The 226,358-nt window shown below is 40.4% G+C and overlaps 16 protein-coding genes, 1 non-coding gene and 1 pseudogene across 24 annotated transcripts; 10 read left to right on the top strand and 8 right to left on the bottom strand.

Annotated features, from left to right (window-relative positions):
• The first annotated feature begins 6,601 nt into the window (after positions 1–6,601).
• On the top strand, positions 6,602–6,673 carry trnaq-cug (transfer RNA glutamine (anticodon CUG)). Its single transcript has one exon. It is a non-coding gene; the product is annotated as a tRNA-Gln (tRNA).
• Positions 6,674–11,167: 4,494 nt separating this feature from the next.
• On the top strand, positions 11,168–38,872 carry dennd4a (DENN/MADD domain containing 4A). Of its 2 annotated transcripts, XM_022190207.2 has the most exons (31): positions 11,168–11,411; positions 16,293–16,624; positions 16,818–17,064; positions 17,160–17,229; positions 17,318–17,487; positions 18,362–18,600; positions 18,720–18,786; positions 18,946–19,004; positions 19,144–19,288; positions 20,571–20,746; positions 21,105–21,205; positions 22,161–22,379; positions 22,829–22,974; positions 23,391–23,411; positions 24,848–24,981; positions 25,317–25,449; positions 26,367–26,573; positions 26,684–26,812; positions 26,911–27,055; positions 29,306–29,428; positions 30,489–30,599; positions 31,224–31,298; positions 31,980–32,770; positions 32,882–33,101; positions 33,640–33,731; positions 33,837–34,012; positions 34,263–34,656; positions 35,146–35,263; positions 35,525–35,687; positions 35,782–35,846; positions 36,998–38,872. In XM_022190207.2, the coding sequence occupies exons 2-31, from the start codon at positions 16,314–16,316 to the stop codon at positions 37,132–37,134; spliced, it is 5,184 nt and encodes a 1,727-aa protein (XP_022045899.2). In that variant the 5' UTR covers positions 11,168–11,411; positions 16,293–16,313; the 3' UTR covers positions 37,135–38,872. The 2 variants fall into 2 exon arrangements, with proteins under 2 accessions (XP_022045899.2, XP_022045910.2); XM_022190218.2 differs by lacking the exon at positions 23,391–23,411.
• Positions 38,873–38,963: 91 nt separating this feature from the next.
• LOC110948612 (sodium/potassium/calcium exchanger 1-like) lies at positions 38,964–43,755 on the bottom strand. 2 transcript variants are annotated; one of them, XM_051951964.1, is made up of 5 exons: positions 43,150–43,755; positions 42,771–43,034; positions 42,592–42,681; positions 39,778–39,944; positions 38,964–39,676 (listed from the first exon to the last, which is right to left on the bottom strand). In XM_051951964.1, the coding sequence occupies exons 1-5, from the start codon at positions 43,333–43,335 to the stop codon at positions 39,427–39,429; spliced, it is 957 nt and encodes a 318-aa protein (XP_051807924.1). In that variant the 5' UTR covers positions 43,336–43,755; the 3' UTR covers positions 38,964–39,426. The 2 variants fall into 2 exon arrangements, with proteins under 2 accessions (XP_051807924.1, XP_022045922.2); XM_022190230.2 differs by having other exon boundaries at positions 43,216–43,755.
• Positions 43,756–43,794: 39 nt separating this feature from the next.
• Positions 43,795–48,140, bottom strand: slc24a1 (solute carrier family 24 member 1). Its single transcript, XM_051951963.1, has 4 exons — positions 47,938–48,140; positions 46,412–47,610; positions 45,372–45,431; positions 43,795–45,142 (listed from the first exon to the last, which is right to left on the bottom strand). Exons 2-4 carry the CDS (start codon positions 47,447–47,449, stop codon positions 44,996–44,998), a joined length of 1,245 nt encoding a protein of 414 aa, XP_051807923.1. The 5' UTR covers positions 47,450–47,610; positions 47,938–48,140; the 3' UTR covers positions 43,795–44,995.
• Positions 48,141–52,180: 4,040 nt separating this feature from the next.
• On the bottom strand, positions 52,181–55,913 carry LOC110948133 (sodium/potassium/calcium exchanger 1-like; annotated as a pseudogene).
• Positions 55,914–56,409: 496 nt separating this feature from the next.
• On the bottom strand, positions 56,410–57,316 carry LOC110948183 (sodium/potassium/calcium exchanger 2-like). Its single transcript, XM_051951897.1, has one exon. It carries the CDS (start codon positions 57,157–57,159, stop codon positions 56,428–56,430), a length of 732 nt encoding a protein of 243 aa, XP_051807857.1. The 5' UTR covers positions 57,160–57,316; the 3' UTR covers positions 56,410–56,427.
• Positions 57,317–58,241: 925 nt separating this feature from the next.
• Positions 58,242–63,742, top strand: ints14 (integrator complex subunit 14). The gene is given in 16 exon segments (XM_051952074.1): positions 58,242–58,332; positions 58,750–59,037; positions 59,768–59,875; positions 60,044–60,077; positions 60,080–60,100; positions 60,103–60,254; positions 61,127–61,176; positions 61,322–61,347; positions 61,350–61,367; positions 61,370–61,446; positions 61,448–61,463; positions 61,554–61,646; positions 61,785–61,926; positions 62,586–62,719; positions 63,036–63,154; positions 63,632–63,742. Coding segments are annotated over 15 exon segments (1,233 nt in total). The 5' UTR covers positions 58,242–58,332; positions 58,750–58,815; the 3' UTR covers positions 63,653–63,742.
• Positions 63,743–65,334: 1,592 nt separating this feature from the next.
• On the bottom strand, positions 65,335–71,529 carry hacd3 (3-hydroxyacyl-CoA dehydratase 3). Its single transcript, XM_051951899.1, is given in 14 exon segments — positions 65,335–65,482; positions 65,577–65,623; positions 65,625–65,713; positions 65,791–65,897; positions 66,945–67,057; positions 67,164–67,183; positions 67,186–67,290; positions 67,381–67,428; positions 67,431–67,490; positions 67,673–67,721; positions 67,901–68,065; positions 68,161–68,234; positions 68,327–68,369; positions 71,320–71,529. Coding segments are annotated over 14 exon segments (1,074 nt in total). The 5' UTR covers positions 71,398–71,529; the 3' UTR covers positions 65,335–65,406.
• A 67-nt stretch (positions 71,530–71,596) lies between these two features.
• ppcdc (phosphopantothenoylcysteine decarboxylase) lies at positions 71,597–81,852 on the top strand. The gene is made up of 5 exons (XM_022190266.2): positions 71,597–71,831; positions 75,105–75,200; positions 75,644–75,772; positions 75,854–76,022; positions 80,345–81,852. Exons 1-5 carry the CDS (start codon positions 71,688–71,690, stop codon positions 80,431–80,433), a joined length of 627 nt encoding a protein of 208 aa, XP_022045958.1. The 5' UTR covers positions 71,597–71,687; the 3' UTR covers positions 80,434–81,852.
• A 6,860-nt stretch (positions 81,853–88,712) lies between these two features.
• On the top strand, positions 88,713–104,129 carry c8h15orf39 (chromosome 8 C15orf39 homolog). The gene is made up of 3 exons (XM_022190279.2): positions 88,713–88,992; positions 91,555–94,795; positions 102,295–104,129. Exons 2-3 carry the CDS (start codon positions 91,597–91,599, stop codon positions 103,368–103,370), a joined length of 4,275 nt encoding a protein of 1,424 aa, XP_022045971.2. The 5' UTR covers positions 88,713–88,992; positions 91,555–91,596; the 3' UTR covers positions 103,371–104,129.
• A 533-nt stretch (positions 104,130–104,662) lies between these two features.
• Positions 104,663–124,265, bottom strand: arih1 (ariadne ubiquitin-conjugating enzyme E2 binding protein homolog 1 (Drosophila)). Its single transcript, XM_022190291.2, has 14 exons — positions 123,785–124,265; positions 119,332–119,399; positions 119,033–119,180; positions 116,803–116,895; positions 116,082–116,137; positions 114,316–114,382; positions 114,033–114,139; positions 113,876–113,918; positions 113,669–113,740; positions 110,705–110,835; positions 109,188–109,245; positions 108,329–108,589; positions 107,267–107,379; positions 104,663–107,172 (listed from the first exon to the last, which is right to left on the bottom strand). The coding sequence occupies exons 1-14, from the start codon at positions 124,070–124,072 to the stop codon at positions 107,088–107,090; spliced, it is 1,590 nt and encodes a 529-aa protein (XP_022045983.1). The 5' UTR covers positions 124,073–124,265; the 3' UTR covers positions 104,663–107,087.
• A 998-nt stretch (positions 124,266–125,263) lies between these two features.
• hexa (hexosaminidase A (alpha polypeptide)) lies at positions 125,264–131,808 on the top strand. Of its 3 annotated transcripts, XM_022190303.2 has the most exons (14): positions 125,273–125,641; positions 126,016–126,120; positions 126,221–126,286; positions 126,436–126,482; positions 126,594–126,704; positions 126,802–126,903; positions 127,118–127,250; positions 127,513–127,693; positions 127,947–128,033; positions 128,120–128,192; positions 130,448–130,628; positions 130,878–130,968; positions 131,077–131,184; positions 131,319–131,808. In XM_022190303.2, the coding sequence occupies exons 1-14, from the start codon at positions 125,347–125,349 to the stop codon at positions 131,380–131,382; spliced, it is 1,644 nt and encodes a 547-aa protein (XP_022045995.2). In that variant the 5' UTR covers positions 125,273–125,346; the 3' UTR covers positions 131,383–131,808. The 3 variants fall into 3 exon arrangements, 2 of the variants coding, with proteins under 2 accessions (XP_051808556.1, XP_022045995.2); XR_007944007.1 differs by lacking the exons at positions 130,448–130,628; positions 131,319–131,808 and having other exon boundaries at positions 125,268–125,641; XM_051952596.1 differs by lacking the exons at positions 130,448–130,628; positions 130,878–130,968; positions 131,077–131,184; positions 131,319–131,808 and adding an exon at positions 128,933–130,441 and having other exon boundaries at positions 125,264–125,641.
• A 6,319-nt stretch (positions 131,809–138,127) lies between these two features.
• Positions 138,128–141,076, top strand: nr2e3 (nuclear receptor subfamily 2, group E, member 3). The gene is made up of 8 exons (XM_022189621.2): positions 138,128–138,492; positions 138,847–138,991; positions 139,118–139,221; positions 139,307–139,570; positions 139,746–139,933; positions 140,034–140,274; positions 140,357–140,462; positions 140,584–141,076. The coding sequence occupies exons 1-8, from the start codon at positions 138,417–138,419 to the stop codon at positions 140,714–140,716; spliced, it is 1,257 nt and encodes a 418-aa protein (XP_022045313.1). The 5' UTR covers positions 138,128–138,416; the 3' UTR covers positions 140,717–141,076.
• Positions 141,077–142,340: 1,264 nt separating this feature from the next.
• On the top strand, positions 142,341–147,777 carry stoml1 (stomatin (EPB72)-like 1). Its single transcript, XM_022190328.2, has 7 exons — positions 142,341–142,698; positions 143,688–143,794; positions 145,496–145,645; positions 146,499–146,702; positions 146,780–146,984; positions 147,067–147,267; positions 147,424–147,777. The coding sequence occupies exons 1-7, from the start codon at positions 142,542–142,544 to the stop codon at positions 147,618–147,620; spliced, it is 1,221 nt and encodes a 406-aa protein (XP_022046020.1). The 5' UTR covers positions 142,341–142,541; the 3' UTR covers positions 147,621–147,777.
• Positions 147,778–147,884: 107 nt separating this feature from the next.
• On the top strand, positions 147,885–151,159 carry LOC110948688 (cholesterol side-chain cleavage enzyme, mitochondrial). Its single transcript, XM_022190340.2, has 9 exons — positions 147,885–148,352; positions 148,573–148,728; positions 148,873–149,072; positions 149,171–149,374; positions 149,471–149,631; positions 150,048–150,214; positions 150,566–150,644; positions 150,760–150,951; positions 151,031–151,159. The coding sequence occupies exons 1-9, from the start codon at positions 148,081–148,083 to the stop codon at positions 151,151–151,153; spliced, it is 1,554 nt and encodes a 517-aa protein (XP_022046032.1). The 5' UTR covers positions 147,885–148,080; the 3' UTR covers positions 151,154–151,159.
• A 289-nt stretch (positions 151,160–151,448) lies between these two features.
• Positions 151,449–159,029, bottom strand: ccdc33 (coiled-coil domain containing 33). 3 transcript variants are annotated; one of them, XM_022190316.2, is made up of 11 exons: positions 158,674–159,021; positions 157,558–157,763; positions 157,395–157,458; positions 155,271–155,466; positions 154,461–154,549; positions 154,228–154,359; positions 154,018–154,111; positions 153,549–153,673; positions 152,066–152,167; positions 151,836–151,952; positions 151,449–151,736 (listed from the first exon to the last, which is right to left on the bottom strand). In XM_022190316.2, the coding sequence occupies exons 1-11, from the start codon at positions 158,791–158,793 to the stop codon at positions 151,674–151,676; spliced, it is 1,308 nt and encodes a 435-aa protein (XP_022046008.1). In that variant the 5' UTR covers positions 158,794–159,021; the 3' UTR covers positions 151,449–151,673. The 3 variants fall into 3 exon arrangements, with proteins under 3 accessions (XP_022046008.1, XP_051808364.1, XP_051808365.1); XM_051952404.1 differs by lacking the exon at positions 152,066–152,167 and having other exon boundaries at positions 158,674–159,025; XM_051952405.1 differs by lacking the exons at positions 151,449–151,736; positions 151,836–151,952; positions 152,066–152,167 and adding an exon at positions 152,806–153,048 and having other exon boundaries at positions 158,674–159,029.
• A 42,960-nt stretch (positions 159,030–201,989) lies between these two features.
• On the top strand, positions 201,990–216,895 carry stra6 (signaling receptor and transporter of retinol STRA6). 2 transcript variants are annotated; one of them, XM_051951853.1, is made up of 17 exons: positions 201,990–202,890; positions 204,206–204,272; positions 205,195–205,277; positions 206,163–206,296; positions 206,843–207,009; positions 207,803–207,928; positions 209,023–209,093; positions 210,257–210,336; positions 210,909–210,973; positions 211,868–212,030; positions 212,208–212,283; positions 212,708–212,841; positions 213,250–213,367; positions 213,624–213,725; positions 213,809–213,972; positions 214,654–214,791; positions 216,041–216,895. In XM_051951853.1, exons 1-17 carry the CDS (start codon positions 202,820–202,822, stop codon positions 216,277–216,279), a joined length of 1,998 nt encoding a protein of 665 aa, XP_051807813.1. In that variant the 5' UTR covers positions 201,990–202,819; the 3' UTR covers positions 216,280–216,895. The 2 variants fall into 2 exon arrangements, with proteins under 2 accessions (XP_051807813.1, XP_022046061.1); XM_022190369.2 differs by having other exon boundaries at positions 201,992–202,890; positions 210,912–210,973.
• Positions 216,896–217,218: 323 nt separating this feature from the next.
• islr2 (immunoglobulin superfamily containing leucine-rich repeat 2) lies at positions 217,219–221,920 on the bottom strand. Its single transcript, XM_022190355.2, is given in 3 exon segments — positions 217,219–218,920; positions 218,923–220,927; positions 221,600–221,920. Coding segments are annotated over 2 exon segments (2,160 nt in total). The 5' UTR covers positions 220,919–220,927; positions 221,600–221,920; the 3' UTR covers positions 217,219–218,756.
• Positions 221,921–226,358: the final 4,438 nt, after the last annotated feature.

The following is a 226,358-nucleotide window of genomic DNA, read 5'->3' as shown; positions in this document are numbered from 1 at the left end:
CTGGTACTGTAGAGCCTGTGATTTTATCCACTCTCTTAAGTTCGGATCACTAATGCTACACATGAGGGAGACAGCAATACATAAATTAACAAGGTCAAATGTTGGAGGACCTGGACATCCTGAAGAGAAGTGAGCTACTCGAACAGGGCACAGTTGAACAAGCATTGAGAATACTAAATTGATGGAAGGCTACTAAACAACAGGCCCAAGGAGAGATGTTTAGTCCACTGTATGTACTTACTGGATAAGCAAAACATCCACATTGATTTAGAAGCAGCTGGTAGTCTGGTGGTGGAAAGCTACTGTCACAGGAGAACAGTGTTAAAAAACCAGGTGATACCCCACTGCAAGGCATGACAGCTCCATCCACTGACCTGAGGCTATCCCCGCTACCATCGTCCCTAAAAACAATGATTTTGTGGGTGCAGTTGCATCAGTAATCCATTGAAATACTTGGACTTAGGATCAAGAATGCAGCATTCAGAGAGTGCCCTCCACAGAGAAGGTTGGAAGCTAAGATCAAGAAAGCCCTCTGGCAAGAAATCCCAGAGGGATGCTAAGTGGGGCTCTTGAGACCACAGAACAAAGACGCAGCTCACAGCACAGCTTCTGGTCTAGTGAACTGCTAGGCTGAAGATACACACCAGGGAAGTGATGGCCAAGAGAATAAATAGTGTGTTCTGCAAAGATTCCTCCAGCGTGTACTCCCAGCTGCAAGGGAACAGCAGCACGAGGACAGACCCACCAACAGCACATGGGAGAGAAAGGCATCACAACACCATTGCCACAGCAGCTTCCTGTAGCAAGAACCAGTAATCGTCACAAAGGCAGACATCGGACCTCATGGCATCCTGGTGTCTAAAGAAGCTAACGGAGGTCCATTATCACCTGGCAGTACAAATGATTGAAATGCTTATAACAGGATTCACCCAGAATGGCTAACAATGACAGGACAATTGTAGTCATGGACTCCTTAAAATACTGACCAATACCCTGTCCCTTGACAACATGGAGGCTCCTTTCATGTTCATAGCAGCTAATTTGAGTAAACACAGTTTTGCAAATAGTACTACAGGATTAAAACACTACTGGTCGATAGATCAGTCACCGAAGACTCTTAAGACTACACAGACCAACAGACTGAACACTGCCTGGATTGATTACAAGAAAGCCTATGACTCAGTTTCCCACACATTGATACTGGTGTTTGGCACTATGCAAGACTACAGAGCCACTGATCAGCTTTCTCAAGAACTCAAGCAACTGTCAAAAATAATGCTGAAAGACAGTTTCAAGGTTGGCTTCCAGCACAAGTCATTATCAAATGTGCCAAATACCAAAGTGGTGCACCGGCCCCGGTCATCATCCATAAGCACATCATTACAATGAGTGGATATTGATATGGATTCAGAAATGAAGTCATTATCAGCCAGTGATATCAAGCTGTACACCAGAGCAAACAAGACATTAGCTCTCTTTCCACCTCACCAGAACCTGCAGGATGTCATTCAGACTGGATAGGTGTGGCCAGATTTATTTATTTATTTATTTTATTAGTTTTATTTTGAACAGGACAGTGCACAGTAATTAACATTTCTGTAAATGTATCAGTTTTAGCTATAAAGCTAATTTCCAACTGTAGTCCCTGGGCAGATGAAAATGCCAGCAACAACAGATGTTGGCAAAGATGGTGGCAAAGAGAGGAGAGATGATCAAAACTGAAGGGTTGTTAAGTTACCACAAGGCATATTAGCAGACATACAGAACAGCTGCATTACCTGGGTATCCGTACAGATCAATGGGAGTAATGATGAAGATATAAGGAGGTCAGCCGCAACCAAATAAATCTACAGAGTAAGACTGGTGCTGAGAAGGCAGTGGTAGGAATAAGATCTAAGTCATTACCATGTATCCCCTACCAGCCATTAGACACTCATCTGGAACAAGTAAGCTTGCTACAGGAGGAGATGAATGTGATTGATGTCAACACAGAAAGGACTTTTTACAGTGCCACTCGTGATTCCACCTGAAGTCCAGCATGCTGAGCTCTGTGAGTAACAGTAAGATGATGCACAGGGATTAGTGAATGTCAGAGCCACAATCCAAGATCAAATAAGGCCCAGCCATGAATACATCAGGAAGGTTGCCCCTGGGATCACCTGCTCATAGAGCGCCTCAGGCAGCAGAAGACAAAAGGTGATGAGGAACACAAAGGAAATACACAGGTAGACCAAACCGTTCCATGGGATGTATCGATGTCAGATAGAGGACATAACTAACATCAAGAAACCCTGCTGGTGGCTGGAAAAGGCTAGAAGAGAGGATCTCTACTATATACTGATATACAGTATATAGTACAGAATATATGTAGTCTATAGTGGCAACAATGGTGCACTTCTAAAAAAAAAAACTGTGCAAATGGTGTGCAGAAATTTTTCTTTTGCATAATTTATTAATTAACTGTCCACCAGATTACACAGCAGTATTTTACTGTATCCTCTGGTTGAAACCCTCCACAGGAGTGAAGCCTCAGGGTCCTTGAACTCAACATCACTGCAGCAGGATGAGACGTAAACCATTGGAGGCCAACAAATCCAAGATTTTTATGAGGTGTTTAGTTACTCTTTAATTTCCCTGTGCACTGGCCTGTACAGATGTACGTTTGACAACACAGATTCATGTATAAACAATTTTATATATTTAGCTGAATTTAATATATTCAGCACATTGTAAATACCAAACTGATAAAAACACAAGGACAACATATAGTATAAGCAGATTTATATTTCATTGATATTTAATATCCACCATATACACCCCCTGTCAAAAGTTGTAGGACTGGTTCTACTTTATTTGAATGAGACAGTGTCCTAAAACTTTTGACAGGGAGTGTATGTCCAGTCTGTGGCATTTATGAAAAATGTTAATTTAAATGGGGCAGTCTTGTATCTCATTGCACAGTAGCATTTAACTAACATTTCACAGCATGCTACAGCGCTGAAGCCTCTTCCAGGCACTAATTAACCTGCTGGTTCGGTGGTGACATCAGCCCATAGACTGTGAAATGAAAAAAGAAACCAAATAAATCATGAAAGCATGGAACAGTAAAAAGCCAGTGTCCTTTCAATGTAAAGTTAAATCCAAACCACTCTGTGTCTTCTTAAGAGACATTGAGGAACTGTGGCTAATTAGGTTTCTTATCATTAGTTTAATTATTAGAAGTGGGAGACAGTGCAGTGAGCCTGCTCATCACTATAGAGGAGCTCTAATTGTTCATCAGCTGTAAGGAGCGGATATCTTGATGGACAAGACCATCCAGCTGACAGTCACCCAGCCCAGAGTGATGCTCCACTGAAAGGAAAAGCAGCCAATGGGTCAAGGAGCTAATGGACCGAATACAAGCTGGTACTTTAGAGGGAGCTAGAAGAAAAACGAGGCGAAGCAAAGACGAGGTCACACTGCAGCGAGGTGAGCACTCAAGAGAGTTTGTAGCTTGTTGATACCGCCTCAGCACAGAAATAATTTATGTGACTTTCTCACAGAGCTCAGACAGGGCAGAGAGTCAAAGACACCTACAAAACAGAGACCTCAGTTAACTTAGACATCAGAATGAAAACTGGGACAATGTTGAACAGTGAACAGGAAAGTTCTGTGTGAGTGAAAACAGAATAAATCGATGCTTTCTGTAAAGGTGCTAACAATCCTGCTTTTGTTCAGGTGAAGCTACCATCACTGCTGCTGGGGAACTTGTGGAATCTAGATGTGACAATCCCCCTGTGTTGCTGTCTGTTACTTATTTTTAAATCCTCCGGTTAGTATGAATATTGTGTGACTCGTGTTTTTCAGCTTCAATTGACTTGTTTCCGTGGGAAGAGCAGCACACCTGTGTTCAATAAGACTGAGAGACAATCTAAGGAGGATCCTCATCAGCAGTATATTGAGGTTAACAGATGGTAACAGGCTACTGCTTGTCATAGTCTTTACAGGAGACCTTCAGCTTGTAGCAGGATGTTCTCAGTCTCTCAGCTCTTTTAGTGTTCTGCTACTTCTGTCTTACATTGAGAGTGATCACTTTTTTTGTACTAAACTGTGAATTCTGTTCCGCCTATCTCATGTCACTGAACTGAATTTCCATGCAAAATGTGTCATTAGATATGCTTTTTTAAACTTGTGTGTCCTTTCTCTTCTCTAAGGATTTCTGAATTGTCATTGACACATCCACATCTGTCCACAGCTGTACTCCATCATTTCTAATTTAACAGTGTCATCTGTCTCACAGGAGGCCATTGTTCTCCTTTCAAACACATTTACATTTCACATTAAACTTAAATCAGAGACAGAATGCATTCTTTCTCCTTCGTTCTTATTCATATTTCAGTGTGGTGTTTTAAATACTTAACTCAAAAAGTTAATTCCACATAGCCAGACATACCTCTACAGTGCTGTGTATGTGTTATACACACTTTTTGCATATTTCCTTGGAATTGATTCACTATTTGCATACACTACATTAATTGTGTTCAACAGACAAGTTTTAACATGTAATGATAAAACATACAGTGTAAATATTTAGTAGAAAGAAACGTGGATTACTTTTGCTATTGATGGCAATGTCACAACGGCTGTAGAAAAATTCACAATGGTGGCATGTTGTGTGGCTAATGTTAACATTAGTTTTTGACTGTATGTCCACCGGTCAGAGCTCTGTGAAAACTGCAATGCTGAGCGACAATCACAAATGGTGGAAACTTTGAGACTGTTTCGAAACCAATAAACAAGGACTGGATGTGGGTTCATGTGTTTTCAGGTCGCCTGTCATGCTTCTGCTTCAGCTAATGTTTACATGTTTTGTCTCCCTCCTGCTCTTTGTGCTCACATATACTTTATTTTAATACAGCCAAATCACAATAAAACTGTTCTCATTTACATAATTTTCTGTACCTGCTGACAACAGAATGAGTTTTAAATAGTGACCTAAAACAGCCCATTAAGACTGCATGTTAACCAGCAGTTACTTCCTAGCTACAGTGCTAAATCACTGATTCTACAAACTCAACATCATCAAACAGGCTCAACGTTTATGAGATAAAGACAACAGCTGTCATGTGAACTTAATTATATTGTCATGTTAAATGATCACTCAGAGAGAAGGTTAGAAGCAATTGAAAATCCTTGTCTTTCATGCACATCTGTGTCCACTGTGCTGTCAACTGTTTTGCCCTCTACTGTCAATCAGAGGCACAGAGAGAGTCTTCTTCCGGAGGTGTGCATGGACATCAGTCCTACAGAATTTAAAGCAACAAACACTGAAGCAACCCTATTTAAAATAGGGTTGTAACCAGAGGTTATGCATTCATGATATTATTAACTGTCTTTGCAGTATTTTGAGCTGAAAAAAAAGACGCACTGTAGGGACTTAAAGTAATTTGCTGAAAAGGGCAAAATATGGGACCTTCAAACTGCAAAGTAAGGATGCCAGATGATTTTAGTATTTTGTAAACAAGACTAAATATATCTTTCCCTGGGTTCATATGTGTGCAGAACATGGAGTAACAGAACTTTCACAATGTATGAATTTAGAGCAGGACTGTCTGCAGACTGATTATTAAAATGTTGTAAAATATTGCTGAACCAAAGAAGAACTGCGGGGACTTTCCCTGCTGATGCAGGCCTTAGGCATAATCCTTTCTGCTGCAGTTTGCCTGTCAGCTATATCTTTTTGCCAAAGCTGTTCCTCACAGAGGGTGTCACAGGGAAGAGGCATACGTCTACATGCTCTGACAGGCTGCACCTGGATGCTGACCACACTGCTGCTAGACAACCTGCCACTTTCACTTCAGCATCACATCGGCTGGAGAGATCAGGGTGGTACATTTATGTATGGTGAGGAAGAGTGAAGTGAACATAAAACATCTGAAATGACTGGCACATGACTGCCTCTGTTTAAGTTTGATTTTCCCAGTAAATTTCCACCAGCAGGATGAGCACCACAGTAACAGCGCTCTCTGTTAAACATGTACCATTTGACTGCACTCTGCTGTGGTTCAGTCCACTGCACAGCTCAGCTGCAGATCTTTATTGTGGTCACGTCCTGCTACAGGAACTGCGAAGATCCATCAGACCGGAGCTGGATCTTTACTTAGCCATTCTTAATGCACAATCAGTATTCATCCCAGTTGGACTGCTCATTTTCACTCCCTCTGTGTCTAAAGCTGCTCCCAAATTTAGATCAAAATGATATACGACACACATAACTCTGCACTATAACTAAATAAGTCGTTTAACAAAGTAGGGATGAAGCAGCAATTATATGGACAAATCTTCCAAAGAGTCTCAAGGACAAGCACTGAACAGAGACAGAGAAAGTCAATACTTCTACAAGCTGAACGCTCCGCTGTTGGCCACCAGGAGGCACCCGGGAGTCCATGAGCGTGAAACCAACCAAAAATGAATACAACAGTCTGTGGTGGGTACACAAGTTTCTGTCGCATAGATGCTCTATAAAGATTGCGTCCCAGCTACACATAGAAATAGTCAGATAACCACATCAAAGCTGTAGATAACTCCATAAGTACCATATTAGAAGTCCGTGATGTCACGTGGTTCCATGGTGTAATGGTTAGCACTCTGGACTCTGAATCCAGCGATCCGAGTTCAAATCTCGGTGGGACCTGCATTGTTTTTCAGCGTTAAGTCTTTATTTTCGATCTAATTATCCAGGGTTCCCACATTTATCACAGCTTCTTTAAAACAAATCATCATAAATTCTGAGTTATGGAAACATGTACCCCAGTTATACGATCCAAATAAGTCATTCAATTTTCTCTTAAAGCTTCAAAGGCTGCACTTCGACCAAAATATCTTCCTCAGGCAACTATCAAAGACTGGAAGGCCTTTCTTGTAGATGCAGTAATAAACTCATACCATAATCACCTTCAGGTCAGCAGGTAGCTGAGTAACATCTTTTAGATCGAAATGTTGCCTTTGAAGAGAAGGAAGACCTTAAAAATTTAATTACATATTTGTAGCCTCAAAGTGCGCAGACCTTTTTCTGACCAGTAAGCATTTTTTGTCTTGCACCTAGAACTTTTCTGTTTTAAGGCGCAGACCACAGTTATATGTAGTATAAGTATGATATACCGAACAACAATAAACTGTTGAAAAACACGCATAAGCACCAAAAAGCTGGGCAAACTAGTGCAGCTTGCATGGCCAGCTGGTGATGATCTCCTGCTAAGCTTATGAGCATTGATTTAAGATTTTGATTTTCTCATATATTTTTCTTATAATTAACTCAGAGTGGCTGATTTTTAGCCACCTAAAGAAAGAAAAATGTTTGCACCAGAGAAACAGCCTCATTAAGTGTTTAATTTTAAGAATTTTCTTTTTATTATTCTTCATGATGTATTAGTCAGTAAGCTCAAACATCCCGACTTTAGGAGAATTTAATTTTGACTTTTCAGGAAGGATACTAATAAAACTCACTCTAAGATTTACAATGCCTTTAACGACAGGCTGACATGTTTACATAAGACCGACCAAATTAAAGCTTCAAACTTTTGGCTGGATTTCAAAGCTCAGCAATAACCCAAAACACAAATGTTGCTGTTTTTCATTGCAGCACAGAAAATTTTGGTCTAGTAAAAATGACTTCTCTGAATTTCCCATGCAATGCGAAGTAATAGCAATAGTAGGGTCCACATTGCCTTTTTGAACTTTAGTTCCTTCATTCCTTTGGCAATTAACAATCTAGCTTTCACAAAAACTCACTGGTGTGCAGGTTGTTGCCACAGATGCTCTGTTTCCTCCTTTTTATAGCAGCAGTATTTCACTTACGCTACCGGTCAAATGTTTGGAGTCACCCAGACAATTTCATGTTTTCATGAAAACTCACACTTTTGTTCATGTGCTAACATAATTAACAAGGGTTTTATAATTATCATTAGCCTTTCAACACCATTAGCTAACACAATGTAGCATTAGAACACAGGAGTGATGGTTGCTGGAAATGTTCCTCTGTACCCCTATGGAGATATTCCATTAAAAATCTACTGTTTCCAGCTACAATAGTCATTTATTACGTTAACAATGCCTAGACTGCATTTCAGATTAATTTATTGCTGTATCGATTGAAAAAAGCTGCTTTCTTTCAAAAATAAGGACCTTTCTAAGCACTTTCTAAGTGACCCCAAACTTTTGAACGGCTGTGTACTGTCATCTTTAGATCCTCCGTGTTATTTTATGGGGAGTAACACATACAGACATTTACTGATCTGTTTCTAATCTAAAGCTCCTGAACTCATACTGAGCAATCCACTCTGATCAAAACATCTTGTGATGTCAGTGCTATGGATTAATGTTTCTGCAGAGGCAATATGCCTCCGCTGTCTCATCTTTTAGATATCAAGGAGTATAGAAGAAATAGAAGAAGATCATGGCTTCTTTCTTGATGATGAGCCTACCAGTAACAGCAAATGAGATCTTTGGCTACGCAGCAAAATAATTATTTTGTCATTGTGAATAATGGATGAGAAGGAAGCTACATTTAAATGTGGCTGCTGTCCAAGATGAACCTGTTTCACCACACAAATACAATTCAAACTGATTTGGGTGGGCAAACATTTTAAAAATCCAAACAAATATTTCCTCAAGACTCCAAGATGTCGACAAAATATGTCAGTTAAATTAGCTAAAGTCAAAGTCCAACCATCATGTAGTATACTGAGGCAAGGGGGTTAAGCATGTGATATATAATATCCTCAGACAGTGTGGGAAAAATTAACATTTCTAAATTTCTTTCTCTGTTGGAGTTGCCTTCCCTGTATCAGGCCCTCAGGCTTTTAAAAGTTTTTTATTGATTTATTTTCAGGACAGCACTGTCATGATATATGTGGAGAACTCTGATGAAACAGCCATTAAAACTGGATGGAAGTGAGCAAGTTTGCTGTTGAGGCGTTTCAGTAAAATACTACAAATTGGATTCACGTGTCATTGTTGTGTCTGAATCCTGATTTTATTATTAAATAAAACAAAGTTCTTTAAATGTCTGTATTCAGTAAAACCAATTGAACAGTTGTTCTTTTATAACTACACAATAAGTTCCACTCTAAACTGCAGAGAAATAACAAATTGTATAGGCTAGTATAAGTTTTAATTTTTCAGTATTTGGACCTGCATGTACTGAGAAACCTGAGCACCTTTGCTTCACTTTAAATGGCTGTCAATGTGAAATATCAGGCAGCATCTCTGTGTGATGAAAGCCTTACAGGAAGGCAGGCGATGGTTTTTGTTTCTGTGCCGACATCCTGCGCTGCAGTAAGCGACTTCCAGTCTGTGTGTGATTCAATCTCTCAGAGACAAATGAAAACTCAGCCACTGTCTGCTGCCGCTGAGCACGCAATCCACTTTGAGCATTCAAGCTGTTATTCACATTCTCCCTGCAGATTCATTTCTCCCCTTTTCTATCCAAATACAGCTGCTTCAATCAAATTGGACAAAGGGAGCAATCCAACATGTGATAGGATTATTCAAATATTTGTTCCGCTCCACCTGTCTTACATCTTATCTTTTTATTTGTTTTCAACCTTTTATGTAAAGGTAACACCATGTTGAACATTTTTTATTTCATAGCTGTCATAGTGTGTTTTACCACAAACTGCAGCATCAGTATAGTGCTGCTATCATTGTCATTCAGACATTTACAATCAAAGATGACGCAGCAAGATAAATGAAAATGGAGTCCATCCAAAGCAGCCTGCGATCTTCTAGCATTAAGATATGCTCATTCGTAAATTTCCACAGAACTGTATGTCTTGACAATCACCACACAAGGGCAGTAGAGGGCAGGACAATAGGCCATGTTGTCTGAGCTCTCAGGTCCTGTCAGTTCTCTGCATCACTTCAGTCTTTCCAAGCATGAGACCTTCTGAAAGTCTGTATCGACTGTGGTTGCGGATAGAAAAGTTGATTCTCTGGAGCCATCTTAAACTAATTATGTTAATTTATGATCTGCACCCACTTCAGGTCAGTTTAGCTGAAAGTTTTTCCGACACTGGCTGACTAAGTATAAAAATACTTGGACTATCAAGTATTCTACCACGTCCTAGTTTAGCTCAGTGTAAAGTCAGTGATAGTGGAGTGATTTCACAATTCTGCAGCACCAAACTTGGGTGCAAGTGTATGTAGAATTTAGATATTTGTTATTCTTTTGTGTCTTCAAGGTGGATTTTGATTTGCAGCCAAGTGACCTCAACTACCCACAGCAGGTAAGTTAATAGTCAGTGTTGGCAGAGAGGTGTTTTCACACACAGATTAGATATTTGATCATAAACAAACACAATTTATGCTTTGTTGACAGTGGAGACAGAAAATGTGCTTTTGTTATCAAGCAGGGTCTTAAATTTGGTGATGTTTTAGTTTATGGTCACAAGGGGCTGGAGCTAAAAAAGACAGACGCCCCTGTTCGCCCATACTCACAGCCAGTTTGGAATCGCACATTAACATTGCATGATGCTGAATTTGTGTCTTTTGGACTGCGGGAGGAGAAAACCCACACAGGAAGAGGAAGAAGACACAAACTCTACACAGAAAGATCTGAGCTGACCAGGTGGGTTGAACTCATTTGGTTGTTACTGCATCATCGGTGCCAAAATACATGGTGGGTGTTTTGTAGGCCAAATACATTATTTAGACTTAGTAGATTTAAGTGTAGCTAATTTTAGACCCCGCAGAAAAAAGGCTTTTTATTCCTGTCAGCATGCTGCATTGTGGTGTTAAAATGAAACACACTCAGTTGCCTATATATCAGGTAAATAAAACTGTCTGATACAACAGGTGTGCTACAAATCCCAGCTTCCTGGATGCTGTAATGCCCATAGAGAGCTGCTGGTTTAGGGTTGGGATCATTTTTTTTAAAGGGACGCAACTTCCGGTGCTGTGGAACTTCTGACTTCTAATATTTTACCCAGCCTGTTGAAATCAATGAAGCTCGTCCTGAGCTTTGAAATGTCAGACAGCAATGACAACATCTGATCTTGCCCCATCCTGTGCAGTTAAGTCGCACATGCTCCGCCAAATGTTTGCCCACAGCTCAGACGCGCTTCTTCGCTCACAGCTGCCAGCAGTGTCACCAGTGACGTAGGTGAGGGTTGTAATGAGTCACGTGGGCCGCGCAGGTCTGAATAAAGCGCTGCTGTGGACTCCACCGTCTATTCGGATCTGTCCAACCCACTGTGAATTATTGCTGTTTTTCTTGTTGTTGTTTTTTATGGTAACAATTTTAGATTGAAGCCGAAAATAAAATATATATATTTCTACCGCCGAACCAAAACACTGAGGATTAAATATTTATTCTCTGAGTTGTATTTCGACGTGCACTCATATTCGACAGATCACCTTTCAGTCGTCGTGATGTGAGTAGATTCTTTCTTTTATTGGGGATAATAACAAACAACGCTAGCGTTTCTTTTAATTAGATCGTTGTTGTGTTATTTTTGTATGTATTCCAATTCTGGGATTTCGTTTGTGATGATGTCTGATTGCGATCGCTTGAATTATTATTTTAATTTTAGATTGTTTTTTTCGGTAAATATGTTAGATTAATGTGCTTGGGAAGGGTAATTTAATGCTCTATGGTGTGCATCGCTGCCTGTGTGTGATTTGCTGTATATCCAGTTCGCCCATTGGTTACAATGAAGTCATATGGAGGCTTATTTCATTGCATCCCGTATAGATGCTCCATAAGATGGCTTCTTCTGTTGTGGCCATATGAGGAATACCCCTCTGTTATTGTGGCCGCTCTGGTCAGTGATTTATTTATTTATTTATTTATTTGGCTTGCAATTCACCAGATTCTCCCTCTGCACGTGATGCAAGCTTTGCAGGCTTATCACCACGCGCTCTTTAGAATTTTCTTCTGTTTCCAGCTGCACCTCAGAGTATTTTCTCCCTCATCTTTCTGCTCTGTTTATCCTGGGCGTGAGTGGTTTCCTCATCAGGCAGCCAGGGTTCCCCCCCTGTCAGACATAAGGAACACAAATGGCTGAGGGTTGTCTTCACGGTGCTAAGAGGGAGCAGATGCTGAGTGAAATGTTGTGGTGGTTCCTTCTTGGATCAGGCTGCCCATCCTCCCTGGCCCCCTGCTGCTAACACAGCCCTGTAATCCCTGCACAGCCTGGGACTGACCAGCCAGCAGCCTGCCTCTGTCTCTGGGGCCGTAATTACAACAACACTGGGATACTCAGAGCAAAAGTCACAGCACAAAGCCTGTTTCACGGCAAAGCGGATCGATTTTTAAGGGTTCTGTGTCAAATCTGGGGGGAAAAAACAAAATGTTCCTGACACGAAACATCAAAAGATGCCGTACACAACCAATTATACTGTTTCAAATGAAAAACATCCAACTTCAGCCTTAATGGGATTCTGATCGCCATTTAGAAATATTTCCTTCTGTTGTAAAGCAAAAACATGTTGAATATTTGTTGTTTTGAGCCTATTTCACCTGTACACCCACTGAAAGTTTATTTTTTACAAACTGCTGCTGGGATAACTGTTAAAAAGTAAGTGTAACAGTTCAGTAGCTTAAATCACAACGTCATAGATCTGAAATACTTCAAGTAAGAATCAGTGTTTAAAGTGGTGCTTGCAACATTCAGAAATGTAAATGTACAGCAGTGATGCAAACTGCATAAGACATCTCAGAGTGTGTTAAATGAAGCTCTGGGAGAAGAGGATGCAGAAGATGTGATGTGCTCAGACAGTGTGGGAAAATTTTTCAGTTTGCATCTCTATTTCAAGGGAAATTGCACTAAATCTTGGGAAAGCTGTGGCTCAAGTGGTTCACAAATTACTGTGAAGCTGATGGTTTGGTGTGAGTCATTAAAACAGTAGTGGATGTGAATAGGGAAGTCGGTTCTTAGCTGACAAGAAGAGGAAATCCGCCATGTCCTTATTTGTGCTGTTATGATGGAAAAAAAACGGTGGTGAATGAAAAGATTGCAGTTTCTGGGGAGACCATGAGTCACTGACTTGCCGGGCCTGAGGTAACACAGGACTGCCTGCAATAAGTGACACAATCAGAAGATGTTTGGAAATGATATTGAAATAAAATACCATGTCTGATCGAGTTATTTATAGTTTTGTTTGTCGCCAAAGCAGGTCTCAAGGGATTTTTAGAAAACAAGTCTCTCTAGATTGATGGACTGAATGAAATACTGCGCAACACAAAGTACATTACAGCAGAAGGCTAATAATGTTCTCTAATCTAGCACAGTCCACCCAGCACTGTGATGGAAATTACAGAAAACATTTCTAGGAAAACACAGAACAGGTCTGTTCACTTAAAGGTGAGATGAGTGCCTTCCAATTTCCAGATCAAAACAAAGACAGCATGATCAATTAGAATGACCTAAACAGACCCTAACTATTATTATGGATGTATTGATACCTCCTAATATTTAAAACATGCATCTCAGAGATCTATTTTAGTTGACTAGTCTTCACTGTTCTGCATCAGAGGCAGAAATATTCAGTCCTCAATTATCTGTTCAGTTTTATGTTGTTGCTATGGAGAGGATTAGATATAATTTTAGGCCTGCGCTTCCTGTCGAGGGGGAGGAATAGACGCAGTGGATGTCAGGGTAGTTGGAACTGGAGATTACATCTATATTTAATCCTGAACCTTCGAAGTATTACACGACACATCTGTCATGCTATCAGCTGCATATTTGGAAGCATTCATGCGGTAACTCCTGAGAGCAGGTATTTTAGAGACTGGCTCAAAGGTTGTGTCGGATTAAAGAAGAGGCTGACCAGCGGAGTAGAATAACTTGGGTCTGTATCATTAGATGACAGTGATTGTAAACATGTATTATTGAGGATTTTTGTCTCCCTACATTTTGTATTTACTAGTTTCTCCATCATGCACAGCTTTTATAGTGATGATGCAAAGTTAGGCAACCTTTAGCAAACTGTTTGAATAGTGTAGTGCTCCAAATAATGCTTGATCATCCTGTGTCTGTGGAGGACAGCCGTGTGATGTTTGCAGACATTTTCCGATATCAGAAAAACATGAAATTATATATATATATATATATATATATATATATATATATATATATATATATATATATATATATATATATATAATATCTAATACAGAAAAAATGGGCCATCATATATATCTTCTTTCATAGGCAAATGAGATTAGAAAATGAAAGATTTTACATTATAATGCTTTGGTGCCACTTGTCAAACAGGTACACTTGTGAAATCTAATGTAGTCCAATGCAACTGCTCTTCTATGAATTCTGTTTTCAGAATTTTAAGCATCAAAATGGTGGTAATTCTGTCTTGTGTTTATTGTTGAGATCATAATGGACATGTAAAAATATTCCCTTTATTTTGCCCCTCTCATGTTTCTTAATGACGTTGACACTTATATGTAATACAGTCCAGTGCACCACCACCATTGTAACGCTCTAAGGCTTCAATGATGAATGGAAAACACATTATCCCCTTTTTGGTATCAAGAAAAACTGAAAGCGCAAAAGCTTTAAAAAATAGAATTTCTGGCAGAGCTGTTTTGTTGGACAGCATTATATTTCAAATCCGTATCTAATAAAATGGCTGGTGAGTGTAGAACCAGTGCACTAAAATGTAAATGATGCTAGAACGTATAGGACAATTTGTGAAAGTCATAATGAGTCATATTCTGGATCTTGACTGTACGGCTCATGTTACTTTATGCATCATTTTCGAGAACCTGAGTGAAAATTAGAATTACTGTAATGAATATTTACATGTTTTGCAGTTTCAATATTGACAATGGTTTCCTGTGGTGAGGGATTTCAGAAAAATCTGAAAACTTTTTTACTGCTTGCCTTGCTGAGTCATCAGTCATACCCAAAAGGCTCCTCTGTCGAGCACAAATAACTTCCTTCAAAACAGCGTTCAGCTGCAAAGGGAACATAAGACATAAACAAATGTAGATTAAAAGACTGAGAGGCTATGAACAACCCTGTGAGGATGAGTCACGATTAGCTCCTACCGATGTGCAGAGCAAACAAGCTTATGAAACAGTGAATGTATTGACCTGAATTTTGTTGGTAAATATTTTTAGGATTTCTAGCCAATTGAGAAATCAGTCAAATAGAAATCAATCAAATCGATCTCTGACTCTCTGACTCCGACTCTTCCTCACCCCTCAGCACTACTGCTGAAATGATGCTGGCTTCCATAGATTATCTTTATTTTTCCATGTTCTTGTGTTAGCGGTCAGTTTCACACACTAAGCCTGTAAGCGGCGCTTGGCTGTCTGTCCCATCACACAGCCACAGCGAGCAACAACGTGCAGCTTCAAAGCCAAAGTCCTAAGTAGGTGAGATATGGTCGGGCTTCGTGTGTGCCATGTTTCCTAACAGTGACACATCCAGCGTAGCGGAGGGGGATAACTTCAGGCTAACTCCCACATATACCAGCGGGGGAAATATTAGGCATCTGTTTATCAGTTTGCTAGTGAGTGTGGAGCAACTGCTGAGAGAGCTAAAGCAGGCTCTTCAGCTGAAGCACAATAAGCTGGCCCAGTGCTGAGAGGGCTTCCAGGGCTCCATGCTTTGTGATAAAGCCATAACAAGCTGATTCACAGGCGCTCCCTGTACCCCTTTCCTTTTTTCGTGATGTTGTTGAGCCCAGAATAAACGCTGTCTGAATAATACCTCCCTAAAAGCTCAGTATGCTGCACTACAATGCCCTACCCTCTCTTCATTTCCGAATGCAGTTATAGTTCTGTTTTTTTTTCTCCTTACTTTCCACACATGCTTTTTTCTTTCTTTCTTTCTCTACGGAGGCATGTTTTTTATTTTACATAATCAGTCATGGCACATAGCAAGGTCAGTGGTCTGGAGCCCTCCTATATTCCTTGTTGAAATATTGTGTTTTTGTAGGCAGGAATGCATGTTGAATGTTTCCAGATGGCCTCATTACATGTTGTTATTTCTTCAGCGTAATATGTATTTATAATGTAGGTGAAGGATGTGTTTTTCTTGCTGTGCTTTATCTCTATGTACTTGTTTCGTGCAACAATTGGAGCACCAGCACAGCTAATACAGTGCGCTTAAAGAGGGAATTTAAGGGTGGCGCAGTTTTAGCCAACCGTGGCTGCTCAGCCGGGCTGTTTCCTCATGGCAAAAGCCCATTTTCCACTCATTTTAAGCTAGAGTACATTTTTCAGTATGATTATAAATGTATAAAGAATAATCCCCCTTCTTACACCCTCCCTCCTCTCTGCTCTCCAGTCCACAGTGTGGGAATGGGAAATGATGGAGGATAAAGGGCCTCGTGTAGCCGACTACTTCGTGGTTGCTGGCCTCACCGACTCATCCAAGCCTCTGGAGGAGGATCTGCACTTTGATGACGCCGGTCCCAAATCTGTGAAGCCCAAAGCTCCCATTACCGATGTCGCCGTAGTGATCCGCTCCCTGGGTGAAGAGGTACCCCCAGGGTTCACCTGTGTGGAGAGCACCCCTTCAGGCCTCTCCGCAGAGCTCAATGGAGCCAGCCTCAGGGGCCCACAGATCTTCTTGTGCTTCAAGCGAGGCCGAGATAAGCCTCCACTCACAGATCTTGGGTAAGAAGTAATCCTCACTCGCTGACCCTTTACTCACCCAGCACCACTAATCACTGCTCCGCCTAGGGTCACTGTAATCTGCTTTTATACATATCCTCTAGTCGCTCATCTCTTCAATGCATGTTTTATCAAAGCTCTCCCCATTTCAAAAGCACTGTGTAAAAAGTCGACCTGTCACCGCTTTGTGTTTCAGCGTTCTGTACGAGTGGAAGGAGAAGCTAAAGCCTGGATGTCACATTGTCCAGACCACGCCCTCAGGTCGACCTGCCAACATCAGCAGCTCATCCTCCCAACGCATCTACATCACCTACCGCCGCGCTCCAAAGAGTCAGCCACACACTTCACTGGCCGTCACCGATGTCTGCATCATCATTCCTGGGAAGGGGGAGGTGCCTCCTCACACCTTCTGCAAGGTGGACAAGAACCTCAACAGCAGCATGGTGGGTCAGAGCTCCAAGACTGTTCACATTTGTCTAGTGTGTATGCAAATAATCCAGGTTTTCACTGATCTGTGATTTCTTTCTTCACATTCCAGTGGGGATCCTCAGTCTACCTTTGTTATAAGAAGTCTCTGGCTAAAGCAAATGCAGTTGCATATAAAGCAGGTAAACTATTGTGTAGATGTCTGTCAGTATTCATAAGTATCCTTAAGAAGATAGTGTTTGACTCAATGTTGTGTGCATTTGTGTCTAGGTCTGTTGTGTCGGTACCCTGAAGAGGACTACGAGTCCTTCCCACTGCCTGAGTCAGTGCCTATGTTCTGCCTGCCCATGGGGGCCATGATCGAGTGCTGGCCTGCACACACCAAACACTCCCTGCCTGTTTTTTCCACATTTGTACTAACCGGGGCCTCTGGAGAAAAGGTAGAACCACCTACTTTCACTGGTGTTACCTTGTACCATGTTGTATTTCTTTTTTTTACTATCTTTTACTCCTACTGTACTTTTGTCACATACGAAACACAGAATTACAAACTTGCATACTGATATTGCCAAGAAAACCATTTCTCCCTTCAGTCATTTACAACATCTTAAATGAAGGACTTCCCCCAGAATTCGCATCAATTTTTTGCCCCTTAAAACACAAATTCTCCCTTAATTGCTTCATTTCAGCCAGCCTCTCCGTCTTCATCTCGCCGTCCGTCTCTCACTGTGCATTAGGATCCCTTATGGATTAGTCTGTTGATGAACCACAGTAGTATTTCTAAGAATACCAGACAATCTTAATCAACTTCTAAACTCTGACTGGAATCAACAATGGTCTGAAGGCTATCCATGGAATACTAAAAGGCTGTTAGCCTTTGAAAGCAATGCAGCATAAAAGATTTTTTTTTTTTTGCAGCTCATCTTTTGAATAATGGATGGCTCATGCGCCACTTGGGCTTGTGCGCACGTTCTAAATGCTGAATGCCTCAGTGCTTATTCGTTCTTCCCTGCAACCTCTAGTCTCCAGGCTAGTCTCCTTTCTCTGCATGCCTGGAATGATTTGTTTATTTATTTGGGAGAAAGAACTTCAAAAGGCTGAGCATTATTTATGAGATTTATTATGATAAACTCTCCGGTGATGCTGCTGCAGCGTCTTACCTGATTGTGTTCTTTCAAAGAACCTCTTCCCACTTTGTGGCTTGTCTTTGTTGAGTTTGCATCAGGATGTTAATACGTATGTGCATCCTTGAGCATGTATTGGATGTTCTTTGTGCTGATTGTCACACTCACACTGTGATCTCTTTCTGTGAAGGTGTACGGAGCAGCTATCCAGTTCTATGAGCCTTACTCGGAGGAGAAACTGTCGGAGCGTCAGCGCTCCCAGCTTGGCCTGCCAAGCTCTGATTTTGGACCTGATGGGACCAGAAATGTTTACAGCAACAAGAGCATCTGCTTACTCTCCCACTGGCCCTTCTTCCAGTCCTTCAGGAGCTTTCTCACTTTCCTCTACCGATATTCCATCTCTGGACCACATGCCGTGCCTATTGAAAAGTTAGCAAATTTTACAGTTTTTGTCCTTTTGTTAAAGTTTATCAGAAACACCTGAATATTTTAAATAGAAATGTATGTCCTGACCTCTTTATTAACATATTTTTTTCTTTTACTCACAGGCACATCTCTCACTTCATGCAAAATGTGCCATTTCCCTCCACTCAGAGGCCGCGCATCCTCGTGCAGGTGAGCCGAACATTTGATGAGCGCAGAAATGACTTCCATTCTGTACAGCTGCTTCATTTGATTTGACATGAATGCCTTTTAAAAACGCAGTAGCACAAACTAAATCATCCACCCACTGACGCACAAACCCACTAATACTCTTCTGTTTGTCTTCCACAGCTGTCGCCACATGACAGCCTGATACTGAGCCAACCTGTGTCCTCTCCGCTGCCTCTCAGGTAGAGAAACATCAATAAATCGCGACATTATATCATGACAGCACCCTGTACTTGCAGCTAGTCTGTTACCACCAGGTTTCATTTGTGTGTGTGTGTGTGTTTGTGTGTGTGTGTGTGTGTGTGTGTGTTTGTGCGGCAGCGGTGGAAGCCTCTCCACGTTACTACTGAATCTGGGACCCAAAAATGCAGCCACTCTGCTGGTGCTGGCTGTCACAGAGCACAAGATCCTGGTTCATTCCCTGCGTCCAGCTGTGCTCACCAGTGTTACTGAAGCCCTTGTGTCTGTAAGTCTTATGATCTTTTTAGCCTTCTCCACTTTTGTGGGTAAAGCAGGGTGGTCTTTAACGTGATTGAAAGTTCAGTGGTGGATGAAGCAGGGCTGCAGCTTCCATGAATTACCTGTAATCACATCAAAGGAGACCTGCTGTGGGATTGTGGCTCAATAACTTTTCTTTCTGAAAAACGTTCTTCAAAGAATGAAATCCTCAAATAAGAGCAGGCAATAAGAACAATGCAAAAACTGAAAATCTTACCAAGTTTATGTCTTGTTTTTAGTCAAAATGTCTCATCCCACTTGATTTAAGATAAAATCACTTAACAAGTGACTTTTTCAGCAAGATGGAAGGACTTGTTTTAATCCCCGTGTCATCCTGCGGGTCAAAATTGACCCGTTTTAAAGTTAGAAAATGTGGAAAATATTTATTTTCACAGTGAAACTTCTGATTTCCACATTTTTGGGAAATCACTGAAAATTTTTTGGTGGAAAAAAAAATGTTTAAGAACATTCACAAAAAAATCAACCAAAATCCAGCGAATTTTGCTGGTTTTGGTTGATTTTTTTATTTATTTTTTGAATGTTCTGAAGAGAATATCAGAAGTTTTACTGATATATATATATATATATATAATCACTTTAGATATTATTAGGATTTTTTGGAAGATTTTTACTCAGTTTTTAAAAATATTTCCAAGAATTTTCTTGCCAGATTTGGAGGATTTTTTAAAATAGGACTTCTTAGGGAAACTTTTAATTAATTATTGGAATTTTCTTCCTGAAGGTTTTGCAAATTTTCATAAATTTGGGGAATATTTTTGCTGATTTTTTGTGGTTTTTTTCAGATAAGGAAACAATATTTTTTGGTACCCGTAAATGAGGACAAGAAGAGGTTTAATACATGTCAAATTAGGAGGCTACATGAAAGCAAAAATCTATTTTTTTTTAGCATGTCTGGCTTATTTTAAGACACCTAAGCTTGACAATCCTGGTAAAATATAGCTTAACATAAATTTTCCCAGCTAATAAGATCTCAATATTCTAAATGTATCTTATTTCAAGAAAGCATTCCAAGCCATTTTTCACTTGTTCTATTGGCAGATTTTTTTTTTCACTTATTTCAAGGTAAAAATTCCTTGAAATAAGTTTGTTTTTCTTGTTTTGAGAGGGGCATTTTTTCCAGTGAAAGACTACAGACTAACTCAATGTTTAAACCTCATCTTATGTCCATGTGATGTATCTATTGATAATATTGATACATTGTACCGATTGGTGTGTGTCTTCGCTTTCAGATGATCTTTCCCTTCCACTGGCCGTGTCCTTACATCCCTCTGTGCCCGTTGGCCCTGGCAGATGTTCTCAGTGCTCCGTGTCCTTTCATCGTTGGTGTAGACTCCAGATACTTTGACCTCTACGTGCCCCCGGCTGACATCAGCTGTGTGGATCTGGACACAAACACCATCTCCCAGTAAGTGACCTCTGACCCCAGCCAGCCTGTGATAGATGTCCACCTTCAACTTGTAAGACATCCAGCAAAACAATCAATTGTTCCACAGTCCAGGTTTTCATTAGTCCAGTCTGAAAGTTATTGCTATCTGTCAGTGAGAGCCCCTCTTATGTAATGATAGTTGGAATGTGAAATGTTCTTACTGTACACAAAAGCACATTTGTTCACTGCTGGTCTCTCACATCAATCCAAAAGCTGTTTTGTGAAAAGATTAAGCTGTCAGTGCTGATGTCAGTGAATCTGCCTCCCTTCTTGTGTCTTTTTGAAATGTTTCTCGACTGTCCTCCCTCGTAATGAAAACCATATGGTGTGCTTTCAGAAAAGACGACAAGAAGGCTTTAACGTGGAAAATCTTGCCCAGGAGGGCCTGCAAGCATCTCCTGAATACCCTGAATAAGCTCCATCAGCAGCTCACTGAGGGTGAGTCCGGTTTGATGCTGTCATCCTTTAAGTGGTTTCATGAATAATTTAGGTTGAGTCTGTTGTTGAGTCAGCTTGCACTGTCAACTTTACAGGAAAGCTCAGAGGATGTTACACAAAAACAACTTGTGATTCTTAGTACATCTTGTGGAGAACGTGTCATTTACGGTATACACACTTCTCCTCACTCTGCCTCCAATACTTCTTCAATTTGACATTTACCCAGATATTCCCAGAACTACTTTTGCCTCTTACTCAGGTTTCAATATGTCATGTGGCTGAACAGATGAAGATTTATTGTGGTAAAACCCAGACAATGGATTTCTTTCTTTGTGACGCTTGAACGTCAATATAAAACTAATTCTGGCCTGGAAAGTAGCTGTTTGATTGTGACAGGTTAACCTTCACCTTTTATGTTTTGTGCTGGAAATGTAACAACAGAGCATCAAGTGGTCTATTTTTGACCAGTTTTAACAGCATTTTCGTATTTTGGTTCTATTGATTGGTTGGTCATTTGGTCTCTCCACCGCTTTGATCCAGACGGAAATATCTCAAGAACTATTGATCAGATTGCTGAGAAAATGTGTACAGGCTTTTACTGTCTTCTGAAAATTACTTTTAATGGTTTTGGTGACCCCTAGTTTCTCCTCTTTCAAAGTGCTGTGTCTAAGTCTTTTTAAGTGCACACATCATTGTCGGAAAAGTGCTAATAATTTCACTGCAAGAGCAGAAAAAGCACTTCTGTATTGATATTCATTGTGGTATTTGACTTAATTGTGCTGTATCATCATTTTGCTGTGCATTTAAATGTAATATTAACTACCAGATTAAACAGCTTTTCTCTCTGTCTTTCTATTTATTGATAAACTGTTGCAGTTTTTAATAACCAACTCTTTGTTGTCAACTTGTTTATGCGCCTATGGACTCTAAATCATGCACCTTTTTGTCCTCTCAGGGGGTCAGTTAAACCGTGAAGATGTGCAGATGGACCACACAGTGACTGACTGTGAGCTTAATGGTGGAAAAAGCCTCCACACTCTGGAGCTGGAGATCCAGGAGGCCTTCCTGCGGTTCATGGCCGCTATCCTACGAGGCTACCGCTCCTATCTGCAGCCCATCACCCAAGCTCCATCTGAGAAGACCACCGATGCCAACTCCCTCTTTGACCTCCAAGGTATGTTTTACACCTCATATACTTTACTCTTTATAATCACAAACCATGCTGACAAGCCAGCGTTTCCCTGCCCCTGGGATTCAGCACTGTTGTAGGTTAGGAGGTTATGGACTGAGAACTGCTGCATCAAACTTTGCCCTAAATCGCTGCTGTAATGACTCTGGTGATTTAACTTAAGCCTCAGTGGAAATTAGGCTCCGAGAAGCCTCCATGAATAATAGCACAATGTCCCAGCACATCTGTGTGCTCTTATGCAAGCAGAGCAAGGGAGAACAACTTGTTTCATAATACAGTATTTTATTTCCTGTAAATGCTGGTTAAGTCTGCATCTTAAGCCCATAAATACCCTTCCGCGGCTTTAGAAGTAAATCTCTGAAGTTATAGCCACGACACTGGTATCAATGCCCACTTTTCAGCTTTGTCACTGAATAATGTGTTTTGCTTCATAGGCTTCCTGAAGAGCAGAGACCGCTCCAATCAGAGGTTTTACTCCCTCATGACCAAGACTCAAATGTTCAGTCGTTTCATAGAGGAGTGCTCCTTTGTCAGCGATAAAGACGCCAGCTTGGCTTTCTTTGATGAGTGCGTTGATAAGGTGAGATTTGCAGCTAATCTTTATTATGGATTTCAGTGTCACAGACAGTTCATCATGATCAGTCTGCAGTGTAGGAACAAATTCTCCGTGAATAATATTTAGTCTGGCCTCCGCCCTTTTGCAGATAAAGATTAATCGCATGCTGTCCTCCCAATTAAAATCTTATTGTGGCCTTTATTTAATTTGAAGGAGTTAATAAGTAAGGTAACACAAACTAATAGAAATAAACAAAAGATAATTAAAACACTGCCATATCCCTTGAGCCTCTTATTAACATCAGCTTTAAGCTTTTCTCAGCTATAATTTCTAACTGTGTTCTTTCCCGCTTTTAAAAAAATGTGCTGTTCTCTCATTTTCTGCCTTTAATCTTCTATTTCTGCTCCTTTTTTTCTGCCATCATGGCTCCTGCCTGTTAGTTATTCACCACTGGAGGCAAGGTAAGCTGCTAGAATTTGTGTTGTTGATTAAACCGTCTTTGTTTTTGAGGATAAATGATTTTTACCCAATTTTAGTGGGGGTTTCCATCGTGTATATTTGATTAAATCAAAGTGAGACTGTGAAGATGTGCATTAACTGTCAGAAATCTGCATTAGTCAACTGGGTGTCCTCAAAACGAAATGAGAACTGCTCGGCTCTCTTTCTTCCAAACCTGAGAAAATGCGTTAATTATATTTTCTTGCCAATTGCTGACATTCCTCTGTGTTTTCCTGACTTTCCTCTATGAAATATAATAATGCTAGGAAAGCAAAAGCAAGTTTGCTGAAATCCTGTTTGATGTGGGAAGTTGTGCTCATTGTTAGTTTGTCCTAATTATTTGCAGATTTGACAGTTTTCATGGCACAACATGCCCACATGTTTTGTTACACACACACAAAAAAATGACAAAACATCCGCCTCTGCTCCAAAATGTCTATCTCTGTCTCTCTGTTCTTGCAAACTTGTGCAATCAGGAAGTCACACATACATCCTGCAAGAACAGTTAGAACTCCTGTATTGATGGTCATTGCGGTTTTTATTGAGAAGTGGAAGCGTTGGTTCATTCAGCGTCAGTGCTGCTGAGGTTGACAACAACTGCGTGATTGAGAAAGACCTCTCGGGTGTAAGAGGAAGGGCAACAAGCGGAGAAACACTGAGCAGAATTGAAGCGAGGGCAGTCAGGTCAGTTGACTGAATCATCCACTCAACTGAGTGGAACAAACCCTGTAATGCAGCACCACTGGGGAACTATTCAACTACTGCCATAATATTAGCGTTTTTGTGAAACTCATGCCGGAGATAAGCTGGTAATCGATTCAGATAAGCCAAGTGGCTGCGCATCAGCATAGCAGGCTTTTTATGATCTCCCAGACAGCTATTTGGTGCTGATCTTCTCCAAAAAGGAATGTGTGCTGTTGCTTTGGTACTTTGTGTTGCTGTCAGACAGGCTGTGGGGCTTTGTACACTTAAATCCAAACAGCAGATCAGTCAGTTAAGAGCTGAAACAAATGTGGCAGTTTAGTATCAAGTAGCGCTGCCAGAGCGCTACATTTAAATAGTTTCATGTCCCTAGAGCAACATGGCATCAATTTTGTCCAGGTCACTGCAGCTGAGATTAATTTATTCTTGGAGGATTCAAAGGATCGAGACTGTGCCTTAGCAGTGCCCTTTAGATAAATGGAATTGGGGCAGAGGCCGTATTTCTCATGTACGAGTGCATGAGCTCATTACAGACATCTGTTTGTCGTCACTGATGCTCATACTAGATCAGATCTGAGGGTCCACACAGTGTCAGACGCTGTGAGCCTCCAGGCAGGATTAGCACCCATAGATTTGTGTTTAACCTAAAAAGAAAAAAGAAAAACAACCATGATTGTGTGTGTCTCTTGCAAACCAGATGGACAGCGAGCGGCCAGAGGACACCAGACTGATCGAACTGGATGAATCCCACCGCAGTGAGCACACGGTGTACATCAACCCTCCAGAGCTGCCTCCTCTACCGCTGGGAGAAGAGCATCCTCTGTGCTATAGGTACCACACTGATCTCTAAATCACACATACCAGACAGACTGTCTCTCTCTTTTTTTTTATTCAGTCTTACACCGGTGCACACAAATGCTGCTCCCAAAGGACAGACTGAGTGTAAATTGCTTCTGTTGTTAAAGACTTTGTCACAGCTGCAGGGCTTTGTGATTACTTTGAGCTGGAACACATTGCTTTCGGATTCTTATGCCTGTGCTCAAGCTTGAGGCGTGTCAGAGCCAAGTTACCGTGCATGTCGCTTGGCTTGCCAGTGTTTATGTGGGATTGATGTCTATTTCAGTTTATGTCGTGATATATGAGAGGCGGTATGCATCTTTCTGCAGCTACTCTGGGTTTCCTGTGCTGAATGCCGAGCTCCTGGAGCCGCTGGAGGGACCAAATCCTTCCTCAGCTGGCGTCGCCTCACGTCACAGCAGCCCAGCCAGTCCTACCGCCATCTTTAGACGCTCTAAGCAGGTCAGTCATATGAGTAGTGAAGCTTAGAAATGCCATTACTGTTTACTTATGTGATATAGCTGAATGAGGACCTGTTGTTATAGCAACAGAATACAAACCGATCAGCGACAACATTATGACCGCTGACAGGTGAAGTGAATAACATCGATCATCCTTAAGTCCTGACATTAAACCCTCCTGTTGTCGTGTTCAAATTGACCCGTTTTAAAGTTTGAAATTGTGGGGGGAAAAAATGTTTTCACAGTGAAACTTCTGATGTCCACATTTTTAACATTTTTGGGAATTTTTATTTTAATTTTTTGGTGGGGAAAGAAAAGACATTAGAGAAAGTTTCTTAAGAACATTCACACAAAAAATCAACCAAAATCCAGTGAATTTCGCTGGATTCACATTTCTTAAGGGAAACGTTTAAGGAATTATTGGAATCTTCTTCCTGAAGGTTTTGCAAATTTTCAGAAATATGGGGAATCTTTTTGCTGAATTTTTTCCTTTTTTTCAGACAAGGAAGCTATAGTTTTTGGTGCCCATAAATGAAGACAACAGGAGGGTTAATGTGGATGTTTAACATGTACCATTGCAGGTCAAGCCAGAGGCGTTTTAGCAGCATAAAAGGGACCAACACAATTTTAGGAAGGTGGTCGTAATGTTTTGCCTGATCCATGTATATAAATAGGGGTTTTCTCTGATCACTTAAGCTTTTTTCTACTGTGGAACCGATAAACATGAGCATGTGTTGGATTTAATGGCAGATTTTACCCCTGTGTGAGCCTTTTTATTTCTCCTTATGTTGAAGCCTATTTTACTTCTGTACTTATTATACATAATGATACACGAGGGTATTAAAATGAATGCAAAATGCTAATCCGGTTGCTACAGGACAATGATTCATCTCTGCACGTGATCTTTTTTTATTGCAGGAGATCAAATCAGCTCAAAGGATGGCCAAAACCTATTCATCTATGCCTCAGATGTGGTCCAAGTGTCTGCTGCGGCACTGTTACGGCCTGTGGTTCATCTGCTTGCCAGGATTTGTGGGCAACTGCCACTCTAAGGTGCGAGCCCTGCGCACGGCTTATGATGTGCTGAGGAAGATGCAGGACAAGAAGCTGCAGGCTCCAGATGAGGTAAGAAAGGGTGAAAGAAACGATAATCAGATATGTATCGATGAAATGCTGTCTGTAATGAATTCAGTGAACATTTTTCATCTTAAAATTATGCTGGTTTACTGTTCAAGGTGTGCTACCGCGTGCTGCTGCAGCTGTGTGGTCAGTACAGTCAGCCGGTGTTGGCAGTCCGGGTGCTGTTTGAGATGAAGAAGGCTGGAGTTCAACCCAACGCTATCACCTATGGCTACTACAACAAGGTATGTGCCATTGGTATTAACATAGGCGTAGAAACGATAAGCATTCTCTGCATCTACCAGCTTAGTTTTGATATTGAAATGCACCGTGTCTGTATCAGGCGGTGTTGGAGAGCACTTGGCCTTCCACCACCAGAGGAGGCTACTTTCTGTGGGGAAAGCTGAGGAACGTTGTCCTCGCAGTGCTCCACTTCAAGCAAGCAGGGAGAAAACAGCAAACTCTGCACAGAGATCCTCAGCTTTCAGGTAAGAAGGTTATCCTCCTGGCACAGTAACAAATTATATCAGCTTCCATCTGATATCTGACGTCTGATACACCCCTGCTCCAAAAATATTTCAGCTGATAAAGATTTCTTTTCATTTCTTCGCAATGCTTTCCCAAACATCCGGTCAAACGTCTTGCTAGAAAGCAGTGATTCTCTATGAATCATAAATTTTCCCAGCACAGAAGTCACGCTCCTATATAAAAACATTTTTTTCTCTGTTTTTTTAAAAGTTTTTATTAGAACTGTGCAATACGCTCCCTTCAGTCAAAAACTTGATGAATTTTTGATACATGACTGTTGGTTGCAAATGAATTCACAGTTCCACAGAGAAGTGCAGAAATTTAGTCGTTTATTTTTATTTTTTTTTGTTTTTGCAGAATCTGATGACAGCAGTCTGTTCTTTTCAAATAATTAAATGAAACATGTGAACAGTGGTGTCCAACATAAGGCCCGCTGGACAAAACCAGCTGCAAAGGGTCTTTGCAAAGTGTAACAATTACAGAGATAAAAATTAATACTTCCAGTGGAAAATATTTAAAGACATTGAACATTGTGCAATATAATACCAGTCAGCAGCTTCAGTATGACTGAGTTTGGTTTGGTTGAACCTTATTGCTGATGCACTGCCAAAACTTTTATGCATTTTTTTAGGTATAAATTTTCTACATTTACAAGGCAGGGGGATAACTTAACCTCCCACTTTTGTTTGTGTGTCGTGGTGTGTCAGGATTACTACACAGATGTGGAAATAAATGGGAATTTAGATAACTTCTAGATCTTGAAAAGTTGTAAAATACGATATTGTTCAGTTCCAGATACCTGCAACTAAATGTTTTGTGCCTTTGTAGACACACACTGATCTGTAAGTTGTGATACACAAATGATAAACTGTGGCTTAATATTGCTGAAATTTCACTTACCTAAGAAATTTCAGGTTGTTCATGTTTTGTAAAAAGATAGTTTATTAAATGTGAACACTGTCAGAATGTACTTTTTTTTTTTAACATGAAAACATTGAAAAAAATTTGGCTTATTTTTCTAGTGGAAGGGTGGTGACAGATGAGTGGTTCAAGGACTATCAGGAAAGATGAAAATCTGATGATTCATTCTGTGTTTACAGTTTCTATCTCTGATTAATAGAATCATTTTGGTGATTTAAAAAAAAAACAAACATGTTTTCCAAACCCACTGGTTGATTTTGGGGTTCAGAGGGTTCATTCATTTAAAATGGTTAAATAATCAAATATTACACAAATCGCACAATGAAAGGAATCATCCACATATAAAATCACTTTGATTTGTCAGTCATATGTTATTCAGCAGTTATTGCCCAATCTCAGTACACTCCCACAGTGCCTGCTTGCACATAATGAAACATACATCAGTAGTCATTGCTTCTTTTCCAAGAATAAGTCTGTCGTAAGATGCTTGAGATTGTATAACTTCAGCAGTGATTACTTTCCACTTGCTGAGGAATTAAGTAAATGATAGATTGCTCATGTCGATTTATTTTCTTTAGTGGCTGCAGTTCTTAATGAATCCATGGAAATGAGCGGGATCCTGGGGGAGCAGTCGGTTCTTAAAGGCAGTTTCCTGATCTCATAACAAGCTTTATTCTGACCCCAGCCTCCTCCAGCACATATTGTTCCCAGTCCGCGTTTCTTTAATGACTCTAATTAAACAGAGTGAGGAGGTTTTCCTCCCCAGCAGTCACAGCGCACAGGTTGCTCTTGATGTCGGTCCCTAATTCCCACAACATCCCGAAGAGACTCTCATTACCATAATGACATGTTGTGTGAGGGGTTCTAATGAAAACATTGTGCTTTACACCAGATACTATGTTGTAGTTGTGTTCATTTTCAATTGATTTGCTTTTTTAAGTGAAAATTTCAGAAATGGAAACACGATCATGCCAAGTACTGTGATCCTTTAGTAGTTTCAGTGAATTTTAAGTTGGTGAAATGTTAATGTGTAATTTAATGCAATTCAGTCATCCCTCCTTTTGAGTGAAAAAGGAGATAGAATTCTTTTTATGTTGGGTGACATCCAATCATGACAGCTGGGTGGCATTCGGAACATTCCAGCGTCATCGCAGTGGAAGATAATGATTACACCACAGTTCAGTGTGTGTTTATACATTGCTCTTATATAAGCTGGGCTCATAATCCTGTCGGTTCTCTGTCATTCGCTCGGCCTCTCATCCCCTCTCTCCTCTGTTATCTCCCCTCAGACGGCAGTGATCTTGACACCGTCAGTCATGGCAGTTTGGACTCTGCTAATGATTCTGCTGAGCGCACCTCCATCGACACCGACTTCACTAAAATGGACTCCAGTGATGATGGTTTTAGCACAGGTAGGAGAAGACAGCACTGCTTCTTTTTTCTTCCATCTGCTTCACACTGAGCCTGTAATTGTTCCTGGTTTCTCAGCTTGTCCCAGATTGATTTGATTTAATTTACTGCCTTATAAGAGGCTAGACCCAATGATTCATAAACCTTAGTTTCACATTTCTCTGTTCAAATGGCACTTGACTCAAATGAACTGATTTGCTTTGACATTGTACTCTACACATTCTGCTTTCTGTCATGCTCACAGAAAGAAATGAAAGACTCCGGTACCAAAGAACACCTCAAAAGTCAAAAACGCATGTTAAAACAATTCAATCGGTTCTGTCAAAAGCATAAATAAATACCCAAATAACCACACAAAGTAAATATGCTAAAATAAAAACTATGTTCCTGTGGTATTTATGTTGTATAAACATACATAAAGTCTTTGAATGTACAATACTGAAGAAGAAAACAGGATTATCTCAATACAGAATAACTGCAAGGTGGACATGATAGCATTATGTAGGTATTTCTGTAAATGACATTTTAGCAGCTAATGAAGCATTTATGTTGGTGACTGTTAATTCTTTATGTGCATTTTACCTCATGTTATGACTGTCTGTAGATAAAAGACAGTAGAAACCTCAGGACTTCTACTGGTACATCACCAGGCTCTCTCTCTAACAAGATTATCAGCTTGAATCTGGCACAATTTGTCTCATCAAACTATTGAATAAATCTGAATTTCTCTGAGAATAATACAGACTGCAGTGAAGCAGGTTTTTGCCTCCTCTTGCAGTTTGACCTTGTGAATATGATGCAAATTTTTAAAAAGACTCCCTTCCCTTTCTGCTGCTCTTGCTTTTCTATTCTGGGAGTGTTGTGTGGTATAAGCTGTAGGGAATGTCACTACGCTCTTTTGAAGAAAAACTCCTCAGATCAGTCGACTCTTATAAAACGTCCGTGGAGACTAATAACACAGATTCAATTCACTCAGCTCCTTCTGAACGAAGAAACAAAACAGAGGGGGTGAAATTTGGAAAAAATAACTCGCAGACGAGTAAAGCTTCGTATCTCTTTCAGGTGGACAGTCAGACCAAGGCTACGACTCTTTGTCTAAAGAGGAGGAGAGGCTGTGCGGCAGGGAGAGCGATAATGCGGCGCTGATAGAAGACAAAGGACTGAGGCAGCCCAGTAAGTTATGGATCTCTAATCTCTGACACTGACCGTTTCTGCAACAGTGAATCCTAGCTTGCAGCAAAATGAAGCCTCTGTCTTTAAAATCTGGGGTATTGTATCGCTGTGTGGGTGTCAGGCATTCTCCACCCATCCATTTGCTGTTATATTTAGGTGTTTTTTAGAAAAAAGGTTCTACTGATGGCTGAATGTGTTATGCAAGCAAGTTATTGTTTGCATGACAAGATTTGTCTAAAAATTTTAATTGAAATAACGACATGCTGTGCTTGATGCAATCTCTGTCCCAGTCCTCACTAATTGGTGTGGAATCAGAGGCGTAATTGCTTATTATTATTTTTTGGCTGAAAACACAAGGCAGCTATATTTAAGATAAATACTCATCCCTTAAGGAACGCCACAGCTGCCAGGTTTCCCTCCTCCTCTTCACTGCAATAGTTTCATGTTGGCATCAACAGCATCACACCAGCAGCGTCTAGCAGTTCATCACAGGAAATCCTTTTTAACTGAAGAGAAATGTGTTATGTTAGAATTATGTAAATTTAGGGCATTTGATTGACTGGCAAAATGCACAACATTGTCAAGTGTTTGCGGAGTCTAACAGTTTGTCATTTATATCTTCAGCACCTGAAATCGAGGTTCCGATGAGCAGCACATCTCTCTCTGCCAGAGGCTGCAAATCCACAGATCTCAACACAGGTATGTTTTACTGTCAAGAAGAAATTTTAACCCTCCTGTTGTCTTCATTTACAGGCATCAAACAATATAGTTTCCTTGTCTAAAAAAAAATGTAAAAATTCAGCAAAAAAATCCCCAAATTTATGAAAATTTGCAAAACCTTTAGGAAGAAAATTCCAATAATTCCTTAAAAGTTTCCTTTAAAAAATTACCTTATAAAAATCCCTCAAATTTGGCAAGAAAATTCTTGTAAATATTTTTTTTAAAAAGTAAAAATCTTCCAAAAGAATTCCTTAAAATGTCTAAAGTGATTACACACACACACACACACACACACACACATATATATATATATCAGTAAATCTTCGAATTTTCTTTTTAAGAACATTCACACAAAAAATCAACCAAAATCCAGCAAATTTTGCTGGATTTTGGTTGTTTTTTTTGTGTGAATGTTCTGAAGAAACCTTGTTTTTTTTTTAACATTTCTTTTTTTCCCACCAAAAAAATATTCAAAGATTACCCAAAAATTTTGAAAATGTGGACATCAGAAGTTTCACAGTGAAAACAGTTGTGTTTTTGTCTACATTTTCAAACTTTGGAACAGGTCAATTCGACCCACAGGATGACATGAGGGTTAACTGTGTATAAACGCCTCACATGTCTAAGCTGAATGTCTTGCTACATGTGTTTTGGTCACAGGAAGTGGCAACAAGCTGGCCTCCAGTGCATCCAGTGACACTCTTCTGTGTGGAGTTTTGCCAAAGACAGAGAGGCCAAAATCTCTCGACTTGTCTGGAGCACAGGGAACTCTGAGGATCTCCGTCCCTCTGCTCAACTCAGCCAAACAGCATCATCCTGCTGTTGACAGACTGCACGGAGTCGAGGAGGAGGACTCAGAGGCTGATAAACAGAAACCTCTTCTGGAGAGGAGCGCCAGCTGCAGTGCCGGGACGGCGAGGAGGACAGGCATTGAGACGGGATTCGATCCCTTGTCACTGATGGTAACAGCACCATTACAAGAGTGTGACCAGGACAGTGGCGGCACACCCACCGCCCGCCGCAACCTCGCCGAAGAAATTGAGTCGTACATGAATAATGGTAACAGCCCCCTGAGCAGCCGCACTCCCAGCATGGACCTGCAGAACCCCTCGAGCCCTTTGTTTCGCTCCACCTCGTCTCCTCATGCCTCCCCACAGTCCTCCACCCTGACACGCTCAAATACACACCTCCCACTGCCTGTCAAATCCAAGGAGAGGCTGAGGCAGTCGCCGTCGCTTCCTCTGGGTGTCTGTAGCAAAGACAGGGAGAGGCCCTCCTCCCTGGTTTCACCATCCTCACCCACTCCCTCCGCGTCATCGTTCTCTATGGACTCACTGTTCACCCCAACTCTGGACATCTTCAAAAGCAGCGTCATATCAGCAGGGAAGGGTGTGGCTGAGAAGGCCAGCCGCCTCTACTCCCGCTTGTCCTCCCAGACTTCATTAACACAGGTCAGCAATTTAATATTGTTCCACAGACAACATTTCCAACACAATGCTGATAGCTGTTCTTATATAAACCCCAGTCATGTGACAGTATTTCTCCATTGTTGTTCCCTGTAGGACACAAACTGTGACCGCATGAGTGTGTCCTCGCTGACCTCAGGAGAGGCAGACTGCTCCTCGCTGCTCGATAATGACTCCTGTCTGGATCCTGATGGCTTTACCTCCCCCCAGCATGGCAACGTGTCCCGTGTCAGGAGAAGCCCTGTTGGAGCTTATAATATGAGCCTGGGCAGCCCCAGCACCCCCAACAGAGTGTTCAGACACAACTCCTTCTCTGGTTTGTTGCACATCCTTTAACAAGTCTGCACATGATGTTGTCAGAATAAATCTGCTAGATTCGGTTAAAAATTTTTAATGCTTTGACTCTCCAATGTGGAAAATCACTGCTCTAACTGCAGCGTTGTATCGGCTTAAGCAAAAACACTTCTTGACAATCTAAATTTAGAATAAGAGAAGGGCTCACTAATGGAAAGAGTTGGGTGTTGTTCTGTGGGAAACTAGGCCATCAGGCGTGCGGGCTGAGTCAGTGTGTAGGCTTTTCTGCACCCAGCCACAGGCCCTATGCTAAACATAAACACGTGAACGTGCACACGTGCATTCACACTCACATGCGCACACTTAGAGACCCCAATGGGCGACACAGATTCACTCAACCTGCCCGACAAACAAAATGTCCACCGATCGAAGACTTTGATCATGAGGTTACATTTGTCCACTTTAGCTTCATTTTATCCAGATTTGTGTAGCTTTGATATACGTGTTAAATCTTGGCTTGGCCTTGCATGTCTGATTGTATAATCCTCCATCGTATCCAGGTGGTTTGGCGCTTCCCTCCAAAGCTCCTAACACTCCAGATTCCACCCCCGACACCAGCCGCTTTCAACCCACTCCAAATTACACCATAGAGGTAAAGTACTTAAATATGGAATCCCAGATCACACACTTGTCTTTAGACTGACTCAGACTATAATAATTCATCATTTCTCGATGGTTCTGATGCTTTCTGTTGTAGGTGCTGATGTCCAGTTGTTCACTTTGTAAGACATGTGACTGTCTGGTGTACGATGAGGAGATAATGGCAGGATGGACAGCGAATGACTCAAACCTCAACAGCACCTGTCCTTTCTGCGGCACGGCCTTCCTGCCTTTCCTCAACGTGGAAATCAAAGATCTGAGACCACAGAGCAGGTGAATGGACACACTGTATGATGCTCACATACAGAACAAAAATGCTTTGAATGATTAATCGGGTGTTTCCATCGTTCAAAGCTTGACTGGATTTGTGACTTTGATCTTATTTTTGTAGTGTGCCGCTGTATGTCTGGCACTCTTTTTTAAAAAAGCCCTGACACACTCAGACACATGCACAGAAACACAGACAAAGCGTCTTTTATCCCCGTGTCCTCTTTAAACAGATCTACTCTGTGTCTCCCTTCAGGTCGGCTAAGAGAAGTAATCCTGTTAAAGAGGAAGACACGTCTGAGGCGCTCACTCCTGAGGCCAAAATGTCTGCAGCAGACTGTGCTGCTCAGTCATCTGCAGCTCCCCAGGAGAGCAGCAGGAGTCCAGACATGCCTGCACTGTCCTCAGCCTCCACCTCCACCTCCACCTCCGCTCCAGTGACGGTGCCCTACCTGAGCCCTCTGGTCCTGTGGAAGGAGCTGGAGAGTCTGCTGGTGAACGAGGGTGACCAGGCCCTCTCCTCCCCGAGTGTTGTCGACCAACACCCCATCGTCTTCTGGAACCTCGTGTGGTACTTCAGGAGGCTGGAGCTGCCGAGTAACCTGCCGGCTCTCATCCTGGCCTCCCAACACTGTAGCCATGGAGACCAGGTAAAGATGTCTGTCAAGTTAACCCACATACACAATATAGTCGCAATACTTGCATTCACACTGATCGATGAACAATAAAAACATACAAAGATACATATATTTTACACTAAACATTAAACAGTTGGCTGGTTAATTTAGCCTTGCATAAAAAGCTGGAAATATGTTAAGATAAATAACTTCTGTCTGTCCAAAGGCAGCAAATTCTGATTACCGCTCAAAAATTAACATATGAGTTGTTTAATCCATTTATTGTGGTTTAACATGGATATTATGAACATACCTTTCCCTGACAAGGCCAACTGTGACTTGGGCGACACCTAGTGTTGGTTTCAAAAACAACACTGCCAGAACTTCACGCATGAAAGCGCCACACATTTGCACAAAGAGCATCCGTTTTTTAAATAAATTAAATCGAAATACTTTAAAATTCTACTCACAGCAGCTGATGCAAGAACGTATTAATCTTTCACATTTTTTTGTCTCCTTTAGACGCCTCAGATCGTTTCATCTGAGGACAGTAAGCAGGTGCTCGTGAGGATAATGTGGGACAACCTGAAGTTGCACCAAGACAAAGTTCAACCCTGCTATGTCCTGTGGAACACACACTGTAAGTTATTACTGCTTTTAACTTCACAGACTGCACTACATTGTATTACAAAAGGTGACATTATTCTGCTGTTAAGGTCGGTTATTTACATGCAAATTAAATAATGCATATTAAGGAACCAGAGCATCATGCATTATTCAGTTCAGGATTCCTATTAGTCGTGCCACCTTTATCGGAGCTATATGCTTCCAGAGTTTATAAGGAATGATGGAGATGAATCAGCCTTTGATCAGGGTGACTTCTAACGCTCTTTCTTCACAGGTGCCAACTCCTTGGTTCGCTCTGGGCTGTGTGAAGAAGGCCAGCTCTTCACTGTGGAGCTGCTGCAGGGTTTTGTTAGGAGCATTAAAAAGAGTGATGTCTACCAGCCCATGAGCCAAATCATACAGCTGCTGGGACCGGAGTTGGGTTTTAAGAGACAGAGGTGAGGAAATATAGATATTTGTAACATGTGTAAAGTGACACAGTGGAGGTGATATGAAAGTCTAATTGCCTCTCTCTTTTTTTCTTCTGAAAAGGAGCCTCTACAGAGATTTATTGTTCCTTGCACTGGTGGCTTTGGGGAAGAACAACATTAATATTAGTAAGTTCACAACCCTGATATTTTTGGTCATGTTAGCAGTGTAGAAGAGCGATGTCAGTTGTTTGTTTTGGCACTCCACCACAATGGTTCACGTAGATATGCAGACGGGTGACAAATTAAAGGAAAAACCAACATGTAGTGTCTTAATAAGGTGCTGGGCCAGAACAGCTTCAGTGCACCTTGTTATTATTAATGATCCAGATCTTTGAACTCTACTGCAGGAATGAACACCAAGATGTTCCCCCATTTGGTGTTTTAGTGATGGTGGCAAAGAAAGCTGTGTAGCATGTCAGCCCAATATCTCCCAGTTCAATTAGGTTAAGGTCTAATGACTGCAAAAGGCCAAAACATGTGATTCTCATCATTTTCATCAGACCATTCAGTGACCCCCTCATATCCCATAGATGTGATATTGTCATCCCATAGATGTGATATTGTCATCATGCATAAGATCACTCCCATCAGGATAGGAATGTTTCATCTAGGGATAAAGGTGATTAATCAGAACAACATTGTATTGATCTGCAGTGACCCTTCATTCTAGGGGCACAACTGGGCCTAAATCATACCAGCAAAATTAAAATGCCACTGGATCCCCTCACTGTGGGAGTCAAGGTTTGAGGTTTTTCCTTTAATTTTTTACCCATCTGTCTCTCTATCTGTCATAAGTCCTTAGGACAGGACTTTAACTCCACCAGGTGACCCTTCTTTTTCTTACATGCATTACATCTCAACATTTATCTGATGGTATGGCACAGAATGTTCTGTATTTATGTAGTTTTATGATCCCATAACTTTTTATGTGGCACTTTCACTTAAGTTATGGCAAAATACCTTCAAAAAAACTACACATCAGCCTCAGTTATGATCTGTGTTTTTGGGTATGTAGAGATTTTATAGTAGCAATACAAAGGTCAACGTGTTAAAATGTTCATAACTATTTTCGCTTAATGCTAATATTTGCAAATTACCACAAAACACAGACTACATGATAGCAATAATATTACCATCTAATTCATAGCATTGCGTCACAGAGCTGTCAGCATGACTGCAAACGTCTTGTTTATACGAACTCTAAAACTGATTTTTTTGCAATCGTGTTTGAAGAAAGTGTCCTGACACATATTTGGCCAACCATTATCTCATTGCAGATGCTTTTGATCGAGAGTACAAGCTGGCGTACGACCGCCTCACCCCCAACCAGGTTAAACTGACACACAACTGTGACCGGCCCCCTGGAGCAGGGGTCATGGAGTGCAGGAGGACTTTTGGAGAGCCCTGTTTGTGAACTTCTTGTCTTCTTCAGTCTCAGTATGTTTTTTTTTTTTCTTTCCTTCAACCACAGTCACTGCTGCTGTTTTTTCAGACTGCTCTTCAGACTCAGGACCAGCTCACCTGACTGGAGCATGGAGCTCTTTAAAGCACAATGGGAAATTACACTTAATGTAAAGCAACTGCCATGAGTTTCTTGTACACTGTCAGAGGTGGTAGGCATGAAGTGACAGATTTTGTGTTTGTAAAAATTTAGAAAGTTGACCGTATTTTCAGTATAACTATCGTAAAATGTTTGTACAGTTATTATACAGTCTATTTTATGCCTTTGTTTCTGTTGATGCTGTGAATAAGTATGTAAAAGTAAGTGTACGATCACGTTGTCGAAATTCCTCAGTGGTCCTGGCGACCTTGTTAAGACTGTTGTTAAGTGTGTGTATAATGCATACTTGCTTTTAGACGTTCATGTTTTTACAAAGCACTTTCACAAGATGAGTTCTTGCCATTTATTCTCGTTTATGTAACTCTGTGGCCCTGGAGCCTACACTTGAGTCACCTCTTATTTGCAGCTGCAGGACATATTGTACTGTCTGATATTTCCATTAGATTCAGTTAGCAAAAAAAGTAAATATGTGCGCCCTGTAAAACATGACAGGGTGATGCTCATAAGCCTAAATACACTAAATATAATTATATAACAGGATATTATTTCTGACTCAAGAAGGGAACACTGATTTCATTCATAGTATATATGCACAATGTTTATTTTCTTTCCGTTTTTGTACAATGTACCAAAAGAACCCAAAAGGGAATGTTACTTCTGTAATTTATTTACAGTTTTTTAAGCAATACCTTTTTTAAAGTGAAGATTGAATAATTTATGTGTTATATGTGACCACCAAGGATAGATTTCCTTAAAAACAGTACAATCAGACTACAAATAGAGAAATAAAAACTGAAAATTAATGTAATCTGTTGGTTTAATCAACACTTTTTTTAAATAAAGAATTTACGGACACAGTAATGGATCCATAAAAGTGTACAGAGTATTTGGCTCTAGTATTTTGTATATTTTGATCTTCACTGTATGGTGTAGATGTCAGTTTTAGATATTTGGACAACAGTGCACTGTTAAATGTGACATACAGACATTTAATCACTTATTCTATCTGACTGTCTCTTTGAGCGGATCGCAGTGCAGGTGTCTTGGTACTGAGCATATTAAAAGACTTATAAATGTGAAAGGTGTTAGGTTTGAACAAAAGCTCTGACCTGCCCCAATTTAAAATCACCTTAGAAATGAGTGTGACAGTTCACTGTGTTGATATTGTCTTTCACTATTAACTGACAACAACCTGCCTAGATTCTGCTGGTAATGTGGCGCAGCTCCACGGCTTATTACTGGACTTCACAGTAACTTACGATGACACAATGCTGGATTAGATAAAGCTGTGTGCTTGGAAGAAACACCAATCTCACAGCATGTAAATTTGCATTTTAACCACCTTGTAACCTGTGACTTAAAAAAAAAAAAGCACACAAAAAAAAACACTGATGACCAAAACATAATTTTATGTCTACGTGTTGTTTACACTATTTGTCAATTTGAACAATGTTTTATGAAGTATTATTTATCATTTGTAACACAGATACTAATTTGTATGATTTTTACATAAAGAAAAGAAATCAAATTTCTTCCCTGGCTGGATCTATAGTTTGCCTTCATTTATGAATAAACACGTTTATTCTATGGATGTCAAGTTTCATTTTTTTTTTTCAAACTGAGTGCTATGCCTGACTGTTTTGATAAAAACTAAGATCAAGCAAGCTCAGGTTCTCTATAAAGAATGTTGTGAAACATTTTATTCATGCATTTGTATGCTTACATATTGTACAAAATTCACATTTAGAAAGCTAGTTTTCCAAAATGTACACATATTCTAGACTTCTAGTTTAATACCATAGATAATGTTGTGTAAACAGTGAAAAATGTTAATGTCCCCGTTAGTGGACAATCTACACAGTATTAAATAGTAGTTCTGCATTTCCTGGTATTATGAAAAATAAGTAAAAAAGCTGCCATTGTTGCTAAAAGTGAGTATGTATCAGGTTCTACAAAATGTTGTCATATGTGTATTGCTGCTGACATACCAGCCACGATGCAGAGCAACTATAGTAGCATTCCGAATGGTTTCTACAGATATCCTGATCCATGCTCATGTAATCCGTACATTTAAGGGTTAACAGTTCTGCTTCAGCTCACAAGTGGAGAGAACATTTGCTGTTGACAAGGCCTCTGTTCACACTTTCAGATAGAAACAGGGCAGATGATGATCCGATCCTCCAGCATAACACTGAGCACCAGGAAGATGAAGTAGAGGAGAAACATGGTGAAACCCAGCACCTTGTTCATCTTCCATTTACATGTTGCAATGGAGATGATGACAAAGAGGAGCATGAGGAAGAGCAGCACGATGGCACAGAAGAGCCCGTTGCTGCTGACGGCCACTGGAGCAAAACCGTGGAAGGATGAGTACAAGAGCCACGGGACTGGTAGACTTTTGTAGAAACATAAAAATCGGAGACAAAGAAATTAGCTAAATGTGTGTTCAGTTGCTTTTTATTTCGAATCATGATGGATCAAGCTAAAGAGGCTCACCCCACAGTGATGTCAAAGATGTTGCTGCCCACAGAGCTGGATACAGCCATGTCCCCCAGGCCTTTGCGAGCCACAATGACACTGGTAATGAGGTCAGGGATGGAAGTCCCTGCAGCCAGAATAGTCAGGCCCATAATCTCCTCTGAGATGCCGATAGTCTCACCCACCTGAAGGGACAGATCAGAGTTCAAAATGGGTAGAAGCCACAAAAATGGTGCATGCTTTAAGATGACTGAGGCAGGACATTAACTTAGTCTCACTTTTTCACACTGATTCAGGGAGATTTAAAGGTCCCACGCCATGCCCCTTTTTAAAAAATGACATTTTTACATATCCCCAGCATGCATCTTTCATTTTTTCAGCTCAAAATACTGCATTGATGGTTCATTTTACTATGACAGTGTAACTCCTGCTATTAGCCACATTATAATGAGCTGTGTCAAATAGTTAAAGTCAAAGAGTACTGCTCCTTGAAAAGGTATAATATAAGATATAAAGTCAGGATGTCAAGCTGTACTTCATTTAAAAACCAAAGGAAAGATGTGGGTCTTGACAGCGACTTTATGTTTTTTTAAAGTCTAAGCAGTTCTAACATGAAAAGGTAAACTATTTTAGAGAATAAATGCAGCCACCACAAAGGCTCAATCACCTTTATTTTCAAGTTTGGATCTTAAAACATCCAGGAGCATTGGTTGATCGAATTTAGAACCCTGACTGATTACTGATAAATACAGCTGATCTGTCACTGCCAATGTCCCCTTCAGGAAGAAAACTCTCCTTGTGCCTGTGACTGACAGGGCAGAGCAAAACAGTTGACCACACAGCAGCCAACTCAGATGTGAATCAATTTATGAGATCAGGATTTTTTTTTATCCCCACTAACTTTCTCTTTGAACTATGAGGTAATATTGCCAAATTTACAGCACAGCCATTTTTAAAAAACTCATATGTGCAGTAAGTTTGTTAGATGATGTCTGAGGTTATAAATTGCAGGGCAGCTGCTTGGAAATGCCGACTGCTGGTAAACATGTGATCTTAATGGTGACTGTTCATTCTTGCTCCGCTGTTGACAACAGAAACAGACAAATATGTAAATGAGAACAACTTATTTTGGAATTTGGGTGTATTTAATCGTAGTATATGAGAGCACAGAGAGCAGGAGAGAAACAAGCAGATGTGAACATAGACTAAGTTTAGGCTTCACTAGAGCATGACAGGTGACATTAAATCACATTATCACACCCAGTCTTTCGGAAATGATCAAAGCTAATGGTAATGTTAGCTACAATATCCACAATCCGTGCTAACACAAAGGATTTTCCTATTGTTTTGGGGATATTGCCATTAAAATCTAAAGTAATCCGCTGGGTTTTCAGTTCCTTAGATACTAGGAGTGTGTGAAGGCTCTTGTGCTCACTCTTGTAGCCAACAGCAGAACATTTGGTGAGCTTTAGACATTTCAGAGTTAGCAGACATAGCTTCATAAAGCACAGAAACCTGGTACAGATTCATCAGCTCATTCAGAATGGCTCACTTCAAAAGCAGCGAACTGGAGTCAGTAAGAGGGCAGGATTATGAAGATAAACTATATTGCCAAAAGTATTCGCTCACCCATCCGAATAATCAGAATCAGGTGTTCCAGTCACTTCCATTGCCACAGGTGCATCAAATCAAGCACCGAGGCATGCAGACTGCTTTTACAAACATTTGTGAAAGAAATCCAGTCGTGACATTTCCTCACTCCTAAATATTCCACAGTCAACTGTCAGCTGTATTATCAGAAAGTGGAAGTGTGTGGGAACGACAGCAACTCAGCCACCAAGTGGTCGGCCACGTAAACATGTGGCCTTCAGATTAGCTCAAGAACAGTGCTTCAGCAGAGAGCTTCATGGAATGGGTTTCCATGGCTGAGCAGCTGCATCCAAGCCATACATCACCAAGTGCGATGCAAAGCGTCAGATGCAGTGGTGTAAAGTGCGCCGTCTCTGGAGTGACGAATTGCGCTTCTCCATCTGGCAATCTGATGGACCTGGGTTTGGCAGTTGCCAGGAGAACGATACTTGTCGGACTGCATTGTGCCAAGTGTAAAGTTTGGTGGAGGGGGGATTATGGTGTGGGCTTGTTTTTCAGGAGCTGGGCTTGGCCCCTTAGTTCCAGTGAAAGGAACTCTGAATGCTTCAGCATACCAAGACATTTTGGACAATTCCTTGCTCCCAACTTTGTGGGAACAGTTTGGAGCTGGCCCCTTCCTCTTCCAACATGACTGTGCACCAGTGCACAAAGCAAGGTCCATAAACACATGGATGACAGAGTCTGGTGTGGATGAACTTGACTGGCCTGCACAGAGTCCTGACCTCAACCCAATAGAAAACCTTTGGGATGAATTAAAGTGCAGACTGAAAGCCAGGCCTTCTCATCCAACATCAGTGTGTGACCTCACAAATGTGCTTCTGGAAGAATGGTCAAAAATTCCCATAAACACACTCCTAAACCTTGTGGACAGCCTTCCCAGAAGAGTTGAAGCTGTTCTAGCTGCAAAGGGTGGACCGACATCATATTGAACCCTATGGATTAGGAATGGGACGTCACTTACATTCATATGCGAGTCAAGACAGGTGAGCGAATACTTTTGGGAATATAGTGTAATTAGCTTAATTACTATTGGTTCCTCAATTCCTTTTAAATAGATATGTTTTTTTAAACTATTAATACCTGGATTTATGGGTACTTGACATTTAATTTATATTCTTTGTGATTTTTTTTCCATGTTCACAAAAAGGAAGCAAAGTAAAGGATTTCTCTGCAGTCACTGACCTGATGGGCCCACCACACCATGAGGTAGGAGAAGACAGCAATCCACATAATGGAGCCCAAGAAGGTGAGGACAAAGAATTTTCTGGATTTCTGTTGGACAGAGTAAATGATGTAAAAGTAAAATGTAGTGCAATTGAAGGTGGCACTGCTGATCTCAGAAATGTGTTTGTATCTCTCACCTGATTGCGAACATCAGGGACTGTGAGCCACAGAGGGAAAACTATAGGCAGCAGGAAGAGGTAGGTGGCTTGCTTACGTCGTGTGCCAGGCCACTCCAAAGAGAGAGGCTCATCTTCTTTTTCATCTTCTTCATCGTCTGTGTCATCTTCATCCTCATCATCCTCATCTTCACTGGACTCGTCACTGTCGTCGTCGCTGTCCTCTTCATCACTGTCAGAGTCTTCTGAGCCTCCTGACCCATCCTGTTTTGCTGGTACATCCTCCTGAAGTGAGAAAGACACCATGATGGACAGAAGCAGAGGAGAGAGAACAAGATGAAAGCAGTGACTAAATTAGCCTAAAGACAAGGCTGGTTGTCAAAAATTATAGTTCTCTTACATAGACAGGTATCAAAGACTGACTTCTGGGCTTTTTGTTAAGGACCTGGACATGGTAGAAGAGTACCTTCTCGTCCTCTGTCTGCTCCTTCTTCTCTGTTTCTGCAGCTGGGGCAGCCTCAGGTGCTTTAGTCTTCTCGGTTTTCTCCTCACCATCTGCTAAAGGAATCCCAAATATTTTGATCATTTCCCTTGCGTCTCTGACTCATTCAGCTATCTGAAGAATTCCCATATCATTTTAGACTTCAGCACTGGCTCTATGGAGAAATGCAGTGAATGTTTTGCTGGAACTTACATAATGTATGAGATTATCCTCAGGGCTACTGCACTGAATATGTCTCTCTCTTCATAGCTGTATGCATTTGGATTTTATTGCATGGCCTTTAATGCACTTTATCTAGTTATCGGTACTGATTATGTGTTGTTTTTTTTACAGTATATAACAGACAAATTGATATATTTGTTGTGGTTTATTTATGCTGTGTACACTTAATGCTCTGCTATTGGTCACACACACACAGATTATCATAAGTGAGGCCATGTATCATTGAAGACGAAGCAGCCACAGAAACTGTTTGACTCACTGATTTTTCAAGCAGAGACAGTGATTTACAGCCCAGACAATGAGAAGCTTTCAGTCTGTGTTCGTGACCAGACTCTGAAAGCGTCCATATTACCTTCACCTTTGTCTTGAGGTTTGCTCTCTGCCTTCCGTCTAGCCACATTATTCAGAGTCTCAGCCTTATCCTTAAATTTTCCTACGAACAATCAAACAACAACAAACAACAAAACAAAACAAAACAAAAAAAAACTTAGAATATTGTGTGGATCTACATAATGGTGTGGCTAAAATCATTTTACAGTGATATATGGAAGATAAAGACGTCTTCATGAGCTTGTAAGTGTTGTCAGCAGTGCACCAAAAGCAGCAACAGCTGCATCATCTTCAACACCAGTGTTCAGCGTCATGTCAGAAAGAATGAGGATATCAAAAGAGCAAGACAGGATCATGCTTGTGCTAACTAGGGAGCTACAATTAGGGCTTATCAAGCCGTGTTTCTTTAATCAGCTCTCTCAAACATCAGAAATATGTTTAATTGTCAGAAAAAAAATAGAATTAGGCAAATAAAACCACACATGTTTGAATAATGTCTGTTGATGCATCTCCGTGTGACCAGATGGCTTAAAGAGCATGAACTGATTGACTGAACAAAGAAAAAGAGTGGGTTGATAAAGTGGCTGCTAGCTGTTATCCTGATTTTCTCGCCCCATTCAAAATCTCATTATTGAGCTGGTAATGGATTGTTTTTTTGCCCTGAGGCCTGAAAGACAAGCAAACTGGGAGCCTGTATCACAGGTACACAGATTGGGTTGTACTGTACAACATTCTGGCTGCAGGCAACCAGAGAAAACAAAACAAATGCTGAGATTAGTCTGGCATGACATCCTTAGAATGGTACATTAAGTTAACTTTCTAACCTATTAGGAAAACCTGTTTTTCTTTAAGTGAAAGCTGAACATCACCATCCTACAGCAGTATTGTTTAACCAGCTATCAGAAAATGCAGCAGGTCTAAAAATGCATTTTGCACAATAATAGAAAAGGGAATATTTTTCTTATGTAGTGTGGAACAATGTGTGTGTTGGCTGCAGTCATATCTTAGTGAGTCAGTTTTCTGCTTCACTGTGGGCCTACAAATGGATCCCTCTATAGACTGAGGTAGGTATTTATCTGCTTAGTATCAATCTGGACTTAGTGCTGCCTTCATATGGGACACTTTGCTAATCCATTTTACAATGAGAAGGACATAGTCCCCAGACAGTCATGATAAAAGCACTTTTCAAGGTTCACATCGAGGCAGTCATTGCAGTGATATGTAACTCACCCTGTCCTATGGGGTCTAATGTGTGAATCATGAGTTGGAAGATGGTGTTCCTCATGGTGCTGTTGTGTAAAGAAGCGGAGCTCCCCCCTCGTTGAAGGGATGGCTTCAACTGGGGAATGAAATGAAAGAAATGGCTGACGTCACGACAGCCACTCACTTGAGACAATCATGCTGCAGTGAACGTCGGGCTGTTTGTTTGGTTTTTTTCACAAGATAATGTCATGATGAACAGGACTGCAGAAAGACATATAGGATGCAAATAAACACAGATAAATGCTCAAAATTTAATAAAAGATGTTGTTTTCTCCTTCTATTTGCAGTCAACAAGTGATTTTTACCTTTAACCGATTCTTGTCCTCCGGAGCAGGAGGGGCATTATCTTCACCGTCTCCGTTTGTCTGTGTGCAACAGTGTTTGATTTCAGTGATAATCATTCTTTGGTAGAAATAGACATAGTACAGACTGTATACCATAATCATTTATGTTGTTGTTTCACACATTGCACACACTGGGGGTCTCGTTAGTGTACATATCAGAAAAAACATGCACAGAATAATACATTTGTAATTGTGTCACCTGCCATATACATTTCAAACATTAAAGACTGATTGTTTATGGTGTCAAGTAGCATTTTTAACAATGAAAAATTACATTTGTTCATTGTTATACATCCAGCTCAACAAAATCCCTGCGTGTGGACAAATACATTAGCATTATTCTGTGTAAAGTAAGGCTCAATCACACTTGTTGTGAAACACACTACATGTTGATGCTACACTTTGTACAGAGCAATAGCTCCTCAAAGGATTAGTCTGCTCCAGCTGATCAGCTTTGGCTCACCAAGGCCTATATGAATATCTAGCACTGGTATCATTCACTCTTTAGGCATGATTGTTGTGTAACAATACAGGCGATATCACAAGTGATGAGAAATGTGACTTTCTGTTTCAGTGATAAGCCACACTGCATGTGAAGAGTCTGACAGAATGAGGGACAAAAATCAATTTTGTAAAGAATATATTATGTGACTCTGCTTCCAGGTTAACAAGATTAAACACCATTAAATGAGTGGCTGTAAGCAATTTGTCAAGTATCATCTTAAGAGTTGCCTGTTTTTAACTCCATAAAAGGAATACATTTGTTTTCTATAGTGACATATGTTGTTCTTTAAAGTGCCATAGTTTTGCTTCCAGTGACAGTACAGTGGTGCCAGGTAGAGATACTAATATATTTAGGAGCATTTTGGAAACTTTGTTTGAATGCCTGTAAATGGATAAAACTGTGTGATGTCTAACAACACACTCATTATGTGGTCAACTGACGACAGGAGGAAAAGACTGATTTTGTAGACTCTCTGTAGAGGTCTGTCAGTGCTTACCTTTTCAGGTTCTTCCACAGCAATAACTTTGACAATGCTCTTATGTTTGTGGAGCTGTGTCTTGAATGCTTTCTCTAGTTGCACATTGAACTTCATGAAAATGACATAGGTAGTGTAACCGGCCACCAGCATCATGCTCTCCCACCACATTATGACATTATCCAGGAAGAAGATAATCAGTAGGATGAGGCCAAGTATGTAGAATGATACATCTCTGAAAAGGGGCCACCAGGTCAGATGAAGAACCTCCCGAGAAAACAAAGCGCACATTCCAATCACAAACAAAATGTTGAAAACCGCTGAACCAACAATCGTGCCGATGCCAACATTGCTGTGGGCGATGAAGACTCCTATCAAGGAGGTGAAAAGCTCCGGAGCAGAACCTCCAGCAGCCATGAAGGTAGCTCCAGCAACATCATCTGAGATGGCTAACTTGTCTGTGATTACCCCCAGTGCAGGAACAAAGAACTCATCACACACAATGGCAAGGGACACAAACATGTACATCATCCCAATAACGTGGAGGATCACCCAGCCTCGTCTGCGGTCTTCAATAGAAAAGATATCTTCTGGGTATTCACCCTTTATATGTGGAGCTTCACCAGGTGTAGCTGGGGTTATGGTGGTTACAGGAGGAGCTGGAGCTGCTGTGGGTGTCTCTGGTGGAGGTTCAGGGGCTACATAGATGCAGTGCACAATAGTCCGATTTGTGGTTGGCAACAATGGAGATTCAGTAGTGGTGGATGCTTTGAAATCTGAAGTTGTGTCTGTCTGATGCACCATCTCTGGTGTTGTTTGATCTGTGGGCTCCAATTCATGTGTTGCAGTTAGAGGTTCTTCCAGGCCTCCAGGCTCTACTGTAGCCTCCTCAACCCCTTCTGTTGAACCTTCTCCAAAGTCCTCTCCAATCTGAGGCATTGGCAAAGGCTCATACAGTCTGGCACTAATTGTCAACTGGTAGAGGGTACAGAGGAAAACCCCAGAGAGGAGAAACAGGACCCGGCTCAGCTGCAGTCGCTTCCTTCTTGTACAATACATTTTTCCTCCAAAGCAGTGTTGCTACAGGCTAGGCTGACTTATGCTGCATAAATGGCCTTTGGCAGAGTCCAGCTGTCTCCCCAACAGACCATAGTTTGACAGAATTCACAACTTCAGCAACGTTATTCATGTTACATCCTCGACTCCTTGGAAAACCCAGCCTGTTGCAAATTAAAGAAAGCACAGAGAGAGAGAGCGTGTGGCATTATTCTTCATGCACTTTATACATAATTGTCTGACATGGCATTATTCATAAGCCCATTTAGAAAGTGTCATCTAGGTGCATAATAGGAGTTTTCCGAGAGCATGATAAAGTTGACAGTAAAGACTAACACCAAACAACGGCAAAACATCAACATAGACAGCCAAAACTGTATAATACTTTACATGAATCGAAAATATTATGTGGTAATGGGCGAGGCTAATTTCCTCATCAAATCCAGAGAGAACATACAAAACAATGTATTTAATCACAAATACAGACTTACCATAGAATTAATGTCTTGCAAAGTCAGAAGTGCTAAAATCTCAAAAGCAGATTTCCACCGTTGGGTGTTGTGGCACAAACAAAAACTGTTGGCAATGACCAAAGGCTTATGTAGGACGCAGAGCAAGTCTTCATAATGGATCAGCATAATACCTAACACCTGAAGTCTCCTAAGAGGATTACATGCATTGTCTCACTCTCAGTTTGTCAGTAATATTCCTTTTAATGTTAAACAAAGGGTTTATTTAGCCTAATAGTAAAATGTTAAAACATCTTCCTGTGTGGAACAATGATACAAATAAAGTGGATATAACTCATGTAACATTTTTTTGAATGAAGTACAGTATGCTGCATCCAGGTGGATGGAAGTCGTGGTGCACATCGCACCAAGAGCTGATGACCAATCCGATGCTGGAGTATTTGGATAACTGAGCATGGGTATGTTGCAAAAGCACATAAGTCTCAGCAATTCACCAATAACTCTGACATTTATCAGCTGGTTTAAAGAAAGTTAGCATAACACTAAGTGAGTCAGACAACTAGCAGTCAGATTGTAAGTCGCTTTCAGTGGTGATTTGATTAGTACGTCCACGTTACCTTTTAATGCTTGAAACAAACTTCAGAGTAATCCTTACTGTCCGAATTCTTTCCCCTCTTCCTTCTTCAATGCTGGATAATTACTACTCAGTGGATATAAGAGTCATTTTTACCATTACAGATAACGACACAAAATAACACAACATAACTGTTAGCCTTGGACGTAACAGGGGGTTACAGGGCTGCCAACTTATGACTAGACCTTAGAGTGAGATTTGGTTTGTGTGGGATGCTGACAGGGGGTCTGTGGGTCCACCCCCCGAAAATTTTGAAAAGTATTGATCCTATTTCCTGCATTCTGGTACAATTTAAGAGCATTTTGCCTGTTATAATCTTATTATAGAGATAACATGAAAGGATAATTTAAAAAAAAGTGCTGAGCTAAAAAAAAATCACAGAAAGTAAAAACAGAGCAAGGGCAGGAAATATGGAGTTAGAACAGTCTCATAATTCAGTCTCATAATTCACAAATGCACACAGAAGAATTCACAAATGTAAACTGCAATCCACAAATGCACACAGAAGAATTCACACATGTGAACTGGGGTTCACAAATGTAAACTGCAATCCACAAATAAATTAAGAAAGTTCACAAATGTATTTCTGCATTCACAAACTGCTTTTGTGTGTGAATCTTTTTTGAGACTGCTCTGCCGTCAGCTCGATCCACAAATGCATTTTTTTCAACACGGAAGTTTCTGTAGCCAATCAGATGTCTCCCTCCTTTCAGCCAATCACAAAAACTCACCCCACGTGGGGGTGGGTGTACTGTTCAGCCAATCATATGAACGCGTTATACTTGACCGTGTCATTGGGCTGAAGAGTGATGGGGACAATAGACCCTTTATTTGTTTACAAACATTGTGACGTTTTTTGTGGCCGGGGCTTATGCTGGAGGCAAAAGCTGAGCGAGAAGTCAAGCGGGACTGGGAGTATATAGTTTGCGCTGGGAGTTTGCGGCTCAAACTCGAGCATTTTTAACCCGTTAAACTTCAGTGTACCGCCGGCGGTACACTTACTAATTTGCATAGGAATTTAAAGAATGTCCGAAGACTGCAAACGCGAATATATAAATATTATACGCCGATGGAAAGCTTAGATTCTCATGAATCCGCCGGTATAAACCACTTTCAGATGTGATTACCACAGCGGGTAATATAAACACACTTGTCCGACAAACAATGAATATCCATCCATCCTTTCTCTGTACAAATAAAAAAAATATGACGAGAAATACAGGGAATATTGGACGCGCATCGCGAGGTGCATTTCCTTTAAAACGACCGATTCGTGGATTATATACCGACTTCAAGACATGTTTTGGACAAAATAGTTTACTGGCTTGTGTCATCTGGATGTCCAAGGTTGGATTATGGCCGTTTTTAGTGGAATCTTTTTTTTGTGTGTGTAATAATGAACCCGGAAATGTGAGTCGCGCTGTGTTCGTTGAAGCCGTGTATAGAGAACGGATGGATGAATATTTGTTGTTTGTCGGACAAATGTGTTTATATTATCCGCTGTGGTAATCACATCTGAAACTTCACTCTTCAGCCCAATGACACGGTCAAGTATAACGCGTTCATATGATTGGCTGAACAGTACACCCACCCCCACGTGGGGTGAGTTTTTGTGATTGGCTGAAAGGAGGGAGACATCTGATTGGTTACAGAAACTTCCGTGTTGAAAAAAATGCATTTGTGGATCGAGCTGACAGCAGAGCAGTCTCAAAAAAGATTCACACACAAAAGCAGTTTGTGAATGCAGAAATACATTTGTGAACTTTCTTAATTTATTTGTGGATTGCAGTTTACATTTGTGAACCCCAGTTCACATGTGTGAATTCTTCTGTGTGCATTTGTGGATTGCAGTTTACATTTGTGAATTCTTCTGTGTGCATTTGTGAATTATGAGACTGTTCTAACTCCATAATGAAATATTGAAAATGGTTCTTCATGTAAAATATAGATGAAAGTTCTGTGGCTGCATGTGCACAACACATTTCAGTATTTTCCATAAATATATGCATAATTGAAAGAACTCCAGCAACCACTTTGTAACATTTGTCTTGGAGGATTCTAATGCACACACTCAGCAGCTTCAAGTTGACCACATCAGTATACTCAACAACAAAAAGTTCTTAAGCAAAAACAAAACATATCTTCATAACTTAAATTATCCATTCACTGAACAGAATGACAATCAGACACTAAATTCTCTATTAAATGTCAAAACCATCCATGTGGCTCTAAAAACTCAACAGCTTGACAAACTCTAAGATTAAACTCTCCACAAGGATCCAAAATAAGTTGGACTTCTACATGACAGCTTTAATTATTCTTCATCTACTTCCTGAAAAGTTTGGTCAATAAAAAAACAATATTTTCAGCTGAACTAAAGACAGACTTTGTGATTTTTCTGTTCACATGTTGTGTTGTTGTAAACTTTTTCAAATAAATAGCCGCCTAACCATCTGGAAACCAGTGTTTGTCCTGTTTATGTGTTGCTCTTCGGCGACCCTAGACAGCTGGTCATAATGTTTTTTGAACAACATACCATACTTTGACGTTTTTACAGTGAAGGTTCTACTATGAAACCAGTTTGACATGTTCAGGTGTTCTTTGTGTGAAAACTCAGAGATTTCAGGTATCAGAAGGTGGTTTTCAACTTTCTTTGTTTACTTTCTGCTTCAACTACTAGTAGTACTATGACAGTAGTTTACCTGAAAAGCAAAATCATTTCTAGCTTCCTTCAGTACCTGCATGGATAAACTACCTGTAATGCAACAGTTTATGCCAGTTTATGGCATTCATATTTTCAAATATGTTGTCAGGGACATCCCCAAACATAAACTGAAACATAAGTATTGGTCAGATGTATTGTTCATAATGTCAGATTTTGCACGATACTTCTCTTGAAGGTCAATCAGACATAATTTAGGTTTTTACAGTGAAAATTAGTGGCTCACATCGTGCTCCACTACCTCAATTTCAGCAATTTTCTTTTCAAAACAAAGAAAAAAATTATGTTCACCACAATATACATGAAATTTAGACATTAAAATAATTTTTACATCATTTAATATACAATTCATCAATCAGATCAAATGTTTTAAATGATTTCCTTCTCAGCTTTTATTGGCATTTGATAAAACTACAAAAAACGTATGCTACATAAAATACATGTTCTAGAGAAAGAAAAGAAACAAATCACTAAGAAAAAGGTCGTGACCTGGGATTATGAAAAATAAAATATCTTTGTGTAAGTTAAAAATATTATAATATCTATCATATTATTACAACAATATCAAACAAGAAATAAGATTAAAAAATATTTTGACAAACCAGAACACAGTTAGTACATGTGCTTATATGTCTTTAAGAAGAGTTTGAGGCTTCTAAGCAATTCTTAAAATCAAGGAGAAATATATGCTATAAGTAAATGCTTGTCTGCATATAATTGCAGACGTAATACATAAGTAGATATTAATGGTGTTGTCTAAGCAGATATAATGATGAATGTTGGAGTTTGAATGGTCACATTTGGGTCCACAGTTCAGAAATAAAGACGTAAAATGAGATTGCATATACTTGAATTTATTAAAAGTCATATGCATCTTTATCACCATATGCATACAAATACACCAGACTTAAATTTTAACCATTGTTGCCAATGCTAACAGGGCACACAATAATACCGTACTGCAGAGTAACACAAATGACCACGAAGATCATGTAGAACAGCAACATGGTGAAACCCAGCACTTTATTCATCTTTCACTTACATGATGCAATGGAGATGATGAAACAGAGGAGCATGAAGAAGAGCAGCGTGATGGCACAGAAGAGCCCATTGCTGCTGACGGCCACTGGAGCAAAACCGTGGATGGATGAGTACAAGAGCCACGGGACTGGTAGACTGAATAAAGCAACAAATTGTTGCATGGGGAAAAATAGGAGACAGAGAAATCACTTAAATGTGTGTTCAGCTGCTTTGTCCACCAACCATAACTGATCAAGCTAAAGAGGCTCACCCCACAGTGATGTCAAAGATGTTTTTGCCCACAGAGCTGGATACAGCCATGTCCCCCAGGCCTTTGCGAGTCACAGTCACACTGATAATGAGGTCAGGGATGGAGGTCCCTGCAGCCAGAATAGTCAGGCCCAAAATCTCCTCTGGGATTCTGATGGTCTCACCCACCTGAGGGGACAGATCAGAGTTCAAAGTGGGTAGAAGCCTCAAAAATTATGCATGTGGGCACCCAGATAACTCAGCTGGCTGAGTGGGCGACCCATAAACAAGGACTATAGTCCCTGATGCAGCAATCATGGGTTCAAATCCAGCCCATAGCCATTTACTGCATGTGATTCCCCAACTCTTCGACCCATGTTTCCTGTCTCTCTCTCCACTGTCCTATATGTATAAAAGACCAAAACAATAAAATAAAAATGGTGCATGTTTTCTCAAGATGATTGAATCCCCAGATAGCAAACTATGGGTGAATCAATGCTGCATCTATGTTGAGACCTAACATAGAAATTATACAGAAAGCAAAATGTTTTCTGTATAAGCCAGTCCGTCACCGCAACACGAAACTCGCGCGGTCGGCTTCTGTCGGGCATTTCCGCGTTTGCGCTACTGGTCGGACACGGTTGTACCCATAGATTTACGGTTGTACCAGCCAGATTTCACTGAGCAACAGTGTGTGCAAAACGTGTGTGTGTCTCGGGAGTCATTTTTAATACATCTGTGATCAGAATTGAGACGTGTGTCCCAAGCAGCAGGGATCAGCTGTAGAAGCTCCGCTGCTCGCGGGGGGGCGATACCGCGAGCAGCGGAGTAGGCCCTACTCCCATACAAAATGTGTTTACCAAGCAAAGTAGATCCAACGTGAATATTTTGTGTTTTGTTAACACAATGGGCCTCATTCATGAAGCGTTCTTAAGAACAAATCTGTTCTTAGAGCCTTTTTAAGAAGATTTTTGGCATTCACGAATGTGTTCTTAACTGACCTGTTCTTAAAAGTAAGAACAAATTCTAAGAACACTCAGGAGGACTCTTATGCACAAAAAATCTGCTCTTTTAGAATTTTGTTACAGTCAAAACTGATCCAAAAATTTGAATTTCTTTCTTAAAATGATTCAAATATTACCACAAATTATTTAATTTAAAACTAGATTTATTCAAGTGAATTTTAGTGATCAGTGGTTTTATAGTTTAGTGCCAGTTAAACTCAAAATCAGATTTTAGATCTGAAGCTGCACTTGGTCACATTAACATGTTTGGAGGTCTGTGGGAGGTACAAGCGCAATGACCACTACGACATGCACGCGCGATGACCGCCGCCACGTGCACGCGCCCCGGTGTGCACGCGCGCGCTGACCGGGGAGACAAGGCGGACATGGCCTGGGCAGTTTTACCTGTCACTGCAGCAGAGGCAGAGGGTGTTTTATTACGACACACACCCTTTCTGAGTATAAAAGTTTAGCTGTCTCAGGTCAGACTTTATTGGCTGTTTGAAGCTCTGCCATCTGCAGAAATGACCATCACTCTGGTGGGCGGAGTTTCACCTGCACTCCAGTGCTCACGTGTCTCAAACACGCTCTTGCTGCTGCCTTATAAGGAAGTTTAGAGGGTGTACCTTTTACATTTACAAGTCAATACAATGTAAATGTCATGTTAATGAGAGGGGAGGGTGTTCGTAGAGACTGTTCTTGAATCCGGCGCATCTCCCTCCTAAGAACAGATTTGGCTTGTGAAGAACGCTTCGTGAATCCGACGTACTTTTCTCTTGGGAGTTCTTAAAGCCGTTCTTACGAACGCTTTTCTACGAACGTCTCGCCCAAACAGTTGCATTAACCGTGGCACCGCGGCGGTGCCACAGAAAGTGTCACTGCTCGCTGCCAGTGCCACAAATCGGACCTGCTGTCTCTCACTTAATCTCATTTTTTAAATGTGTTAAGAAGTGAGATTAAGTTGGTAAATTTTAAGCAAATTAATCAAATTCTTACATGTCCGCAGAATGCATCTTTCATTTTTTCATCTCAAAATAGTGCAAAGATTGTTCATTTTATTATGACAATATAAGCCCTGTTTTTAGACCTCTGTAGCTCTAAATAGTCAAAGTCACATTTAAAGCACATTTAAAACAGGAGTGGGACCAAAGCGTTCTACAGACAGCCAGGATAATCATAAACTGATCTGAGACGCCAAAAGTTTCTCCCACCTACTTAAGATAAAAACCAATATTCAGTGTGACCAAATAGAAGCTGCAGGATTACTCTCATGTTTACCTTAACCTAACTAATTAGTGGCACAATCTAAATCTTTCTTTATGATACACAACCATTGTTTAATGAAGAATTTGACAGAATAAAATAAAAACTGAAGAAAATGAAAATTACTTTTTCCTAAGAACTCATCTCTGCATCAAAGTTGCATACGGATCTACACAGTAACTGCCACTCTAACTACTTCTCCCCAATTAATAGAGCTAGAGCACACCAGCTCAAATATAACTCAGCTACAGCTCTCACTGTAAAGCTTCTACATTATGCAATGGTAACTTATAATGTTGGAGTGATTCAACCATACATGTTTGACCTGGAAGAAGAATGATGATACAGAAAATCCCACCATGCAATTCAGTGAGATTGGTTTCGATACACTGCAGTTTCAAGGTGAGAATACTTAACTATGATGTTGACATCCTTTTTTTGCTCATGAAGAGTCAGGTAGTATATAAAGAAACACCATATGGTCATTAACAAGGTAAACTCACTTTCCCTGGAGGAAGTCTTTCAAGATTTATCATAGCGTAATTTTAAAAATCCTTCTTTTGTGTGCTCACCTTCGAGCCAATTTCCACCAACCTTTATGAAAGCTGTTTTGTGCCTGTGTGCAAAATAACAAAGCAAAGCATTTCAAACACACCTCTAAATGTATTACATTTACTGACCTGATGGGCCCACCACACCATGAAGTAGAAGAAGACATTAATCCACAAAATAGAGGCTAGGAAGGTTACCACATAGAATTTTCTAGATTTCTGTCAGACAAAAGAAAAAAACACAAACATGTAAATGCACAAAAGCAGCAATTTAAAGAATAGCCGATGCAAAACATGCGCCCGAGTCTCACCTGACTGCGAACATCAGGAACTGTGAGCCACAAAGGGAAGACTATGAGCAACAGGAAGAGATAGGTGACTTGTTTACATCATGTAACAGGCCACTCCAAAGACAAAGGCTTGTCTTTTTTTCCCTCTTCTTCCTGATTCACTTCATTCTCATCTTCATTTTTACCGGAGTCACTCCTCCTTTTCTTGCTGTTATCTTCATCATTGTCAGGATCTTCCTGGCCCATCCACTCCTGCAGATACATACTCTAAGAGGTAATCATGTTGATCACAATTGGCCGTAGTAAAAAGTATCTGTTGGAAATCCCTTTATAGTCTGTGGTTGATCTCTCTCCCTCCTCTGCAGCTTTGTACATACTTATGTTGTAACATATAAGTATACAGATGTAGATAGATAGATAGATAGATAGATAGATAGATAGATAGATAGATAGATAGATAGATAGATAGATAGATAGATAGATAGATAGATAGATAGATAGATAGATAGATAGATAGATAGATAGATACTTTATTAATCTCCAAAGAGAAATTCACACAGATTTGCTTAGACATATGAAATAATCTTTGGTCAATTCCTGCAAGCAGTTCCACAGTAACCATTTGTGTATTTTCTGCTTCACAAGAAGATGTTAAGAAATTGACTCTTGGAAAGCAATGTTGTCTGTGACCCCTGACTCCTCCAGACTCCTGATATTGTCAGTTAAAGAGATGTGTGGGGACAAAACAAAATCCTTCAATTGTTTATACAACTACTTTTCACACAAATGTGTTTACATAGGAGCTTACCTTTTCAGTTTCTTCCAAAGCAACAACTTCCACAGTGCCTTTGTCTTTGTGGAGCTGAGTCCTGAATGCTCGCACTATATGTGTATTAAACTTCATGAAAACAACATAGGTAGTGTAACTGGCCACCAGCATCATGCTCTCCCACCACGTTATGACATTATCCAGGAAGAAGATAATTAGTAAGATGAGGTGAAGTATGTAGAATGATACATCTCTGAAAAGTGGCCACCAGGTCAGATGAAGAACCGCCCAAGAAAATAAAGCACAGATTCCAATCACAAACAAAATGTTGTAAACTGCTGAACCAATGATGTTGCCGATACCCACATTGCTGTGGTTGATGAAGGCCCCTATCAAGGCTGTAAAAAACTTAGGGCTGGATCTTCCAGCAGCCATGACAATGGCTCCAGCTACATCATTAGAAATGGCTAACTTGTCTGTGATGACCCACAGTGCAGGAACAAAAAACTCATTGCACGCAATCCCAAGTGACACAAACATGTACATTATCCCAATAATGTGGAGGATCACCCAGCCTCGTCTGCGGTCTTCAATAGAAAAGATATCTTTAGGGTATCCACCATTTACATGTGGAGCTTCATCAGGTTCAGTTGGAGCTGCTGTGGGTGTCTCTGGTGGAGGCTCAGTGGTGGTGGATGCTTTGAAATCAGAATTTGTGCCCGTATGATATAACACATACATCTCTGTTGTTGTCTGAACTGTGCGCTCCAATTCACTTGTTGCAGTTAGAAGTTCCTTCAGGCCTCCAGGCTCTACTATAGTCTCCTCAATTCCTCTGTTGAATCTTCTCCAAAATTCTCTCCAATCTGAGACATAGGCAAAGGCCCATATCTGGCACTGGTGGTCAGCTGATAGAAGGAACAGAGGAAAACTCCAGAGAGGAGAAACAGGACCCAGCCCAGCTTCAGTTGCTTCCCTTTTGAATTAATTTTGTTCTAAAGAAGCAATAGTGGTGGCAATGAAACATCCAAAATGTATTGATGGGGAATGGAAAACAAGTTCAATATTCAATCTAGCAGACCATGGAATGACAGAATCCAAAATATTAGCAGCATGATTCATCTTATCTCATTGGAATACCTGTTGTAGAAAAAAAGGAAGCATCAGAGCTGAAATAAAATGACAATTAGACATAGCATCCGTTTCTATTCAAATAATGTATCTTTTAAACCACGGAAACAGGATTAAAAACCTCCAAACACAGTTATAGGACAAGTCCTCACCATAAACATTATATCATCTTTCAAGAGGACTACCTGCAGTGTCTCAAACTGATCATCAAAAGTTTGATGATAGATCCTGTAAGAGATTGGAAATATTCGTAAAAATACATTAACTGTGAGCTGTTGTACCTTAAAATGGGAGTTAACTTCTCCATCGTTTTCTGCTCAAATTGATTTGCTAAATAATTAATTTCCAAACCGTTACCCGAATCCGTAGCTAAAAGCTACTTGTGTGCAGTCTGAAAGAAGGGTTTCTTCTTGAATCACCGAGAATTTTCCTCTTAATAGTTTACAATTCATGCAATGTAGAGTACAAAAAACGTCCCACAAAGACCACCCATTCCCCCCACCACTACCCCACCCCCACCCCTGTGGATCTGTCAAAACACAATTTAAACTGGTATCCCAACCAAACACTTAATTTTGAATAAGTCAATATAATTAATACTTTCTACATTGTTTTTTATCTTTCATGTTTATTTTTGTTTTGATTTTCTTTGTGGCATCCGTATAAAAATTCTTTAAAATCACACAGGAACCATCTATTCAGTACTCGATACTCTACCCGGACGGAAGTACTGGTGCACATTACACCACAAACAACACTGAATGGCGACCTAAGTAGTCAATGGCACGTACATTTTCATTTATTTTTGTAATTAAAATATTACTTTACTTGAGAGTTTAGCATGATTGTAATTATTTTGTCATATTCTTTAAACAGTAATCGGAACCTTTGTTCCGTTGAGTGTTTTATCGTTATGTCTCACAATGCTAACGTGGTTTAGCCCAACAGCTAGCCAACATTAGCTTCTTTTAGTCTTTAACGCCGTTGATAGTAGTAGTTTGACACAGCTAGAGAAACCTGAGTAACAACACTAAGTAGTGACACTGGCACTAAATGTTAATTATAGCAAAATCAGCTTTATGCATAACTGAAAAACATGTTAACATGATCTGAAAAAGAAAGGACTGAACGCTGAGTTGGGCGACTTATTTATGAGCAGGTTTTCTTATAAACAGTCTTTTTCTCTTTCATGTCCTTCAGTGAGAGCACGTCGGGGGGCTCGTTTAAGTCCATTTTGTTACTGGGAGTCTAAATAAGGAGGGAGCCATGCCTACTGTGATCTTAATGGACGTGTCTCTGTCCATGACACGGCCAGTGTCACTGGATGGCAGCGAAGAGTTTCAGAGGAAGAACCTGGCTGTCCACGGACTCAATATGTTGTTTGAACACATGGCCTCAAACTACCGCCTGGAGTTCACAGCACTGATGGCCTTCTCCTCTCTCTGGGAGCTTCTTGTGCCTTTCACCAGGGATTATAATGCATTGCAGGTAAAGTGTGATCCATTAAAGAAGTCATAGCATGTATTCCTATAATAATGATGTGCTCCTAATATATGTTCTGATAAGTAACCGACTTAAGTAACTTACTCATTCTATAGGGATCTACATCAGAAATAAAAACAAATTAAAATGAAGCTGAACAAAAACACTTGGAGCTTTTTCTTATATCGTACAACACAGCAAAGGCATCTGAAACAGTTTTCTGCTTTGGATGGTATTCAGATTTGAATTTTGTCCCTTTTCGTGCAGAGCTTTGTGCCATCATCCTTTCTGCAGCCAAAATGTTTTCATACAAACTGGTGTGGCATTCTTTTTGCAGCCACGTGTTTCTTTTCAGTGTTTCTTTTCTGTTTCTCACTCATTTTGCTGTGTGCATGTGGAATCTGCAGTTCAGCGGTTTGTGTTTTGTGAATAAAGAGGGAAAAAGTGAATCCAAGAACCCGTAAATTATATGAGAATCATCTGATATCAGACAGACTTTTATTGTAGGTCAGTCAAGGAAAGTGAGAGCTATACAGGATTTATTTTTCTAACCATGAGTGAAAGAAGTTGTAGCAGAATGTGTTAAAGAATCTGAGTTATATTGCCTTTCTTCACATTGCACTTCCTGTGATGTGACGATTGCACACGCACACACACACACACACACACATGGCATTGTTGATGCTGAAAAGACATGTCATGCAGCCCTAATAAAATGTTTATTTTGTCTGTGCAGGAAGCTCTCAGCAGCTTGGAAGACTATGACAAGACCTGTGTTGAATCAGCTCTTAATGGAGTTAATAACTTAGTTCAGCAGGAGTGGGGCAGTGCCTGTCCCTGTCAGGTATTAGCTCAGTCCTTCATCCACCATCATCACACATTTGAATTAACAATTGAATATTAAAGCCGATGTTTGGTCAAACAATTTTCCTATAGTGACTTCACTTACCTGTGCATATTTATCATTACGCAGGCTCATGTTTATGTATTTCCTTGTTCTCATGTTCTATAGCTGGTGCTGGTTACTGATGGATCTCTTGGTATTGGAAAGGTTCCCTACGTCACTCCCTTCAACACTGAAGCATCGTGGAGAAGACAAGAAGTTCCCACTCCCGTTCCCTTTCCCTACCAAACTGTTCATCATGTGTGTAGCCAATGCAGAGGAGGTACTGAAACACTTTTTTAAAAAAGAATTCTGTTCCGCAGTCAATTTCTATTTGCCTGTATCTTGATGTGAATACGATTATTTGCTGATTCATGGAGGTATTTGGTCAGATGACATGAATAGAATGGGAGTAGAATAGAATAGCTTTACTGTCATCATACATATGGGCATGACGAAAATATACATAGCTGCCATTGGTCGGTGTATTGATAACAACCAATAAGAAATAAAATAACATTAAATAATAAAATGTAATGTACAAATAAACACAACTATATTAAAAATGATAACATATGCAAATGAGACAAGATATATACAATGTGGGAGGTAAATGACATGAAATAAAAACCTAGAATAAATATGGTCAGGAGATTGCATGTAAGCAGCATCAGAACATTAAAAGTGAAACTGTGCATTCAGGTTTTCAGATGTTTTGAGTTCAGGAGTCTGATGGATCATGGGTAAAGCTGCTTCTCTGCCTGTTTGTCCTGCATTTTGAGGATGTGCAACCATGACATGCAACCAGAAGCAATCGCTCATAACCCAACCTAAGGTCAACAGACTTTGTTAGGCCTGTTTTTATCCTAGCAATTGTTGAATATATGTTAGACTGGCAGTTTGCGGCTGTTTCTCTACACAGCAAAAAGAGACCGAAATTGGAGGTCTGTATTGATGAGTATGAAACAATTAAAGATGGAGGCACGTATGTGAGGTTAGTAAGATTTTGAAAATGTGGTCTGTTCAATGAGTACTTCTGTATGGAACACAAAAAGTCAGAAGGCCATATGAACCCTCACGAGAGTTGTCAAGCGCAACATTCTGTGTCATTTTTATCACTCCATCTATGCAAAATTTCACTACATTTGCTGCTTGCATCAGATTTGCTAACTTTGTAAATTCGGTTCCTCTGTCTTGTGTATTGCAGTTCAGATGACGGATGCCATGGATAACTTGGAGGAGCTTCTTCGTCTGAGTGGAGAGTCGGACAGATTTTCACTATGGATGGACCCCTTGCATGAAGAGCGTACAGGCATGTTTGGGTATAACACAAGCAGAAAATGTACTTTTTCATCTTTTGTGTGTTTGATAAAGCACTTTTGGCCACATTGTGTATTTGTCCTCCAGGAGGTTGATTGACTACGCCTACTCTCCCTTCATGCGGTCCTGCACTGTGGAATCTTTCCTCGGACGTTCAAGTGTTTCCTCGACCTGAGCCTGTCGTCATGGATGAAGAGGTGGAGCCGATGCCACCGAACAGTTAGTGCAGGTACTCATTTGGCTTCAAACGTAACGATTAGAGTTTAATTTAAAGGGCTTATTCTTTAAAGCAATCTTCATTGTGTCGTATGTCTTTCAGATTTGGAAATTGTGGGTTTCATTGAAATTGCTGACATTTCCAGTCCTCCTGTCATATCCAGACATTTGGTGCTCCCGATTGCTGTAAACAAAGGTTGTTTTAGTATTTTTGCTTTAGAATTAAAATATGAATAGAAAAAAATGAGCTGTGCAGCAAGTCTAGGGCATTGCTTTAACCCTCCACATGTACAGATTTCTGATGTCAACATATTTTATTTCTACCTGATTACAGATGTGGATGAAGTTGGCACAGGCAGCCCAGACGAGCTTGAAGAGGAACCTTCTGCAGTCAAATGGCAGGAAAAAGTCCCATTTTGTGTACTTCTGCATGGAAGTCTGAAAGTTGAGGGCATGGTGGCGCTGGTCCAGCTGGGGTGAGATGCAACAAAGCTGTTAATAGTTAACATGCATGAATTGTGCTATTCACCTGCAGATTGTGATGGAAGTTTCCAGTTTTGAATAAACACTTGCAAACAGAAGAACGTACAAAAGAGAGGCACTGCTCTCTCAACAGCTCAATTCTATTTCCACATATGAATTATGTGTCTCCTTAACTCTTCCTCTGATCCTCCGAGACAATAAGCTCACGTAATATTTCCCCTAAGAGCACATTTACCTGGATATATACTGGTCATGCCCCCACCAGATGCAGTTAAAGAGTCGGCTTCATGTCATTTTCCACCCACATAACAATCTTCTTTACTGAGTAATTGTCCGGCTTCATCTTATCATCATGTTAACGTTTCCTTCACTTGACAATTTAATTAACTTAGAAGTACAGATCATGCTTCTGTCTAAAGTCTTTGTCATCGCCGTGCTGCAAGTACGACAAGAGGTTAAAGTGCAGATTTTATACACTGGCCTATTTGTTAATATCAGCAAGACACGAGTAATTAAAACCCACATGAGCCTTGAACTAAATAAGTAAATGATAAGATAATCCTTTATTACATGAAACATGTCCTCCACCCAAGTATTCGTTGGTAGATTCCACAAACAAATGTCTAAATCTAGTTTGCTTTTATTGCCCCAGGCCAGAGTGGTACGGTATGCTGTACTCTCAAGCAGACAGCAAGAAGAAGTCAAACCTGATGATGTCTCTGTTTGAGCCTGGTCCAGAGCCTCTGCCTTGGCTGGGCAAGATTTCATATTTGGGACCAATTTCAGGTAAACATTTATCTGCCTGTCATGTCAGGTTTCTCTGCAGACACAGGCCAAACAAACAAATAACAAGCTTTCTGTGCATTCACAATCAACTTCTAAAGTTCCGGCTACTTTCTTATCAATGAGGACACGTTTTTTTGTAACTTTTGACACACTAACCCATGCACAGGTAAATGACTGTTTATCCCTGAAGGGCAAAGGACTCTGCACGTGTACACAGTCACACAGTTAATAATTTACCCAGCCTTCTTGCAGTTGCTTTTATCTTGATGCCCAACTGACTCCACGCTGATGTTTTATGAAATGTCTGGTATTTCAGAGGCAGCTGAAAATCCTTATGGAGAGGATGACAGTAAAAGTCCTTTCCCGGTGCAGCCACAGGTCAAACGAAGCTACGCCCAGAATGTCACTGTGTGGATTAAGGCCAGCGGATTACAGGTGCAGTAAAATCACTGTAGTAGTGCACGGTTGTTTTCAGAGGTTCATGGAGTAAAAACTAAAATAGGATAGTGTTTAATAAGTGTCTGACAAAATACCCACTCAGAAAACAGTCAATGGGAGACAACTCGTGTCCAACATCCATCTTGACAACAAAATGTAGGTTCCAGTGTGAAAGCCAGTGTCATCATTCAGGGACATGAATCAAAATTGTTAATGAATATGGTGTAATATTCGTAAAAGCATCGTTTTATCCTGTAGATGCTTTTCAAGTCATGGCCATTCCCATCTCTACCATCCAATCTGGTGATGTAAGCACACATGTGACTAAGTGGTTAATGAGATGTACAGTCAGAACTTTAGTCATGTGTTTAGCTTGAAGAATTTCTTGATTATTTTCTCATTGTGGAAGTGTGACTGTGATGAGTCCATTCAGTCCTCATTGATTTGAGTCTGATTTATGCTCTTATTGTACAGACTGATGTCCAGAAATCCTGAGAAACGCAAGGAAATTACCAGATAAAACTCAGACCTTCTATAAGGTAAGTTTAGCTAAAACAGCTCTTGAGCTAAGAATGTCAACTTTCATATTTTCAATGTTCATCGCTGCTTTGTATAATAATTTGGCAGGAGCTGAACGTCTGCGGAAGGCTGCGTTGGCATTCGGTTTCTGGGAGCTCCTGAAGGGAGTGGCCGACCTGCTGGAGAGAGAGTGCACCATGCTGCCAGATCGGCCCATCCTGACGGCCGCTTTCCAGCTCTCCCACGCCGCACAGCAGCTCAAGTAGCCAGCACTGGAGACTCTCAGTATGCTGCTTTCGATCACAACATCGTTCCCATGCACACTGACTTCTCAAGCTGAGTTTGTACGAACAGACTGAAACACAGCAGCTCAGCTCACGTGGACCAATATGGGACGGAACCTGGTGACTTCCAGAACTCATTTGTGGAAAGGAGTCAGATGAATAACTGAAATGTTAGCGTGTACATATGTTTGTTTTTTTACAATTTTTCTTGTAGGATCTTTTTCAAAGATTGACCAGATTCAAATTCAATTTTTATTCAGTGTTAAAGAACTTCCACATTTACAGGAAACAGCTGTTAGTGTTTGCTGTCAAAATTCAAGTGAACTTTAAAATAATAAAACAGCAAAGTAAGAGGAATACACATGAATATTGCCAATAACGGGTGTTGTTGAGCATAAGAGACACTGTTGGGGAATTCTAGATGTTGAGAGAAGAATCAGGAGGCAAACTCAGAGACACTCTGCAGACTCGGATGCCTTGTGTCGAGAGTAGTTTACTGACGTCAGGAGAAGTGATACAGCAAGCAGCATTCATGCCAGCATTGTCCAATTCTCAGGAGTCTCTGCCTTGTGTATATATACTGTTTGGAAGGCATGCCATGTTTATGTTACAATCCTAATATGGGGACAGGATTGTTAGTTCAGCAGCCATCTGGACAAGAATATAACCATATAACCTTGCTTTCCTTCAAACAGTTGTCTACGGTATCTCTAGCCAGGGTCTGTCTGTCTCAGGGTCATATTAGGGACAGAGAGAGCATAAACATGTTTGCGTCCTTAATTTAGGAGAAACGGAAGTCAAGGGTGACATCCTGTAGAGTAATTTGGGGTGACTTGGTACCTACACTCGATTTAGGGTGACTGCAGTTAGCAGACACATTTGGGATGTCATAAACTAACAGCAGTGAGGCGCCATCTCACTCATGAGAAAGTGAGTAATTTTTCCTTCACAGACACAAAATGCTTTCAGTTTTTAACCAGTCAGTTTCTCCCTGAGCTTTGTGGGACGGTTCAGAAATGTGAAATAAGTATTTGTTCAGGATATTGTTGCTTCTGTCATTCATACACCAATAACTGTATAACAGATGGTAACAGCAGGGTTTCCTCATCAGTGCTTCTTGCATTTGGTCAATAATACAAAACAAATAGATCAAAAGGAAGAACACACAATCACACAAGATATAAAGTTCGCTAGGTTACGATAGCTCTTTAGTAATTACAACATCTGAGTGTATGAGAAATCAGTCACTAGCATGTGGGCTCATCCACGTAGTGATGAAAATACTGTATCATCTGTAGGGTTTTCATAATAACTATAAGGAAGTGACTGACAGCATAAAACGTACAACTGATTTTGTTTGGAGCAGGGTTTGGATCATGACCATCATTACAAAAAATTCCAGAATAGGCAACACAGGTGTTTGAGGAATGTTGTCGGTGCTGAACCTCAGTTTGCTTTCCTCTTTTTGGTACGGAAACGCCTCGTCCTCTGCTTGTAAGATGCCGCAAATTGAGAGAAAATCCTGAAGAGGGTGAGAAAAAACAAGGGTGAAATAAGAAAAAACAATGGTGACAATGGAACTTAATGTTAGGCCAAACTGTTTTTAATCTGGTAACTTACCCAAAAACAGCAGAGCAAGATAGACGTACAAGAAGTAAGAGAAAGCTGACGGAGGTACCGATGGCTTTCGGAAGAGGAATGCTCAAGAGTTTTGTTTTGTCAAAGATGGGAATGGATTGTATCACCGCAACAGCTACAGTGGAATGAGAAAATAGAGTTTAGCACTTGTATGCGAATAAAATGAATGCAGAATGAAGTAAACAGGCTCACCTTCAGATAAAGCACCTAACGGATACAGGGGCATCCAGATGGTGTACCGCAGCCAAGTGAGGGGTTTCCACTCTGTATTAAAACAGCCCAGCATGTAAAATGAATACCTATAAATGGAGCAGCATGTTAGTTTTACACAAGAAACAGGTTGTGCTGCAAATAACAAATCCCCAACAATACATCTTCCTAACTTTGTAGCCTAAATAATCTGCTTGTATGCCGATTCTTTTTTTTAAAAAGGAAAGGAATAATCTTAAATCTATAAAGCTGAATCTGTAGTTAGCCTTGATGTGAAGATGCCACAGCGATTGCATTTACATTGTGCATAGAAATGACATGTTTTTGTGTGAACAAGCTGCTTTAACTGCTAAAATAAATTTATTTTAAGCAGTAAATGTTCAGTACTGAAGTGTACAGAATTTAGCCTAGCCGCGCTAGACCCATGCTCTGAAGACGCAAGGGTCTAGGCACGCTCGACAGGGAGGGAGGCGGGCTAAAAGGTTGTCTATCAAATCACTCTGCAGCAATTGGGTAGGTATACAACCAATCAGCGCAACGAATAGGCTCCTAGAGCGCCGGAAATCAAGAGGATGCGGTAGTTTGGTGAAGCCTTATTTATACAGTCAATGGTGAAGCTCAAGTATATTACAGACATGTTAACAGAAAGATTATTCAGAGTCGGTGCTAATGGAGCTCAACGACTGTTGTCGTTTTTGTTGTCGACCCTGGCAGAGAATTAAATTCGTTGCCGTGGGTTGTCTAGCGCGGCTAGGCTAGTTGTTTCCGGTTGTTTCTGTCAGAATCGTCACGCCTCTGTCGTCACTTAGTTACGCCCGCCTTCTGACTCTACACTTCATGGTGATTCGTCCGGCCAGTTTTAGGAGCATCCAACCTTGAGCCTTATGGAGGGTAACTAGACCCACCCTGGCAGAGAATTAAATTCGTTGCCGTGGGTTGGCTAGCGCGGCTAGGCTATACAGAATTGTTTGAAGGCCTAAATTCTATAAAATTGTGTAAAAATAAGTCAAAAATCCACCAGAAAGTTATGTGCATTAGGCAAAGTTTTTGATTTAATCTGAAGAATTCTGGCTGAATATAAAAGACGTCCGTTTACATTAGTGTTTACTATGAACACACGGCAGATGCACACTTACCTAAAAATCTCGATGATGCTCCACAGATAGAAAACAAAGAACACAACTGGCCGATTGTGCATTTCCTCCAGACTACCAAAAATGATGAAGAGGACGAAATTCCTTGCAACCACCTAGTACACAAACAAATGCCACAAAAACTCAACAAATCAATGCTTGCATAGGAAATTTACTTGCCACTGCATCAAACTGGACCTCAAAAAAAGGACCGTCCCATACCTGGATAAGAGTTGGAAAACACTTGTCTGGACCACACCAAAAGCAGCATGGAGGACCTCTAATACAGCCAGGGTCTGGCAGAAGAACATCACGTCCGACATTGTGTGATACGTGTCGTAGAGGGAATCTAAAATGAGTTTTAGAAACGACACTTCTCAACAAGGTTTCTGTGAAGCAACATGAAGCTTTAAAGTACATCAGCGTCACAATTTCTCACCTTGTCCGAAGATAAAGAGGCGCACAGTCATGTTGACAAACATCCATGAAAACCAAGAAACTGCACCAGATTATACGTGAACAAATATCCTGTTTTCAGGCTGACAAATCCTGAAACATGTCAGAGAAGCAGAAAATATTACACAGTTAATCCATGGTGTCAGAAAAGCTGCAAAAACAGAGGGATGCATCTAAAAGTCAAGATTTTTAATGTCTGGAATGTCCAGTAATAATCATTTAGTGCGCAAAACAATTTGAAACAACCTCGTAAAATAGAAATTTTTATTTTTCACTCACCCTCTTCTTTTGCCTTGAAGTCTTCAGCCTGTTCTTTTTCTCCTCCTTTTCAAAATGAACAAAAACAGTCTCCATGTTCTTGAGTTTGGCATCAGTAGTACAATGTTTAATCGAATGTTTTCGTAGTACTGACATCTGGCAAGCTTATGTCTATGTTATTCAATAACGCTGTTAAATGTGCATGGAAATGTCCCACTGATGTAAAAACACAAGTTTAAGCTCACCTTTTCCCGGATCTCCATCTCAGCGTCTGACTCGTCCAGCCAGCGGTCAAAGTCAGGTGCCAGGAAAACAGGTTTGCGCTCCTGTGTGGTCAGTCTTTCCCACCAGCCTCGCTGCTCTTTCTGCACTGTGATGTTTACCTGCCGCTGTGTGGACTTGTGGCTCACCTGAACGCACGAGTTCATGTGAAAGAAAACTTAAAAGGCATCATAAAGAAAGGAGATGCAGATATCTACGACCAAATTCTAAAATGAATACATACCCCTGGCTTTACTGGTAAGTAGAACTCCAAGCTGAAGTTGTAATCATTTTGTCCTTTCGCACCATGCCCCTGGGCTACACACAAAACCAAATATCACAAATTTTGCACTTTTTGAAATATTGTCACAACCAGCATGAGGTGCATGAAATCAATGAATGCATTTCACCTCTAAAATGAAGGACATTTTCATGCGCATGGACGTCAATATTCTGCAAAAGAAAAACAGGCAGATGATGAGCCAACTTCCTCATACATTCTGAGAATTCAAGCATCATTTTACTTCCTGTGCACAATACTGCTGAACAGAGATATTAATAAAACATTTAAATGACTGGTAAATTATACCTAAACAACCATTAAAATACAACTACCATAATGATATATAATCCAAAATAACAATGATATTGAAGTACCAACTGGAATAATTTTCTTCTTTGCAGAAACCCTCGAGGAAATGAGACAGATTTCACACCCTCTCCAATCTGCTCTTGTTCATGCCACTATACTTAATAAGAGCTATGCGTTACGACTGCGGTCATATGAGTAGTTTCCTGTGCGCTGTGTGTGTCCTTTTTGTGTGCCTATCGCGTATGCAAATAGGCTGCGCCGCACCACCACCAGGGTTGGACGACAGGATGACATTGTCAGATTAGCTGAGGAAACCAGGAAGGCCGCGATAAAAAGGCAGAGTAGTGGCATCATCTCTGGGTCAGAGGGCGTGGCAATCATGTCTGATTTTGAGAATGTAGAATAATAGCAGTGAGCAGCCACCTTGTGTCTGTTTTTTCCTCATGTTTAAGTCAGGATAGGGAGGTAAGACTTTGCTGTTCTTTTTACTATTTGTTTTGGCACATCAGTTTTGGTTAATAGATTAGTGGCATTTTGTGTGTTGTTGTGGTTTTGCTCACTGTCACTTTTAGTTACCAATCACCATTGTTTCAGTTTGCACATTTATTGTTAGTAAAAACCTAAATTATTTGAGAAAACGTGTGTTGTAGATGCTTGGGACCCAGTGACCCCTAGGCTGGGCATAACAATGACTATGACGCCTAAAGTCAGACAGAGAGTGGTGGATAAGGTGCTGTTTGCAGCCTGGTGTTTGGAACAAAGTTACATTTTCATCTGTGACATTTGTAAATGTCCCCACACTCATAGTTTCCCTCTTCATACCTTTATGACTTCTCTTTATGACAATGAATTCTCCAAACCTCAGAATAAATCCTGATAACTTCTGTTTTGGCCTCTACTTTCTAAATGTTAGCCAATGGTTAAAAATGTTTCTATACAGAATTGAACTGTGATAAACAAAGGCAAACTTTGGGCAACATTTCTGCAAAGACATGTGGTCATATAATGAATTCCTTTGCTGTATACATTATATCTGTCTACAAAATTGCCATATCTGGGATAGATTTGTTTGCTGTTGTGCTGAAACATACAGTACATAACATACAGTCTTTTTCTGGTTAAAGCGCATCTCTGTGTTGATGACACAATTTCAGACTGTAGCAGGGATTCCACAATTCCACAATTTCATTTAGCAGATGATTTTATCCAAAGTGACGTACATCTGGGAGTAGATGCAACACTATTGTACATTTTGTCAAAGGCTTTCAGGACTGCTTTGCTCAGTTAAAGGTTGCACTCAATAAGCATAAATTTGTTTTCAGTGAAGAGAAAACCATATACATGATCTTCGTCAGAGACAGAAATACTGCTTAGAAAATCTGCTCTCCTCTACTCTCATAGAGAGATATTCAAAGATTTACAGAGTAGAAATATTTACGAATTTGGATGGATGAGAAGCTGACTCTGAAAAGTTTTGTATCTTCTACAGGAATAAATCATGTTCCCACTGAATAGATCTTTATTGTCACTGTTACAGAAAACAATGAAAATCATTTTAATACTCTCCGTACAGCAGCATTAAAAATAAACTAAATGTCTGCAGTGTAGAGAAAAGTTTATTGAGTATATGGTGACATTTTATATCCACAAGCATCAGCAGTGATTCTTAAACCACTGGACACCATTTATTACACTCCATTAAAATGCATCAGTGGTGACAGTTATAATACTCATCACTTTGAGCTGTATTCTAAGGTTGGCTCACTCTGTAAGGGATGACAGTCACTGGGTGTAGAGAAAATGCTCCACTGTCATGTTTTGGTTATCATTTACTCATATTCCTGACATAGACATTAAACACATCAGTGATGACTAACACAAGACATAAACCTAAGTACCTGACCAGCTTTCACCTGTGTCGATTATAGAAATTCATGAGTTTATATTTATTCAGATTCCTATTTCCTACCACATGATGTCTTGCCAAGTCTCCAAGATTTCATTGCACTGATGAAGCAATTATGGTACATGAAAGAAAATCCACTTAGCACAATGCTCTGTAGTATCTGATCTGAGATATATGTTGGGATATATGTTGCTTATTAGAATAGATGTGGTTTTTTGCTGAAGGAAGTCATTTCTGTGATTAGATTGGGGATCATAATATCCAGGAAATGATAATTGTTCATTGGGGCCCAAATGACTCTTTGGGTGTCTTAATGATAGGGGGTTGTTCTGTAGGGTCTTGTTCCATGACCAGATGTCTTCTAATTAGGAAACATATGTTGTGACCTCATACTTGTCCAAAACATATAAATATGATCTCTGATTGCTGTTCGGGGAGATTCATTGGGCTGGATTCTCCCAGACAGTCTCTCTGTCTGATCGATGCTGTTCTTCCTTATAATAAACTTATTATTAAGCAAGTCAGTGTCAACGGACGTTTCTTCTCCACCTGCACTTCACGAACATCAGAGAAACTACGACAGCTCCCACAAGAAGAATCTTATATAAGAAGACACTGAATAAGTAGAGTGTCACTTGAACTGTCTGCAACCTGAACAGGACACGGAGAGAGCTGCTGTCATTGGACGATACATGCAGGCAACCACGTGGCTTAAAATCAACTGTAATAATTCATGTTACATAAGGGTCATTGCTCTTTCTTGAGGAAGACTATAACAAAGAACCATGCAGCCTTCATTTGCATCAGAAACTATTTATCCCCAGAGACATAAACTGGCCAAAGAGGAAGTATTGGTAAAGCATTCCCCTGATGAAAAGTGACGGCAGGAAGCAGCTTACACTCACCTGTGCGTCAGTCAGCTCCACTCGCAGGTAGATTTCTTCGTGGCGCTGAGCCCAGTAAACGAGAGGTGTGAGTGTCATTGTTACGGTTTTTAACAGAACTTAGCTTCAAACAGAGATATCAGGCTGAACAGGACATCACGAGACGTCAGCTTAGCCTCAGAGGCTTCAGTAATACAGGCTGCCCAGAATATTCTACAGAGGCGCGCACTCGCCATCCGTAAGCGTAGCGACGTGCTCGTGCCGGACAAGTAGCCGTTGGTGGTGCTCTTCGCTGATTGGCTGGTGACGAATATTTACGGAAGTGGGAGAAATTCACAGGAAGACGGTACGACAGCGGTTTGCAGACCTCAGCTTGATGATATGCGAACATGCAGACGGACGACCCTGTTTCATGTCTGAAAGCGGATTTATTGGAATCTTCCGGCACATTTCGCGTTCTTGTCGGAGTAACAGGGAGCGTCGCAGCTTTGAAACTGCCTCTTTTGGTCTCACAGCTTCTTCAGCTCCCTGGGGTGAGCTGCGTGGCGTTCAATACGTTTTATTTTTACTTCTGTTTATTTTGTCTGATGCTTTTTTATCGAGTATAATCCATACGCCTGCACACCTTCATTGTTTTTCTTAATTTTATAGAGCGCAGGAGCTCACCTTTACCACAAGATGGAGACGTTAGATAGCAACATAAAATCCACAGCAGTATAGTTATTACATTCAAGTCAAGTCAATTTTGTCTATGAAGCACATTAAAAACAACAGGACTTGAACCAAGATGCTGTACAATAATAAACAGGAAGTCATAAGACATAAGCACAATGATTAAAAAGACAAATCTAAATAAAAACCTGATGAAAAAAATAAGTTATGTATAGTTCTAATACTAAGCTTAAGTAGTTTTGTTATTTTGATTACTTCAATATATATTCTTGTTTATTTAAAGCCCTCAAAATGCAATCAAAGAGAGTGTGACAATTGTGTTTTTGTTTGTTTGCTTGTTTGTTTTGGGATTAGTCTAACAAAACAGTGGCTCCAGTTTAGTCAGTCAGTTTGAACGAGCAAATGCATAATGAAACCGTTAATAATTTTAACATCTATTACACTGAAAATGGCATTTTTTCATTGGTAATTTTCTTCATTATACTCAATTTCAATTTTACAAGAATTATTGTATTATGGAAGTTATATTAATAAACGAATCCACCTAAGCAAAACAGTGTGCTCTCTAGGTCTTTAGTTAACACACCTGCCCAAGACCCAGTTAGCCATCAATCGGTGTTTCTGGTTGACTGAATGCTGCAATTTTCTCTACAGACCTCTTCATATTTTCCTTTCAGAGAAGACAATGGTGCCCTTGTCATATATATCAAATTAGTTGTTGGGATGGAAGAGTTATATGGCTCTCTGCCTATTACTGAACCTCTAATGGCAAAAAATTGTCTTTGAGATTCCCTATATGTTGCTTTTCCATTTTGATAACAATCTTACTGCAGTCTTGCTCATACAGGAGTTGCTTGGCATACAATTTTTACATTAAAGTGGTCCCAACAGGAAGAATTCTATAATATTGTCCCTAAGAGAAAAATAATAGTTTTCTAACTCGTAGTGCTTAAAATTGACCCAGTGGAGACCACTGTTGGAGCAGTTTCATGTATTGTTCTTGCTAATATTGGCTGTAAATTCAAAAAATGTTTTTTTTTTCTTCTCAGAAATGATGCATCCTAATGGTAACACATTTTTAAAACTCCTATTGGTGCCAGTCAGAGGAAAAAAATCAGCCTCTTAGGGTTTACAATAATTGCTTCATGGTTGGTGAAATATCAGAAAAGACTGAAAGATTGACCATCATATTAATAGTTTGTATTATTCTATCAATGCAGGATTGTACCATTGGGGATCATATGTTCATATCGGTGAACCTACAAAATTTCAGGACTCTACCTACTTTATTTATTAAGTTATGGCACTTTAAACACTGGTCCATAGATTGGTGCAAAAATCGACATGACCCCACTCCTCTTGAAGAATTTTTAACATAAATACTAATGTTACCTAAAATCCCAGATTTTATACATAATGAACTCAATCAGTATTTGATACTTTAAATAAATCTTTCAACATGAAGATGATCAGGCACGGGGCATTCTGTGAACTGAGGCGAAATGACCTTGTTGCACTAAACAGGGAAATGAAGCTACATCTCATTTGCATATCGATGCAAATACACTCTGAAATGTATTTGTAATAGCTAACGCCTCACACTCAGCACAAACAACCAAATTTGATCTGACTGCCGTGCCAAACTAAAAATAGATGTTCCACCTGAATTAGTGAAAATGTGCATATATATCAAAACTGGATTTAATATGAAATCCTACATTGAATTGAATATCGTGCTCCAGGGAGCAAGCGGGCATAATGATCCAGTTAATCAATGTAATCTCCATCAAAATACTGTGATCAGTCATGGCACTGGCAGTAGTAGCGTCAAGTAAAATTGTAAAACAAAAAAAAGAAAAATGTATACATACATACACGCATAAGTGGCGACTCTTCAGTTCTTGGACACTATCACTTTGTATTAGTCTTTATTACTGGTTATAGCTGTAATACTAAATGAGTAGATTGTTACTTGATGTGCACTTAAACTGTCTACAACCTAAACAGACAGAGAGCTGCTGTCAACGGGAGATCAGAGACCATGAAGGCAACCACATGGCCCATGTATGACAGTACAGTCAACTGTAAAAATGAATGTAACATAAGAGTCATTGTTTTCTCTTGAAGAGGAATAGAGAGAGGAATGTTGGAGCTGTGAAATTACAGTGGGCCATTTACCTGTATTTTACAGTAACGTACAGGCTGTTCATTTTTACATTTAAAAAAGGGATTGAAAAAGGGAACAACTACTTTACAATATTGAGCTCTAGTCATCTATAATATATGCAAGGATAATTCAGAGTGCAAATAGTGAGAGCTTTTCACATTGTAGCTGTTGAGCCAGTAAACTCGAACTATTAAATGCATCTGACCATGACAATGAGTAACGAAGACCTCACCATTTGATTTTTTTCAAAAATTCTTGCTGGATACAGGCCATAACAAGAATATGTGCTATCAACACATCACAACAACACGATTCTGTCAGAGTTACTACTGTCTATGGAAGAATGTATCATTCTAAGAGTTGATGCTCATGTGCTAATATGACTAACATTATAAACATATTATTTGTTCAGCAACATGATGCCTTTCCAGAGACTTTATTGTGCCTGTGAAACAAGTATGTGACACAGTGCATGTAAGGAAATTCCCTGAATGAGCAGATAGTTATCTAGGTAAGAGAACAACGGTGCCACACTTAAACTCTCTGCTGACCCTTTTATTGGGGATTTGAACTTTTGCCACTTTTGAACTGTCCACGACCTATCAGATGTTCTCAGAGGTGACAAAGAGAGCCGCTGTTCTTGGAGAAGAACAGAAAGACAGGCAAGCGACCACATGACCAAAGTGTGAAAGCATGCCCGATTGCATTACCAGATGTAGCAAGTATGTAACATAAGAATCATTGTCCTGTCTTCGTCAAGGGAGCGTAAAGAAAAATGTTAAGAAAGACACGATGCTTACATAGCCAGGAAAACGGATTGGTGGGATTTTTGGTGAGATGTAATATAAAATTTGCTCAAAGCTACCAAAGTACAGCAACTATTGTTTGAAAGTATCTTTTCTTGCACTGTGGCAAAATGACTATGCACATCTAAAAAATCTCTGTGAACATCAATGTCTTGTTTTAGGTGGATGTAAGAGTGGTAACTACAGAGAAGGCCAAACACTTCTACAATGCAGCAGACGTCTCTGTAAAAATCTACACCGACAAGGATGAGTGGGAGGTAACAATTATTTTGACTTACAAGCTCTAGTAAAGTCATTAATAACCGACAGTGCATAGCAGAGTTTCTCGAACCTGGTACCAACAGTATTATAACAATACTGTGGAAGATACTGTATCTAAAATACATATTTTAATAATTTGCATTTTTACTAAAATGTTAAATACATGCACAATATCAGTTTTTTCTACAGTCTATGTGGAAGTGTTTTTGCTCTCTTGAAATGAAATGTATAAAAGAATGCCACAGTCACAATTATACTAAGTAAAGTGGCATGAGTTGTCAGTTTGACAGCTTTCCATTTACTTGTGACAAGTTTGAGACATGAAAACATGGCCATGGGCCAGAAAAAAAATTGAGAAACACTGGCCTAAAGTGTCATACATTTAAGGAAGTGAAAAAGTGAGTGTGTCATTTTTCCAAACGGCATGTCATTTATGTAGCTGTGGACAAAGAGATCTGACCCTGTGCTACACATTGAGCTAAGACGCTGGGCAGACCTACTTGTCATCGCCCCCCTTGATGCCAACACTCTTGGAAAGATTGCTAGTGGCATTTGTGACAATCTGCTGGTGAGAAAATAAAATTATAGCGATTTATTCCACACTTTCTCTGAAATTGTGTCCTGGTTGATTAGTTTTTGTCCCTTGCAGACATGCGTGGTAAGAGCCTGGGATACCAGCCGTCCTCTCCTCTTCTGCCCTGCTATGAATACAGCTATGTGGCTGCATCCCATTACAGCCCAGCAGGTATCCAAGCTGAAAGAGTTTGGATATGTGGAAATCCCCTGCATTGCCAAGAAGCTTGTGTGTGGAGATGAAGGTGGGTTTTCATACCAGGGAAAAGTCAAATGTTGCATTTGCAGTGATGTAATACCAAGAAAAGCAACAGCAACAACCAGCATCTCGTCTGCATTTTACTTGAAAAATGGCCAAAGTAATTTCTTAGAATAAATGATGAGTCAGTTAGTAATTGCAGCACTAAGTTAGATTTTTTTTTCACCAGTTTTAACGTGAGGAAAGACCACGATGCAGATAGAGTTCATTGTTGCTTAATCCGTTTTATTGTGTATGAAGAATTCTTACTGAGTTAATTTACTGTCATAAATGTCCTGCCTGAAAGAGTTGTAATTGCAAAATAAGCATGAAGACTGGCAAAATGCAAGACAGAACAGAGACAGATGGATGTGCAACAGATGTAGGTATGATACTGAAAGTGAGTAGAAAAGTAATGTGTAACAGTAGTGGGTAAATCATGTGTCATCGGTAGGTTTAAAAATGAGTAAGTTTGTACAAGAGACACAACAGCAATGACAAGACACACCTCATCTGGATAAATATATATTTTCCCACATTGTGTTATTTTAAAAAAGCAGAACCTTTTATGTGGAAAGTTTCAGAGACCACTTTTACTGTTGTGCATATTTCACCCTGCTGTAGTCAGGTAAGTGTGTTTTAGGGTGTGTTAGTACACTGTGGCTGTTAGGTGTGGTTGCAGGTGAATAGGTCTCATTTCCAACCACATGCTCCAGGAGATGGCTCAGCTGTCCTTAATCCTGGTAAAGTGACTTTACCGCATGATGTCGGTCTATTAGAGCCCTTAAACTGCTCCTAATGTGATCATGTGCATGACCGATGTTCCACCCAACCAGGATCTGTCACTGGATTGATTGATTCATTCAACCTTTAGAGCAAATAAGGGAAAAAAAAATGTAGGCATGCAAGTCAAAAATGTAACAATATTAAAAAGCAAATGAGTAAAATAGTAATTTCAGTGAGAATGAGTGAAGCAATTGTTACTGAAGACAAAATGAATCAACAAAAACAAGAACAGGTAGAAATGAGAAAAAAGTGAAACCTAATTTGCCCTAAAAATGAAAATGAGTCGAGCATCAGATTGATCTGCATGTTATTTCAGGTTAAAGGTGCACAGTGAATAAAATTAGATTTTCTCTAAAAACTGTTGGTATCCTTCAGCATAATCCCATCATTTGAGTGTGTTCAGTAAGAGTCCATATTAAAAGACAACAGCTACGTTATGTAATGGGCTGAAAAAGTAAGAGTCTTATAAATAAATAAAATAAAATAAAACCCAGTGCTGACAAGACACTTCCCACGGTCACACAGAAAACCTCCATGTATGACCAGATAGCTGCTAATTGAAGAATATCTAGGATGACCTTGGTTTACAACCACTGGACCTTACTTCAGACACATTTAAGTGAGTGGAAACGCTGAAATGGACCCAGAACTGACTGGCAGGATTTTAGACGAATAGCCAAAATTAGTGATGACTTCCTGCTTCACTAAAGCTGATGGAAAGGTGACACAACAAATGATAATGGCTTGGAGAACAATATTGGGACAGTCCAATATTTTCCTTTATTTGTTCATGGGTGTTTTGGAATGTATGTCATGGATCTTAATCCTGTTGGAGGAGCGATGACTTGCAGCTGAGACGGGACTCTGACACTGGGTGGTTTGCTTCCCTCCACACTGCCTGGATAATCTTCTGACTTCTTTGCACTCTACACACATTCAAGAAACCCTGTGATAGACTCAGCACAACAGTCCCATGACATAACAGAGCCGCTTTCATGTTTCTCACTGGAGATGGTGTTCTTTTCCATGAAAGCTTTTTTTTTCATCCTGTGACCATACAGCTGATGTAACTTACCAAAAAGCCCTAATTTTGTTGTTATCTGTCCAAACAGCCTTCTACCAGAAGCATTGTGACTTTCTAATATCTAATTTTAGAAAATTCCGGTCTGTTTAATTTATGTTTCTCTTTTAAACCCGCAATCTTGTTTCATTTAGCTAACTTTCATTCTTATGATATACTGTGCCAGACACCAGACAGTGTTGTATTTTTATCTTAAAGTGAGGCTGTATGTGTTCATATAGCAAGTTTTCTTTGGCATGTTTTTCATCATTCAGATATTTTTCTACTTAATCTAGAGTGAATTTTCCTCTTGAGAAAGCATCCAAGGAGGCAGGCTACGGTTCCATGGACCTGAAACTTGCTAACGATACTGGCAGCTGTGGTCACACAAACATCAAACTATTTGGAGATAGCCTTGCAGACCATGTCTGCCAGTTATTTTCTTTTTTATTTCCCAAGAACACTCCATGAAATTTGCCAAGAATTCTCTCTTGACACTCCTCAACTCCCTTCCTCAGAACCTGTACTTAAGAGGCAAGTGGGCTTCAAAGTACTTGTTCAACCGTCAAACAGTGTCTGAAACCTCCTACGCCCACAACAGCAGAGCAGTTTTGTTACTTTTGTGAAGCGATAAGCGTTCCCACTTCAGGCAGCGCATAGTGTAAGGAGGCGAGTAGGCAGAGTTGTAACTTCTTACTCAAGCACTCCTTTCATTTTGTCACACTTTTGTAACATTTTACAAACAAGGCCAAACCATTTGAACAACTGTCGCGTCTCACCAGCGTCTATTACTGTCAAATATTTGGCTCAGCCTTCAAGTGTTCGGAGTCTTCTGATGAGCTCAGAGGACACACCAAAGTAGTTCATTTGAAGCATAAGCTACCTTTACACTCACGAGAAGACCACAACGAGGTGGTCTTGACGGAAGTGGTACACTACAAGACCTTCCACTTAGGACTATTAGATGACAATTTTTAACTTCTAATGTCATCTACAACCATTCCCTCCAACAAAGTAGACATTTATTAGCATATATTACTGGACCACTCAGGCTTTTTCCTTCATAGAGGAATTTTTGGCTTCCATCACAGCGGTTTTAGCCACCACTAAAGGAAAAACCAACAGCACCAAAAAGATAAGAAATTAAAACAAATACATTTTTTAGCCAGTTTTGTTCATTAGGGTTTCATTTACTCTAGTATTAGATACATTTTTGTTCAGCAAATGGGCAGAAATAACAGTGAACTGCATTGGTGTCTGTCAGATAAGGTGACACACACACACACTCATTGCCTTTACTGCTCTGACATCGGTACACTGTGACCTCCTTCCAAATATGGTACAGGCAGTTCTAATGTCACAATGTCTGACAGTGTAGAGTCTACATACAGTGCACTTTGTACTTGCCAACAAGTGTGATATGTGGCCTGTTAAGATTCCACAGTATAGGGTGTTACTATTTCATCTCGTCATCCTTATTGCACCTTCCACTCATTCCATTCAGTCATTTCATTTGTTGCTACGGCTATATATTCCAACGGGAATATTGGCTTAAAAAAAAAAAGCCTTGACAGTTATCTTGCTCCAGTACTGAGTTGTTTATCTTATACTTTCAATAAACCTAAATGATGTTGCCCCAAGGGACAGGTACAGGAACTTACCCCTGATGACAACCATTAACAGGGTATGGTTGTTTGCTTAGAGGCGGAAGCTACTAATCTGGTTTTAAAACTCAGTCTTTTATGCAGGCAGAAAACAAATTTCTGTTACAAATATTGCTTCAGGGCTGCGAGGCAACCATCAACCGGATGGTGAACATGGAGATGTTTGCTTCTTTCACCGGAGGGAAAGGGAGCAGGGAGCATACACTTTTATGCAGTTGCGCTGTTATTGAAGGATATCAACAGACTAGACAATTAGAAGTCATGTTCAATTCCTCGTCTTGGTATGATGCTTACTTTGTCATAGTGGTGACGGGATGAGGGCCAGGAAAATGAAACCTACATCTGCATGATCCAGTGTAAGACATTGTACTGTATCAATGACCTCGGTATGTTTCTTTTTTACTTGCATAAACTAAGTGAAGGGCAGCTGCATTCTTCTGATGAAAATCTGCAAAGACATCCGCATAAAGCTTAAAAATAATGTAGTAATGCTGCAACATCAAGGGTTAAATAAATGAAATGTTGAATACATCTTTTACTTTTATTATTACATAATCAGCGCTTCTATCAGGGAGCAGTGTCTTTTTGATGCAGTGGGATCTGAACAAATCATTTAGCATTTCAGATGCAAAGTATGTGACTGCACAAGAAAATCTGTGCGTTCATGTGTATTTATAAGCATGGAGAATGTGCACAAAGATTTGCATTGCAGTCGCATGTGTTTCCTTTGTGTTGTTGCCGTCAAGCCACTGACAGATAATGGTTATTCCTTCCTGCAGGAGGTATTTTTATACTCTGTGATTCTTTACTTTGCTGCAGGTAAAGGTGCCATGGCGGAGGTGTCGAATATTGTCAGCACTGTAAAGCAGTATCTGCAGAAACCAGATGAGTCATCTCAGAAAACATGAACGTCACGTCATATTGTGGATTCCAGCGACACCAAAAACCAATAACAGACCACCATGATCGCTTGTCTTCAGTTTTACATCGGGACTTTCAAAATCACCACACACCGATGCTAAACGCTCACAGCTGCTTTTACCTGTTTCATCTGAGAAGTCCTCTTTTTAGGATAGTGTTGTGGGTGTGTGTAGACATTGGCTTCTGCCCGACTCATCTGTTATTCCTGTTGCACCTGTTAGGGCAGGGAACATTTATCGTTTGTATTAGGACATGGACAATGAAGGCCTTGTGTAGTTTCTTGCACAGACTGATCAAACTGCAACATCTGGAACAGGCTTGCTCCTGAGCTGGTTTTTAATATCACCTATTCATCATGGCAGAATGATTGATGAGCTGTTGGAGAGAGATTTACAATCAGATAATAAAAATTGCCTTTTAAACCGCCCAACTTTAGTAGGACTTTATTAATGCCATAGCATAGCACAGCATATAGGATGAAAAATGCTTTCATGCCTGAACACTTTTCTGTTGTAGTATCTGACCAGCTACTTGTGGGAAAACCTACATTTCCTTTTTGCCTATGTAAGCAGGTGGTCTCTGACCTAAGATGTGTGTTTCTGTCTGGGAATGTTTATGTTAAAGTGGCTTCTGTGCCTGGGAGATCGTAAAGTGAAGTGGTGCCTGTCGTTGAAGGGAAGCCATATGTTAGGTTTCCATGCATGGACCTATATCAGTGAGTGACTTCTGTCATCCTAGAAGAGAATCCCTCTGCTATGTTGATTTAGGGGTGCATCCTGTTTTTACCAAAGTCGTCAGATGTTGAGCTCATATCCTTAACAGAAGGGTATAAAACTGACCACTAGCCCATTGTTCGAGAAGGAATCAGTCGGCGGGCTCCTTCTGTCTGTATTGATGCTGTTCTTTTAATAAAAAACCTATAAAGAAAGTCAGTGTCACGGACGTTTCTCCTTCACCTGCACATCACGGACATCTGAGAAACTACGACACTGTCTACAGAAAAGTGTGTGTACAGTCTGGCATTCTTCACGCTGACGGTTCTAACAGCATTGTACACCTTTTCCTTCTCCTTTTCTTTGGAAGTAGCTGGCAGAGAAATGCTGTATCACTGCCAGCCTGTTGATGTTGACTGAACAGTTTGACAAACCTGTTTAATTATATGCTCCTCTTGGCCTTCAAAGGCGTCCTCTGACTTTCTCTGTTGTTGTTTATTTTGTCCTTATTATTAGCTCAATAAACAATACAGATGTTGTCTTATGGGTAATATGTCTAATGCAGGCATATTGTTGCTTGTCAAATACCGGTACAAATACCAAGTCGGATAAAGGTGAAATATTGTAGGTGAATGTAAACCCTGCGCAAGCTTTTGAATTTTGAATTAAAAGCACACCTAATGAAAAGTTTAACATCCAATGTTTCACTTTATTTATTTGATTAAATGACAAAATACCTCATGATGGTCCAAAAAGTGGGTTTGTATTTGACTGTGAGATTTGGTTTAATCAGCAATAGCAGTTACACACATTTTGTAGTTTTAAGAGAAAACTTGTCATAAAATCGTGTTAAAAGCAGCACAGATGTACATCAACAAAGTGTGTCTTTATAAAGTAATGGTTTTTAGTCTCCACAACGTTCCTCTTTTTTGAGTTACCAATGCAGTCATTTATGTGACACGAAGCAGCAGAAAAACTTTCTCCACAAGCCAGTGTAACAGAGTGATTTTACTGCAGCAACACATAACATAAGGCTGTTAACGTGAGTTATGGATGTCTCAGACTCCACAGTCATTTGCACTATAGTCATTACAAAGATCCACACTTGTTTTTTTTTTTTGGTTTGGTTTTTTTTTTTTTACACACAAGCTTTTCTGTTATTCTTGGAAAACATTTTTATTGGGATTTTAAAATGGCTTTAATGATTCACAAGTGCTTTTTTACCACAACTCCAAGTGCCAAAGGTCAGAAGTGAAGAAACCCACGGAGCACTTAGTGTTGGACATGTTTATCTTTGTGAAAACCCTCCATCTCCCGACAAAGCAAAATGAACCAGCCTGGATTGTGTTCAAAGACAGACAACAGAAGAACAAATTTAACCAGCGGAGCAGGTTTGTGTATATTAGTGAGCTGAAGCAGATAGCAAAAACTGTCTCCTTGCTTGTAAAAAAAAATGAAAGGAATGTAACCTTCCAGGTCACCATCTTGGAGGTCTGTCTTCTCTGTAATATTACTACAGCCCATTTTAGGCTAGCTGTGTTGTTGATTTTCCATAGCGTGGGTGCACTTTGCACAAGAAGACCTTCAGAAGCTGATTCTTGGCAAGCATTGTGGATTCTGACCTCTTTCTAGCCATTGATAGCAGTGCTATTTCAGCAGTTTCACTTCTCTCGGTGTACTACAGTGGCAAATCAGCACAACTCATTCTACAGCAAACCATTTGTTTGTTCATGTGGGAGCCGAAGTCTGGTGGGGAGTCTAGTGGTGTGTTTCTTTGTCATCTTACAGTATGCAGTGTGGAATTGTCACCCTATAACAAGTGTAATCACCTGTGTTTTTGTTTGATGTGTGGGCCGAGAATGAGCATTGATCAAGCTAAAAAAAAAAAGAGGTTGCCTCAGGAATAATAAAGTAAAGAGAAATCTGCAATGACACCCTTTCAACCTAGAGTCAGTGTCTGTGTTTATGAACCAGCTTCGGTTTGCTGTATTTTGTCAAACTGACAGTAAATCTAAAATAAATGAACAAATAAATTTACATCAGTAGTGTCTGAGCTGGGACATGTGTTACTTGTATACTTTTAATAGAATGGAATGTGTGTTCTCTTCCCTTGACTGTTTAGAGCTCGATGGTGTTGTATAGAAAGGGGTCCTTCTGTCCAGGAGGCTGATTGATAGACCTCTTTGTTTTGACCTTTGGCTTCTAATAGGAACCATATGTTAAGGCTTCATACGCAAGCAAACCTATATAAGTGAGTGCATGTTGTTATTCTAAGAGGTTCATATTGGCTGAATCCTTCCAGGCAGTCTCTGTCTGATCGACGCTGTTCTTTATAATAAACTCATTATTAAGCAAATCAGTGTCAACGGACATTTCTTCTTCACCTTTACATCATGGATGTCTGAGAAACTACAAAACACCTACTTCTGAATGTCTCATTGTTTAATTTATAGTTTTGGTTTCGATCGGGTTCATTCATCCAAATATTTTCAGATAGTTCAAAGTGAAAATTCAAAGATCTCCAAAGTCAGTGACGGTGTTTTCCGAGAGACCAAGTTACAGTTACTTGTAATGCAATCTCAAACTTCACACTGCAGGTATAAAGTTCATTATTGTTTTCTTTTCTTCACTGAAAGGATTCATTGTTTTGGAGTGCAAACCTAAAAGTATTTTGTGATCACACTCATGACTAGTGAATCATGAATTGTACTTCCTTCCCTTCAGATGTTTCACTTTCCTGCTAGGTGGAATCTTTCCTTTACAACAGACACACAGGCACGTGTGCTGCCTGTGTTTTTTTCTCTGTGCTGTCTAGATAGTTTTGTTTTATCTTGATTTATCTCTGTTCTCACCGATTCCGGTAGGGCGGGAGGAAATTTGATTTGCAAATAACCGGAGGTATTGTTACTGTTGAGCTGTCGAGGTTGCAGCACATTGTGCACTGTGAATGGCTCTGCAAATGAGAAGCATCTTTCCACGAGCCATAACCTGTCCTGCTGCTATTGGCTGCTGTGACACTGTTAATGAGGCCGGAGAAACATTACATCAGCCGGGCTGATGAGGGGAGTGTCATCGTGGCCTTGAGCACACTGCAGAGGAGTTGGCAGCCTGCTGGTACACCTAATGGGAATGAACATCATGTTCTCACAACGAGGGGACGAATCAGAAAAACTTGAGATAGGCCATGAGAAATAATCAAAGGTGCACTCTTCAAGACAAAGCAGACTGATTTTCCACTGCTGGCCTTTTAATACATACTTTTCGAGATGTCTCACAAATAGCAGAATCAGACTTTTCTCTGGCCAGAATACACAGGAGCAAACCCATCCCCACATGTAACTGTGTATGATTAAGTCTGCCTGAGACTGACCCTGCAACATATCAGCTCATCACACTTTACTTTCAGTTGTAATTATCAGCCAAGCAATCGTTTGTATGTCGTTCACTAATTAGGAAAAAAAATTGTCACCAGTTTTTCGTTAATATTATTATTATCATTGTTATTATTACTATTGTTGTTTCTGTCATCGTCATCATTATTATTCGTATTATTATTACTTTTGAAATCCATTTCTACTTCATACTTGCTACCTTTTGATATTAGTCACTTTATTTAATCTGATAGAGAAACTTTCATGGTCAAACAGCCACACAACCAGCACATCTTAAGCTACAAAGTATAAATGATTGAAATCAGGGGCAGGAGGCATAAAAAACATCAGATAGCAACATTTTAAAATCTCCAGGGCTTGAGGAGGAATCAAGCCCTGCAATACTAAATAGTCCACCCACCTTAAAAGAGACATTGTGCCTGAAACTAGTTCTGCCACGACTGGTATGTAGGCTACATATGCGACTAATACTGTCAGCTGAATTAGGTATTGCATTGTGTGGTTTAAAGGAGAGAAGGCATGTAAAGATTGCTTGGAAGCTTGAGCAGATAAAATAATTTAGAAACTGAGGTATCCTAATTTAACTTGAATCCCATCCAACGTGATATGACAGCTGTACATAACAGTGAATTTGGGTTTGTTATTCTTTCAAAAAGTGTTCTTTTGCCTTGTTGAACTAACTTGTGAGGAAACCTATGGATCACCTTACTGTTGGATATGTTTATCTTTGTGAAAGCCCTCCGTCTCCTAACAAAGTGAAATGTATCAGTCTGGATTGTGTCCAGAGAAGACAGGCGACAGAAGGGCAAATCCAGCCAGAGAACCTTTGTGTACATCAGTGAGCCAGAGCAGATGGTAACAGCTGTCTTCTTGCTTGTAATAAAATGAAAGGAACTGAGCTTTGTTGGTCACAATCGTGCAGGTATGTCTGCGCTGCAATATTGTTACAAACTATTTTTAAACTGCCTGCTTTATAAGAGATCAGGATAAAATTGCTTTTAATCGCACTCTAAATCAGAATCTGTACATTGCAGGAATAAATTTGAGCACTGAAATGCTTTTTGTTTTTCTTAAAATCACACATCGTAAAGATTTATTCTTTTACAGTGCACTTAAAAACAGCCTTGTTGATCACACTCATCATGGTGAATCATGACTTTTACTTCCTTGATGTCAAACTGTAATTCATTTACCAGCATTCATTTTTTTAGACAGTCTTCTTTTGTAACATGCAGACACTTGTTCTGTCGTGTTTTCTGTGCAGTCTACGTGGTTATTTTTCATACTGATTTATCTGTGTTCTGTCTGAGATCTCATCAAATCCAGTAGAGCCGGAGGATATTTGTCTTGCAAATAACCAGACGCATTGTTACTGTTGAGCTGTTGAGGTTGCAGCACATGGAGTCATGTGAATGGAAGCATCCTTCCATGAGCCATAACCTGTCCTGCTGCTATTGGCTGCCGTGTGATGCTGATAATGAGGACACAGGAACCTTGTTTTTACAACCCAGCGGTTAATTTGCAACGACAATTGAGTCTATATGCACAGAAACAACATCATTAAGCAAAAATAAGAATATTAAAAGATCGCTTGAACATTCTACGACACCTGCGCCATGACTGTTAACTTGCTGTAGTGTAAATGATGTGTCAATATGTGAGCACTCTCAGGAACATGTGCAGCTTGTGTGTCTGATGCAACTCAGGCAGTCCCTCGGCTCAGCGTGTAGTCGCCGGCCTCTGGGAACGTTCAAGAGTGTTTCATCAGAAACTACATCCTGAGAGATCACCTGCTCTGCTCCCTCTGTCACCACAACTCACCGTATTGTCTCTGAGATGTTTCAAAGTGGTAAACACCCTGTGGTTTCACTCAGAGGCAAAAAATAAAATGTAAAAAACGCATTGCATTTGTCTTTTACAGTTTTTGGCATATTTTAATTGAGATTATGTATGTAATATACATCTTTTTCTTACATATAGATTTTTGCCAAACAGAAATTCAATGTTAACTACAAACATGAGACCATATTATTTGTTGTGCTCTTTTGAAAAGATTAAATTTTAATCAAGAAGCAACAGTACAAATATAATGGTACACACCCTTTTGTGCTCCTCCTCAACTTTGAACTGTTTATTACTTTCTTTGTCTATATTACCATAACATCCTTATCTCCACACAGGATATGAACCTTTTGACTAGTTACCCACATCGACAGCCTCTTCTTTAGTTGCTTACCTTAAAAATAGCTCAGATTGTCTGCTAAATATTTAGATCATAATGTATTTATGTATATTCAGTCTATAAAGCTTTATCACATACCACAAGTCATGCACTGAATGTAATTTCAACTGTTGAACATAATAAGGAATAGAATAGAATAGAATCACTCTATTCATCCCCAAAGGGAAATTCAGTTTCAAATGTTTCAAATTCAAGAGTTAAAAAGAGTATAAATTTGATCAAAAATAAAGTTTAAAATGATCAGAACAATAATTAAATACATAAAAAATAAGACATGACTGTGTATTCACACATATCCAGTAAACAAAAATACTTGCGAGTTTTAAATTTTCTTTCAAAGACGTTTATTCCCTGATCTGTGGCCTTAAAGGAGAGAGTTCTAAAGTGGAAAATGATACAGATCTGCCAGTAAAATATATATTAAAAAAAAAAAAAACAAATTAAAGAGGCAGCAGATCACTTTTGAAAAAAAAGGAGGATCAAATCAATCCAGTGGCTTCATTCTGTGTAATCATTCACAGACCTGACTACCACAAACAGTCCTGCGAAGGGAATTCATGGTGTTTGACAATCTCTGATCCTTTTCCTGAAAACCTCTGTCCTTCAGAGCTGCACCACCTGTCTCACAGCTGCTCTGTGTGTTTCATACTTAATTTTCGCTTTCCAGATTTGTGTTGCCCCTCGATGCCTTTTGTTGGCTGGCCTCGAGCCGTAACGCCATGGTAACTGGAAATAGGGGACATGTGAGAGCGCTCCGCAGGGAAAAAACCTCTGCCTCCCCTCCTATGTCAACCCCCCCCCCCCCCCGCTGACGAGCATCTCTTTACCTGTGAAGGCCCCTGAGACTAATGGAAGCCACCAACTTGTCTAGACTGAGCAGTGGCAGCCACACTGGGACACATAAATGAGACTCCAGCTCACAGGTGAAGAGGGACAGGCATGATGCAAGTGCAACAAGAAATGAACTCATTCAGGATGAGTGTGGTGAGAGTGGAAGAATTTAGGATTACGATAAGCATCTCACCGTAATGGTTTTACTCTAATGCAGGGAGCTGAATCAGACTTGACTGGTGCTATTATAGGGTTGAAACCCATAGACAAATATGAAAGGCAGGACATGATTCGTGTTAAGAGATGAAACCCAGGCTGACTGCAGGTAATGACTGACCTGATTTTAACTTTGCTCAGCTCAAGTCAACCATTAACTTTATTAGGATGAAGTCAACAAACAGCAATCCAGTGCTGTGGCGGTTTCTTTCATAGCAGCAGTTTCTCTGTTGAAGCTGCTTTCTCTGCATTTTACTTTTCTTGGAGGGCATGCATCCATCCTTCGTCTCCGTACCCGTCATGTGAAGAGACTAACCATTAACACACTTGGCCAGTCTGTCACCAGGATGTTGTTAAGTTGTTTTTCTTGTGGCAAATAAAGTTTTATTACAGAGGAGTGCTCCCAATCATTGACTTATATTTGATCCAATTCAGAGGCCAACCATGCAGAAGTCCCTAGTGAGTAGTTTACAAGATTATGGAGAGGTGCATTAGGATAAATTAGGTCATGGGTGCAGTGACCTTTAAGAAACACGAAGGTGAAGGGAGGGAAGTTGTGGATTCACGAAAAAAAAAAACAGTTTGAAGCCTGATTTTTATTTTAATGTCCATGTAATGATTCAATATCCGATTCTTTTACGCCCTGAAGGATAAGAGAGAGATCAGGTTTGGGAACCAGAAAAGAAGTGAAACCGAGAGACAGTAAAGCTCACACTGGTGCTGTCAGTCAGTGAGGGCATAAACATGAGTTAGTAGATTTGAGGTGGCAGCAGCAGCAGCAGCAGCAGCAGCCAGCTGGCAGCCGGACATTATGGATACAGCCAATAAAAGCGAGAGAGTCACCAGCGGGAAAACATCACATGTGTAGAAAAGAAGCCGTGGATAGACGGAGGGTGTGACTCCGCCTATTGATCAAAGACCATCCTCCTCCCTTTTGTCTTTCCTTCAGCTTGTGAACTTCTCCAAAAAACCTCGTGGACTCCGGGCGAGCCGCGCCAAACCTTTTTTGGGCAGGCCCTCGTTTCGTTTTGTGGGATTTCGGCGCATCCGGGCTGAACGACTCCGCAAGCAAGAGGCAAACAATTTCCACGTCTTCTCTCACAACTTGTGTTTCATGGAGTCCTTGTGGAGAACATTTATCACAGCGGCGAGGTAAGAAAACTTATCAACGACTCGGTATCCGTTCATTAAAAGACGACTCTGACCGAGATTGCGAAAAGCAGACAGAAAAGACGCATCTGATCTGAGCACAAACAAACTGCGTCCCCCTCAGAGAGCATCAACGAATGTGAAACTATTTCACACAGCCTCATAGTAGCCTTATTGCATCCCCGGTGTTCGAAACGGTGTCCGTTGCCACACTGTGGTTTTCGTTTTACCGACGCGTTCGCAGCCTGTGTGGAAATGACTCGCACTGCGATCGAAAGTCGAGCTTTTACGCGTACAATATTTTGACATGGTTTGCTTGCTATTGATCTGAGCAAGGCTGTTCATATAGGCGCAACAACACAAACATTCCCCCTGAACAGCAAATTTAATGCGAATCAGTAAGTACAAGTTTCCAGCAGGATGACAAAAGAGGACAAGAAGAAACTTTTACGCGCTGAAGTTCCGTTTTTATGTTTGGGCATGAATCATTTTCATTGAAGGATATAACAGCAACTGGGAAGGAAATGATTTTTTTTTTTTGCATGTCATGTGAGCTTGCTGACATCTTACAACATATCTTGGCCCGACGCACTAATTGGTGAACAGTTACATGATTAATGATTGTTGGACGGACTGGAGAGAAGCGAAGGTTTTTTTTTTCTTTCTTTTTTTCTGGCACTTTCTCGCGTGGCTTGGTTTGAGGCCTGTCAGTTTGCTTTCGGAAGTATCCATCACCCTTGCCCTACACACACACACACACACACACACACACACACACACACACACACACACACACACACACACACACACACACACACACACACACACACACACACACACACACACCAGATTGCGGCTTGGAGTCCGTTGCAAACTGCTCTCGGATAAAAAGCCATCACTCTGTACTGTTGAGGAAGGTGTCAACAGGATGAGCTGATAACATCTGTGCGCTCTGCAGGCCTGTGCGCTGCCATGTGCCTGGATTCGGTCCTAAAGAGGCCAGCTAGAGTTAGAATTAGGTGGGTTTTTTTTTTTTTTTTACTAAAACCCTCACCATAGCCTGCAGATATGTCCCCGATGTTATTTTCATTTCATGTATGTACAACGTCCTGACATGGGCACAGCTGTTTCAACATATAGCCCACTGCCAGATGTTCTAGTGTGAATTTAGCAGCTTTTCAGAAAGACAGCGGGGATGCCAATAATACATTTTTAGAAAACAAAAGCATTTTTTTTAATCCTCTGTGGCCTCACTGCTTCATGCACTTACTTGTAATGCAGGGAAACAATCACAAGCTGAGTCAGTGCTCAAGTTGTTGCATTACACTGCCTTCAGGTACCTCTTGGAAACAGCAGTTTTATATTCACCAGCCTTAGTTTGACATGATGAGTTTGTCATGTGATCAGTTTGCTATAAGTGCTGTCTTGGATCATGACAGTCCCAGTAATCATTGTCACAAAACACATGCTGCAATATTTGACATGGAACTTTAGGGGCAAAAAAGGGAGCAGAGAGGAGGCATTTCTGTAATATTCCATGCTTGGTAGATCTTTAGACTTGCTGTATGTGGCTGTACTGCAGAAATATTGAACAATTAGTCTATCACCAGGATGAAACTAGCAAATTTTGATCACTAGTTATATCCAGCTGCTGAAATGCAGGAAAAATGCTGTTATTTCTTGTCATGTGTGATACTTAACAGGACTTTTTTGGACTGTTGGTCAGGCCTTTTTAGGCAAAACATAGTGACTTCTGTGATAAAATAATCAGCAGACGAACTGAAAATGAAAAAAAATGTAGGTTGCTGCTCTACACTGAAGAAGAAGTGTATGAAAAAGGAACTAGGTTTGGACTGACGGGCTGTGGCAAGAGAATGCAGAATAGAAAACCTTAAGTTCACTCCTCTGCTGTTTTGTGTCAGGATGTAAATACAAGATGAGAAGTGCATGTTAGATCATGTGATGCACGGTTCTCAATATGACTGTGCAGACACGTCGAAGATGAGCCACATTAAAATGTTAGCGCGCCGAATATGACTCAGACATAGCTATTATTTCAATCTCACTGTAACTCTCACATTTGCAGTCGCAGCCTTCACGTGAGCGCTGCCTTTAATCACATGTGCGTTTGTTGCCACCACCTAAACCAGTTGGGCTGGAGGTGGCACAGTCAGAGCTGATCTGTTTTTTGCAACACAGGCCAACTTTCACATCGGCTGTCTGTGGGGAAATGTTCTCATTGTTTAATTTCCTCATTCACTGATGCCCATTACATAAGCGCTAAATTATAAATCAACCTCACACCTGCGCCTCGTGATAACCTCTTTGACGTGTCACGTTTGCTTTACAGCCTTCATGAGCATCAGCTGATGAGGGTGTATGTGAAATATGTGCTTCTTAAAGTTTGCCAGAATGCTTCAGGCTAGTACTTATCTAATGATAACTCTGTTATTTGTGCAATTTATGTGCTATCTGCTATAAATCGTACTTTTCTGTCTGTTGTCTGAGTTTATTCATGATAATGACTTAACTTTCCTGAGCTAACTGTTGTTTTTATACTTTCAGGTCTGGAGCCACATCAGTGCAGCATCCTTGCAAAGTTTCCACATGATGAGCAGCGAGTCGTTGCAGAACCTCACTGACCCGTCGCTTCGGAACAAGATGCCATTACTTGAGGGGACAGTTGCATCCACAGGACTGTCAAAACCACAAAATACGCCCGGCTTCCTGGGGAAGCAGACCCTGCAGTACAATGGGGCCTATTTTACCTATGACCCCAGAGCAAAAGACGGAGCAGGGTTCAGTCCCCCATGGAGTGTCTCAAAGACATCTCTGCTGGACGGCAGAAGTCCTGTGAGTCACCTCTACAGCATGGAGGGACAAAGCCACATAATTTACAGGAAAGACAGCAGCTCTTCAGAAGAAGGCCATTCTTCCTCTTTGCGCCATGCCCCTGTGCAACAGGGCTTCATGTTATACACTAAAAGTCCTGAGATCAGCAGTCCTACAGCCACCACTTCAAAGCAAAAAACTGGAGGAGAGAATTTACCCTCCCCCTCTGAAAACTCAGTTTACTTGGCAATTCCTAAGCCAGTTTACGGACACAACCCCTGCTGTAATGAACTGGGCTGTATGATAGGACGACGATACAGTACGGAACACGGCTCTCCGAGGATACCAAACGCTGTGTATGAGCACGACTGGACGCAAACTGATGCTCACTACACCGAGAGGCCACAGAGGAAAGCTCAAGACACAGTGCTGCAGCAGAGGGGCTTACAGCTCGAGTCCAGTGCAGAACCGCTGAAGAGGATGACTGTGGAGGCTTACAGCCCAGGTAGAGCGAGGCCTGTGATTGAGCCAAGCTTCAGTAGTTACCCCTGCACCCCCACTCGCTCACTGTTTGGTTCTTTAAGTGAGCATAGCCAGCCTCCACAGACTTCCCCCAGAGGCTACCCTGGCCTATACCCCTCCCATCCAACATATGAGCATATGACCTCAGAGGTTTATCAGGACCGTTCTCTCATGTCCAAATATGGCCAACTAGCACAGCACCCAGTGTTTTACTACCCCCAGGCAAACGGTGAGGTAGAAAACAGGACACAGTGTAAAGATAGTGGCAATAAGCAGAGAGAAGATGGCCCTGTTATTCATAAACACATAATCTCAAACCCTCGGGAGCAATACATAGTGCCTCAGCCACTTCATGCTGAAATTCCTTTGCTTAGCCCTGAGATGTTGCCAAGTCATCCCTTTATGCATGGTTTTGACTATCCATGTTATGCAGTGCCAAGATTACATTTCAAAGCAAACCAGATTGGGTCCCCCCTAAAAAGGCAACATGCATCACCTACTTTTCACCCCAGTCGCATAAATGTTTCCCCTTCCAGTCAACATGTGGATCACCCCATGGCCTCTGCAGCCAGTCTACATAAAGACAAACTCAACACTAGCCGGCATGTTGACCAGTTATATGGTTCCTCTGCGTTCCTACATGTGGGCCAAACCAGCCCAGTCAGACGTGTCAGCCAAACGTCCCCATCCAGCATACAAATTGACAGATTTTTCTCCCCCTTCACCAGCCTGCACATAGACCCAACCCCAGTCCTTCCGCCAGCTGGCTTGAGCATGGACAGAGTCCTGGACTATTCTTCTCGTGAAGCTCAAAGGCCTTGCTCAAAACCACCAAAAAGTCTTCCTGTTTCCCCAGCAACATGGCTCCCCCAGTCGCCCAATCACAGCTCAGATCGAGTCCGCACAGATGGACCCAGCAGTGCAAATGTCCGAAAAATAATTCATTACCCTGCTGGTGCAACAGGAAGTAAACACAACGACTCTGTGTCCAGTTCAGAAACCAGTCCTCACAAACGGTGCCTGAAGAGGAGCATTTCTCATTCATCCCAGCATATCAAAATAAAAGAAGAGGACGAGGATTTATACAAAGTAGAACTCACCAAGAAACTGCAAAAAGTAGAAAAGGAAAATATCCATGTAGGAAATCAAATGGACTCTCCTCCTATGCCAGTTATTGATAGGGTTTTCAGTTTGGCACCTTACCAAACATACCTGCAGGCCTCTGGAGTGTTATTTCCAGGCAGGTTACCTCAGAGAGCCATCGAATCTGAGCAACATGAAGTCAAACCCAAGATAGACATCAAAGAAAAGAGGCCAGATCGAGATCAACAGCAGTCTGTTGTCCGTCAAGGTTCCAAAGAAGTCTGTCCGGAGACCCCAAGAGAGAACACTGCTGTGGAAGACTTTGAAACCAAAAAGATTAAAGTAGAAAAAGTAGATCCGTCAGATATAAACCACTCTGTTCAGGCTCATATTGGTCAAAACGACTGCAGGAAAGTGACAATCAAAAAAGAGCGCGAAGAGTGTGGTTTAAGTGACGCTGGACCCGCGTTGCTGAAACAGAAATGCGAGCCTGATGAACTTGAAAGGAAGCCCTCATTAACGGATAAAAATGAGACTTCTGAAGAGTGTAAACCTGCTCAGCTGACTGCACAGATGAACTCCTCTCCTCAGGGTGACACACACGTACTGCACAAACACACCAACGTCCTTCAACCCAAATCTAGTTCTCCACTTCAGCCGTCGGAGAGCAAAATAGGTTTCAAAAACATTCCACCCCATTGTCTTAAACTGTCCAAATACAAAATTATCATCCCTGATGGCAAGCATAGCAGCCCTGCTCCACCTCCAGAGATGCCACCTGCACCGCCGCCGGCCGAATTAATTAAACTAAAGCTCCAAATGCCGGTCCGCAAGCACTTCTTTGAACTGCACCATTCTCTCTGCAAGCTGGTATCCAAATCTGTTTTGGCCTCTGTGGAGCAGGAGCTCAAAGACTGGTTGTCTCAGTTGGAAATGACTGAACCTGCGCCTCCGTCCTCCAAAGGGCAAAAAGTGTCGTGCTTGTTGGGGGTAAAAGCCAGAGAGGTGTGGCTCAACGAGGAGATGAAATCTGCACTCCACAAGGTCCTCGAGAGGTTGAGAGAGTACACCATGCAGGAACGCTGCCCTTTTCCGCACGTCATGCGGACGGGAGCTGTGTTTCTCCCCATGCTGGTGGTGAAGGAGCTTCTGTTTCCGATGGTCCAGGGCAGCTTCATCGATCAGGTCCTGCAGGAGCACAAAGTGGAGCTGCGACCCACCACGCTCTCCGAGGAGAAGATCCTCATCCAGCTTCACAAACGAGCCTGCTCCTCCCGGCTCAGGAGGCTGATGTCCCTCAAACACCTGCCTGACATCTACACTGATGCAGTCAACCTTTTGTATTACACCTGCGTCTGCAAACAGCTGGGTGAGTACCTAATCACCTCAGATGTACCGAGGTGCAGGAGAAAGTGGAAAAAAAACTGGGTAGTGCAGACATATTATGTTGGTTACAGACACTTTATTGGGGTATTTTCTAACTTAATTCCAAATGTGGGATTATATTGTGATAATTAGTGTCTTTATTACTTGAATACCAGACTGTAGAAGCTGCAGATGTTGCACTGAGCAACTCTTTGCTAATTACCCCTCATGAGGCAATACTGGACACAACTATGTATTTGACTAATAGTGAAGGGAAGAAAATATTCATGAAGGTGATAATAAATTAAAAGTAATTTTATTTTAAGGCTGTGCAATCACATGCACACATAAACTAAAGGCTTTTACAGTATTTTACAGGTGTAGCACCAGCAACCCTCGGCATTAAAACTGTAATCCATGTCATCAGTGACTTGCAGTTTATTGGTCAGGCTGCTGTGAAAATAGAATTAAAAAGACAAAAAATACGGCCTGTATTTTGTTTTTAGTGTTAATTCTCGTCTATCACAAGTCGTCGTTTCAGAGAGACGTTCACCAGATCTTTATTTCCTTATAAATACTTTGAGAGATCACATATCTACTTTGATAATTTGACCACATGATGTACACAGCATGACAACCAAAGACTACTTCCTGCCCTAGTTTGCAGATTTCTGGAAATCCCCTTTTGGTACACAGTGTTATTTCATGATTCTTCTAGATTTTATTATCGAGCTTTATAATTTGACTGGTGTCTCTAGCGTGGTCTTATAGTGATCATATTTTCTGCATTATTGGCCCTTTTTTGTAAAGAACTAATCGCAGTAAAGAAGAAATTTTCAATATAAAATCCATTTATTTTTTACAGAATCAACCTCACCTGATGTCCAAAAGAAAGTCCAGGTATATTTGTCTTTTATGTTGTCCCTCAATCTCACTACTCTTTGCTTTTTCTGATTAGAAAGTGAGAAACCTTTCTGCTAACCTTCAATAACCAATCACAAGAAGCTGCATGATTACATTTTACTTGTTGTTTGCGGGGCAGGGGGCACTGAGTTGGGCTGGGCTGCTTATGGATAAATCAAACTTTCCCTTCTGAATTTAATATCTAACAGAACTTAAAGACAGTGATGCAGGCTGTGGGATGGCATTAACAGAGGAAGGAAGTGGCAGGCTGCTACACACACAGGGCTCATCGGTGCTGTGTTATTGGGTTGGAGTGAAGTTTCCAGAAAGATGGTGCATCGCTGCTGTTTAACGGACCAGTTCCGGCAAAAAAACCCACATCTGTGCTGTTTAGTGTTAGAGAGAGACGTGGTATTAAACTACTGTTGCATGAATGTTGATTTGTATTTAAAGTTCAGGGTTGTATATTGTGGGTGATAAACAGTCCAACTCTCAAAACAAGGATCTTGAAGTCAGCGTGTCTTTATTCAGGCTGTGCACAGGATCTCACACAACACCAGGTTATGGGAGACGAGTTCCCCAAACAAGTGGGATGACAATATTTATACGTTTGTACCACATTCTTTAGCTACTTTAAGTTCTGTCTGTTCTCAGTAGTTAGTCTTTTGCTCTGTCATGGGGGAGAAGTACAAATCTCCTTATCTATCACAAGAGTGTAACTCTTCCTGCCCAAGATTCTGGGAGTGTAGCTCTCTCCTCTCAGGCCACTCGTACACATTCCTTTTCTGTGCCGTCACACTGATCTTTAACCTCTCATAAAACAGGAAATACGATCCTCAATATTTTTCCATAGTATTTTTTACACAGTCAAAACGAGAAGTTTACATACACTGTATAAAAAGACTTTTTTTTTTTTTCTCGCCGTCTGATATTAAATCATTTTCCTGTTTTAGGTCAGTTAGGATTACCAAAATGATTTCTGTTTGCCCAATGCCAGAAAAAAGAGAGAATTTTAACTTTGCCAAGGAACACGGTGGAGTTATGTGACGATTGGCGTACATTTGTCTGTCTGTGCACAACATTACTCAAAAACGGAGTAACAGATTTGGATGAAATTTTCAGGGAAGCTCAGAAATGACACAAGGACAACCCGATTAGATTTTGGCAGTGATGCAGCTTTTAGTCTGGATCCACGGATTTGTGAAGGATTTCCGTATCATTAGGAGATATCAGCATGACGTCACTGTAACTATGACGAGCAAATAAGATAAGATAAGATAGACTTTATTGATCTCACAAAGGAGAAATTTACTGTTACGGGGCTCTTAGGAACAAAAACAGAGGAGTGCAAAAAGTCACGAAGGTGCAAGTACAAGATAATAAATATTGCACATAACAACTACACAGTAGTGTTATACAGTCTGAATGCTCACGCGATTACGATCCTACTACAAATCAAAAATTCCGACTTATTGGGACTTAGCCGTTAGAAATCATACAAGGAACAATTGAGTAAATTGTGGGGCTGTTTCCGAGGCCTATCATTTCCGCTACATATTTAGGTCACCCGTTTCGATATCCGTACACAACGCACACATGCATAACACAAGCCTGTGCACAACGTAAGGTCATTTTTTTTAAATTAAAGATTTCATCCGTTAGAAATGGCGACTGAGCAGCCTTGGCGGAGTACCGAATTACTGTCTTCAAAGTCAGAAGCTTGCATACGCTAAGATTGCGATGCCTTCAAACTATCTGCTGAGGTCCAAATGATGATGTCATGACCTTGAAGGCTTTTGATAACATTTGAATTCATTGGAGCCACACCTGTGGGTGTATTTTATTTCACTGGCTTTAAACTCTATGACTTGGGTCAAACGTTTTGGGTATCCTTCCACAAACTTCTCACAATAGTTTGCTGTAATTTTGGCTCATTCCTCCTGACAGAACTCATGTAACGGAGTCAGGTTTGTAGGCCGCCTTGCTCGTACATGCCTTTTCAGCCCTGCCCTCAAATTTTCGACAGGATTGAGGTCCGGGCTTATTGATGGCCACTCCAAAACATCGACTTTGTTGTCTGTAAGCCACTTTGTAATTATTTTGGAGGTATTCTTGGGGTCATTGTCCATTTGGAAGACCCATTTGCGCCCAAGCTTTAACATCCTGGCTGATGGCTCAAGATGTTGCTTTAATTTTTCCACATAATGTTCTTTCCTCAGTGTGCCATCTATTTTGTGAAATGCACCAGTCCCTCCTGCAGCAAAACACACCCACGACATGATGCTGCCACCCCCGTACTTCACAGTTGGGATGGTGTACTCACATTGCAAGCTTCCCCCTTTTTCCTCCACATGTGACTGTTGTCATTCAATTTTAGTTTCTTCAGACCACAGGACATGTCTCCAAAAATTAAGGTCTTTGTCCCTGTGTGCATTTGCAAACTGTAATCTGGATTTTTTAAGTTGCTTTTGGAGTAATGGCTTCTCCTTTGCTGAGTAGACTTTCAGTCCATGACAGTCCAGGACTTGTTTCACTGTGGAGAATGACACTTTTGATACCAGCTTCAGCCAGCATCTTCACAAGGTCCTTTGCTTTCGTTCTGGGGTGGATACCCACATTTCACACCAAAACACGTTCATCTCTGGAATACAGATCCCATGTCCTTCCTGAGCGATATGATGTCTGGACATTCTGACAAAGTGTAAACTGAGTTACAAATCAAAGCCAGATTCTATGACTTGACCGTGTTCAAACGTCTGAAAGTTTCTTTAAAGATCTTCTAAAAAATCACCATGAGAAGTCAGCTTTCGAGGGATTTATTTGTTGACAAGAATCCAGGAGTAATTCTTAGCAGTGATAACACCCCGAGAAGAACTGAAGATACTGAGCTGTGCTTCGTCTTTTGTGCTGTGAGTGTTGGTCATTTTTCCACGCCTATAGGCCGTCTGATAGGAGTGAGAGTTTTGACAGCATTATACTTTTCCAAATCTATTAGTCAGATCATGATGTCAGATTATCATATTTCATCCTGGATCTCAAGACATGCGCATTAAGTTGTCATTAGGTCATCTTTTACGGAGAACATGCCCAGACATGTTCAAATTTTTTGCTCCGCATCTTACCCTTATTATTTTGTGATAGATTTCATGGATATTATTCCAACATATGTTACATGTCTCAATACTTTACGTTTACACCATTATGTCTTGAGTACATATGTTTTACTTTTGGTTTTTAGTCTAATAGCATTTGCCATAATTATATCATCTCTTATTTTTAGCACATTGTACTCAAAAATATTACACTACAATTCCCATGCTGTTTATACTTGCATATACACACGTGGACAAAATTGTTGGTACCCCTCAGTTAAAGAAGGAAAAACCCACAATTCTCACTGAAATCACTTGAAACTCACAAAAGTAACAATAAATAAAAATTTATTGAAAATTAAATAATCAAAATCAGCCATCACTTTTGAATTGTTGATTAACATAATTATTTAAAAAAACAAACTAATGAAATAGGGCTGGACAAAAATGATGGTACCCATAACTTAATATTTTGTTGCACAACCTTTTGAGGCAATCGCTGCAATTAAACGATTTCTGTATTTGTCAATGAGCGTTCTGCAGCTGTCAACAGGTATTTTGGCCCACTCCTCATGAGCAAACAGCTCCAGTTGTCTCAGGTTTGATGGGTGTCTTCTCCAAATGGCATGTTTCAGCTCCTTCCACATATGTTCAATGGGATTCAGATCTGGGCTCATAGAAGGCTACTTTAGAATAGTCCAACGCTTTTCTCTCAGCCATTCTTGGGTGTTTTTGGCTGTGTGTTTTGGATCGTTGTCCTGTTGGAAGACCCATGACCTGCGACTGAGACCAAGCTTTCTGACACTAGGCAGCACATTTCTCTCCAGAATGCCTTGATAGTCTTCAGATTTCATCGTACCTTGCACACTTTCAAGACACCCTGTGCCAGATGCAGCAAAGCAGCCCCAAAACATTACTGAGCCTCCTCCATGTTTCACCGTAGGGACAGTGTTCTTTTCTTCGTATGCTTGGTTTTTGAGTCTATGAACATAGAGTTGATGTGCCTTACCAAAAAGCTCCAGTTTGGTCTCATCTGTCCAAAGGACATTCTCCCAGAAGCTTTGTGGCTTGTCAACATGCATTTTTGCAAATTCCAGTCTGGCTTTTTTATGAGTTTTTTTCAGCAGTGGTGTCCTCCTTGGTCGTCTCCCATGAAGTCCACTTTGGCTCAAACAACGACGAATGGTGCGATCTGACACTGATGTACCTTGGCCTTGGAGTTCACCTTTAATTTCTTTGGAGGTTGCTCTGGGCTCTTTGGATACAATTCCAACGATCCGTCTCTTCAATTTGTCATCAATTTTCCTCTTGCGGCCACGTCCAGGGAGGTTGGCTACTGTCCCGTGGGTCTTGAACTTCTGAATAATATGAGCCACTGTTGTCACAGGAACTTCAAGCTGTTTAGAGATGGTCTTATAGCCTTTACCTTTAAGATGTTTGTCTATCATTTTTTTTCGGATGTCCTGGGACAATTCTCTCCTTCGCTTTCTGTTGTCCATGTTCAGTGTGGTACACACCTTTTCACCAAACAGCAGGGTGACTACTTGTCTCCCTTTAAATAGGCAGACTGACTGATTATGAGTTTGGAAACACCTGTGATGTCAATTAAATGACACACCTGAGTTAATCATGTCACTCTGGTCAAATAGTTTTCAATCTTTTATAGAGGTACCATCATTTTTGTCCAGGCCTGTTTCATTAGTTTGTTTTTTAAAATAATTATGTTAATCAACAATTCAAAAGTGATGGCTGTTTTTGATTATTTAATTTTCAATAAATTTTTATTTATTGTTACTTTTGTGAGTTTCAAGTGATTTCAGTGAGAATTGTGGGTTTTTCCTTCTTTAACTGAGGGGTACCAACAATTTTGTCCACGTGTGTAACTGTTTGAACAGATAAACGTGGAACCTTCAGGAAACGTGGAAATTTTACCTGAGGATGAATCGGACGTGAAGGTCCACAATTGTCTTTGTGATATCTTGGCTGATTTCTTTCGATTTTCCTATGATGTCATGCAAGGAAACGATGTGTTTGTGCCTTAAAGTACATCCACAGGTGTGCCTCCAATTAACTCAGATGTTATCAAAAGCTGTCAATGCCATGACATCATCATCTGGGCCTTCCCAAATAGTTTGAAGGCATAGTAATCTTAGTACACTTTGAACAAACTGTCCTATCTGACCTAAAACAGGAAAGGTTTAGTCTGATTTAATGTCATACAGTGAGGGAAAAAAAAGCTGTGTGTCATTTTATACAGTGTATGTAAACTTCTGGTTTAACTGTGTATAAAATGCCAATCTATGTTTTTGGTAAGATAAATGAATCCCCTGAAAAAATAAAAATAAAAAAGCCAAAATATGTTCATCTGTGACTTCCTCCTCTGCCTGTCTGTAGGTCTCAACCCTTTTGCTGCTACTGAAGGCTTAAATCACGAAAAAGGGTCACGGAACCATTTTTTATTTTTGTTAAACGGACTCAGTGAAAGCAGTCAGATTTCTTAAAACTTTGATTCCCAACATGGTTCAAAAGTGATCCACATTCAGTGGAAAATGGATATCTCTTGAGCCATGTTGTGCATCAAAGGGTTAAAAAAAGCTTGAACATTCAGCAAATGTTGCTCAAACTAAGTAGCCGTAGCTAGTGCGTTTGTTTTCGCCTATTTTTAGTCGCATATTTGGTGCTAGTGTGTAATCTTGGCCGTGCAAAGGAGTGTCTAAGGATGACTCGCGCTAAACTACAGTGACCTTCTTTATCTTGATGAAGAACTTATCACCTACTTTAGTCGTTTGGCTGCAGAGGACTGACTTGGGAGAAAGATCAGTTGTTGATTTTAGTCTTTTCATGGGATTTGATGCCACTAAAGAAGATATGACTCCACTTTACATTTCAGTATTTGATTTGCTTGATTAAATGTCTGTTCCCTGCTGACCTTATTATTGGTTCACATTGTTTGGGAGCACCTGACTTTTGGTATCTGAACGTTTTTCCTGTCCCAGTCTTACCTCATTGCTGTTTTATTCCCGACCGATAGCACCCCTCGTAGCAGCTGACTTTTTCCCCCCAGCCTTCGTGTTTACTCCCACAGCCTTTTCTTCCGTCTCTGCTCAAACGCTGTTTGATGGTGGAGGATCATGCTGCCCAATCACCATGTGCCAGCTGATATTAATAGAATAGTTTCTCCTTCTTCCTGTGTGCTGAGTAAGAAGTGCTCTGGGAGAATTGGTTTGTCGACCTGTATGGAGGTGTCGGGTGCTGTGGCAGCCAGCTTTCGTTTTAGAAATCATCAGATGGGGGGAAAAGTGAATATATGTATATCTTTTTTTTCTTGGGTCAGAAATCTATGAAAGCCCTTTTCTGATTTGCACTTCACTTGAATCTAATGTTTGCCTGAGCACCGAATAACATCTATAAACTCTTCCCATCTAGCCAACAACCTGATTCATATGTCGTATACATGCATATATATTTATTTTGACCTCTCTTAATTGCTGTATTCCTTGTGTTGCAGGATTAGATGGGGATCGAGATTGCAGAGAACAAGATGGAGGCTCTGAGGCGTCTAGCAGCATGCAGGCTCCTGTATTTCCAGACATCGCTGCATCGCCACCATCGCCCTCAGAGTCACACCCACAGAGATACATGAAGAACCAGGAAACTCCACCACAGTGGAGCAGGAACAGGACAAAACACAGAGTAAAGAGCAGTTCGAGGCGCTTGTTTTTAGACAACAGTTTGTCAGATGCAGAAGACGCAGGAGACATAGAAAAGATAGTGGTTGGAGGTGATCCGGATACATTTAGAAAGGAAGACGGGGGTGCTCATGAGCCCCAAAGCATTGGGGATAGTGGAACTGATCATATGGTCGCACAGGAAGATTCTTCACTCGTTCAAGAAAGCACAGAGAATTCCTGGACGTGTCCTTTAACGCCGGACCAGCTGTGTCTGTCTCCCAGAGACACAGAGGAATCCTCTGCTCCGTGGTCTGTAAGTCAGTCCTCAGGTCCAGCCACAGCTCAGGTCAGGTCCAAGAACCGCTCAGGCATGATCCTAAAACTGAGAAGGATGCTCGGTGAAGGGATAAAGAGAAAAAGGGCTCGATACCAAGCAGTGTCCGAATCCCAGGCTGATGATGTGGAGGGAGCGAGCAGCGAGAGGGACCTTCACAGGAGAACGCACAGGTGGAAGCGAACAGGCGGCTTCTCCCACCACGCATTGAGGCCCCTTAGCAGCTCCTCTAAAAGAAAAGCCAGATCCCTCCTGAAGATCAAATACTGTCCCTATTTGTCGGCCTGCCACAGTGCCGAACACAGGAGGCGGTGGGTGCTGCGGTCGGCCGTCCAGACGGCTCGTAGGGCCATGAGGTTCTACTACCCAGACCTGGTGGGGAAGAGAATCCGCCATCTGTACGAGGAAGACGACAAATCAGAGGTGTGGTACAGAGGAGAGGTGCTGCGTGTCCACGAGGCTCATAAAGACCCTCTTAAGACTATATTTGAGGTCAGGTACGACAGCGAGCCAGAGTGGAAGTACTATCTAGAGCTGATGATGGACTACAAAAAAGGCTGGCTCAAAATCGAAGACTAATTTTAAATGGTTCCATTTCTTATTCTCTCTTAACCTGCCAACAACAGGCTGATATCCGCCTGGCCTCCTCAAGAATGAAGCTGGACTTGATATGTTTTGTAATGAGGCCACTGAAAACATTCCTTGTCACTTGAGAGCGCTGCGTTGCTTTCTTCAGGGATGGGCTCTATATCCAGTGTGCATGTCTATAAGCTTTTGCCATCCTTGAAGCCCAGTAGCGCTTTAACTTTATTCACAAATTACACCCTCGCTGTGCTTGATTGAATAAAAGACTATAAATTGAGTTGTTACTATGAATATTTATTTTTTTCCCACCTGTGTTGAGAAATTAATCATTCTGAGTGCAGTGCATGTTCTTTTTTTGCAGCAATTGACATGAAGTCGTTTTTGTAAGGCTTTCACTGTCAAATGGTGCCAGACTCATGTATGTAGGTTTACAGTGATGCAGTGCCAGTCATGTGTGCCTTTTTCAGAGTGGAGTTTTGACCCTGATGACTGCAGTTGTTTTGGTTTTTATGTATGTGTGTGTGTGTGTAACTGAGGCTGGCATTAGTGTAGTCATGTACCAAGCTGAGGTCTTTAAGTGACACAGACTAGGATGCTCCCATGTCGTAGTGTATTTAATCACTGTGAGCCTTAAGACTGAACCTCAAATCATACTAAGATTTTGTATAATTTCTGACTTCTGCGGATTGTGTTGAATATTTGTAATACTCTTGTTTTGTCATGTTACTATATAAATACTCAAGCTAAACTTCACATTGCTAAATCGTTGTCGCTCATTATTACCAGCTACATCTTCTCAACTCACCATGTAGAAATGAAAATCAATGTAAATTTTAATGCAATCTGGGAAAAATGTTGGCATCACCGCTATTGTAATCTTTCATCCTAGAGTGAATGAATCTGGCTTAGTGTCAAAAATAATGTGCTTTTCACCCAATATCAGAGTGGGTGTCAAGTTGCAACTGATGAAACAAAATTCTCGAACTAGCATTTTTGTAATTTTTCAGAACAGAGCTCAAGTGTGTACCTTCAAATTACAATTAGTGTCTTTGTCCCCATCCAGTGGCAGAATGTCTAGCTGCAAAAGTGCCTCTTATACTTTCCTAAGTCCCGTTTTGTTGGACGTTCCAAAGCTGGGTTTTGCTACAAGTGACAGTACACAGTGGTAGTCTCTAAGGACACAGTTGAGCAACACATCACATAGTTATTGTGGCAGCTGAATGAAAATGGATGCTGCCACAGCAGAGACATTGTGTCCGTTATCAAACAACCACCCATGCCAGAACCATGTTTGCAACATTTTGCACTTTAATATTTTCTCCAAAACAGACATCTAATTTTTCCCACATTTTTACACTAATAGGAAATAAAACACCTTTGATAGCATAAAGAAAAGATATGTAGAAAAGTATTAAAAGTTTTTGGATGTCTCAATTTAATGTAAGTAGCTGCTTCCGTTACTTCAAACGTTAAGTTGAAATGTTCATGAACTACTAGCAGACACAATGAAAACAGAGTGAGCCCTGGAGAGCATGTTAGCCTAATGATCACAGCTAGAGCTGGTGTTACTGCAAGACAACTTAGAAAGAAATAACCCATCTCTTATCCATTCACTTTGTGTCATCATTGGTTTGTGACTTAGGAGACAAAATTAATTCAAAAGTGACATCATACAAACAACCACCTGATCTTTATCGTACAATCTGTAAGTAAACGTGGTGCAAAAAAAGCTAACATTTTTACCTAAAATCAAAGTTATTCAATGAAATTAAGTCCACGCTATTCTGGAAGACACAGCTCTGCCAAGGTCTGTAGTACACTACATTGCAAAATACATAGCGCAGAAATGCATCATGGATGTTTGGGTAATTAATATGCTTGAGACAAACCTACTCTAATGACTCACACAGTACTCCCAAAAATGAGATTTCTCATGACATTTATTCAAATAAACAATACAGTTTATAATTTGCTAGGATAAAATAATAAGTTTGAACACATAAGAAGCATTTGGGAGAGAATTCCCCAAAGATCTGAATCTGGGGCAAAGGATGTGTTTTAATGATGGCTGACACTTTGGTGTCATCTTCTGACTTGCATCAGTGCCTGTATAATCATGTCCCCTCCAGTCAATCTTGTGAAGATTGCCACATTGCAGAGACATGAACGAGCATTTACAAGCAGAGAGCTTGACAACCAGAGCAACCACCACACAGAACAATGCAAAACCTGGAGGGGCATTGACATTTCAATGCTGCAACCTCAACCCATGTGCGAAAAATACAGTCTTTAATGCAAAAGCATAACAGCGTTACAAAACACTCCTACAACCTTTAGAAGTTTGCCCTATATTCCTCATCTGCTTAAGGATCACACAAGTTCATCTGTGTAGCTTGATTTAAAGCAATGCTCAGACTCACTGCAAGGCAAGAGATCTCTTCAAAGAGGCGCGGCAGCCATCAGCCTCATGCCATCCAAATAGTCCCTGCAAGAGTGATGCAAATGCCTGACCCTGTTTGACAGTGATCGAGCCCAATTAGCAGCACTACAAAGCCGTGCTGTCAGTACATTCTATTACCCTCATTCAATCCCCAAAGTGCAAGCGGAGCTCTAAGAGGGCTACCTCAAGCCACGTCAGGAAAGAGAGAAAAAAAGAAAAGAAAAAAAAAAAAGAGTGAATGTCACTCAGTTTGGCTCTTGCAAATAATTAGTAATGTTCTTAAATGTTTAACAGCTCTAAAAACAACTAAGAGGGTACGGCAAAAGGTTAGCATAGAGGGACACAGGGCCGGTGCATTCTACCTTACCTTTGACTTGTAAAACTTTTTTCTTGGTTTTATAACTCGACTGTGCACTTTCATGGAGTCCTTTATCTGATGCTCGGCAGCTAAGATAAATTCTTTCTACTGTATCAGTCCCCTTTTAGAGTTACTGATAAGGTGTGACTTGTGCACTGCTCTGAAGAGACTGAGGATGACAGGACGAATGCCTTATTGCCAAACACCTCCGAACTCCCCCAGTCAATGGAGGGAGTAAACAGACTCAACCTACATGGCAAAAGTACACCTTTTTCAATATTGGTAAAGAATAAATATTTCAAAATTTCAAAATTATGCAAACACGTGCCACTCTTGCTCTTTAACTTCCATGCATATGGACTATTTACAAATTGAAAAATACAGACTTACTATTTTGTTCTTTTTATGTTTTTTTTTCTTCTTTTCCCCCCTGAAATGTCTTTGCCCCTTTGCAATCAGCCTATCAACATTCAGCCACCAAGGATCTCACCACATATTGCAGACATGGCCAGGACAATTAAAGCTGTGTTGAAAACATTTTCACACTAATGGGAAAACAAAAGTCAAAATCAAAACAGAAAAGATTCACAAGCAAAAAACAGAGGAAAATAAGATAGTTCAGGGGAGGTATTACAATACAAGCCAAAAGGATGTATTTGTTTAAGATGGATTTTCTGCGTTCAAGACTCCACTCTGCTGCTAACAATACTGTAGTACACTTTCTTTATTACTCTACCTTTTATTTAAATATAATTTACTTTGAAGATTTTGTTAAACAAATCCAGGGAAAATGATGCAAAAGTGGTTGGTTTGCCAAAGGAGAGGCGGCAGAAGGCCCGTGCTGCCCTGTTAAATTGCATCAGCGCTCTAGTTTGTCAAGATACTCAAGAGTCCGTTGCATTGGGACGTGTCCTCAATCCTCAATGTACTCCCACAGGTCCTTCTCATAGCCTTCATGCACGTGCTGTAGCAGCACTCTTCGCCTGCTCTCACAGTATCTACAAACACAAGATAGGTTTTTTTTTTTTTTTTTTCAGTTCAAGAACCCACAGACTTGACCGTGGCAGACAGTGGTACAATCCTTTTACTGACCTGTACTTATCTTGTACTTTCTGCTTGATGTCCTGCAAGGAATCCTGGGAGATGTCCCGCTCTAGGTAGCCTGAGAGCACCTCAGTGGCATTTTCCAGATCCGCCTGGTTGTTCTGATGAGCAAACATTTCACAGGTAAGCCACTCAGTGCCACTGGATAGATTAAAAGACAGAAATGTCAGCTATGTGTGATAATGTTCCCCAAACTGCTGACCATTCTGCTTCAAGCCAAGCTCAGATTAGAGACATGATTTGACCCCTTCACCCTCAAGAAAACAATGAAAAAACAAATGAATTTAAAAACTAAAACTATTTTTCCACCACTTCATTAGTTTCTCTCCTTTCTGTTTCACTGTGTGTGTGGGGAGAGACAGGTGAAGTAAAAACCAACATTACCTGGATTGATGACAACTTGTCAGCTTAAAAGCTTCTCAACAATTGCTCATCTGTCTAAAACCAAAGATGGACACACATCCACTCCTAATGCATGAAGTCAGGCCAAAATATCTGCTTTTGAAATGAACCTACTCTCGCAGAGAACTCCAAAGTGTTATGTCTGCAGAGGACTAATGCTCTGGCACGTTTGTATTTCTTTTAACCAATCAAATGACCAATCAATTATTTTGGGCTGCAGTAAATTCAAGATCCTGCAATGGTGCCTCTACAAAATAGTGGCAGGGGAAACCTGTGGTGGAAAATGAATCTTTTTTTATAGCTGATCGGCAAACATGCAAACACATCCCTGCTGGATCGCAAATGTTGTAATATGTTCTTTGAAGACCTTCGCCACCATTCACTAGAAGAACCAAGCAGGCTTTTCTTGATGCATGAATCAAAACTTGCCATTGGCTTCCTCAAAAACAGCCGAGAACTGGGAGGAGGCGCTGAAGACAGAGAGGTGTTGTACTGAGAAAGATAAATGTGTTTCAGAGAGAGAATGCTAAAACTGTTACATGGGGGTGCCCGATTCTGTTGTTAGATTCTGTGTTGCATTCATGTAGCAATACAAACACTGACACTAAACACCATGACATTTATGCCAAACATTCCCTTTGATCATACCTCAAAAATAATGGACTGGTTGTTCTTCTTGAGGTAGAAGGCAAAGACGTAAGTGAACATGAGCGTGGAACGGCACTGGCACAGCACATCCACAGCCTTCTTCAGAAACTGCACCTCAATCCAAGACATGTTGTGCTGTTGCATCTCCTCCATTTTCTGCTTGACCTGAGCATAGAGCTTGTGCTCAAAGCGCAGACTCTGCATGTGGTTCATGTAGCGGTTGCAGTAGAACAGGTACCTCTGCAAGGCTGCCCGGGAGCGCTGCACACACATCACGGAACAGGTTGTAGCTCGTGCACGTTCATCTCTTCGTGTACTAGACTGTAAATCCTTAAAATCATGGCACACTTAACCACTGGCAATATGTACTGAAAATTTAAAATTACACTTTGTGGATGTTTTAGACAATACACCATTCTTCACGGTGCAGGAATCATTTATGTTGGTCAGAGGTGTAAAATAGCATGTAAGTTTATCAATTTGTTGTATATTTATTTACATTTTGCAACATGTTAAATCAAACCATCATTTGTTTAATTAGCTGGAATTGATTACATTTTCATGAAATTTTGCAGATACTTTTGTTGGAGGCTATAAAACCGCCACATTATAATTTTTCAGGATTAATTGTATGAATTTGTAAATGTCATTAAAATTTGTGGGAGAGAAACAATACCTAGGATGCTGTTGTCTCTGCATGATTAAAAAAGCCAGTTGAACATATGGCGAATAGGACTGCACACTGAAAAATGGTGTCTTGACTAAAAAGTGAACACATAACTCGTGTGCCATTATCTAGTATATCAAGCAAAATAAAACAGCATGCTACAATTCTGAAAACATCAATTCAACTTATTACCTCTTGAGCATCTCTGGCTGCCTTGGCATCATCTTCATTGTAGCGATTGCAGTTGTACCTGAAATGTCACAAACAGTAATAACGTTTCCAGAATATTATAACACCCATTATTGCTGGAAATATGACTTAGCATGGCAAAATAGTTGAGCCCATAAGCCACAATGTCTCCAGCAAGTAGCTGCAATGCATTCTGGTTGAGCTGTATCTGCTGTGTCCCCACCGGGTCACGTTTACTGTACACAGTAAGTCTGTGCCTGCCAACTTAAGCAGCGAGTGGGACACAAATATAGAGAAGGAAAGGTATGAGACAAGGTGGGATGAAAACCATAATATTCTGGCCTGTCTTGCTCTCTGTGATTGTCGATAACGTTTTAATGCATTAGTATCCAATTCGATTTTTCAACAACCTTTTCTGTTTCTAGATGTCCTGAACTAATGTGACGTATGTTCATGGCTCATCAATAGCCTAGATTATTATGTAAAGCAGGAGTCACTATAAATTAAAATTTTATTATTGAACAAGAAAGTTTATTACTCCACCAAGGCTGTTCATTCCCTCATATGGCATGGTCAGAAATGCAGCATATTTTTGTACGAATGCAGAATTTCTTTACTACTTCTTGATGATCAGAAATCATGACAACATAGAATTTGGCCATTTAATATACAGCCATGGCCATAAGTTTGGACACAAGTAACATGAAGCTTGTGAATCTTAAAAATACCACAAAATTGTCACTTACAATACAGTACACAACTCCTGAGAACTATATTAAGTTTCATATTTAAAAAAAACATCAAAAGAGTTTGGTGTCATGTTGTTATTCTTACCAAATTCAGTTGTGAAAGTACTGCATTTTTTTGTTATTTTCTTCTAATATTATGTTTTGGGAACAAAGTTGTTCCAATTGTTGGAATTTATTGATAATATTATATCCCTTGTTGATTTGTTGACTAATTAAACTGGTGCTGTCAAAAAATATTAGTTATGTTCTGTAATAGACATCAAAACAGACATAGTAAGTCATGCTGTGTCCAAACTTATGGCCATGGCTGTAGATGTACCCACAAACAAAATGACCTCACACTGAGGACAGGCATGTTATGCATGTGTATGTTATGTATGGATACCAAATCACATGCCCTAAATATATAGCGGGCGAGGGGAATTGATGAGACTCAGAAATACAGATAAGTCCGCAGCATTGGATTTGTATTAGGATCGCAATTACGTGGTCGTTAGCAGGCAGCTGATGTAGTGTTCGCTTGTTGTCATAGCTACGGTGATGCTGTGCCGCTATCTCGCAATGATGCAGAAATTCTTAACAAATCAGTGAATCCAGACTATAAGCCACATCACTGCCAAAATCTAACGAGGTGGGGTCCTTTCCTGAAAATTTCATCCAAGTCTGTTATTCTGTTTTTGAGTAATGTTGTGCACAGACAGACAAACGTACGCCGATCGTCACATAACTCCGCTGCATTCCTTGGCAAAGTAATAAGCCATTATTTCTTACCAGGCAGAGCCATGAGGTTCCCATGGACCCAGACAGACCCAGCAAAACTCAGCTTTGCAGTTCTGGTTCCGACAAACCATGTGATTGCAGCCACCATCCTTCTCAATGGTCACATGGCATTTTGGACACTCCTGTCAGGGAGGGGAGAGTGATATTAAGTAAACAGTCAAGGTAGACTGATTTGAAACAAACAAAAAATTATTAAATGCAAAAGTCAAGAACGGTTCAGGTAAATAAGAATCATAACAGAGAAAAACACCTTTAGAAAAACCTACAGTCAGTAACGAAGGTAAGTTAGCTGCCTTGGACCCAGCAAAATGTCAAACAGATGAGTAGTTTTGATTGGATCAGCACTCAGCACAGCTTCAAGTAAATTTCACAAATCACAAATTGTCAGCCCACAAATATATGATAAAATTTCGGTACATAATGACTGTGCAATTCTGTAGAACTTTCAGCTCTCTTTCAAACATTCATTTCAATGTATCACTATGGACAATGCTTTCTCAGTGTTATCCTCAAAGGCCTCTATATTAATACTGCAGTCAGTATTGGCTGGCATTGGTGTTAAGTGCGTCAAAGCCGAGCCACGCTCCCTCTCTAAAAAAAGGACTAACATGCCGTCACCAATCATTTAACTTTCTCTTCTTGCTCTACTCAGAAAGCTTCTCTACAGTCAGGTTGGAGAGTGCCACTGGTCACCATGCATCTTTCACAGCAATTAGATGACCAATCTAACTGCGCTCGCTACATGGCCACAAAGCACAGCCGCACATGCTAGTCACCATACTAGCTAGGTCACCATAGCTCACTGATCCAGATTTTATTTAGTGTTAGCCCTCTCACCTGATCAGGCAAGGTATAGCAGGCGAAGCTCTAACATGGCTGACAGCAAAACACCATGCAGCATGTGACCCTGACTGTTCAGGTTTAAACACTTGTGAGGCGTGTGTGATTTGCCTCAGGCCACTGCAAGCCCAAGTGATAATATCCACATCGGGCTTGTGTGAACACTGGGTTTGCTTGATCTTGAACAGTCTGTACTGCAGGCGAACCAAGCGAGCTGGATCAGCAAGGACCCAGTGATGGGTCCCATTCAGACGTGTACTGTATCTGTTGTCTTCCTGGGCGGAACACCTCATCACTCATCCTAGTCTATTCAGTGGGGCTCCAGAGGCCAGCAGATGTGAGCCATAGCACCAGTGACACTCCAATTTATCCCCCTCACAGACAATATTTATGATGATGAATACTTGGTTCTACCTGTAGACCAGTCCCTGAGTGTTTATCAAATGCACAGAAGTGGCCATGGCCCCTGTTTTAAGAAACAGGGTATTGGCATTGCGAAGTTCATAGACGACTGGCTAGCCTTCACACTAGGACAGGGGTTGGCAACCCGCGGCTCCAGAGCCGCATGTGGCTCTTTCAGTCCTCTGTTGTGGCTCCCTGTAACTTTGGAAAATAAATTGTTCTGCCTTTCAGGCGCGTTTCAATGCATTTTAATAGAGTTTTATTGTGAAATTACCGCTCTTATTTTGACGTGTCACTCCACCGAATGTGCTGAGAAGCAATGCCTGTAGTCTCACATCGTTTTGTACTCAAGAATGGCAAGCCTGTATATTAAAGCTCCACTCCAAGAAAGGCACGTCTTGTCTTTGAGTCAAAAGTACTCGTGAGTACTAAGGTAAACTACGGATAATTGTCTTGCTCAGCATCTACTCTTTGATAGGGTAATACACGTTACTCGCAAGAACACGTCCATCATCAAGGCAGCAGGTCAGAGAGTCAGAGGAGTGTCGTCTTGGAAAATAGGGCAGCGACTTACCGGAGAAAAGTTATTAGCTCAAGATAAATAGACTTTACAAGTTAAATAGACATTTGCAAAATATTGATTTCCAGCTAACATTACGTAACATATGAGGTCCAAGAGCAAAAATGACATTAACCAAGTAAGACAAATATTAGTGGTAGGACACAATTAAAAAAATGAATCTATCTAATTAGAAGCTTTGTAATTAATTAATCACGACTGATTAACACCTGTTGCGGCTGAGAGCCACTCATACCTGAAAGGTCCTAAACTTGGGAGGAGATCTGTATGTTGAGGGAAAATCCACAGTATGGGGACTGGACTTTCCACCAAGAGGTGGAGGCCCAAACCTGCATCTGTGTTGGCCAGTCACAGGTGGACATGTTTGCCTGTAGCAGTAGTTCTCTCCCTCCTTTTGTAACTGCTGGACAAAGGAAAGGCCTTTTCGACTATCAGGATAGTGAATAATCTTTTGGCCAGCACCCAGTGTCTAAACCTTTTTTCCTTTAATGGGATTTTTTCCCAGGTACTAGACAAGGTTTCCCATCCACCATTTAACCCACTGGATCAGGTGAACATGAAGACACTATGTCTGAATATGGCTTTATCGCTGGCTCCTGCATCAGTAAAAAGCGTTAGTGACAGTCATGGACAATCAGTGCATTCACAATGCAAGGTAGTCTTAGGGTCATATTCAGCCCAAATCCTGCCTTCATGCCCAAACATCCATCACTGGGAACCTTTGGAGATAGGGACATTTTATCGCCCCTACACGCTCTATGTCTAGTGAGAGCTTTGCATGTTTATATTGAAAGAACAAAAGCATTTAGGAGGTCTGATCAGTTGTTTGTTGAATGGACTAAACTCCAAATGGACAAGCCCATTAGTAAGTAATGCCTATCCCATTGGACTGCAAGAGAAATTGAGAGTTTCTGAGTGATTAGTTAAGACATTGATCATACGTTGGGGACAACTGGCCCTCCTCAACATTACGAGATGAGCAACCTCAAGTTTTTATCTTCTTAAAGACTGTATCTAATGGAAGCCTAGTTGATCTGTATTTTCACAACTTAAATTTCTATTTGGGCATGACAACATTTCTCTACCAGCACAAACCCAGCAACGAGGGGATAAAATGAATTCTGATAACACACCTTGGTATTTGCTGCAATCCAGTTTGAAGTTTCACTGTCATCATCGCATTTTTTAATCCATTTTCTCAGCCACTACAAACATTAAAATACGAGGAAGAATTAATTATGTTGACAATGAATGTTCATCTTAATAGAATTTTACTAAATAAACTGGAAGATTAGCTAAATATTTCTGCATGGTAATAAAGTAAACTCCATTCAACTTACCTTACACTTCACAGGATCATGCCAATTCTCTCCACAGTTGAAGCTGCAATAACAGGAGTCATATCAAACCAAACTCATGTTACATTCAATAACTGCAATTAAAATTATAGTCAATATTTGCTGTCAACCCTATGATTGTCTAAACAAGCTCTCTTACCAGAACTGACGGCCACACTTGCACCTCACAGGCTTGGCATCTGGGTACTGGACTTTGACAACATGATGGCAGTCTGGTGCAGGGCACCACTTTAACAGTCGATTGCACTTTAAGGAATGATGAGAGATACATTTTAAACTCAGTTTCATAGGCATTTAGGTATGAAGGTTTTTGGTTTTAAAGGCAGCACACACAGGATAACCTAATAGTTCATTAATATAAATAAAGGGTTTTATATTCCATTTCAAAACATTGTTAAGGAAAAACAAAACTCAAAGCTTACCTCTACAAAACTATTCGTAATTAAATGCTGGTACTTCAACTTCACTTTTGAATCTGTTATGAGGCGCCTATGGGGAAAGTCAAATCACTGGTAAGCCATCATCACATAAAATGGGTAACTTTGGTTAAAAGAAGAAAAGAAATGAGAAAAAAAAGCCTTCCAGGCAAAAATAAATAAATAAATACAAGAGAGTTTTCTGACATAACAATTTACTAAGAACGCATTTCATAATTCCATAAGTAAGAGTCAAAGTGTGGGTCACTACCAAGGAGACATCAAATACAGTTCATGAAATTAAATAGTGATGTGTGGAGCATATGTTCATATGTACGTGTGCCACAAACTCATCAGTGAAAACACTTGGGTCTCTTGCTAGTTGGTATCAGAATGTAGGTTAAGACAATTACTGTCAGCTTAGAAGCTGGTGCAAGAGATTAGTGTTCAACCTTGTGAAGGTATATTTCTTTACACAACAAGCTGAACAATAACTTTGAAATGCAGTAAAGAAGTGGTCTAACTTGAAAGTTCTGTACCTACTTTTTGGACATAAAATGTCAGTACAAATTCTTTGAGTTTATAGTTTCTATTCCTGCTAGACACACTGAAAATCAAAGGTTTCCTGAAAGCATGCCTAACTTTAGTGTAATGGTTTTAATTTTCTTTTGATTTATATGTGAATAAATTAGAATGACATGCATGATCAAGTTACATAGCATAGGTTTATTTCTGATGTTAACAAAGGGTGTAATAGTGTATGTATTTGACTTGAACTGGTTGGTATGCAGCATTTGGTTTCATATAAAAACCAAACATTATTGCCAAGTGGTTTAGGTATGTCTGCAGAAAAGAATTCCACCTGGAACATGTTGGCAGTGCACCAATTATTATCAATCAGCTATAGCATTCTAGCCTTAAAAGGAGGACAGACACTGTGTCAGTTTCATAAAGCATGTATGATGTGTTAACTCAGAAAGCACACTGAGGTTTAACTGGCCTTCCAGTGCAGCCAGAACCTGCCACTTTTTCTGCTCACACGTGTGCGTCTGAATTTGACCAGTCAACATGAAGACCTCACTCTGAGCAAAAACCAGACCAATGGTTGCATTTGTCTTTCTGCAATTTCTATAAAGTTCTTTCAAACAAGAGGACAGTGCTCTCAGTGTTGACCGAGAAGGATACAGCAACATCGAGTATGTTTGAAAAGCCTAGGAAGTGTAAAAGAAAACTATGAAATGTTCCAGATTAAAGCGAAAATTGTCAATCAGAAGTGGGATATTAATAAAACCAATGCAATTGACGCCAAAGCATAAGTCATAAGCATGTGTTTGTTCAATTATTCTCACTGCCAGAGGGGGGAGACCAAAGTTCTGCACAGCAGGTTTAATATAGCTATAAATATGTTGCAGGTCAGTCTCTTTTCATACTGACGATATGCAGCATTTAAGTGCTCTAAATATTACACTAAGAATTATGGCAAACAAGGCATATTTTCACTCTTGAAAAGGAAAGTTGCTTTTTGTCTCTCTTCGTTGTCCATAAATACTTCATACTGAACCATGACCATATTGAGGCAAGATTTAAGTACTGTTAAACCCTCAGTTTAGCTCCACATGTAACAATGTTTGTTACAAAAATTTTGACAAAATGAAAGAAGCTGTTTTGTTTTCTGCAAGAATGGGTCAATCACATCTTTGGTCATTTATGCTGATCACTGCTGACCAATACTTAACAACATAAAACAAATATATGCACAAACAGATACTCACATGACTGTGTTGTCATCAACCAAAATGTCACAACTATGAGCGGGACAAGAAATGGTCTGAGAAGACAACACAGAGGGCAAATCATTAGTCAGACAGCTATTAAGAAACTATAGGTGCTTTCAGACGGCGAGTGGTGGCCACTACTGCCTGCATTGTTTTTTCTTGTCAGTAGTGGCAAAGAGAGGCAGAGGACAGCTGCTGCTTTTGTGAATGATAGAGTTCATGGTGGCTCAACCTCTAGTTGCTATCATAGCTCACTGTGATCACGGAAACAGCAGAAACTACATGGGTGAAACGATACAGGAGCTGATTTTATATGTACTCCGTTAGCTGAACTGTTCACCTCTTTACCAGCAAAGACAGATTAATGAAAATGCTACTGGGGCAACATCTGCTCCAAAGAATGATCATCTGGTCTGGGACAATAAACAAGTTCATGATACTAGTCAGCAAAACTTGCCATATTAGTCCAATTATAGTACTAACCATTTCCCCTATTTTAGGCTACAAGCTACTCCATCTATGAGTGTAATGACTTTATAGAGGTTGGGCAGTGGGGCGTGTGGTGTATCAGCTGGTAAGTCTGGAGGTAGCCAGAAGTGCTGGGACATCTGTGTGCCCTGCTCATGCTGATTAAAAACAAAAGACACAGCCGCTTGCTGTCTGAAAGCAGCTCAACACTGATCGGTAATACATCTCCTAAAGAACTTTTCATAGGTACCTGTCCCATTCCTTCCTCTATGATTTTGGTGGTCAAATAATCTCCCCAGCACTGCATGCAAAACTTGTGTCCACACTCCAGGCCTGTAAAATACTATAGGAGAGAAGCATCCAGTTAGATTTGAAATAAGACAAACAAAGCATCAACAATTATATACATATGCACAAGGCCTTCAAAGCAAAGCGATTCTCAGCAAAAACATGGTCCACATTTGACAAAACAATGCTGACTGCTGAACTCATGTATGAGTTTGTCTGCCATTTTGATAATATCGGCTCTTCATTTAGATCATTTGTTGGTCATCTGTTTCACCTTGACATTTAAGTTCTTTCTGTTGATACAAGTGGCATTCACAGGTTTATAGCTGTACTTATAGCAGTTATGAGAAAATACAGTGTTTCCCCTCCTATATGACTGACGAGGCGGGCCGCCTCGCTGGTATAGGCCACCGCCTCATTACAATTTTGCCGACATTGCCACCTCACTGGTCCGCGCCAAACAAAAAAAAGTAATGCTAAATATTAGAAATCATTGACACATAAGTCCGGTATATTTGCCGCTGAAATCAACAAGCCAGAATGGTAGCCTTTTCTCGCCGTGGCTGAAGACAGCAAGGCACATCCCCATTGCGGACAAGAAGCGGCAGCGTTCCATTGTTTCGTTTTTCGGGGCTAAAAGCAGGTGTGTATCACAGACATATGTCAAATTAAGTATCAAAACTATCGCATGTCATCAAAATAAAGTGAGCAACACGGTGTAGGCATCGATCTCGCTTCCTTTACTGAGTTTGCTTACTGTTTTGTTGTCCGCGGCGATACAAATTGACAGTGACTGCAAAAATGGCTCCCGTTAAAACATTTAGGCACGACAAAACCTGTTCTCACGAACGAGACACATGATTTCAACGGAATATAAAGTTCCTAGTTTCTTTTGATAAAATGATTTATAGAGTGCCCGAAATTATATCATTCAAAGGCAAAACAAATTCTGTAATTTCAACGGTTCAGCGGCCCGCAGGCAGGCTGTTTTCATATCTGCCTAAGTATTTTTCAAAATAGAACCACAGCGAACGCGATTATAGAAACACTATACACCCATGGAAAGCTTAGATTGATCAACATTAATCCCCACTTATATTTGATTTGCCTCATGTAATAAAGAGAGCATGTGTTCAAATTTGGAGTTTGTGTTTTCAAGAATGTTTACTTAAAGTCTTTAATTCAGCTGCCTGACACATATCACAGTGCAAAATTATGTATTCTAACTCAAGGTTAACAACTGGTAGTCTAAAGAAGTTATTTCTTTGTTCAAAAAGGTAACAGTTTTGAAAACAGAACTAACTCCTTCAGAAAACCAGTTGTTAACCCAGAGTTGAAGTTTTCTTTCACATTTTTAAGTAAAATGAAGGTCATGACATAACCTTTTTATTATAAACAAAAATGAAGTGGGAATTTAGTACCCAACATGTAGTTGTTTTTAGAAAAAAAAAAGTAAAAGTCACCACTTGATTCCAGATTCAAGTCCTTTGTCATCTTTTTCAAATTTGTAATAAGAACTGATGTGGCATTTTGGAATGGCTTGTGGAAATCTGACCAGAATATAATAGACTGGACTAGTTGACATGTTTTGATTGCAAGGACAAGTGGGTTTATATTTGTCATATTTTCTCCCTATCACTAATTTTTAGAAAAGAAACATGAAAATTTTATTTAATTTAGTTTTAGGAAATGGCTACAAATACAACAAAATGTGCTCCAAATTGTGCCAGAATGCCCCATTTTGCATCTTGATTTTCAAAATCAAGTTGTTTAGTTGCTTTGCGCCTGCAGCGCTCGCCAATGCCTACACCCCACCACCTCACAGCCATTTCAACCCAGGGGAAACAGTGAAATATTTATCCTAGTACTATTAGTGTGATTACATTATGTGTTGCCAAATTAATCAAACTCATTTTATGCTTCTGTTATAATTATGTTAGCCATTACTGTCAGCTATGTTGGCAAAAAGAATCTGGGCTTACACATTTTGACAGCATAGTATTAAAATGCCTATGACAAGGTTTCAGTTGGATTCCACTTGCATTGTTCAAGTTAAAATGTGCCTAAATTCTCCATTGTACTATTAGGTCAAGCTTTTGTGTCTAACAATTACCAGAAAAAAAACCTATTAGTTTCAACACAACTGAGTACATATTCTGTCAGTACAATGTTGGTGTCATTATATGACTTACAGAGTTCGGGAAGTTCAGATAGCAGATCTGACATGGCATGTCCTGCGCAGATGATCTAGTGTTGATTGGAGGACGGATCCGGGGCTTCTTACTTGGGTTAATGACATGACACTCAGAGAAAAGCTTGTCGAGATTACCATCAAAATACCTGTATGGATTGAAACAAATGAACAATACAGAAATGAGTGTGTAAAAAATTAATTTAGACATCAATTCTCCCATGAGCTTAACAACTAACACAACTGGTTAGCTGGGAAGTTAAAAGTGGCAAATAAAGTACACAATTCAGAAATTCTTACCTTTCCATAAGCTTTTCTTTGTCCCAGTTGAAGTGACTGAGAAGGATGCGGGTTATTGTCGCAGGATTCTAGAGGAAAACGAAAGGGTTGGTTAGAAAAAAGAAAAACTACAATTTTACATTTAACTACTGCTTACTTTCAACGTTTACTGCAGCAACTGAATACAAGTTAAAATGTCTTGTGTGAAACAACACACAGCTATATGGCCAAGGTATTCAGAAATGGATTAAGACTAGTTTTAGATCAGAAGACCACCTGCAGTAAGATCGAATTATTTGCATAATGTCAAATTGGTGTAGTTTCAATAGTGCTTACATTTTAATATACAGTCCATTCTGTATGAAAGTATCTGCAGTAAGACTATTCACTGTAGGTCTGCTCAACTGAATTAAAGTTTCAGAAGAAGTCTGTTGCCTTTTGAGCTTATATGATGCAACTGACCAGGATACAACATACATATCTTTAAAACAATTAAACTACTGGCCAGTTTGGGCAAACTGTAGTAATTAAAACCAAATGTGGTGTTCATGTTCAAAAAAAATGCTAATTCATGCTTTCTGCATCCATGCGATAGAAATCTTGTCATCCACTCAAATCTGTGGGGTGTGCGTACTTTACTTTTAGGGACAAAATATGTTCATTGCACTTTTACATATAATTAAAGAGAGCACTGTTTTACTATATTCCTGCTAATGTAAAAACCAATGCACCAAAATCAAACTTAAAATATGGTGATTCTTCAGTGGAATTCAGTGCTTCTCCTTGAGGCAAAATATATCTAAAATCGTACTCAAAATGCCTCACTGGCTGAATATTGACTTACTGAAACACCGTAAAATTCACTATTGTCCCCATGCAAGACATGTGAGATACTAGCTTAGTATCTGTGCACATGGAAGTCTCTAGCTCCCTCACTCAGTTACTGTAGCGCAGCAACTCAAATATGTGACCAAAACATTACTTTGAAAAGAGTGAAATAGTTCACAGAACAGTGTTCAGTGACAGATTTAACCTAGCTGAAATCAAGCGATTGTATCTTCAGTCGTTGTTTAATAGAGTTTTCTATATGCACAGTTTTCTATGAACAAAAAGCTTTGTTAAATTAACTGTAGAAGCCAAAATCATGATTAATATTCCATTAAATGTGCAGGTCTAATACAAATAGATTTTCTACAGCTGTTTTCAAACTATTAACATTTCATATTGCCTTGTCGCTATTGGCTACACTTGTAAAGCTAACTTAGCCGCAAATAAGAAACAAGTCCCTAATGAAACTAGTGACTTTGGACATTCAGCTAGCACTGCACCAGACTAGCTCTGGCCATGTCATTAAATTCACAGAGCTATTTAATACACAGATAGTTAACAAAGTAAAAGGAAAATTTTCGAAGAAGTGTCTTGGTAAATTGCTCAGTTACCAAGAACTACCAGATTAGCTTTGCAGAGATAGAACAATCTCTACTACTAGTTTCGTACAGTAAAAACAAGACAAATCCTGCAATTCTTGCTAAATTCTTTATTTAAAGCCACTACATGCCTATTTTAAAAGCGCGTGGCTTTTGCTTTCAATAATAACTTATGAGCCACTCCAGATTTTCTACGTGCTGCCTTCGATTTGTTCTCTGTTCCTGCTGAGACAAAACCTGCTCCGGTTTACTATGTTCCACAAGTGATGTTGCCCTGCAGTTAGATATGAATCAAAGCAAATTTTACAGGTGGAATACAAAGTAAACAGAAAGATGCAAATGAAAAAAGGCTGGCCATAAGTGGCTTCTACAAGAACAGACACCACTCAAGTCAACAAGAGTTGAAAATGTTTCAGAATGAGAAACATCAGACTGCAGTTATCCTGAACTGAATTATATGATTCTGTGATTCCAGCATAACATGTGAAGGATTAAAATAAAGTTGCCATATATTCTAAAAATCACACTGCACTGCTAACCATAAACATATTCTAAAGGCCCGTGCAGCCCTACCCGACATAGACATTAGCAAGGCAGAACATCCATCGGTTGTTTCTGGGCACAAGACTACATTCCAGAAATGAACTTCCACAAAAAAAATTGCATTGCATTTCGACACATCTTACTTGTGAGTGCAGAAGAGGGAGCACTGGTGCCCCAATTTTTCAAACAGTAGTCCACACTATAAGCAAGAATCACAAAAAAGTCACTCCCCCTCTGAACTGCTAACAAATCAATTCTATTCATGAAAGTACTAAAAGTTGCTGGTGTCTTGTTATATTTCTGACAACCTAATTTACAACTTTTGCCATATCAGCAATAATCTGTGATAAAAATAAGTTTCTGCCACTATGGTTACAGTTATAGAATCTACGCACCAGAACAATACCTGGATCTGATAATGCAGGTCCGACTCAGAGTTGTGCAAACATATTTTGCTAAAGGAATGGTTAAATGCATTAAGTAAATATTTTGCAGGGTATTTTGAAATGGGAATGATGTGGCAGTTGTAGCATACAGTAGAGTACCTTAAAGTCTATGGCCACAGTTAAACTGCTTAAAGAAAGCACTTCTTGGTCGTTCACAGCTAGTACATTTGGTAAAGGAAATGTCTCACGACTGCAGACTGTTAAAATGCAGTTTTCAGTGAGGTGTTTAGTAATAATGATGAATCCTGATGCAAGAGATCACACTGTACTGTAAGTTATATTATCCATCTACCTGAGGTTTATTAGTAGTTTTGAGGACATCTGTGAGAGACTGTATTTACCACATGTACATATGTGCTGTCACTCAAAGGTCACACAGACATAAACAGGCAAAGGACTTAAGTGCCATAAAATGTAATGGGTCCCAAATAAAACCACGTACAATTAAGACCGGTTACACCTTCAGATGACAAATCAACGCACTGATAACATATGACCACATAGTATATTTAACGTTTATTAGGTATACTTAGCTAAAACGAACACACACTACAACAACCCTGAAATATAGCCCTTCTTCAAGAAGGTTAAAAAGTTCAGTAAATGTTTTAGTGAGGTGCTGACTGAATTAGTTAGTAGTTTGTGGTGTTGTTAAACTCTACTGAGTTACACTGAGAGGTGTTCTTAATACATGAGCTAGCCCCACAAACAAATGAAGTCAGCAAGATAAGAAATACATTTTCATAATGTCAAGAAACAAGTTAATACAAGCTTTGTCCGTTATCTTTTCTGAGGTTTATTGCTTGCTTTGGCAGTCTGCGAAGTCTCTACAGATGAAAAACATCCATCAGTCACTGCTAACTTTACACCTGAAGCATCTTCAGAGGCCAGGAAAAACTGTCACTCTTGACATGTGAAAGCACAGTCAGTAGAAACATTTACAAGTACATTCAAGTGAAGGTAACTGCTCGACTACCACATGCTCCACATTAAAAACTTCAGATCAGAAAACAGATGTATGAGTATATTTATAAAAGACGGTTGGTGCTGCAATGACATAAAAATTAGGTCGCTACTAGATCTACATACTATTTTTTGAAAGAATCACCATGTCAGTTGTTTTTGCAGGAGAAACGTCTGCCATGTAGCTTTACTGAATCCACAAAACTGATATTTTACTTTATAGGCTTTTGTATGCTGAAAAAGAAAACATCTGAAAAAATACGACGCCTATTCTCAGAAACCCCAAAGAGTGGCAGGTCTATCAAGACCACTTTCCATTTTATTCTGAGCCCAAGTACGTGAAAGGAAATGGAGGCCCAAGTTAACGCTTGGTTAAGACGATGAGCTCCGTCGTGTTTCCCCCAATTTTAATCTATAACCATTGGCAATTTAGAACATCTGAGTGTGCTCCATCCAAACTTTTTTAGAATTCATGATTAAAAAAAAAAGCTTGTTAATATTTTCGCAACTAACCTAGCATGCAACTTGCTAATCAACTCGATGGCCAAGCCTTTGGTCTGATATTAAAATAACGTTAATGGTAATATTATTTTACATTTTATGTAACATTAAGCTTTAACAGATCAGCTAACGCAACCCAAGTGTAGTCTAATACGAGCTGGCACCTAACGTTATCGAAATCCAAAGCCATAGACGTTGTGCTTTTCCATTAACGTTAGCTAACGGTTACAGTTGGCTAGGAAGCCAGCTAGCTAACTTGCAAGCTAACGTTAGCTTAGCAAGCATTGCTGCCAACTTCTCAATCGGGATGGGACTACTTCCTGGAACAAAACTCGTATGGAAATAGTTATTTTGACATTTATATTGAACGTTGCCCCTATCTTCATTTCAAACTCTGTGCAACAGAAGAGAACGGTGTTGAAAATAAACGAATTTAGCCTTGGATAAATCTTAATACTCTCGTATAACTGTCAACTTCCAGTAAGTAAACTACTCCTACACGGCTAGCATTTGAGCTAACGTCCACGGCCTGTTAACGCTCCTCACAAGCCCGGACCCCGGTCTTTCCTGACACTGGCACACCAAAATACCTACCTGGATGACCTCGTTGACCTCCCTGATACACTCCACCATATGCTGGAGGATCTGCTCGGCAGTCAAAACCTCGAAGCGGTAGTCCTCCTCCTCCTCCTCGCCAGGACCGTGGCCACCTCCGCCAGTCTCGCCGCACTCGTCTCGCTCCCCACCGGCCACCACGGGATCGACCAACTCCACCTCTTCGAGCTCCAGGTTGTCGTCCTCGGGCTCCTCTTCGGCGCTGTCCTCGCTACATTCCTCCTCTTCGTCGTCGTATTCATAGTTATAACCCTCGTCTGAGTCCATTCCTAGGGTGGTTATCAGCTTGTGACAAGCACACCTAAAGGTCTACGGCGTGTGAGACGTTGATTGCGGAACAATACGAAAACCCAAATTATCCGAGCCTGTTTTTCAGCTGCAGCGAAAATAACAACAAAACGTCGCCGCTGCTAAGCCAACAAAGAGACACAGCGTCACCAACTGACGACGCCTTACGTCAGATGGACCGAACAAGAAATGTAAAAACACTATTACATGACAAACTTCACTTTCCAGCCGAGTGTTTCTAAACATATAGGTTTTTAAATAAACATGATACGTCAGGTTTTAGCTCGTAGCAAAGGTTGTTAGCAAGTTACAAAACTACTACTGCCCCTTTACAGAATGTAGGCCAATGGCGAGTGGGCGAACTACACAACTGTGGCATTTGAGTTTTTAAGTCAGTGTCTCATTGAAGCAATGCTTTATTTTTGTTCTCATTTGTCACATTTATATTTTAACATTTGAGTCAAATGCCGGATCAAATATGGATGCAGTAGTTTTTTCTTCATAGATAGATAGATAGATAGATAGATAGATAGATAGATAGATAGATAGATAGATAGATAGATAGATAGACTGACAGTATGGGCCATGTGGCCTCTCTTGTAGGCTAACTGCTGCTAGCTGGCTTACAATAAATTAAATATAAATGTGAATTTAAAGCTCTGCTTATTGTCTAAATGGCTTGGGCTCAAAATATATTGGAGACATGTTTGCTGAAAACTGGTTGTTCTTCAGTTTTTATGCCCCCATCTCTTCTATATTTTTATTTTGAAATTTTATTGTATGTATAATCTTTTGTGTGTTTTTACTTTTCATAATTTTGGTCTTTTTCCCCCTCTGTATCAGTCAGTTCAATCAGTTTTATTTATTCTCTAAAATCTGTGTGCACTTTATTTAACTTGTCAGTGTTTTTTTAAAAGAAGAATTTAATTTTATTTTATTCTGATGAATTTTGTCTTTTCTCTTTTGCATGTTTTGTTTTCTTACCTTTGCCTGCTGAGCACTTAAAGTGACATCTATGAATTATTTGGTGTTACAAAATAAACATGCTTATTTACTTGCTTTGTAACAAGTAAATAAACTTAAAATGATATATACTGATAATATATAAAATAATAACAAAATTACCACTAGTAGTTTTGACTGCAGTGTAAATGATCCTATCAGTGTCCTGTGGCCTCTGTCATGTGACGCCTGCACCTGACAGGAACAGTTGTCCGACCGTCAGTGCTGGTGAGAAGGCTGAAATTGGAGTCATGTCTGCTGTTAGATCTGGACAACACACTCGTCCGATGTGTTATCTGCTGCTACTGATGATCCTCCAGCTTGGCCTCCACACAGCGGAGGGAGTGTGGCCGCTACCCCAGACTCTGATCTCCTCCACGGAGCGCTTCCCTCTGAGCCCTCAGGCTTTCTACTTTGGCTACGGAAGTCAGTCAGCCGCCCGGCAGGGCTGCTCTGTTCTCGATGCTGCTTTCAAGAGATACTTTTCTCTGATTTTCCCTGACTACACTTCTGGTCGGTGGAATTTATTCAGCGACAAAAACGAAAGTAAGATTTTACTCCAGATATGTCTGTCCTGTTTGTACAAACTACAGACTTCATAATGTAAGATAAAAACGTCACTGTAAATGCATAAAAATGGAGAGCAAAGTGTCCTCTGTGGTTTTGTTTTGAATGCTCTGTTTGTCATGTTGGCCTTTAAAGAAGATCAATGGGCTTTGTATAGGCAGCAGTTCAGCCCACCTACTCTAAAAACCCACAGTGACAATGGAGCAGAGTAGCACAGCTTCATGCTTGTGTTTTCAAAAATACCATTGCTTGTAGAATAATGGCAGTTTGTTTGTGACGTGGTGACAATGAAAGTACACACGGGAAAACTTTATGACTCTTGCTCTAGTTAATTCAACTTTCCTGACCCACAGAGGATGGTACTCTGCGATTCAGTGTGGACAAACAATTTACCGTTGAAGTCAGTGTCGACCACGATGACTGTGACGGTTACCCGAATGAAAGCTCATCTGAGAGATGTAAGCATAAACGCACACAGGTTGAAGTGTGTAATGTTGTGTTGTAACGACATATATATGACTGGATGCATTACCTAACCTGCTGCTATTTGTGTTCCAGACAATCTGAGTGTCTTTTCTGGTCGAGCATCTCTGAAAGCAGTAACTGTGTGGGGTGCACTCAGAGGTGACTGTAGCCACTTCATTTTTAAAGAACATGTGTAAACTAAAGTACAGTAATGATGCAACCATGTTTACAATAATTTAAAGCTTGTATTTCTTGTTCAATTGCACATTAGAACAATTGCTGATTATATATCCTCTGATTAAGCACAGGTCTGGAAACCTTCAGTCAGTTGGTGTATCAGGACGATTTTGGCTCAGTAAGTGAGAGTCGTCCAAAATGCTCAAACTCGCGATGTCTTAGTTCTTTAATAAATATTTTCATCTTGTAATAGTAGCTGATTAGTAGATTTTTTCTTGTTGTTTTTCAGTATTTTGTGAACAAGACTGACATTGAAGACTTCCCCCGGTTCCAGTTCAGGGGGATTTTATTGGACACTTCACGTCACTATTTACCAGTGCAGGCCATTTTAAAGACTCTGGTAAAAATCACATGACCATGATCCAAACCTTAGTTGTTCTATTTCAAAACCTGTATCACTTATTATCACTGGTATTCAAATGTCTGTTTCTTGTCAGGATGCAATGGCCTACAGCAAGTTCAATGTGTTTCACTGGCACATTGTTGATGACCCCTCCTTTCCTTACCAGAGCTGCACCTTTCCAGACCTTTCCAGTAAGGTATGTAATGTGGTATAAAAATACACAGTAGGTCTTAATGTCCACTATGACTCTGCACAGTTATCATTTGCTCTCCAAAAATAGTAATCTGCATTTTGAGATGTGCTCTTCGATTTTGTATTCAAGAATTTTAAGTGTTCCCACTGCTTTGGATTCATGAGGTAGGAAAACGCTAACAAGTAGGCCTGAACACAGACTTCTGGCTTTGATTCAGGGGGCTTTCCATCCGATGACTCACATCTACACACAGTCGGATGTGAGAAGGGTGATCTCACATGCCAGGATGCGGGGAATAAGGGTCCTTCCTGAGTTTGATTCACCAGGCCACACTAAATCTTGGGGAAAAGGTAAAAGACCAACAGTTTTATCTTAATGATTTCAGGGTTTTGGTTTTTAACATATAAAGTTCTTGGCATGATGCCTGGTTTGGCTCAATGGGGATTCTTCCTGCCAAATCTTTAAGTTTAGACTATAAATGGCAATATGACATGCTGAAGAGTGACTCACTTCTTATCTGACTTTCATGGTCTATCAGTGATAGCAAATGTAAGAGAATATATTAAAGGAAAATGCTAAATTAAATCTAACTGATTACCATTTATTTCTCAGGGCAGCCTGACCTGTTGACTCCCTGTTACAAAGGGGACATACCTTCAGGCACCTTTGGTCCAGTTAATCCAGCTTTACCGTCCACCTACCAGTTCATGGCAACACTGTTCAAGGAAGTATCAGTGGTGTTTCCTGATTCCTTTATTCACTTAGGAGGGGATGAAGTCAACTTTTCCTGCTGGTAGGCTGATCATTTAAATGCCCGCTGACTATTAATGATATCAACCAGAATTTGCTGGTTTTGTCTGTAATGTGTAGTCCTGCTGTTTTGAACCTTTTATGCCAGAAACTACAGTGCAACATACATATGTGTGTGCATTTTGTTTTTATCAATATAATATTTCTTTGAAAAAACATGAAGCTTCTGAAAAAAATGGATAAACAATCAGTGCAATTTCATGCAGGTAATTGATGCCCTCTGCTTGTTTTTGCAGGAAATCCAACCCTTATGTTCGAGCGTTCATGCAGAAGATGGGCTTCGGATCAGACTTCACCAAACTGGAAGCATTCTACATGGAGAAGTAGGTTGTAAAGGAGGACAAACTATGCATCATAGAAGGCTCAGAGAAATACATTGACTCACACAACTGTGCTGATCTATTTCCAGCATTATAAACATCACTTCAGCTCTCAACAAGACATCCATCGTATGGCAGGATGTTTTTGACTACCATGAGCGAGTAAGTACACCCCAACAAAAAACACACATCAACTATGAAATACCTTTTTTTGTGCATGTGAGTGGATTTCATATAAACTGATGAGTCATGATGATAACTACTTATCTTGTTTTTTTTATTTCGGTACAGCACCACCATGTATTTAGTCTACATCTTTGTGCTTTAACTACTGGGTTTTAGTACAGAGTGGAGATATAAATCTAAAACAAAAAGCACCGTTTCATTAGTACCAGTCCTGATTTGATTTTAGTCCATTTTTTTCTAGCTGTTTTAGACTCTGTCCAAGTATCTGCATTCAGTCAAGAATGTATTTTTGCTTATATGCAGAAAAATGCAGCATTTGTTCTGACATAATATATGAAAATATCGTTGTTCTTGGAATCTTACTGCTCCAAGAGCAGCACTGAGAGGTTTCCTGTATGTGTGGACTGACACACTGGTGACTCAAAAGAGAATAAAGAGCTTTTTTGTGCCCCACAGTTCAACACAGTCTAGTAATTTCCATGATAATTAGCAGAATTAGCCTGTTAGGGCTGAAATAAATTGCAGACTCATACTCCACCTAATATGTTTAGTTTTGCAGGAACTCCTTTTTGATAGTATAATTTTAACCTCAGCAGGTTTAGTGGTTTGGACCAACTGACCAACAATATGCAGCAGTTTGTCGTCTCTTAACATCAAGCTGATGTATCACATGACCAGTTCCTGTAAGTCTGATAGACTGTAGCCTTGTGTTGCAGCGCAGTTCTCTGTCAGTGGTGGAGGTGTGGAAGGAGGGTTGCTACCTGTGTGAGGTACGCAGGGTGGCTAAAGCAGGGCTCAGGGTCATTCTGGCCTCTCCATGGTATCTGGACCTGCCAGGACCAACACACAACTGGGCCCGTTACTATACTGTGTGGCCTCTCGCCTTCAAGGGTCAGAACAAAACCTGTGTGCTGTGATGGGCTGAAGTCGTACTAACTGCTGTGTTGGTTTGTCTCTAATAATAACTGACATGTATCATATGGTTTCCTGTATAATACATGAGAAATATGTGCAGAATTTTTTGAGTACCACAAAAATAGTAATGCAACACAAAGTTTTCCATTTGTAGCAGTACCACTAGGTGGCAGAGCGGTGCCATTTATGCAATAACAACTATTGTGTCCCACTTCCACGTATACTAATTTAAAGACTTATTTAACAATCTTATGATACCATAGACTGTGTACTTAAGATTAGTGTGTCGAGGGAAAGTGGGGCACAGCTACACAGTGGCATGACTGTTGTGGTGAAAGCACACAATGCTGTCTAGTGTAAAGCTTTAATGGCTAACATGCACAATCTTTCCCCTGGACAAAAAATATTGACATTGATGAGCAATTTTGCACAATTCATTGTGTCAAATTACACTGCAAAAGAAAAGACCGACCAGAGATGGCTTATCGGATAAACATTCCAGTGATCATTCATCATTTGTGTTGACTTACTAAATATTTCAGCTGAAAACAGTTTCCAGCAGAAGTGAGTTTTTGATGGTATTTCGCATGCATTCGTCTGACCTCATCTGGAGCTGGTCTTTCACATGTTTCCACTGCTGCTGCTGTCAGACCAGCCTTGTATTAACATTATGCAGTCATTCCCAAAACTGCACAGCTTAGAGGAAGTTGTTTGCAAGTTATTGATGGATTTTGTCTGTACAATAGTGAACATTACCGCGATAATGATCAGTTTTGAGACTTAGTTTAGTGTCATTCTTGTTGGTGGTTTCAGTGAGAAAATCTGTAGAGCTTAGCAAAACTAAAGTTGGCAATGATGTAGAGAAGCAATATGCTGACTTTTAGTTTATTAGCAACCAGCAGCACAACAACTAATGTCAGGACTGCACTAAAGCTGAGTTCGATGCTTTCCAAGATAGAAAAATAATTCTTTTCCACATCTTTCTCTTTCATCTGGCCCACATACCAAAAGGAATGATGTCCCACTCCTGACTGCCAAATGTTGGCCACATGTGGACTGCCCTCTGGCAATCATTCTGGTCATGTGGTGTGTTTGAGCCAAATGAATAATCTGCTATCTGGGTTGCCCCATAGGAGGGCTACAAATTCTTTGAAGCATGCCTTAGCAGCAACTTGAATTTGCTGATAAAAGCTCATCAAAGATTTTTTTAATGTGACTGTTTTCTGACACATAAAATAATTACTGTAAAGAGATAAATAGATACAAATATTCATAAACCAGATCAGTGGCAGCATGTTGTTTGTCACCCTGCTCAGATTCCTAAGGACACAGTGCTGCACATCTGGAAGGGTACCCCAGCTAGCTATTATGCGGAGCTCAGTAGAATGACCAAAGCTGGCATGAGGGTCGTGCTGGCTGCTCCTTGGTACATCAACCACATTTCCTATGGCCAGGACTGGCACAACTACTACACTGTGCAGCCACTGAACTTCTCTGGTGTGTGCATGGCCAAGTAATATCACATACTATAATAATCTGACTCATTTGTGTGTGTTAATGGTGTTTATCTGGTGATGGGAGCTACCAGTGGAGATTGACAATTACAGATATCCATTTAAACATTGACTTGCACAGTTTTTGTTTGCAATGGTGTGATGAATTTGAAGTGAAGATTGTGATTGGTTGTAAAGTCATCCTTAAACCCATTATGTTTGTAAAGCAGAGCTTTTCCTTGCCCCCTCGCAGGAACTGAGGAACAGAAGAAGCTGGTGATAGGTGGTGAAGTCTGCATGTGGGGCGAATATGTAGATGCCACCAATCTCACTCCACGTCTTTGGTAGGGGATTAAAAAAAGGGCTCTGAAGCAGTAATTCATATTTGGTAAATGCTGCAACAATGTTGTGAAATTATTCCAAATAATCATTAGTTGCACTCAAAATCACAGGCCAAGGGCAAGTGCTGCTGCAGAGAGACTGTGGAGTGATGAGAAGCAGACGTCCAACGTGGACAAGGCATTTCCCCGACTGCAAGACTTTCGCTGCAAGCTTGTGAGGTAATTTAACTTTTATAATAAGTCTCTAAAGACTTTGGTGCCATCTCACTTCCGCAAGATGTGGAAAATGTGGAGCTCTATCTCATAATGTTTGCTAGTTATACACTAATTCCACCACTTCACTTTCCGTACAGGCGTGGTATCCAGGCAGAGCCTCTCTATGTGGGACACTGCAAACAAGAGTACCAAGGCGTTTGAAGATGGATGGATGGATGGATAGATATGGAGATTTAAGACTGGAGCATTGGAATGAATTAAGTTCATTTGCAGTCTTATTTACTTCTGAATTAAATCTTGTTTGGGGCATTTAAAGAGATGTAAAATCTTTTATAAAAAAAGGTACTTGTTTTTCCATTTTTCAGTAAAATCTGTACACACTTACTGTAAATGCTTTCTCAGGGACTTATTACCAATGTTTTTCTTTTTTACATTTTTTGTGGTAGCTATTTGAGTAATTCTCTTTTTATTTTACATTTTAATTATATTGTAGTAATAATATAAGGTAGAAATGTAATGCAATGTTGAATTTTCTTTAAGGGCTGCAATAAGAGTTTCAATTTCAGGTGAACACTGGCAGTGGGCTTACACTCTTGCGCTGAAATCTAATAAAAATCATGAGCACTTCTTTGTTATTTATTTTGAATGAACTATGACAGGTTGCTAGCTAAAGAATGCTACTGAAATAGAAAAACAAGAAGGCTGATGTACAGTTTTAAGCCTTTTATGTTTTAAACCCATATTGACAAATACTAGCAAATTTTCCATTTTCAAAGTATAAGTTTTTAGAAAGGAAACATTCATACAGAAGAAAATGAAAGCATATGCAGTGCCTATCATAAGTATTCACCCCCTTTGATGTTTTACCCTTTTATTGCTTTCATAAATCAATCATGGTCAATAAAATTTAGCTTTTTTAACAAAAAGATTTATTGGAAAAAACTCTTTAATGTCAAAGTGAAAACAGATTTATGAAAGCAATAAAAGGGTAAAACATCAAAGTGGGTGAATACTTATGATAGGCACTGTATGACAAAATTATATGCAGCACACAAAAAAATCCAGTCAAATTAGTTTTATTTATTTACCATAATCTGCAGTTTGTGTACAGGCCTTATCAACATAATATAAGATAATTTTCAGATGCTTTCTTGAGTTTCCTTTGTTGTTTCAAAGCCTTACAACTTGAGCAACATTTACAAAACAAATGAACTTTGGGAATTGTTAAAAGGTTTTCAGATCTTCATTCTTTGATATAACCAAAAGAGGCACTAGCTGACATCATGCACCCTCTAGTGACCTAAGAAAAAAAGCAAAAAATCGCTATGACCTTAACAGAATAAAACACCATTTCTCCTTTAATAATATAGATAAAAGCAAGTAGCTACCTCCACACTGCCCTCTGGTGATCAAATAAAAAAAGTCCTGTGCAGAAGAATTGAGGGATTCCATGTGAAGATTTACACTCAAAAGGGTGTCTTGAGCTGAAACAGTGACAATAAAACACAATGAAAGACACTTGCTAATTGAACACCACAATACAACATACAGAACAGACATGCAATGCAAAACCTGGATCACCTGATACAATCCCACATCCCTATACATACTGAAGGTGTGTCCTTAAAGCTACCAGTGGATTAATCTCCAGTTAAACCGAACCATATGATGATGCTTTGAAATGATCGTTATTGTTTCAACAATTTAGAAGAAACTATTTCAACACCGCCCTCAAGCAAATAAAGACAATTTTCAAAAAATAGTATAGTTGTAGTATAATTGGTGGATTCACTGAACAGAAACACACCACTGACACACATGAGAGATACTGTCTTTTAAGTGTTTTGACAAACATCATCACAAATGCTGCCTGTTATCCTGACAATATAGCACACAAGAAAACATAGCAGCTGGCCTTTTTGACACCACTTCACTTAACCCTAATCCAGTGACACAAATACAAACTATGCTACAATTATTTTTATCAATATAATAAATGCACAAACAAAGAAAAACTACAAATAAACAGGGCTGACACCTAATGAAAGCTAATTTTAGAAACTGCAGAAAAGATTTTAATGAGATACTGTTGAGGGATTCCTTGCATAAGGCAACAAACAAAAGAGCAAAAGCAAACAGCACAGCCCAGTGGTTTAATAACAGCTCTGGGAATTGCAATGAACTGATTTTCCAAGAATTTTGCTGTGGGTTTACTCAGCGCTGATTAGCCACATTGCCTGTAACCACATTTTTATGACTCAGTCAAATGGCATCTGTCTCCCTCTACAGACCAGCCAGCCAGTGGCTGTGTTGGGGATTATTGTTTAAGAGCTTTGGTTTGGTTTATGTGCCATTATGACCTAATAAGGGCTGCTAGCAGTCCTTATGAAATGTTTGAGTCAAGTTATTTGAAGTATTTTATTGTTACTGTGAAACTTTTAATTTTATTGTGCTGGAGTTTTAGAAGACCTTCTTTAAAGTGTTTAATGAGAGCATCATGAGCCAAAGCAAAAGTCAAAGTACCTGGATAATACTATGACAAAATGACCAGTTCACTTTGGAGGAAAAAAATCACTTCACACTTCATTTTTAAATTTAATTAAATAAAAAAATGTTTTTTAAAAAAAAAAAAAAACTGTTGATACATTTTCTTACTATGCTTCATCTCTGCCAAAGAATCTGAGCTTTTTAGTAAGTGGGCAAATGACTGTCTTGATTTTTTTTTTGTCAGCAGTAACATGGATTTTACACTGACTGATGTTAATTCACCTGTGGAGCTGAGCTGACATGACTTTGATATGGACTAAGACAACTGATTTTCTCATTGTGCGGATTACAGTAATGGCAGCAGATGGCAAGGCGGGGCAATCCCTGGTGGCCATAGTGCTGACACCTCAATCCTTGTGCTTCATCTGACTTGGGGAGGCGGGGGGACCACAGGAAATGCTGAACTGAACATAACAAAGCTTAACCAAGCCAGCCTGGTATCACTTGGAATCAATCAGACGTGCTGAGTGAGGTGTAACCGGGCAGGAATATGACCTATTTACTCTCAGCATTTGAGATAATTGTTTAAAATTTTAGGTTAGTACAAAAACTGTGTATTTCAATGAGACTTGTCCAATTTTATCTGTTTTTTTTTTTTAATTCCAAAAGTTGTCTTCAGTTTTTAAACTTCTGCTCTAAAATTACAATTTGGATTTTGCACCCAAAGCTTATGATTCAGCTTTTTTTTTTTTTTTTTTTTTAAAAAGTGAATATTGTCAGCTATGGCATATTTTTCTGCTTTAGCAAACTTCAAGCATCTACTCTCTGTGCATAGAGAAAACGGTAACAACTTTAAAAGTTAATCTCACTCTTTGACAATAGCTGACATTCAAGGAGATTATATCAAAAAGCTGCTTAGACTGATGCAAAGATTTGTGAACTAGCATGCAAGGACATCTTCTGAAGGACAATAAAATTATGTCTTGCACGTACGTGGCTGCTGCATTGCATGTGCCTCCTGTGTTTTACACCGTAACTGTAATGACAAGAATCTGATCCGCACAGTCTGCACAAATGTTCTAAAGTCCGAGTGTGAACAATAAGCCATGCATTTGAGGGTTAAAGTAATGAATAGCTGATCTGTTTGATCTGACAAGCAACTCAGACAGGGTTTTACTAGTGACGCGTGTTCAATCACCTGCAGGGCTTTGTCATCATTAAAGCTTCCACTAAATACATAATCATCCAGTTGGCTCATGGCAGTGTGCTGCTAAAGATTGTATCTGCACAACAATCACAGGGCTGGCGGGTGAAGAAACGTGACACTTATCCCTGCCAGGTAAAACCTCAAAGTAGCACTTTGCTGATGGCTGCAGCATCTTAGCCGTGTCAACAGCTGGAGAGTGAGGCATCCAGAAAAAGACAAGAAAATGCAAGAATGAGAACTGTTATGAGTCACAGTTATGGACAGCTTAATTTCTGCGTAGCTTACTTAGACGGCAGACAGAAAATCTTCAGTAGCATGGTTCAGACATTTTACACGGTCTGAAATTACATTTTTTTCAAAGATGACTTTTGAGCATGCATGTAAAGTTAGTGATGTGTGAAGGATAAAATTATCAGCTCCCTTCGAGATGTGAACATATCTGTTACATGTTCTGACATAGGATTATCATACTAGTCGGTCTAGACATTGTTTTCAGTATAAATACACCCTGCCACCAATTATACAGTGCAAATGTAGCCCAGTTCATAATATACTCAAAAATATAAGCGCAACACATCTGTGGCATTGTGCTGTGTGATAAAACTGCACCTTTCAGAGTGACCTTTTATTGTGGGCAGTCTAAGGCACACCTGTGAACTAATCATGGTGTCTAATCAGCATCTTGATATGGCACACCTGTGAGGTGGGATGGATCATCTCAGCAAAGGAGAAGTGCTCAGTATCCCAGATTTAAGACAGATTTGTGAACAATATTTGTGAGAAATTGTAATATTATGTATGTGGAAAAAGTTTTAGATCTTTGAGGTCATCTCATAAAAAATGCGAGCAAAAACAAAAGTGTTGTGTTTATATTTTTGTTGAGTGTACATAACATCATGTAATGTAGTTTAATTTGTATAAACTTCCCAAAACCTGTTTATTGTATCCAGTGCAACATTTTCTCTTTATTAGCTGACAATAAGTGCCACAAAATGCATCAGAATAACTTTAACTCTAAAAATTCTAAAAATATCAGACATGGGGCAGTAATAGCAAGCAATGCTATAGCCTAATACAGACAACTTTAATGTGTTCATACTGGTGATGCTAACTGACAATTATTCTGTATTGCTAAACTAGCAACAGCATTTAGGTGTAAGTCAGTGTGTGAAGATACAAGATTTACTGTCAGTTTTTCCACATGACATACTGTATTAGTGAGATGCATAAAATATAGCCAATAAATCATGTACATTATGTATACATCTACTTTTTTGCTGTCAAGATGCGGGGGGTGAACCCGTGCAGAGAGCAAACAGGAGACAATGCTGAGGCAGAAAAGGTGATTTAATTAATTAAAGAGCGGGCAGGAGGTTCCGATTCCAGGGGGGAAGCACGGACCGGTTGTACTGGGTGGTGGACAGGATGAGCACAGGCTTGGTGGAGCAGGGGGCAGAGAGAGACAGACAGGTGGGGGCTGAGGCAGGGGCGGAGGAGGGGACCCTGACAGTTACAACTTTCGAAGCCTTTAAAATCTGATAGTTTTTGTTCTCATTCCAGGACTTTAAAACTGATTCAGACAGCATAGGTTCTGCGTTCCACTGGTCCTATGTGAACAACAACCAGATGCAGACTTCCCCCCGTTTGTAATCCTTTTATACACCAGTTTTGGTCAACAGAAAGAGTTCTGTTTTTAATACTAAAGTGGCCTCTCAAAATCAAGAGCGACTTAAGGATTACAGACATTTGTAAACAGAAAAGACAAGTGCAAGTAGCAAGTGCATTTGGGGGGGCTTTGCCATTTCTTTGCACTCGCCAGTTCCAGGGACAGAGAAGACAGAACTTAAATTACTCTGGTTTAAGTTTTATGGACAGTAAAGTGCACTTTAGGTCATTAATTAGTTAGGTGGAGGTTTCAGAGAGAAGCCACCATATGGCAGAGGAATGGAATTAAGGGTCAACTTGTTGCTGCTCTTTCAATCTCTGTCCTAATTGTTTTTGTTCTCATCGCTCTCTCTTGTGATCCACCTCCAAGAAGTTGACCACATTTCATGGAGGGTTAAGCTACTTTGCTGATTTGGTGTGGCTCTGTTCTCCTGAGGCCTTTAGTGTCACTGACAGGGCCGATATGGCACAGAGGGAACCACTCCACTATGGTCTCAGATAACCCTAACCTGGCTACATATAATATAAATATGTGTACAAGGACTAGGACAAATAACTAATAAGGCATTTTTTCTCTGTTAACAGCAGTCAACGTCTAAAAACTAAAGTCAGTGCATTTGATTGTGCTCATATCTTTCTTTTTATTTTGCAACATCAAAAATAAATATAAAAAATGCAAATATATATTTTAAGTTAACTTACATTAAATTCTAACAATGTTTTGTAACACTGCAGAATGCCATTTATGCACAGAGATAAGAAACATAAAAGCAGAATGGCTCACCATTTTTTTGCTATCTTCTTTGACAACCAGTTAAGTTGTAAATGAATGTTTAAGTAAATCTTGTGACTTACCAACAGCTGGAGTAATATTCCTTATGTACTGGTGTCAGTTAGATGCAGAGACACTGCATAGCTGTAAGACATGTTTGTAATGATGCTGACACAAGACTGTTGCTGTTACATTTACCACAATAAATAACTGCACCGCTGTTAAAGTAAAGCCCCGTTGATGGATTTCAGCATTCTGTAAAAGAACAGGTTGGATACGCCAAAGCTAAAAGTAAAAATGGGAAATGCTTTTGGAAAATTGCAGAAATGACAAACTGCACTAACTGCGTAAATAAAGAGAGAAAGTACTGAATGAGGCTATGACTTGATGTGTATATGAGAATGAATAGATGATCAACAAAGACAACTGGGATTGACATGATAAACAAAGACTGACACTAATTGGAAAATAAACAAAGTTGATTACAGGACAGTTTGGGAACCTTGGTGATATTATAAAGCTTCTACTGACTAATTCATGATGAGTAAGTCTGACAGAATAATATCCAGTAGTACTGTGGCTAAGAGCCAAGAGAGATGACGGACGCTTTTGCTTTTTTTCCCCTTGTTGAATATTATTAGTGCCCGTAAGGGGTGTGACTGATTGATTTACCCTTATAGGCAGTAAAGATTAAGAGGATGACAAATCAGCATTTGCTTACACAGCGCCTGGTACTAATCTCCTTGTCTTCTTCCAGAAAGCCCCCGGACGACTCAAGCTCTCACACTCATTCTGGCTGAGAGGAAGAAAGAAGAAGCTGTAACTCTACTGAAACCACATTACAGCAGAAGAACGAAGGACATCAGCACTGGATCCATCAATGAGCATCACAGATGTCATCGTGAAGGATTTTTGAAGAAACCGTGTGGGAATTAGTGGAGAGAACTACAAGTTAGATCATGTTTTTGTGTTTTGAGGACAACTGTCATGTGTAAATACTTTGATGCAGGAAGACAACTAAACATAAAACAGTTACTATAAAAGAGAAACTACTTCCGGGAGTCAACTTCTATTTGTCTGAAATGGTTTATTGAGATAGACCACATGCTCAAAATGAATGCATTTTCATCGGACAACTCTACTGACTTCACTCAACAGAGCACAGATGGAACTCAAGCAGGTGCATCATTTGTTATAATGTTTAAGTTATTATAGAGTTCTATATAATGACATAACAAACAAAAATGCTTTTCTGTAATGCAGATTATACGCTGGGATTAACAATTTGTATAAAAGAGTAAATGTGTTCATACACTACCTTTCAAAACAATCTCCCATTGAACAGACTAGAATGAAAAAAAATCAGCACACAGAGTGATGGGCTGAAAAATGGCATGAACACAAACTAAGCTCAAAATTCTGAAATGGGCAAGTTTATGAAACTGACTTAAGTAAATGTGTACAGTTAAGTCAAGGTTGATGTTCAAAAGACTATACAATGGAAGTATTTGTTTCTGTCATTTGTGCTCTACAGAAAGGAGTCCACGTAAAGCTCTTGTCCATGGCCTGCTTTGTAAAGTGTGTTCTGATGCAAGCAGCGGTAAACACTATGGAATATACGCCTGCAATGGCTGCAGCGGCTTCTTCAAGCGTAGCGTGAGACGAAGACTCATCTACAGGTGAGCTTGAGGCTTAATGCCTAAGATATTATCAGAGGAACTTTACTCTTTTCTTTCCTCAAATTTAACTTAACTCAGATGACATTTACATTTTCACATTCTACTTGTCTTTTGTTGATATCATAGGTGTCAGGCTGGAACTGGCAGGTGTCCTGTTGACAAGGCTCATCGTAACCAGTGTCAAGCCTGTCGACTAAAGAAGTGTCTCCAAGCTGGCATGAACAAAGATGGTGGGAAACAATCTGACTATGTAGATTACATTCTCTGTGCATGTGCCATTTATGCAATAATCGCATATTATTCATTCTTTTGCAGCTGTGCAGAATGAGAGGCAGCCTCGAAGCACAGCTCATGTCAGTCTGGACTCTATAGACATGGACAGTAAAAAGGAGCACTTGGCCACCACACAGGAGCTCACCTCCTCTGATTCCTACTCATCGCTCATCTGCAGACCTCTGGTCACTTCATCTGTCACCGCTTTGGCCACCATGCAAACCTGCGGCAACCCAAGTAACAACCACCGCTTTATGGTCAGCCTTCTGACTGCAGAGACCTGTGCAAAACTGGAGCCTGAAGATGGTAAGAACACATGAAGGAGAGTTGAGTTATTTACAACTTAGACAAAAAACACATTTCTATTCAGCTTAGACTAAATTATTTTGAAAATAAACTTCATGATTTACTATTTGGGTTGGTGTTTAGATTGTAATACCATGTCTTAATATTTGCCTGAATCTCTTTTTTTAATGCACAGTGGAGGAAAACATTGACGTGACAACAAATGACTCAGAGAGGGATCAGACTCCCTTTGACAGTCGCATGTCCCCATACACCTCCAGCTGTTCAGAGAGTGTATATGAGACATCGGCACGACTCCTCTTCATGTCAGTCAAGTGGGCTAAAAATTTGCCTCTCTTTGCTCACTTGCCATTTCGAGACCAGGTGAGGCTGAGTGATATCGAGTTTTGCTTATATTTCCTGAACTAGTTCAGACATGAATCATGTGACAGACTAACAATAGATATTTCTTTGGCCTCTGCAGGTGATTCTTCTTGAAGAAGCATGGAGTGAGATGTTCCTCCTCTGTGCCATTCAGTGGTCACTACCTATGGACAGCTGTCCTCTTCTGTCTCTGCCAGATCTTTCTCCCACACAGACGGCCAAGACCAGCCTTCCCACAGCCGACCTGCAGAACCTGGAGGATGTCTTCAGCCGCTTCAAAGCCCTCGCTGTTGATCCTACTGAGTTTGCCTGCCTGAAGGCCATTGTGCTCTTCAAGCCAGGTAGGAACTATTCATCCAGCACTGGTACTGACTCTTCACTGGATCGTGTGACTCATGTTTGCTGTTTGATTCTCCGGTGCAGAGGTCCGCAGCCTCAAAGACCCGGAGCAGGTTGAGAATCTGCAGGACCAGTCACAGGTGCTGTTGGGTCAACACATCCACTCAGTCTACCCCAACCAGAGTGCCAGGTGACCCCGCTCTCTTTTCTGACAGAATACAAAGATTTTCAAACAGAACAATAGCGTAATAGTGTCAAGTCTGACAGTATAGAAACAATAAGTTCACTCTTATTTATTCTTGTTCATCAAGGTTTGGGAGACTGTTACTTCTGCTGCCATCCCTCCACTTCGTGAGTTCAGAGAAAATAGAGCAGCTGTTCTTTCACCGGACCATTGGCAGCACACCCATGGAGAAACTGCTGTGTGACATGTTCAAAAACTGAACAAGAACAGAAGCTTCCCTCAAGCAACATGTTTTCTATTTTTCTCGTATATTATAGTCTGCTTATAACCTGTCTCATATTCAACATGAAAGGTGTTTGTTTAATGCAAAGACATGTTGAAATGTTCCTGTAGGCAAAGCACAGATATAAATTATGAAATTTTATAGAACTATAATAAAATAAAATACAATTTCTTCTTTTTTACATTTTTGTTAACTACAACCTTACCTAATCATTTTGTACAGCATAGGTATTGAGTGGAGAACCGCTTTTTTTTTTTTTGTAAAAAAAATCCACAGTATGTGAGGACTGTTACCGTATATGTGTGAATGTGCCCTGAATAAATTTGGAAATTTTGTACTTTTTGAATTTAAGTGTTATCATTTCTAGTAATTTGTTTCTTTTTTTTTATTGATGACAGAAACTGAACAAAAAAACACAACAATACATATTACCAACAATGGAACAACCATATAGTATACAGCATATAGTCATTTTTCTCAGATGGCTAATTATGATAAAGGATTTGCTCATTATATGACTGATACAGCATGCAATTTTACTGTAATACAAGTATGTCAGAGGTAAGAAGGTAGATAGTATGCAATCAGAAATTGCAAAACATCAATAACAAAGAAATGATTGTGATAACTAAGAAACTATGGTTCTCTGACAAGTTCAGTTTTCAGCCATCCTACTCCATATTTGGTTTGAATAACAAATTCCTGAGATTCTAATCAAAAACGTTCACTTTGTGTTTGTCATAAAGCTCTCACATTCTTTGTAAGAAATCTGGATTCAACAAAACATAACTGTTTTCTTTAATGGAGGAGAATAAAAAGCTATTGTTAATGTCCCATGCACTCTTCTGGAAGGGCTCTGTGAAGTTTGAGGACATTTTGGATAGGATAGGCTCATGCTGCTGTGCACATCTATCTAGAACACAGTGTGGCAGATTGTCTGTCATACCACATTGTCTAAAGAGATGACAAATTGTGGAGTTGTGGAGTGGCGATGGCCTTACCTGACATGACAACATCCAGCAGGCCAACAACCTGATCTTGTCTTCTTCTTGTCCTTGTGGCATTGTGCCATTTGAATAAAACTGCATTTTAAGGTGGACAGTGTGCTGTTCACACAACTGATCATTGTACTTCAAAATCACACCCGACGAGGCTGTTGATCATCTCAGTGGCTGAGAATTGGTCACTGGTTGAACAGCTCAAAAGTATTTTGTGCAGAAGTGGCTGAATTGACTCCTCTTCTAACTATAACAGTAAAAAAAGAAAAAGAATAATTTGTAACTTTTTTCCCATAGTGAGTCAGAAAAGTAGCACTGAAAATACAACAATTTTTTTGTTACATTATGCATACATATGAATGTGTTTGTTTTTATTCAGCACACTTTCAGTTGGGACAAACAAAATCTGTCTGCTGCGCAATAGGGCAGTATTTACTATAACTAAGGAACTTGCAAATTTTTTTATGCTTTTTTGACAATGCAGAAACATTTGGCCAAAATTTTTGAAATTAGGAATCATGACAGATCAGCTTGTTTTGTGCTCTGTGCTGAAGAGGAAACTGCAGTTGCGCTACATGGACGTGGGGTGGCGGTCATGAGCGGCAGCAGGAACCTCCATGAAGAAGAACAGCAACAAAACACGGAAGTAGCATGTTAGTGAAATAGCAAAAAGAGCTACAGTAAAGCGTCTCGAAACTATTTTTTGCACCTCGGTCAGGCAGTTGTGTCCTGACACCTGCACGGTAGACTGATAGAGAATGCGAATTTGCTTAAAGTAGGAAATTACGGCTATTTTACACAGCAATGTTTAGCAAGTCGTATCAGCTGCTGCCTCAGAGGGATTCCGCCGCTCCCAGGACTCCTGGTTTGTTTGTGGACTCTGACAGCTTCACACAGCACAGCTACCAAAAGGGATTTTCGTTTGACTACATCCCCAATGTTTCTGAAAACAACTTTACTGGTAGGTCACTAGCTACTATTAAAGGTAGGGTGTGTTAGGGGGTCGTGACTTGGGAGTTTATATAATAAATTACAACAACAAGATGTGAAACAGCAACATAATTCAAACAAATCAGCCTCAAATACCAAAACAACTTTTCTCCAAACCATATTAGTCTTGCAGCCAGATGAGATACTATACACACTCACTAACTTGAACATAAGTAATAATAAAACACATACTGTAATGAGTATAATATAACGCAAAACAAGTGTACTCAGCATTGCATTTAATAGATGTTGGAGTTTGTGAAACATATTTAGAAAAAAACTAAACCTACACAAAACAAAAAACAGTTGCAGTTCAGTTTCTTGAGTTTAGTTAGACCACATATTTCAATCCTTCAAGATCTTTAGCGAGTTCACCCTGTCAAAGAAGTGTTAAAAAGCTTTAAGCTAAATATAAACAATATTTCATTTTTTTTTCGCTACTAATGTGCAGGTCAATGTGTTTGAATTGCTGTTATATAGTATGTTCACTGGGATGAATAATTTCAGCGGCATAATTCATTCATGGCAAATTCCACACCCATAACTCTTCAGATTTTGTTAAAAAAGTTTGCCATAAATGATGGGGCCAAATACATGGATGACATAAAAGCTTTCAAACAGACAACAACAACAAAGGACTCAATGTTTTAAATTAAAGTACATTTTATTTTAGGTTTAAAAGGACTCACACTTCTCTATCCTGTACAAAGCTGCTCTTTACTGTGTTGCTCTGTTTGTGTGAAAATGAATATATTTGCTGTAAATAGAGAATATTTTGGGGCGAACAACAACAACACATCTTTCCAAATCCACACTTGAGCAATTCGTAGTTTGGGTAAACATTCTGCTGTCTCCTCTTAAAGCCTGGGAAAACATCATAAAACTACCTTTACAGATGAGACACGTTCCTCATGACTGGATTACAGAAAACCCCCATTTCTGTTTTCTATTTTCCTGCAGACACCTCCCAAGGATGGCTGTCATGGATTTGCAATCTGATTGTCATCTTCCTCGTTTACATCTGCACTTTTCTAATGTTTCCAATAACAGGATGGTTCGTATTGAAAGTAAGAAGAAATCGTCTGTCGTTATTTAAACTTACAGCATCCACACTCACTTAAAAATACAAACAGCCGACTCTGAGTAATTTTTATACAGTGGGGCAAAAAAAGTATTTATTCAGCCACCAATTGTGCAAGTTCTCCCACTTAAAATGATGACAGAGGTCTGTAATTTTCATCATAGGTACACTTCAACTGTGAGAGACAGAATATGGAAAAAAAAGTCCAGGAAATCACATTGTAGGATTTTTAAAGAATTTATTTGTAAATTATGGTGGAAAATAAGTATTTGGTCACCTACAAACAAGTAAGATCTCTGGCTCTCACAGACCTGTAACTTCTTCCTTAAGAAGCTCTTCTGTCCTCCGCTCGTTAGCTGTATTAATGGCACCTGTTTGAACTCGTTATCTGTATAACAGACACCTGTCCACAGCCTCAAACAGTCACAGTCCAAACTCCACCATGACCAAAAGCAAAGAGCTGTCTAAGGACACCAGGAACAAAATTGTAGACCTGCACCAGGCTGGAAAGAGTGAATCTATAATAGACAAGCAGCTTGGTGTGAATAAATCAACTGTGGGAGCAATTATTAGAAAATGGAAGATGTACAAGACCACTGATAATCTCCCTCGATCTGGGGCTCCACACAAGATCTCATTCCGTGGGGCCAAAATGATCATGAGAACGGTGAGCAAAAATCCCAGAACTACACGGGGAGTCCTGGTGAATGGCCTGCAGAGAGCTGGGACCAAAGTAACAAAGGCTACCATCAGTAACACACTACGCTGACAGGGAATCAAATCCTGCAGTGCCAGACTTGTCCCCCTGCTTAAGCCAGTACATGTCCAGGCCCGTCTGAAGTTTGCCAGAGAGCATATGGATGATCCAGAAGAGGATTGGGAGAATGTCATGTGGTCAGATGAAACCAAAATAGAACTTTTTGGTATAAACTTAACTTGTCGAGTTTGGAGGAAGAAGAATGCTGAGTTGCATCCCAAGAACACCATACCTACTGTGAAGCATGGGGGCGGAAACATCATGCTTTGGGGCTGTTTTTCTGCAAAGGGGACATACGAGTGATCCGTGTTAAGGAAAGAATGAATGGGGCCATGTATCCGGAGATTTTGAGCCAAAACCTCCTTCCGTCAGTGAGAGCACTGAAGATGAAATGTGGCTGGGTCTTCCAGCATGACAATGATCCCAAACATACGGCCTGGGCAACAAAGGAGTGGCTCCGTAAGAAGCATTTCAAAGTCATGGAGTGGTCTATCCAGTTTCCAGACCTCAACCCCATAGACAATCTGTGGAGGGAGTTGAAAGTCCGTGTTGCCCGGCGACAGCCCCAAAACATCACTGCTCTGAGGAGATCTGCATGGAGGAATGGGCCAAAACACCAGCTACAGTGTGTGCAAACCTGGTGAAGAACTGCCATAAACGTTTGACCTCTGTCATTGACAACAAAGGTTATATTACAAAGTATTGAGTTGGACTTTTCTTATTGACCAAATACTTATTTTCCACCATAATTTACAAATAAATTCTTTAAAAATCCTACAATGTGATTTCCTGGATTTTTTCCTCCATATTCTGTCTCTGACAGTTGAAGTGTACCTATGATGAAAATTACAGACCTCTGTCATCATTTTAAGTGGGAGAACTTGCACAATTGATGGCTTACTAAATACTTTTTTGCCCCACTGTATGTAGACGGTGCCAAACTACCAGAGGATAGTTGTGTTCCGTCTGGGTCGAGTTTGTCCTCCAAAGGGTCCTGGTATCGTCCTGGTGCTGCCCCTCATTGACCAGTGGCAGAGAGTCGACCTGCGTACCCGTGCGTTCAACATACCTCCCTGCCAGGTAAACCTCCACATTTACTACTGAGAGGGACAAACTGTTGTGGTCCTTAATTGAAACTTTTACATTTGCAAAGTCCTTACTCTATCAAATTTAAAATGTTCTTAAACACAAAACAGCTCTATTTAAAACCATTTATTGGTTAGAATACATAAAGGTTTGTGTTTATTTAAGATTCCTTTGATGCCCAGAGATCCTCATGTAAGAGATCCACCTTAATATTCAAGGACTGAAGAAGTCACTTTACATTTTCTGTGGATGTAGAACTGTTTTTCCAGATAGTACATCACTGCTAAAAGTTAAAGAATTATTACTGTATGCTCGTATATTAGTCAGACACAGTATAGCTAAAGTTGGTTTGCTTATTTCATGATCTTGGTCTCAACATGAGCACGGGGCAAGCAGTTTCTTTTGTCCCTGTGTCATAGTGGCTCATTAACCATATTGGATATAAAGATAATTTGTTAGTTGTGTATGCTTTACTTTGTCCTACAGGTGGCAGTATTGATGCACTATTGATCAGTGTGAAACTGGAGGTAGTAATCTGATACTGGGGGATCCTTGAGTACTGTGTGACATCATGTGTACATATGTTTTTTTTTTATTCGTTCTGAAAATGTTTTAATACAGACAGCCAACTTTAGATATATGGAGCTTGTTTTCTATGCTGAATATTATATATCTCTTCTCGTATTCACATTTTTCTTTTTAGATTATAAAGATTTGTCTCAGATTTTTCCTAATTTCTTGATATTTCCATATTCAACCATACGCTGCGAATATTCTTCTTGTCAGTGTTTAGTCAAAGTAAATGCAGAAATCACGTTAAATTTAAATTGCAACCCTGCTGCTGTAGGTGACTACTCAGGATGGCGGTGTGTTGTTGGTGGGAGCAGACATCCAGTTCAGGATTTGGAACCCAGTCATGTCAGTGGTGTCTGTCCAGGACCTGAATGCCTCCACCAGGATGACGGCTCAGAATGCTTTGACCCACAGCCTGGCCAAGAAGACCGTCAGAGAAATCCAAACTGAGAGAGTGAAATTAGGAGAATATCTCGGGGTAAGACCACACCGCAGCGCCTCTTTGCTGGTTTTTCACTATCATTTTGTATTTACATTTATTCCTCTTCTCAACAGATGGACATTAATGAGATGACTCGTCCTTGGGGGCTGGAGGTGGACAGGGTAGAACTTACGCTCGGTTCTCTACTGAAAGCTCCAGAGGGAGTTCCCTCTGGATCCCTCATCATGCCTCCATCTGTGCCTGGACTTGAAGGCCTCACTGGTCCCATTCAGCAGTTGGCCATGCACTTTCTGAGCCACGGCAGCAGTTCTCAGCATCGTAAGATCAAACGCTCAGGACCACTTTTGTGCATCGTACACTGATTACAAAATGTTACAATGTGTGCTTTTTTTCTCTTCAGAGGACAGCATAACATTTTCAGATGAGCTCAGCAGTGCTTCTGAGGCTGTCGTCACCACACCAGGTTCTGTTGAAGAGCTGCTCAGTGGGGTGAAGCTGCTGCTCTCAGAGTCATTAGTTCAACAGGTTGGAGCCTGTTTCCAGTTTGACATCAGCTCAGGAGATGGACAACAGCACAGTTACTATGTGGATTTGAGCCAAGGTGATGAATGCCGGAATTATAGGAGATAAATCGCAGTATCTAAATGCATGCTGTGGTAAATCTAACTATCAACACTTAAATGTTTGTGATGAATGGAAAGAAGTTGGCAGTTACATTATTATTAAATCACTCTGTTGCTTTTTGTGTGCTCTGTAGGTTGTGGTTCAGCTGGAGCAGGGTCCTTGAGTCGGGAGCCAGATGTCACTCTGAGTATGAGCGATTGTGACCTTCTGGCCATGTTTCAAGGCGAGCTGCGACCATTTTCTGCGTACACCAGTGGCAGACTGAAAGTACAAGGAGACATTAAGACAGCCATGAAGTTGGAAGAACTCATAAAGCTACTCAAAAAATAGCATACACTGTAGATTTGGCTTGGTATTTATTAAATCTTTAACTTTACCTGTAAATTGCATGTTTTTAAAGTATGCACTGAATGCATTTGACTGAGTTTCTGTTATGGAATTTCTGTTTTCTCCACAAATTAAAGCAAACGCTTGTTTACAAAGACAACATGCCTTCTGAAGGTCATCAAACCCAAATTCTGATATTAACTACTTCTGGAAATATTTTTGTGTGATGCTGTGAAACATGATAAAGTATTTACCAACATAGCTCAACAGTGCCATTGACAGACGTGTGCTATGGCATATTTTGTCAGACTGTTAAGTTCAACTAGAAAGCCTTGATCAACACAGCAAAGGGGGCTGACTCTAGACCAGCCTCCTGCCTCCTCCTTTTGGAGCAGATGTCCCTGGGAGAGCCAGAGTAGCTGTGGAAGGTACGTAGAGCAGAGTGAGCATTTTTGTAGCTGTGATGGCCAGGTGGAGTGTGTGGCGCAGCCCCGTGATGCTGCCTCGGTCCAGGATGGAGGAGCTGACGGCATCGAGTATACGCTGCAGCAGCAGTATGCCAGTGATCAGACAGGTGTACTCGGAGAGCAGCAGCATCGTTAGACCTTTCAATGAGATTCCTGGGCTGTGGAAAAACGGTTTGGCAAACTTGTACAATTTCTGGAAACTGGATGGCTTTAGAAACCTTCACCGCATCATGTTGCAGAACTTCAACACTTTTGGACCCATTTACAGGTACAGGATGCGCTTTGATATGTCTTAAATAGGATGATACAAGTGCCACGTGAGGCTAGTCTTAAGACAAAACACTAATAACGTCACCAGTTTTAATCTTCTGTGGTCTAAATATAAACATTTTTGTTGATGAAATCCTACACTGCACAAGGTCACATATTCAAAAAGAAAAGAACAGCAGCTGATTGCATTTTCACTCCTCTTGCTGTCTGTTCGTCAGAGAAAAAATAGGTTATTATGAGAGTGTAAATATCATCAACCCTGAGGACGCTGCCATCCTGTTCAAAGCAGAGGGCCATTATCCTAAAAGACTGAAAGTTGAAGCGTGGACATCCTACAGGGACTACAGAAATCGCAAATATGGAGTTTTACTGAAGTATGAAGTTAATTGTTCTTTTCTACCTGCATGAATTCAGTTTTATTCATGTTTAAATGTTTTGACGGAACTGGTTGTCTCATCAAATGTCAGACAGTTTGTGCCTACTGGGTGTCTAAGTAGCTGTGCATCAAAATCTTCCAGGAATGGAGAAGACTGGAGATCAAACCGTGTGATTCTTAACAAGGAGGTGATTTCCCTGAAGATGCTGGAAAATTTCGTTCCTTTACTTGATGACGTGGGCCAAGATTTTGTGGCCAGAGTTCACAAAAAAATACAGCGAAGTGGCCAGAACAAATGGACCACTGACCTCTCTCAGGAACTCTTCAAATATGCACTGGAATGTAAGACGGACTTTCATTTTCTAAATCTTAGTTTATTCCACTCACGGTGCAGACAGTTTCCCCTTTTCTGTGTCTCATTTTCACTCCATCCTTTGCAGCGGTGAGCTCGGTGCTGTATGGGGAGCGTCTGGGTCTGATGTTGGACTACATTGACCCTGAAGCTCAACATTTCATTGACTGCATTACCCTCATGTTTAAGACTACCTCACCCATGCTCTACATACCTCCTAGCCTGTTGAGGCAGGTTGGAGCCAAAGTGTGGCGGGACCATGTGGAAGCTTGGGATGGGATATTCAACCAAGGTGCAACACAAAAGAGAACTAAAACACACATTTACAGTAGAGATTTTATTTCTGTCAGTTGAAAACCACATTTACATTTCAAACCTGCTCCTTCAGCGGATCGTTGCATCCAGAACATCTACAGGCAGCTGCGTCAGGAGACAGGCTCTCCAAAGAGATACCCGGGAATCCTCGCCAGCCTGCTCATGCTGGACAAACTGTCTATCGAAGACATCAAGGCCAGTGTCACTGAGCTGATGGCTGGAGGGGTAGATACAGTAAGGGAACAAATTGCAAAAACAATTCTTTTCCAGTATGCAACTTCCTATTGGAGCTAGAAGTTTCCTGGTTTGCCTGGGATCTTTCTGCATGAAGTTTGCATGTTCTTTTTGTGCATGTGTGGGTTTTCTCTGGGTGCTCCACCTTCTCCCCACAGTCCAAAAACATGCTGAGGTTAATTGGTAACTCTAAATTGTGTGTAGATGTGAATGTAAGTGTGCTTCGTTGTCTCTAAGTGTAGGCTTGTGATAGACTGGCGACCTGTCCTGGATGTCCCCTGCCTTCATCCTAAGTCAGCTGGGATAGACTCCAGGCCCCAGTGACCCTAATGAGGATCAAGAGGTGTATAAATAATGGATTGATGGACTTCCTATTGGGCTTTTTCATGCTGGCTATTTCTGTTTGTGTGTTGTAGACTTCTATAACGCTGCTGTGGACGTTGTATGAATTAGCCAGACACCCAGCCCTCCAGGAGGAGTTGAGGGCAGAGGTGGCTGCAGCTCGGGCTGAAAGCCAGGGAGACATGCAGGAGATGCTGAAGCGAATTCCTTTAGTCAAAGGTGCTCTGAAGGAAACACTGAGGTGAAGGAAATGCTTATGTAACATGTTATTTTGTAAATGATGCTGCAGTGTGGAACAACAACAGATTATCAGCCCTCCCTCTGACCATCTGGAGTACAAAATGCAGCTTGTGTTGCAATAAATATAAAATAATCTGAAGATTTTTATACGTCAGTCACAGACATTTGACATAATCTTTTTATTCTTTTGTTCAAAAATGTACATTTCATGATTACTTTGGAAGTTTTGCACTTTACCTTTTACATTTAGATTTTCATTAAAAGATGCTGTAATCTTTGTGCTACTGACCTCTCAATTCATCCACAAAGTTCATGTTTCCTGTAATAAAGAATTTTCACTTTCATACCTCAGGTTACACCCAGTTGCAGTGAGCCTACAAAGATACATAGCAGAAGACATAATTATTCAAAACTACCACATCCCAGCTGGGGTAAGAGGCAGCTACACATATTCATAATCAAATCAGGTTTTTGAACTTGAGCATTTACTTTGAAACTGAGGAGTTGCTGCCAACTTTAATGCATTTTTTGTGTGTATGTGTTTAGACTCTGGTCCAGTTAGGACTGCATGCGATGGGCAGAGACCCCAAAGTGTTTTTCCGTCCGGAGCAGTATCAGCCTTCTCGCTGGCTGAGGACAGAGACTCACTACTTCAGGAGTTTGGGCTTTGGCTTCGGCCCTCGCCAGTGTTTAGGACGCAGAATAGCTGAAGCAGAGATGCAAATCTTCCTTATCCATGTGAGATATACAGACTATAAAGATCAGTTTCACCATAATATGTTACATATTACACTTACAGTATTTTTGTCTTTTGCAGATGCTTGAGAACTTCCGAGTGGAGAAACAGCGCCATGTGGAGGTGCAGAGTACCTTTGAGCTCATTCTCTTGCCAGACAAGCCTATACTATTGACTCTGAAACCTCTACAAGCTAGTCGGTAACTTCAAGTTTGGGAAAAAAAATTTGGTGCATGGTAAGGGAAGCTCATGTCTATGGACTTTTATCACTGTTAATTGTGGTAAAGGGCTTCACGAAGCACCACAATATAAACCCTAAATAAAATCTTCCAACTTTAGAGGCTGACAGAGTAAGATAAAAACATTTGGGAAAAAAAAGCTAAAAAATGTGGTTGAAAAATTACCTCGGCAATTCCACGACTAGTAAAGAATGTATCTGTATGTACTGTGTATTACTTGATGAGTAATTTGATTAATGATGGAAATGTAGTTTGCAATATCTCGGAAAACTGGAATGTATTTTATTCCACTTGTATATGGCATAAATATTTTAATATCTGTACAAACCAGTGATAAACAATAAAACTGATACAAAGTATGTGTCTTTATATGTAATTGTACTCCATATTTAAATCTGTAAGCATATTTCTTAGATTAAATGTCTTTTGTAACATGAAAGAGAAAGTTTGTGCGTCTCTTTTGGTTTGGGTAAAGTTATTTGCAGTCATTTTACAGGTTTTTGCTTCTTCTGTCTTCTTTGCTGATGTAAAGAATCTGGTACAGCCTTCTGTAAGAAGTAGAGAGCAGTATGAGGAACACACCCAAGGTTAAATCCTTTGTGAAATAGTTACTTGCAATACATTTTGCCAAATGAAGGCTTACTGACCAAAGAATCATTATGAAGGATTGCGGTGGAGGTTCCATCAAAGCCGTGCCTGTGCTCACTCAGCTTGGTCAACATTTCTTGTTTCTGTCTCCCCCATAATTTAGCATTCTCCTCCAGCTATGTAGATATAAACAAGGGAAAAACATGCACTTAACCATAAATGAAACACTGATTAACTAAGTCTATGAAACACAGCAGCAGCAAGAGTATCTAAATATTTAATTTTTTACCTGAGCCTCCAGTGTTTTAATTCTTGCCTCGGCCCTCTCCAGTTTATTTAGTAAACTCAGTTTCTCCTTGTGTGGTAATGTGTGTTTCCCCTGAAGGGGACCCTGCACAAGTCAGAACAGTAATATTTTAGAATGTATCCCTCAAGAAGAGTGGAATCTGTAGTCTAAGCTGTAGTCAGTCTGAAGAGTTTTACACCATATCCAAGTGTTTGAAAAGCAGTGATGTTAAGTAACTCAGTACATTTACTCCAGTTGTTACGGGGAGTGGGAATTTTGGAACCCTAAGTGAGAGAGCGACACAGAGCAGACACGAGGTAGACCGGCAATCACAGGCTTTTTATTCACAAAAAAGACACAGGCTGCTCTGTTGACTCTGTCTAGGGCTTGGAGATGGGGAGAGGAGGTGGACATGAACCAATGCTCAGCTGTTGGGCACAACACCTGTGCTCTGTGTAGTGCAGCGCCAGCCTTTATGAGAGGAGGATGAGCAATTAGCTGCAGCTGCAGCAAGTCCAGCAGCTGCTGCTCATCCTCTAATCAGCACTGTGACACAAGTATCCTGCTTTGCTTAGGTATAATTGTAAGGTAAGCTACTTGTACTTTACTTCATAATGTCCATTGTTTTTCCTACTGTCCACTTTCATTCAACATTTCAGAGTGAAATATTATACTGGCTACTCCACTACATTTATCTGACAGCTTTAGAAAATTTTAAGAGGAAGAGTTTTAACAACGGATACTATAGATAGATAGAGCTCTTTATTGTCCCGAAGGAAATTTGTTTTCACAAGCTGTCATGTCACAACATCATAACATACATACAAAGACAAAATTCACAATATTCACAATATGACACACAAAAATAAAGTTCAAGTTCAGCGCGGTGGCTTATTGAGGATGATGATAGCTGATGGAACAAAACTTCTGTTGTAACGGACATAATGCCATCTTAGTGCTTGAAATCTGCGTCCAGAGGGGAGGAGCTGGAACATGTGGTGAAGAGGGTGTTCAGTGTCCGAAATTATAAATCTGGCGAGACGGGCTATTGCCTTATCATTAAGTTCAGATATGTTAGGTGTGGGTTGATGTATAATTTTAGATGCAATACGTGTAATTTTAACAAGTCGGTTTCTGTCTGAAACTGATAACAAAGTATAGAAACAGGAAGAACAATACAGCAGAATAGACTGGATTATAACAGGCTGTTAAAAAATACAAAACATTGTCAAAAAGTAAACCAGTGGTTTCCAAGCTGTTTTGGTTTTTACAGAACTTGGTGTGTAGCTGGGATCATATTTCAGAGGTCTATGAGTTGTTGTTGATAGTAGTGCCCAAACTAGCACTTTTGCTACTTGTGCGCTTTTACTCAAATAGGATTGTTTTATGCATGACTTTTGCTTGTAATTGAGTATTTTTAGACTGCTATATTGCTTTCCTTATTTACTGTTGAGTATCGTGCTGAATGTATCAGTTTATAGTTTACCTGTTCTGACTGCTGTGTAATGACTGAAGCAGGCGGCTGGCGAATCCTGTCCAGCTCTATTCTCAGACGGGCGTTCTCTGCTGCCAAGGTCGACTCTGTCTCTTCCTTTTTTCGGTCAGCCTCATCTACACAAAATGGAAATTGTCTAAAATGAGTCGGAATTCATCCAGAATGAATCAAAAGTAATCCAGAATGGCTGAAAGTTTGTCCAGGATGCTTCGAAAATGATCCATTATAAATCTAAATTTGTTCAAAATGACTAGAAAATGATCCAAAAATAATTAATAATGAAACCTTGCTGAACAATAACTGGATTGTCTTTAAGGCTGTGACACCTGGAGTGCATGCAGAACTGATTTGATTGTAGTTTTTAACCTCCATGCAGCAATAAAAGAAGTCTGATGTTCCAGCCAATGTCAGCGTTTTTGTGATTATTCATTGCTCCCCACGCTTCAGGGCATCCACTTACCTCTTTGCACTTTCAATAGCAGCTTTTTGTCACCAATTTGTCTTTTCTGCTCTCTGAATTTGCCGTCTAAAGCCTTCCCCATCTTCTCTATCACCTAAAAATCAATGCAATTATAAAGGATATTGGATACATTACAAGCTGTTGTCAATAATAAGAATGCACCTCTGTTGTGAAATGGGTGCAGAACAGATAGCGTTGCTGTTTGCTCACCTTTTCCTGCTGTTTTACTGTGATCTCCAAAGTAGCCATCTTTGTCATGTGAGTCTGGTGATTCTGCAGATCTTCCTGTTGTTGATGGTGGATTCTCTGGAGCTTCAGCAGCTCCTTCTCACTGTCGTTCTTCTGCACATACGACAAGACAGAAACCATATAAATAGGACAGGAACAATTGCTTTAATTGTTTAAATTTTGCCTGTATAATGCATGTTTGTGTATCTTCTAACCCTGATTAGCTCATTCTGGAGCTCCTGGATCCTGTTCCTTTGTGAGGCGGTGTTACTGGTTTCACTGGCCAGCTTGAATTTCAGAGTAGCTTCAAAAGAAGAGAGCAATCGGCAAACATTCAGGTAATGGCAGACTTTTTTCTCCACTTTTTTGCCCCCCTAAGAAATGTATTTTTACACTGCATGTTAAATGAGGAAAAGGAAGTCAACAGTAACTCATATCTTAGACGTGAGTTAGAAGTAGATCCATTAAGTTCAACACTGGTTTTACTGATTGTACAAGTCAAATTTAGAATGATTAGCATGTCACTGTTGAGGCATGAGCACTGGAACAGTAATGATGAAAAGATCCATCACTAAAGCTTTTGAAATTGAATACATTTTCAGCGGGACAGAACTTAAATCTAGTCCCTTTGCTTTGATGCCAGCAGTGAGACCTTCGGAGACATCCTCTCACTGAGGGTCACAAACTGTCCTTCAGGAGATAAGGCTTGTAGTGTCCAAAGAGCTTATCAGGGTCCCTGGCCTAAATGAGCTGCCTTATCACAAAAAGCACAGTCTGCTTGGAAATAGACACTCACAAGGATTAACAAACACACAGTGAGCCACCTTCTACATTATGGCTTCATCTGCCAATGAAATGACCTGAAGTGCAACACAGCATGGAGGGAGCTGACTGGATAGGAAAGTGTCTGACGCCCATGAATCGGCACAATTTGTCTGCACGTGAGAACTTTTTAAGCTTTACTTTTGCACAATTTGCTTCAGTCTTTTTGTACTAGTAGAGTAACTGGTTCTGCTGTGGTTTACCTATCCGGTCAGCGATCTCAGCCTTGGTCATGACGTCGATGTCCGTGTCACTCAGCAGATCCCGACCAAGGTCCTGGTGCAGAGAGAGATCGCCGCGGAGTTTGCTGTTTTCTGCCTCCAGCTTCCCCACCTGTGTCCTCAGTGTAATGATGTCGTCTGCCATCTTAGTCATGGCTGAACGATAGTTTTCCACCTCCTGATGAAGAAATGTCACCTGTAAGTGTCACGCTAGAAGTTTGATGTGGGATATTTTTACAGGTACTTCTCTTTTAAACCCTGAGCTATGACTTTGAATGTGCCTCGCTTTGAACAAAAGCATTGCCATAATGCATTTAAATGTAATCCTTTATGTATTCACAGTTGCAGTTTGAATGTCATGATCAGAGTTGGTATGAAGTTCAAAGCAGACTAAAACCTGCTGAAATACCTCAATTTAACTTGTCACAAACAGCTGGTGACTTTATCTTCTAGTCACTTATTTTGCACCAGTGTTACACAAGCTGTAAACAATCAGCCCAGCAGAATAGTTGGGACAATTTAATATTAAGTGGTTCTACATGACCACCACCACTAGATGTCTCCTCAACCCCATCTCTGGATGGAGTCTTTACAGATGCATGCTGCTCGTCTTTATTGAGAGAATTTAAAAACATCCCAGCAGCAAATGCGTACTGCATGAACCTTGCTCACAAGGCTTGGTGTCTTGGTGTTTGATTTCTCTTGGTTTCAGATAAGTGCATGGGAAATGACTGGAAGCCAAAGCAGGAGCATTATGCCATAAAGTGGGATGCTCCTGTAATTGATTTACAGTATGAGCATGATGCATTCATGACTCCCGACTCCTCATGATTCAAAAGGACAAAACAGCCCATCCTGTAACGGTCTTTTGTTATGGAAGATTCAAACCAGGCAATCTGGACGAATCCTTGTTGTGTGTTCACTTATCGCCCCGCTATGAAAGCCCATTTGCTGAACTGTAGAGGCAAAACTCTTGCTAAATTTGATATCCCAGCAAAGCAGACCCAAAAAAGTGTTACATTAATATTCTTGGCTTCTTATTCACATTTTCTTGCTGTCATTCTTTTTTTCTAAGATGCAAAGTTCTCCAGCGTCTAGTCAAAGCTGCTTCCAGGATCTGTGTGATTGCTGATGCCTGTTATCAAGACATTTCCCTCTAAAAGGCGTGCGCGTGTTGTCTAGCAGCATGTATGCGCTCATTGTTCTCTCGCTCCTGTCACATGCTCCTCCATCAAGTTGAATAGTCAGACCTGAATGGAGACTAAGAGCTCGGTCCAGCTGCATGTATGAGGGAGGTGACGATTGGGGGATTCCAATCTTGGGTGGTGTGGCTGTGGCTCCCGTGGGACACAGGAGTGAAATTGAGCATCTAATTGAAAGGGCAGGGATGAGGTGACAATCATGACTGCAGATGAGATGGTGTCTCTGCTGGGGGCCCCTGGGTGTGATGGGAAGGATGGCTCCCCTGTGATGAGTCTGGAAAGTCCTTTTATGTGTCAAAAATAAAAGGAGAGTGCCTGTTTCTGCATGTGTGAATACTACAGGTTCCCTCCAATCTGCATGATTTGAAGACAGGAAAGTGGGCTCCTTGTCAGACATACGGTCTCACCAGAACAACTGCATGACAGAAGACAGCTGGACAGAGTGTGTGAGGATGTGATTTTTAATTATGCTTTTCCAATCCCTTATTATTAAGTCCTATGCACTGCCACCATAAAATCATCCAGGTGATCCCCAAATCTCTTCATTTCCATCAAATAATTGCTCAAAATCTGCATGCGCAAACATAAAGGATTTCAGCCAATCCGCAGACATAACAGCCCGAAGATAAATGATACTCTAAAACAATCTCACAAATGGGGGGAAATGTCAAGATATGCATAAATGACATCCTCAGACCAAGTTTCAGCCTCATCAGCTCCATCCTCCTTGAGTGCAATCACACTGAAAAATGTTAATCTATTCCACTCGCCACCATTTTCTCTTCAAAGTGTGTGTGTCTAGTTCAGCACAAAGCCCCTCGTCGCTGCTCGCTAACTAAACGTGACACTGCGGATTGCCTCACTGATTGATTGAACAGTTAAGATATTGATTGTGTCCGTTCACCTTAGTTTGGAGGTCGGTGATCTCTGTCATGTTTGGATCATCCTCAAAGTCATGCAGAGGAGACCTAAAGCATGAGCACACATGAAAATAATGGTCTGAATTGAATTCCTTCAAGTGCTGTCACAGTAAATCCATGTTTCTCGTTTGTAGTTGTGCATCGTACCGCTTGTGTGGATGATGTATGTGATATGTGTAGTTTATGTTGGGTTTTCTGCCCTGTGCAGCTTCTGCCCTCTCAGCTGGTGTCTCCTGTTCGTGCTGAGTTGTGCTCTGAAGCTCCGTCCTCACTCTGTTGAGGAGCGACCGGTAATCTGGTAGGATCTGTGCCAGGGCATCATGGGATGGGAGATTGTATACATCCTTCTGAAGCTGCAAAGCACATAATGTTTTTCACTGGCAAACTGATTTCAGAAACGTCTCATTTCAAAATCGGCACAGATATCAAGCAAACACGCTGGTGTTCCGTTTGTCCTTCCTTAACCACACAAGAAATGTACATGTGATACCTCATTACTTTCCCAAAGTGAATGAGGATGGCTTATTTGCCAGTAAATATGATTTTAAACTGAAGACATGTTTCATCAGTGTAAGTAAAACATGGTTAAAAAAAATAGATTTTCCTTAAATTTGTGATTGATATGCTGTGTTTAGAGCACTGTCCCTCCTAAATCCTAAATTATTCGATTTAAATTGATCTCATTAGCATTTCATTCATTCATTGGAGGCGGAACAGAAGTGTAATCAGACTGTCTCCTTTCATATTTATATATTTTTTGCACTTATTATAATAATTATACCACAAGTGGGTCTGTGGGGCCCCAAATGATTATATATAGTGAAGTCAATTTCAAGAAAACAAGCGTTAAATACTCAACACACCATAAGCAAGATAAATGCTGACTACTAATTTCTATAAAAGACACTGTAGGAAAGCTTAATGACTTCTGCAATGGTAGCCTTAAATGTAACAGTTGTGGAAGCTTTTATCAAAATGCATTGCAGCTACGACCTCCCAGTACTCGATGTGCAGTGAGGTAGGCTGATTCTACCTCCTCAGCTCTTGAATATAAATGTGTTACATCACTATGCATACACAACCCACTCCTTAACAGGAGAGCTCTCAGTCAACAGCCCTGAAGTCCTTCACGTATGAGCGTTTGCATAGACAATGTACATTTCCAATGGTTGCCAGGCAGCACAAAGTTCAAGAAATGACATTAGAGTCATTATCTTCCTACAGACTCTCCCTCCAACACAAACCTCCACAGTCAGAACCTACCTGTACAGCTGCAGAAGAGCTGAGTGATTTTGTTCTTTTTGAAGGCTTCATCCAACAGATTAAATCAGAGTTTTCCTCAGAACAGTATGAAAGTGGCTGAGGAAGTTGGAGCTTTGACATCAATCAGCCTGTAACCACAACACAATCCTTGGCAACTTTCCAGTGAGAGAGAGAGAGAGAGAGAGCGAGAGAGAGATTCCTGTTATACAAAAAAATGCTGTGTATCATGTTTCAGCTCACAGCAAAACAATATTATATAATCTATTTGCATCTGGCATCTCCTAAGTATTTGCAATGCAGTTTTGAGGGATTTGTATTGATGTTAATTTCATATTATGCTAGTTTGTATTTCTACCCCACTGCTTTTTCAAAAGCCAAATCTTGTACTTTTTACTCTACTTTGTTTCATTTACTGTAATATTTTACTAGCCTGAATCCCTAGTTTAAGATTATATACATGTTATGTTTAATATGTGCTTTTGAGACATCACAGTTTCACAAAAATCCTATTTAAAGGCTCCAATAACAAGTAAAGATCTTGACTTCCTTTTAACAAGATAAGTTTGTCTCCAAAACAAAACAGAGCGTACGTTCCAATCACAGAAATCCTGCAGCTTTGGACTTTCACATAAATAATGGATCACTGTACTGTTCATCAACAAACCTTGAGGTGTTATTGTAGCTACAAAACATATAAACTAATTTAAAAAGGTCAACCTTTGTCAGCTCCAACATTAAAATGAACACATTAAAGTGTCAATAACAGTCCAATATAATTATATTATTATTATGGATAATGAGTCTTTTCACTTTTAATTTAAGTGTATTTTGATGATGATATGTCTGTACTTTCACTTCTAAACATTCACTGTAGAAAACTGCTGAATGCAGGAACAAGTTTTGTTTGTATTTCCACACTGTGATGCTTCACTTTATCAGCCATCTTTGCTCTTTTGTATTATAGAATTTATATAAACAACATCAGGCCTTGTGTTTATGCCAGAGAGCAGCGTGTAACAATCAATAGAATCAAAAGGAGGTTCCTGCTCAGTAAATGCCAGCCCCCTGATGGATTCTGTCTCTGCCCAGAAAAACAGATTGATGAGGACTGACTAATTATTTCTAAGTAAGGTGCTGTGCAGCACCTGTGGCACCCGCAGATCATTTATTTCCACTCAGTGTATTGAGTTTGTCAAATCACCAAGAGTGTGTAAAAGCAATATTTCATTTCAGCAAGAGAGAAGCTGAATTTAGACAGTACAATGATAGACACACAAAACAATAAGATGTATTTTTGATCAACAAAACAAATATAAACAAACTACAGGTGTAAATAAATGATAATTTGCCCTGCCTTTAAGGTTAAACTAACCATTCAAAAGCCTGATCTGATTTTGTGCTGGCATAAGCTCCATTACAAACAAAAACATGTTGTGAGAAGGTGACATTATGGAGACTAAATCTAAAAGGCTGACATTTTAGTCATAAATGTCAGCTCACAGTAACTGAATAAATGTGCCTGTACTTCTTTTAAGCTTCAATTGGGGAGGAAATTTGTTGTATATAAAGTGTAACTAGATGATTAAAGTGTGTATTAAAACACATAGGTACATGCTAATGTAGGTGATGCCATCAATAGCTGTGGATCAATAACTCTCTTGCTCAGGCAGCTCATTAACGGTGAAGGCTGTGATGGACAATCATTGATGGCATGAGATCTGATGTGGACTAAATTAAAATAGTGTGGCCAGGAGCTACTATGAGATAAGTCTGTGCACCACCAAAAGCACTCATTCACTCACTATATCTGTATATCTACTCGGTGTACATCCTGTTGAATACATATGGGAGGCACAACAAACAATATACCTCTTAAACCTGACAGTAATGCAGCACTTTAAGCGAAGTGTTCTGCACTTTGGCTTTTGTTTTCAGCAGGAAATGAATTGTGTTGTGCTCAGACAACCTTAACAAAAGAGCTACGTGCAAAGCAAGGCAATGAAAATGCCTGAAATTTTCAAATGAGGCTACTACTGTCCAGGAATTCTTGACAGAATCTTTATTTAAACCTGTTGTGTCAGTGTCAATAGCAGCCTTCAAGATAAACAGGTAATTAAATTCAATTTCATACACGTGCATACCAAATGGTCTTACAATAACCACGTGCATGGATGTCTCTGCTGCAGCTTACCATCTAAAATCCTACTCTGTTCAGATTTAGATAAATATTTTGCTTAAATGACTGCTTTAATTCGCGATGAATAATTCACCAGATGCTTGCAGCTATGTGCTCTGCAAGAAGACATAATCTCTCCTAATCCAACAAGGGAAAACCTGTACACGTGAAAACACTTCCAGCAGAGTCTAATATCACATTATCATGTATGAGATTGCTCGACAAATTTACAAAATCCTAAATAATTCATATTCGCATGTTGTGCTTTGCTCGTGTTCAGAATGCCGGTGACCTTGTTGCATATAATCTGTGGAGAGCTGCCAAGGGGCCGTGCGCTGTGCAGGAGACGGGGGGGGGGGGGGTCTCAGTGGCACGGTGTCGGCCTGTGGTCTGGGCTTTCTGTAGCATCATCAGAATTCAGCCCACAAAGTGCAGCAAATGGGGTCTTCATTGGAGTGACAGCTCTGAGTCTGCTGCCACACAGAGCTTCAATTAGCCTGCCAGAGCAAGGCGCTTCCCAGGAGCTTACTCAGCCTCCCTCCCCTGCACAGATTCCACCTTTCCTAGCCACTACCTTTTATATTTTTCCTTCACCTGACCCAGACTTTTACTATTTTTGCCTCTTTTTTTTTTTTTTTTTCCCCCCCTCACACACAAGTCACAAACCTCCTGCTGCTTCTCATGGCGCCATCTACACGTGACAGGCTGAGCGGAAAGACTTTTTTTTAAATTTAAGTTTTTATTAATTTTAAATGAACAAAAACAAACAGTGTTAATAAATAAATACATAAACAACAAAAATGACACATTGCTCAAAATGATGTAGACAAGATACATGGTGACCATGAGTCAAAGAAAAAGCAAACAAAAACAAACAGAAAAGGGCAGCAATCACATATCAGTTTTACATCTCAAGAATATCATAGATTTTGTACAGCTGTTGTGCATCACTAATGCGAGCCAGAAAAACCTGCCACATTTGGCTGATTTTACTCGGGACATTGTTTACCCTGGCGATCATATTCTCAAAAGCAACTGTCTCTGTCATAAGCTCAAGCCGTTTTGCAAATTCTGGCTTACATGTGCTCTTCCAGGTCCGTAAGATGATTCCGGCCCCTACCATACAGCCTGTCAAAATCAATCTAAGCTCTGCCTTACACAGGCTTGTTGGTAAAAGAGCCTTATCTCCTAATAGACATAGCTGTGGTGATTCTGGTAGAGCAGCTCTCTCAGCTTCCCTCCCCTCCACAGAATCCACCTTTCCTATCCACTACCTTTTTATATTTTTTGCTCTTTTTTTTCACACATTTGACCTCACCATCTTCCTTGTCACAAACCTCCTTCTGCTTTCCGTGCCGCCATCTACACGTGACAGGCCGAGTGGAAAGACTTGTAGTGTGCTAATGGACACAGAAGTAAAAGGTTTGTTGGAGAATTGAATTCAATTGAAGCAGAAAGTGGGAAAAAAAATATACTGAGGAGAGAGGATGTGTGGGTTTACATGTCTGGCCTCTCAGTCTACAGGAATTCAGACTTCTCTTTTATGTATGTGTAGCTGCAGTGATCTTACACAACAAATAATGTGATCAGGAGGAGATCTAATGGCAGCGTAGTTTCCATTCTTGTTAAGTATCACAATTATAGTACGGTTTTGACCGTGTCACCTGGTGGTGGGAGATGACTGTAGGAATAAAAATGGATAGTTATTATAGATTATTGTTGAGATGAACAATGCAAAGATCAAAGATGAACATTTAACATCAAAAATGCAAGTTTTAAAATGCAAACAATTTACCTGAGTTATAATCTATACATGACATAGATTGTGTTCTACTGACATTATTGTGTGTAATTTACATACAAAACAATAAAAGCCTTATTGTACTACTAAATTACATGTGGTAAATTCACATTAAAATTCCAATTCAGTCAAATTAATAATAATTGATCTGCATTTAGGCTCCACGAGCGATAACATAACATTAAATTAGGTCAAATTTAATCTAAACAAATTGTTGTTTCAACCAGCTGTGTCTAAAACGTGTGGCACCAAAAAATTTAATTATGGAGCACCCCAGAGAAAATTACATTTTGCCCCATATGTAATCATATCTGTGCCCTGTCAGCGAAATAAAATCACATCTGCAGTGAGCCGTTATCAGGGCATAAAGGTTTTTAAAATATGGCAATATGGAGGCAGTGGGAAGAGGGATGGAGAGTGAGGTGTGTGTCAAGGACAACATGGAGCTTTGACTCAAGGACATGCGAGGCTGACAGCCAAAGACACTCCCCACGAGGTCCACACTGGAAGCAGAGCCAAGGATTATCTGCAAATCAACTTCTGTCAATTACGGTTATGGTGCCGTGAAACCACAGCGTTCCATAAACAAACAGGGCACGCACGTGAAAGCAGAGTCGACCCCGAGCTTAATGAAGAGTGCGAGCGAAAAACGGAATAGAAAAAATAAGGTATAATATGACACCCAGATTTTGATAACCAAGCTTAATGATTTTATTGAACTGTTGATCGGAGCAGTGAGTGAGTTTTTGTTTGAACTCCTTGACTTGATCATTCAGTTCTCTTGACTTTAACTGCAGCCAGAAGGGAGCTGACGCAGCACCTGATATACACACGTGGACAAAATTGTTGGTACCCCTCAATTAAAGAAGGAAAAACCCACAATTCTCACTGAAATCACTTGAAACTCACAAAAGTAACAATAAATAAAAATTTATTGAAAATTAAATAATCAAAATCAGCCATCACTTTTGAATTGTTGATTAACATAATTATTTAAAAAAAACAAACTAATGAAATAGGGCTGGACAAAAATGATGGTACCCATAACTTAATATTTTGTTGCACAACCTTTTGAGGCAATCACTGCAATTAAACGATTTCTGTATTTGTCAATGAGCGTTCTGCAGCTGTCAACAGGTATTTTGGCCCACTCCTCATGAGCAAACAGTTCCAGTTGTCTCAGGTTTGATGGGTGTCTTCTCCAAATGGCATGTTTCAGCTCCTTCCACATATGTTCAATGGGATTCAGATCTGGGCTCATAGAAGGCCACTTTAGAATAGTCCAACGCTTTTCTCTCAGCCATTCTTGGGTGTTTTTGGCTGTGTGTTTTGGATCGTTGTCCTGTTGGAAGACCCATGACTTGCGACTGAGACCAAGCTTTCTGACACTAGGCAGCACATTTCTCTCCAGAATGCCTTGATAGTCTTCAGATTTCATCGTACCTTGCACACTTTCAAGACACCCTGTGCCAGATGCAGCAAAGCAGCCCCAAAACATTACTGAGCCTCCTCCATGTTTCACCGTAGGGACAGTGTTCTTTTCTTCGTATGCTTGGTTTTTGAGTCTATGAACATAAAGTTGATGTGCCTTACCAAAAAGCTCCAGTTTGGTCTCATCTGTCCAAAGGACATTCTCCCAGAAGCTTTGTGGCTTGTCAACATGCATTTTTGCAAATTCCAGTCTCGCTTTTTTAAGGGTTTTTTTCAGCAGTGGTGTCCTCCTTGGTCGTCTCCCATGAAGTCCACTTTGGCTCAAACAACGACGAATGGTGCGATCTGACACTGATGTACCTTGGCCTTGGAGTTCACCTTTAATTTCTTTGGAGGTTGCTCTGGGCTCTTTGGATACAATTCCAACGATCCGTCTCTTCAATTTGTCATCAATTTTCCTCTTGCGGCCACGTCCAGGGAGGTTGGCTACTGTCCCGTGGGTCTTGAACTTCTGAATAATATGAGCCACTGTTGTCACAGGAACTTCAAGCTGTTTAGAGATGGTCTTATAGCCTTTACCTTTAAGATGTTTGTCTATAATTTTTTTTTCGGATGTCCTGGGACAATTCTCTCCTTCGCTTTCTGTTGTCCATGTTCAGTGTGGTACACACCTTTTCACCAAACAGCAGGGTGACTACTTGTCTCCCTTTAAATAGGCAGACTGACTGATTATGAGTTTGGAAACACCTGTGATGTCAATTAAATGACACACCTGAGTTAATCATGTCACTCTGGTCAAATAGTTTTCAATCTTTTATAGAGGTACCATCATTTTTGTCCAGGCCTATTTCATTAGTTTGTTTTTTTAAATAATTATGTTAATCAACAATTCAAAAGTAATGGCTGTTTTTGATTGTTTAATTTTCAATAAATTTTTATTTATTGTTACTTTTGTGAGTTTCAAGTGATTTCAGTGAGAATTGTGGGTTTTTCCTTCTTTAACTGAGGGGTACCAACAATTTTGTCCACGTGTGTAGTTATGTCTGAAATGTGTGCAGTAGAGTGAAAAAGTAGTAGAAAATGGAAATACTATAGTAAAAAACAAGCACTTGAAATGTGTAGAACAGTACAGTATTTGAGTAAATATGCTGTTTTACATTCCACTACTCCAAGAAATTATGTTTATTATGTTGGGAGGACAAGACAACTCACAGTTCAACACAGATTTTAGATTTATTTCAGTTTCGAAGGACAACAAAACATATGGACGCCCATAAAGTTTCAGTGTTTACTGACAATTCCACACTCTTCCTCTGAATTTCCTGACATGCACACAAAGTATGACTCAGACTGTGGGGAGAAAGAAGCAATTTAAACCAGCCCTAAAGCTTTCCCCACAGCAGGCTGGTATCCAGGCGGCAGGCAGCCACAGCACAGTGAGTATCAGTGGCTGCTTTTCCCCGCTGGCTCGACATGACCTTTTCCAAAATGCTATACAACTGAAGCTTAATGACGAACACAACGCCTGACATTTACTGAAGCCAGCCCGCTGTCGAACAGTTCAGAGGAACATCACAACGCTAATGTTGCACGCACCCAAAAGGAAGTGATGGGGGGGTAAACATGCATGAAACTTGCATAATTTGTCAATATCTGGAACTGACTTCAGGAACAAACTTCATAGAAGCTTTTTCATAAGAAATAAGTAAGAAAAAAATGGGTGTCTTGCTCGAAAACATGTGAGTAGAAAGGAGCAAATTTCCTCAGAAAACAAACAAATCCAAATGAATTAAGCATCTTTGTTTAGAAGTGAAAGCACGGCACATCATGTCTGCTGCTGTGAAAAGGGCATCAAGATTGAAAGAGCTGCAGGCGTGCCTGTTGTGTAATGCATCAATCACTTTTTGGCAGGACTGTCAGTAGGATTGAATTTATATCAGAGGGCAAGTGATGCAATGGTGTTAACACCCAGATGCACACCCCTTCCTGAAAACAGGGTATGAGGTCAGCCTGATGTGATTATGAAGCTCAGAGGGAAACAAAAACTCCCGGCCCAGATCCGGTCAGGAGATGAATGTCCTTAAAACACTCCAAAAGCCAGCGCCCTGCATCTCATGAAGGAACAAGCCAGTGCAGTAAGTGCCATAGAAGACAGGGTCAGTGGAGCCAAATGATAACCACATAAATTCCAGTGTGTACATTAGTGTCGAGAGGAAAGCTGTTCAGAGTGCTGTGTGTGTGTGTGTGTGTGTGTGTGTGTGTGTGTGTGTGTGTGGCATGCATTCATCAGTCATGGCGTCTATGCAAGGCCGGAAATGACCATTTATCATGTGTAGAGGAATTAATGGCATTAGCTTGGGGTCCATCAGAAGGTTAAAGACCTACATTAGCTTCATATTGACCAAGGGGAATAAAGGCATGGAGCGTAATCTGTGCTCTGGGTGCAACATTTACATTTCTAAAATCAGATAAGAGCATAGAATAGACATGTTAACCCCTCAATTGTGTGTTTTTGTGTGCAGGAGGGAGCTCTGATCTTTAATGAGTGAGCTGGGCCATTGATGGACAGCGCTGCATAGACGGACCGATGATGGGCCATTAGCTGGAGCTGAGCTGATACAAGACAAGCCAGACAATAGCTGACACCGCTGGAACAGCTCCATTGTGAAGCAGCAGCAGCAAATCTGTATTCAGAGGTGATTGCGAGGTTACACATTTAGCTGAGGTGGGAATATGAGAATAGCTCCAAATCTGCTCTCCACAGTCTACTCCAGCTGTGGCGTACAGATACAGACGCTTCAAACAGAGCAGCCCAGCCCAACCTGCTCGCCAGACAGAAGCCGAGGAGCTCCCTGCATCCCGACTCCAACCTTATCAGAGAACGCCAGGAGAACGAGGTAAACAGCAGAGGAATTAGCAATAAATAAGACCGGTACGCTTTGTTTTAATGACTGTGCTGTCTGTTAAAAGTACTATCAAGACGCAGTCTGCAGGGTTTGGTCAGTACAATTCCCAATAAACACCCACGAGGCATGTCTGGAAATAATTATGCAAATGATTTATTTTTTATGTTTTGGTACTGGATTTCATTTTAGAAATTTAAAGGCTTTCAATGTGGTGTTTTCTTGTCCACTCCAAGTGCTAATAATACGCCCCGAGCAGAGCCTTGGCTTGTGATGACCCTCAGTGTTCAAGGTCTCTAAAGCACTCAGCTCTTGTATTTAGAGTCAGACTAAACCACCCACATTCAGGATCCACCTTCCCACACACATGCGTTGATTGCTTCGCAGCCTTTCTTTCCTCTTTTGTCTGTCAAGGCCAGCTTGTCTCACATCAGCTTTGCCTGCATTTCACTCTAAGACTTAAAAAAACTGAACTGTGTCCAAAGGATGTTGGCCTTGTTCTTTACATTATGTCTTCAATTTCTCTGACACATGAAATAGTCACTGTGTCTGCAATCCACTGTAGACAAAACAGAGAAGAGAAATCACAATAGTTCTGCAGAAAAGCACTATTTAAAAGAAATGCAAGAAGCCAGACAGTCAAGGATGGAGTCATACAAGAGAATATACTTTATGTAAATTTGAGTTAAAGTAGCTGACAAAATGTAGAAAGTGTCACAATAATCAAAACAAAAACAATCAAGCAGTCTTCATTCAGCCTCACAGTAACGATACAAAGACACTAGATGTCACTGTGGCCCCACTCGGCCTCCTGTCAGCTGATCTGCGACACTAACCTCAGTGTGTTCCAAGTAGTGAGAGGCCGCCTCTGTAATGGGATGCTCACTCTGCTATGTCTAAACTGCACAGCTGCAATGTGTGAGAAGTGTCTGTGAAGCTATTACTATTCACCACCAGCTCCACGCTTCCCGTCCCCTTTCCTCCTCGCAATACTCTCAAAACACAACAGTGCCCAGCGGCAGGGGGCTCAGAAATTACTGTACACACTGCAGCTCTGCGGGTGTAGGACTGCATACATTACGCTGCATCTGAACCCGGGATCCTGACTGTGGGGACTATCACAGCCCTGCCAATAAAAAATACATAAACATTTCACACATGCCTACTGTTATTGTTGAAATAATTGCAGCGGTGATAATGCTGGGAAAAAAGTATGAAAATCAAACACACAACAGACATTCATTTCAGCCAGCAATAGATGATTAAAAGGTGAAAAATCAAATTAAAGCAACACTCTGTATCATTTTCTTCTCTGTGTTGTCTCTGTTGCATTCCTAGTTTTAATTTTTCACTGAAATACCCCAAAAAGGCAGAGTGGAGATATTAAATCACAGCAGATCTACCTGACGCTGCACCAGGCTTCTGTTTGTCCTGACTGATGGGGGAAAAAGTAATCCGATTCTTTTCAGAGCAGCCACTGCTGCAAAATCAATACTATATAAGGAACCCTGATGAATTTGAAATTTGTACTCAGAGTGGATATTGATCAGCCTCAGTCAAAAGAGTTTTGAAAGTCCATGTAGATATGCAATCAATATGCAATTTAAAAACAGTAAATCTACCTACAATAAAGAATGTATGTAAAGAATGTATGTAGCATTAACAGCTCCACTGGTGACATACTTGATCATAGCGTTGTGTGTAATAAGCAGGATTGCTGTTACTTTCATGTTCATCAGTACAGTTTATGCAGCAGGGCGAACAGACAGCTGGACTGGGCGTGGTGCTCTTACTGGAGAGAATGGGACAGTCAGTGGGAGACTGAATGTTGCAGTTAATAGACGTTCAGGATGCCACCATGCAGTCAAAGCATTACTAGTGGAATTAAAGCTACCAGCATTTTCTTTACTGATATTACACAAATTAAAAAGAAAATCTAGTGTGATTAAGAAAGAGCAATCCCATATCTGTTTGCAGTGGTTGTCTAACCTTGATATCCTCGAAGTCTCACAGAGTCCTGCATCGTGTGAGATTGAAAGCATCTCGACCCAGTCTTCCTCTGGCTCGTCAGAATGAGAGCTGTGTGGTGGAAGGTATTCTCCAGACTCCCATCTAATATCATTAGGAGCGGAAATACACCGCCTGGACTAATCCAGCTGTTCCCCACAATTACATTTTAGCCTCTTAGACAGAGCTGACCCAAGTTCATCGCAATAGCGCTTTCCAGGCAGGACTTGATCACTGAATTATACAGGCCAGAAAAGGAGTTTAGGGAATATATCTATGAGACTAATCATCACCTCTTCAGCTACTAAAAATGATTTTAGTTAATTCAAGACAGATCTGGTCCATATTTTAAGGAAGTCAAGAGACATAAAAATGTTCCTGTTCGCAGAGCTCATAGCTTTTCCTGTCATATAGGCTCATCACACCGCAAAAATATTTGGTCACAAAGCTGCCTAAATATGACCAGCAGCTATATTTCTGAATTCTAAGCAACTCAGAAGTACTATTATGTCTTGTATTATGCCCTGTGAATATCAGATCAAAGTTTAAAAGTTCAACTCCAGCATAAGAGACATGTTTATGTAAATAAAAATACAACATGACATTTATAGAAATCAGGCTGCATGCTTCTCAGAGGCAAGCCCCAGCCAGACTCTGCTCTGCTCTGGATCTCGCAATTTGAACGCTGGCTCACAAATGGATCCTTCATTAACCTGGCATCTGGAGGCCATCTAATAAGCAGACTTTTCCTTCAAGCACAGCTCCAATCTGTCTTTTTGAATTGAACTGCGATGAGCACCCAGAACATGTAGTCCATGTCTGGGCGTGTTTGAGGAAGAAAAGAGAGATAGCCACTGAGGTAATATATAAGCCCTAAGCGATGCACAGTCACACTCTCCTGCCTTTGTCTTCTTATCATTTGTTTGTTCTGCTTCCCCGGTCCACCTGCTCACTGACACATTAATAATACTGCTGGGATGCTACTTTGTGTTCTGTCAAATACAGATTAAATGAGCTATTTAACTTTTTGATCTCTCTAGTTAGGCCAGCTCTCTCCTTTTAAAGTCAACTAGTAATTTATGTCGCTGCAGACACATCTTTGGCCTCATCACGTGATTGTAGCAAGAATAGCTGCACAGAAATGCTGCAGTGATGATGTGCTTTCTCCATCCAGCAGCAGGCAACCAGTTGCAGCAAAGCTCCCCTCAGTGCTGTCCATGGTGCTGAAGAGAACAAAAGCATCAAAGCTGAAGCTCTCCTCCTCTCTTATGGGGAGGGGCCGAGCTGTGAAGGGGGAGGCACCATGTGTACTTGATTCAATTAGGCAGTCTGTGAGGCCTCCCCTGGGAGCTGACTGCAAAGAAGGGGGCTGCAGGCCTGTCTAACAAAGACGTTCAGCCCTCCCCTTTGCCCGCTCAGAATCCACCTCATTAGTCAGCTGAGTGAGTGTTGATCATCTCGTACAGTGTCCTCACCACGACGAGGAGGAGCTGATCTTCTTCAGACTCTGTGAAAACATGATGCAAAAAAAAAAACGTAGCCTTGTTTAGATTTTCAGTGTGCTTATTTATTTCCATTGCAGACAAAAATCATATCTGCTGCTTTTTGTGTCCATTCCATGTGTGTTTGCTTGCTGCATGCGCATAGCAGCTACATTCAATTTCTGAGAAAGTTATTATATGCTTCTGTGTGTCCATAGTTGAACCTCTGGAGCACAAATAGACACAGAGATTCAGAATGAGAAAAATGAGAAAATACACCGGTTGCCCTATCTCTGACAGTCCAAGCTGTGCGAGAGCATCAAAAATAGAGACCTATCTCTTGGCAAACATCTGTTATATCCACCGTCTGACTCACATCACTGAAAGTCCGGCATGTTTCAAAGTTTCCTCTGTATCACAGAGAATAAGCAGAGCAGTTTGAATGTCACACAGATAAATGCAGTCCAGCGACATTAGTATTCATTTTCCGTCTGGCTGATCCTTTGAAATGCAGCAGATGTCTGTGTTTCTGCATTTGCACGTTGTCAGAGTTGCTTAGAAGCTGCGGTGAAATTTTAAAGGAGAAGAAATGGAAACATCTGCGTGGCCTCTGTCGACACCAATCTGTTCAAAATATTTTCCAGATCATTATGGAGGGAGAGAACACACAGCTTCCTCTGATGGTTTAGGAGTTAAACAGAGCAGATAGGAGGCTGAGTGTATTGGATGGGACCTCTGTGTGATTAATGGTGTTTGGTCTCTTGGGAGACTTTTGGCTTTTGTGACTTGTTAACCACCATGTCATAAATTTCCTTTTAATCAATCCAATTCTTTTGATTTGCACAAGTAACTACCGGTGCTCCATTGTCATCACAGAGAAACTTGGGCACTGCTCTGTTGAGTTGCAGCCACCTGAACCGCTCATGTGCGTTCACATCCACTGACAGGCCCACCAGCCTGCAGTCTGACAGTCACACCTGCTGTGCTCTGGGAGCACTTGGCTGTTTTAGCAATCATTGCCATCATAGGAACCAGAGATAATTGCACAGCTTCCACCCACCAGGCTGGCCTGCTTCGCTAAAACCGTATTGCTCCAGTGCAGCAATAACACTTGTCTAAATGAATGCACAGCACTTTACTGCACGACTGACAGCGCCCATTTATTCTGCCGTCCAACTGGAAAGAAAAAACAAATTAATTTGGCACTTAAGGCCCCCACCCCTGTGAATAATGTATCACCGCTCCCTCAAATTGCAACCCCCACCCTCCCAAATTATCACCATCATTCAACCCCCTTTTAATTATTTCCAGTTTCAGGTAACACAACTGTTCCATCAAAACCTTTTACATTAATACAGAAAGATAAATCTCTAGCATTTGATCTCGGACCGTTCTCATCAGAATTGCAATTTATCTTGTGCAATTATTCCATTTGTTTAAAACAAGCATGTGTTTATGGTGTCCTCACTGGACAAAATCTGTCAACTAAAAAAATATTTAAATTGCAGATTTTTACAAATCAAGCTGCTGCACCGACGGCTTCATCTTTCAGCTGAATCCGTATCAGGTTCATGTTGTATTTGTTTGTACACCAGAATCTCTTTGTTCACTTCACACTGTTTAGTTTATGTTCTGGGCATCAACAGCTCTCTTACAATTATCACTTGTGCACCCAGATCCCAGTAACACCTCTCTTCCTCCCCTTGGGGAGGACAGACGTTGGGCTTTACACTCTCTTGTGCCCCATTATATTTATGCAAATCAGAGTAAAATCAGGGGAAATCAGGGGGCATCTTTTCCTGTTAGCGCTAATTAGCAATGAATACGACATTATATACATTATGTATGAAGCCCTGCTTTATGCAGCTGTACATTGTGACCTTGAGCACACGGCCAGGTTTGGATCATAACTCCAAGAATTTTTGATTGTGACAAATTCTGAGCACATTCACAGTCATTTACAATCTGACTCTAACATGACCATCAGGAGAATATCTTTTTGAAAGTTATTGTCCAGTAACATAATAGTTATGAGCAAAACACGCAAGAGAGTCATTCTGGCTGCATGAGAGATCTATTAATATCACATTGCTACAGCCTGCCGATGAATCAGGCCTCATAAAGAAGCCAAACAGCAGGAGGAAGGCAGACTGGGCACACAGGTGGAGACACATCACATCCAAGATTGCCACTCTGCTCCTGAGAGCTAGTAAATGGTATTTTCTCAAATCCCATAAAAGAGGCCGCATTAAGACAACAATGTTGAAAAGGCAATTATTAAAGAGCAATAAAGTATGTTTAATACCCTCTCCAGGCAAGTGGCAGGCATTTATATTTTAGTAACTGAGCTGAGAAGTGTGGCCTGAGGCCCCACAACCACCTGATGTCAGGAAAAATTTAAATGACAATTCACTTGTGACAAAATATGGAGAATGTTTGAAATGTAGTTGTTTATCCAGGAGCTACAATGTTGTAAACCCCTTGATGCCTATTGTCACGAATTCACATCATATCACTTTCATTCAGATTGCATCCAAGATAGCGTATCCATTCCTCCAGTGTCGGTTTGTATATATTCAATATGTACCTCGGAACCTTTTGGAAGCACTGCTTTCTTGTAGGACTGGTCTGAGTAGGACCTAATTATGAAATATCTGTTATTATTATATATCTGTTCTATGTGTAATGGATAAAGCAACAATCTCTACTTATTTTAGCATCAGCTGGAAAGCAAAAACACGCAAATGTTTTTATTTAATTGTAAATAAATTCAGGCATCAAGGGGTTAATGTTCATGATATTTGAAAATATCATTAGTGTGGAAGAAAGGAAAAGATATCACAGTGTTTTGATTGACTTTGAATGGACATAGCGCCATAGATATATTTAGATATCTGTCACAACCAAGGGGAACATGAAACATGAAGAACAGCGGTTGTCATGGCAATAGGTTGGAAGCAACACTTTTCAGAGAACCTATAATTAAATGCAGAACAGTTTTGAAAAACAGAGTAGTTAAGTTAAGCGTAAGCGTAAATATCTCACCCACCTTTAGGAGTAACTTCATCCTCTGTTCAGCTCCTGGTGGTGGAGCGACGTGAATACATCAATAACATACAGACAAAAGCAACCCTTATCTCTGCCAGAAGGATTTACATCTCCAAAACTGTGTAAATATTCCTGATTATGCAACAGTTTTGTTTCACTTCCCTCCTTGTGCATGTTTGACTTTAGTCCCCATGTTAGCAGTGATTAATTCAGTAGTACAGCATCAGAGCAGCAGCTCCAGTAAACATGGCAGTGCCATCTTGTTCCTGAAAAAGAAAGCTGTGCATCCACACAGGCTGCGTCTCGAGGGAAACAACCTGCAGCAAACGCAGAGGAGGAGCACAGCAACAAACACAAAAACATGACTCAATGTGGGAGTGTGTTCAGGAAATTCTCTGCAATCATCAAAAATTAAACTCAACTCAGAATCCATCTTTGGTCTACTGTGAATCTATTCGAAGCTCAGCCCGTCAATGGGTTAATGGAGAGTCTCTGGGCGGGAATGAGAGGACATGATGATCAACAGTTGGCACAGTCAGACTGATCCCAGCAGGCAGTGCTGTTGTGGCATAGCTGGGGTGAGAGCATGCCCAGCACCTGGCTGGTGCCCCGAGGGGAGCTGGCAGATGGTATTGACGCTAGGGTGTGCATCTTCCTATACGAGCGCATCTAAGCCTTCCTTCCTGGTTGAAAGAGTGGTGAAAGACGGAGGCTGTCTGCACTTGAGGAAAGCAGGCAGCGACAAACAGGTCGGGCAAAGGGACTCCAACGAACTGGGCAGCAGAGGGGCTACAGGGGTCACAAAATGCCCCGGGCAGACAGATGTTTCAGCTCATTATTTTTAAAGCTGTTTAGAAAGCTGGTCAGCATACCGAGCAACTGAATTATTTATGTTTGCCATGTCCGCATCTTTCTCTAACCTATCTACTGTATAACCCTCTTTCAACACATCCTGACTCTGTGTGGTTATGTACACAGAAGTAGCCATCAGTACACTTCCATTTAACAAAGAAAAAACACTTTTTTTGTCTCAGATAAATATAAGGCTTCCACTATTTTCTTTTTCGCATTTGTTGCTTTGATTTTTTATGTGACGTTTTATAATACAAATAATGAGAATGTCATGCATAAAAATAGCACACTCATTCACCTAATATTTTGTAGCACACCCTTAGGAGGGCAATCACTGCAATCAAGGGCTTGTTGTAGATCTTCTTGAGACTTCTACACCTTCCTAACTCTGAGTCTTTTTAAAGATGTTCATTTGAATGAAGCTCAGGACTTCTCATTCATTCTTGACTGCTTTTAGATGTATGTTTTGGGTCATATATCCTATTAGTGGCTCTATAACCTGCACAGATTTAAAGCATTTGGTGCAAGATGCAGGAAATTAGTCCCACGGCGTAACCGAGGGAGCCTCCTCCATTTTTCACAGTGGGGATGATGTTCTTTGTGAATGTTATTTTTTCTTTTTTAAACAAAGGGCTAAAGTGCTGATGTTGTCAGAAAGTTCTCGTTTTGTTTGATATGTTAAAAGGATACTCTTTGATTGTATTCTGACTTACCAGCATGCAATTTAGCAAACTCTAGTCTTTTTGAAATATAACAATAATAATAATACCCCTTTTCATCACCAGTTCTAAGGGGTATCAAAAACTCTGTTTACGCCATTTTCAAAGATCTTTGAAGAATAAGCCGCTCTTTTTCACAGTTGCTTTGTTTTTATCTATCACAAACATCCAGGTGCACATGATGAAAGAGGTTTTAATCTTAACCCTTTTCAGGAAGAATGGGACTTTGTTTCAATGATGCATGTAGGTACCAACAGTTTTGGTTACATCTGTAGTTGCAGCTCATGTCGAACGCACACTACAGGCTGCCTCGGTGCATTTATATGTTCTGCCAGGCTGAGCACTGTTTAGAAACACACAGAGATTGCCAAGAGTGTCATTTACACACCGCCTGATGAGCGTTTATCCACGGGGACCTTTGAGCTTAAAATGTCATTGGCTGGAGCTCCTCAGAGCCTCACAAAGGTCACCAGTGACACTGAGTCCAGAGCTCCTTATTGATTCCCAATCTACCGCCATTATGCCTGGCAATTACAGATGCACCTGAAATTTTAATCATGAAAATCCATTCAGCGTAAGGATGTATCCAGAATCATAATGTGGTACCAACACATGTATAATTCAGTCTAAGGTCAGAGATTCCTCTGTGAGCTGGTGAGCATTTCAGCATTTTCTCACTGGTGCATTAAAATGTGTTGGCATTTCGTGATGAAGTCAATCATAATATGTTGATATGAAACTCAAACTATCAAAACAGTTTGAGTTTAATTCAGGCCATATTTGAAGGCAATTTGGAGTAAACGGTCAGGAAGTAGCTACGATTACAATGACTTCAATAACCTTATGTCACAAACCATATTCTTTTATTGGTTCTGATACAAAGATTTGTTTCTGTGATTTGTCACCAGGAAGCACGCTGACGAAAAAATATTGAGCAAACACTACTCTGGAGGCAGACAGAAGCAAAAGCAAAGTTTAAATGGCAGCACTAATTGCAGTATGACTTTCCAATATTTACCAGATACAATAACGTAATGAAATAATGTTGGCATTAGCTCAGAAAAACCTAATCATTCAGTCTGCCTCAGACCATCAATACAGCACTTTAGCTACTATTATTTCATTACTACTATACCTATTTACTGTACATAGTTGTTGTTAATTAAGACATTTTCATGTTAAAACAAGCCAAAAAAAAAAAAAACAGAGCTATGTGACTATATGGAGAGGACAAGAGTGTATGAGGTGGCCTGATGCCTGCCTGAGCACAGATGGTGGCAGAGCAGGATGTACCAACCTGTACTTTTGCCCACATGCTCGTGCACACGTACACACTCGCATACACATACATACATACATAATGATCACATATGCATGAATGCATGTGTAAATATTGCCCTGACACATACACACCCACACACTGGTGCTGACTGGCCAAATCAAGAGCTCATTTTATGTCAACGGCTACCGACAGTCAGACAGGTCGTTTGAAAAGGTGGCTCCTTTTGTTCAAACAAAGATTATGAGCCATACACCTAATTCCACAATTACACCAATTTCTTTTCCTTTTTAACACCACTGCAAGACATGCAGACGTGTCGATCAAAGGCTGACTGTGGTTCACAGAGACATCCAAGGCCAAGCGGGATAATTAGTGCACTGGAACGATCAATATGCCTCATGTGGGGGGTTGGCTGCAGAGGAAAAAGCAATCTAAGGAAGAGTTGGGAGAGAACTGCAAGGAAAAGCAAAATCCAAACAGGAGGCATACATTACAAAGTGAGAGATTTACATCAGTGGGAGGGATTCCACTCACTGTGTGTACTGAGTACATACCGGGTGCAGGATGTCCACTTTTTGGATCTATATGAAAACCACTAATACTTATTATTTATGCTCTCAACAGAGAGGTCCACAACATATTGATCACTGACAAAAGCTATTGAGATATTCTCAATGAGCAAGTGGTAAAGATTCAAGACAAACGGCCTGGCATAAAGACAGGAAGACAGATAGACAGGTCGATGAATGAAGGCGAGAGTTCAACTGATCGATCGGTAGAGGAAGAGCAGAGGTGCCTCAGGGGATGTGAGGCCTTTTTAGCACTATGTGAAGAGGGAGAGATGACATGTTTCTTCTTCGAAGTGTTGAGTGTGTGTGAGAGGCTTGTGTCACGGTGGCCAGGATGGAAAAATGCATGAAAAGAGAGAGTGTGTCCATGGCGCTCTGTGGCGTGACAGACGGTGATAGCGAGCAGCAAACAGAGCTCTCTGAGAGAGGAGAGGAAGACATGCCGGCTCTCCAGACTCCAGTTCCCCGCCATGACTCTGGGACAGCAGCCATGCCCTGCCCATCCTCACTCACTTGCAGCCGTCACCAGAAACACAGAGCTTTTGATTTGATCTGGAGGCTTTTGGACACATCGTCCTGCCGTCTTTCTGGAAGTATTTCAGAGGGAAACCCAATTAAAATAGGTCAAAAAGAGCACTAGAAGCATACCTGAAGTCAGCCCTGTGCAGAGAGGTGTGGAAGGTGGAAGCAAGACAGTGGAAAATATATTTCGGTCACAGACAGTCTTGCTGCTTGTGAGGTGGAAAAGCATCTCTTAACCTAAATGACACTGAAAAAACATATTCCAATATTATTTTTAAGCAACGGGTTCTTACTGATGAACAAATTTCAGCCTTTTCAAATTAAAAAAAAAAATTCTAACATGAAAACAGTTCAGCTGTCACCATCCTGAATGTGCCATTTCTGTTACATTGAGTGATGGAAACATGGCTTCTGTGGAAATAAGAGAATTGCTCTCCATTTTCCAGAATAATATGAATGTGTAATGGCTACCCCCACTCACAATGGGCATAAATGAAAACATGATGTGGGTGTCGACGGCCGTCCCTGCTACAGATTAAGGTTCTGACACTCTGCTAGGAATTCCATTTGAGCGAACAAAATAAATAAAACATTGAGTTGCACCATTTGCACCTCCGCAACAGCTTTGCTATTATTAGAAGACCAGTAGGTGCAGGAGAGACAGAAAAGGAAAAGCTCCTATAGGTCCAGACTCTTATGCATAAATGAGTCTCAAAACAACATTGTGATGCAAAAGATTCTACCAGGACTCTACAAACACACTTCATTAACTTTAACTTTTACTAGATATTAGGAAAATTACACAAAACAGATTTATTAATGTGAAATAATAATGATTGCTTATTACAATTACGTTTCTGTTTGAGAAGACTCTCGGAATCATAGTATGATCGTTAAAAGAAAAGTTCATCCATCCACTATCTATATACCACTTAATCCTCATTAGGAATGTTTGGGGAGGGAGTCTATCCCATCTGACTTAGGGTGAAGGTAGGGGACACCCTGGACAGGTCACCAGTCTATCGCAGGGCCATACATAAAGAAAAACAATCACATTCACACCTATAGACAATTTCCAATTACCACCTAACCTCAGCACGTTTCTGGGCTGTGGGAGGAAGTCAGAGTACCTGGAGAAAATCCACACATGCACAGGGAGAAAGGAAAAGTTCAGCATTTCAGAAAATACACTGGCTTTCAAGCCAAGGGTAAAGGAAGGAGGACTGATACCATTCACATATCTGTCCACAAAATGTAAAACTACTGCCTGGAACCAGCCGCTGTAGCTTAGCATAAACTACTGGCCTGGCTGTTCCAAAGGTAATAAAATCCACCTACAACACCTGTAAAGCTCATTCAGTGGCTCTTCATATTTAGTATTTTTAGTCTATATAAAAAGTTAGTATAAAAACATCTTGTTGTGGTCATACTGGGGTTATGTGCTGGACTGTGGCTTAAGGGGAATAATTGAAAAAAAAAAAGTTAAGCTAAGCTAGGTGAGGCTACACTAGGCTAAGATAAGGTAACATAAAACTTTAATAATTCCAAAGGGAAATCTTTTGCAAGATAGTGCACAGGAAAATGGCATACCATGAGAAATGCAATGCCAAATAGAAAAGCAATAAGATGTATGTATGGTACATTACTGACAATAACATTTCTGTTTAATTATTCAATAATTTTTTAATTATTGTTTTATTATTTATTATGACGGAATTCTCAACTTATAAATGTATCCACAATGGGAAAAAAAAGCTGTTTAATTTGTGCTGCACTTTTGCTTGACAAATTTACCACTGCACGGCTCAATAGCTCTCAGCAGTGAAAGGATCCGAAATTATAATTTTCTGCTCACTACTTAGTATTGAGTGTCAATAAATAGAAAAATACAGAACAGGTGCCATCAAGCAGTCACTGCTCCCAGCCAAGAAAAATTCTGTCACATAATTGTTTTCCCTCCTCAGTCTTTATGCTAAGCTAACCAGTGGCTGAATATAGATTAATGTACAGTACAGATATGACAGATATAGTAATCTTCAGAGATAATTTTGAGCAAAAAAATGTTCCCCAAAATGTCAAAATATTTGCATGAAACCATGAGCAGAATTGATTTGGCATTAATGATGGACCTTGATGACAAAATATCACGAGCAGAGGCCTAATGATGATGGCAGGTCCTGTCACAACATATTCACACTCATTTGCTTCACAGATTCCAGCTGTAAGCAATGTGTCGAGCATCTGATGCAGGACAGTTGTCCATTGTCTTTCCTAATTGCAGTCGAGGCCCTGAGGTGCATTAGTGTGTTGTGGGATGAGCCCATGCTGGAGAGCATTTGCCCTCTCTGCAAGGAGCAGCCGGCCTCGCCCACCAGCTGCACAATACAGCCTGAGCATATTGATTAAACTGCTCATGGAGGCAGAATAAGGGGAGGGGGATACTTTCCCTGTCTGACCTGTTTGAGTGGTAGTTAGGGACAAAATGGGCCACGGTGGGTAGAAGACCAACTGTACAGGGGTCTTCAGTGGGCATTTCCACAGCCTGCAGGATCACCTAAAAGCAAGATTGATTAATTATGCTGGAGGGGAAACAGAGGGAGGCAGAGAGCATACGCACCACAGATCCCTCACACTGCCTAATCTGCAAACAGAGCACATCTCTGCTGGTCAGTTTAAGTTATGCAGTATCACATGCCAACATTTAAACCCATGCTATGCAATACCACCTGCCGGGCAGAAGATCAATGGAATGATTCAGGCAAAATCAAATTCTCACTTTGCTTGATTGAGTTAGCGTCTTTTTTTCATCTCGCTTGCACGGAGACGTGAAAAAGGAAAAGTGAGATGAGGTATCTTATCAGATATTCCAAGATCTAATTAAAGCAAAATGATTTGCCGACATTCTAATTGCTTGAATCCAGAGCCCGTAAACCCCTCCTCACATCTCAGTGGATATTCATCACCGCCAGACGACTTAATCCATTTATCTACTAAATAGAGGGGAAAGTGGGGATGTTCATAAATATATGAAATACTTCATGTAGGAAGGGGAAAGGTGTGTTCACCTCAAACCTAGTGAAGGATAGGTGAGATTCATGAGAAAGGACAGAAGACTTCAGCTGGCTCAGAGCGGTAAAAGAGAGAAATCAGGCAGAATGTGGCACTTGGGCACAACAATATTACTGCCACAGTGGGGCAGTAGTCCATTAAACTACATTATAGCCCAGTACAGTAGAATGAGATCTCCCCAGAAGCAGCATCCCCCGTATCATTCACCTGGCAGGAAATAGTGTTGACGGCTAAGATAAGGCTAACAGATGTCTTAAGGGTATTAAAAAAAAAAAACAGGACTTCACAAACAGTGATTAAAGCTCGGCTCTCTCAGGAGGGCCTTCCATTAATAATTCTGCACAAATCAATGTTTATGACTGTCATAAAAAAAAAAAAAACGAAAACTGGAAAGCCCCCAAAGCCCGATTCATCCATAAAATCTGTTCCCTACACATCAGATTCAGTCGGATTCAGACTGATTTAACCTGAAGCCCGTCCAGCCTCCTTCTCTCTGCTTTAACTGATTCCATTTATTGTTGAGAACTTCAGGTGAAAGAAGATGAAATGTGAATATTGCTGCCTTGAGCCAGTGATGTATTATAAGCTTCATTAAGATGTTCACAATGGCAGCTGGAAACAGAATATAGGGGAGAGTAGGTCAAAGGTGAAGTAGTGAGTAAAGAGGCTCCTAGATAATTAGCTTTTTACCATGTGGTTTATTTGGATAATATTATAGTTCAGCGTGTGAAGGTCCGTCCCATTAAGAAATTAAACTGTCTATACAGTACATGCATTTAGTTCCAATAAATTACATAAACAAAATGAAGCAAAGAAATGCATTTCAGGATCAAAGGAAAAACTGAAGTAATATTAGTTCTGTCTGCACAAAACTTAATGAGCCTCAAAACCATTTTATACCGCAGTACATACTACAGTTGCCCTTTACCCTTACTTTATATTTCACAGCGGGAATGATACTGGTGGTGATCTTTTCCTTTTTATTACACTCCATTTATTCCAAATACTTTTTTAGCAGGTAATATCGATGGGATTTTTAACTCAGTAAGAGAAAAAAAAAATTCAGTTAAGTTGACACACTACACTGTACAATAAAAGTTCAAACACTGTAAAAAAAATTCTAATAATATTCTGACAACTAAGGTTAACTAAAATACTCCAAAATAACTCTCAGAATTAAAATACATTTTCTAGCCTGAATCTTTTACATGAGATAATATATATTTTTTAGCTGTTTAATGCTTAACAAGGAATATTTCCAGCATAAAAAGAACAATGTTACCTGTAAACATTTCTTAGAGAATAAGGAATGGAAAGACAAGGAAATTACGCTAAATTTGCAAATGAAACAAATAAAATGTTATTTTCTTTTTAAAAATGGCAAATGTTATGGTAACGCAAAGTTCAAAGTTTTTAATGTTACCTTACATTAGACATGTAAAGTGAATGGTAAATTTTTGTCATTGCAACAGTATTTTTCTGTATTTCAAACATATAGAAAAAAACTACACAATAAAGAGAAAGAAATCCCCATTTTTTACAGTGTATCTTTTTTGTCTTCTGTTTTTTATCATGTGGTACAAAATACGTTAAATCCACCAGTAATAAATCTATAGATAAAGTCTAGATGTTTTAAAATCATTAATGAGTACAGTATCATTTTTTCACACAAGCACAGTGGCTGGATATTTGAAGAAACGGCAACCGAGAATGTAATGGGATACGCATAGTTACACAAGAAAGGGTAAAGAAAGCATGGATTATTCATGTCTATTCCCACAGTGCAAGCAGCTCCTTTTTTGATGGATTGTGCCCGGGGCGCTCCTCCCTGCTCAATACCAACAGTCCCATGCAGCCCTGCCTCATCCTGCTCTACACAGCCGGGATGATGAGCTCCCCCAGAATCACAGACAGGGCCAGCGGCTCTCATCTCCTCGCTACATTCAGACATAATGATGGTGTGTGGTCTGAGGTGAACCTAAATTTAAACCGGAGTAGCAGTAGGAGGGTAGCAGAGCAGAGAGGGAGCGGGAGAACAAGTGCTGATGGCGTTTGACTGAAGCAGAGGAGGGAACATAGATGGAGCGTATTGGTTTGTCAAACCAGTCAGCTGACAGGTGCAGGGAGGCGGTGAAAGATAAACACTGTGACCTTCAGTACAGAGCAGTATTCAGTATTACATGCTCCTGTTTGTTATGCAGACAGAAACTTTGGAGTGTCTCCTCGTGTGGATAGGTGGATTTACCTGGATCGGCTCCAAACGGTATCTGCAAAGGCTGCAGGGGTGTTCAGGGACCAAGAATGTGAAGCTGAAAATGTCAGCCACAGTAAATAGCATCACTGAGGAAATACAGTGAGTGGTTTAGTAACATTCTGGGTATTTCTGACACATGTTGTGTATTTGTGTGTTGTGTGTAACTTGGTGTTGATATTGTTTACAAATATATTTGTATTGTCAATTAGGCTTTAATAGTTTAAATAATAGAGAGGACATTGGTCTCATTCATTGCCTTTTTAATTACATATAGGCAAATAAACTAATTGAATACATAGGCAGTATTTAAACAAACAACAGCTTTAACAAACACAGTATCTTAGTGAATACATGAAGATATAGCTGAGTTTAAAAGAAGCTCCTCTGACTCCTTCCTTCAATGATGTGTTCAGTCTGCAGCCCTGAAATAGCTTTCCCTCTACATGAGCTCTGAACTGAGGGTGAACCTAAGGTTTTTTTCCCAACTCCATTTATCAGAGGCCTTTCTGTAGACAGCATGAATCTTTGCCAAATTTCTCCTGGCAGAGGATTTAAAAGACACTGAATATAAAGAAATCCAACACGATGTGGGTCAAATCTCAACAACAAATGTTGCCTGAAGCCATCAGCAGCTCAGACAGCAACTGATAGAGAGGACTGTCTGGCTCGCTGATGAGACACTGAGTAATCCTGAGATTTCACACTTTCCACACATTCCGCAGCACCTCTGAGCATTCAGCAGGTGAAAATGGACGGCGGATGAACTTGTCTAATGGTCAACTAACCATTCAAAACACCTTAGCAACAGTTAGAATCCGTCACGCTGCCGTCCTGATCGTCAACCCGTGACTCTGCCGTCCTCCAATGAGCTCGCTTCGCCGCGGAGAGGAGGAGGCAGCCATAGGCAAATAAAGCAGGGACTCGAACAAAGGGAAGGGGCTTCAGACAGACTGCGCTGCCTCTGTTCGACCATCAGTATTCCCTCCACATCCACTGCCATCACTCTCCACACTCATTGAGAGCACTTTTTAACCTCCTGTGTAATTATTGTGTCACTTAACAGGCAGAAACCATGCTCCATGAATGAGCAGACCCATGCTCGACAATCACCATCAGCAGCCAGGTCTTTTCCTGACCTGCAGGGCAGATCAATGCAAAGTAACTTATCTACATAGATATGCATTATCCTGCCAATATTTTAAAATTTGGATATTTGCTGGTCTAGTTTTTCGCCCTCAAATTAATGTTTTTGTCCTCGGTGGCAGAGGGGCTTCAGAGACACATGCAGATCAATGCGCTTTTCCTCTCTTGATGTTGGAGTTCAGTCAGCGCTTGAAAGGTTAGCAGCACCAGTGAGGCAGTAATGGAATTCCACATCTCCTGAAGACAAATCTGCATCATCACACTTTAAGAGAACTCTGCATTTCGTTTAGGAGCCAGTGAGTGTGGGGGAAAATGAAAAAAATGACTCCACAAAATGCATTAGAGCCGAATCATTCACACCTGAGCATTGACAAGAAAATGTGCAAAACTGGCCAAAAGCAGCTTCATGATTTCAAGAATGAGTGCATAGTTATGATCTCAATCAGCTGTTGCATCTCATACCAGCAAAATATTTCATATTCGTCCCGTCCTGGTAGAAACAGCATGACCAACATGCAGGAGATGCCAAAAATGTTACGCACAGAGCTCTGCATTTGAAACAGCTTAACAAACATTTGACCATAAATACTCAGAGTCCACTCCTCCCTGTTGCTTATGTACCACACCCAATTACAGGATTAAAAGATCAATATACTCTGCAGCAACAGACACGGTACGACTGCCAGAGAATATTTCGCATGCTGCATTGAAACTCAGTTCAACAAGCTGGTGAAACTTGACCCAGACAGATCATGTTCTATGTTCTTAGCTCTTTGTATTGTAATGTGCAATCTAAAGCCAAGCCCACACTGCATTACCCAATATCTTTATCCTATTTGGTGATGTTGTACTCTTGGACTGCTCATGCTCCCTGCAGGCCTGCAGCTCCAGGAACTCAACAGAGAGGGTCTCTGTGTGGGCTGGGGGGTGCAGCAGGTCACATCCTGACTCCTCCACCCACAGGATTCATCCGCTGCACTTTTGCTGTAAATGCTGAGATGCAAGTACATGCAATATGCTGACGAGATGAGATTCAGTGGGACTGTTGGGTTTAAATGATGCCAGGAATTGTTCTGATGAACCCTTTCCTTCGCCGGGTCATAAATTAACAACTGAGTGTCGAGATTTGATTTGATGTTTTGTTTGGTTTTGTACTTCAGGGTCCGTCCAGCTGCTTTACGCTTCCAGAGAAAGTCGATGGTCAAGCAAAGCGACCACTTCCACTGTTTTGCAAGACGTTGCAAAACACACTTACAGAGAAATGAGAAAATGCAGCTCAAAATGCCTGGCTAATCACATGAACAGTCCTCCATGCTCGCGAACCTTTGAACTGCCTAATCAAATGTGCTCCCTCTAGCTTCAGAGGCCTAATCCCTCTTAGCGAGGACGTAAGAAACGTGCCACCTGCTTCCAGTCATACAGCTCGAGGCCTAACTGCCCTTGTGACACCACACTGGCTTTAATCTCTTGAACAAATGCATAGCTTCAGATACCACTGCTCAGTCTGGACTCGCCACTGCATACATATTCTGTCACTCGGCTAGCTCATGACCCTTTGAATTACTTTTCGGAATGGGATTATGGGACCCAAAATATCCATGAGAGTGAAGTGTTGTGAGAGCAGGAAGCAAAAAAACCTCCTACCTATACTACTGACTCAACTGTCAAACCTCATGAATTCTGTGAAATGACGCCAGACTGTCCTGTAGTTTGTTAACATACACAGAGCTCATTTGCTCTGATCAGCTGCAACAAAGACACAACTCCTAATTCCATTTGTTTTGATCTCATGAAATGCGGCATCTCCCAAGAGATGTGGTGATAATTTATCCACACATCTGTGGCATTTTCCAAACAGGATTTCTGTTCCAGGATAAACTGGCGAGATTAAACACGCAGAGGCACCGGAGTTACAAGCCACGTGAACTGGCTTCTGTCTGTGTCACAGGTGAAATAACATCACAAGTCTGTAGTTAAGCATATAAACCTTTCAGAACGATGCTTGTAAAGAGAGATGCTGAGTTTCTCAGAATTTCCTCTGAGCTTATGTCACTGTTCTCAGCTCAGAGGACGACATAAATGTAGCATGTCTGAAGATGCATTTTGCATGAAGCGTCAAACTCGGCTGAACTCTATTTGACGTGTGTAATTCTCGGCAGCATAAAACTTGCATACATTCAACAGTGTTTAATAGTGAATGAGTTCAAATCTACTTTGAATTTGTGCCTAAGAGAGCACAGCGCTGTCATCTTCCACAAACTGCCCACACAATGTTTTCAGGATCTAATCAGACCAGACTTGAACTGGAATACTCTGAAAAAGTAGCACAGTAGTGTTCAGATGGTTTTCTGTATTAAAGTTACCTTTAATTTGTTGTTGCAGTATCCCACTCAGGATAACATGGGCTGTTTCAACAAGGATGGAGATGTCAGGCTGCGTTAGCATCGAGGCAGACGCTGCACCCAGAGGATTTTGCAGCGCCGAGAAAGTCAGTCATTAAATTTGCAGCCGTTCTGCAGAGCTGCACCGTCTGCTTCTGGGATGAGGGGCAGCGCTTCATGGCCACGGATTCTTCTACCAGAAGGTTCATATTTCTGATACAGATCAAGAGTCAGACGTAACATATGACAGAAAGGCCAAGGATGGTTTCTGTAAAGTTCAGTCATTGAAAAATGTTATTGTTTGTTTGTGAACTGTGGATATGATAACATGAGCAGGAGGGCTGTGAAAATGCCCGTTCGATATTTACTGAATTATTCTGCTATAAGGCTAAGAACTGTGCTAAAAATACTTTGCCTGTCGTCCCTTTATAGTCATGCATTATTATTTTCTCATAGTTGAAAATGAAAATTAGAGTGCAATATTATGATCTTTATGCGTAAACATTAATGAATTTTTGCAATTCAAAGGTTTTTTTAATCCAATATTCATTCAAAAACATACAAAAAATAAACGCTTGTATAAAAGATTACATGACAACAACTAACTAGAATTATAAAGTTTATTAAAAATTCATTTCCATTATAAGGCCTTAGAAAAAAAAATCTATTTGTTTCATTTCCACTCTAGAGAAAGGTGAAAAATGACAAACATGTGCAACAAATTGCATGTTTCGCAGTTTTTGAATCCATTCAACTTTTGTTCTTGTGTCAGCCATGATTGTAAGGCTCAGCGCTGCTCTGCCTTTGTCTTTTTGACTGCTGTCGTGATATTTGCCACTCTTGCTGGCAGATTCTCTCGCCTAAACACTGACTTTATTTACAGCGCTTTGTTCATCTATTGTAAACAAAGGATTTTTGTTGTTTCTCATTTCAAGTGCCCTTCCCCCAGCTACCTTTTGTCTCTGAAAGCCCTGGTTTGTTGTTAGAAGCCTTCAATTGGAGCCTAGCTGGCCTGCCCCCTCTCCCGCCTCAAAGCCGGTTGTAGATGAAAAATTTATGACTGTATGCCTATTTCATTTGAAGTGCTGCTGTTCTTCTGATGCTGCCCCCACTGATGGCGACTGCGTCTGCCGCCTTCATTCGACTGGCGCTTTTCCTCACAGCGGGAGTGCAAATCAGGGAGAGAGGGTGGGATTGTCCACGGTTTCACGCTCTTTCACTGGTAGTCACTAATCAAGAACATATTTTTCTTGCCTGCAGGCAATTAAAACACATTGATTGATTGCTTTTAAAAGCCCTTGACTGCACAACTGTGTCACAGCACAGAAACGTGTTGCAATATTTTCGCCATTCTTACGAAGAAGAATGTTTTATCATTGTTGCTTTTAGTAATCTCAGGAAATGCCTGTCATTTTTGGGCTAATATTCTTAAGGTCATGGATATCTGCAGGATGCCCTTTGACGTCAGTGGAAGATGTGCAGAAATGATCCAGGAATTACCCACTTATGTCACACACTCAGCTAAATGTGCTCTCTGGGAATCCATCTGTTTTATTCTCTGTGATACAAGCTTTTAAAAGCTCAGTAAAAAAGTGATGAAACTCGATAATATTCGCTTTTCCCACATTGCAGTGGTAGCTTCACCAATAAAAACACCAGGATTTTTACAAAAGAGGCAGCTTACTTTTAACAGTTCCAATTCATTTTTACTTTAGTGTTAATTTCTTTAAAAAAAAAAAGATTTGAAAAGAAAAAAAAGACACATTTTAATTAAAGTTAGCTTGTTTTACCCCTGAACATGGCTATAAATAGATATGTCAAAACAAAGTTAAAGGTAAAAGGAGAACACTGTTGAGTTTTTTGGAGATATGTACATATTTTTGAAGCCTTTCGCTGTCAGAAAGAGGGGAAAAAAAGTCCTTCAAAACACAATCATTAGGATGATTATTTTTGCTATTTAACAACTGAAAGATAAAGCATGTTGTATGTTGTGTAATCTAGTGTGCAGCTACCATGTAAGGCCTTAGGTATGACACTCACAGTGTTGCAAATGACTGAACCAAGTGTTTCATTTAACGAGTGAAGATTTAATCACCACACAGTAACAATGAGCCAGAGCTGAACATGTGGGCGTCTTCTCCCAAAACCTCTCCACCCCTTCAGATCCTCAGTGACCTGAAAATATGTTTTCACACATCCCTTTGAACAGTTGTGAAATTTGCAAGTGGAGGAAAGGATAATAGGAGTGAATGAGTAACGCCTTGTATCGTGATTGTGGCATTTTCATTCACAGTCATATTAACAAAACAAGAATCATCCTCTTGAGACTTAAAATACACACAGGGGCAAGTTTAGAAATTTGCAAAATAATAAAAGAGGGAACTCCTCAGCAGGATGAGAAGAAGATTAAAAAGGTTGCTTTTAAAACTGAACCACGCATTCTGCACAAAAAAAAATCATTAGTAAATTCACATTTGACTTAACATTAGACTGTAGAGAAATTCTTGTGTTCAAAGACCTTGGCAGAATCGTCTCTCATGCATCAAGTCACACCGGTTCCTAAGCAACAGGTAATTTCACAAAACACACTGGCGTACGGGCAGCAGCAGCTTTTCATAGCAGGGTTTCAGGCCAATTTAAAGTCACATCAGATGGCAACCTTGAGCTACACAATACCGTTCAAAGCTCTGGTCAAAGCTGGGGGGCAACGTCACACTTGTCACTGGAATAATTAGTTCGGCACAATGAAGCAGTATTCATCTTCAGCAGCGATGTCTTCTTCAGCGCCGCATGAATCTACATTCCCCTGTGCAGCCTGCGGTTTCCAGGCTCAGGTTACTGACTTTAAAGAGATAAGATGGAAACCAAGCCATCGAAAAGTGGCTTCCAAGAAGAACCCATCAGCTTTTAGTGTTAACGAAATAATCAGCCAAAATCTACACTGGGATTTGAATTCAGCTAAACTGACAATATATATGTCGCACAATTTTTCGAAGCTTTTATACCAATTAGCGATTAAGTCTGGACTGGATTTATTATGAACAAATACAGACCAAAATTATTATTTTTTCTATAACGCTAACAGGTACTTTTGATAAAGGCTGAACTCTTCTACATCCTTTTACCTCCACTGTTCTCCAGTAACACTGAGTCTGTCTTTTATTTTAAGCATGCTCATTACTTAATCAGATTCACTCAAATCTATTGTTTCCACTTGTTTAATCATTTATTGCAAAAAAAAACACAACAACAACATAAACACACACTGTCCAGGGGTTTTACTAAATAACTGAACTATTTTTAAAAGCTTTTTTTTTTTTAATCTTTGGCCAAAGTACAGTAAAATGTTAATGTAAACTGGAAACATTTTGCAAGTTGGACAGGCATTTTGGTCTTTTTAAGTATTTTGTTGACTGTTCTAAACACTAGGAAGGTGTTATGTCCATCTCTGCTGTTTATCTTGACATTGTTCAGCCACGTTTCTCAACATTTGTCTGTCAGAACTCACTGAAAAGTCTATTTTCCACAAAGGATTGACCCTGCAAAGGCAGTTTTGAAAACACAAACAACACAATCGATGCATACCTTGAAAGAGACAGAGTAGACCCCATTCGGACATCTTTCATAAGAAATATTTTAGTGAATCTCACAATTTAAAAAACTAAAACTGAATATTTTCGGGACAAAGAAAGCACCTCATGACATTTTATGGAAACATTTCTTTTACAGTATAAAGCATAACGTTTAGCCATCTAAAGCTGACACTAGAATGAATCTTTAAAAACTGGGCCATGTGTTTATTTTGAGCTCCACCAAAAAAGAAAAAGCTCTGAGCTGCTGCTGCTGCTGCTGCTGACGGACAACAACCCATCACTAGCTCAGTCTCACGGGACTCCAGACAAGTCAATAATTCAGAGCAGGGAGAACAATTTTATAAGGAGGCAGGAAGATAGTGGACAGGGAAAAAAACAACGCGGCAAAGAGTAGATATGGGGGAGTGTGGAGGCTAACTCCTGTTTGCCTGCCTCTGACCCAGAGCAATAACATGTCAGCAGAGGCTTTTAGGGATTCTACCTGTCAATCAGCGAGACACTCGGAACAAGGGAACAGTCGATATGGAGTACAGGAAAAAGAGCCACTTTTCTTCCATTTTCTGTGGCTGGGGTGTTATCAGAGGAACATGTGAGACAATGTATGAGGGAGAACAGGTATAAACTGCAGAGACTGGTGCGAACAATAGAGCTGTGGAGCATTGATCGGTGTCTGGAGCGGAGATGCAAATCACTGCAGAGAACATTTGCATGAGCCGTAGTTAGCAGCTAATGACAGCATGAGGGATGATGTGTGATATTAAACCGGCCAGTAGCACGAGCCCAACTGACATCAACAAATGATGAAGATGATGAACTGAAAATCTAAATTCAACACGTGTTTCGACAAATTGTTTTCTCAGTACAAGTAAAAAAAGACACATCTGAATGCAGTAAGAACAACAAAAAGTGTTCTTATTATGAAGAAAATACTATAAATAGAGGATAAAACACGTTTCATTATGTTGTTTGAGAAATAATCCCTTAGATGATGATTATTTTTCTAATCTCAGGGATCTAGCATTTAGTAGAAATACAAAATAATGCCTTACAGCTTCCATTTCAGTCTGATGATTTATAAAATACCCGATACCACAGCATAGATGTTGTACCAAAGTGAGAACAAAGCTGCATCTCTGCAGCAGACGAAGCCTTTTTCTTTCTTTTTCTTTTCTACATTAAAGCAAACAGCCAAAGGCATACAATGTCTAAATGTTGCTGCCTGCTAAATGAAAGGAGGAGTCTTACAGCGCCGTGCAGCTCTGCTCTCCTGAGGTAGAAATTCCCAGCAGGTATAAAGCAGATCTTTTGTCAGGATCAGGGGAAAAATAATGATGCTTTGTAGAGTTTCCTTTTCTGCCGTGTGCATACAAAATGGAAAAGAAACTGAGAAATGAATGAAAGGAAAAATACACAAAGCGATTTGGAAAATTAAAATCAGTTTTTGTCTTAAATGTCCGCCTAATATTTCTTTTCCTGCACCTGTATCCTACACCGCATACAAATTATTCTACTTTTTTTTAAAGTCATCCAGTGTTATAATTGGCTACAATAACAACACTTCTGAATTGGCTGTACCTTCAGGGTCTGTTAGGCAAACTGGCCCTGAAGTGCTGCTATCCTTCCCCCACAGTACATCACCTCCCGTCTACTCGCTGGGGCACGTACATGCAAATGACAATCTGTTGCCATACTAATTAAGGTCTAGGTCACGTGAAAGTGAGCAGTGTGACTCCATCAGCTCAAGGAGGGGTTTTTATGATCCAGTCACACGCTGAGCATCCCACTGAGGAAGGTAGGGTCTGTGATGTTATGAAAAGTGTTTCAGAAATCAGCTTTGAAGAAGGATTGCAGAAGCTTGCAATGAGAAAAAGAAAAGAGGTGACAAACCAGAAGCGATGTGATGCGTTGTGCCCGGCCTGTACGATGCCCACAGGGGTTTCCTTTACTGGCTTATCGTCAACCCTTTCCGGGAAACATGACTCAGTTCCAAGTGGCACTCATCTGGGGAATCAATGCCATGATGTCACTGCGACAGCAGGTGGATTTCAAAAGCAATACTGATAATACATCGAGGGAATCGTAATAGCAAATCCAGTAACTTAATACTTATGGTGCAGCTGGTCCCAAAAAACTCTATTACTGCATGATTGCAATATTTCTTTCTGTGTGGCGAATTCAATTGTGCATTTTATAGGCTGAGCTGCAGAAACCACTCCTGAATCCAAAACAAATCAGTTTAAATTATCTCAAAAATATCAGTGAACACAACATCGTCATTTGGAAAATTACACAAGCTTTTTGTAGTGTCAGTTTACAGTATGTTTACCAAAGCCTTATTTACGGTTCCTGGCATTCCTCCTTCAGTGTCTTTGTTCACTCGGTGACATGTGGAGATCAGTCAACGAGGTCGAGGAGGAGTGATCTTTGCAGGGGGACTCACTGTGGGACGGCACCACACTCTCCCAGGGAATTACCGGCAGCTTCAGAAAACACACAGATTCCCGCTCGTCTGGCCATTTGTACTGAAGTGACTTTTACAAATCATCTCGCTGACCACTCCCCTGTCTTCAAAGCAACCACTGCAATCCATTAACTGTGATGGGAGTGATATCACAGGAGAAATCTCACTTTACTCATCAGCTGAGCCTTTTGTACTATGAAGCTTTTTACAAATCACGTCAGGAGGTCAGAAATATACTGTCGAAGCTGTGGTTAAATCAAACCGTAAAAAGGCTTTTAACTGCAGCATCACTCCTTTCTCCGTTCAACCTTTATATTGGTGCTCAAACAACAACCACTGACATGAGGTAAAACCTTAAGCTGTTAAGAAACCTTCCACTCGATGTCACAATAACTTTTCATATAAAAAGGCAAACAGATCTAATTGCTTTTGTGCCCAATGGAAGCAACGTGATCCTCAGTATTGATCCTCTGCAGCTACAGCACCATAGTCTCAGACTTCATAGTAAATGCTGAAGTTTCATGCAGTTTCACTCACATTGCAAGAAAAGAAATCATCTGATGTTGACGAAACTAGCAGAATTTTAACATCTCAGAAATACAGCTGTATTTGGATTTACTTCATCAAAAATATTGAGAATTAACACTCAACAACCTGGAATATCAGATTCATAATACAGGATTTTTGAATATGGATACACTCAAAAGATAAAGCTACCAGAATTCAACCTGTGTGTTCATATAGTCAGCACGATAAGGCCTCAAACGCCAACATGTAGCCTGAGAAATATCCCAACATGGCAGATATTTCTCTTTGTGCCTTTCGCACATAGCAGGATATTCTGCACAGCTGTTGATAGCCGAGACAAGCTCTTGATTCAGCCTCATTCCAGCAGAGACGTGTGAAAGTCAAGCATCTCTGAACACACAGTGAGACGCGTCTGCAGCTTCAGACTATGAATACATTATTCATCAGAAAAATCTAACGCTTTGCAGACCAGGAGGCGTCCTCTCTTATGAAAAGTGGTCAAACTGAGTCCCTGTGGCACAAATGATGCTCTGCCGAAATGAAGAATGTCCAAATATTAGCTTTACAAACCCTGTGGAATAAGAACCACTTGATATTTTCTGTTTTTAAAATCAAATATTACTTTAAGTGTTTCTGAATAAAGACTGGATGGTTTCCATTTATGCTACACATATACAATCAGAGAACCATTGAAAGCCTTTTTTTATTTGTCGAGAATCAAACACAACAAATCAAAACATGCTACACATCTCTAAACTGCCTACACAATCTCCCACACATTCAAAATCCTGTGGGCTTTTTTTTGAGAATCAAACCTTCTCTGCCCTCAATTAGCTCTTGTGGGAGCGCTTGGCGAACCTCTCATTTTGATAGCAATTATGTTCGGCATGCTGGGGCGATTTTTTTCATTTCACAATTATACTCTGAGATGTGAGAAATGCAAATCTTTCATCAGACCAAGACAGTGTTGCTTTAGTGGGAAATCCATATTCATAAAGGTTCACAGTAGTTTTTTTTCTGATACTGTGCGGGAATCTTTTTTGTTACAACAGATGACATTGTCTTCATTTTCTATTAGTATTTGGAATATTTTGCAATGCATTTTGCAGTTTATTGACCTTTTACACACAGTTACATAATGAAATATCGCTTTTAATCCGCAAAGTACAAGATAAAAGCAAACAAAGAAAGGAAATCCTGCTTCTGATTGCAGGAAAATGTCATGAAAACAACATATCAACATGACTGAACTTTCTCCCTTCCAGTTTTACAGGTCATGAGATAAGACCGCAGCATCTGAAATTCAACAACAAAACAATAACCCACCGCACACATGACCCACATCAGCAAAGCCTTTAAATTTATGCTCACACGGACCACCCAAACAACACACACCCATGATGACAAACTAGAGGCCACGGCAAGGACATCATTTATCACGCTGACACGCACAACACCCCAGCTAAAACAGACATCAGCACACAAACACACACTGAGGGAATCCTTCCTCTGTATGTTCAGCCTTTTTATCTATTAGCTCTCCTTTAACAGAACACACACACAACATTTATTAGGTACAGCAACACAGCATTGCATCAAATGACCTTTATTGGCAAAGCATAAATTGTTCAGATTCACCCTGTCTAAGAAGTAACTTAAATGACAATTCACTCGTTATATTATGAAGTAATATTTTGCCCATTTCTATTTGCTCACACGAGAAGATCTAGTAAAGTTGTACTTAATAAACTATCAAGTGCACCTGAACACGGTTACAGTCTCCATTTAAACGTCAAGTGTGAGCTGGCATTCAAGATAAACAGATCATGAAATTCAAATCAAATTCTTGAGTGTGTGCAGCGTGTTTTCCAAGGTGTTCACCAAACGGTTATATAAAGAGGATTATTACGCGGCGGCTCAGACACGACCCTGCCTCCCTTCCATAAATTCAAGGTGTTTGTCAGGCAATCGCAGCAGGAACGTGACAGACTGAGGGTTGCACACCAGTGTCTGCGGTGGCAAAGTGTTCATGACCACTTTAATAACTATCAGGAAGATTTGTACTTGTCACAGGCTCCTTAGATACAACATCCCATTCTCAGTGCTCATAGACGGGGAAATAAATCTTTCCCTCCCGGCCTACAGCAATAACAGTGATAGATCAAAACAGAAATGAGCTGTGTGACTGAAATAGATTTGTGTTTTTTTGTTTAACATTGGATGTCAGAATGTGATATAGAAGCTGATACAACACAAAACAACCTTATTAAAAACCATTGTATGACTGGAAAGTGTTTCAGATCAACTCCTAAGAGAAAAACAGATCTCACTAATCACTTTTTAAATAACCGAATCTGCAGTTTGTTAGTTATTGATGAAAACTGAAATGACCACAAAGAAGAAATGTAAGTGGAATAATTTTCTAAGATTTCATGGATGGGTTTGAAGAGTCTATCACAGTCCGTTTTTTGTTTTCTTTGTATGACCTCTTCCACCCACCAGATGTCCACCCAGGTCTCCATTCATCTCCTTATTTTGTAACTAGCTTCCTGGTTGTGGTCTGAATTCGGATCCTCTACTGTTGCAGAAAATTGCTCTGCCAGCTCTTTTTTTTTATTATTTATTTATTTGGCTCCATCTTCCAATTTTTGACAGCATTGCACAACATTAAGAATATCTCAAAAACACACAGTACAGACTGTGGAAAAGCTGCTGCTGACTCAGCCGGTGTTGAACAAAAAAACCCAAAAATGTAGAACTGAAACCAGCGATGGATGTCTTAATTCTTTGCTCTCAACGCAAAAGAATTCCTTTCAGCTGAACAAGCATATCTCAAATATGCTGCCACAATAAACAAAACGGGATATCCGAAAGTGCAAACAAGGTCAATTATCACTTTGTATGTTGTGAATTTTGTGAAACCCTTAAGTTTTTTTATGTTTAACACTCCACCAAAGCCTAGAGAAGGGATTGTTATGTGTGTGCTGTCATCTGAATGTAAAGCTAATATTGTGGGAACATGCAGGGATTAAAACTGATGCACATTCAAGTGAATTAAGTGCCATATTCAGTTCTTATGATATATCCCAGAAATCACCATCAATAAGCTAGGCTGACTAGCTTCTAATAACAAAATGTGTTTGCTACATAGCATAGCGTGATAGTTTTCTGAATGGAAAACAATTTTCGCAATAGGCCCTGAAAATGTTAAGTCTTGTGAAGGGCTGAATGTGTTTAATCTCTAACAATACATAGGAAATGTTAGGTGGGTTTGATTTTTGTATGTAACCTATCAGCTTTTGCAGATTCAGCCACCATGTGCTCCAGTCAGTGGTGCAAACCAGCGCATCTGAAGCATTAACGCTATTGTGACAACTGTTTTATGTTTTATTTATTTATATAATCTAAAAATGGAGAAGCATGCTCAAAAGCTTAGATTTATATTTCCTCTTTTGACCCTAAATGATCTGTCTTTTTACTTGTTCCTTCCTAACTATGTGAACCAATCGACTCCTTTCATCATCTTACTTCACCTCAGCTAGTTTGACGGTACACGAGGCTCCGTCTAGCTACGTGCCCATGTGTAAATGACTAATCAAACACTATAATGTAAAGCTGCTTGAACTGAGCCAAATGTAAGGTGTCTGGGGGTAGAGTGGGAGGGGATGTGCTGGAATATGCCTGCACCGACTTCATTTTCATGAAATTTACAATTGCCCAACCCAATTCAGCCTCATTGCAGCTGTCAACAGAGATAAGCAGCTCTTTCATGTCCGCTCAAATGTACGTTTTTCCACCTCGGACATGCACAAATCCAATTATGTTCTAATTGAGTGTTACAAGGCTCATTGATTGTGACAGAGGCAGCGCAGCAGACTGAGCAGGAGAAAAATATCCCCAGTAATTAGCTTCCTGCACCCAGGAGGCCTTCAGGAGCCATGATTTAATATTGAGGCAATATTTCTCATTATTACTCAATTTGAATTGATTTTAGCAACAATGAAATGTTAATATTTACAGAGAAAAAAAGGAAGATTAAAAGAAAATACATCTAGTATAATATTAGACACTCTAATTCACTGATACGTATATGTGCTTGTGTTTAAGGACAGCTGTCAGAGCAGATTGCTGACTATGTTGCATGTTTCCTGAAGAAAAACTGGAGTCAGCAAGTTAATAATTCTGATGGTATGTTTTTGCACATGGCGTGATCACTTTGTTTCCTCTAGAACTGTCCTGGAACTGAATTATTAGGAAACACCAGGAAGAGTATTCGCTTGTATGGAAAGGTCACAAGAAGGTCATCTTTGCCTGGTGTGTGATGAACACGTCTGTTCACTTCAGGAAGCGTAGAAAGTTTACACATTTCAGCAAGTGGCAGCCAGGGGAAAAAGAGAAGGTGAGATGTGTCTCTGGTGTTGTCGGATGTCCAGAATTGGTGTTTCCCTTAATAGTCAACATGCAATCTTCTCCACAAAACCTGAGTTAAAGCTGCTCTTCACTAAGGCTCTGACTTCATGAATAGAGGCAGTGTACAGCAGCTGCCCTCAGTGCATCAAAAGAAAGCACAGTGAGAAAGACATGAAAGCTACAGCTGTGACAGATATCTAGTGTTGTTGTTGACAGGTTTGATATCAGCCTTTTTTTTTATATCTGGGCTTAACACAAGCACAGCCTTGATCCTTCTGAAGTAATAAATGTGACCCCGATTGTACACCGCAGGCTGATTTTACTTAAAGTACAGACAATTATAAACAGGATGCACACTGTATTTTTGACAAGTGCATGCCCTTTAACTCACACATTAAACGTCCCTCCAGGATGGCCTTCTCTCACTTGTGCGATAACATCATAATCAGGAACATTCTGTCTCAGAGGGATGCTGAATACTGTGTTCCGGCCTGGACAACTGTATTTCCTCATTATCAGGATGCCCCAATAACCTCCAGTTGATCCAAAAACGCTGCAGTGGGAGCACCTCCAGGAAACAGCAAGAGGGATCGTATTTCTCCTATATTAGCTTCTGCCTCCCTGTAAAATCCAAAATTAAATTTAGAATCCTTCTACTAATAGATAAAACTCTTGATGACCAGGTTCCATCATATCCTAAAGACCTTACAGTGCCATATTATCCCAACAAAGCACTTCTCTCTCAGAGTGCAGGTTTACTTGTGGTCCCTAGAGTTTCCTAAAGTAGAATGGGAGGCAGATCTTTCAGCTTTCTGGCTCTTCTGCTATGAAACCAGCCTCCACTTTAGGTTCAGGAGGAAGACACCCTCGCTACTTTTAAGATTAGTCTTCAAACTTTCTGTTTTGATAAAGCTTATAGTTAGGGCTCACTCTGGTGGTCCTCAGCTATCACCTAGTTCAGCTTAGGCCACTGGGGGGATTTCCCATGATGCACTAATCTTCTCTACTCTCGCTTTCTGTCTCCAGGCATGCATAAGACACCATTGCATGTCACTTACTTTGTGTCTTTTCTCCCCTGTAGTTTGTGTTTTGTCTTCTCTGAAAACATCTCAGACTACAGAATTACATGTTTTTGGTCTGTAATTATTGGCCTCACTAGCCTCCTTAGTGCTTTTTGTTCTTTTATTCATTATGTGTTTCTTTGCTCTCTTTTCTTTCTCATCTTCACCCTCACCCAGACCGGTTGAGGCAGATGGCTGCTCTCCCTGAGCCTGCTTCTGCCAGAGGTTTCTTTTTGTTAAAACTGTGTTTTTCTTGCTACTGTTGCCAGAGCTTGCTCAAATGAAATCTTTAGATTTGTTGGGTATAATTTAGTAAGGTCTTGATGATTTATGTTGCACTATAAAAATAAAAATGAATTAAACCTGAACCAAACTGGTCTTCATGTTGTATTGACAGCATCCAGAACCAGTCTGAAAGATGTCTCTATCACCAGGTTGCACAGTTAGAACAAACACTAGCATTACTGATGAACTTCACATCTGCTCCGCCTCATTCCCATCCAGCTCACTGGGACCATAGACTGTCAGCGGTTACAACTCCTCCGCACTGTGACGAAACTATAAAATTTCTGTTCAGCTTTTTCAGAACTCGCTGATGCAACTAACGGGAATAATTCCCTTTTTGGCCTAAAATGTCAACAGAGCAAAAAACCCCAGCAGGCTGCCACAAAGGTCACTGAGTATACATGACATGAAGATGCAGCTAAAACACAAACAATATCTGAGGATGAAAACTTTAAATATTTGTTGCAACCAAGAGGCACTCACATGGCAACAGCTTTGTTCACCTGTAACTGCACTGAACAATTCATATTAGAAAATGCACCTTAAACGTGACTGCATTGTTCACCTAATCAGTCACCTCTATATGTTTCACAACAGTTTAGCATGCAGTTTGCATGCAGCAGCACTTTTATGATGCTTTCATCACAACAAGATAGAGACAGTTCAAAGTCTCACCTTAGCGCCGCAAGAAGGGTCTAAAAAAGGGAATAGTTGCTCTTGAGGATTGTTTTTGTTGTTTTTTGCAATAAATCTCTAAGGTGGGTGTGTGGTGAAGAGACATGAAGATTTGGTCATTTGAACCACTTCAAACCCAGAGACAGACAGACAGACAGACAGCAGTACAAGACTAACACAAGGTAAGATTTTGATTTGAGTTTTAGTGGACTAGTCTGGGCTCGTCTGGTGTGATGTTTTGAGGATATTAGGAGTCTAATACAGTCAGATGATGCCCAAAGTCCACCTTATTCGAAAATGTATAAATGGGTGTCGGCGATGAGGTCAGTCGCCAGTCTCTCCACGCCTACCTGGCTCTGTCGCACTCCCACATGTGGTCGGTAAGTACCCAACACGGCGGAGTTTATAAAACTGTCGCAGGTGATATAAAAATAATACACTCACAATAAACATCCACCGGCTGCGAACCTTTACAGTCACTGTTTCCACTGAGAGGCGCAAGTCTGGGTCAGTGATCGTGAACGCACCAGAACGAAACGCAGATTTCAATCGTCATGGAAAAGTTACTGGAAAGTCCGACGCATATGCGGAACAACAGAAGCTCAGGTGACTGAGATACGTGTTGAGGCTGGAAGTTTCTTTGTCCCGAGGACCAAACTCCACTTCAAAGGCATGAAATTTGTCCGTGATGTCTTTTTGAAACCCGAATCCAGCCTGATTCCTGCAGCTGAGCTCCACAGACAGCAGCAGACAGGCTGCTCAGCTGTGGGATAATCTGGCTGCTTTGTTGCTCTGTGTTGTTTTAAATGGAAACAGTTTGAGTTAATTAATTTGAGTCCCTGACTGATAATATTATGGGCAGTAATGTCATAGTGAGGAGATATCAACACCATCTTCTTCAAATGGACATTTTCAGCAGCACTAATGGTCATGATGGGCTCAGAAAAATTCAGGATGAGGCCAGAAATATCAAAAGTCAGTCAGTGCTGAAAACAAATAGCATCTTTACATTTTTTTGTATTTATTTGACTAGTGAAGGATTGTAGCACATCTCTTTTAAGCTCTGTTTTTTTTTTTTTTTGTGATGAACTGAGCCTCTGGTTTAATTAGTCAGTGAACACATGGCTTGTCTCTGTTGATGATGCTGCTGTTTACATCATTAAAAACGGCTTAAATCGGTAATTCAATTATGTTTGTTTTCACAAGGCTCATGCTTAACATAGTTCCTACCAAAAAGGCTTTTGAGACGACTTCCTAAACCTGATACAAGTGAACTGTCTGGCTCAATCAAACCGCCTCTCTGTGATGTAACTGTTCAAAGCATTCTTTGTTCAGTGACCCCTTTATTTGCTGGGCTGCTGTTTCTTTGGGAGCACATTTGACTTGTTGGCTTACTATGCTTGAGAAACTGTGTTTTCTCAAGAGTGCATGAAGGGAAATTTGGTGACGTTTTAAAGTTGTGTGACCATAATCTTGGAATAATGAGCGTATGCTGACATGGAGGCAGTGTTGCAGAACCGACTTAGTCTCAGCCACCTGCAGCTAAATACAGCAGTGGAGCTCTACAGACACACTGCAGAGGAAACATGCAGCTTTTTACGTATGAAATGGTGCACCTAAACATAGAAATGTGAGTGCAATTCAGCATTGCATTGCTGAACTTGTTGCAGAAAGAAAATAATTGGTGCAAGGGTCCAGTAGATGTGTTTCCATGACCCTTGACCTCAGTCTGTTTTTATGACACTCACATGCTTGTGCTGTTCTTCCTTAGGAGGTCACTTGCGATTATTAATTGACTTCAATAAATCAGAAAGACCTACTGGCCAAATCATCACCTAAGAAATGATTTAACTCCCGAGAACTTATATTAAAGGGGAAGTGTAGAAAGTGTGGTAAGAACAAAAGCAAACAAAAACGGATAAAAATGGTGAAAACTATGATGTAGCTACAATAAACTCCAGTGAATCTGGTGTTGCAGACAACTGCAAGAAGGTCTAATATGTAACAGTGAACCAGGAGTCGTGTATCACTGAGGCCAAGATCCAACCTGGTCTGATGAGATAAACAAGGACATGTTGTCCTACTAAACATAAGTCATATAAACAAGCCATGTGGATTTTTTTTTGTGACTTCAGGTACATGCTGTATTGATGTTTGGATAGTTTGTTGATTTTTTTTTTTTTGATTATTCAGTTGATTAAGCATTTAGCCATAAAATGGTTGGGTGATGTAAAAATGCCCACCACAGTGAGATCCTCAGATGTCTTGCTTTGTCTAACAGAAATCCCAAAGACATTCAGTCTATAATCGTAAAAGTGGAGAGGCTGGAAGTAGCAAATGTTAGGAGAGTGGGAGCTGTCTGTAACAACGTTTGCTTTTCTGTCAATGATGCAACTGTTTTTTGGAAAAGACATTCTTTTGACAGTTTTAACAGATTACAAAAGGTGTGACCACATCTTTTGTACTCTGTTTCATTCATTTATCATGTGCTCTGTTGAAAACATAGATTTTTCCTCTTTTTCTCATACTATCTCTACACCTCTAGTTTACAGGATGTCTTTCTTTGCTGATTGGCCATTATTTTTAACCAACAAGATACCTGTGTAGCCCAGTAGAGATGAAGGAATCTGATTTAGAAATCTATTTTCATACGAATATGTACTAGGACACTGCTATCTTAATTCATCTGCACAAGACAAAGTACTGAGTTGAATGAACTCTTCCTTGATCCTTATCAAGCTGAAGGTGCAAAGTTATGAGGTGATGTGAGGATCTGTCCAACTGGTTTTACTGAATGCTTCCATCGTGCGCTGTTTGACTCCATATGCAATGGTGATTTCCCTGGATTTAGTTTGGGTAACCTTTCACGAGTGTAACTGAACCATGACTGAAGGGAACAACATGAAAATTTCCCTGTTATCAACGAGGAACTCCCATATCTCTGATAGGAAAGGCTCATTGCTGCCAGCTGCCCACACAGTCCAAGCTGGAGTTTTATAACTCTGCACACCTGACCACCGCCAGCCACAGGTCCAATAACAAAACTCCAAAAGTAGATGTAATCCCTGTAAGCTGCAGGTGGCCTTGAAGATTGGCTACCCAGATCTCCACATTTTTCCCTCCTTTCCACACTGCCCCCCTCTCACTCTCTTCCCCAGGCTCCTGGTGTGGTGGTAACCCTCAGCTGAAATAGGGCCTTTGCAGGGTGGAGGCAGCAGGCTGCAGCCAGGACCTGTCACATTACTCTCAGCTCCGCAGAGGGACCAGGGCACCTGAATACAGACTGAGGGAGGGTAGCAGAGTGCGAGTGAGAGCAGACCGAACACAGACAGACGAGGACGCCTCTGCAGCAGTAACAGAGTCCAAAGTGGGACTTGGGAGACACCTTTTCCCCTCGAGACAAGGGGATCACAGCTGTGTGTCGCCAGAGACTTCGGCTGAAAGTACTCCAGCTCCTTTCTAAGACGAGGGATCTGTTTAAAAAGAGGAAGCACAATGGACAAGGATGCTTTTCAGGACTATGAGTATCCAGACCTGGATCCTCCGCCAACCAAAATTGAAGCAGAGTAAGTACATACTTAGAATCTTTCTGAAGACTCAAGTTTACGTGTTTCACTTTAAATCTTGTAATATAATGTCAGTTTGGTTTTGTATACTTTGTCGGTGCATCTAGAAATCACTACTATACAATGTGTTTATTCATTTAACATTATATATTAGCAGTTCTTGAAACTTTTCTGAACAGTTTTACTGTGAAATGCAACTCTCATTGAGCTATTGGGTGACACTTGGCAGACTTCTCCTCTGCCAGCGTCAGTCTGTGGTCTTGTTTCAGTTCATATTATTTGTCATGTTGAAACTATATCATTTTCATGTTCCAGGGTGCAGCTTGTTCTGGAAACTGGTTGATTTTTCAGCCAGTAGAACTCCTTAGGGTATAATATGAAAGTACGAACAAAACTTTAGTGCGATCTACCCCAAAATTTTGTTAACGGTATGTTATTGTGCACATTTTCAACCACAGAATCTGAAAGTGCAGCACGTTGGAGCATGCTTGAAGCATCTTTCTTTGCTTCCTGTCCCATGACGCAGCTACTTCCTATTAGTTTATTATAAGGATGTTCTAAATTGCTTTTCCATCACGTTCCCACTAATACAGAGTGCTTAATGGACCAGTATTGATATTTAATAAGGGTCTCAGATGAACAATATGACAGAAATATGATGGAAAAAGCCGCCATGTTTAGCTAATCAACTGCCTGACTCTGGTGAGTTGTGGCTTCTCTGTGGCCGCTGTTGTAGCTCGGTTTCAGTTTTAACTAACTGGTTTGTAAACACTAAAATGTCCCGCTGTACATCCTCATCAGCCAGCTCTCCCTCTGCAAATGGGAATTTAGACATTTCCTTGAATTAATAATGATCTTCTCTTAGAGAGCCGAGTTACAAATCTGCACACTGTTTGGACAACTAAGAGGCATTAAAACATTTGTTCTGGAAGCTGCCGTCTTTTCACTCACAGATGATACTGTGTATATATAGGACAATAATAAATGAGTCTTCCAACCTGGAGCTGATGCATGAAGCCTTCTCTGAATTGTAATTACAACCCCATGACCAAGCATTCCTGCTCTTTTCGTGCACAGAAATGTGAACATAGGCATTTGTTGTTTTCCTGTGTCACGCTGATACCAATCCGTTTAAATGCAAATCTCTGCTGCGGGATTTCAGCTACAAAGTTTCCAGCCACAAACGGTCCTGACAGTGACGTGTGAAAAGTTTAGTGAAATACGCTAAAGGTCAGCTCAGTGACTCAGAGAATTAAGTTTTAAGACTCTGATTATTTTACTTATGTGCAAATGTTTTTTCTTCTCTTTTCTTTAGAGTAATCCCTCCATGTGACCCTACTGCTGATGACAGGCTCTATCACATATGCATCACTGCGATATCTGTAAGTCCATCTTCCTGCTGGATTAATGTGATGCCACATTACACTGTCCTGCTATTCACCGTCCTTTAGGTATATGATTTCACAAGTGTGTCGAATGATGTGCTGCTTTGAGATATCACAGTTCTCACTTCCTCGATAAAGTCAGCCTTCACCCAGGAACATATTTGTATCCCTTTGTGTTTCAGTTATGGAGAAGAACATCTGAAAAAGTTGTGCACAGGTTTTAATGAAATTTGATGAAATGTTGGGCCATGAGCCAAAGAACAAATAATCCTGGTGTAGATCTGAGCCTGAGGAGCAATTGCAGGATTCATATTGTAACACGGAGGGCTTTTGAGTGCGCTGACTTAATATGTCAGATTTAGAAAATGGTGCAACTTTGTCTGAGCATTTCACTCAAATCACACAAATTGAGTAATACAAATCCAAACTTAATGTATAATAATCCAGCACAGGCTTAGTATTTACTCCTAAGTACAATTTGGTCAATCTTATCAGCATTTTAACAAGTATACCTCAGTACTGGTTACTGTTACACTAATTATTGCTCATAATGCTGGACATGTGCATGGATCTCTCCTGCACTGTTTACACGATGCTGCTTTATTTTCACTTCCTCTTGCCCGTTTAAAGATGGTCTTAGCTGCTTCAGACTGACCCAACATAAAGCAAGGCATTCCTCCCAGCCCTGCGTTTCCTGAATGTGTCGCAGGTCATGACAGGTCATTGAACTCTCGCTGGTCAGTGATCCTGACTGATGACAATTCATTCAGAGCGCATCCACAGGGAGCACTCATGAGACCTTTTGTGGCTTAGACTCCCCTCATTTTTAGTCTGAAGCCGGGTGAGGCCTGAGCCCTGGGGAATCCATCGCTGCATTGTGCGCTACAGACGACACTAACTGAGGTGTCTTCTCCTTTAGCTCGTTGTCATGCTGATCCTAGCGATCTTAGCGAGGCGCATGAAGGTGGGCGACAGACAGAAAGGACTCCCAGGTTTACTCAGGTGAGGCTCATTTTAGTGTCGTAAAGTTGCATAAACGGTGTGGTTAATGTGATCTTGAATAGCCTGCACCTACAGAACCACATAGCACATCAAACTACATATTTACCCTGCTGCTACCATTTTCCAAAACAAGGCATGGATTTTCTATCCACCTGGCAGTTATTGGCTTCCATTCACTTCACTATTATATTAAGTTTTCATGTCTTTCATATTAACCGCTGGCCAGATTGAAATGAATACTTAATTTAGCCCACTATCTTCATTTGGTCAGTTGTCGTATCATAAATCAACAGCATACATGGATGTTTAAGATTATGCCAAAAGGTTGGTTGTCATTTTATTTGCTTATAAAGGTTTTAGGTAGCTAATTCTGAAGTCAAGCTCCTCGCAGTTTCCCATAAGCACAAGAAAACATCAGCAGGGAAGAAATCTTCTGCACTGTTTTAATCTTTTGACTGGCTGATTTGCAATTAACTCACAAACGAACATCCAAATCTTCTTCAATTGAGCTGCTCGTTGGCCAAATGATAAAGCTGTGGTCACTCAACTTGTGTGTAATATTTTGTTTTTGGATCTTTGTGCTGATGAAAGCTTTCATGCTCACTGACTGAATTAATAGAGATTGAAAATTGAAAGATTTTTCTGTTTCAAGCAAGGTTACAGAGTTGATTTCCATGCAACAATGACATGAATGGAAGCCAAGGGCAGCCTGTAAAGTAGAAAATGCAAAATGTCTGATATACTTTTAGTTAGTAGTCATTTTAGTTAGTAACATCTGGTAGAAATAGAAATATGGTCCATTTTAGGTTTGATCCTTTCTCATTCGATCAATAATTTGAGTCTGGTTACATGTGAGCTCTAAATGTTTGCTGCTCTATTTCACAGTCCGGTCAACTTCCTGGACCATACGCAGCACAAGGGCCTGGCAGTGGCTGTATTTGGAGTGCTCCTGTGCAAACTGTGGGGCATGATCATCTCGCCGCATCCCCTCCCCTTCACCGCAGACTCCCAGAACAAACGTGAGGTCATCTCGGTTCTTGCAGCACTGGCATCAGCCTGTCTGAGTCACTCTTTACACACTGTAAACCTTCTAACGCCACTTCAAATGTTTGTTTTCAATAAATTACAGTAAGTTTGACTTCTACTTTAGAACTGAAAATTGGAGAAAAAAAGTAGCAAAGTGTCTATAAACATTGTTTGTTAAATACTGTATCTGCATTACATAACTGGATTATTTTGTTTCCATGTATCTGTTACTTTGGAGTTTGATGGTAAGCGTTACAAGAAGCTTTGAGTCTGAAATTACATAAGAAATGACTGTAAGGAGTCGGCCTCCTGCTACTTTACACAATCCCCAAACAGTGGAGGAGGAAATACAGCAGACGCTGAGCACTGTGTGATCCTAATCAAATAGTTTCAGCAAGAGTTTTGAGGAAGTGTTAGTGTGGAGTGAAATTAAATCGTGTAGTTTGTCAGGTCTCATATCTCAGGGTTCAGTAAATCACAAATGAGTGTATATTCCTTTTGATGTCCTGGGTCTTCACACACTTGTGTTGTATTTGCAGAGAACTGGGTGATCCTGGGAGTCTTCTACTACCCCGCACTGTACTACCCTCTCCTGGCATGTGGCACTTTACATAATAAAGTTGGCTACGTACTCGGTAGCCTCCTGTCATGGACGCACTTTGGAGTTCTGGTCTGGCAGAAAATTGACTGTCCAAAGACACCTCTGGTAAGCGAAGATCACTTTCAAAGCCCAAATGATTGCTGGAGAGAACAGACATGCAGAAACAGTTCCAGGATTTTTACCATTCAGTCACTTTCTCTGCTGTATGTCTGTCAGAGTATTAAGGATTATTTCAAAAACAAAGCTAGTTTGTTCTGCTCTGGAAACCCTTTGACGACCAAACAAAGCCGGTCTGTGGCAAATGTAAGAGATGGGATTTGAAAAGGTGAATATTAAGCTTTCAAGACAGATCCACAGATCCGCGGTTGGGGTTTTTAAACCCAATCCTAGATTTTGTGCCACATCCAAGTTGTTTTCTGTACTATGAATGGCTATGACTCAAAACAATTAGTTCCACTGTCTGCTAGTCTTAATCAAAAGGCTTTGTCCCAGTTAATCAGTTTAGTGTGTGTGTCAGTTGAAGAGACATCCAGGCTGCACTTTGTGTAATGGCTGTCTTTATTTAATTTTTTTAATGGTGGTGAGGCTTCAGGAGGTTAATCACATAAAGACAAAAAAATACATTACAGGATATTATATTTAGTAGTTAAACTATTAAGTCCCAGCATTTTGTTAATAACTAAACCGAAATATTCAGAATAGATTTGCATTTTGTCCAAAACAATATATACAGTCAATGAAGGTCTCAGGTCTTTGTGTTTTGATGATAGTCCCATTTGGCCAACATGCAGACTCTACACACAAAGCTATTTTTTGTCAACTTTTTGTGTCATTTTAAAACAATAACTCCCACGGCAAGTTGCTCGGTGATTTAAAGTCTTCTTTTATTCCTTTGCAGATACACAAACACTACTCCCTTTTCTCCAGCCTGCCTCAGATCGCTTGCCTGGCATTCCTTAGTTTCCAGTATCCCCTGCTCCTATTCAAGGGCTTAAAGGGCACTGAAAAGAACAATGCCACAGAGGTAAGTTTTGATCTGACAGAAACTCTCCTGACATGCCTGCTTCAGGACGGCTGCACGGCTCTTATGCCGCTGCTTACGTAACAAACCCATGCAAGTGTACATGTTGATTAATAGTGCCTTTTTGTAAGCCTGAACTATTTTAAAAACTAGGACGCACATTTAATCTGAATATTTGCACATGAGAAACCTTTTTATAAGCTGCTTGCTAATCAGTGGACTTAGCATGCTCGTCCAGTCTAGGCTGCAGGAAAATGTGAAGTCCGACGCAGCACACCGGTGGCCTAATCATTTTAAGTAGATTTGACGTAATTGGTTTATGCTATGCTCTTGATCAGATTATGAAAAGGTTGCCTTGTTTTTTTCACCGCGGAGACACAATGCTGTGTTTATTTGATGCTAATCTTGGTATGGGTGTGACAAAGCTGGGTGAAGCGATTACCTGGAGTTTGACTCACCCCCTGAACCCCCCAGCTTCCTGCACAGCAACGTACCTGACACCATAAACCTGACTGTTAGGAGCACGGAGGCTTTCCTCATATGTTATGAATTATGAAATGCATTTTACATTTAACCTGCACAGTGGATGGTGGTTAGCACTGTCGCCTTGCAGCTAGAAGATCCCCAGCTTGTGTCCCCGACTTCCCGGGATCTTTCTGCATGGAGTTTGCATGCTCTGCCTGTGCATGTGTGGATTTTCTCCAGCCTCCTCCCAAAGCCCAAAAACATGCTGAGGTTAACTGGTAATTCTAAATTGTCTGTAGATTCTGTAGATGTGAATTTGAGTGATTACCTGTATATGTAGCCCTATGATGGACTAGTGACCTGTCCAGGGTGTCCCCTGCCTTGGCCTTAAGTCAGCTGATAGACTCCAGCTATCCCCGACTCTAATGAGGATTAAGCGGTGTATAGAGAATGGATGAATGGATTTTAAATTTAAATATTACTTAATGGCACAAACTTTCAAAGGGATTTAGGAATATGAGGGCCTTAGAGAAGCATTTATGACCCCTGACATCATACTAGTTTTTCACCTCTTTATGTAAGCACTTTCTCCTACTATCATTTGGTTCATTGCATTTTTGCTGTTTCTTCAGGATCTCAGCAGCAGCTACTATAGAGATTATGTGAAGAAAGTTTTCAGTAAAAAGAAGGCCTCCAAAATCAGGTGAGAATCGGAGCCTACTGGTTTGCTGTGTTGCCTACATCTCCACTTTTCTGTTTTTCTTCTTATCTTTTGCCAAAATGTAGTGTAGTACTACAAACAACTTGAGCCATATTTCATTTTTAATGTAATTCTGAGGTTAAACATAGCTGGAGCTAGTGGCCTGGAGCTGTTTTACTTTTCAGATTTGAGTCCAACTTACAGAAAGAGGCTGTGTAGACTCATATCAATGGTTGTGTATTTTCCAAATTTGGAATCACTGTTAAAGATGGATAACTACAGGACAGTCACATGAGATAGTAGAGACAACATTCATAAGAGTGTGGCAGATAGTTGTATTAGATCTAATAAATCATCTGATGATTTGTTTTGCTGTATTTGTTAGAATACATGAATGCCTTGTTGCACAGAAGAAATGCAGTGAATGAGAGGAAGTCAACAAGAAATAGCAGCTCTCAAACGTTCAAGAGGGATTTCCAAGAAACTTTATCCAGAGGAAATGGGTTGAGGGCTCCTTGACATTGGATCTTGATGAAAGAGAATTCAGCTGACCGGCTAGTCACCTTACTGAGAGAGAGTCAAACCTATTTTTAGAGTTTTTTGGTCTAAAAAAGAGAAAAAAGCAACATGCAGAGTGTTACGACCCCTCCCTTTCTGCTCATGCAGGTGATCAGCTGCTGCAGGAGCTGGCAGAAAAGGAGGGTCGTTAGACTAATATCTGGCACCTGGTAGAGATTTAGGTGGCTACAAAAGCTCACCTCTCACTTATTCTCTCTCTCCTAGCTTGGTTTGGTTTTGGTTCGGTTGGTGATTACTTTTGCACTTAACACCAACACACACATCTTCACTCACTCATGCACTCCACGCATTACCGATGTAAACATTTGTCACATCTCATTCCTTTTGTCTTTAATTACTTCAGATATATTAAAATATTGTGTTTGTATTTGAAAACCTGACTGGTCTCCCTTCCTTTGTCACATTCACTGATCCGGTTTGTGACACAGAGGCTGTTCCTTTTCCATTTGAACAGAAAGTTCACCTCCTTTTCAAGTCAACATATTTCCTTCTAATTGATGTGCTTCCAGATGCTTGCCAAAAATGCTTCACTGGTTGTGGTGTGTAATGCAGTGATTAACTGCAACTATGTTTATCTTTCACCCCAGCACGTCGAGCGCAGACAAGCCCAAACTCCCTCAAAGAATAATTGATGCTGTGAAGTCATACATTTATACACCAGAGGACGGTAAATATGTTGTCTTGTTTTATACTTGGTCACACCTTCAAGTGTTATTATCAGGACCCGATAATAACAGAAAGTTTGAGTCCTTAATGTACATACAAGGAGGCAGAAAAGGTTAATTATATAACTACATACGTAAACAGCAGCACTAAACAGCAGCTTGTCAGTAAAGTTCTTTCTGCAAGCTGCAAATACCCAAAGAGTGCCAGACTGTAACAGGGCAGGAAGTGCTGGCATAAATAATGAATGGGTTGTTGCTTTATATTTATACACAAGGCAGCTATGTACAATACTTGCATAAATACACATCTGTACACAATGCAAACATGCTTATTCTTATCTTAGTTTCACTATTTTTATTGCCAGTAACGCATTGTACTTATATTTTATTGCTCTTTCTCTTATGTAATTTGTTTTCTGAACAATACCGGGCAAAAAAAAATTCCTGCGTGACGAATAAAGTCCAATCTTGTGTTATCTTAGATTTATGTCTGACGAATTAAGCAGTGATTAGATATGTACTTCTTTTATCTTCAGCCAGTGTTGTTTTTAACACTTAATTGTTTTTCTTCAAGCAGCTTTCCGCTTTCCACTGAAGTTGGCTATATCTGGTGTGGTGTCTTTTATAACCGTGTATCAGGTAACCGCCATATCTACTGTTAGACTTTAAAATCCATGTATATTATGGAAACTATAACACAATACATAAGGATGCAGTAATAATTGTACACTTAATGTGATATGGCACCACTGGGTGTTGATTGTCAGTAATCTCTCGTGTTGAAAAATTGAATACACTATAGTATCTCTTAAATTTTGATTATAATGAGCCAGTCCTTACTTTAACTTCAGTCAGCCTTTTAACCCTCATGCTGTCCTGCGGATCAAAACTGACCCGTTTTAGTTTGAAAATGTGAAAAAAAAAAAAAAAGTATTTTCACAGTGAAATTTCCGATGTCCACATTTTCAACATTTTGGGAAATCCAGCCAAATTTGTCAGACTTTGGTTGATTTTTTTAATTTAATTTTTTTTTTGTGAATGTTCTTAAAAAAAGTAGAAGTTTTACTGATGTGCATGTAATCACTTAAGATATTTTTAGGAATTTTTTTGGAAGATGTTTACTCATTTTTTGCCAATGTTTACAAGAATTTTCTAGCCAAATTTGGGGGATTTTTTTTAAAAATAAAACTTTTAAGGAATTGTTGGAATTTTCTTCCTGAAGGTTTTTGCAAATTTTCGGAAATTTGGGGAATTTTTTCGCTGAATTTTTGGATTGTTTTCAGACAAGGAAACAATATTTTTTGGTGTCCGTAAATGAGGACAACAGGAGGGTTAATATCATCAGATTGCATTTAATGCTATTGTACCACTTCAATGGCAGTGTACATTCTGTATTTACCCGATAATAAGTTGATTGTCAGTAATGGCGGATTCAAATACAGGTTTAATTTCAAACTCTGTAAAAGCAATTTCATTATTTTTCTATAGTGCAGTTCTGGTAATAAATAAAGTTCCTGGCTTGTTTTTCTTCAGGTGGGCCTCCTGTTGATCTCAGCAGTGGTGCCGTCTCTCCAGATTGCTCGTATGGGAGTCGATGAAGACGTCGCAAACCTTTTAGCTGGTTTCAAGATCATGCTGTCCCCAGACAAACATGAAGTGGTCCGAATAGTGGTTTATTACATGTGGTGTGTAGAAGGTGAGTGAAAACAGAGCCGCTATTAAGTGATATTTCACAAGTTGCTGGTACATTAACGCATTCTTTCTCTTATGCTTGTTGCACATGTTTCATAATACTAACTGTACTGTGAGCCGTCAATGAACGACATCCCTCCACGGTAAACAACATGAATGTCATGTGCTCGTTTCCCTGCAGTTTGCTACATCTCAGCTATGACTCTGTCTGCTTTGGTCAACCTGGCTATGCTCATGAGGTCAATGGTTCTGCATCGGTAGGTCTGAGAATTAAACAGTGTAGTAGCTCTCTTTCTCGATTTTTTTTTTCTTTTCTTTTTCTTGGCAAAGTTCCCCAGAATTGTGAATGTGCTTTGCATTCCAGTTCCTTCATTATCATGTCATGCTTATTATAACGTAATAGAGTACTAATCATCCAGACAGAGAAGCGCCCACTCCGTGTTAACTGCTGCTACAATTGAAAATGGCTATTAGGATGAGAAATGAAATACTGTGCCATTACCATAAATTACATCGCACCAAAAGAAATGGGTTTTCCGAGTTGAGTATTGAAATGCATTTCGGCAGCATCCCGCACTAAATTACCTCTTCAATTTACTATGTAATTGGTGCATTTAGTAATGAATCGACTTATGTATTGCACAGCGCTGCATTGTCTTGATTGTGTTTTTCTTTCTGTAGGTCAAATCTGAAGGGTCTGTACCGAGGAGATATCTATAATGTTTACAACTGCCAGAGAAGCATCAGGGCTTCCAGGCCAGCATTGGTCTGCTGGATGGGATACACCAGCTTCACGGCAGCTCACATCTTCATCGGTACAAACACACACCGATAGACACTTAGTGAAGCCAGAATTATTACTTGACTTTTTTATTCTCCTCCAAAATGCAGCTATATCTCAGATTTTGTGCATCCTGTGTTTTGTTTTTTGCTGAATACAGAATACTTCCCCTTAAATAGAGGTCTGTGCATCATATCATACATGCTCTAAGGATAAAACATTAATGACTTTACCAGTCCAAGCTTTCAGCATATCCTCCTATATTACCTGTAGGTTTTCTGTTCAGATGCATAATTGTATCTAAATGGATCTTTCTAGCCAACGACTGGGGTTTCCAATAAATCCTCCCTTCACTATTATATAAGAGAGTGGGTGTAGATCTGTTGGATGCTGGACAGGCTCTAAGTGGTGAAGCCCTGAAGCTCTGATCTTCCCCCCACAGGCATGATCATCCAGACCATGGTGTTCTTCCTTTGCCTTCTGGTCGCTGTCTTCCTCATAATCATCCCTGTGCTGCACAGACAGAATCTGTTTCTCTTCCAGATGCTATGGAGCATGTGGTGAGCATTGTCATAACTCCAAAGTTTGGCCATGCCAGAATTCCCTTCTGTGACGGCACAGTCATGTGAAATGCCTGAAATATTTTCTTTATTCTTCTGCTTTGGCACATGGAGCAGTTTTCAGTCAGCATCGTGGTTCATTTACATTGTACAAACATAGCACTTGCTCTGATAAGTTCTTGTTTTAAACCTTGTTTGTGGCTTTTGTCTCTCTTGTACCAATAAACCAAATGCTTGATTGATGATTTTGTTTCAGGCCCTTCTGGCTGATGATTCTCCTGGCCGTGTTGATTCAACACATCACCGCCAGGTTTTGCTTCATCAAAAAAACAGCAGGCACACGAGACCTCGACAACAGGTGAGTTACAGTATTTACTGTACTACTTCACTGTGCTTTACTCCCTGTCTTGTGTGATTGATGCGCTCCAACTTCTCTTACAGGGGTAATCTGTTCCTGCTAACATACCTGCTGTTTCCAGTCAATGTTCTGATCGGGGTGCTACTGGCAGTGTGGCGGCTGATCATCACAGCCCTGTTCAACATTGTCCACATGGGACGTGTTGATATCAGCCTTCTGAACCGCAATGTGGAGGCGTTTGACCCTGGTGAGCCACATATTCTGCACCGTGTAGTGACAGTGATCAGCGCAGCCATACTGTCATGGTCTGGTATACATGAACATGTTACAACATCAGGCCAAATCTAATGTCATGGATGGCTAGCTTGTACTTTGGCTGTCTCAGCAACAAAAACATGTTCTGCATCAACTATGTGTTTACCTAAATAAAAAAAACAGCAAAGCATTGCTAGGCAGTTCAATTATATTTTACATTTCCCCTTTTTTTTCTCCTGTTAGTCTCAGACACACAGTGTTAACATGCTGATGAGTGCTAACAGCATCCTTTTACATTTAAATAAACTGTCTTCTTTTTTCATATTGGCTTCAAGGGGAAGCAATTTTCCATGAGAAAATGCACTTTTTGTGATCCCACTTAGAGGCTGGAAATTTGCGCCCTATCCACTTTACCCTTCTGCCAGCTCAATGCATCTCCTACGATATCTGTATTCTGTGAGGTGCAGGGACTCTAATTGCCCGGCGGTCTCTGAAATGGCTTCAGATTTAAGGCATCTGTTGTCCGGAAAAGCAGGTGGTTTACAAAAAAAAGAAGTGTGATTGTACAGCCATTATGTGTGATTGCCTCAAAGCCAACATGGGGTGCAGTCTTGTGTGTTTATTGCTTTTGCCCAGTCAGAGTGATTCCCCCCCTCCCTGTGTCTGTCTGTAGCCTACCGCTGCTATGCTCATTATCTGAAGATTGAGGTGAGCCAATCTCACCCTGTGATGAAGGCCTTCTGCGGGATGCTGCTGCAGTCTGTGGGCCAGGACGGCAAAGCTGGACAGAGGTCACGGGATGCTGAAGAGGGTTTGTAGCACAAAACTCAGTGTTCATCACAGACACTCATTCACACAGTCCTTCAGTAGTGCACAATGATTCTAAGTAAGCAGTGCATGTGTTGGGTCTGTTTTCAGTCACAATTAATGCACATGATTGTAAGGAGTTACAGCAGCAGGAATGTATATGTGGAATTTATTCATAACAAGTGCTGCAGGGTGTTTTTGTTAGTTTTTAGACAATAATGGAGCTCTAAAGCACAGAGTAATGACCTCGGCCTTACTTTTAAGCTCAGTCAGTTTATTATTGGTTGTGGCCTTTTCATGACTATAACAAAAATATGGAGCATCACCAGAATATCTGTAAAGCTAAATACTAGTTTAATATCTACATTAAAGGCACAGTCAGATCTTTAATTTCTCCAGAGCTGCTTAGAATTTAATGGCAGGTCACCATAACACATAATCGGATCGTAACACTGCCATGCACGCTCGGGAGAAATGAAAGCTTTGCATTTCTGATTTAATATACCAAGAACAAATTGAGTCTCATTGTGGAACAATTTACAGCCCTGCTGCTGGTCTCAGTCATTTCTGTCATGACACTGAGCCTTCAAAAGACAATGCAGTCGCTACAGAACAACTATTCCACATGTTGTCTTACTAATATGGACCAAACCGTGCATCTTTTCCATGCATTAAATTACCCAAACAGCTGCTTTAAGGCTGGCTGTCCATCTGCAGTGATGCTATTGACACAAATAAGACGTGAGTGATGGCCGCCTACCCGTGTGGTGACACAAGAACATGCATTATAGTGAGAAATTAGCAGCAAAATCCATCAGGACACACGGGTAGTTGTGGAATCCAGGCACAGCTGAGTCCAATTACACATGTGCCGTGGAGATGTTGCTTGTTTCCATCTAGAAAACAATGCATTATCAGGACTAATCTATTGTATTACAGATATTACTCTCGAGTAGCTGATTACACAGATGAGCTACGCTAATTGCCTGTTACATATTCATGCAGCCCAAGGGGCTTAAGCTTTCAGTGTGTTAATGGCAAGCCCAATATGCTCCACCATGCTTGGAGGATTAGAATATGATTGCTTTCTATTATTACTCTTTCTGTAGTATCTAGACAGTCCTGGGTGGCCTACAAAAGAGGCTTTTCCCATTCCAGTTTAGAAAGAAAAAGGTTATCTTTTTATGTAGCTACATATGTGTGTGTATATATGACATACCTTGGGTGCTATCGCTGTGTCTGAACGTCCTCAGGGATCCAGCTGGTCCAGCAGGAGAAGAAACAGCACAAAGTGTCCAGTGCCAAGAGGGCCCGCGGGCACTGGCAGCTCCTCTACACCCTGGTCAACAACCCGTCCCTGGTGGGCACCAGGAAGCACTTCCAGCGTCAGACCGCAGAGAGCTTTCTGAATGGAAGCCTCAACCGCAGCACCAAGGACGAGAGCAAAAAGGAGGCAGCAACCAAGGAGGCCGGGGCCGCCGCTGGCAACTGAACAAAAATGTGACCCTAACTGGCTGCAGAGTCTCTTTTGGTTTGGGTCAAATACCATTGTCATACTATTTGTCCAGACCTGCTGTTTGCATCTGCATTTGGTGAATAAGTGCATTGCTATAACTCAGTGCCTCGTGTAGAGATATTCAGCAAAACTTACCGTTTGGCTGGAGACTCAGAATCCTTCCTGCTCTTCATGTTCTCCTTTCTGTGAGGACCTGAGTCTCCTGTCTGATATGTGGCACTCATTACCCATCTAAACACACTCGTTCAATATCTTTTCCAACACATGTATGTGCTTATTTTGGGATGGAACTCATTTGCACCAGATTTCAACCATGAGGTTAATCACAGTGTACAGTGCAAATTTATAGTTACCCAAAGTAAACACACAGATGTACAAAACACCTTATTAAGAATATATAATATAAATATTCTAGTGAGAGAGAAAGCAAGAACGAGAGCATTTGACTATTTATGAATACACAGAATGAACTGTTCTCATAGACTTGAGTAATACATTTCCTTTCTTTTATTTCTCCTGTTGTATACATTTTGTGTAATGAACCTGTGGAATACCGACTAGAGAAATTAAACTGGATGCATTTTCTGATTCATTTGTAGACTGTTTAGTCAAAACCACTTGCTGCCACCAGCATCATTTTCTATTTTCTAAACTTCTATCCCGGTTTTTTTTTTATTGTTCTCCAACATTTCATCGTTTTTTCCCCCTGCAGTGACACTTAACATTCCGAAGTGAAAATATCAACACTCAATTTTTTCCCCTCTAACTGTGAAAATAAATCTATGAAAGGTTTTCTCTCTTTCCCCCCAGTTATTATCATTCCAAATATTAATTCAGGTCCACAAACGTGTGATTGTTTCCTGTTGAGCCAAATGAGGTGGACATAAGGAAGAATAAAGACAAAGGGAGGCTTCGTGTTGATCGGCGCTTTCAGACGCAACAGTTTCTTTATTTACAATCTGCATGAACACACGTATAGCCCCCAGATTTGACCAGTTTTGTTAGAAAATATGAAAAAGACTTTAAATCAAGCTCCCGTATGAACTTTTCGGAAAAAAAGAGAAGTAAAAACCCATAACAAAAGGCGTAAGAAATACTGAGCTGATTTTTTTTAAATCGATTTCATCACCTGAACCGCTGAATTGTATTTTTTTCTTCAGATGAATTCAGAAAATAACAGCTGGTTTCTCCATTTCTTCCGAAAAGGATCAGTTAAATCCAAACAAATCCAACAATCTGTATAGCTTTATATATTTTATTAATTCCACTTACATAAAATTATATCAAAAAATCTTGAAAGAGCACTGGGTTTTTTTTTTTTGTTTTACAACATGGTTCACAAAAAGTCACTATATGCATCGAAAGTACAAGACAGTGAAGCCGCAGGACGCACGCTGCGCCTTTTTGTTGAGGCTTCGTTGAAATTTTACCGTCGTACAAAAAGAATAATTTCAACTCACATGGCTTTACATCACAGGTAGACAGTCACATCTACAGTCCTATAGACTACACTAAGAAAAAACACACAAGGAAATACGTGTGACATGCCATGGACACGTTCATTGTAAAAAGCGAGAGTACAGCAAGCACCCGTTGATTAAGAGGTTAAAGTCGCACATTATTTTTAAAGCCTTACATCACGTGAAACAACATTTTGTTGGTTAAATTATCCGGAATTCCCCGTCAAGCACAACACAGCCAAACGCTCAATTTCCCTTTTTTTGGACACCCAGGACAGCGGGCGAGGCGTTGCTCTGTGCGTAACGGCACCAGCACAAGTCCAGATATCCGCAGCTCGTATCATTTCATCAAATAGTAATTATTTGAATCCTAATCTGTGACTAGTTTCGCGGAGCCAGAGTGCCGACACCTGAGTGGATGTTAACTGGCAGTTTGGAGATAATTCTTCCACAGCCTGGAGCAGACAGCTCAGAAACTGGTCCCTGATGTCAGTTTGTTTAAAATGGCTTTTTAAATTTTTTTAAAAAAAGATATGGCACTTTTTTTTTTTTGCTTGTTTTGGTGCTCCTAAAATTAAAAATGTAACGCAATTTATTGTTGCCTTTAATTACGCACAACTGTCCACGCCTTGCTGTTTGCACAATTTACGCGTCTGTGTCCGTCCTTTAGAAAGGGAACATTGTGCTGAAAACCTGTTGGTTTCGAGGTTTTGGTAAACTGTGTAAATCTGTGCTTGCATTGTAAACGTTTTTACTGATTTTAACCTTACAGTAGACGACAAATGTCACATGAATCAATTCACAATCTCGGTGATTGTAGGAGAACTTTCTGAGGTAAAAAGGAAATTAATGAGCCACCTGATTTTTTTTTTCAATAATCAAACGCCGCCATCGATTTTTCACGCGTAGTAATGATGTGTGAGTTACCTGCTTGACTGTAGGCTACTTAAAAAGTAAAATATTTTACAATATACCCGCAGACACCAGCGCAGCTCAGCGGCTCGGCTGCTTGTAGTTGCCGTTGATTTCCTCCGAGATGTTGACGGCCTCAGCGCCCAGCGGTAATCTGTCACTGTACTCCGAGCCCACCTCGAACTCCTCCGGGTTGGTTTTGGACGAGGATCCCGGGATAGACTCGGTCACCACGCTCCCCTCGGCTTCCCCTCTCCGTCTCCTTCCTCTCCCTCGCCCTCTCCCTCCCCCTCCCCTTCCTCCCCCTCGCCCAGCTCGCTGGGGTTGAAGGTTTTCTCGGACTCCACGAAAGACGCCCTGGGATCGAAGTCTCGCGTCGTTTGTTTCTCCATCTGATCCGGATTCTGAGCCTTCATGATCAGCTTGTAGGTCTTCCCTTGGTACTTGTATAATAAATGGCAGCAGGTGGCTCCCAGTAAGGGAACGGTGGCCAGACCCAATAGGAAGATGCTCACAACCACGATGATAAGCAGGGAGGGGATCTTCTTTCTCGTGGTGAAGACCACTTGGACTTGGCAGTCCTGCCCCCCATAGGTGAGACAAAGTGTGTAATTGGTGCCTGGCTGCAAGCCGTGGAAGTGGTAGGAATTAACCCCTTCCTCTATGTTGGACCACTGAACCATGGAGTGTCCATTTCCTGTATTCACGCAGAGGTAGAGCATGTCCAGGGTGGTCTTACTGGATGAGGACTGGTACAGACCCACTGGTTCTTTATTCACCGTCTCCTCCTGGTTGTCACTTTGACTGAGATGAAGGTTGGATTTGCTGCTGGGAAGCTGCAGCGGATTTAGCTGCACTTTGGCCTCCGTCTCTGACACCTCCAATGCAATCACGCCAAAATCAAAGGTGTACTGCTTCAGGTCCTCTAAGCTCATGTTGAAGGCATGGTTGGAGATGTATTCACTGCTGTCTCTCACACCACACTTGCTTGCAAACGTGGGGCCCTTGGAAGCACCACTGGCTTGCTCTGTACCCTCACTTTTGTCTGTTGAACCCTCAGGACTGCCTTTTGTCTTTTCTTCCGGTTTAGTCCAGTTGATCACATTGTTTTTGGAGGTCTTGGAGTCTGTAGGCTTTTTACTGGACGGACGGATCTTATCCACGGTGGAGTCGATGATGGAGTTGCTGCCCTGTTTCTGGGTGCCTGCTAGAGCCACTTTAACACTGCTCTCTGCCTTCCCTAAATCATTCACCGCAGAGCAGCTGTAATTTCCATCCTCCTTTTTGCTCATTCTGGGGATGATGAGAGTGCCATTTGAAAAAACAAGGAATCTATTATTGGTTGTTTTGTCATTAATTGGCAAATCATTTATTTCTCCAGTGGAGGGCAAAGGGAACAGATAATTCTGATTCCCTGAAATCACCTCCCAGCTGACCTGTGGCTTGGGGCTGCCTTTTGTCTCACAGTCTAAGATGACCATGAGACCCTCGTAGAGGTCAGTGTTCTCTAGGTTTGGCTGGTATATGATAGTAACAGTAGGGGCCTCACATTCCAGCTTGGGAATCTTTGTGACCATCACACCCTGCAGAAGTTCGGGGGCCTCACATACTATTAAATTTGGCTGCGGAACAGAAATTTTCGTGTTTGCGATCCAATCCCTCAGCCACTCCATGTTGCAGGAGCATGTGAAGGGGTTACTAAAAATCTGCAGGTGGGACATGGAGGTGAGAGCGCTGAAGGTGCCCTCCACAATGGTGGTGAACTTGTTGTTGTTGATGCGAAGCGACCTCAGGTCTTTAAGGGTGTCGAAGGCGTCCTTCGGAAGGTTCACCATCTCGTTGTTGTTCATTTTCAGAAGCTGCAGGGCTGTGAGGTTGTGCAGATCTTCCCATGGAAAGTTCACAATTTTGTTGTAGCTGATGTCCAGGTTGCGGAGCTGAACCAGGGGGGCCAAGGTGTCCGTCTCTATGGTGACTATCTCATTGTGGGCCAGCCAGAGAGAGGTGACCTGAGTGATGTTGAGGAAGCTTTTGCTTTTCAGAAGTTTGATCTTATTGGCAGAAAGGCTCACAGTGGTGACATTGGATGGGAGACCAACAGGTACCACCAGAAGCTCTTTATAAGCGCAGTCAGCGAACTGGTGAGCAAATTTGTCCTGGCAGCTGCAGAGCTCTGGACAGCACTGCACTACGCCAATCACAATAGTCCACAAGGCAAGGAGCTGGAGCAGCCTTTGTGCCATTTTCTGCACCTGCAACCACCAATTACCAGACATTAGACCAAGATTTTTATCCGACACTAATATAACATCCATTAAGTCCCTTATAAGCCTGAAAATGCACTGTGGTTGCTTTTACATCTCACATATATTCAAATGTGTTTCACTGAGTGGCTTTTAAAAAGGCTATCAGAGCTCTTTAACACAATTCAAAATGCATTACAAACTCATAAAAACAATGAGACAAGTGGACATTACAGATGTTTCAGCTGCAGTTATGGATCACACTGAAAACATTAGAGCAAAGTTTGTTTTTGCACACTGCAGTGGAGCTTTGGACAGCCGTGGTTTAACAAAAGCATATATGAGCATATGCTGGATGTATCAGGGTCAGATGGTCTCCTGTTCTGAGAGCCTCCAGACAAACTGGCGCTGTCTATGGTGTTGAAAGAATTTCTTCCTCCTGCAGCTAATCAAAAGGTTTAACTTAAAGCAAGAGTTACATATTTCCATTAGGCCTTTCAATCTGCACATCACTATGGCTTTTTGCACTCAGCCACAAATGCCCTTGTGATTGATCCGAGTTGTAATTGATCAGCAGGGCGATTTCTTCCATCTTATCTTTTATCTGGATGCTGCTCAAGGTGTGCATTTTGCATCTTTCATTTACAATAAACTACCTCATTAACTACTAAATCATCTTACCTGTCAAATGTTAACTTCAATTCCTGTGTGTTCTAAATCACTCCCGGAGTTTACAATCCTGCAGAAACAAGTTTACTAGCCGGAAAAACTCGAGTCCTCATCCGTTGCAGATCCGTTCACATGCTTTTTGCAGACCTGGACAGCGCTGGTGAAGGACGGTGGAGGGAACATTTTCCCGGTGAGTCGCTGTTGCGGTCCGTCGGCGCTTTTTTCCTTCTCAGCGAATGTAGGATCCACTGCGCGCTCCCGCCGCTGCGGAGCGAGAAAAGGAGCCATGAGCGCGCAGCCTCTCCCATCTCTCTCCTCACCATTAAAGATACAGAAGCTCCTCCGCCCTCAAAGGAAATTCATAATTTAGGATCCGATGTTTAATTTATTACTCCGACCCAGAGCCTAATCTTTGACCTCAATCGGTTTGGCTGCAGACTATTGTCCTTAATTAAAGGACTCACTCAGGAGTTTCCAAACGCACTCACAGATTTAAAGTGCAGTTCTGCTCCAGACAGAATTTCCACGAGTGATGCATTTGAAGGGGGCATTAATAATGAAAAAAAGAACAAAAAAGGATGAAAAGAGGTTGAATTCAGAGCAATCCAAAGAAAGAAAATACTCCAAATCTTGGCGTGTAATATTCAGATCATTTGATGACATTTCATTGCAGCAGAGTTATGTTATGCCAAAGTCAACCTGCAATCTTTGGTAAAATGTCAACTCAAAGTGTTACGGAAAACTATTAGAAAGCATTTAAAGGTAAAAGAAAAATAGTTTTTTTTCCTCAATCTCCTCTACCTTAAATGCTGTCACAGATTCACATGATTTTTATGTAACTAATCTGCTGTTGATTCTTTATAAATGTTTTGTAGCCAATGACTTCAAGCCTAATATTTTTCAATAAACATTATTAGTCATTATAGTTCTTTAAATGTTTGTGATTGATGTGAATTTGTATTTAAGGACATCTGTTTCCTGCTCAAACACTGCCATCTTCTGGTGAGCTGCGGTATGGACTCTGCTTCTATCAACACAGTTCCATAACAACTGCAACTGGCAACTATAAACTTGGCAAAACATACACCATCACAGTAGCAAGGAAAAAACGCGTAATCAGATAGATAGATCATGTTTGAATGTTTAAATGGATGCATGAGTGTTAAATTCAGCCCATGTTTCATTTTGGGATGTAGTTCAGCAGATGAGTTTGTTTTTACTGACAGCGACCATTCAGCCTGAGATATTAAGATTAAATAAATGTGCATAATGTGGAAATGAACAGATTTTATTTCTATTTATCCCTACAGCCAGAATGTGGAGGAATTTAGTCTCACAATCACAGACAATAAATATTATCTGAAAGTGGGGTTATTGTTGTTTATCAGCACAATACAAAAAGATCCATGCTAGACATATTCCAGTTAAGACTCTAGAATATCATGATTTATGTAAATTTACCTCAATAATATGAATGTTCAGGTTAAGATTGTGCAGTGATATTTATTATGTAAGTTTAGCCGATTAAAGTTTAGGACTATGCACTACAATATTATTTATTATTTAAATTTACATCATTATTATAATACTTGGGGTCAGACCCAACAGTATTGAGATTAAGAAATCAAATATTCTATAAAACGTAAATACACTGAACTAATTTGTATATATTTAAGTGAAACTCTATAAGAATATTTGACACAAATCTATCAATTAAAATTTTAATCATTTTTACTCCAAACATTTACTGGACCGATTTAAATATTAAAATCACTCCTTTCTAATCCTCTGCTGTACGTTCAAACCTGAAGCCTTAAATAGAAACACACAAGTATCTGTCTGAAGAAACTTCTGCAGAGTCCTGGTTCCAGAACATGATGAGAGAATTATAGACAAACTTTAACAAAAGCTGCCTGAGAGTTTACAAGTTTTTCTGTTAGATTTCTTCAGTAATTTAATGACAGTTACCAGCAAAAATCAAGTGTTCATTTGATCAACTTCATTTCCTAAAACATCCAGAATTGGAGCTCATATCTTTGGCAGCTGTAAAGTTTCTGCTCCTTTAAAGTTCACGACACAATGAATGAATTCCTAAAACACTCTCACTGCTGGAGAGCGTTTGTGATGCTGAAGCAGTGACCAGTTTTTCTGTTTCTTCTCTGGAGATGCACAACGAGGGACGTCTGCAGCCACTGAGAAAGAGTCTCACCACATCCTGACATGAGGAAAAAGACTTTATTGAAGACGACAATGAGAAAAACTATCAGACAGCAGACGGCACGCATTCAAGGTGAGCTCTGAACATTTGACCTGGAACAGGAATTCAGTAACGGCAGCATGAGCTTCATTTCAGTCTGTAGCTGCTGAATTCATGGATGACTCATCTGGCACTAGAGAGGAAGACTATCAAACATCCACATCAGCTGATGGAGGTCCAAGAGTCTCACTGAACAAACAACCTACAGAGTGAAGACCTCTAACCTGATTGGACGGCCTCCTATTCAGCCACGTCTGTGAACAAATGCCTCTAAGTTGATTTGTTTTCTAAAATAAATCTAGTTTGAGTCCTGATCTATGTCTGTGTGTTTGCTTCTTTACACCGCTGTTAACAGTTTAGGCTGTTAGACTGTTCCAGATAAGACAAGTACAAGATACTTCAGAGCCCTTCTACCACGAGCCTGACAGGAAGAACTGCTTCAACTTTAGATTAAATTTACTTCACTATCCCAGCCCTCTGGACTTCCAGTAAGCTGTGTTCCTATTGGGGGAGCTAGAGAGGGACTTTTGAATTGTTCAGAAAGGAAAACAGGGAACCCATTGGTAGTTCTAGTTTAGGATGCTACTGCAGTGTGTTTTTGGGTTTTAAGAGGTGAACATGAAGAGGTTTTTTTTGTACTGATGATCTTTTACTTTGTTCCTTGTTGGAATGCCCATCAATGTCAACGTGAAGTTCACTTCTAGTTCTGTTTATTTTATTTTACTAACATCCATTTGCTTTGAACCCCTCACATGTTGTGTTGTTGTAAACTTACTCTTTCAAATAAATACTCGTCTAACCCTCTGGAAACCAGCGTTTGGACTGTTTTTGTGTTACTCCTCACCTACTTCAGACAGCCGGGACAGAACAACGTTTTGTGGACCAAAGACTAAACTCTGACGTTTTTAGAGCAACCTGCTATACTACAGGCTTTTTTAATTGACATATTACTATGACTTTTTTTGTTTTAGTTTTTTTTTTTTAGCAACATATTGTAAGAATTTGAACAGTTTTCAAAATTACTATACTTTTACTTGTGCAATGAAATATTATTCTATGGCATTTTTTTAGACAACATATTATACTCTGATGTTTTCTTGAATAGTACACTATTTTAACAATATACTGCACTAGGACATTTTTTTGAACCACATATCATACATGACAATTTTAGGTAACATCCTGTCATTTTGCACTTTTTGAACCCCATAATAATCTATGTTTTGTTTTGTTTTTTTGCTGACATGCTATACTATGAACTACAGGCCATACTATGTTATTCTTGAATTTTTTTTACTGTTTTCTCCAGTTTAACTTCAGAGACTGAGGAGATATTCAGGACTACTGACAACACAGAACCTTAAACTTACTCTTTTAATTACATTTAGGTTTTCTAAACGTTACATTAATGTGAACCAGCGACTCCACTGACAGTTCTATTTACTAAATGCACCACATTACAGTAACACAACACACTTCGGCTCTTCACATGAAACACAACGCAAACATCATTAGCATAATGCTACGTTAGCTTTAATCAGGCTACGACTGCGCAGCTAGCTCGGTTAGCATCGCTAACATTAATAAAGCTAATATTTACTGGATGCTAACTCTCTTCTCTGGTCAACACACAGAGATATAAACTCCACCAACATCTGGAATGGATGGCAAACATTATATCTGACACTAAAGCAGCATATAAAGTGCATGAAAAGCGGCAACGGTAAGAAAATAAACACTTACCTTACTATCAGAGTCCTTTCAGTGTCTTTTGGTAGAATCAGTCAAAGGTAGAAAACTGGTTAAAACAAGCCAACAGGCAGAAAAACTGTCTGTGGAAAAGATTCTGCTGCTCCACCAATAGATAAACCAACAGTTATTATATCAGAATTAATTCAAAGGAGGAGAGCAGAGTCTCTACTGCCTTGTCCATAGGACCTGTCCATCATTCCAGACCAGACAATCAATCAAGTAGCCCCGGCCCCTGGCTTCGCAAAACTTTAAAGCTCTATAAAAAATTCAATGACCCTTTATTTGTTTACAAACGTCGTGACGTTTTTTTGTGGGCGGGGCTTATGCTGGAGGCTAAAGCGGAGCGAGAAGTCAAGCGGGACTGGGAGTATATAGTTTGCGCTGCAAACTCGAGCATTTTTAACCCGATAAACTTCAGTGTACCATCGGCGGTACACTTACTAATTTGCACAGGAATTTAAAGAATGTCCGAAGGCTGCAAACGCGATTATATAAACACTATACGCCGATGGAAAGCTTAGATTCTCATGAATCCGCCGGTATAAACCACTTTCAGATGTGATTACCACAGCGGGTAATATAAACACATTTGTCCGACAAACAACGAATATCCATCCATCCTTTCTCTGTACACGGCTTCAACGTACACAGCGCGACTCACATTTCCGGGTTCATTATTACACACAGATGAAAATATTCCACAAAAAACGGCCATAATCCAACCTTGGACATCCAGACGACACAAGCCAGTAAACTATTTTG

Source organism: Acanthochromis polyacanthus, chromosome 8, assembly GCF_021347895.1.
Source record: "Acanthochromis polyacanthus isolate Apoly-LR-REF ecotype Palm Island chromosome 8, KAUST_Apoly_ChrSc, whole genome shotgun sequence".
Classification (NCBI taxonomy): domain Eukaryota; kingdom Metazoa; phylum Chordata; class Actinopteri; family Pomacentridae; genus Acanthochromis; species Acanthochromis polyacanthus.
Note: the sequence above shows the minus strand (reverse complement) of the source record. Positions and strands in the feature narration are given on the sequence as shown.

Coding starts and splice junctions, on each gene's coding strand:
- stra6 (XM_051951853.1), top strand. CDS start 202,820: ATGGACAAGGATGCTTTTCAGGACTATGAGTATCCAGACCTGGATCCT. Junction 204,273..205,194: donor TATGCATCACTGCGATATCT/GTAAGTCCATCT, acceptor CTTCTCCTTTAG/CTCGTTGTCATGCTGATCCT. Junction 214,792..216,040: donor GTCACGGGATGCTGAAGAGG/GTTTGTAGCACA, acceptor GAACGTCCTCAG/GGATCCAGCTGGTCCAGCAG.
- slc24a1 (XM_051951963.1), bottom strand. CDS start 47,449: ATGTATTGTACAAGAAGGAAGCGACTGCAGCTGAGCCGGGTCCTGTTT. Junction 45,432..46,411: donor CTGTGGAAGAACCTGAAAAG/GTAAGCACTGAC, acceptor TGTTGCACACAG/ACAAACGGAGACGGTGAAGA. Junction 45,143..45,371: donor AGGACAAGAATCGGTTAAAG/GTAAAAATCACT, acceptor TTCATTCCCCAG/TTGAAGCCATCCCTTCAACG.
- c8h15orf39 (XM_022190279.2), top strand. CDS start 91,597: ATGATGAGCAGCGAGTCGTTGCAGAACCTCACTGACCCGTCGCTTCGG. Junction 94,796..102,294: donor CTGCGTCTGCAAACAGCTGG/GTGAGTACCTAA, acceptor CTTGTGTTGCAG/GATTAGATGGGGATCGAGAT.
- ccdc33 (XM_022190316.2), bottom strand. CDS start 158,793: ATGTCAAAGCTCCAACTTCCTCAGCCACTTTCATACTGTTCTGAGGAA. Junction 154,360..154,460: donor TCCAGAATGAGCTAATCAGG/GTTAGAAGATAC, acceptor TCGTATGTGCAG/AAGAACGACAGTGAGAAGGA. Junction 151,737..151,835: donor TCCTTCATAATGATTCTTTG/GTCAGTAAGCCT, acceptor TACTTCTTACAG/AAGGCTGTACCAGATTCTTT.
- LOC110948183 (XM_051951897.1), bottom strand. CDS start 57,159: ATGTATGTGTTATATCATACGGGCACAAATTCTGATTTCAAAGCATCC.
- nr2e3 (XM_022189621.2), top strand. CDS start 138,417: ATGCTCAAAATGAATGCATTTTCATCGGACAACTCTACTGACTTCACT. Junction 138,992..139,117: donor AGACGAAGACTCATCTACAG/GTGAGCTTGAGG, acceptor TTGATATCATAG/GTGTCAGGCTGGAACTGGCA. Junction 139,571..139,745: donor AAAACTGGAGCCTGAAGATG/GTAAGAACACAT, acceptor TTTAATGCACAG/TGGAGGAAAACATTGACGTG.
- dennd4a (XM_022190207.2), top strand. CDS start 16,314: ATGATGGAGGATAAAGGGCCTCGTGTAGCCGACTACTTCGTGGTTGCT. Junction 19,289..20,570: donor TTACTGAAGCCCTTGTGTCT/GTAAGTCTTATG, acceptor CTTCGCTTTCAG/ATGATCTTTCCCTTCCACTG. Junction 26,574..26,683: donor AGCTGCAGGCTCCAGATGAG/GTAAGAAAGGGT, acceptor TTACTGTTCAAG/GTGTGCTACCGCGTGCTGCT.
- ppcdc (XM_022190266.2), top strand. CDS start 71,688: ATGCAGACGGACGACCCTGTTTCATGTCTGAAAGCGGATTTATTGGAA. Junction 71,832..75,104: donor AGCTTCTTCAGCTCCCTGGG/GTGAGCTGCGTG, acceptor GTCTTGTTTTAG/GTGGATGTAAGAGTGGTAAC. Junction 75,201..75,643: donor CCGACAAGGATGAGTGGGAG/GTAACAATTATT, acceptor TCATTTATGTAG/CTGTGGACAAAGAGATCTGA.
- LOC110948688 (XM_022190340.2), top strand. CDS start 148,081: ATGGCCAGGTGGAGTGTGTGGCGCAGCCCCGTGATGCTGCCTCGGTCC. Junction 148,353..148,572: donor ACTTTTGGACCCATTTACAG/GTACAGGATGCG, acceptor TCTGTTCGTCAG/AGAAAAAATAGGTTATTATG. Junction 150,215..150,565: donor GCTCTGAAGGAAACACTGAG/GTGAAGGAAATG, acceptor TTCATACCTCAG/GTTACACCCAGTTGCAGTGA.
- stoml1 (XM_022190328.2), top strand. CDS start 142,542: ATGTTTAGCAAGTCGTATCAGCTGCTGCCTCAGAGGGATTCCGCCGCT. Junction 142,699..143,687: donor TTCTGAAAACAACTTTACTG/GTAGGTCACTAG, acceptor ATTTTCCTGCAG/ACACCTCCCAAGGATGGCTG. Junction 143,795..145,495: donor CAGGATGGTTCGTATTGAAA/GTAAGAAGAAAT, acceptor CACTGTATGTAG/ACGGTGCCAAACTACCAGAG.
- arih1 (XM_022190291.2), bottom strand. CDS start 124,072: ATGGACTCAGACGAGGGTTATAACTATGAATACGACGACGAAGAGGAG. Junction 116,896..119,032: donor ATCTGAACTTCCCGAACTCT/GTAAGTCATATA, acceptor TCTCTCCTATAG/TATTTTACAGGCCTGGAGTG. Junction 113,741..113,875: donor ATGATCCTGTGAAGTGTAAG/GTAAGTTGAATG, acceptor TAATGTTTGTAG/TGGCTGAGAAAATGGATTAA.
- hexa (XM_022190303.2), top strand. CDS start 125,347: ATGTCTGCTGTTAGATCTGGACAACACACTCGTCCGATGTGTTATCTG. Junction 126,904..127,117: donor TTCCAGACCTTTCCAGTAAG/GTATGTAATGTG, acceptor GCTTTGATTCAG/GGGGCTTTCCATCCGATGAC. Junction 130,629..130,877: donor GCAGCCACTGAACTTCTCTG/GTGTGTGCATGG, acceptor GCCCCCTCGCAG/GAACTGAGGAACAGAAGAAG.
- LOC110948612 (XM_051951964.1), bottom strand. CDS start 43,335: ATGATCAAAATATTTGGGATTCCTTTAGCAGATGGTGAGGAGAAAACC. Junction 43,035..43,149: donor AGTCTTTGATACCTGTCTAT/GTAAGAGAACTA, acceptor TTCTCACTTCAG/GAGGATGTACCAGCAAAACA. Junction 39,945..42,591: donor TGGTGTGGTGGGCCCATCAG/GTCAGTGACTGC, acceptor CTGTCCCTTCAG/GTGGGTGAGACTATCGGCAT.